Source organism: Thamnophis elegans, chromosome 4 (genome assembly GCF_009769535.1).
Source record: "Thamnophis elegans isolate rThaEle1 chromosome 4, rThaEle1.pri, whole genome shotgun sequence".
NCBI lineage: Eukaryota > Metazoa > Chordata > Lepidosauria > Squamata > Colubridae > Thamnophis > Thamnophis elegans.
In genome coordinates, this window is record NC_045544.1 from 49,867,369 (window position 1) to 50,108,283 (window position 240,915).

At 42.8% G+C, this 240,915-nt stretch overlaps 5 protein-coding genes and 1 non-coding gene across 10 annotated transcripts; 5 read left to right on the plus strand and 1 right to left on the minus strand.

Annotated features, from left to right (window-relative positions):
- The first annotated feature begins 22,136 nt into the window (after nt 1-22,136).
- Nucleotides 22,137-158,339, plus strand: PHACTR2 (phosphatase and actin regulator 2). Of its 5 annotated transcripts, none has more exons than XM_032215425.1 (13): nt 22,137-22,488; nt 102,245-102,412; nt 110,077-110,157; nt 111,758-111,910; nt 115,343-115,597; nt 118,831-119,374; nt 121,091-121,293; nt 122,956-123,112; nt 125,320-125,375; nt 130,264-130,325; nt 131,098-131,235; nt 146,310-146,386; nt 156,082-158,339. In XM_032215425.1, exons 1-13 carry the CDS (start codon nt 22,446-22,448, stop codon nt 156,095-156,097), a joined length of 1,953 nt encoding a protein of 650 aa, XP_032071316.1. In that variant the 5' UTR covers nt 22,137-22,445; the 3' UTR covers nt 156,098-158,339. The 5 variants fall into 5 exon arrangements, with proteins under 5 accessions (XP_032071316.1, XP_032071318.1, XP_032071320.1 ...); XM_032215427.1 differs by having other exon boundaries at nt 121,094-121,293; XM_032215428.1 differs by having other exon boundaries at nt 22,138-22,488; nt 115,412-115,597.
- Nucleotides 158,340-161,516: 3,177 nt separating this feature from the next.
- LTV1 (LTV1 ribosome biogenesis factor) lies at nt 161,517-173,742 on the plus strand. The gene is made up of 11 exons (XM_032216572.1): nt 161,517-161,678; nt 164,774-164,905; nt 165,274-165,459; nt 165,818-165,905; nt 166,343-166,487; nt 166,735-166,966; nt 167,502-167,629; nt 168,475-168,611; nt 169,799-169,851; nt 170,901-171,101; nt 173,394-173,742. The coding sequence occupies exons 1-11, from the start codon at nt 161,676-161,678 to the stop codon at nt 173,505-173,507; spliced, it is 1,419 nt and encodes a 472-aa protein (XP_032072463.1). The 5' UTR covers nt 161,517-161,675; the 3' UTR covers nt 173,508-173,742.
- Nucleotides 173,743-173,828: 86 nt separating this feature from the next.
- On the plus strand, nt 173,829-185,178 carry ZC2HC1B (zinc finger C2HC-type containing 1B). Its single transcript, XM_032216573.1, has 6 exons — nt 173,829-174,791; nt 178,892-178,956; nt 179,897-180,016; nt 181,796-181,934; nt 182,810-182,940; nt 185,041-185,178. Exons 1-6 carry the CDS (start codon nt 174,755-174,757, stop codon nt 185,149-185,151), a joined length of 603 nt encoding a protein of 200 aa, XP_032072464.1. The 5' UTR covers nt 173,829-174,754; the 3' UTR covers nt 185,152-185,178.
- Nucleotides 185,179-188,663: 3,485 nt separating this feature from the next.
- On the minus strand, nt 188,664-189,722 carry SF3B5 (splicing factor 3b subunit 5). Its single transcript, XM_032217058.1, has one exon. The coding sequence runs from the start codon at nt 189,603-189,605 to the stop codon at nt 189,345-189,347; it is 261 nt and encodes an 86-aa protein (XP_032072949.1). The 5' UTR covers nt 189,606-189,722; the 3' UTR covers nt 188,664-189,344.
- Nucleotides 189,723-206,864: 17,142 nt separating this feature from the next.
- On the plus strand, nt 206,865-222,065 carry STX11 (syntaxin 11). Its single transcript, XM_032217173.1, has 4 exons — nt 206,865-206,947; nt 214,592-214,716; nt 218,646-218,703; nt 219,995-222,065. Exon 4 carries the CDS (start codon nt 220,002-220,004, stop codon nt 220,866-220,868), a length of 867 nt encoding a protein of 288 aa, XP_032073064.1. The 5' UTR covers nt 206,865-206,947; nt 214,592-214,716; nt 218,646-218,703; nt 219,995-220,001; the 3' UTR covers nt 220,869-222,065.
- An 8,522-nt stretch (nt 222,066-230,587) lies between these two features.
- TRNAL-UAA lies at nt 230,588-230,670 on the plus strand. Its single transcript has one exon. It is a non-coding gene; the product is annotated as a tRNA-Leu (tRNA).
- The last annotated feature ends 10,245 nt before the right edge of the window (nt 230,671-240,915 follow it).

Consider the following 240,915-nt stretch of genomic DNA (forward strand, 5'->3'; position numbering starts at 1 on the left):
GAGCAGCCTCCAAGGGCTCCGCTTCCAACGCATGGTCCGCCCCCTCCTCACCTCGCTTCCAGGCGAGCCGACTGAGGCGAGAAAGGAGAAAGAGGCGGAGGCGTTCACTGAGGGGACGGCTGACTCGGGGAGGGGGCGGAGGTGGTGTAGTAGTGGGGGATTCTTCCTCCTCGCCTCACTTGCTCCTGTGCTTCCGCGCAGCTCCCCCCCTCCGGCGACGGCACTGCATGAGTGAAGTCGGCCGTTGCATGGCCCCCGGCCGCTGCGCGGCCCAGTGCCAGGTACTCCGCGGCCCGGCACCGGTCCGCGGACCGGGGGTTGGGGATCACTGTTCTAGTCCAACCCCCTGCCTAGGCAGGAAACCCTATACTGTTCCAGACAAATGGCTATCCAACATCTTCTTAAAGACTTCCAGTGTTGGGGTATTCACAACTTCTGGAGGCAAGCTGTTCCACTGATTAACTGTCAGGAAATTTCTCCTAAGTTGCTTCTCTCCTTGGTGAGTTTCCACCCATTGCTTCTTGTTCTACTCTCAGGTGCCTTGGAGAATAGTTTGACTCCCTCTTCTTTGTGGCAACCCCTGAGATATTGGAACACTCCTATCATGTGTCCCTAGTCCTTCTTTTCAATAGATATACCCAGTTCCTGCAACCGTTCTTCATGTTTTAGTCTCCAGTCCCCTAATCATCTTTGTTGCTCTTCTCTGCACTCTTTCTAGAGTCTCCAAATCTTTTCTACATTGTGGTGACCAAAACTGAATGCAGTATTCCAAGTGTGGCCTTACCAAGACATTATACAGTGGTATTAACACGTCACGTGATCTTGATTCTATCCCTCTGTTTATGTAGCCTAGAACTGTGTTGGCTTTTTTGGCAGCTGCTGCACACTGCTGGCTCATATTTAAATGATTGTCCACTAGGACTCCAAGGTCCCTCTCACAGTTACTACTATTGAGCAAGGTACCACCTATACTGTACCTGTGCATTTCAGTTTTTTTGCCTAAATGCAGAACCTTACTCTTTTCACCATTGAATTTCATTTTATTAGATAGGGCCCAATGTTCAAGTTTGTCAAGATCTTTCTGTATCTTAAGCCTATCTTCTGGCGTGTTGGCTATTCCTGCCAGCTTGGTGTCATCTGCAAATTTGATGAGTTCCCCATTTATTCCCTCATCCAAATCATTGATGAAGATGTTGAAGAGTACTGGGCCTAAAACAGAACCTTGGGGTACTCCACTGCATACTTCCCTCCATGTAGATGCAGCTCCATTGAGGACTACACGTTGAGTGCGGTTGGTCAGCCAGTTACGAATCCATCTTGTGGTGATGCTGTCTAACCCACATTTTTCTACTTTATCTAGTAGTAGGTTACCTTATCAAATGCCTTACTGAAGTCAAAGTAAACTATATTGATGGCATTTCTCTGGTCCACTAATTTTGTCACATTGTCAAAGAATGTAATAAGATTAGTCTGGCATGATCTGTTTTTGACAAACCCATGTTGGCTTTTGGCTATTACTTTGTTTGCTTCTAGGTGTTTGCTAATTCGTTGCTTGATTATCTTTTCCAGAATCTTTCCTGGTATTGAGGTCAGGCTGATAGGTCTATAATTTCCTGGATCTATTTTTTTTCCTTTTTTGAAGATGGGAAGCACATCAGCTCTTTTCCAGTCCTCTGGTAGTTCCCCGGTGCTCTAGGATCTCTGAAAGATATAGTTCAGTGGTTCTGAGATCTCGTCTGCCAGTTTCTTCAGAACCCTTGGGTGTAATCCATCTGGTCCTGGTGATTTGAACTCATCTAGGGTAGACAGAGTAGATTTACCATTTTCTTCCCTATTTCAACTTGTGTTCCTAATCTGATTTTTGTGGTGCTGTTTTTGATAGGTTGGACTGTTTTATCCCTTTACGTAAAGATAGATGCAAAAAATGAGTTAAATAGTTCTGCTTTCTCTCTGTTGTTTATAATGTAATGTTCAGATAGTTTTTAAAGGTGACCTTGCCCAAGTTTTAACTTTTAACTTGCTAGCTTCACTATCACTCTTTCTAGAGAACAAAACATATTTTTTCTGCTAACAGCAATTATAAGTAACAATCAGGGATAATGTGGGTGATAAGCTTCTCTTTATGGGATAACTGAGTTTATTTAAATAAAATATTTCCCATTAAAATCTATGTGTTCTATCTATATGTTTTAGTGAGGAACACGAAATGGCAAAAGGTAGCCAAAGACAGAAATGCTAATCAAGCGAAGATACATGAATGAGAACTCTAAGGAATTTGCATAATGGCAAACATTTGTGGCTGCTCCAAATAATAATTTTGCATCATATTCATACAGCTGCCAAGTCCTTGGTTCTATTTGAGCTTGTTGTTTGCTTGTGGACATTTAATTACCCAACTAGAAAAATACTAATGTGAGCGAATGTGAGATTTGCTCCTGTTTATATATCGTGGCTTACCCACCCAGTTTTATAAGCAAACAACCAATCTCAGACAACTCTACAATTGAACTCTGAGCTGTTGTTTACAAGCAAACATCCAAGTTCAAAGGGCATTGACTCTATAGTTCATTCCTGCGCTACATTTATTCTTTTCTATTGAAATTTGTACGTCTGCCCCTATAGAGTGTGGTTTTACTCACTGGCATGCCACCATCACTGCTTCACATAATTTACTGCTAAAAGGAGAGGCAAAAAATGCCCAATGTAACCATCCTATGGATAAGTGAATCTGAACCTTACAGGATTAATACTGACAATGAGGCACAGGAAGGCCATTTTTAACATCTATCTACAGTTGTTAATCCATACTTTATCCTTGAGAAATCTATCTACTTTGTCCTTACTTCCTGGTTGGCTTCATAACTCCTCTGCTGTGTAGCATAATCAGTTTGTGTTGCCCCTTTACTCTTCCAAGTGTATTGTTCTAATGGTCAAACAAATATGTTTCTGCAGATAAGGGGAAAAAGTGCTGTAACAACTTCTACAATAAATGACTTCCTTTAGTATTACATGGTAAGCATACCTCCCTTAAAATATTTGGAAAAACTCTGCTTTGGGCTGTAAGATTAACATGGTCTCTTTTTTTCCTCCCTCCAGCTAAATTATAAGTTAATGAGAAATATGGTGGTTTTTTAAAAATATATTCTCCTCAAAGATTGGTCATCTACCTGACATCATTTGCTTGGCAGCTATTACTTCTGACAAAAGACTAGGTAATCTGGCACACAGCTGCTTGCTCTACTGAGCCCTAGAGACAATAATTTAGGTACATAAACACTTATGACTCAACCTTGTCATTTACCATTTTGATAGACTATGAATCAGATGAAGAATAATTGTTTAGAAGAGGGAATGTTGAAGAGAACATTTATTTCAATCATTAAGGTAAGGTGACCAGACATCCCACTTTTGGCGGGACAGTCACGATTTTGCACAATTTGTCCCGCGTCCCGGGGCATTCTTAAAAAGTCCCGATTTTTGTGACCGGACCCGGAAGTAAGCCTGCCCCGCCCCCAGCCCTGTATACCCATCCCAGCCAGCTGGTATTTTGTCCCATCTGTCTCCCCGTTGCTCAGAAAAGCAACTTCGGGAAGGTCCTTTGCTAGCAGGCAGGTTCTAGGACGTCTGCCGCCACCATCTCCTTTCATTCTCCCTCTGCCTCATTCACTTGTTCGGGCAGCAGAAAACGAAAGAAAATCGCATAGCCAAGGACAAAGGAGCCTGCAGCCTCCTTCATTCAAACGTTCAGGCAGCGGGGATTGGGGGGGGCTTTCTCGCATGCCTTCTTTCTCTGAAGCCACGCCGGATTCAGCAAACCGGGCAGCGCATGCCCTTGGGATTGCGCAACAGCCGAAGAACAGGAGGCGAGAATTCGGGTGTTGCACAAGGCCACGGGCACGCCCTACCCTCTTCTCTCTGATAGCCGCCTGGTTAGGAGGAGGTGACTCCACTGGTCCGGAGCCCATCCGGGAAGATGAGGAACGCAAGGGGGATCCTTCCCCCTGCAGATGGGCTCCGGACCAGCGGAGCCTCCTCCTCCTTTTTAATCTGGCAGATATCAGAGAGAAGAGGGCAGCGCGTGCCCATGGGCTTACGCAGCAGCCGAAGATCGCCTGGTTAAAAAGGAGGAAGAGGAGGCTCCGCTAGTCCAGAGCCCATCCGTGGGGGCAGGGATCCCCCTTGTCTTCCTCGATGGGCTCCTCCTCCTTTTTAACCAAGTGGCTATCAGAGAGAGGAGGGCAGCGCAAAGGAGGAGCAGAACGGCCTTAATCATGTCGAGCTGCCCAGTCAAAAAACCCTTTCCTTCTGTAGAAAAAAAAGGTGTGGGGGGGGGAATTCCAGAGACCGACTGAAAGAGGGAATCCTCAGCCAGGGCATCCTTTGCTCCGCCACAGCAACCTTTTCAAGCAGGATCAGACTAGTTTGAAAGCCTCACCTTTCAGGAAATTCCCTGCCGCCCAGACTCCATCCCACAGAAAAAATCTCCTTCACCGAAGTTCGAGAGGCAAGCGCTGCCTCCGCCTGCCAGAATCTCTGGAGAGAACTTTGTAACTAGCTGAGGAGCGGCGAGCAGCGGACTTGAGCATTTGCATGCATTCAGCCAAGGTCCTGCTGAGCCCCGCTACTTTGGACCACCCAATGGATTTTACGATCGATGTGCACCCCCGGGGGGTGCTGAAGAAAGACAGGCAGCTCAGTCTGATCCAGGGCAACAGGCGCGACAGCGGCTTACAGACAGAGACAGAGAGACACACACACACAGAGTGAGAAACACACACACACAGAGGGAGGGAGGAGAGACAGAGAGAGAGAGACACACACAGAGAGAGAGACGGAGGGAGGGAGAGAGAGGCAAAGAGCCACACAGAGAGTGAGAGACAAACAGATACAGAGAGAGGGGGGATTTAAGAAACTTCGGAATGAATCCAGGAAGAGGGAAGAGATGGAGGACTGGCTTTTTGCTCCGATTTCTGAGCCCCCAGCTGTTAGTGACAGAGGAAGAGGAGGACGAAGGAAAGGGTTGCATTTTGTCAGCTCATTCTGTGGCATTTTTAAAAAGTCCTTTTTTTTTTTTAAGCACAAAGGGAAAAATCTGCAAAAAGTCAAAGGGAGCCCCTGGGATTGTTCCTCGCAAAGCATCATGGTCGCAGAGAATGCAAATGAAGGTGCTTATCTCCCCGCCCGGCTTCGTGTCCTTCTATTCAAATCGGAGTCACGCTGAGTCCCATTCAGAGGGCGGAGGGACGCTGTGATTTTTTGTTTTGTTTTACCTATGTTCTCACAACCATGCAAAGGTGGGTTTTGTGCTACAAGGATCTTTCTTTCTTTCTTTCCCTGTCTGCGGTTCCAATTGCAGTTGCTTCTGATTAAAGCACCGTTTCTCATTCCTTGCAAAACTGGGGAAATGGCAGGGCTGCCTCCCCCCTTTTCCTTGCAGCACCCTCGGTTGCAAAATGTTCCCCTGATTTGGTTTATAGGTTCGCAGCAATGCGATCCAACAAATAGGAAAGTTTTAATACGATCTATTGACTTTATTTGGTCTCTGCTGCGCCCCACCCCCGCCCCCTTAGCCCTTGGGTTTTGTCCCCTCCCAAGGAGAGAGTGGAAAGGAGAGGAAGGAAGGAGGGAGGGGGGAAGGAAAAGAAGAAGGGAGGGGGGAGAAGAAGGAAGAAAAGATGGAAGGAAGGAGAAAGAATAGAAGGAAGAAGGAGGAAGGAGAAAGAGGAAGATGGAAGAAGAAAGGAAGGAAGAAAAAGAAGAAGGGAGGGAAAAAAGAGGGAAGGAGGTAGGAAGGGAGGGAAAGAGTAGAAAGACAAAGAGAATGAAGTTGATAGGCAAGAGGAAGGAGGAAGGAAGGAAGGAAGAAAAAGGGAGAGAGAGGAAAGAAGAAAAGATGGAACTAGAAAGGAAAGAAGGGAGGGAGGAAAGGGGAAGAGGGAAAGAGCAGAAAGACAGAGAAGGTGAAGGTAGATAGGCAGAAGGAAGGAAGAAGGAAGAAATAGGAAGGAGGGAAGGTGAAAGGATGGAAGGAGGAAGGAACAGAAGCGAAGGGGAAGAGAGAGATGGAAAGAGCAGAAAGACAGAGAAGGTAGATAGGCAAAAGAAAGGAAGCTGAAAGAATGGAAGGAGGAAGGAAGAGAAAAGGAGGAAGGGAGTGAGTGAGGAAAGAGAGGATGGAAGGAGAAAGGAAGGAAGAGAGGGAAAGAGCAGAAGACGGATAAGGTGAAGGTAGATAAGCAAGAGGAATAAAGGAAGGAAGAAGTGAGATGTCTCGAGGAGGGGGAAAACGTTTAGTGACCAAAGTTAAAATGGCATTGAAAAAAGTGACTGATGACCATTTTTCACACTTAGCGACCATTGCAACCATTTTTCACACTTAGCGACCGTTGCAGCATCCTCATGGTCACGTGATCAAAATTTTGTTTGGCAACAGATTCGTATTTATAATGGTTTCAGTGTCCTGGGGTCCATAATTGCCTTTTGTGAGCTTTTGACAAAATATAAATTTTTAATCAAGCCCCCCCCCCCCCCCCCCCCGGTCAATGGTGTCCCTCTTTACCAATCTGAAAATTTGGTCACTTTACATTAAGGTAAAGATAAAGCTTTCCCTCACACATATGTGCTAGTCGTTCCTGAGTCTAGGGGGGCGGTGTTCATCTCCGTTTCAAAGCCAAAGAGCTAGTGGTGTCTGAAGATGTCTCTGTGGTCATGTGGCCGGCATGACTGAATGCCGAAGATGCACGGAATGCTGTTACCTTCCCACCAAAGATGTTTCTTATTTTTCTACTTGCATTTTTACGTGCTTTCGAACTGCTAGGTTGGCACAAGCTGGGACAAGTAGTGGGAGCTCACTCCATTATGTGGTGCTCAGGATTCGAATTGCCGACCTTTCTGATCGACAAGCTCAGCGTCTTAGCTACTGAACCCTTTAATCATTAGTGACCTCCAAATTTTTAAAAATTTTTTTTTATTGAAGGTTATAAAAAAAGGCAAGATTTACAAAATACAAAAAAAAAGAAAAAAAGAAATAGAACTCATTACATATTTACAGTGCAAACGGCAAAAATTCATACATATGTATACATAGTTCATCTCACCTTGCCTAGTATAAAACTAGGTTACTAATTCTATGCAGGTATTCATAACGGATTTTTCCTATCAGATCATCAAAGTTTTTTCAACACTGTAGTCTATTGATATTACTTGTAGGTGAGTTCTCACCTCTAATACATTTCTTATCTCATTTGTTACTTAGTCTTTGTATATTGTATATTTAAATTGTTACTTAAGTTATTTTAAGTTAATAAAATATCTCATTTATATATCTTAATTCTCATTGTCTTTCTTATCAAACCATTTGTATAATTTCTCCCAGACTTTGTAGAAGTCTGTGTCTTCTTTTTCGTTAATCAGCATTGTCAATCTATTCATTTCCGCTATTTCTAAAATTTTATTCATAACCATTGTACTAGTGGGGGCATTTTCTTTCTTCCAGCACTGCGCATATGCAATTCTTGCCACTGTCAAGATATGGATGAGTAAATATTGATTAGTTTTAATTATTTTTGGATCTATTATCCCTAATAGAAACATTTCCGGATTGAGATTTAATTTAGTTGACATAATTTCATTTAGCCACCTTAGTATTCGCTTCCAATATGTCTTAGCCACCGGACATGTCCACCACATGTGGTAGTATGTGCCCAGTGTTATTTTGCATTTCCAGCATTTGGCCGATGATTTTGTGGAAATTTTTGCCAGTCTTGTCGGAGAGAGATGCCAGCGGTAAAACATTTTATATACATTTTCTTTGTAGGCCGTCGACATCGTTAATTTCAGGTTCCACTCCCATACCCTTTCCCAATTATCTAACTTAATTGTGTGGCCAATATTCTGGGCCCAGGTTACCATAACTTCTTTCGCTCTTTCTGTTTCCATTTTTCGAATTAGCAAACAGTTATATATTTTTGAGATTAATTTCTTGTCTGGTCCTATTAAAATTTTATCCAATTCCTGGTCCCTGTCCTGAAAGCCAAATTGTGCTAGATCTGATTTATACTTATTTTGTATTTGAAAGTATGGCCACCAATCAATATTTATTCCCATTTCAGACAAGTTTTCCCTGGAGTTTAATCTATTTTGGTTGTCTAACAATTGTTTATAAATAACATTTTTGTCGAAGTTTATCAGATTTGGGTATATCAGGGCTTCCGTCGGGGATATCCATTTGGGTAGTTGGATATAGAATTTCCTTCTAATTTCAAGCCAATCATTTATCAGTACCCCTCTTAGATGATGTCTTTTAAAGTAGTTGTGGGACTTCCTGACTCGCTTGGAAGAGAGGAGAGACAAGCGGAAGGAGAAGGCAAACGGCAGGCCATGTGGTTGCAAGATGGAGGGGGTAGCCCTTCCTCCCTCGGAGAAGCAGAAAAACGGAGATCGAGAATTTAGACATTTCAAAATACTCGCCAAAGTTGAGGACTGAATGGGGGTTTGAGACCTCTCTCCGGTAGAAAAAGCGGACTAATTCTTATTAGAAGGGAAAGCTGGGTGAAACTACTTTGAGCTAGATTTTAAATTAATGTTAGCATAAATTTGATAGTGGTAAACATCAGACAAGCAAGGGATGAGGGTAAAATATATGTGGAATGATTTACGTTGTTTAAGGCTTATTAGAACAGAAAGCCGGTTGGGATTATCTTAAGATAAGGGTAAAAAGAATGCGGAATGATTTATGTTGTTTAAACTTTGTTAGAAGGGACTATTTTAAAACAGAAGGTTAACTGACTCTTGCTGAAAGTATTATTTGAATATGTGGAATGATCCATGCTATTTAACTTTTATTAGAAGGGAAAGTTGGTTGAAATTGCTTTGAGTTAGATTTTAAACAAATGCTAGTATAAATTTGATAGTGGTAAATATCAGACAAGTAAGGGATGAGGGTAAAATGCATGTGGAATGAACTACGTTATTTAAATCCTATTAGAAGAGAAAGTTGGTTGGAATTATCTTAAGATAGAAATTGATTTCTGTGTAAAGTAATATTTGATCTACGCTGCTTAATTTTACTAAGAAGGGGAAGCTTGGCTAGATTATTTTGAATTACTGTTTGAAAAGGAGGTTAAGAAAGATCATTTACGCTGTTTAAATTTTACTAGAAGGGAAAGTTTGATTACTCTTCTGTAAAGTCATATTTGAATATGTGGCATGAACCACGTTGCTTAAATCTTATCGGAAGGGATCATGAGGTTTAGGAAGAGGAACGGGAGAGTCTACAGAAGGTTGGGGTAAATAGCAAAGAAGTAAGAGACGAGAATAAAATATAGATAGAATGATTTATACTATTTAAGCATAGATAAAGATGGGGGGCTGAGATCAACACAAAGAGTGGTTTATTTTTTTTTTTTTTCTCTTTTCTTTTCTCTCTTCTTTTTTTTCTGTTTTTCTTTCTTTTGACATATTATTTTTATTTTTTAATCCATATGTATACAAGATATTTTAGACAGAAGGTAGTGCCAGGTGTGGGCCCTGGGAAGTCGGGAGGATTGGGGATGGGGATTTGTGGGTGGGGGGTGGGGGGGTGTTAACATAGTCTTAATAAGAACAAGAATGTATTTATATACGGTGGTTTTTTTTTCTCTTTTATTTTTTTTTTTCCCCCCTTGGTTCATTTTACTTTTATCAGATCAAACAACACTCGAATAAAGGCATACACCAAGGAGGGAGGTAGAGGGAAAGAAGAGGGAGGAGTAAGGAAGGAGTAAGGGGAATGTAAGGAGGGTGTCTGGGGAGTAAGGGGAGAAGGAAGGTTTGAGGGGAAAGGGAAGTAGGAGGGGAGTGTTAGAGGGAGAAAGGAAAGTTGGAGGGGGTAGATGGGGTGTATGGAGGATGGAAGGGTTAGGTGGGGTTGTGAATGATGAGTTGTGTTTCCTTTTTATTTGTTCGTTTTATTCCCTTTTTCTTTTTTTCTTTTCTTATAGTAAATACCCTGTATATAAGTGATTGCAAATGGAATGTGAAAAATGAATAAAATATATTTTAAAATAAAGTAGTTGTGGACTTTGTTTCCCTCACACCATAAATAATTGTGCCACCCCCATTGCAAGTCGTAACCTTCTATAGTTAGGATTCTTTTATTGGTTAATATTACCCACTCCTTTATCCACATTGTTGTTGCTGCTTGGTGGTATGTCTTCCATTCTGGTAGACCCATTCCACCTTGTGTTCTTTTATCTTGGAGATATTTATATTTAATTCTAGGCTTTTTGCCGTTCCACACAAAGTTTCGTGCCGTTTTATCCAAGTCATTATAAAAATTTTCTCCTAATTTAACCGGTGCCGTTTGAAATAAATAAAGTATTTTTGACCTCCAAATTATTAACAAAGGGATAGATCCCTTCTTTTGTGTAAGGACCACCTCCATCCCAAAGCCAGTTTCATGTTTGAATTGGAATTCCTGACCCTAGTACCCCTTTTGTGATACTGTGTCTTTCATACCAATATCTAGTAACTGATCAAGATGTGTCTCAGGAGACATAAATGAACTCTATCTGTGAAGAAATGATTTTTCAGGCATCCCAAATTTTGCTTTATCAATATTTTTTTAAACTAGTTCAAGCCCACCCATATGTTGAGCTAAACTGATTTCCTTCTTGCCTACGTCATGGTTACAAGGGAAAATGCCTACTTTCTCTTGGAGTTAGATAAGCTATTTTGTGCATTGAATTTAATATGTGGCCTTCAAAGCCATTACTTGGAATGAAATATGAATTTACTTGCACCAAACAATGAATACGTGTTTGGAAATATTTCATTGAATGGAAACAGCTAAACTTAGGACAATTCTTTTAGGCAAGTTATCCTATGAAGGAGGATATGTCACGTATCTTATAATGCTTGCAGGCTAGGGAGCCAACAGGCATCCTAATATTGTTGAATGATTACTTCAAGCAGCTCCAGTTATCCTTGCCAATTGTAAGAAACATTTGAGGTTTTAATTCAACAGCATCTTCAAAGCAACATGCTTTCTTGTTTACTGAAAATTATTTAAAGTTTTCTGATTTTTATTTCAAATAATTTTTAAAGAGTGCAGTAACTCTTTGCCCACAGTGCTCATTTTTATTCAGTTAATTGCAACACATTTACTCTAAATTAAAACCTTCCTCTTTGCTAAAGCAAGGAACTAGTCCCGTTAGTGATGGGTTGCTTATTTACTTGCAGAGCCAAATAATGATTTTGGTATCAGTCCCAAAGCTCTAAACAACCAGGGGCTGGGATGTTTTCCTGTCCCATCCTGCCTGTGTTTTATAGACATCTAAAGTTCTTGTTGCCACTTTTATTACTGAAAGTACATTGGGCAACAGTCAATATTTTTCCCAGTGGTATCATCTTGTTTATGGAATGTCACAAGAACATAATTAATTAGCAATTCAAGTGGATTATAACAATGTTGGCATTTCTAGTCCAGTATTCCCCTCCGACATCATTCATTTATATCTTACGGTAATTGCCAGTACAAGGAACATTGTTGGATTAGGACTAACCAAAATAAGATGGAGTCTACAGAGCATATTAATCTGTGGTTTGCTTATCTAAATTTTATTAAATAGAAGAATAGTGCACTAAGCTACAAACTAAGTTTGCCAATTATATAGCATGCCAACTAGACCACATTATGACTAAGTATGATATACAAGTCCAATTGAAGCTAAAATCATCACTAAGCCATGAAACCAAGTGATTTAGAATCACTAATTATTTCTCAGTTTAACCAACTTCCCAAAGTTGTTATGAGAATACAAAATAGAGGCAGGAATGTAGCAAATTTATTTAATAAAAGTATATGGCCACATCTCATTTACTCTGGATGACTATCAATTAAAACACAGGATAAAATAATCAACATTTAAAAAACAAATTGCTGCAAATGGAGCAGAGGTCACACACACATACACACACACACAAACACAAACACACAGGGTATTGGAGACTAAAACATATGAAGAGTGGTTATGAAGAGAGGAACTGGGCATGGCTAGTCTAGTGAAGAGAAGGACCAAGGGAGACAAAGTAGCAGTGTTCCAATATTTGAGGGGCTGCCAGAGAGGAAGGGGTCAAACTATTTTCCAAGGCAGCTGAAAGCCAGACAAGGAATAATGGTTGGAAACTGACCAAAGAGAGATTCAACCTAGAAATAAGGAGGGACCTTCTGACAGTGTGAACAATCAACCAATGGAACAGCTTGCCCTCGGAAGTTGTGGGAGCTTCATCACTTGAGACTTTCAAGAAGAGATTGAATTGCCATTTGTCAGAAATGGTATAGGGTCTCCTGCTTCAGTAGGGGGTTGGACTATGTAAGGTCCCTTCCAACTCTATTATCTATTATGTGGCACACAAAACTTCCATCAATGCACCTTGCACTAGCTGAGCTTTAAAATGCTTCTTAAGGGACCGCCCCAAGTAAGGTGTGTGTCAGCCTCTGCTTTGCTGCTGCTTCGGCTGCCATTGAAATGTGGAAGGGGAGCATGGTATTTGGGAAGGGAATCATTATGTGCTGGAGGAAGATTCTAGACGCTGATCTGACCATCTTACTGCGCATGTGGAGGAAGGGAGTTTCCCGCCAAGGTTAACTGTCCAGCATTCCATCCTGGTGATGTTTTTTGAAGATATCTCCCACCTGACTGTTGGGTGAATTATAATTGGACTATGGACTGGGGTGCCAAGGGGAGGGGATTGAATTATACATGATATTCTTTGCTTTTGCGCCTAATTAACCAGATTCAGCTTAGCTTTGCAACTGTTCATTTGTAATTAGTAAAAGTACACTTAATTTCAAACAAATGGAGTTGAGTGGTTTCTTTCCTGGTTATTAAATGAAGTCGCACCTGACAGTGTGTGTATCAATCCAATCAGAAGGTGATTAAGGCATGCTGCCTTGCCTTTTAAATTGCTGTATTATCCTAAGAAAAGCTGTAACTGTTCTAAGATGTTGCAGACAGATGCCACATTCAGATTCCCACATACTCAATAACATTTTGGAGACTGCATCCTAAGCGCTCCACAGCCCTAATATCTAGATCTAAGATATTTTATCCAACTAAAATTCCTTAAATTAAATTACAACCTATCTTTCTTTTGGAAAGAAAAATTTAACATATCTCACAGATAGGAGGAAATCTGTTCTATTCCATTAGCTGCTGTCATTGTTTTTTCTCCTTTTTTCTTCCAGTTGCAAGATTTGCAGGCTTGCTGGGGAGCCTTTAATATTGTCCTGATAAAAGCAGTGGTTATTTAGCTGATCAGGTTTGAGATCTAACAGCTGGTTAAGGCCAAGAAAAGGGATGTGTAATAAAAAAAAACATTGTGTCTGGAACCTTTAAGATAAACTTACTTCTAGTTGATGTGCATAATTTTATTACAGTATTAAACACATGGCAAAATTATTTAAATTATTATTATTTAAAACATGGCAAAATTTCATGTCATTCTGGAAATGAGATTAGGGTTAAAATCACAAATGAACCATGGTGGCCTAGTGGTTAGAGTGCAGTATTGCAGGCTAACTCTGCCAACTGCCAACAGTTCAATCCTGACCAGCTCAAGGTTGACTCAGCCTTCCATCCTTCCAAAGTGGGTAAAATGAGGACCCAGATTGTTGGGGGGCAATATGCTGACTCTATAAACAGTTTAAAGAGGACTATAAAGCACTGTAAAATGGTATAAAAGTCCAGGTGCTATTGCTATTCAGATTTTCTTTAACTCCATATTAGGCCAAACTCCACAAGTGTTTGCAATCACTAGCTGCCAACTATTCATTTACAATGAAGTTGTGCTTATGCAATTGTGTTATATAAAATATTTATATGATGATATCTTTGCTTTTCACATACATTTTTCATTTGGTATTTTATATACAGCATATTGATTTGTAGGCCGTCTTTCAACATACATTTTATTAAATACTAAAAAAGAGAGTTATGGTTTTAAAAAAAAAACAGTAGAAACCGTTGGTTAACGCTGTTTTTGAGAAATAAAAAGGTCAGGAAAATATCTGCTTTAATGTTGTATACTAAGGAAACCGCTCAAGATAGGAAGTGTCACAATTTACCATCAGAGAGAGAAAGCTTTCCAGTTGCCACACATTTTGTAAAATGACAAGTGTGATTTTCAGAGACTTTGTATATCAAAAATATAAAAGCACTGATGAAACAGGAGGCTTTAATATTTCTTTCTGCCGCATAAACTCAAAAGAGACATCTGGGAAATAATTTACCAGCTGCATAACAGGTATATGCCCTGTTTTCTTAGACAGGCAATCCTGGAGTGAGCAACAGTGGTTTCCTTCTAGGACCCCTGTATTTCTAAACTGTTACAATGTATGAATATATAATGTTCTAATCGAAGCATTTCAGCTTTACAAATCTGTTGCTTGTCACAAAATAATGAGTAGCGCTTCTATGAAGATCATTAGCATTTTTTTGTTGTAGTGCTTAATAACATACATACAAAGAACAATATTTTTAATCTAGGTAAAAATGCAATGAAATGTACCAAAAATATTGAGTACAGAGGAATTTCATAAAAGAAAAAGATGCTTTTTGGGGGGGGGGCGTTATATTCTTGCCAATTTTTGCTTTCTGAGTGTTATTATACATTTAAAATTCTAAATGCATGTTCCCATTAGTTAGATTCCATTGAGTTGGCTTTTATTCCTGGTAACAGCATAAACGCATAGCATTTTGATCTGTTTTTAATAATAATTTGCATTGTTTTCAGGAACATTCTAGCAATTTCTTTCCTTATGCCCATCTACTTTATTCTTTTTTGGTCCCACATCTGTATTTATCACATGTCTGCAATATCTTCTATCACATGCCCTCAATCTTGCTGATTATCACCTCAAGGAAACCAACAATTGGGGTTTTTTTGGTTCAGGCAGTGTGATTGGTTCTTCTGCAGTCTTTGGGACCCTGCATAATCCTCTCCAAATCAAGAATTCAAAAATGACCATCTTCTTTATTTTTTTCTTATTAATCGTAAATTCAGTAAGCATATAAATTACCATTATCTTTGTTTTCTTAGTATTTATCATTCAACTTTATTTTTTTACTGTTTTTTACTTTCTTTTTGTCTAAGAAATGGTGCAGTCTACATATCTCAAATCATTAGAGCCAAGGTGGCGCAGTGGTTAAATGCAGCACTGCAGGCTACTGCTAGATCAGCAGTTCAGCGGTTCAAATCTCACCGGCTCAGGGTTGACTCAGCCTTCCATCCTTCCGAGGTGGGTAAAATGAGGACCCAGATTGTTGGGGGCAATATGCTGACTCTCTGTAAAACGCTTAGAGAGGGCTGAAAGCCCTATGAAGCGGTATATAAGTCTACTGCTATTGCTATTAGAAGCTTGACCACTAATTTGCATCCTGACTATGACTTCTTCCAATCTCACATTTCTTGTAATAGATTTGCTATGTATGCTGAGCAGAACTGGGGAATATATGTATGTTTGTCTCACTTCCTTTTGCATTTTGAATCCATCAGTTTCTCCAATTTTAATCCTTGTAATAACAATAAGATATTTTGGTACTATTATTAGGCATACTGAGTTCCATATTCTAGGATACTCTACATGTACTATTGCTATGGACAGATTAATAGTATTTGAAAAGTTGTACTTTTCTGCTAGTAGTTATATTCTACTTTTCTGGCCTGCCAGAAGTCATCCATAAGAGTCACATCAGTTTAAGCTGTGGTCAAAGAGTTTAACATTAGCAGAAAATTAAAGGTGAAGAAACTGCCATTCTTCCCAGTCTGTGGTGATTAAGGTACATTCAGGTAAATCTGTAGAAAGCAAGATGAACTGATCATCTATTAGTGGATTGATGATGTGCATGTCCATGACCATGGATGACCTCAGTGACAGAGCAGATATCTGATTTTTGTCCTCCTTGGTCAACTAGTAGCTTTCAATGGCCTCACTTGGGCCTGAATCCAGACTGGAAAAGGATCCACATAATCCATCGCCTGAAAAAAAGCTTCCAATCAGCTATCTGTGGAGGCAATAAGAGCAAAGAAATAAGCACATTTCACCTCACATCCCCACAAGATAATCCCTAATAAAGGTTCATCCCTGTGGCACCTTTCCTGAGAGTGGCCCACTCCCTGTCTGCCATTATATCTCCTTATTTTAATCTGATTTTGATTTCTTTTGGCTGAATGACAGATGGAGAGAACTTTAACTAATCAATGGAACAAAGCCCTAAGAGTTCTTACTTATTTTTCTCTAATTAAATAGCATGTTGTTATGGTATACTGTCTGGTCAAGATAGCCCAATTTTAAAAATTCTTATTAGAATTAAGTTGAGTCTATTTTGAGAAACCTTAGGAGTTATCAGAGGACATATGCTAGATAGTAACATAGAGGGATGTGTTTCAATAGAAATTATTATTTTATAAATGCAGAGCTGGCTTAATCTATCTTCCCTAACTAGAAAAGAGAAGAGCTGCTACCAGTGAATGGAGAACTAAGTTGATCTGCTTGGAACTAATGACAAATAGCAAAGATCCAACTAAATTGTAAAAAAAATGCTATGACATTAAAAATCTTCCTTAGAAATCTTATAAGGAACAAGAAGTTATTGCTGCAATATTGTTAATGTTGCAATGTCGATCTATATGTGTATGTATGAAAGCACATGTGTATATGTATGTGGGAAGTTTCCTCTGAATCAAGCTTGGTGACCGTATGGACAACTCACTGTAATTTCCTGGGAAAACACATATTTATCTTCTATATTGTTTTTATTGTATTTAAGAAATGATTTTCAACTTTGCCATCTGGCCCAACTCACTGGTTCTCCATGGTGGAGTTTATCCAAATATTAATCAGATCTAGCTCTGCTTATTTTATTTATTTTATTTTTTATCCACCAGCACAAGCTCAGTTCTCCCAGCACTTGCCAGGAAATAAAAGTTCATTTAAATTGAGGGTAACCAAATCTACATTTCTACATTTGCAAGTTGCTCTTAACCTTAAAGTGGCATGCTGGGATTTCATTATTTAGATTTTATCTATGATATTAAATATTTAATATAACTGGTCTCCAATTATATATTAATAATTTTTCTCCTCTGTCAAAACCTAGAACTCAATTCTCACAGATCCCTCAAAATTTTAATGTTGTTCTCAGGAACCTTAGAAGTTATGATAAATTGTAATCCTTATGGAGCTGAGAAGAAGGATTAATTCTCTCTCTCTCTTCTACAGCTTTTAAAAATACATATAAATTGTTTTACAGATGGTTCACATTAATGCCCATCTGCAGCTTGTTAACAGCAACCGTAACACTTTTATACAAAAGGATTCCTAGTAGAATACTGTTTTCATAGTGCTATGGCTTTAAAAGTTGAAAAGCAGAATATTTAAATATTAGATAAAATTTGAATTTAAACTAGAAAGTTCAATACTAGTATATGAAAAATATGGGCGTGCATGTGTATATATTTGCTTCTGCATATACACATACAAATTCATGGAGATGAAATATTGCTTTATGTCAGGGGTCCCCAACCTCTGATTATTGTGGCCTAACGGCCACTTACCTCTCCACCAGCCAAATCAGATGAGGCAGAGTGTGAGTCGAGGCCAGCATCAAGGCAAACAGAAAGCTCCAAGGGTGAAGAGGGAATGGAGCTGTGAGAGATAGAGATAGCGATAGAGGTGGAGCCTGGCTGTCCATCAGCCCCCAGATGGAGACTCAACAGCCCCCAAGTCTGAAGGTGACTGAGGAGGAAGAGGAGGAAGAGCAGGGTCCCTTGTCTGACACACAGATGCTCAGAAGGCATAGGAGAGGAGAGCAGTAGAAAGCTATGGGACGGAACAGCCACCACTGCTATCTAAGTCCCACCCTAGCTCTGGGGATAAAAGGCAGGGGTCGGAGACAAATAGGTGTGGCAGACAACTATTCATCTCCTTATCGGTCAGCCACTAAAAGTCTGAACTTCTGAATCCTGTTGGGAAATGTATCGGAATCCTTTCTTGGAATCTGTGGCACCGAGAGTCGGGTACACCTTCGGAGCATGTGTGTGTGTCCGCTGCTGAGAAAAGAGTGAGTATACCTTCCAGGACTTCTGTTGTGAGTGTGAGTGTGAGTGTGAGTGTGAGAGTGAGAGTGAGAGTGTGAGAGTGTGAGAGTGAGTGAGTGAGTGAGAGAGAGAGAGAGAGAGAGAGAGAGAGAGAGAGAGAGAGAGAGAGAGACTCCTGGTGTGTTGGAGCCATTGCAGGGGGAAAGAGAGCAAGCTTCACTTTCCACAGGCACTCAAGAGATTTCCTTAGCCTGCTGTGAGAGAGATTCTTTGCTGGAGTTGCTGGTGCTTCCAATAAAGGGAACGTTTAGTTAAAAACAGCGTGCTTGTCATGTTTGGGAGCCTGGTCAGAACACCAGTCTGTGGACCGGCACCGGGCTATAGCATGCCAGAAACCGGCCCATGGAAACAAGCAAAGCCCCATCCGCAGGATGCAAGCAGCACACAAAACCATACCCCATGCTGTCCATGGAAAAACCTCTCTCCACGAAACTGGTCCCTGGTTGGGGGCCATTGGTTTAATTTGTGAATAATTAATTGTGAACAATTAATAACTTGTGAACAATTAATAATCTTTCTACTTTGCTGTGCTTCTTTGTCAGATAATGGAAATATAAATCACTTAGTATTTCAATGAGTTTGCTTTTTTAATAAGTTCTGACAAATGTTTAAAATACTTACAGATGTTTAATTCTTATGAGTGCTAAAAGAGATTCTTTGAACATAGGCTGTTCCATAATGTTTTACATCTCAACAGGTGGCAGCATCTAGCCAACTTTACCCACACTTGGAAAGTTAGTAATGTCAGGCTGGTTAGGATGGGAAACCAACAAGAAATATTAGGTTAGGTTGGTAAGCTATATTTGCCTTGTATCTGAGAAACATTATCTGGATGTGTCCCTATGATTATGAGGAGTTGAACTCAAGGGCATCTTTACCTTTGCTTAGAAACTGATATCACGTGCTGATGTAATCATTAGGAGTTGAACTCAGTTCAAAGGTGTCTTTATCTTTACTGTGGTGGTTTTAGGCATTTATTTAGGCAACATTTCCTTTTGAATGTTTTCAGTGAAGGCTTAAAAAAAATAAAACCTACCCTATCAGAAACAAGTTGTTGGAAAGAGGCCATTTTCTGTACTCTGTTGCTACTAGGAGACAAATTGAAATTACTACTTTTCATGTCGCATACATTTAAATACAGGTAGTCCTCAACTTACAATCACAATTGAGCACAATTTTGTTGTTGTTAAGTGAGCTATTTAAGTGAGTTTCCCCCCATTTCATGCTGCAGTCACTTTTTTCAGTGCCCTTGTAACTTTGAATGATCACTAAATGAACTGTTGTAAGTCATGGACTGCATGTAATAATGAAAGTGGTGCTCTTTGAGCTTGGCTCTTTGCTTGCAGTTATATCATTAGTTATCACCACCCTGATGATATTATCTAGATTGATAACTATGAAATGTCTGCAAGCAAACAGCCAAGGTCCGAGAGCACCAGGAGTCCAGAGTTCAACCCTGAGGTACATATATACTCTTCTATTGATAAACTATTTGCACATTTTTTAGCACACAGTATACATAGCCAGGACAGCAATGCCTTTTTACCACCAAGTAGTTTTGGCAGCCCAAGATGGCTAGTTCATTTTGTTTATGCATATGCGCACCATTCGTAATATACCAGAGGGGGCAAACTATCTTGGCACTAGCTGGCCAGTAGCATTGTGGGGGGGCAGGTCATCTGAGTTTTCTTCCTCGCCATTCATCTGTGCAAGTCCGGTGCCAGCTCCCACTTCTGTACGGAACACTGCTAGCTTTTCCCACTGGAATGGAACGTATTTATCTACTTGCCTTTTACATGCTTTCCAACAGCTAGGTGGGCAGAAACCAAGAGCAAATGATTTATTTATTTATTTATTTATTTATTTATTATCAAAATTTATATGCCGCCCAATTCCGAAGGACTCTGGGCGGCTTACAAAAAAGAGAGAAAAAAAGAGGGGAAAAAAAGACAGTTTAAAATCACAAAACCACATACATTCATTCTAATCGGGGGGTGGACCTCAACAATGAGGTCAACAGCCCCAGGCCGGAACAGCCAGGTTTTTACAGCTTTCCTGAAGGCCATGAGAGTGGGTATGGTCCAGATCTCTGGGGGTAGCTGATTCCAAAGAGTCGGAGCAGCCACAGAGAAGGCTCTCCTCTGGGGGCCCGCCAGCCGACACTGGCTGGCTGACGGCATCTGAAGGAGGCCCAATCTGTGGGATCTTACTGGCTGCTGGGAGGTATGTGGCAGTAGGCTTATTCTGATGATGGGAGTTTATTCTGCCCTCTGGTGTCGTGGGCTCGAATTGTCGGAGTGCCAAGTATCTCTAGTCAACAGTTCCAGTGTCTTTCAGCCACTGAGCCCCCTTGACCTCCCTAAATTATTTGCACTAGATGTAGATTGGAAAATCCAGTGTGTAATAACTGATTCCTAAAGAAGTTACCAATCTCGAGAGACTAGTTTATGAAATAAATTTTAGATGTTGCTTTTCTTAGATCTCTTCAGCGCTAAAATAAATTCTAAATGAGCAAAATTTTGTTTTAGCACAGTGAATGGAGTCTTCTGATGATTAATGGTTGTTTGTAATCTCAATATTTGAAAGTGGAATGTATCAACCACTTTGTCTTTTTGGTCAATATTAAAATTGTATATTATATCTCATTCTATTGTCCTTACTCTTCAGCCTAGCATTTCTCTTTAGGAAACTATTAAGGATTTGGAGCAGGGGCACCAATGTCTTCAGCTTATCAACCATTAAGTTTCATATCCCTTCTCAATCCCTAAACATTTATTATATGAAAAATAATTTACTAATTACTTTATATACAAATAATACTACAAATAACACATGCAGCAAGTAATAAAAATAATAATTGACTACTTGGATAGTCTAATCATTGACCCTCTGAGTTAGAATACCCACTTCTTTGGGAAACCTGATGTAGAGGTTTAACTCTCCCAGAAAATGTTGTCAAACACCACAAATGTTTAAAAAGAAATTGACTCACGAGGACATTTGTGTGGGGGCTGTAACATAGCTATAAGTACACAAAAACAAATGCTAAAAAATAGGGGGGGGGAGCTTTCCTCCTGTAAATAGGGAGTAACGAGAGAGAGAAAAAAGTTGGACCCAAGAATGACCTTCTAATCCAGTGTTTTTCAACCTTTTTTGTGCAAAGGCACACTTTTTTCATGAAAAAAATCACGAGGCACACCACCATTAGAAAATGTTAAAAAAATTTAACTCTGTGCCTGTATTGTAGTTCCCCAACATTAGGTTGTAATTCCCTGTGTACTGCCCCACTTCGGTGCTCGGAACACCGAAGGAGATGCGCCGCTGGTAACACCAAGTTGACAGCGCGCGTTCTCCTCGCTGCTCCGGTCCTCCGCGATTGTTGCTATGGGCGCACGCATGGGACATCAGTGACGTCCCTGCGTGCGCTACCTCCCGGCGGTCCCCGCGTTTTTAAAGTAAACGCGGGGCCGCAGGGACTTAATAGAGGCATCCCTGTGTCCCGAAAGCAACTTTTGGGACACAGAGATGTCCCGAGACAAAAACACTCAGCGGGTGTTTTTCCCACGGCACACCTTACACTATGTCACGGCACACTAGTGTGCCGCGGCACAGTGGTTGAAAAACACTGTTCTAATCTACCTATCAACAACTCCCCCCCCCCCCCAAAAAAACCCAGCCCTTTGAACCTGGGAAAGGAAGTGGGAACAAGCATTTTTTAAAGAACAAGGGACTAGGTTCAAACGAATTGCCATGACGAGAACTTTCATGCTTTCTTATTCTTAACCTAGAATTTCAGGTCTTCCGATGGTGCACCCATCACCGTGTAACTGAGTCTACCCACCTTGCCGTCCTCTTCTCTTCCCTTCTATTTATCCCAGCATTAGCTTGAAGTTGCCTCCTTTGTACTGGAGTTGCGAGGAGTTAAGATTGCAGCGAATTGCTGCTGTGCGGGGGGGGGGGCGCTTCCCGCCAGTCGGCGCGGCGTGGCTGCCCCAGATTAGGGACTCCCCCACGACCTTTACTCCCACCCCTCCTCGTAATCTGCATGAAGGAATGACAGGCATTTGGCTGAACAGGAACAGTTTGAGTTGGGCTGCGGTGGCGGCAGCAGGAGGAGGAGGAGGATTTAAAACTAGCTCGGCAAGGGGAGGCAGAAGTTGCACGGAGGAGGCTGCTAAGATTAAGAGCCAGCGCTGGGAGAAGCTGAAATGAGTTCTCCGAAGTTTCTGCGGGAGAGGAAACCTGATCAGAGGACCAAGAGAGCCGCCTGATTGCTGGATCCCGGCCCTCCTCCAGAACGCGAGATGGGCCAGACTTCAGTCTCCACTCTTTCGGCAGAGGCTAGTGGTAAGTGGAGTTGGAAATCTGGAGGAGAAGGCGATCGTTTTGGCGGATTCTCCCTTCCCCTAAGCGGGAGCTAGAGCGACCGAGCGCTTTTGTGGCTAGAAGGGAATCCAGCGTTTATGGAAACAACATGGTCGAGGTGCCAACCTCTAATAGGCAGACCACCCTCATTATACACTGGGTTCTTCGCAAAAGAAGAGTAGGCTGCCCCCTAGGATCTCGGCAAGAGTTTATCTTAAAGGAACAGCCCTTTCTTTCCACGAAGTTCTCGAAAATAGTGGCTTTTGATTGTTTTTGTCGTCCTCCCCTCCCCCGAAGTTTATGTGTGACTTAATTCTTAGAGAAAGGCCCTCTTTCTGGTTGTATTTTTTCGAATCGGAATTGCGAGGTGCAAAAAAACCCAAAACATTTTTATTGCCGAGAGTTGTAGCACGTAAATTCTTACAGTCCACGCCCAACTTCTCCTTTTACTCATTCTTATTTTGTTACTACGAGTGTGGTTTCCTATCATGTATTTGTATTGTTTGTGTACGTTTGGTCAGTTCAAATCTTCTTGTACACATTCGTCTTTCACTTTTGAGCCACGTAAATATTTAGGTATGCTTTAATTGTTCAACTGTTGTTTTCTTCCTAATGTATTTTATAAAAACAAATGGATTATTGATGTGATAGATAACATACCTTAGTGGCAATACATAAAATATTTTAATTTAACACTTTTTGGATCTTCTAAAATGAAAATTATAAAAGCTAAAGAACTATGTAGAATCTTTATGTAAGAGTTCCTTAAATGTTACCATTTTTGGAACATTTTACCCAATAGTATGATTCCAATTACTGATTAATATTATATATTTTGAAATCTCAGCTTAAAGACATATGTTCCATCAGACAATGTACTTTTCTGTTCAGAGTATAAATGAATCCATGAATTATACAAAATATAATTCACATTATACAGAACATTGTTTAAGAAAAAGCATCCAGTTGTTTTGCTGTGGGCTATTTATGAATTCATTTTTCCATTTTTGTAGAATACAGATGCAGTGACACTCCTAGTAATGATGAGTCAGAGCAGTTGAATGCTTCACAATTAGGGGCTGTTTTTTCCTTCAAAAGACACATAAAAGGTGAACATTCATAGGTCTTAGTTATATTCATAGAATAAAGGTTTAGCAGCTTAGGGTTTTAGGGCTTTACAGTTGTTTCACAAATTATTTCTCTGTTGAGTGTATTTCAGATATTTAACAGATACAGTAAAATAGGAAGTATAACTCATTCTTTCCTGTTCCTCTTCAACATCACTGGCTTAGCAAGGTGTTAAGATCAACTAGTGTAAAACTCAATTGTTCTCCTTAGAGCAGTAAATTTCTTGAGCTGCATAGCAAATCTTTGACAAAAGTACCCACCCGGAAAGCTTTAGGGAACAAGTAGCTGCCATTTATAAGAATTGCCCAATGGCAGTTGAAAACTTCAAAAGGAACATCTGTCTATTATGTACTTAGGTGCTAAGAAAGCATAAAACAAACATGTTTTCTGTTAGCGGTGATATTGTGGTATGGTATTTTTTATAACACATGGAATTTGTTGAATTTCCATTCGCATGATGGCCAGTTTCAACTCAAAATCAACCTTCTGCTGCCTTCCTCGAATTGTGTAAACCAGTAATCTAGCTTTATCCATGTTAGTAAAGATTTGTATGATATGCAAGTAATACAGAATAACAAAGTTGGAGGTCTTCTAGTTCAACTCTTCTGCTCAAGAAGAAGACTCTACCATTGGACAAATGGCAGTCCAATCTTTTCTTTAAAAATCTCCAGTGATTTCTGAAGGCAAGCTGTTCCACTGGACTAATTGTTCTCATTCTCAGAAAATGTCTCCTTAGTTCTAGGTTGGATCTCTCCTTGATAGGTTTCCATCCATTATTTCTTGTCTTACCCCCAGATGCTTTGGAGAATAGATTAACCCACGCTTTTGTATGACAGTCCCTCTTTTAAGAATTTTAAGAATTTAAACATGTTAAAAATGCTTTCAAGAAATAGTGTTACGTGTTGAATGTTAAGACACACAAGGTTCAAGGTAGATCTTGAATTTAATCTTTTTCTTTTAACGTAAATTTTTGGGTATGTGAACTGCTGGAGAATTCAGCCTTTAGTTTAGATTTGCTTTCTCCAGCTTGGATGAACAGTTGCAGCAGTGAATGTTGTGTAATGGCTAATGTGTTGTAGGATCCTGGTTCAATTCCATCCTCAGTTACAGAAGCTTATAGAATGGTGTTCAACTAGGCACTGTCTCTCAGCTCATCTTACTTCACAAAGCTGCTAATGTGGGGAATATGGAAGAAAGGGTAACTATTTAACTATCTTGATCTTCTGAACAAAAAGGCAGAAAATATGCTAACAAACACATTTACAACAAACCAGGACCTGTTAGTTGTTCATGTATAATGCTTGATGGGAAGATGTTTCAAAACCTACTTTTAATGTGATACTCCATTTAATCAAACATTATTAATACTTCTGAAAATTGCTAGAGTCAAAATAGCTGAAGAAAACCATCATTTGTTACTTAGATAGAGATCTGTGCTTAGTATGCATTATTAAACCTATAAAGAAAGCATTCAGATATTTTAAAACAGCCAAGCAATTTCTGCTGTGTGAAGACATCCACAATTTGTTTAGTGTCTGTTCTTTTTCTATAGATGTCAGTAACTGCAGCACAATCCTTTTATAAAAAATCTCTGTGTTTGGATGGAGAGTCACAAGAATAATCAGTCATACAGGTTTAGAAATGATGTATTAACAAAATTTTATTAAAGGTTAGATATTCAGTAGCGCACTTCAAAAATTATGATTGATTAGGAGCTACTTTAAAAAACATATTTTTAAAAAGTAAATTTAAGTTTCACCAAGGCAACAATATACAGTAAAATATTGGATTCCTACAATTTACTGTTTTAGTTGTTTATTTCTCTGCATGGTTGCTTTTCCATTGATCACTGGATAGTTTGCGTGCTTTCAGGATGCTTTCCTCTGTGTTTGTACTTTCTTTGCAAATATCAGAGTAGAGTTGTGTAGAGTATTCTTCTGTTCTGAAGCAAAGCAGATGGCTATATTCAAAAATAAGGTGTTATTTTGGCATTGACTGCGTGGCTCTAAAAATGTCTTTTCAGAGAAACAGCCTTATTTGTATTTGTTCCTTGAAAAGGCTGTTTAAGAGAGTTTTCAAATTAGCTAATTAACGTGTGTGTGTGTTTTAAATAACTGGGATTAGATAATTAAAATGTGAATGCTTTATAATCATAATTTTCCATGGATTGATTATGAGGTTTGTAAAGTTAAAGTTTAGAAGTTGGAAGTGGTACCCTGTACTAAGATAAAAAGACACATGATAATAAGGTTCCACCACAAAACCGCGTTCGACTAAAGCGCGCTCGACGAAACCGCGTAGCTGACGTCATCACAGCGTGACGAAAAAAGCACGCTGCGAACGCTAAAGCTAAAATTAACCCCTAAACCTAATCCTAAACCTAACCCTTAACCTAACGCTAAACCTAACCCTAACCCTTAACCTAACCCTAACGCTTAACCTAACCCTAACCCTTAACCTAACCTAAACCTAACCCTTACCTTAACGTGAATCGGCTTGCTTTCAAAGCGCTATTTAAAGCGCCCTTTTTTCTCCGCGGTCTCTGTTGTCACCCTGCTGATGACGTCAGCGACGCGGTTTAATTGGGCACGCTTTAGTGGAGCGCGGTTTTGTCGTGCCACGGGTAATAATGTCACATTACATCTGACATATTTTGTATTCTTTTTTTTGCATAAAAAATTTTTATTTTCCATTTTCATAGCATATAATCACATGTATACTATTACATAGTCAATATCATGTTGTATTATTAAGTAATTACATCAATTCATCTTGCCATCAACTACCAAAGGAAAAAAAAACAGTTGTTGGCTCTTCTGCTCTCCATACACCATATTTATACCTTATCCGACACTTTCTTTCCCCTCTCTCCTCCCCCTTTCTACATCCTTTCTTCCCTCCATCATTTTCTACTCTACTTCCCCTTCCTTTCTCCTTCTCCTCTCTCCCCTTACCACTCCTCCTTATACACCTCATCTTCCCCCCTCACCCTCTCTCCTTTCCCTCTTTTCCTATCTTTCTTCTCTCCTCTGCTTCCCACTCTTCCTCTAATTCACTTGGTGTATTTCAGCTTCTGAGCAAACTCCCTTTTGTGTTGATGGTATTTATAATTCCATTTCAATATACATAAAAAAAGAAAAAATAGCAGTATACATGTACAATCATAATACCTTAAAATCCAACACCCCTCCTCCAACTTAGTAAACTCCCCACCCTCCCCCCAACCCCCCAACCTTCCCCCCCCCCGACTTCCCAGAATCAATACAAGGTATAAATCTTTAACAAAAACAGTTTAACAGATCCAGTTCAGCTGGATCCACAGCTGACATTCGACCACCACTTAACGGCTGTGACCAGGGGGGCATTCGCCCAGGTTCGCCTGGTGCGCCAGTTGCGACCCTACCTGAATCGGGAGGCTCTCACAACAGTCACTCGGGCCCTTGTGACCTCAAGGCTGGAATACTGCAATGTGCTCTACATGGGGCTGCCCTTGAAGAGCATCCGGCGACTTCAGTTAGTGCAGAACGCAGCCGCGCGAGTGATCGCGGGTGCACCTCGATTCACCCGCATAACACCTATCCTCCGCGAGCTGCGCTGGCTACCTGTCGATCTCCGGATGCGCTTCAAGGTGCTATTAGTCACCCATAAAGCCCTACATGGCAGTGGATCTGGATACTTGAGAGACCGCCTCCTGCCAATTACATCCCTGCGACCAATAAGATCTCATAGGTTAGGCCTCCTCCGCATTCCATCGGCCAGCCAGTGTCGGCTGGCAACTACAAGGAGGAGGGCCTTCTCAGCAGTAGCCCCGACCCTTTGGAACGAGCTCCCCGTGGAGATTCGTACCCTCTCCACCGTCCAGGCCTTCCGCATAGCCTTGAAGAACTGGCTCGCCCGTCAGGCCTGGGGATAAGGATAGTCACCCCTCCCGAATGATGAGTGTATGTTGCTTATTGTTTTATTATATGTTGTATCTCAATGTTTGTATTCCCCCTTCCCGGTTTTATGTGAGCCGCCCTGAGTCCCCTCAGGGAAAAGGGCGGCCTACAAATTCTAATAAAACTATAAAAAACTATAAAAACTAAAATATACTTAAAGAGAAAGTAGAAAATTGATAATGTCTTTGAATTGAGCTTAGCTCCTCCTTGCTAGGCTAACTATAAACAAATTGTATCATTTCTGATCTTAATCATAAGCTATCTGAAATTTCCTAGACATATTTATTTTTAATATAGTCAATCCATTTTTTCCAGTCTCGTTTATATCTCTCGTTTGAATAGTCCTTAAGATATGCAGATATTTTAGCCATCTCTGCTAAGTTTGTGACTTTCAATGTCCATTCTTGGATAGTAGGCAAATCTTCCTTCTTCCAGTATTGTGCCAACAATCTAGCTGCAGTTATCAAGTGCAAAATCAAGTTAATCTCTACTGCTGTACAGTCAGTAATTATACCTAACAAAAATAGCTTGGGGGGGTAAACTTTATCCTTTTTTTGAGAACATTTTGCATAATCCACCATATTTTTATCCAGAATGCCTTAACCTTTTTGCAAGTCCACCATATATGAAAATATGTAGCGTCCATACAATCACATCTCCAGCATTTAGGTTGTAAATTCAAATACATAGAAGCCATTTTTGGGGGATCTAGATGCCATCTGTAAAACATCTTATAAAAATTTTCTCTCAAGTTTTGGGCCTGTGTAAATTTTACATTTCTCACCCATATCTTCTCCCATGTATCCAACATTATTGGTTCTTCAACATTTTGAGCCCATTTAATCATACGGTCTTCAACTAGCTCTGTTTCAGAGTCAGTTTCTATTATTACATTATATAATCTAACATATTTTGTATTCATGAAGTGATACAACAGAACACTAATGGACAGTTGAGTCTTCCATCCATTGTCTCTAAAGTCTAACAATTTTGACTTCTATTCCTATTAGCTGTTGGTGAATGATTGGAGAAGAACCAGAGCTTTCATTGTAAAATTCCATATCTATTAAGTAAGTCCCTTTCCTATATATTTCAAGGATTCTTTGGGTTATTGAGAGCAAATCAGAGCTTCCCCCTTAAAGCTAGCATTTGATAGTATATCTGGATATTCCAGTGTTATTTATCAGTAAAAAAATTTTTTTAAAGTATTTTACTTACATCCAAAGCATCTCTTTGGTCACCAGAAAAAAAATCTAGCCAAATAATTGCTCGATTTTCTGTTATTGGCCATTTTGTAACTGCTATTTTATTTGTCAGAGTGTTTTCTTGGGTTGGGAAGATGCTCTAACTATCTTTTTTCCTCTTTCCTGTGGCCAAAGAGTTTTACTCCATAGAATCCTGCTGTCTGTTGTATTTGGCAGTCAACAAAGGCATTGTCTTAAGTCAAACATTAATGTGCGTTTGAACTAGTTTGCTCTTCAGTCTCCTGGGTTTAGGGACTTCCTGTTTATGAATGTAGGAAGAGCATTTTTCCTATGTGGCTACAGAGGAAATTGATCTTACGCTGACCGAGTTGATCTTATGCTGTCACCAGTTATTACTTATACATAATCTGCAAAACTAGGGATTTTTTTTTGTTTCAAGAACTAATTTTTGAAATCATATTTTTTTTAAAAGCTACAAAAATGCTAATGAGAAATGGCCCCCTGATCATTTAGACTGACTAACTTTCAAATCTGAATTTCTCCATATTCTATGCAACAGTTGTTCTCATGCAGAGAAGAACTTCTTGCATGAAATGAAGAAAAAAAGGGCCTCCTTTCTCTTTCTCTACGTAGTTAAAACTCAATTTTCATTTTGGAATGGAAACTTTCTGATAGAGAACTATGAGGTGGATATCCTCCTGCTGATTTCCTTGGGCCTCTCAGAGCTCCTCCATGAGGATTCTGCATCACTTTGAAAACAGCTGCATACCTCTGTATTTTCACAGTGTCAGCAGAGTTGGAGAATTCTTATTTCCTGGTCATCTGCGATAGTAATTTTGTGGTTGATTGCGGTTTTTTGAGGTGCAGTGATTCCACTTCTCCATAGAAGGAACTTCAGTCTTTCTGTGGTGACGACTTGGCTTTGCTTAAGGTCTTGTAAGAGAGATGCTGGCTTGATGGTTTTGTAGCTCCTCAGTTGCCCAGACAGGAAACAGGTATGAAATGGGCAAGAGTTTGGTCAGTTTCCCCCATGAAAATCAAACAGAACCAGTGAAGAAAGACAATGGGCAAAGGTTTGCTTGGCTTCTATTTTCTGCTTCCTCTGTTGACCATCGGAAGGAAGTGCTGGTCATCAACAGGTAGTCCTTTATATATGACCACAATTGAGCCCAAAATTTCCTTTGCTGAGTGAGGCAGTTGTTACCTGAGTTGCACCTCATCTTTTTTGCCATAGTTGTTAAGCGAATCACTGTAGTTGCTAAATGAAGCATGTAGTTGTTAAGCAAATCTGGTTTCCCCCATTGACTTCACTTGTCAGAAGCTGTCTGGGAAAGTTAGAGATGATGATCACATGATCCCAGAACAGTCCCAACTGTCCTAAATACACCTCAATTGTCAAATGGCCAGATTTTGATCATGTGACTATGAAGGTGCTACAGTGGTTGTAACTGTGAAAACCAGTTTGGTCACAAAATGAATAGTTGTAAGTTGAGAACTACTTCTAATGGAGGGAAAGGAACAAGGGTATTTGCACAGTAAGAGTAAAACTACAACAGCAGATTTGTGAAGTAAGACGAGTAGTTTATATTGAAGTGCAGGTAGTCCTCAACGTACGACCACAATTGAGCCCAAAATTTCTGTTGCTAAGGGAGACATTTGTTAAGTGATTTTTTCCATTTTATGACCTTTCTTGCCACAGTTGTTAAGTGAATCCCTGCAGTTGTTAAATAGTGACATGGTTGTTAAAGGAATCTGATCTCTCCATTGACTTTGCTTGTCAGAAGTTTGCAAAATATGGTCACATGATTGCAGAACACTGCAAACGTCATAAATATGAGTCAGTTGAGTCAGTTGCTAAGCATCTGAATGTTGATCATATGACCATAGGGATGTAGCCATGTCACTTTTTTCAGTGCCTTTGTAACTTTAAACAGTCACTAAATGAACTGTTGTAAGTTGAGGACTACCGGCAGTAATAACTGAAAAACAATAAGGTGAAACTTAGCCAAAACAGATAGAGTTTCTGTGATGGGTAATTTAACTATGTTATGTTCACCCTCTTCAGAGGTGGTTTTCATCTTTCCAACCACTATAGGGCACTTAATGATAGGTGACACAAATTGTCCATCTGACTCAAACCACTTGTAATTGGCCTCTTGAGACAGAAATAGTCTTCAGATAATCAGGCTGTGAAACCTTCCTGTTTGGCGCATTGTACACAACGCTCCTTTTGCAAAAATCCAGCCATTCTAGTCAGTACAGAATATAAATACTTGAGGGAGCTAACTCAGTGGCATTTTTTGTGCCAGAGCTTTGCTATATTTATTGGGTTTAAATTTATTTTCAGGGTCTCCTCAGTGGGGTTTTTTTTTAAAAAAAAAGCCTTCAAAATACCTGCCACTCTGTATATGTGTATCTGTTCAGACCCTGAGAATTTGGGGGAAGATCAAATTTTCCAACTGAGTGAGCCAAGTTAAATATACTTCAACCCTGTTACAATTCAAAACAGGCACTTGCTGACTTAGACGGAATAAATTATAGTTAAAATATCATGGGTCCAATTTTAAAAACTTTCAACAATCATATGTGACAATAACAATAACCAACATAAGCAAAATATAATAATACATTAAAAATAAGAAATATAAAGGGCATTTCTAAATATGTTATTTTATAATTAAAATTAAGATTTCTGAAAATTCAAAGTGCTTTGATATAAATCAAATATATGGATTATTATTTAGTGTTAATATAATACATACATACATACATACATACATACATACATACATACATACATACATACATACATACAACATTCACTATGTACCTGACCTTAAAAGTTCATCTGTATCTTTCAAATAAATGCACAGAATTTCCTAAATGCAGCCAGGAGGCTGTATAGTTATCACTATTTTCAAATATTCAAGCTGACTGTTGACATAATATTGTCAGATTAAGTGGGTAGATATTAGTTGAGTAAATGTACATTCAAAATAGGAACAGAACATTTTGGATAAGGTAAATGATTGTGTGAGGTAATGAAATTGACTACTCACATTACTGCTGTGTGAGATTGTGAAAATACTCAAAGTAATTCATATTTATATTAAACAAGACCCATTTAGTACCTCCTCTAGTACAGTAATGATACTACTACAGTGACTTGCGTAATATGGATCAGGATTTAGCTGTGAAGGACAATCAAAAAACCCTGATAGATGATTGCTAATATTTTCTAGTCCAGTGTTCTGTTTCAGAGTGGGCAGTAGCACAGAATAATAGAAGCATGTCAAGAGAGCAGATGGGGTTTTTTTGTATTCTCAGTAGCATTTACAAGCATGCAAACTTTAATAGACATACATTTATTGAATCTCTTTTGGAAATGTTCTTAGTCGGATCCACCTTGGTAGTAATTTCTCTGCATATCTAGGCAACAAGCAATGCCATCTTTTTGCTCTTCTTTTTTTAGATAATGTAGGCATCTGTTGCGCTGAAGTGAAGATATCTGTTTTATGAAAGAGTGAAGATTTCTGTGAAATCAGTACTTTTCCAAATGTTTTTTTGTATTTTTAAAAAAGTATTTTAAAATTAGAAAGAAAGGAAGAACTGTCCAACTAAATCCACAGAACGTATCACCCTATACTTTTATATTCATTGTACTCTTACTATATGCAAAGCATATCTGTCGAGAATAATTATTAATATTAATATTATCTTGTATTAGTATTCTGATAATAGTATAGAGGTAATCAGTTCACTTAGTGACCGTTCAAAGTTACAAAGTGACTTATGACCATTTTTCACACTTATGACCTTTGTAGCATCCCCATGATCATGTGATCAAAATTCAGATATTTGGCTGTACTTCAGATATACTTATGACCATGGCTCTGTCCCAAAGACATGTGATTTTGCAACCTTTTGACTACCAAAATCAATGGGGATTCACTTAGCAACCATTTTACTAACTTTTTCAACTCTGGTGATTCACTTAACAACTGTGGCAAGAAAGGTTGTAAAATGGAGCAAAACTCACTTAACAAACGTCTCACTTAATGTTGGGCTCCATTGTGGTTGTAAGTCGAGGACTACCTGTATAAGCCTGATAACTGCACGGTAATGCAGGTAGTCCGCAACTTACAATAGGACCAGAATTTCTGTGGCTAAACATGTTGGTTGTTAAGTGAGTAGTGACCAGTTTTACAACCTTTTTTGTCACTTTTGTTAGGCAGATCACTGCGTTTAAAGAATCACATGGTCATTAAGTGAATCTGGCTTCTCCCATTGACTTTGCTTGTTGGAAGCCAACTGGGGAAAAAAGCAACTGGCGATCACATGACCCCAGGATGCTGCAACAGTCACAAATACACGCCAGTTGCCAAGTGCCAGAATTTTGATCACGTGACTGTGGGGATGCTACGACAGTTGTAAGTGTGAAGACCGGTTGCAAATCACATTTTTTCCACAGCTGATATAGCTTTGAATGGTTGCAAGTCGCTGACTGTCTGTACAATGAATATTTACAAACAACATTTTACACAATAACACCACAAATTTTGGTGGTATTCTGCTTTTCTCTTGAGTTTTCACTTGCTTGTGTTAAAATTTGTGGCATTATTGTACCTGACATTTAAGAGATGCAAGCTTTCTGAATGTGAGCTTTTCCCAAAGACTCATAGGAGTTTAAAAAACAACAACACATCTCCCTTTGAAATGGATACAACCAACTTTGTTCTGGTTTGTTCTGCTTTTAGCAGAGAACTACTATGGTGGAAGCATTTGTCATTGTTTTCTGCATAGGGAAATGCACGTAGCATGGGCTGGGGATGTGAGAGGCCCCTGATGTTTTCTTTAAGCAATGCTCTGTACTACTATGTTCGGTCTTTCTAATAATGCAGGCAGAAAAACTGATGCAACTGTGCACTAGTTGGCAGACAGGAATCCCACCTGTTGGTGTTTGACAGTGAAATGATTGTCACTGTGCAGTTGACTTGCAAAGGGAAAACAAGCAGCCAAGACCCAGGAAAAGAGCCTGCAGATTATTTTTAAAAGCATTTGGGTTCCTCAATGCAAGTTTACTGCATCAGATTTGCAACTAGTTGAGGGGTGATGCAAAAGAAAGTGGGTGCAAAAAGGATTGAATGGAACACTTTGTCACCCATTTCTGTTTAGTTATGTATTACCCATCCTTTGATTATTTATACATCAAGGATGAATAATAGTCCTCAGTTAATGATAGCAATTGGGGCTAGAATTTCCATTGCGAAGTCATGCAGTTGTAAAATGTGACATCACATAACCATATCACTTAGTGACAGCAATGCAGCAGGCCCCACTGTTATTGTTAAGTGAAAATAGCAAGTCGTTAGGCTAGACCACTAGTGTCCAACTAATTGTGTCATGTGATTGTGTCATGTGACATATCATGACCTATCTCAATGTTTTTTGCCTTTGCAGAGCTGGGGTGGGCAGGATGCATACAGCCTGTGAGCCGCCAGTTTGACAGGCCCTGACTAGGCCATCCTTGTGACTTCTTGCTGGCTTTCAGGAAGCAGTCAGTGGGGAAGCTGTCAGGAAAATGTGACTCCTGGGTGGGCTCAAAAGCCTGCTGGTGGATGAGTAAGTGGCTGCTTTGGCCTAGCACCGTAATGGCAAATCTATGGCACCCGTACCACAGGTGGCACGTAGAGTCCTCGGTGGGCACACGAGCTATCGCCCCAGCTCATCTCCACCACGTATGTATGTGAGCCTCCTGCCAGCCAGCTGGTTTTCAAGTCTCTGCCACATGTGCGTGGGGGGTGGGGGTCATATGTGGATGCACCAGGGGCACACATGGGCAAGTCATGTGCGCATGAGGGGGAGCATGTGGGTTGGTCACATGTGCATGCACGCTTTTGCGCACTTGGCAATGAAAAGGTTAGCCAAGGCCCAACCAGGCCTGGGATAAAAAGGTGAGTGAGCTGCCCTGGGTTCTGCCATCTTACTGCTCCCAGTGACCTTCACTGTTATCTTCTTCCTGCTGATTAGGAGGCGTGCCCAGCAAGAGGTGGTTAAATGCAACATGGTGGGGTTGGCAGAGTGCAGAGCAATGGAGCAGTAGATTGCAGGACATGCCAAAGGGCAGAGAGAGGAGAGAGATAGACAGGCGGGCGGAAGTGCACCCTGTAGTTGCAAATGCAGGTTGACTGCCAAACGCCTGAATTTTGATCATGTGACAATGAGGATGCTACAACAGCTACAACTTCAAAACTTCAAAGACTGGACGTAACTGTCATTTATTCAGTGCCAGCATAACTTCAAGTAGTTGCTGAATGAATGGTCACTAAGCAAGGACTACTTGCAGTAAAGAAATAGTAGATTGGATTTTACTATTCCACCATTATAATTCAGCGGATTCCCCTGAAACTTTGAAAATTATAGCAATAGCACTTAGACTTATATACTGCTTCATAGTGCTTTACATCCCTTTCTAAGCTGTTTTCAGAGTCAGCATATTGCCCCCAACGATCTGGGTCCTCATTATACTGACCTCAGAAGGATGGAAGGCTGAGTCAACCTTGAACCTGGTGAGATTCGAACTGCCAAATTGTAGGCAGCAGGCAGCAGAAGTAGCCTGCAGTACTGCATTCTAACCACTGTGCCACCAGAGCTCTATAGGAAAACTATAGGAGACTTCAGCTGAAGTATGTTATAATCTAAAGCAGTGATGGCGAACCTTTTTTGGCTCATGTGCCATAAGTGTGGGGAGCGCAGGGGGGTCGTGCGTGGGCATGCCGCACCCATAATGCAATGTGCAACACCCCCAGTGTGCATGTATCCTTTTTTTGCCCTCCCCAAGCTCCAGAGGCTTTATAGGAGCCTGGGGAGGGCAAAAAAAGCCTCCCCGCCCCCTCAGAGGGCCTCCAGAGGCTTCAGGGACCTTCAGGAAGCTTCCCTAAAGCCTCCGGAGGGCAAAAAAACACCCTCTGAGCAAACCGGAAGTGACTTCAGGGACCTTCAGGAAGCTTCGCTGAAGCTTCTGGAGCACTTAAAATGACCCTCCAGTTTTTTCTGGAGCGCAAAAAGCTGGCCCTATGGGCAAACCGGAAGTCCGTTCCCGAACTTCCGGTTTGCCCATAGGGCCAGTTTTTTGCGCTCCGGAGGCTTCAGGGAAGCTCATGAAGCCTCCGGATGGCCTTCAGGGCGGGGGGAGGATCTTTTCGTCTTCCCCAGGCTCTTATAAAGCCTCTGGTGTCAGCCTCTGCTTTGCTGCTGCCATTGAAACGGGGAGGGGGGGCATGGTATTTGCGAGGGGAATACTAATTTTGCTGGAGGAAGATTCTGGAGTTTCTGCTGCCTGTCTTACTGCGCATGCGGAGGAGGTTTCCCGCCAAGGCCAACGACATTCCATCTTGGTGATGCCTTTCGAAGTTATCTCACACCTGACACTTGGGAGAATTATGATTGGACTGTAACTGGGATGCCAAGGGGTGGGGAATGGGTTATTCTATATATCATTTGTTTTCGCGCCTAAATAATCAGTCTTCGCTTTGCTACCCTTCTAATCATTTATAATTAGTAAAAGTACACTTAATTTCTATCAATGGAGTCTCGTTGTTTTCTTTCCTAATTATTCAATGGAGGAGTGCTGACAGTAAGCGAAGACTCACTCACACCCCACCAGGAGTATTCAACCTACCGTGGGGGGTGTACTCAAAAGAAGGAACGGAGAAAATGTCATTGCAAGCGAGCGATGATGAGGAGATTGGAAGAGAAACTGCAGAACCATCTTTACCTGAAAGGCTAGCTGGCCTAAGGGTAGAAGAGCCTGCGGTTCGGCCCCATTGGACTTTGGGAGTGGGGCAAAAAGAGGATTCGGAGAATTTGGATGCAGGAGTTACCAGACGGAAACAAAGGAAAAAACCAGCGGACTGGGAAAAAGCTATGACCGAGCAGAGAGAGAGAGCTGGAAAGAGAGCAAATGGAAGAATTTGAACAAAGGTACTCCATGCATAAATTTAGGGAGGGTGAAGTGGCCGAGGGGGGATGGGAGCAAACAAACCCAGAAACAGCCTCCCCCCCCCCAGCCAGGGCTGCTGCCAGAGTAGCCCCCCCCCCAGAAGACGCAGAATGGCAAAAGTCCTTCCCTTGCCAGTAAAATATAACGGTAATGCCAGAGACTGGGTCTTTTTGTGATTCAGATTTGGAACTTTATGGAACTTTATGGGCCCGATTTAGAAACAGATGTGATGAAAGTGCGAATAGTTTTACTTTCTTTAGAAGGAAAAGCGGCCGATTGGATGGTCAGCTTACACCAATCCAACTCCCCTCTCCTGAAGAATTTTGATGCTTTTATGACTGCTCTAAAGAGAAGGTTTGATGATCCGCTGATTGAGAAACAAGGGAAGGTGAAATTTATGACCCTAAAGCAGGGAGATAGACCAGTGACTGAATATATTCAGGAGTTTCAACATATTTCATCGTATATGAGGGGTTGGTCTGAAGAAGCGCTCCTGGATCAGTTTGCATTGGGATTAAATGAGGACATTTATCAACAATGCGTTAACAGACACCTTCCCAGGCGAGTGATTGCTTGATACGAAAATGCTGCAGACGTTGAACTTGACTTAATTAGACTTCAACGTGCAAAAGAGGAAAAAGCAGAAAAATCGCCCCCCCCCCAAGCTCAAAGGCCCCCATTCCGCGTCAGGGGTGAAGGGAAGGGAAGCTCCGCCGGCAAGGCCAAGCCTTTCACGTGCTTCCGTTGTGGCAAAGGAGGCCATCGAGCCATGGATTGCCGCGTTAAACTTCCTCCAACCGCCCCACCCCCTACCAAGGGGGAAGGGAAGACCAGCAAGGCCCCGGGGAGGAAGAAGGAGGCTGCCTTCGCTGCTGAGAATACCCCCCAGCATTTCTGGCAGAAAGCAGAGAAGCGGATGTGACCACCAGCTCCTCTGATGACTCTGATGACGACGCCTCGCCACGTTGGGTGAGTTCTTTTAAAGGCCCCATGTTGATCCCAATTGAGTTAAGGGTGCCGCCGGCTAGGGAGGCGGAGCGGCTTTCCGCCCTCCTTGATTCAGGCTGTTCTAGATGTATGATTAATCCTGCAATGGTTGAGAAACTGGGCTTGAAATTGAGGACTTTGAAAACCCCTATTGTTTTTTGCCAAATTGATGGATCCATTGCGGGGGGGGCGGCCCATTTCTACACTGAACCTCTGGAGATGAAAATGGGCACCCATGTAGAATTGATCTCTTTTATTGTGGCACCTGGGATGGACAGACCCCTTATTTTGGGACTCCCCTGGCTTCGTAAATGGAACCCTCGCATTAATTGGAGGGAGGGGTGGCTGCGTATTCGGACCAGCACAGCCCCAGATGGGGAGGCCGACGCCCCAGAACCTGCTGGCTCCAGTCCCGCATTGGCCGCCAGGGGCCAGGAGAATTTTTTTTAAAAAAAAATTATTTTATTTTTGTTACATAGACAACATAATCACATAACAATAGGAAAAGAAAGGCAGAGGGAAAAGAAAAAAAAAGAAGAAAAAAAGAAAAAAAACCCACACACAAAAAAAGGAAAGAAAAAACCCATCATCCCATACAGTATGTCATTTGATTACAGGTGCATCCCTACTACACACACCTCGTATCTCTCTGTTATATATTTAATATACACCACAATGACCTAGGGTTTAAAAAAAAAGAAAAAGGAAAAAAAACCCATCATCACATGCAGCATGTCGTTTGGTTACAAGTGTTTTAACATCTGCATCTTCAAATAATATTTACCGCCTCAAATGTTTCATCTAATATAACTAAAGGCCTCATTTTCATTCTACAATATATATTCAGTTAACATTAGCATTATTTTTCCCCAGAAAGTATACTTATATTTATTGTTAACCTTCCATTTCATATCTTCAAACAGAGATCTTATTCCTTCATTTTTCAACAAAACATCGCTGCCTATATATACCAGTTTTCATTTGTTCCCCTATTAGAAATGCTTATCAGCAGCGAAATGTCATTATAATAAGTTCTTAGCCTTATACATTATATCACCAGACCTTATATTAATTCTTCATTGTGTCATTGTTAGATTGTTTCACAGCAAAATTATATCATTATTTACTTTCTTCAATTAAAGCATAAGTATATCATTTTTCATTTCCAAAGTTTTCCCCCCCCCCTAGCCACTGATAAAATAAATCCCATATCTTATAAAATTGTTCATCCTCTTGCTCTCTAATTTCAAATGTCAATTTACTCATTTCAGCACAGTCCATTATTTTTCGGATAACTTCTTCCTCTTTTGGTATTGTTTCGTTTTTCCAGTTTTTTGCAAATACAATTCTGGCTGCTGTTAACACATTTACAATCAGATATTTTAAGTCTTTGTTGTAGATTTCTGGTATGATTAGGGTGACCAGACGTCCCGCATCTGGCGGGACAGGCACGACTTTTCATCATTTTTCCCGCGTCCCGCCCGGTTCTCAAAAAACCCTGCTTTTTTTGGTGCTTGCTGGCTCCCCCGCCCATCAGCTGCTGCTAGCTCGCTCGTTAGTTCCCCCATCTATTTCTAAAAATCTAAGCCAGCCCAGCCTGCCGCTCACTGATTGGCCTGGACCTCCAGCCAATCAGTGAGCTGGCTGGGATGGAAAATGCGGCGTGCTTAAAGTTTTCCATCCCAGCCAGCTCACTGATTGGCTGGAGTCCGCTTAGCACGCCGCTTGAGTCGCAGGAGTCTCCATTTCATTTCGCCTTCGCGGCCGTTTGCTTTGTTTTGCTGCTTCACTGGTGAGTAAACCGGGAATTAGTAACCTGCATGGGGTTAGTGAAACAGCTGCCGCCACCCTCCTCCCCTTCCCTGTGTGCGAGAAAGGCGCCCGCTCGCCAAGCGCCACCGCGCTGGTTCCTTCACGCCCCTCCCACCCCTCTGCCTCCTCAGACCTCCACGCAAGAGCGGCGGAGCGAACGAGCGGCCACGGCCATAGTTTTAAACGAGGCTCCGCTCGCTGCTCATCCTGCTCCGAACTGGGAAAGGGGCGCTTTGGCAGGGCTTCCGCAGCGCCCCCAAGGACCGTCACGCGAGGTCGTCATCTTCGGCTGCTGCTGCCGCTGCTGAGGGCCTTTAGTAACCTGCGCGGGGTTAGTGAAACAGCTGCCGCTGCCCTCCTCCCCTTCCCTGTGTGCGAGAAAGGCGCCCGCTCGCCAGCCCACGCCAGCCCGCTTACCCTTGGGCTCCGGGGGCAGCACCTTCCCAGCTCCGCCACTGCCGCGCTGCTTCCTTCGCGCCCTGCGGAGTTTTCCCTGTGTCTCCCAGGTCACGCCCATCCCCTCTCAAAAGGATTCGTCCTGCTTCCTCTTCTTCTTCTTCCTCCACCTCCTCCTCCTCCCCATCCATGGTGACAGCCACAGGATGGGGCGGCGGCGAGAGAGAGAGAGAGAGCGAGAGAGAGAGGGTTCCGTCCTGCGAGGAGGACCATCCCGCCATCGCCCAGCTGCTGCCGCCGCCTCCCCTTCCTCTCTCCCTCCCCCTCGGACTCCTCTTCCCGCCCCCGCTGCCTCGGCTTGGAAGGGCTGGGAGAGCGAGAGAGAGAACGGGGGAATCTCTCGGGGCTCGCTGGAGCGCTGCTGCTTTCCCAGAGCGAGGGCGGCGCGGGGAAGACAATCCGCCGGAGGAACCTTCCGAAGTGGAGGCGGCGGCGGCGGCTGGGCGCGTGCTGCTCTTTCCCTCCGCGCCCTGGTCCTCTCCGTTCCCAAGCAGCCCCGTCCTCTCCTCCTCCCTCGGTCCTTCCTGCGGCTGCCTCGCCAAAATCTCACTCTCCCTCCCCCTGCTTCGGCCGCTGCTGGCCATTGCCCAGCTGCCGCAGCCGCCTCCCTTCCTCCCTCCGTCCCCCTCGGACTCCTCTTCCCGCCCCCGCCGCCTCGGCTTGGAAGGGCCAGGAGAGCGAGAGAGAGAGAGAGAGAATGGAGGAATCTCTCGGGGCTCGCCAGAGCGCTGCTCCTTTCCCAGAGCAGAGAGAGAGAAGGAAAGAAGGGGGGAGAGAAAACTGCGCACCCGAGCTCTTTCCCCACATCCCTATGCAGCAGGGAAAGAGAGGTCGCTCCCAGTGAAGTGTCGCTCCCGCGCTCGCTGCTTCTGCCGCAGCCACCCGAGGCTGAGACGGGATTCAGGGTTTTGACAGATGCCCGTTCCCCCCCCCGCGCCCGAGCCCTTTCCCCACATCCCTATGCAGCGGGGAAAGCTCGCTGCTTCTGCCGCAGCCACCCGAGGCCGAGATGGGATTCCCTTCTGCCAGCGCTGGGCAGCAAAGCTGAGATGTTAAGCTCACTCCCTCTTCTTGCAGCACGCCCCGATGCGAAAAATGCCGAGATCCCGCGCACTTGGGGATGCTGCGATGTCCAGGGAGGCTCAGCTGGTCTGAGTAGGCAGGGCAGGGGTAACGCGGTGCCCAGCTCAGGTGCTCTGAGCAGGGGGGGAGCCACCCCCTCTGCCAGTGCTGGGCAGCAAAGCTGAGATGTTAAGCTTACTCCCTCTTCTTGCAGCATGCCCCGATGCGAAAAACACCGAGATCCCGCGCACTTGGGGCTGCTGCGATGTCCAGGGAGGCTCAGCTGGTCTGAGTAGGCAGGGCAGGGGTAATGCGGTTCCCAACTCAGGTGCTCCAAGCAGAGGGGGAGCCGCCCCCTCTGCCAGCGCTGGGCAGCAAAGCTGAGATGTTAAGCTCACTCCCTCTTCTTGCAGCACGCCCTGATGCAAAAAACGCCGATCCCGCACACTTGGGGCTGCTGCGATGTCCAGGGAGCTCCAGGATGACTGAGAATCCCCCGTGTTATTCCAGATAGAATAGAATATTGCCTTTTCCACTTTCTCCACTCCCCCCAATGGCGGTTAAGAATCGGCAAAAATTTGGGGCGTGTGTCTGCGGGAGAAAGAAAAGAAAAGAAAGGAAAAGGAAAGAAAGGAAAAAAAGAGAAGAAAAGGTTTTTTTCTCTCCCACGGTTGTTTCTGCGGGGCCGCTTGGAGGCGTTTTCCCCACGGCGCGCACGTGCTCCTTTAAAGTTGCGGGGAGAAAGCGAGAGGTGAACCCCACTTCTCTCCAACGTGTCTGAAGCACGTAGGGGAATCGCTGCCCCGCTCAGGTTTCAACTTCGGGGGAGTGACCGAGAGAAGGAGGGGAGAAGAGGGGAGAAAAAGGGGTTTGTTGTAGAGTTGATTAAGCTTTAAGAGTTTGGCGGCGAGAGGATTCTGAATGGATCCCGAATGGTCGGGACTCGAAACAGCTCTATTACGTCCTGCTTTTTGTGGGGGGAAAGAGAAAGAAAGAGGGAGAGGGAAAAAATTTTGGGAACGGCCGTAGCCTTCCTCATCTGGATCCTGGAGCGAAGCGCTGAGAACAACACAAAAAAAGTGTTGGGTTGGGTTTTTTTTGGATACTCTGATTTTTGTCTCTCTCGTTACTGTTTTCAATTCAATTCTTTTTTTCCCCAGTCTTTTTTTAAAACTGAACACTTCTACCTCCACCCCTCCTTCGCCGTCTGCCCCGAGGAGTTTTGGAGTGGAGTGGAGGAAGAGGGTTTGAGTCACGGGGATGGAGGTGGTCGCCGCTGAGTCCCCCCGCCCGGGTTCCGGCGGAGAAAAGAGGATGGGGGTGGGGTGGGTGGGTGGGGGGATCGGCTTTCCAAGCTCGCAAACAGCACAGATCTCTCCAACTCTTTCTTGCTCTAAGTATTTTACACTGAGGTTTTTAGCTCCAGCATCCCTGTTTTTAAAATGCTGAAGACCCATCCTGATCCCTCCAATGACGTTCCAGATAATGAAATATGCAGGGCATGTTGTAGTAATTTTTTTTTGCCAATTATCATGGTTGAAACAGGATCTGAATTGTAGAACTCCAATTTGCTTGGCATAATGTTTAAAGGACTTTGATTTGAAGAGAAGAGATTTCAGAGGAAGAAATGGCTGTGGCTTCAGAGGAACAAGTGGCAGCCTCAAGTTACATGAGCTCACCATATGTCATACCTACATGCTTGCAAATTCTTTTACTTATTGGACCAAAGACCCAGCTAGGAAAAATGATAACACATGGAATCCTTTAGTGAATGATATGCAGCAGTATGTGTATCAAAAGCATAGATTTACAGGAGCTTAGTAGAAATGTGCTGTAGTACTAATGCAAATCAAAAGCAGAAGAATTTATCCTTGAGGATCTTTACTATTTTCAGCCTCTTCCCTCTTCAGGCTTCAGAATTTAAGGAAAGAGAGAGGGAGAGGGAGGGAGGGAGGGAGAGACAGAGAGAGAGAAAGAAAGAGGGAGTGTGTGCACAGGAGGGGGGATTTTCTAAAAGTCCCATTGAATCCAGAGGAGGGGGGAGAGAGAGAGGGAGGGAGGGAGGGAGAGAGAGAGAGAGAGAGAGAGTGCACAGGAGTGGGGATTTTCTAAAAGTCCCATTGAATCCAGAGGAGGGGAGAGAGAAAGAAAGAGGGAGTGTGTGAGGATGGGGGATTTCCTAAACCCCATTGAATCCAGAGGAGGGAAGAGAGAAAGAAAGAGGGAGTGTGTGAGGTGGGGGGATTTCCTAAACCCCATTGAATCCAGAGGAGGGAAGAGAGAAAGAAAGAGGGAGTGTGTGAGGATGGGAGATTTCCTAAACCCCATTGAATCCAGAGGAGGGAAGAGAGAACGAAAGAGGGAGTGTGTGAGGTGGGGGGATTTCCTAAACCCCATTGAATCCAGAGGAGGTGTGTGTGTATTTGTGTGTGTGTGTGTGTGTGTGAGAGAGAGAGAGAGAGAGAGAGAGAGAGAGAGAGAGACTATCACTGTGTTGTAGCTTATGATTCTTGATGAATGTATTGTATTTTATTTTATTTATATACACCGAAGACAAATTCCTTGTGTGTCCAATCACACTTGGGTAATAAACTATTCTACTCTACTCTACTCTACTCATTTCTATTTCAATTCTAATAAGGAGTTTAGCTTCTCTCTCTTGAAAATGTAAGCTAGCATAATGCAAGCTAGCTTTAGCTTTCAAACAGTTCATTTAGTGACCAAAGTTACAACGGCATTGAAAAAAGTGACTGATGACCATTTTTCACACTTAGTGACCATTTTTCACACTTAGCGACCGTTGAAGCATCCTCATGGTCACGTGATCAAAATTTTGATGTTTGGCAACAGATTCATATTTATGATGCTTTCAGTGTCCTGGGGTCATATAATCGCCTTGTGTGACCTTTTGACAAAATATAAAATTTTTAATCAAACCGGCGCCCCCCCCCCCCCCCCCCGGTCAATGGTGTCCCTCTTTACCAATCTGAAAATCTGGTCACCTTAGGTATGATCCCCAATAAAAAGACCTCTGGTTTAAAGTCTATTTGTTTGTGTGTCATTTTCTCCAACCACATGTGGATTTTAGTCCAGTATCTTTTAGCTTCAGTGCAAGTCCACCACATGTGGTAGTATGAGCCAGGTATCTGGTGACATTTCCAACACTTTTCTGATTTATTCTTAAACATTCTTGCCACCTGTAAAACATCTTATACAAGTTTTCTCTATATGCAGTAGACATTGTCATTTTGTAATTTTGAGACCACAATTTCTGCCAATTCTCTAAGTCAATCCCATACCTAAAGTTTTTTCCCCAGGCTATCATAGTTTCTTTAACTTGTTCTTCATGCAATTTAAACTCCAATAAATATCCATATAGTTTTTTAATTACTTTTTCATCAATGCCTGTTAAAATTTTGTCTAACTCAGTCATTTTATTTAAAATGACCTTTATTTAAAAGGTCTTTATTTAAAGACCTTTAGTTTTTCTATCTTCATTATATCTAGATTGTATCTGTACATATGAGTACCAGTTCATTTCCATCCCTTCTTGTTTCAACTCTTGAATAGATTTGAGCTCACCCTCTGTATTCAATAATTCTATATATCTAACTGTTTGTTCCTTTTTATATATTATTGGATATGAAAATGCTTCAATTGTTGATATCCAGACTGGAATGTTCAAATAGTGTAATCTTTTAACCTTTTCCCAGTTTAACAACAACGCCTCCCTTATATAATGTCTTCTAAAGTAACCCTGTGATTTAGTTCCCTTATACCATAAAAAAGCATGCCATCCCAACAGTAAGTCGTGACCTTCTACATTCAATAAACTAGAGTTTTTTGTTTTTTGTTTAATAAGTGTTTTTTTAATTTTAATTTGAAACAGGTACAGCATCTTTCTTTACATCTGTAGAAAATGTGTCAATCAATTACAGATAAACTTTGGTACATCTCCTCCACAGTCAACCAACATAACTCATATTAACTCAAGCATTATTATATATCCATTTTCATTTGACTGTAATTATTATTTAAAGATATTAATAAAAGTAATAATCTTGAACAATACCTGCCCACACCGGTGGGAAAAGAAAAAATCAAAAAGAAAAGGCAAAAAGAAAAAAAATAAAATAAAAATAATACAAAGAAAAAGACAAAAACGACAAAAGACAAGGCAGGAAAACAAAACAAAACACAGGTATCTATTATAAAAAAGAAGTATATCAACTGGTTACAACATGCTTTGGTGCTTTTCTTCCATTAACTCATATTAATTCAAATATCTTAACTCAAATATTTACCATATCAACATCATTATACCTCCAGTTTTAATTACCTATAGTTATTTAAACATCCTTCATCCTTAGCTATGCCAAAGAATTAATCCATAACACATGCTGACATTTCATTTACTTACTTGTAAAATCCTCTATTATCATCAAATCCTCATGTCCTATTTTAGCTGAACATCCATAATATATAATTATATCATATATCATAACATTTTCCCAGTATTGATTAACATTTGATTGTATGTATTTTATTTAATTTTTTAATAGTGATAATTATTGTAATTAATACTCTTTATGTATAATCCAAAAATGTTTTCTCATATCCAATTGTTATTTATCATATCAACTCCACATTATATACATTACTATCAATATCAATTATTATTCAGCTATGTCTGTTACAAGAAAGAGCAATTAGTTTAGCTAATTTTCAATTGTATTCTTCAATCTATCAGCCAATTCCAAAATATATACATTACTATCCATATCAGTCATTATTCAGCTATATCTATTACAAATTAAAGTAATCAGATTTAGCTAATTTTAAGTTACGTTCTTCCATCTGTCAGCCTGTGTCCCTCCAATAGCAAAATCTTCTCAAACCAATTGCCACGCGTTGGATAAATTTACCAAATATTTTTATAGTCAAGTCCAAACAAAGATATCTTCGCACCTTTTGGCTCTGAATGTCGGTGATGAAATAATAGTGTTGTCCCAGGCTTGTAAAACTTTTCAAATTGACTTTAATTCTCAGGGGTGGAGTTTCCATTTCTCCTACACTCTGTCTCTTTAAATGAATCTTCTTGATAGCTCCCCCCCTCCTTTCTTCCTCTGGGATAGACCAGACGCCATTTCTCACATTTTCCATTTGTATTTCAGGAACATTCAAACATTCAACAATCTCAGTTTTTCTTTCATATTTTAAAATCAGATGATCCAATTTTCTTTCCAATCTCTGAAAAGAGTCAAAAAGCTCTCGACATGCGGAAAAAAGAATCTGGAGTGAAACCTTAGATGTATTTTCCGACGCCATGATGTGTCGCAGTTATAAATTACAAGTAGAAACACGCTGGAAACTGTGCAATCTTATCTGATCGTAAACACAGCCAAGTAATAAAGATGTCAGATCGTGAAGGGCTAATTAGTAGAAAGTAAATTTTACGATCCACTTAGAGAGGATCAGAGGGGGGGGATGTCGAAGAGTTCCTTGAAGCGTTTAAGAAATAAAGTAGCCACCAGCCATAAATCCATAAAAAAAAGACCAATTCGCCGCTAAATTCTTCTATTCTTTGGTTTCAATTAGCTTAAGCTTTTAGTGCGGACAGTCTCTCTTGAATAATAAAATCAGCTTACCAGATGACATCACTTCTGCCATTCTTAGGGGCAACCTGCAGTTTCATTTAGCACGCAGCTAATCCAGAAAGGAATTGGCAAGAGGGGTTAATACCCCCCCCCCCAGAGACTTTGCGAACGTCTCTGAGGTCACTGGGTCTCCCCTCACCTTTCACTGTCGTCTACGGGACAGCTAGGGTTCAAAAACCCGTCCAAAAATCCTTCGGTATAGAGGAATTTCAGGAATAGCCTGAAACTCCATCTTCTCACTGCTAAGCCCCGCCTTCTTCCCAATAAACTAGAGTTTTTTAATGATATCCATTCCTTAATCCACATCAAGTTTGTTGCCTGATAGTATAGCTCCCAATCAGGTAGCCCAAATCCTCCTCTAGATCTAGCATCTTGTAGTAATTTAAGTTTTATTCTAGCTTTTTTCCCTTGCCAAATAAATTTCAAAACTATTTTATTTAGATCTTGAAAAAAGTCCTTACCCAATCTGATTGGGATTGTCTGAAACAGGTATAGAATTCTAGGTAGAATGTTCATTTTAATTGTAGAAATTCTTCCCATCATTGATAAGTGCAAATTTTCCCATTTCTCCAAGTCAATTGCTATTTGTCGTTTTAGTCTGGTATAGTTATCCTCTTTAAGAGTGCTACATCTAGGTGATAGGTATATCCCCAAATATTTAACCTTACTTGTATTTTGAATCTGCAACGTTTCTGACAGCTCTTCCTTTTGTGTTGCTGGGATATTCTTCGTCATGATCTTTGTTTTATCTTTGTTTATTTTCAAGCCTGCTACTTCTCCATATTCCTCTATTCTTTCTAGCAATTTGGGTGCTGTTTCTAATGGATCTTCAAGAATAAAAACTAAGTCGTCTGCAAACGCTTATAATTTATACTCTTCTCTCTTAATTTTCATTCCTCTTATTTCTTCTTCTTCTCTGATCTTTCTGTTTAAGACCTCTAGTGTTAGGACAAAAAGTAGTGGTGATAGTGGGCAGCCTTGTCTCGTACCTCTCTTTATTTCAATCGGATCTGTTAGTTCTCCATTTACCAGTATCTTTGCTGCTTGTTTCTGATATATCATTCGTATAGTTTGAGTGAATTTCTTGCCAAAATTCATCTGCTCCAGTTGCAAAAACATAAATTGCCAATTCACATTGTCAAAGGCCTTCTGCGCATCGAGGAACATCAGTGCCATTTGCTTTTCATAGTATTCCAAGGTATTCAAAATCATTCTCATATTCTCTTTAATTTGTCTTTTAGATAAGAAGCCATTTTGATCTGAGTGGATGAAGCCATTTAAATATTTTTTTAAGTCAGCTAGTATAGATGCAAATAGCTTGTAGTCTGAATTTAATAAGGAGATTGGTCTATAATTCTTGATTTGTGTTAGATCAGTCTCTTCCTTGGGTAGTAGTGTAATATATGCTTCTGACCATGACTTCGGTATTTTGCTCTCAGACATCACTTCATTCATGACTTGTAGGAGTGGGAAGGTCAGTGTTTCTTCAAATGTTCTGTAGAATTCCACCGGTAGTCCATCTGGTCCTGGAGCTTTCCCGTTGTTTTGTTTTTTAAGTGCCTCTGTTAGCTCCATCATTGTTATTTTACTTTCTAACATTGTTCTAGTTTCGTCTGGTACCTGGGGGAGATTGGCATCTTGTAAGTACTTTTTAACTCGTCCCTCCTCCACCTTCTCTTGTTCATAGAGTTTAGCATAATAGTCTTGTATAATACTTTTTTTCTCAATATTTCCATACTGAATTTCTCCTTGCTTATCTCTTAGTTGGACTATTTTCTTTGTTTCTCTCTCTTTTTTCATCTTATATGCCAACCACCTGCCTGGCTTATTCGCATTTTCAAAATAATTCTGTTTGGCACCTCTAATTTTTTGTGCCAGTTCTTCCTTTTCTAATAGGTCCATTTTGTGTTTAATTATGTCCATTTTTATTTTGACATCTTTTTTTTGTGGTGCTCTCTGTAGTTCTCTTTCAAGTATTTTATAGTCGTTATCTAAAGCTTTATGCATTTGTCTTTTCTTTAAGTTTCTCTTCCTTGTGTAGTCTACTGTCAAACCTCTGATAACAGCCTTCATTGTATCCCAGAGATTCTGCAATGAAGTGTCTTCTTTCCTATTTTCTTTAAGGAAGAGGACTAGCTCTTTTTCCATTTTTTGTACAAACTCTTTTTCTTTCAATATAGTGTTATTTAGTGTCCATCTAGGTCTTGCCCTTTGGCCTTTCCATTTAATTAAAATTGGATTGTGGTCCGCCCAGGTACTTGCTCCAATCTCAATTTCTTTTATGTTGGAGCTCAACTCCGCTGAGACCCATATCATATCTATTCTAGAAAATGAAGAATGTCTGTTTGAGTAGAAGGTGTATTGTTCTTTTTTAGCATTTCTTTCTCTCCATATATCTTTTAGATTTACTTCATCTGTCATCCTAAAAAAGGATTTCGGCAGAGGCTTCCTATTTAATTTTTTTGTTTTATGTGTTTTATAGTCCATATTTTGATTCACAATGCCATTAAAGTCTCCCATCATACAAATATCAGCATAGTCTAGTTCCAAAACTTTTTTGTGTAGTTTTTTGTAAAATTCCTCCTTTTTTTTGTTGTGGGCGTAGATTCCAGTTAGGAGCGTTTTTTTGGTATCCATAATTTCCACCATCAAAATTCTTCCCTCTTCCTCTGCATAGACTAGTTTTGCTTGGATGTTGCCTTTAATATAAAAAACCACTCCTCTTTTCTTGCAATTCGCCAATGATGAAAACATTTTCCCAAGCTTTGGTTGAGTTAATAAGTAATCATATTTCTTTTGAATATGTACTTCTTGTAAGCAAATTATGTCAAGTTGTAATTTCTCTAGTTTATAAAATATTTTCTTTCTTTTAATTACCGAATTAAGTCCATTAATGTTAATTGTAATCATTTTTCTTTCTTCCATGTTTATACTTTATATACAGGATTTATTGTTCTAATAGATCTGGGTTCTCGTTTTTCTTTACGGCTTCCATTCCCCGTCGCCCCTTCTTTCTCACTTCCACCTACTGCTCCTTCTATTTTTTCGGTCGCGGTTGCAGGTGGTTCCAATATTTGTACCGCTGAGTCGTCTTTCCCAGCTTTCTCAGCCATTCTCTACAGTATTCTTCATAGAAGCTTCTGCCTTCTCAATTGTATCTATCCTGTGTCTTTGTCCTTGCCATGTACATAGTAAACCTTCCGGTATGAGCCATCTGTAGTTAACACCTTTTTTTATCAATACTTTAGTCAGAAATTGGTATTCTCTTCTCCTCTCTCTCACGTCTCTCGGAATTTGTTTGAGAACTACAATCTCCTTACCTTTATATTCTAATTTTCTATCTCTCAATTTCTGTAAGATTTGTGATTTAATTGTTTTCTTAGTAAATCTTACATGCAGTTCCCTTGGGAGAGCATTTCTCATTGCATATCTTGTGTATACTCTAAAACTTTCATCTATATTTTCTATTATTTTGTCCTGGGACATCTCTAGAACGTCTATCAAAATATTTGAAATTATCTGAACTAGGTCCTCTCCTTTTTCTTCTTCTATGTTTTGAAATCTTAAAAAGAATTCAGACCTATCCATCTCCCATCTTAATATTCCACTGCTCTCTCTTTCTACATCACTTAGTCTGGTCTCTAGCTTCTCAGTTTTCTTCTCTCCTTGGATTTTGTTTTCAATTTTTTGAATCCTGTCTTCGTATTTCAACATCCAGTTGTGCATGCTTTCAACTTTCCCTTCCATTTGATCAACTTTTTGCACTATGCTTTGATTTTGTTGTTCCATTACCTCCATTTTTTTCCATACTCTCAACCTTCTTTACAAGGGTGTCTAACTTGCTATCTTTACTGTCAATTCCTGCTTGCATTTTCTGTATCATTTGCATAAGTGTTTCAAAATTTGCTTCCTTCTCTTTTTCATGCTGGGGCATTGTCTGTGTTGTCCTCTGGCCTCCCGCAGGTGAGGAGGCGGAGGTTGATGTAGAGCCAAAAGCAACTGCTTTTCTACTCATGGCCAATTAGTATTAGAGGGTGGAAGGTTATAAATACAATGGATGGAGTACGTAGGGTACACAAGGGAGAAGAGGGAGAGATGAGGAAAGGGAAGGAGAGAAAAAGGAAAAGAGAAGGGGAAAAAAAGAAAGGAAAAAAAAGGAACTCTTCCAACTATTTTGTTTAAGATTTAAATTGAGCCATCTATTGATGTTCCAATTTCTTCAGAAAAGAAAGAAATACAAAGAGAATACAGAGGAAGGTGTATACATACATACATACATACATACATACATACATACATGTTATATTTATGCTGATAAATAAAGGGACACTAGTATAGATCTATTTCAAGCTATTTAGCTCTCATCAGCTAGCCATACCCATGTTGGGAATCGAACCTGTGCTCTATTGCCTCTTAGGCAGATGTGTTTTATATATATATATGAAACCCCCCCTCCAAAAGGAAAAGGAGAGGTGCTTCAGTTACAAGTGGGAAAGAGACAAAGAAAGAAAAAAGGTGTAAATAGTCAAAGGGTCAAAAAGAATGATCCAATAGTTAAAAGGAATGATCAAAACAGAAAAAAGGTGTAAAAAAATCAAAAAGTCAATAAGGATGATCAAAAAAGAAAAAATCAATGTCAATATCTCCGCAGCAGATGGTGTGAGAATGGTATTGAGAGATGAAAGGATGCCAACAAGCTAAAACAAATGGTTTTTTCAGACTCTTTTTCCCCCCCTAAGATAAAAGTCTTTCCAAGGTCATTCTTAGCTCTGCTGTTTTGTCTAGCAAAAATCCAGCTGCGTAAATACCGGTTTGAAATGCATTACAGGAGGGATTTTGATAACAAAGTTCAAGTCCACTAGATGGCAGTATTAGCTTGTGGTTTGTAGTTTATAGCTTGCTTTAGCTTTGTTGGGACTTCCGTAGCGTTTGTTAATTACTAATTGTTAAAATACAACCAAAAGGCTAAAAGAAAGCAAAAAGCAGATCTTCAAGGCACTTTAGATTTAAATTCAGTGTCCACACCAGGTTCAAAGTTAAAAATGTCGACAGCAAAAAGGAGGAACACAAGAGGCCGATTTAATTTACAAGAAAGTCCAGCCCGGCTTCCAAAGATAAAAAAAAAAGGAACAGAAAAATAGTCTTTCAATCGGCAACATTTATCCCCGCCGCTTTTCCCACTAGTCAGCCTTATTTTAAACTAAGTTTCCAAATTTAGAGTGTTCTCTTTCCAACAAGAAAAAAAGATTTAAAACTCACACCAAATGACATGTTCATATCCTCTCTCTCTCTCTGGGCTTTTGCAGTTACAGTCAGCATCGGCCGATCCGGAAATCACTGGCAAGGAGGGCTTTCCTTAGGTTCCCAGAGATTTTGCGAACATCTCTGGGACCACTGGAGTTCCCTCTATCTTTCACTGTCTCTCTGGGACAGCTTAGATCCAAAAAGAATCGTCCAAATTGACCCGGTTAGATGGTCTCTCAGGAACTGCCTGAAAGTCCGTCTTCTCACTGCTAAGCCCTGCCTTCTTCGGGCCAGGAGAAAATTGAGGGGGAAGAAAAGATTCCGAAAGAGTATTGGGACCTAAAGGGGTTTTTTAGTGAAAAATCTTCAGATAAACTTCCACCGCACAAACCTACTGATTGCTCCATCGATATTTTACCTGGAGTAAAGCTTCCAAAGCCCCAAATATATTCAATGTCCCCTAGAGAAATGGAGGAAATGAGGAAATTCATTGATAAAAACTTGAAAAGGGGTTTCATTGCGCCAGCGAGGCCCAAGGTAGCAGCGCCAGTGTTGTTCAGAGAAAAGAAAGATGGCTCCCTCAGATTATGTGTGAATTTCAAAAACTTGAACTGCATCTCAGCTCAGAACCTGTACCTATTACCACTGATGAAGGACATGCTGGCCCAACTGGGGAAGGGCCGTATTTTCACTAAATTGGACCTAAGAGAGGCATACTATAGAGACCGAATAAAGGAGGGAGATGAGTGGAAGACTCCTTTCAACTGCCCCCTGGGTTGCTTCCAGTTCCGTGTGATGCCCTTTGGCCTGCAGGGGGCACCTGCAGTTTTCATGCAACTAATTAATGAGATTTTGCATGACCACCTTTACAAAGGCGTTATTGTATATTTAGATGATATCCTTATTTACACACAAACATATGAAGAACACGTCAAGTTGGTCCGCACTGTCCTGAAGAAACTCCAAGCCGCGAAACTTTATGCCAAGTTATTCAAATGTGAATTTCACCAGGAGAAGATAGACTACCTTGGGTATCGTATCTCACCCGCAGGGGTGGAAATGGACCCCTCTAAAGTCAAGGCGGTCACTGAGTGGGAGGCGCCCCGTACACGGAGGCAATTACAGAAATTTTTGGGTTTTGCTAATTTCTACCATCAGTTCATCCCTTCTTTTGCCAAAATTGCACTTCCCATCACTAATTTGTTGAAGTCCAAAGGTGGGCCGAAACCTAAGCCTAGCAAGCCATTGAATTGGACCATGGAGTGTCAAGCTGCGTTTGAAAAGTTGAAGAGACTTTTTGCCGAAGAGCCAGTTTTGAAGCATCCAGAGATGGACAAGCCTTTTGTCGTTCAGGCTGATGCCAGTGATGTGGCAGTGGGGGCGGTCTTGCTTCAGACTAACGACCAAGGTAATTTACAACCGTGTGCCTACACCTCCCGTAAACTCACAGACACGGAGAGACGTTGGGCAATCTGGGAGAAAGAAGCATTTGCTGTATGTTGGGCTTTGGCCACATAGCGCCATTTCCTGGAGGGCGCTAAGCACCCGTTTGAGGTGTGGACTGACCATAAGAACTTGGAGGCTTTGAGGACTCCCAGACGGCTCTCCCCTAAGCAGATGCGCTGGGCTCAGCATTTCAATCGTTTTAATTTCACTTTTAAGTACATCCCGGGAGGGAAGAATTTCATGGCTGATGCTTTGTCAAGACTGCCTCAATACAACTGCTCTAAGCTCAGCGTCATCCAGCCCATGGTTCCCACATCCAGCCTTGCTGCTCCTGTTGTTACTAGGCAACAGACACGCTCTATGGTGGACGTGTCTCAAGATTTTCTTTCCGATCTCAAGAAGGCCCTTCCTCAGGATGATTGGTTCCAACAGCATCAAGCTGAATGCACCATGAGGGACAATTTGCCGTGGATTGGAGTGAAACTTTACGTCCCTGCCTCTCTTCGTCTCATTGTTCTCCAACGGGCACATGATTCCAGGTTGGCGGGGCACTTTGGATTTGTGAAGACGCTGCATCTTGTGAAATGACAGTTTTGGTGGCCGTCTTTGAAGAAGGACATTGAACTTTATGTCGCCAGCTGTCCTGTGTTTGCGGCCGCTAAACACCCGCCGGGGAAACCGCAGGGTTTACTCCAGACTGTAGCTCGCCCTGTCGCCCCCTGGAAAGAGATTTCTATGGACTTCATTGTCGAACTTCCTGAGAGCCAGGGGCACACTGTCATATGGGTGGTTACTGACTTGTTCTCCAAGCAAGTTCATTTTATACCTTGCCCTAAGATTCCTTCTGCGAAGGCACTCGCTAAACTTTTCATTTCTCACGTTTACTGTTTGCATGGGGTTCCTGACCGCATCATTTCTGATAGGGGCATCCAATTCACCTCCGTCTTCTGGAAGGAATTTCTTAAGCGCATTGGCTCCGCCTAGGGTCTAAGCTCCGCCCACCACCCTCAGACTAATGGGGCTTGCGAGAGGACTAATTCTGTTCTAGAACAATATTTACGTTGTTTCATCAATTACCAGCAAGATGATTGGGTGGACATGTTGCCGCACGCGGAAGTGGCTTATAATAATTCCGTACATAGCAGCACTGGATTCACCCCTTTTCGTGTTGTCTTTGGCCAGGACTTTGTTCCTATTCCCGAAGTTCCACTTGAGCAACCACAGGTCTCATCCATCTCCGAGTGGAGTGAGCGGTTGCAGCATATTTGGCCTTTGGCACTTCGCACTTTGGATGCTGTGCATCGCGCGCATAAGAAACAGGCTGATAAGAAACATGCTCAACCTTACCAGTACAAAGTGGGTGACCAAGTTTATCTATCCACAAAGTTCCTTCAAACTACGCAGAAATCAAAAAAGTTGGGGCCTAAGTATGTAGGCCCGTTTCCCATAATCAAGGTCATCAATCCTGTTTTGGTTCGCTTACAGCTACCCAAGCACCTCAACCGTGTATATCCTGTTTTCCACATTAATCTCATTAAACCTGTTCGTTTTTCATCTTTACGTCCGCCAGTGGATCTGCCACCTGCCCCCCTATTGATGGATGATGAGCAGCATTTTGAGGTTCGGGAAATATTGGACCTGGGGAATATTGGAGCCTGGGGAGGGTGAAAAATGGCTTTAAAAAAGGGTGAACTCAGCTGGCCAGCGCGCACATGTGCGCTGGCCAGCTGACAGAGCAGTGATTCGCGTGCCCTGACAAATCGCTCTGCATGTCACGCATGCCATAGGTTCGTCAACCCGGATCTAAAGTTTCAGAACCCTGGGTTCTAGCAGCGAAGGAACAGGAGATGGATGAAGTCTTTAGATATCAGGGCTGTCTATAGGATATACATAGCATCATCTATAAACTGGAATTGTATAAGTTTCTATGTTGTATATATGACATCTAAGGGTGGCAGATGATGCTACATTGAAATTCTGAAAGTGGAATACTCCTAGTCCCAAGATTTCGGAATACATCCAAGGTTGATCCCCTCATCCACGATCAAGTCACAAGATGAGGAATAATCTTGTTGCAGACTGACCTGGCTTTCGGTATCCAGCAGCTGAAACCCCAGGCTCTCAAAGGTCTGCTGACTGCCTCCTTCTTTGTTTGATTCAGAAGCTCAGAATATTTTTAGAGGCAGCATCAATAACATTGTTTAGTTTCAGTGTATTCGTTTTGGAATATATGCACTACAAGAATATTTTTATACTTAAGTACACAATGCAATCTATTTTAAAAGCAACAGCTTTTGCCAACAGTGGAGAGGTGACACGGGGCTGGATCCAGGCGGTTGTTACCACCTCCCTTCGGGAGGGGATCTTCCCCTCCGCACTTAAAGCGGCGGTGGTGAGACCCCTCCTGAAGAAGCCATCCCTGGATCCAGCCGTTCTTAACAATTATCGTCCAGTCTCCAACCTCCCCTTTGTTGGGAAGGTTGTTGAGAAGGTGGTGGCCTCTCAGCTTCAGCGGTCCTTGGAGGAAGCCAGTTACCTTGACCCATTCCAGTCCGGCTTCAGGCCTGGTTACAGCACAGAAACCGCTTTGGTCGCATTGACCGATGATCTCTGGAGAGCCAGGGATGGAGGCCATGCCTCCATCTTGGTTCTCCTTGACCTCTCGGCGGCTTTTGATACCATCGACCATGGTATCCTTCTGCGATGACTGCGGGAGGTGGGGGTGGGAGGCACTGTTTTGCAGTGGTTCTCCTCCTACCTCTCGGACAGGTCGCATTCGGTGTTGGTTGGGGGGCAGAGATCGTCCCCGAGGCCCCTAACATATGGGGTGCCGCAGGGGTCGGTCTTGTCCCCCCTACTATTTAACATCTACATGAAACCGCTGGGCGAGATCATTCGGAGGCACGGGATAAGATACCACCAATACGCGGACGATACCCAGTTGTATCTGTCCGCCCCGTGCCAACTCAATGAAGCGGTGGACGTGATGAACCGGGGTCTTGAAGCCGTTAGGGACTGGATGAGGGCTAACAAGCTTGTACTCAACCCGGAAAAGACCGAGTGGCTGTTGTGCTTCCCTCCCAATAATTTGGCTAGTGTTCCATCACTCAGGCTGGGGGGGCCAAATATTATACCCCTCAGACAGGGTTCGCAACTTGGGAGTCCTCCTGGACCCACAGCTCACCTTTGATCACCATCTGTCGGCTGTGACCAGGGGGGCATTTGCCCAGGTTCGCCTGGTGCGCCAGTTGCGACCCTACCTGAACCGGGAGGCTCTCACAACAGTCACTCGTGCCCTTGTGACCTCTAGGCTGGAATACTGCAACGTGCTCTACATGGGGCTGCCCTTGAAGAGCATCCGGCGACTTCAGCTAGTACAGAATGCGGCCGCGCGAGTGATTGTGGGTGCACCTCGGTTCGCCCACATAACACCTATCCTCCGCGAGGTGCGCTGGCTACCTGTTGATCTCCGGGTGCGCTTCAAGGTGCTACTTACCACCCATAAAGCCCTCCATGGTAGTGGATCTGGGTACTTGAGAGACCGCCTCCTGCCAATTACCTCCCTGCGACCTATTAGATCACACAGATTAGGCCTCCCCGAGTTCCATCCGCCAGTCAGTGTCAACTGGCAACTACGCGGAGGAGAGCCTTTTCAGTAGTAGCTCCGACCCTTTGGAACGATCTCCCCATGGAGATTCGTACCCTCACCACCCTCCAGACCTTCCGCACAGCCCTCAAGATCTGGCTATCCCGTCAGGCCTGGGGTTAAAGATTATAATCCGTCCCCTCCCGAATGATGAATGTTGCTGCTATTTTTAATTACGTACTGTTTTTATATGTCATTGTGTGTACTCCCTTCCCTATACGTTGTCAGCCGCCCTGAGTCCCCTCAGGAAAAAGGGCGGCCTATAAATAAATTTATCTATATCTATCTATATCTATCTATCTATATCTATATCTATCATTCAAAAATAGTGTCTAATACAATAGTCCTCTACAGCAACTGGAGTTCTCAGAATTCTGCTTCTATTAACATATAGGTAAACTTTATTTTAAGAAAGAAAATAGAATTTTGAGGAGGGGGAAAGCAAACAGAAGTATATCATTTTTGCCAAATGATCCATGCCAGCAGCCTGGAAGGTTAACAATAGATTTAATTCTTTCATTACATCAATTATGATTCATCAATCAGAATTTTAAAAATATTTAGTGAAGCAGCAACTTGGTCTTCCTTTTTCTGAATTGGCTTTTCTATTAATGTTCTATTGGGAGATGTGATGCAGTGAATAAAAATAAAGAGAACCACAAATATCTATTCTGCACCAATTAAGGAACTTGTTAACGATATTGTTGTTAAGAAAGATTTTAAACTTAATCTTTTAAAAAGCATTAACATTCTTCTTGGATTAAAATATTTCTCCAAGAACAATAAGTTTGTAGTTTGTAGTTTTGTAGTTTTATTAGAATTTGTAGGCCGCCCTTTTCCCTGAGGGGACTCAGGGCGGCTCACATAAAACTGGGAAGGGGGGAACACAAACATCAAGATAGAAGACATGTAATAAAATGGTAGGCAACATACATTCATCATTCGGGAGGGGTAACTATCCTTATCCCCAGGCCTGACGGGCGAGCCAGTTCTTCAAGGCTATGCGGAAGGCTTGGACGGTGGAGAGGGTACAAATCTCCACGGGGAGCTCGTTCCAAAGGGCCGGGGCTACTGCTGAGAAGGCCCTCCTCCTTGTGGTTGCCAGCCGACACTGGCTGGCCGATGGAATACGGAGGAGGCCTAGTCTATGGGATCTTATTGGTCGCAGGGAGGTAATTGGCAGAAGGCGGTCTCTCAAGTATCCAGATCCACTGCCATGTAGGGCTTTATGGGTGATTAATAGCACCTTGAAGCGCATCCGGAGATCGACAGGCAGCCAGCGCAGCTCGCGGAGGATGGGTGTTATGCGGGTGAATCGAGGTGCACCCGCAATCACTCGCGCGGCTGCGTTCTGAACTAGCTGAAGCCGCCGGATGCTCTTCAAGGGCAGCCCCATGTAGAGCACATTGCAGTATTCCAGCCTAGAGATCACAAGGGCCCGAGTGACTGTTGTGAGAGCCTCCCGATTCAGGTAGGGTCGCAACTGGCGCACCAGGCGAACCTGGGCGAATGCCCCCCTGGTCACAGCCGTTAAGTGGTGGTCAAATGACAGCTGTGGATCCAGGAGGACTCCCAAGTTGCGAACCCTCTCTGAGGGGTGCAAAATTTGACCCCCCAGCCTGAGTGTTGGAATATTAGTCAAATCTTTGGGAGGAAAACACAACAGCCACTCGGTCTTTTCTGGGTTGAGCACAAGCTTGTTAACCCTCATCCAGTCCATAACGGCCTCAAGACCCCGGCTCATCACATCTGCCGCTTCATTGAGTTGGCACGGGGCGGACAGATACAATTGAGTATCGTCCGCATATTGATGGTATCTAATCCCGTGCCTGCGGATGATCTCTCCCAGCGGTTTCATGTAGATGTTGAATAGCAGGGGGGATAAGACCGAACCCTGAGGCACCCCATAATTTAGGGGCCTAGGGGACGATCTCTGCCCCCCCACTAACACCGACTGCGACCTGTCCGAGAGGTAGGAGGAGAACCACCGTAGCACGGTGCCTCCCACTCCCACCCCCCGCAGTCGTCGCAGAAGGATACCATGGTCGATGGTATCGAAAGCCGCTGAGAGGTCAAGGAGGACCAGGATGGAGGAATGTCCTTCATCTCTGGCTCTCCAGAGATCATCAATCAATGCGACCAAAGCGGTTTCTGTGCTGTAACCGGGTCTGAAGCCTGACTGGAAGGGGTCTAGGTAGTAATAATCCTATAGACTTCATAGCCTATTAAATATTGGGAGGGAAGGGTATAAGATAAGATTCTGAATCTTTCTATGCTATCAGATCATCACTTCAGAATATATATATTCTATATCAGATCACCACCAGAATATATATATATATATATGTATGTATGTATGTATGTATGTATGTATGTATGTATATATGTATATATGTATATATGTATATATGTATATATGTATATATGTATATGTATATGTATATGTATATGTATATTTTCTGGCAAAGTGGCTAATGTGGAAGAAGAATGAAGCAGTGAATTTTACTGAAGCAGGAAACACAGGAAAAATGAAATCATTCATTTTGCTTTTGCTGGTAACATGACTGTTTCTGGCAAAAGAAAAAAAGGAAGGCAGTTTTTTTCTATTTTATATTTTTGCCTGTCCTGTTTCTCAACCCTATCCAGAGAACTGCTTGAGTCCTCTGATCTTACATACCTCTGACTGACAAAAGAGAATTTTCTCTTTTGTAATTGTGTCATCTGTACAGATTGCCTTCTCAAGACCTGTGTTGCATGGGCTTTCCCCCCTTCATTTGCTGCACTATGAAATGATGATTATGACCATGTCGGGATGTTTCGCAAGCAGTGCACCACACATAAGTGGGGAGTATGTGTGTGGGGGTTGTGCGCACATGTGCATGTGCGGGGGCACTTTGCATAATAGGTGCTGGCACTCACAGACGCTATCATACATGCACCTTTGCATTTTTGGCACCCAACAACAAAAAGGTTCGTCATCACTGCCATACGGCCATATAGTTTTTCTGATCATGTACATTCTTCTCTGTAGCTGCTAAGTTGCTTTCTGAATCAACTTGTTTTTTTTCCTCAATACATTGAATCATAAAATATCCAAATGGGTGGAGTTAGCACAACACTCCCTGTGAGTGAATATGTGTGCATGGTCACATACGCAAACATATATACAATATTAAAATGAAAGAAACTTTCTATGTTCCTCAAAGGCAGCCACAAGATCTTCAGCTTGAGGAAGTATCTCTATTGCTAGTAGTGATCCGGTTAAGCATTTGTGTGAATATAACTGTCTCTCATTCCAACCTCACTAAGCTCACAGGAGAAAACCAGAATATGGATGTAAGTACTGTAATGATAATCTTGGGGAAGAGTCATGGTTTTCTGGGGTACTGGGAATCCTGGATTGGAGGTTTGGGGATATTCTCTGGTTCCTAATGCCAGGGGATTTACGTGGGACTATTTACAACACAAAATGCCCTCCCCAGAGTTATGTGAGAGTGGTCAGGCCACATTATCATGATGTAATACTGTCAGTTACAGAATTGTCTAACTGGCTGCTGCTGCTGCTGCTATGTACCACATTGCCTTCTTCATGCCACCACAGCATGAAAGTAGGATGTTTGAAGCTAGACTGTCATCTTTCCTGCCCTCTCCTGTCTGCCCAAAAGATATAAGAGCTGTGGTGGGGCAGTGGTTAGAATACAGTATTGCAAGCTACTTCTACTGACTGACTGCCAGCAGTTTGATTCTCGCCAGCTCAGGGTTGACTCCGCCTTCCATCCTTTCAAGGTCAGTAAACTGAGGGCCCGGGTTGTTGGGGGCAGTATGCTGACTCTATAAACCGCTTAGAGAAGGCTGTGAAGCACTGTGAAGCAATAGATAAGTCTAAGTGCTATTGCTATATGACATGGATTTGTTGCTATGAATTGCTTGGCAAATTCCATATGGGTTATGGACATTAGCAGTAGGACAGTTTTAATAACTAGGCTCTAGCAGTGTTTTTTTTTTGTGCTACTATTTGATTACTTGTGTTATGTGCTATCTCCAGTATACAATAAGATGTTCTGTGGGCATTCTGTTTTTGTAGTACAAATGAATTTCTTCAACCTCCTTTCCCCCAATCTAACAGTGAGCAATCTGGCATTAAGGACAATCAGTATACATGCAGGCAATTTCCTGGATATCCATTTGGTTTCCTGACCTATCTAAGTGTTATTTTTTTAAGGTTATGTAAAATTAAACCTCAGTTTTTAAATACTAAGTCTTCAGCTTAGTTTAATGCCAATGCTTTGAGATCAGGAGACATTCCTGGAATTTTTTTAAAGCTGCGTTTTAATGCTTTGCTTGAAAATTTGATCTGCATACCTGTAAAGCTGTGACAGATAAATAAGGGAAGTAGACAGTATCCTGGTTGATCTAGAAAGGATAGAGAGCCAATTTTTATAGTGGATAAGGCACCAGGATACAAACCGGGAGAGCGTGAGTTCTAGTCCCAATTTGGGCGTGAAGCACGCTGGGTGAGCCAGTCATTTTCTCTTAGCTCTAGGAACCAGGTAATGGCAAACCCATTTCCAAGCTCTTATGAAAAAAAACTGCAGGGATTTGTCTGGGCAATTGCCAGGAGCCAATACTGACTTGAAGGCACACACGTATCCTAGACCGTGATGGCGAACCTATGGCACGAGTGCCAGAGGTGGCACGCAGAGCCCTTTTTGTGGGCATGCACACTGTCGCCAGCTGCTCTTCTGGTTTCCAGGACATGCATGTGCGCCAGACAGCCGGTCCTTGCGCACACTGGAGTGCCAGAAACCCGAAGACCAGCTGGCCAGTGTGCATACCACCTGGTCTTTGGGTTTATGGCACTCCGACGCATGCAAAGACCAGCTGAATGGCGCTCTTGTGTGCACTGGAAACCTAAAAACCAGGTGACCAGTACGCGCATGCGCATTAGCCAGCTGGTCTTCGGGTTTCCGATACTCTGACGCGTGTCCTGGTTTGGGTGCTTAGTGCCGAAAAGGTTTGCCATCACTGCCCTAGGAGGAAGCAGCCTCTTCTCCTCTCCCCTCTCCTCCCTCCCTCCCTCCCTCCCTCCCTCTTTCTTTCTTTCTTTCTTTCTTTCTTTCTTTCTTTCTTTCTTTCTTTCTTTCTTTCTTCTGGTAGTGCCTACCACTGTATCTTATTCCTAGGTAACCAAATTATTCCACCTGCCTTTAAGCCATTATGTGTATTTGATGATGTTAAAATATTAAGTTTAAATCATCCATTAAACTCTATGGATTTTCAAAGAAGGATGTAAAGTGCTTTGGTTTTAAAATTCTTCAAGTATAAAATATGGCTTTATAGTTAAATTTCTAAATATAAATGAAAAAGGCCTTCTTTTGTTCTAATCTTTGTTTTCCATATTTTTCATGTTCTAAATGAGAAAGTATATACTAGCAATCAACTACATAATGCAATAAAAGAAAACAAAATTAAAAGCTTAAATGCAGAAATGGTTGCTTGTGGGCAGGAACAGGAACAGAATTTGAGAAATTACATTGTGCAAAATACTGGTGACTAAGCCTTTGTTAGGCGTTTACAAGTTTAAAAATGTTACCAACCACTCCTTTTAAATGCTTTAGAAAGGCATTCATTCTAATAGAAGGAACTTAAACCTTGGTTGTATAAAAATAGCCATTTCTTGCACCATTTGTTTCTTTAATAATAAACGCTTCAGTGAAAGAACACATGGCTGTAATTTGAGAGTTTGTTATTTTAATTTTATATTGTAAATCATATTAAACAATATATGTTCAAAGATAATAGAGAGGAATTTCAAAGAGAAATTGACCTCCTAAAGAGCTCTGGAAAGCAAATATAGTATAGAATGATCTTTGCATGTTTTATTCAAGTATTTTTTTTGTTCTCCGTGTTTCTCCATAGTGAGGGGAGACGAGTATCCAGAGTGGGTTGACCTTGTCCTCTCATGATTGGATGAGTCAGATAAGCTCTTTGGGCAATGCCCCCTGGCCAGCAGGACTTCCCCTTTATTCGACTCATCCACTCAAGGAAAGGTTGCACCACTCTGGACCTCCAGTAATTTACAAAGGATTAAGGAAAATAAACTTGGACCCGGCGAATCCTGCCTCCCTACATCGCACACAGCCTCCTCCTGCCACAAGCTGGACTGCCACAAGCCCCCTGGGGCGGCACACTGCCCTGGCCACTGAGTGAGATGGAGTCACTCAGTGAGGACCCTTGCCGGGCAAGCAGGAGGACCGGGCATATGCTTCCTAGAGGCAGCCCATTGCCGCAGAGGCTTCTCAGGAGCAGGAGCGCTCCTCCGCTCCCCTCAGGGGTTGAGCCACGAGGGTTGTTAAAATGCCCTGGAAAGCCTGCGCTGGCAGCTATCACCAGTGGACAAGGTGAGAGCCGGAAAGGCTCAGAAAGAGCTGCGGGAGGCAGAGGGAGGCGAGCGGCAGCGGCAACCGCATGGCAAGTCTGCAAGGGCAAAAGCCATTTCCATGTGCTCCAGCAAAGAGGAGCCTTTTGAATTTGGAGCCGGGGGCCATCTTGAAACCACGTGGTCCAAGATGGCGGCACCCAGCAGCTCAGAGGAGGCGGGCAGGAGCCCAGCTCTCAGCCCTCCAGCAACACCACCACCGGAGGCTCAGAGGAGCCCTTAAAAAGGTGAGAAACCATCGCAGAGACATTAGCCAAGGGCGGGGGAGGCAGCAAAGGGCCAAAAGGAGGCTTATCAAGGAGGTTAGAGGCAGGCGGTGGATCAATCCCCCCCCCAAGCCTACCTCTTAGATGAATCACAGAGGCAGCTGCCACAAGACTGCAGGAAGAACCCTCCCCCCCCAACCTGAGAACTCCTCCCCCCCAGGGGAGGATCCCCTTCGGCTTTGGTGTTTCAGAAATCTTGCCTAACGATGTATGCAAGCCCATTTCTGTCCCTTTTCTGACTGCCAAGTAACAGGAGAAGGCTTCCCCCTTAAGGACACCCTCCTTTAAGTAGGAGAAAGAGAGGGGGGGGGCGAGAAGGCCCTCAGAAAGAGGCTGTCCAGCAAGAGCTGTGTTTTTTGTGGCTAATTCTTGCTTCCCCTTAGGAACATTCTCCTTTGAGTAGGAGAAACAGGGGGGAGGGGCGAGAAGGCCCTGAGAAGGAGGCTGGCCTCTTAGCAAAAGCTGTGGTTTTTTGTGGCTAATTCCTGAGGGCGGGGCTATGATATTTGCCCCACAGAGCCATTTGGGAAGAAGGGGGAGGAGAGGCCCCACGTGGCCCAAGCCGGCAGCCCCCTGCAGCCTGGAAAAACACGGAGGGGGGAGGAGTAATCAGCCCGACTGCTAAAGGCTGCAGCCCCAGGGAGGGACAGATGAACCTCCAATCAGGTTAGAGATTACCCCCCTCCCCCAAGGCCTTCCAAGGGTGGGGGTGACTAGGCAAAGAGCAAATGCAATGCAATACAATACTACGCAATACAATAGCAGAGTGGGAAGGGACCTTGCAGGCCTTCTAGCCCAACCCCCTGCCTAGGCAGGAAATCCTATACCATTTCAGACAAATGGCTATCCAACATCTTCTTAAAAACTTACACTGTTGGGGCATTCACAACGTCTGGAGGCAGGTTGTTTCACTGATTAATTGTTCTAACTGTCAGGAAATTTCTCCTCAGTTATAAGTTGCTCCTCTCCTTGATTAGTTTCCACCCATTGCTTCTTGTTCTGCACTCAGGTGCCTTGGAGGATAATCGGGCTGCCTCTTCTCTGTGGCAACCCCTGAGATATTGGAACACTGCTCCCCTAGTCCTTCCTTTCAGTAAACTAGACCTACCCAATTCCTGCAACCGTTCTTCATAGGCTTTAGCCTCCAGTCCCCTGATCCCCTCTGTTGCTCTTCTCTGCACTCTCCCTAGAGTCTCCACATCCTTTCTACATCATGGTGACCAAACTGAATGCAGAATTCCAAGTGTGGCCTTACCAAGGCCTTATAAAGTGGGATGAACACTTCACGGGAGCTTGATTCTATTCCTCTGTTTATGCAGCCAAAAACTGTGTTGGGCTTTCTGGCAGCTGTTGCACACTGCTGGCTCATATTAAAGGGTTGTCCACTAGGACTCCAAGATCCCCTTCACAGTTACTACTGTGGAGCAAGGTATTCTGTACCTGTGCACTTCATGTTCGTTGCCTAAAGGTAGAACCTTACTTCATTGAATCTCATTTTCTTAGGCAGTGCCCAATGTTCAAGCATATCAAGATCCTTCTGTATCTTTAGCCTGTATTCTGGTGTGTTGGCTATTCCTGCCAGCTTGGGGTCATCTGCAAATCTGATGAGTCCCCCCACCGATCAGCATTTATCAAACAGAGAGCTAACAGTCATTCTGGCTCCTTCTTATGACCGCTTGAGATAACAGCAGTACTTAAAGAAACAGTACTACTATCATGGCATATATATATTGCTAACCCAACTGTTAGCTTACACACCTGACACCCTCATTCAAATCACTGATGAAGATGTTGAAGAGTACTGGGCCCAACACAGAGCCTTGGGGTACTCCACTGCATTCTTCCCTCCATGAAGAGTCAGTTCCATTGAGGAGTACAAGTATGTGCGGTTGGTCAACCAGTTACAAAGCCATCTGGTGTGACAATGTCTAACCCACATTCTTCTACTTTATCTAATAGTAGGTTATGGTCTACCTTATCAGGACTTGCAAGTTAACTTATCAATGCCATTCCTATAGTCCACTAGGGTTCTCACTGTATCTAAGAAGGCAATATGGCTAGTCTGGCATGATCTGCTTTGACAAATAGCAATAGCAATAGCAATAGCAGTAGACTTATATACCGCTTCATAGGCCTTTCAGGCCTCTCTAAGCGGTTTACAGAGAGTCAGCATATTGCCCCCAACAATCTGGGTCCTCATTTTACCCACCTCGGAAGGATGGAAGGATGGAAGGCTGAGTCAACCCTGAGCCAGTGAGATTTGAACCTCTGACCTGCTGATCTAGCAGTAGCCTGCAGTGCTGCATTTAACCACTGCGCCACCTTGGCTCTTCATTGGCTCTCAGTTCCATTGAGGAGTACAAGTATGTGTGGTTGGTCAACCAGTTACAAAGCCATCTGGTGTGACAATGTCTAACCCACATTCTTCTACTTTATCTAATAGTAGGTTATGGTCTACCTTATCAGGACTTGCAAGTTAACTTATCAATGCCATTCCTATAGTCCACTAGGGTTCTCACTGTATCTAAGAAGGTTGGCTTTGGGCCCTTGATCTGTTTTTCTCCCTTTCTGAAGAGGGGAACCACATAAGCAACTCTATAGGAGTTCTCCGGTATTCCAGGATCTCTGATAGATATAGTTCACTTGTTTGGAGATCTCGTCTGCCAGTTCCTTCAGATCCCTGGGGTGTAACCCATCCAGTCCTGGGAATTGGACTTTGGCTAAGGTAGACAGGTGCTCACTCACCATTTCTTCCCTATCTCATATTGGGTTCCTAATCCGATTTTTGGGGTGCTGTTCTTGATAGGTTGGACTATTTCACCCCTTTGGGTAAAGACAGATGCAATACGTGAGTTAAATAGTTCTGCCTTACCCCTGCTGCTTGTCACCTTCTGGCCACTTTCTCCCAGCAAGGAACCAACTGTTTCCTTAATCTTTCTTGTCTTTAACATGTGGGAAGATGCCCCCTTTTGTATTTTATTTTTGTTGTTGTTGTTATTATTATGATTATACAATTGTATCACAGCAGCCAGTTGTTTCACCGGATTTGGCATTGGTTACTAGTCGGCCCCCACCCAGGGGCCTAGGACGTAATGTATTTTCGTAATATGCGTGCAGATCCAAGCAGTGCGGCTTTTTGCATTTGACTGATGGTGATTTTGTCAATTTTTAACTGTTTTAAATGTAATTCCAGGGCTTTTGGAATAGCACCCAGTGTGCCAATTACCACTGGAATTACCACTGCTGGTTTGTGCCATAGTCGTTGAATTTCAATTTTTAAGTCCTGGTATTTTGCGATTTTTTCATGTTCCTTCTCAACGACCCTGCTATCACCTGGTATTGCGATGTCTATGTTTGTGACCTTATTTTTCTCAACCAGTGTGATGTTTGGTGTATTATGCGCCAGTATTTTGTCTGTTTGTATGCGAAAATCCCACAAGATCTGATTTTCTGTGACTTTTTCAGGCTGATGTTCCCACCAGTTTGTTGCTGTTTTAATATTATAATTCTTGCACAAATTCCAATGGATCATTTGTGCTACTGAATTGTGCCGCAATTTATAATCAGTCTGCGTGATTTTTTTACAGCAGCTGAGTATGTGATCAACATTCATCAGCTTCTTTGCAAAGTCTGCATTTGGCATCATCAGAGGATTTTTCGATTTTGGCCTTAATGGCATTTGTGCGGATAGCTTGTTCTTGCGCAGCCAGGATTAGTGACTCTGTTTCTTTCTTTAATATACCTGTTGTTAACCATAACCAAGTTTGTTCACTGTCCACTTTATCTTTTATTTTTTCCAGAAATTGGCCATGCAGTGCTTTGTTTTGCCAACTCTCCATTCTTGATTTTATCACATGTTTTCTGTATTCTTGTTTCATCTGTTGGGCCTTCAGTAGTTTTTTGTTCTTTACTTCAATTAATAGATCTTCTTGACTTTCTTTTAAATAATCAGCCAGTGCATGTTTTTCTTCTTCAACTGTTTGCTTCACTTGTAATAATCCTCTGCCACCTGATTTTCGGGGCAGGTATAGTCTATCAGTATCACCACATGGATGTAAACTGTAGTGCATTGTCATTAGTTTCCTGGTTTTTCGGTCCAAAATATCCAAATCAGCTTGTGTCCAGTTAACTATACCAGCTGTGTATCTTATAACTGGTATTGCCCAGGTATTTATGGCCTTGATTGTATTTCCACCATTCAATTTAGATTTCAAAATTTTCCTAACTCTGTTGGTGTACTCTCGCCTGACAATAGTTTTTACTTCTCCATGCTTGATATTATCCAACTGCAGAATGCCTAAGTATTTGTAGGCTTCATTTTCGTTGCATTTAATTAGTTGGCCATTGGGCATTTCAATTCCCTCACATGCAGTGATTTTGCCTCTTTTTATGGATACAGTGGCGCATTTTTCCATGCCAAACTGCATTGAAATATCGGTGCTGAATACTCAGACTGTATTTGTCAATGATTGGATTTCTATTTCTGACTTTCCATAGAGTTTCAAATCATCCATATATAGTAAATGCGAAAAAATTTTCAGCTTCTTTGGCTGTTTGGTAACCTAATTTCATTTTTTTTAAGATTACTGATAGTGGGATCATTGCAATGATGAAGAGAAGAGGTGAAAGTGAATCACCCTGGAAAATTCCTCGCTTGATATTAACCATTCCGTAGATCTCATTCCCTACTGCCAACTCAGTTCTCCGTTGTTTCATAGCCTTTTCAGTAAAGGATGTAATATTTTTGCCAGTGCCAGTTGTTTCTAAGCATTTTATGATCCAACTATGTGGCAGTGAGTCAAATGCCTTTTTGTAATCAATCCAGACCATATTCAAGTTCGTTTTTCTGTTCTTACAATTTTCTAATATCATTTTATCAATTAGGAGCTGATCTTTTGTGCCCCTGCTCCTTCTTTTGTTGCCTTTTTGCTCTACTGGCAAGATGTTGTTTGTTTCCAAATAATCCATCATGTTATCTGCAATAATGCCTGTGAGTAATTTGAAGGTTGTTGGCAAGCATGTAATTGGTCTGTAGTTTTCAGGTGTTGTTCCTTTAGTTGCATCTTTCTGAATCAAGTATGTTTTTCCAGTGGTCAATCATTCATCAATTTGGCCCTTTTGTAAAATTTCATTCAGTTGCCTGGTCTTGCATGTAAACTGGTCAGATATTTGAGCCAGAAACCATGTAATTGGTCCTTTCCAGGTGATGTCCAATTCTTTACCTTTTTTACTCGATTTTTGACCATCTCAGTTGTTATTTCTAATACTTGCATTTGTTTGTTGCCAATGCTTTTCTCAAAGTCATGTATCCACTTGCTTCCTTATTGTAGTCCTTTGCATTTTCCCACAATTCTTTCCAGAATTCAACTGTGGCCTGCTTTTCTGGTTTTTCACTTTTGGTGTCACCATTCACATTAAGACTTTGATAAAAACGCCGTTGGTCTGATCGAAATTGCTGATTTTGTTTACATTGGATGATTCGTGCCTCATATCTTTCAATTTTTCTAGCTGTTGCTGTTATCTGCTGTTTTACAATCTCTACAGCTTCATTGATGTTTCTTGTATCCAATCTATATCTTCTGATTAGCCGATCTATGATTTTGTTGTTTTGAAGCTGTTGCTCATGCATGTTCTTTAAGTTACTAGCATCTGCCCTTAATTTTTTGACTTTTTGTTCTAATCGGATTTTCCACTTTGGCTTTAATGCTTTTTCTGTTGTGTGACTAGGTACTTTGATTTTAATGCCTAGTTCATTAGTGACTATTACAGCTGCGCTGTACATTAACTGGTTCGTTTCCAAGATGGATCCCGATTCAATTGTTGAAAACACTGCATTAACCATTTTCCTGATAGGGGCCAAAAAATTTTTAGGCACAGTTTTTAGTGATGGTAAACGTTGCCTTTCCTCATTAAGCAGAAAATGCTCCATAATCTTATCCTTCAATTCTTTTTGTTTTTGAGTTAGTTTATCAGTTGGTTCAGTGATAACTGGTTCTAGTGGTGGTGGTGTTATTTCCTCCCCGAGAGCTTCTTCTGGGAGTTCTACTATAATGTCTTTAGTTGTGTCTTGAATATCAGTTATTTCTGCTTGTGATATTGTTTTTTTGCTTTTGCAATTTGCCTGAATTTCCTCAAGTTCAACTTCACTAAACACTTTATTCCATATAATAAATCGCCTTTGATCTGCTAGTCGTTGTTCACTAACATTTGAATCTGGATATTGTTGTTTCCATAATTCATACATTCGCTTTAAATAACCTCTTTTTTCTGGCTCTGAGTTGTAGTAACAGGCCATTATGGCACAGTTTTCATCTGCACTATATTTTTGTCGTTTTGTTGGCTGGTCCACTTGTAACCCACTTGTCGACGGATGTCCAGGGACCCCAACATCCGCCGCGGCCCTTGTTAACCCGCGCGACGACCGATTCGGTATAAAATTTGTATTCGTTTCTTTCACCATATTGTATGGGTTGGCAGGGTTTTTTTTATGGGGCCAGTTGCCAACCTGACCCCAACCCTCCTCCTTTCTCATCCGGGCTTGGGACCGGCAATGGCGGAGTTATTGTTGTTGTTGTTGTTGTTGTTATTATTATTATTATTATCATCATCATTATTATTATTATTTTACCTTGGCAGCAGGCCTTTCTTTATTGTGAGCCTTAGCTTCCCTCACTTCATCTTCACACGCACTCTAGTGGCTGACCATTGAACTCCGTCTGTGCTTACATTCAGAATATCTCTGCGCTAATCCTAGCCATAGAATCATAGCACCCTTATGGCCGGGGGGAAAAAAGGGTCAGACAGGCCGGTCCCCAGGCCAGAACCCACCACAAACTCAGAATGGGATGTCCGATTATGAGAAATCGCAGAAGCACCTCAGATAGCCCATGATCTTAGACAGCATTCGCTGAGGGCAGAACATATAGCAGGGGTGGAGAACATCAGAGCCGACTGGCTCAGCCGGACCGAGGGGGACAATTTGGAGCGGAAGCTGCAGCCAGCAATCTTCGAGGAGCTGGCAGAGTGCTTCAAACGCCCGGAGGTCGACTGATTCGCCACGCCCCTCAACGCTCAGCTCCCGAGGTTCTTCTCCAGGTACCAGTCACGGGGGGCAGAAGGGATGGACGCTCTGCGAAGCCCCTGGCCCAGGGGTCGTCAGTATGCCTTTCCGCCCTTACCCCTAATCCACAGGGTCATATGGGAAATCCTTCGGGAGGGGGCGGAAGGGGTTCTGTTGGCACCTCCCTGGCCCGGGAGGCCGTGGTTTGCAGATCTCCAGTCGCTTTCAGCGGAGAGGCCCTGGGGAATCCCCCAAGAGAGGATATCCCTCTACCAGGGGCCGCTGGAGCACCCAAACCCTCAATGGCTCCAACTGACTGCTCGGCTCTTGAGTGGAGCATCCTGGGGAAAGACCTCTCCCCCCCCCCAGGGTGATGCAGACTATCCAGACTGCCCGTGCACCCTCCACAGAGCGTATCTATGGCTCCATGTGGCGGGCCTTTGCCTCATGGTGTAACTTCCTGGGATACAACCCTATCCAGGCCTCAGTGCCTCAGATTCTGGACTTCCTGCAGGCAGGCCGGGACAGAGGGTTAGCTCCTAACACAATTAGGAGACAGGTTTCAGCCATCTCATCAGTTCTCCCGCGTGGCAGGACCCAGAGCTTGACTCACCATCCTATGGTCAGGCAATTTCTCAAGGGGAGCTTCCAACCCCAAAACCGCACACAGTGTTCAGGTACACTTCTGGACTTAGGAAGACCTTACAGGGTAGGGGGTCCGCTCCAACAGGCGCTCCATTTGAGCCTTTACGAAACAGTTTCCCTTAAGTTCCTGACTCTTATGGTAGCCTTTCTGGTGGCCATCTCCTCCACCAGGCGGATATACGAACTGCAAGCCCTGTCCACCAAGGAGGATCTCTGCGTCTTCCACCAAGACAGGGTGGGGTTACGACTGGATCCGTCCTTCATCCCCAAGGTGTGCTCCTGCTTCCATCGAGCCCAGGTACTGATTTTGCCCAACTTCTCACCCATTGGAGATGAAGTGGCACACTCTGGGTGTAAGGAGGGCTCTGTGGATTACCATAGGAGACCAGGCCAAACAGGAAATCCGAAGCTTGTTTGTCTCCTTCCAACCAGGTCCTGGGTAACGAGGTGACTTCCCACCACAATAGGCAGGTGGTTGCAAACCTGCATTGCCACTGCATACCAATCGCAGGGCTTACAGACACCAATCATATCACGGCCCACTCCATGCGGAGCGCAGCCACATCCACGGCCTGGGCCACGCAGACATCCCTGGCCGAAATCTGCAGGGCAGCCACGTGGGCTTTCCCCTCTCCCTTTGCTAGGAACCATAAACTGGACTCTTTTGCGTTGGCAGAAGCCTCTTTGGCCGCAGGGCATTGCAGGCGGTTCACAGGGCGGGGCCCTCGCCTCAACTGGCATGAGTGGGGGACATGGGACCTCAGGGGTCTCCCTCCCTAGGGATGTGCAGGCTTTGGTACGTCCCACTCTGGATACTCCTCCCCCCTCACTATGGAGAAAGGGTGTTGGTACTTACCTGATGCACCTCTTCTCATAGTGGGGGGAGGAGTATCCAGTCCCTCCCTGACTATGTTTGTATAACTAAGTGTTATGTTCATTGTTTTATGAAGTTATATAAATATTGATGTCGAAGACGATAAAGCTAAGAACTGAATTAAGAGTCTGGAGTGAATGGTGGAACGAGTCGGATGGAGCTCTTCGTCAAATAATGGGGAAGTCCTGCTGGCCAGGGGGCATTGCCCAAGAGCTTATCTGACTCATCCAATCATGAGAGGACAAGGTCAACCCACTCTGGATACCTCCTCCCCCCACTATGAGAAGAGGCGTATCAGATACGTACCAATGGCCCTATTTCAGGCAATAGTCATGACTTCAGCTTATGATGTTCGGTAGAGGTTTCTGAGTTGAAAATGGATGGCATAATTTACTCCCAGTCACTTCATCATTGTGGACTATAATCCTATCAGAATAACCCAGAGAGGAGTAAATCAAGTCTGTGTAGCAGAACATTTATTTATTTATTAGATGTTTACCCCACCTTTATTACATTTATATGTATCTCAAGATGGCAAATCTATTTAATATTCCGTCCACATCTTATTTTTCTATAGTTCTCAAATAGCTTGCAAAGAATCATTTTGCTGGATGAATTTATATTGTACATTAAAATGGGATTTAGTTTTGATATTTTAATTCAATATTTTTTTCCTGGTAGACTCGAGGGAGGGGCGACTCCTGGGATATTCTCACAGCCTGATTGGTCCAAAGACTAAGGGAAATCGCTTTTAACCTCCTCCTTTCCCTGTGGCTCCCAGTTCCTCTCAGTCTTTTGGTCCAAGCACTGTGTTTTGGTTCCCAGAGAAAGTGAGTAATTTCTAATAATTGATTCTTGAATTTGATCTATTGGCTACTTTAAATTCTAAATTCTCTGAGCTGCTATCTTGCAGAGACAGGGTCCTCCATCTCACAGCAAGCCGAGGGAGGGCTAATTGGCTTTCCACTCTCTCCTTGTGAAATTCAGGAGCTCTGACCGGTCCCTGGAACTGTGGGGGTGTCAGGCTCTGTTTCTGCAGCTCCGTGGGAGGGGTTGCCAGCTAGAGGCGCCGATCAGGCTGCAGACGGCTTTATTAGCATCAAAGAAGCCACGCCTGAGCAAAATGAGTCGCGGCAAGCTATTTCGAGTTGTGGCTGAAAGAAAAAAAAGCGCACGGAGACTTCCGGTGGTCATTTCGGAAGCGCGCACGTGAAGGCAGCCATTTTCTGGCCCTGGAGCAGCAGCTTGTATCGCGGTCGGAGTGGGGCTAGCAAGCTTCAGCCTCGGCAGCCCAATAGTTATTCCCGCAAGGCCCTTGCACCGGCGGGTGGCTCTGGGCATGAGCATCCTCAGGACATATGAGTGGCACCAATGGTGGAGCAGCAGGCAACTTCACAGGCCCCGGGGAGTGACCTAAACGAGGCCAAGGAGGGAGAGATGGTTGGGCCAAGGATGAGGGCGGCAGCAGCCAACCCTTCAGCAGCCCAGCGACCCTCCAGAGCAACCCAGAGGGATGAAAGCCGACATCGGAATGCCCTGGAGAAGAGGATTGCTAGGGCAGAACAACAAGCCCTCTTCAGTCAGATCCAGGTCTCCCCTAAGGCCTGAATCCCACCAATTGGCCTCTCCTCCCAGGGAGTTTAGTCCTTCTTCCCCCTCTATCTCCCCCACTGGGGCACACAGGCAACCCGTCTGGAAATTTCTCCATCCCCTCCTGCCTCTCCTCAAGGGCCCAGGGATGTGGCCAGGATCTACTAGAGAGTTCGTCCCAGGATTTCCTCCTTCCCTACACCCTAGCTCCGCAGGGTCCTGCTCCAGGACTTTCGGAGGATGAGTTTGAGGATCTGGAGTTGTTCCCTGAGAGCATTAAGAGACTTATTTCCTCAGCCATTTCAAAGGGAATTGTCTCTGCAGTTTCCTTAACGGAACGGCATTCTTCTAGGGAGCCTAGGTCCCAGGTTTTTCACCAGGCCAGGAGCTCCTCAGACCTAGACATCAAACAACAAGGCCCCCTTCTCTTTCAGTAGTCATTGAAGGTTCAGTGTTAGGGAACCTGCCAGGACATGGGGTTCTCGGAGGACGAAGAGACTGTCCTCCCAGATCTCCTGGCCTTTCCAAGTCTCCTTGCTCCCCTGATGTTTAAAACCTTGCTACACAAAGCTATGAAGACCGCTAAGGTTGGGACAGGAGAACCTGCCATTCCTCCACCCAGAGACCCTAATTTGGTCATGTTCTCCAATACATCGACCAAAAAGGAGGAGGTCCCAGCTCCTCCCCTTTTTCTAGAGGTTTATTATTTATTATTTATTATTTTTAAATATATTTATATGCCGCCCAATCCCGAAGGACTCCGGGCGGCTTACAAAAATATAAGAAGAAAAACACATAACGATAAAAGAAAACAGTTTAAAAACAGCAACACCCTCATACATTCATTCTAATTGGGGCTGGACCTCAACAGTGAGGTCAACAGCCCCAGGCCTGCTGGAACAGCCAAGTTTTTACAGCTTTCCTGAAGGCCATGAGAGTGGGTATGGTCCGGATCTCCGGGGGTAGCTGGTTCCAGAGAGTCGAAGCAGCCACAGAGAAGGCTCTCCTCCAAGGTCCCGCCAGCTGACACTGTTTGGCTGACGGCATCTGAAGGAGGCCCAATCTGTGGGATCTTACTGGCCGCTGGGAGGTATATGGCAGCAGGCGGTCTCGAAGGTACCCTGGCCCTAAGCCATGTAGGGCTTTAAAAGTGGTAACCAACACCTTGAATTGAGTCTGGAGACCAATTGGTAGCCAGTGCAGCTCACGGAGAACAGGTGTAACATGGGTGTACCTCGGCACACCCAATATCGCTCGCACGGCCTCATTCTGAACTAACTGCAGTCTCCGAACGCTTTTCAAGGGTAGTCCCATGTAGAGCGCGTTGCAATAATCCAGGAGGTAAAGAATCAGTGGGCTCGCCCTTCCACCTTTCCCAACCCAGGGAGCAACGACTGCCACTTCTACAACATGGAGCAGGCCTTCTCAGCAACACAGATATGCCCCTTATAGATCCGATAGGCAGTTCCAGAGGCCATACTATCAGGGGTAGGTACCAGGGCCAATCTAGGCAGCCCTTTTGTGGGGGAGGGGGTGGCCGCCCCTTCTGCAAAGGGAAATGACTCCAACCCGAGCATTCCCATTGGCAGCTGCCTGGAGCTCTTCACGGATCAGTGGGATCGAGTAACATCAGATGCCTAGGTAAAGACCACGGTCAGGAATGGCCTCCGTCTGGAGTTCCTCTCAACCTTCTTCAGAACCTTTCAACCGTTCCGGGACCCGGAACGCCATCGTTTGATGTCCCTAGCCATACAACATCTGCTGGACATCCGGGCGGTAGAGCCAGTCCCGTAGACGGAATGCGGGTTGGGTCACTACTCGTCGTGCTGAAGAGCTCAGGGAGCTGGAGGGCGATACTGGACCTCAAGCGCCTCAATTGGTACCTGGCATACAGGCGCTTCAAAATGTCATCCCTCAGGTACATTCTGCAGGGCATCAGACGGGGGATTACCTAGTGTCAGTGGACCTGACAGAAGCCTATCTCCACATCCCCATCCTCCCCGCCCATCGCAGATTCCTTTGTTTTTCCAATGGGAAAATACATTTTTAATACAGGGCCCTCCCCTTCGGGTTAGCTTCAGCCCCGCGCACATTCACAAAGGTCCTGGCGGCATTGGCAGCTCACCTCCGTTCTGCCCTGGTGAGATTACAATGCTACCTTGACGACATGCTTGTGTAAGCCCACTCTCAGGCCCGGGCCGTCCATGACCTCAAACTCACCATTCAGACCCTACAGGCCCTGGGGTTCTCTGTAAACTTCCCCAAAAGTCATCTTTCATCTTCTGCAAAGATCTTACACCTGGGGGCAGTGATAGACTTCATGGAGGGCATGGTTTGACTATCCTCAGAGTGGCTCGTCAACCTTCAGGCCCTAGCAAGGCAGGTATGCACAAGGCGGTCAGTTTCCATCCTGACCTTGGGTCGCCTATTGGGCAAAATGGTGTCGTGCATAGGGATTGTCCCCTGGGCACAGCTTCATTCCTGAACTCTGCAGTGGGCCCTCATCCTGTTCCAGCGGAAATGCATGAGCAACTCTCCACAACTCATCCATCTACCAGCGGATGTGCATCTATCCCTGCGGTGGTGGCTGTCCCCGGCTCTTCAACGCAAATCAGAGTTCTGGGAGCCAGATCGGGTGACCATCACTACAGATGTAAGCCTGTTCAGTTGGGGAACGCTCATGAACTCCAAGATGGCACAGGGCCATTGGACCCAGTTGGACCTTTGCCACAATATAAGCTGGCTGGAACTGAAGGCTGCCCAGCTGGCCCTCCAACTATTCAAGGGTTTGATAGAGGGCCGCCATGTCCTTCTGTTGACAGACAATGTGACCACAAAGGCTCACATAAACCAACAAGGGGGGGACTCATTCCAGAGCTCTTTGGCTGGAGGAACTGAAACTCAGCTCCTGGGCGGAGAGACATCTTGCGTCAGTGGTGTCGGAGCACATCTTGGGCACGGCCAACCACCAAGCCGATTGGTTAAGCCATATGACTGTGGACCATGGGGAGTGGCAGATTCTACCTGAACTCTTCTAGAAGAAGGTTCGGCAACCCGCTGGTGGACTTGTTCGCAACCTTGGCAAACGCCCAGTTCCTGACATTCTTCTCTCAATTCCCGATCCGAGCCGCAAAAGGAACAGATGCTCTCCGGAGCAAATAGCTTCCAGGCCTATTGTACACCTTTCCCCCACTTCCCCTGATACCAGGGACACTGAGGACGATAGTGGTAGAGAGGGCAGACAACATTTTGATAGCGCCTCACTGGCTCAGACAGCCTTGGTTTGTGGACCTTGTCCAGCTCTCCGTCTCTTTACCATGGAGGATTCTGCAGGAGGAGCTCTCCCTGCACCAGGGGGTCTTGATCCATCTGGAGCCCCAGTGACTCCATCTGACCCCCTGGCACTTGAGCAGAGCCTCCTGAGAAGTGCCAACGTGTCCTCCCGAGTTATAGCAACCATCGAGGCATCCAGATGCCCTCCACATGGGCGGCATTTGTTAAGTGGTGCGGCCCACTCAGGATTTGTCCAACCGAGGCTTCTGTCGCTCAAATTCTGGACTTCTTCCAGAAGGATTTGGACGGGGGTCTCTCCCACAACATCTTGTGGCATTAGGTAGCCGCCCTGGCCTCGGTTCTTCCAGGAGACGACCATTCGTCTCTGGCCCCTGGGTATGGTCGAGATTTTTGAGGGGAGCTGCTAATTTACGCCCACCCACACCCCGGTGATCAGGGATCACGGTCCACTCCACACGGAGTGCTGCTACTACAGCAGCGTGGGCCATGAGGGCTCCTTTCGAAGACATTTGTCGGGCGGCCACTTGGTCATCCCCAACACCGTTCCTCCGCCACTACTGACTGGATGCCTTTGCATCGGCCGAGGCGTCTTTTGGGTGTAGGGTTCTACAACAGGTAGCAACTGCCCCTTCCCCCGAATCCGAGTTTCCCTCCCAGGGACAGAACTTGGGTACATCCCAGGAGTTGCCCTCCCTCGAGTCTACTGGAAAAAGAACGTTGGTCCTTACCTGAACGTTCCTTTTCGGTAGACAACAGGGAGGGGCGACATCCTGCCCCAGTTAGACATAGATGATAGTCATTCAGGGTAAGTGGCAGGGGGGTGGTTTTTCCCTTGCTGTTGTCTGTTTTTTTGGCAGCATGTTCTGGTCATGCGACTTCGAGGAACTGGGAGCCACAGGGAAAGGAGCAGGTTAAAAGAGATTTCCCTCAGTCTTTGGACCAATCAGGCTGTGAGAATATCCCAGGAGTCACCCCTCCCTCTCATATACCAAAAAGAAACATTCAGGCAAGGACCAACATTCTTTCTCTTTCATTTCTTATTACAGTCAAATGCAAAAGTATAGTATCAACATTGACTTAGAACTATCCATCTCAGCCAGTGGTGGGTTCCTACTGGTTTGGACTGGTTCGGCTGAACCGGTAGTGGTTTGGTGGCCTGGGTCACTGGAACCGGCAGTGACTCAGGCCTGCCACACCCCCAAACCGGTTCTCCGGGTGGCACTGTAGGCATCACCATTTTGTTTTTCAGTTCTGAACAACAAGACAGAACAATTTAAATTGCACTGCACATGCACGCACACGAGCAAACCGGCAGTAGTGCCTGCCGGAACCCACCCCTGTCTCAGCCTACATTGATCAAAAGTGGTGCTCAATTAAATCAACCAATCCTATAAAGGATTAATCCTCAAATTAAATCAAAGTTTTAATTGTTCTATATTAGAGCTTATCGTAAACAAAATTGCAGTCCTAAGACTTACAACAGAAAATATTTTCTTTGAGAGTGCTGTAAAGCACTGTAAAGTGGTATATAAGTAAGTGCTCTTGCTCTTGCTATTGTGAAAGAGGAGTTGAAAAATGGTCTTGATTAAACAGTGGGGCCCTTGGTGAATTCTGAGCTTGGTTGTTTTCTTGCAGATGTTTCATTACCAAACTAAGTAACTTAATCACATTAAACTGGGTTATCTTTTGGAATTTATAAAATGGTTCTTCTTTGCCATAGTCCCTGCCCTCTGGAATGAGATTCCCCCCCCTTCCCCCAATCTGGACAGCTCCCAGGCTGACGATATTTAGAAAACCTTAAAAGAGCTGACTGTTCTTCCAGGTCTTTGATAGGGTGGATACAACCCTCCCCCCATTAGAGAGGTCTCTCTCTCTCTCTCCTCCCTCTCTCTCCTTCTCTCTCTGTTTTGTGTTGATATCTAGAATGCCACTGCTGTTTTCTTACTGAATTTGTGTTCTGTTTTATATTATGAGCCACCCAAAGTCACTCTGTTGTTGGGCCAAAATCAAAAAGATATACATATATTTTCATGAATAAAACCAGTCCTGAAATTAACAGTGTTGTTGGGTGGGACTTGAAAATTAGGGGACAGATGTTTGGGTCTGTGATCCTTATTAGATGGGGAGCTATGCTTACTGGGTGCTGCCAGGATTTAAGATTTTTCAGTTTAACTAATCCCAAATATTTCAAAGTGTCAAGAAAGAGTGTTCCTTGTTGTTGGTAAGGTGAGGAACAGTCAGCACATTTTAGCAAGTGTGCCACAAGTGCAATTAGAGCCCAGCTTTATTCCCACTATGTGCAAACTAATATAATCTTGCCTAGAACCTAACTAGAAGTTATATACAGTATGCTGCCACACCTAAGAGTGCTGAACCCAGATTGTTTCCTAATATTAGTATACCAAAATAAATTCTTTGTTCTTGTAGATTGTAGACAAGGCTTAATTACAGTAAATAAATGATAGTTTTGCCACATATGGCATATAATTCTTTCTTGCTACCTAAGCATTTATTTTCCAGAAGAGGGGGAGGGAATGGTCACACGTGGGTTATTCTCAAAGCCTGATTGGTCCAGAGACTGAGAGAAAACGCTTAAATACTGGTGCCTTCCAGTCCTATCCCAGTTTCCTCTCAGTCTTTTCTGGTCCAAGAACTGTTGAGAATTACTGGTAGGATTTACTTTATTCAATTTGGTCTCATTTTTTAATTGGGCATTTAAAAGGTTTTCTAAATTACTAAAGTCAGCAGCTGTGGCCCCAAGGGACAGTTTACTGCCCCGGGCGGTGGGGAGGGCCCAGTGGGGCATGCTGCCTCCCCCCGCAGGCACAGAGCCTTAGCCCGTCCCCGGGTGCGGGGGTGCCAGCTCTCTTTCAGCTGCTGGAGAGGCTGCCTTCTCCCTTAAATAGCCAGGAGATGCAGCAGCAGCGCCACGAGGCGCGTGTGAGCCACTTGCGGAGCCGCCGTTTGACTCGGGCGGCTGCTGCGTTCGCTTTTCGGCTCAGACCGCTACGAGCATTCCTGGGGGAGGTGGAGCGTGCCTGGGAGCGCGTGGCCTCCCCCGTTCTTGCCTGCCTCAGCACGGCCCTTCGGCGGGCCGACGGAGCCGCTAAATCGAAACTGAAAGTTCCGGCGGCCATGTTCCCTTGGTCGCCACATGCGCGAGGATCGCGCTTTGACCCACGTCCATTGCAGCTGGAGCGGTCTCTCTCATTTGGCGTGGCAGGCAACAGGGACAGCAGGCCCAGGTCCCGGTGGGGCCTACAGAGGCTTGGAATCCTCCATTCCTTCCGGCTGGATGCGTAAGTGGGGAAATGGAGGGGGGCTTGGATGTTCCCCAGGGCCAGGTGGCAGACCTGGCGGGAGGTGAGGAAGCCCTTTCGGGGGAGGGCCCCCCCCCCGTGTCTCCCTTGCCCTGAAGTCCTTCTCATGGGAGGGGGTCAGGGGCTGCATTGTGAGGAGCAGAGTTTGTGACTTAGAGTTTTCCTTTTTAACATTGCCTGAACTGTACCTTAGTTCAATGCCAGTAGGGGATGGCTAGCCGATGGGAGCTTAATGACTTGGAAATTGGTAGCCTTCCTTTGTTTACCATTTCTACTGGCGGCCAGGGTTTTTACCCTGGCCTACTCAGGGTTGGCTCTGTTTTCCACCCCTCAGAAGCAAATGTGGACTGTTTCCTTATAGGGCCTACAGAGGCTGTACAATACAAAGTTCTACATGTGTGGCCTTTGTCATTTATCCCAAGGTCTGGGTTTGGCCTCCCTTCAGGTCCTTCAGCCCGATCCAACCCTGGAGTTAGTCCTCCTTGTCCTGGGGTCCCCAGTTTTCCCCCTCTTCCAGGTGGAGTGGGGTCCTTCTCTCCCCCTCCCCCACTCAGATCCCGGGGGGGGCGTGTGACTCTGGGGGTCTTATCCCAGGCACAGGTTGGCTCTCCAAGGGCCTGGTTCCGCCTGCGGTGGTACGGGAAATTGGATCTGCTCTCCACTCCCTTCCAGGCATGGGGGGTCTGGGCCGCACCCAGCGTTGGGCTATGTCCCCCCCATCTTGGTCAGCGTTTTAAAATTAGAATTAAAACTAATAATAATAATAATAATAATAATAATAAATAATAATATAATAACTCCTTGGAGATGGAGGGTGGTCCCTTGGAGGGGCCCATTCTCTGGGCGCCCCGGCCTGGACTGTTGACTATGCCCTTGGACAAGGCTCGGGACATAGCTAGGTGAGGGGAGGACCTTGATTCCTCCACCTAGGGATCCTGGCAAGTCGAGCTCTGTAGCTCAATGGTTAACACATCTGCCTAAGAGGCAATAAAGCACAGGTTCGATTCCCAGCAAGGGTATGGCTAGCTGATGAGGGCTAAATGGCTTGAAATAGATCTATACTAGTCTCCCTTTATTTAAATGACCTCGTTTCTGCCGCGGCCATGGTTAGAAGGGATTTCGGCTCTTCCCTCGGCTAGGGAGGCGCTGACTATATGGTGGACGCAGTTCTCCAACTTCTGTACTGGAGGCATTGGCCACTGACTCTTAGAGTGAACTGGGCCCTTGCCTGGGCGGTTCAGTTGCCGCTTGTCTCCTTCTAGTGGCTGCCCTGATATCATCAGGCGTGCTGAGCTCCTTAGAGGTGCGCTCGATTGCCGCTGCGTGGGACGCCCCCTGTGACCTTGGCTTCCTGCTTTAGTCAGGCCTTGGTCACGTGACCGTGGCAGCGCCGGGAGCGCTTTCACGTCCCAGGCGAGCCTCGCCGCCTGGATCTCTTCTGGATCAGGGCGGCCCGCCTGTTCCTCCCTGGGGCGACCGGGGCTCGCTCAAGTTGGCGTCCAGGATGCTGACCACTTTGGCCACGTCGCCCGGGCTCCGGTGCCGGCGTCACTGACTGGGGGCCGGCTCGACCCACTGGCGCTGGGCGGCCATACCATTCGAGGGGCCTGGCCCCTTTGGGGGGGGGGCTCGTCCCGGTCCAAGGATGGAGACGCGGGACTGTTCGCCCGCTTGTGGCTGCTGCGCCGGCTCTAAATCTCTTGGTCATGTGCCAGTATGGGTTTCTGATTCTGTCACTAATCTTGCATTCTCTTCTTCCATTTGTTAGGCGGTTCCCCAGCTCATCCCTCCGGAACGGATACGGCTCCCTCCTCCGGTCCAGGCGGCCCAGCCACAGGGGGGGGCAGCGCCCCTTCCGCTGAGGGAAGTGACTCGACCTCGGGTCGTCCCATCGGAGGCCGTCAGCCACTAGGCGAGTCCTTAGGGCGGTCGGCCTTGGATCCTTGGGCACGGGCCTCTGCTTGCCTCGCTCCCGCGCTGGTTCTCTCTACCCCGCCGGCTCTCTTTGGGGGATCCCTCTGTCCGGGAGCCCGGGGGGGGGACCCGCTACCCTGGTTCAGGCCATCGCCCTTCTTCTTGGCCTTCGGGCGGTGCAGATGGCTCTTCCGGATGACCGGGGCCTGGAGCGCCTCACATCGGTCCGCGGTTCGAACGGGTGGCCGGAAGGCCTAGCGGGCCCTCACTTACCCGCACCGCTCGGGTACACGGGTGGGGAGAACGTCCTCCCTCTCTTCCGTCCCTCGGAGTATCGGGTAGGAGGCTCCTGGCCTCGGTGACTCTAACGGGGGCCTGTCTTCGTTCCTCTACTCTGGCCGGTCATCGCGGGTCCCTGGGGTCCTCCCACAGGGCCCTTCCCTTTGGACTGGACTCCGCTCTCCGGGCTTCGCGAAGGCCCGGGCGGCTCGTCCGCGCCCCATCCTGGGAGCTCCAATTCCTTGGCGGGGCTAGCCTATTCAGGTCTGTCGGATATTTAGCGCCCGTTCTAGAAGCTTCGGAGTCTCGTCTTTTCCTCGGCGGGCTTCCCCGGTGGCCGCCTCTCCCCTTTCCACATGCCTGGCATCGGTCATAGGCTCCATGTCGGGGGAGGGGGTGAGTTTGCCCAGGGAGCTCCGCTCGGCCTACATCTGCTGGCGGAGGGCCTTAGATATCGTTTATTTTCAGCCTCCCTCTATCAGATTGTTGGGCGAGATGTTTCTTGCGCAGGGATAGTCCCGCAAGCCGGACCCTTGGACACTCCTGGGGAACCTCGGCCTGGCCTGAGGGACGACGGTACACTCTTCTGCGGACCCTCCGCCTCCCGGGGGTAACCCAGGTCTCCCTGGGGTGGATCTACCCCGGCCATTCGGCGGGACTTCTAATCCAAGGGGCAGACAGAGCGGACGTCATCACGGATGCGGGCCTGTTCGGGGGAGGCCCCGGTGGGCTCCCGGTTCGCTCAAGGCAGGTGGTCACTTTCGGGTCTTACCCCTCGTCGTTGGCATGGCACTAGGGCCGGCCCACCGGGCTCCGCCCTTCCCTCGGGCCCCGGTGCTGGGGCATCGCATGCCTTCCCGTTGGACACGGTGACCGCTGAGGCTCACATCTGTAAGGGGAGGCCTTCTCCGACCCTCTGCCAGGCTGCTCTGGTCCTGGACGGCTGGACGGTGGGGCCCCTGTTGCCCTCGGAGTCGGGACTCTCCCCAGCCTCCCCTGCCTCATGGCGGCTCGGAGGCATCGGGCGGCCCTGACCAGGGGAGCGGGCCTACGCCCTCAATCATCGGTTTGTTGGTGGATCCGCCGGCGGCTCGACATTCCCTGGGTGTCTACCCGCTCACCCGCGTGCTCCATTCCTCCCTGGGGTTCACCCGTTTCCTGTCCTGATCTGTGGAGGGCGCGAGCGCCCTCGGGAGGAGGTGACCTGCGGGCTTTCGGTATGGGTTCCTCCCTTCCCCCTGGTTCCGGGTCTCCCCGGGGGGGGTGGCTTGGGGCCCCCGATCATGGGGGTGGCCCTTATGACCTAGGGACCTTGGTTCGCGGAGCTCATCCGGCTGTCGGTGGCCCTCCGCGGGGCTCCCGCGGGAGGGGTTAGCCTGGCAGCAGGGGGGGGCTCCTGCTTCGCCCGATCCCTGGGGCTGCATCTGTCCCAAGACTCTTGTCCGGCAGATGTTGGGGGCTGGCATGGCCACTGGGGTCCCTCGCGACTTGGGATGCCTGGGCGCCTTACGGCCCGAGGCTGCTGTTCCACCTGGGTGTCGTCCGGTGGTGTTTCCCGCCTGGCTTCGCCCAGCAGGGCACTTTCTCCCTAACATCACGAGTTTCCTGAGGGAGGGGCCTGACGTCGGCCCTCCACAAGAGTTGCGCCGCCTGGTGGCGGAATTGTTTCGGCCCTGGAGGGGGTGGGGGTTTCTTCCCTCTCTCAGGTCCCCCTGATCGAGCTTCTCTGGGGGGGCTTCTTGGGTCTCCCTCTGTCCGCGGGTTTCCCGTGTGTTATTCCCCTGTGCTCTGGGCTTGAAGGGGGCCCCTTTCGAATCTCCTCGGTAGGTTCGTCTGCAGGCTCCCTTGTGGCGGTTGGCTCCGCCCAGTGCGTATGGAGTTGGGCACCCTGTTCTGAGGTCGCCCCATCATCTCTACAGGGCAGGGCGATGCTTCGCCTTGCTCGTGTCTTCTTCCCGTAGGTGGCCACTTCCCTTTGTTGGGCTCAGGAGTTCACCCGGCCGGGGCCGGGCCCGTTCCTAGGATGGGGGAGGGCTCTGGCATCGGTTGGACGTGCACCGCTCCCTGCGGTTCCATCTCTGGCGGACCGAGGGGTCCGTGGGTCGAGTCCTTGTAGGCTGATTCTTCCGGCCGGGGGTCGCTGGGTTCGAGCGTGTCTTCAGCTCCATTGGCGTCGGCTGCGTCGGGCCGTTGCGGAAGCCTACGGGGTTTCAGGTCGAGGGCGGGCCCCGTCGAGGTTCACGGCCCAGTCTATTAGGAGCACCACAAGCGCGGCCGCGGGGCCGCGGGGACCGTTGGGGCTGCCTGTCGCGCGGCCACTTGATTGGCCCGGCATCTTCCTCCGGCGTTCTTGTCTGGAGGCCTTCGCGGATGCGAGTGTGTCCTTGGTGGCAGGTTCCACTGGGGGTGGCGGTTGAGGCTCCCCTTGGGCCCTAGTGGTTCTCGTCTCCCTCCCTGGGACTGTAGCTTGGGTATGTCCCATGTGTGACCATTCCCTCCCCCTCTTCTGGAAAAAGGACGTTGGTCTTACCTGGACGTCTATTTTCAGAAGGGGGAGGGAATGGTCACAACCCACCCTGGGACTTCTGTCGGGGCCAAGGGGAGGTCCCGGGTGGTTCCCGGGGGTTTTGTTGTGTGTTTGTTTTTTTGTCGTTTCAGTTCTACCGTTCGCCTTCGAGGAAACTGGGATAGGACTGGAAGGCACCAGTATTTAAGCGTTTTCTCTCAGTCTCTGGACCAATCAGGCTTTGAGAATAACCCACATGTGACCATTCCCTCCCCCTTCTGAAAATAGACGTTCAGGTAAGACCAATGTCCTTTCTATGAATTTGTTCTTATTTAAAGAGACTGCTAAGAAATGATGGTGTGCTTTATCATCTATGTATTCTAGGTGGGGGGTAGCATTGTCAGTGATGTATTTTCGCTGCTTAAACAGATACGTAGTACATTTCAGCTAAAAATTGTGTACTTGAGACTTCATGAACTGTTATTCCTTCTGACAGTTTGTGATGGCTGGCTGGGGGGAGAGGAGGGAGGGGAAAAAAGGCCATTTACAGAGTTGCTTGGCTGCAATCCATGAATGATTATAATCTTAAATCATATAAAATTATGACTTTAAAACTCCATAAATTAAGTCTTTCCTGTTACCTGATACATGCGATTACAGTTTATAATGTCAGCACAGGGGTCATTATCCAGACTGATTGGTTAAGAATGTAATCTTTCTTTTTTAAGCTTTTAAAATATAGCTGAACTTCTTTATAGTTTCTAGTGTTTACTTTTCATTGTGATTATTTTTTATAAACACATTGGATAAAGTATATAACTTAAAAGGCTTGTGTGGCATATTCTCCATCCTTCTTTTATTCATAATTCCCCATTGTTAGTTCTACACTTGAAGCATTTGATGAAACAGCTGTTTGCCAGAAGTTGAAATGTGGTATATAATAAATTATCTTTAGTTTAACACCCGTGGCTTTCTAGTGAGACTGTTTGTCAGCAAAGAATTGTTCATTAATTCTCATCTTTGGTGAGATTCTTCTTGTTTGTAATTAAAAAGCATTCTTGGTTTTGAAATCACACCACATTTTTATCTATTTTAATTTATGATTTTCAAATTTCAAATTGGCAAATTTAAGTTTGGGGTTATATTATATGGTTATTATGCTGTACTTCCTCTGTTTGCTGTTGGATTTACACATTAAATCCAATTTTGGCCCTTAAGAGCATCTTACATAGGAATATACATATTGGAATCTGATGTTGAGTGGGCAGAATCAGTAAGAAATCAGACAGGCTTTATATACAATTACAAAATTGCTCCATAAGCATATGCACTAGTTTGTGCTAATGATTGAGAGGTAAAGTTGCTTGTAATTTCACTAAAAATGTACTTGGGCTACATTAGGCTAGCACAGAAATGGATGATATGTTTTATTGTATTCTTCCATATCTGATCTAAAATCAGTAAAGGCAAAATATCTAAAATGATGTATTCTCAGCCGATACATTAACTTCAGATATGTTAAAGTTGAGATTTGTTCCCTATTTAGGGTTTTAATCCTGGTGTCTATCACGTTACACCAGGATTTATAAAATAAACCACAATGGGTTGGGTGTGTATAATATAGTAAATAAATACTGGTTTATAATTCACAATAGGTAGATTCGCATAACATGCAAAACTAAAACCATACAGACAATATTATATATATGTCAAAGGTTTTATTTCTTTTAAACACAAATATTTCATCATTTGTCAATCATTAAAACATCGAAGTACAATTTTTTTGTATGCCCCTCCCTCCCTCCCCCCCTACCCCCTCCTCCTTCCCCCCCCCCGACTTCCCAGAACCCGTACACGGTATGGATTTTTAACAAACACAGTCTAAAATCTATTGAGAAAAAAGAAATAAAGAAATTAATGACATTCTACATTGACCTTAGCTTCTTCTTGCTGAACTAACTTTAAACAATTTAAATCATTTCTGATCTTAAGTATAGGCTAACTGGAGTTTCTTGGTCCCGTATTTATTTTGTATATAGTCAATCCATTTTTTCCAGTCTCGTTTATATCTCTCATTTGAGTGATCTTTAAGATATGCCGATATTTTAGCCATCTCGGCTAAGTTTGTGACTTTCAATGTCCATTCTTGAATTGTAGGCAAGTCTTCCTTCTTCCAGTATTGCGCCACCGCCGTTATTAGGTGCAGAATCAAGTTAGTCTCTACCACTGTAAAGTCAGTACATATACCTAGTAAAAATAACTGAGGAGTAAACTTTATCCTTCTTTTAAAGATATTTTGCATAATCCACCATATTTTTATCCAGAATGCCTTAACCTTTTGGCAGGTCCACCATATATGATAATATGTAGCATCGAGAGAACCACACCTCCAACATTTAGGCTGTACATTCGGATACATAGAAGCCAACTTTTTAGGATCTAAATGCCATCTATAGAACATTTTGTAAAAAATTTCTCTCAGATTTTGAGCTTGTGTAAATTTCACATTTCTTACCCAGATTCTTTCCCATGTATCCAACATTATTGGTTCTTCAATATTTTGAGCCCATTTTATCATACAATCTTTAACTAATTCTGTTTCCGAATCCATCTGTATTAATACATTATATATCCTCTTATATGCATTAAGCTTTGATCTCTTATTTGTTTAAACAAATTATCCTTAACTTGGATAAAATCAATTTTTTCTATTTCCACCTAGCCTGTAATTGCCCATACTGGAACCATGTTTGAATTACCTTCTCCTCTTTTAATACCTCTAAAGATTTTAATTGTAATACCCCCCTTTCCGAGGTAAGAAGCTGTCTGTAAGTAATTCTGTCGTTTTTGTGCTATATTCATATTTTCAATTGCGTGTCTAGGAATTGCCCACATGGGTATCTTGTCATTTAATTTATATTGGTATTTTTTTCCAGACCTGCAGTAAAGCATTTCTTAAAATATGACTTTTAAAACTCTTATCCAATTTTTTGTTGAATAACAGGTAAGCATGCCAACCATATACCAGATCGTGTCCCTCAATATTCAATATTCTATCATTAGTTAAATGAGTCCAATCACTAATTACAGATAATGCCACTGCATCATAATATAGTTTTAAATTAGGTAGTTTCAAACCTCCTCTCTCACGTACATCTTGCATTATTTTCATCTTTACCCTCGGCTTCTTTCCTGCCCATACAAATTTGTTGATACCCTTCTGCCATTCTAGAAGATTTGCATCTTTTTTAAATATAGGTAACATTTGGAAAAGAAATAAAAATTTTGGTAAGATGTTCATTTTCACTGCCGCTATCCTACCCAACAAAGATAAGTGCAATTTCTCCCATTTTTTCATCTCTGTCTGTATACTATGCCAAAGTGGTTCATAATTATGCTTATATAATTTCCCATTTGAAGTTAAGATGTTAACTCCAAGATATTTGACTTTTTTAACTACCTCACATCCTAGCATCACTCCTAATTCTTCCTTTTGTTTAGTATTCATATTTATAGCTAATATTTTTGTTTTTCCTAAATTTATTTTAAAACCTGACACTTGACCATATTGATTAATTGTATTCATTAAGACCATACTGGATTCCTGCGGTTGTTCCAATATTATGACCAAATCATCCGCAAAAGCGCGGACTCTATATTCTTGCTGCCTAATCTTGATCCCTTTTAAACCATCCAAGCCCGTATTTTATTCAACAATACTTCCAAAGTTATAATAAATGTTCAATAAACTAATAAACAATAATGAAGACAAAGGACAGCCCTGTCTTGTACCTTTTCCAATTTGAAGAGTCTGTTAAACTTCCATTGACTATGATTTGTGCTGTTTGCTGTTGGTATATTGCTTTAATTGACTGTAAAAAATTATCTCCTATCTGCATTTTTTGCAATATCTTCAACAGAAATTGCCAGTTAACTCGATCAAAGGCCTTCTCAGCATCCAAAAATATAAACGCAGCAGGGATCTGGTTGTTCTTTCCCAAATATTCTAATGCATTAATAATTAATCTGACATTACTTTTCATCTGTCTCCCCTGTATAAAACCTGTTTGGTCCGTGTGTATCAATTGTTGAATAACCAACATTAACCTATTTGCTAATATTTTAGTAAAAATTTTATAATCTACATTCAGTAATGAAATAGGTCTATAATTTTTGGGTTGGGTAGTATCTTGATCTTCTTTGGGTATCAAAGATATAAACGCTGTCTTCCAAGATGGAGGCACTTTACCTTCCATTTGAATCATATTAAATAATTCTCTAAGAGGTTCTACCATTTCTAACTGTAAGTTTTTATAGTAAACCGCTGTCAAACCATCTGTACCTGGTGCTTTCCATAACTTTAATTGCTTAATTACCTGCAAGATTTCCCCCGAGATTATTGGTTGATTCAATTTTTGCCTGTGCTCTTCTCTAACTGAAGGTATTTTCTCTTTATCTAAATATTTGTCTATATCTAAACCATTAATTTTATCCCCTTATACAGTTCTGTAAAAAATTCCCGAAATGCCTTTGAATCTCTTCCTGTTGAAAGACCTCCTTCCCTCTGTAAATCAGTTTAGATATATTTCGAGGTTTTCCTTTTTTTTCCTAATCTGATAAGCTAACCATCTGCCAGGTTTGTTGCATTACAAAGGTATTGTGTTTTGCATATAATAAATTAGTGGATACCTGGTCAGAGATCAACATGTCAAATTGAGATTTAATATGTAATAGCTTCCTTAACCTTTGTATCGCCTGGGTTCATTGTTAACTCCAACTCTTTTCTCTTAATTTCCTCTTCCAGTTCTGTTCGTTTTAACCCTTGTTTATTTCTATGTGTTTTATTTATATTCATCAGCACTCCTCTCATATACGCTTTGCTTGCATCCCATACGAATTCCATAGATGTACCCTTATTCATATTCAAACAAAATATTCAGATAGCAATTTTTTACAATCATTAATATACTTTTCATATCTAAATAAGTTTTCATTCAATCTCCAAGACCTTCTTGCCTGCACTACCCTTCCCAACTCCATCCAAACTGGGTTATGGTCCGAAAGGACCCTAGCCGCAATCTTTGTCTTCTTGACCCTAGAAAGCAATCATTAGTGGTTAGTATAAAATCAATCCTTGAAAGGGATGATGCTTGTCAGAGAAGAAAGTGAAGTCATATTCCTCTGCATTTCTTTCTTGCCAAATATCTCTCAATTCAAAGTCATCCATGATGTCAAAGAAAGGTTTGGGTAACTTTGCTCACATCTTAGTATTTAGGCGGGAAGTCTTCTTATCTCTCTTAGTGTCTATCACTCCATTCCAATCACCCAATAGTATACAGGAACTATAGTCCCACTGTACTAATTTAGCATGAAGATTTCTATAGAATCTATCTTGCTGTCGATTGGGGGCATAAATTCCCAAAAGTAATGTCTTTTTCCCTTCTAGGATTAGGTCTAAAGCAATATATCTTCCAAAGGGATCTGCTTCTATTAATTCAGCTTTCATATCTTTTCTTAAGTATACAACTATACCATTCTTCTTTTCCATAGCGGTAGCTACAAAATGTTGACCAAGTTTTGAGTTAATCAAATATTTTTGATCAGTTGACTTGATATGAGTTTCTTGCAAACAAATTACATCATTCTTAAACTGTTTGAGATAGTGAAATATTTTCTTTCTCTTCTGTGGAAAATTCAGTCCATTGACGTTCCATGTTAAAATCTTAGTTGTCATCTTTGGTTGGCTGAAGCATTTTTAGAGCTTCTGCATGGCCTGTTTAATCTTAGGTCTAGCTCCTCCCCGCTTCCAGACTTGTTATTGTAGTTCCTTGATCGATGGCCGGTGATTGTTGATATTGTTGCTTTTTACCTTGTTTCTCCATTCGTCTAGTAATCATGCGGCTAGGTCTTTGTTCCATAACACCTGCGCTTCTAGAAGAGAGAGATGCTCCATCTTATCTGGTGGTTGTGTAGTTTGCTGGCTATACTGTCCTTCTTGTGGTCTTTCTCCAGGTCCAGATGGTGCAGGGTATCCAGCCTTCAATATATTATAATAAAAATCTCGGGCTTTCCATACAGAGTTGAGGCGATATCTTTGCCTATCAAATGTAAATATAATGCCAAATGGTGCATCCCATCTATACTGTATCTGACGATTCTGAGTTCTTCGACCAAAAAAGCGTAGTCTCTCCTGGCTCTTAACATTTGAGGTGGTATCTCTTTCAAAACAATCAGGTCTTGACCGCCAATTTGAAGCTTAGTATTATAAGACGCTTGTAGTACCATATTTCTAGGCTCTCTGTAGTGAAGTATATAACGATGTCTCGAGGAAGCTGCTTCTGCTTTGCCAGCCAAGAGTTAACGCGATAAGCTTTGTCGATTTGCCCAGTCAAGGTTGGTCCCTGGTCTTCCCACAGGCGGTCCAAAGCTTCTGATAGGATCTGTTTCAGGTTCTCCTGTTTCTCCTCACGCAGCCCCCTTACTCTTAATGCGAACTCCATTTGTCGGTACTGTATCATAATAATTTCTTTTTCAGCATTTTCCACTTTTGTTCCACCACCTCTGTTTTCAATGTCAAGTGGTATTGGCGTCATTAAGATCCTCTAGACTATCTTCAATTCCAGAAACATGTTCTGTCAATACAGTTACAAGTCTCAGCATTTCTTCTTTAATTTTAACAACCCTGGCATCGATTTTCTCATACAACTCCTGTTTTAAGTCCTTTTATTTCACTTTTGATTTCTTCTTTCATTTCTTTTATTTCCTCTTTTCTCTCCTGCTTTATCACCTCTGTATGATCTCTAAGCTTATCTTCCATTTTAATTGTCTGTGCATTAAGAGCCACGCTTAGTTCGCTCAGGAAAAATTCTTTCGTTAACACATCCCCAGCAGGGGGCGTAGGAAGCGGAGGCTGCAGCCTTGTGCCAGGCACTGGGGATGTGCCCCTGGGAATAGAAGGTGATGACTTCAAATTAATATTTAGTTTTGAAGCCATTTCAAAATTTTCCTGCAATTAATAAAACTCTGCTTTCTGACTATGCAGCTTTAAGCAGCTTTAAGTAAAGAAGCTGAATTTCTCCCTTTACTTTGAAATTTGAGGCTTGGCAAAACTTTCAGTGAGTAAACATTGTAACAAGACAGTTCAGCAGATTCATCACCATTTAACTTCCAGATAAGCAAGATTAATGAGGGAGTGAAAGTCTTGTAAAAATGAAACTAATAAAAAGCTTTGCTGGCCGATTGTAAAACAAGTGATAAGCATGCTCCTTTGAAATTTTGAGTTCTTGTGACAATTAACAAAAAGTATTCATTATTACCGGAGAAACCAACCTGCTCGGCGCCATTTTAAAAGCCTCTAAGTAAATAGATTTTCAGAGGAGAAAAAGAAAAGAAGCTAAAATCTTGATAAACAATTATTGTCCACACAAACGGATCCAGCTCGTGATAAGATTAAATCAATCAAAACTTTGAACTGCGTGGGGGAGACCTACTTTGTTCCGCACAAGGCAGTTTGAAGTTCCCAGCATGGAGGTCGTTCTGCTTTGGGCTAGCCCCCCTCTCTCTGCAAGCACAAAAGCTGCAAAAATCGAAGAGCATTTGCCAGCAAAACTATTTCTTCTTTCCTTCTTGCCTGAAGGGTAAGAAAACCTGTTAAGACATCAGATGGAAGATCCTCTAAACAGGTATGTAGCCAGGAATTCGGAGGCAGCTGGTTTTTTGCTGCCACCAACAGCAGGCTCCACCCAGGAAGTGGGCTTGTTGTTAATGTACCTTCCTCCCAACAGCATTGCTCCTCGAGTCAGTAGCCGAGCTGGTGGTAGAATTCCCCAGGCTTATGGTGCTGGGGGATTTCAACCTGCCTTCGCTCGGTGAACACTCTGATGGGGCGCAGGAGTTCATGGCTTCCATGACAGCCATGGACTTGACCCAAGTAATCCGGGGTCTGACTCACTCAGCAGGTCACACACTTGACCTCGTATTCCTCTCGGAGCAGTGGAGACGTGATCTAGATTTGAGGGGCATTAAGATCTTGCCCTTGTCATGGTCTGATCACTTCCTACTGAGGCTTGACTTTCGGAAACCAATCCCCCACTGTAGGGAGGAAGAACCGATTAGATGGTTCCGCCCGAGGCACCTGATGGACCCTATGGGATTTCAGACGGCGCTTGGAGAAATACCTGACGCTCTCGTCCACAGTCCGGTAGAGTCCTTAGTCGCTGCTTGGAATACAGCGGCGGCGGGGGCTCTAAACCGGATTGCACCTTTACGGCCTCTCCGAGGTAGTGGATCCAGGAGGGCTCCTTGGTTCTCCGAGGAACTCCGGGAGATGAAGCGCCAAAAGAAATGCCTAGAGCGCCCCTGGAGGGCCAGTAACTCTGAATCAGACCGAGCACTGATGAGAGCCTATATCAGGACCTATCTCGTGGCAATACGGGCGGCGAAATGTGCACATTTTGCCGCTCTTATTGCATCCCGCTGAATCATGCCCAGCCGCCTTGTTTAGAATAGCCGCTCCCTCTTGAAAGGGAGGGATGCTGACGACCCTTTACAGGGTAGAGCTGAGGAATTTGTTCAGTTTCTAACGGATAAAGTTGCTCGGATTCGGACAGATCTGGACTCCAATTGCACGGTACTAGCCGAGGTACCGGGGGAAGGTCTTGAGTGGATTTTATGGAGCGAGTTTCAACTTGTCGCTCCTGAGGAAGTGGACAAGGCCATGGGAGCGGTGAGTGCCTCCACCTGTATACTGGACCCGTGCCCCTCCTGGCTGGTCTCGACCAGCAGGGAGGTGACACGTGGCTGGATCCAGAAGATAGTTAACACCTCTCTCCAGGAGGGATCCTTCCCGCTCCTCCTAAAGGATGCGGTGGTGAGACCCCTCCTGAAGAAGCCTTCTCTGGACGCAGCATTTTAAGTAACTATCGTCCAGTCTCCAACCTCCCCTTCGTAGGGAAGGTTGTTGAGAAAGTGGTGGCCTTTCAACTCCGGCGGTCCTTGGATGAAACCAATTATCTGGATTCCTTTCAGTCCGGTTTCAGGCCTGGTTACAGCACGGAAACTGCTTTGGTCGCACTGATCGATGATCTCTGGCGAGCCAGGGATAGGGGTCACTCCTCTACCCTAGTGCTCCTTGACCTCTCAGCTGCCTTCGATACCATCGACCATGGTATCCTTCTGCGACGGTTACGGGAGGTGGGAGTGGGAGGCACCACCCTACGGTGGTTCTCCTTCTACCTCTCGGACAGGTCGCAGTCGGTGTTGGTCGGAGGGCAGAGGTTGACCCCTAGGCCCCTCAATTATGGAGTGCCGCAGGGTTCGGTCCTGTCCCCGCTCCTATTTAACATCTACATGAAGCCTCTGGGTGAGATCATACGACGGCATATTATTAGATCGCACAGACTAGGCCCCCTCCAGATTCCATCTGCCGGCCAATGTCGGCTGGCGACCCCCCAGGGGAAGGCCTTCTCTGTTGCTACTCCGGCCCCATGGAACGATCTCCCCGTTGAGATCCGGACTCTCACTACCCTTCCGGCCTTCCGCAAAGCAACCAAGACCTGGCTGTTCCGGCAGGCCTGGCGCTGTTGAATTATCCAGCCCCATCTTACGTTATGAATGTTGTTGAATTTTTAACTGTTGTTTTTTTATTTTTTTATATCCCCTTTCCCTTCTTATTTGTAAGCCGCCCTGAGTCTTCCGAGAGTGGGCGGCATACAAGTTAATTAATTAATTAATTAATTAAATATATAATACAATACAATACAACAATACAATACAATACAATACAATACAATACAATACAATACAATACAATGGTCCTTCCTATCAATAATTAGTTTTAGAGTGTTTGTCATATGGGAATATCCTGATACCTTATTCAGTTCACCTTTAAAGTTCTGAAATGGCAATGACTTCAGGGTCAGACTCCACTGAAGTATTAAAATACATAACATCATATTGGTATGGCCAAGAAGAGCCAACTGTTGCCTGCAACAGAAAAGTCTTGCTTGGACAATTGTGGTGGGTAGTAATCATAAAAGTCAAGTTGGCCCTTGTGGGTTGACTTTTTGACATTTCCCCCTGCAGATGACCCAATAAATATCCAACTCTTCCAGAGACTCTTGAACCCAACTCATATACAAATTTTGTACATATTAAAGCTAGATCTTGACTTACAGCCATTCATTTAATAACCATTAAAATGGCACTGAAAAAGTGACTTAAGACCAGTCCTCGCCCTTGTTACCCCTGCAGCATCCCCATAGTTATATGATCAACATTTGGGCACTTGGCAACTGGCATCTATTTATAATAGTTAAAGAATCCTATTTACAGTGTACCTGGGTCATGCCATTCTGATCTTCCCAGCTACCTTTGAACAAGCAAAGTCTATGGGGAATGCCAGATTCACTTAGCAACCACAGCAAAAAAAGTGATAAATTTGTGTGCAAATTACTTAACGGCCATAAGGAATATTCCGGTTCCAATTGTGTTTGTAAGTTAAAGATTGTCTGATTCCTACTTTCAGAAGAGAAGACTATTCATTGCTATTTTAGTGGTAAGCTATATGGTTCTTTATAGTCCATGAAGAAAGAACTTCTGGGTCCAAAGAGTTCAGTTGATGGGAAAAGAAGATCTCATTCCCAACTGAGATGAAGGGACGCTTAAGTGTGGCAAGGTATTTTGTGAAAGGTACAGAGTAGTTTGCAGTTGAACAGCCCCTTATCTTTTACTTAGTATACTTTTCAGACTTATGCAAATGCTCAGTGAAGGATGAGAGTTTAAAGACAATTTGTAAAAAAAAAGATTCTTAAAGAATTTGGGCACAGTGCCACTTCACAAATCTAAAATCTTCTCTCACAAGATGCATCCTAGCAATAACTGGGCATACAAATGTGTGAAGAACATTATGTGCTTACATACTAACTGTCACAAATTTCCCAGAAGCACCATGTTTCTCAAAGTATGGTCTTGCAATAAAACCTTGTTCTACATAAATCCTAGATCTCAAATATTTGAAATCAGCAAACTTATTTTGAGCATGACATCCCACCCAGATTTTGTTTTACTTATCCCCTCTCCAAGATGCCTTTTCTGTGTTTGGTCACTTAGTCTCAATTTTATTGACACAGGATTTATTATATTTATCCAAAAGAAAGAAAGACAGACTTTAATGTATGATGGTTGAAAAGGATGCACAAACAAAAAATTAAAAACACAGAAAAAGTCTTCCGTGGCACCTGCCATCTCTATCTTGCCAGTCTAGCATCAGCTGAAACAATCTTATTTCCTGTTACCCTTATAAATGTGCCCTAATCTCATATTTTTATATAAGTATATACAAACCTGTAGCCATTTCATTTCTTGCTCATTTGTTATTTCAGCATCTATTTTTAAAACATTCCAGGTAACAATTTGGGTTCTATGGTATAAATAGTACCTTTTTGTGGCTGTAGATATGATCTTTTAGCAATCAATTAAGAACAAATGCAGTTTGATAATGGTTAAATAAACATATACAGGTAGTCCTTGAGTTAGGACTGTAATGGAGCTTGTCAGTCCCTGATTTTATGAAGTGTTTGTGGCAGTTGTTACAAGAACACTGCAATTTTTAAACAAACCAATGGTTCTCTACAGGAGTGGTTTTGCCAAAAATCGGAAGTGCTGATTTTTGGCAAAACTGTTATAAAACATAGGCAAGTTACCACAGGATGGAGCAAAGGGCTGTAAATGTGTCCCATGTTGCCAAGTCCCTGAAATTCAGTCATGTCACCACAAGGGACACAATCATTGTAACTTCAAGTTCAGGTCATAACTAGCTCCAAGGTAGCTCTATCATAACTTGAAATGGTCACTAAACAATCAGTCCTAACTCAAGGACTACCTACACAGTTGCCTACATATCTGCAGCTTAGAACTAACTTCCTTTATATCCAGGACCATAGGAGGTTATAAGGTATCTAAAGAGAGCAGAGAAATTGATGAGTATCTTTGGAAGAATGCTGCTGCATGCAAAATGAGGCTTAGGTTACAAATGTGTTCCTCTGGATGAGGGGTTGGTGGTAGAATAAAGAATGTTGTCTTTCATCAGAAGCTGCAGCAAAACTTAGGAAAGGTAAGTCTTTCTCTTCTTGTGTCTGGGAATGTATTAACTGATACAAACAGAATTGTGACTGAATAGGCATGTGTGGGACTGCACTGTGTAGTTCTCTGTAAAGATTCCGGGAGGCATAAGCCATATGTAAACTATAGAGCTGTGATGGCGAACTTATGACACGTGTGCCACAGGTGGCATGCAGAGCCATTTCTCAGGGCATGCGAGACATTGTCCTGTCAGTTCCAGTGTGCCAGCTGATTTTGGCCTTCATTTTTGGCCATTTTTGGCCCTCTGAAGGCTTTCCTGAAGCCTTTGGAGGGCGAAAAACAACCCAATGCACAAATTGGAAGTTTGGGAACGTGGCACGACAAAACCGCGCTACGCAAAATAGCGGAGATTAAATCGCGTCACTAAAGTCGCAACGTCATCACCGCGCGTCATCACCGCGGGGACAACAGCGCGGCGACAGAAGGGCGTTCTACATACTTCGTTCTTTGCCTCCAAAGGTAGCCCTCCTCCTCCAGCTGACAGCGGCAGCGGGCACGGGGCAAAGCGGGCTGCCCAGCAGCAGCAGCCTGCGGGAAGGTTCCAGCACAGCCACGGGGGGCAGCAGGAAGCCCGCGGGGGGCCCGAGCAGGGCCGCCGACGCTGGCAGCAGCGGCGGCGGCTGAGGCTCTCCCGGGGCCGGCGAAGCGGGCTTGCCCGGCAGAAGCAGGCTGCCCTCTTCTTCCTCAACAACATCTCCTTGGATGGGCGGCCGCCGCCACTGGGCAAGCCCGCTTCGCCGGCCCCGGGAGAGCCTCAGCCGCCGCCGCCGCCCACCCTGCCTCTTCCTCCAGGGGAGGCGCCGGCGGCGGAGGCCGCCCGTCCAAGGAGATGTTGTTGAGGAAGAAGAGGGCAGCCTGCCTCCGCCGGGCAAGCCTGCTTCGCCGGCCCGGGAGAGCCTCAGCCGCCGCCGCTGCTGCGTCCTCCTCCGCTTCCTGCTGCCCCCCGCGGCTGAGCTGGACCCTTCCCACGGGCTGCTGGGCAGCCCGCTTTGCCCCGTGCCCGCTGCCGCTGTCAGCTGGAGGAGGAGGGCTACCTTTGGAGGCAAAGAACGAAGCATGTAGAACGCCCTTCTGTCACCGCGCTGTTGTTGCGGTGGTAGGGTCGTTTTTTTCTTAGCGCTTCGGACGCCGCGGATTTGCCTCCGCACTTATGTCGGCGCGGATAAGGGCATCGCGGTTTTGTGGTGGAACTGTTTGGGAACAGTCTTCCAGATTGCGCGTTGGGCCACTTTTCTTGGAAGTTCAGGAACAGACTTCCGGGTTGCATGTTGGGCTGTTTTTTGCCTTCCGGAGGGAGAAAAAGGGCCCTATGGGCAATCCGGAATTCCATTCCCGAACTTCTGGTTTGTGCGTTGGGCCATTTCCTAGAAAGCCTCTGGAGCCTGGGGAGGGTGAAAAATGGATCCACTGGGCAGGGGGTCGTCCATGCATGTGCGGGAGGACACATAGAATTATGGATGTGGGCACGCATGCGCATGACCACCCATGCTCTCCCCCCCCCCCACTTTTGGCATGTGATGGCAAAAAGGTTAGCCATCACTGCTGTAGAGATTCAAAGGACAATTTTTTTTATGACTGATGGCCCGCCTGCCTCTGAATAGGCAAGCCCAGACAATAGATCCCTTTGGAAGTTTTAATTTTATTGCATCTAGGTGGTTTTTGATTCCGTCAAAATGGGAATATGCCTTTTATAAATATGACAATAAAAGGTCCTTTACCCTTACTGTAAACAAATGAAGAGAATATAAAATATTAGAATCTGATGATTCCACCTATATAAAGAATATCCATTAAAGGTTTCAGACACAGAATGTGTATCAGAGAGAAAAAGTGAATGTCTTATTTTCACATTGCCTTTACCTGTTCAGCCTTTAGGCCAGGCTTCTGATATGTTGGACTGCAAGGACATATCCATATAAATGTTCTCGGGAACATTTCAGAAGTGATTTGCCCTCCTCAGTTAAAATCTATACTTTTAGTTTTTTCCTAGTGGTGTCCCATCAAAATAACGTTTTATCTTTGCTCCACTGTTCTGAAATTAGTTGAGGTCAGAAAGGTGCTGCCACCTGCTGAGGTAAAAGAAATTGAGATACATAGTAAATATTTCCCTTTTTCGATTATGAAAAGTTGACAAGTATGTAAGTCTGATCCAAACACCATTCATATATAATTACAACTTCTAATCTAGACACACTTTTCACCTGCTCAGAAACAATGAAATTGTTACAATGATACACATTGTTTTAGTTTAAAATGTCCAAGTCTTCTTCCTTTAACAGACAATCTTGTTGCTTTGTGAAAATCAAAATGAAAGTTCAATTCCAGAGAGCATCTCATATGTGACATTATTGATGTAATTGCATTCATAAAACAATCAAGAAATGCTGTATACAGAAATTTTGTCTAGATAAACAAACATTTCTGCCAGATTTCATTTCAAAGTTTGGGTGGATAGGGATGGCTGTGTATGGAAATAAATCACAGAAACCTTCCACAGGATAACTCAGAAATTAATCATTATGGGTAGAATAAGTACAACTAAACTTTTAAAAGCTGGTTAAAATAACATGGTGCAATCATTTTTGAACTCCAGAAAAATCTTGAGCAACCTCGCATATTTCAAGGTCAAAAGTAGTAAATATATGGTATCTTATTTCTATGATTACATTTCTCTACCCACATTCCCAATATTAAGGCAAAAGTCAGGAATCATTTGCAAGCCCGACTACCTACACTTTTAATCTCTTCTCTAGCAGGAGGCTTAATTAACATTTTCTAGCATTGGCAGCCCCATCTGGAAATTACTATTCAACCACCCACATTAATACCCAAGCTTTTCCCCCTTTCCTTTAATTAAAATGCTGTCAGAACGCTTAGCTCATGAAAGAACTTCCTGAAGTTAACAGTTATATAGCGACATGTTGAAAACTGCATGGAAGCTTGTGCTGAGCTATACTTAAAGTCCCCCACCCCCTCTTTGACAGTTTTATTAACTAGAGATTAATTGTGTGCTCCAAACACACACCCCAGTTCTAAGTAGGAAACAAACAATTGAAGAGATTGATTAGGTATATATCCTGCCTTTCTGCAAGGAGTTCAGGGTGGCATGTACAGCACTACGGCTCTTCATTTTCCCACAACAATCTTGTAAGGTAGGTAAGTTTGAGAGAATGATTAGCTTAAAGCCACCCATTGAGATTCTGCAACTGAATCTGGGAAATGTTTTTTTTTTAAAACCCTAAAACACCCAACCTGTGCCATAGCTGTCTGGTTCATTATGTTTCATAGCCTTCATCTTGCAATGGACAGATTTAGGATTTTTTTTTTAAATGCAAACATTTTGTCCAAACAACAAAGTTACTTTACTCTGTAAAACCTTAAGCACAAAAGAACACAAAACCATGTCTACCAATTACCATGAATAGAAATTAAAGCAATCCTTCAACTATGATGTAGATAATCTATATGAATTGTGGAACATAAAATAAATATCAGAGTTGGAAGGAGACCTTATACCGTTTCAGACAAACGGCTGTCCAGTTTCTTCTTTAAAATCTCCAGTAATGGAGCACCCACATATTTTGAAGGCAAGCTGTTCCACAAATAATGAAAAACAAGTATGTGCATCATAAACAGTAAGTTTAGGTTTCCTGGAATAATTTCTCAGAACATGCTGTGAAAATCTGGAAGATAGTAGAATGTGAATTTCAAGTTAAAGTAAACTGTAAGCTATTTTGAAATTAAAGATTTTAGCACTCAGCAAGGGACTTGGTGACCTAGTTACATAAATCTTTCCATTTCCTTAATTCTAGGGTTCTATATTAGATAAATAAGCAAATTTTCACAATGGAATAGTGATGTGGTATTTCACCCGAAAATATAGTCCTTGACTTATAACCATTTGTTTGATGATTGTTTGAAGTTGAAAAGGGCAGTGAAAAAAGCGGTTGCCACACTTAAACAACTATTGCAGCATCCCCAAGGTCACATGGTCAAAATTTGGGCACTTGGCCGCTGGTGTGTATTTATGACAGTTTCACTGTTCTACGGTCATGTGATCACCTTTTGTAACCTTCCCAGACGGTTTCCGATAAGCAAAGTCAATGTGAGATGCCAGATTCACTTAACGACTACATGACGCACTTAACAACTGTGTCAAAAAAAGTTGTAAACTGGGGCAAAATTCACTTAACTGTCTTGCTTAGCAATGGAAGTTTTGGGTTCAATTGTAGTCATAAGTCAAGGACTACCTGCACTCATGTATGTTTGGGTATGTCATACCTTATTAAGTTTTAACATTAGGTATTTCTTACAGTTTACTATGTTTAAAATTAATTTTAAGAGGCCTGAGATTAGCACTACCACAAACTGCCTGGGTTCTTGTGTCAAACTAAGCTATTAGGTGGCATTACTCGGTTTAAGGTTTTGTATGATATGTGGAATCAGCCAGTTGTGATCTATTTAGCAAACCCTTAATAATCAACCCATACTATAATGCAGTACATGAATTTAGTCTGTAAGGCAGTGGTGAAATTCAGCCGGTTCTATCTGGTTCGGGCGAACCGGTAGCACTGGTGGTAGGAGGCTCCGCCCACCTGCTTGGACATCATAACATCCCATTTTTGACACTCTGCACATGTGCAGAAGGTCCTGTGCGCACGTGCTCACATTTGCGAACCGATAGTGAAGTTGATTTCACCCCTGCTGTAAGGAGTGTCTTCCTTCCCTTATAAATTAATGATTAAATCTTAAAACAGAAACTTGGATGGTCTTCATACATTGCAAATATTATATATATATACATTTATTTATTTTTTGTTTATACAGTTGATGGGATTGACAAAGTATCAGTTGCCAACTCAGATGGGATGAATCCGGGATCTCAAACTCCTCCTTTTAAGAGGAAGGGCAAATTTTCAGCAATTGGTAAAATCTTCAAACCGTGGAAATGGCGAAAGAAGAAAACAAGTGAAAAATTTATAGAAACCTCAGCAGGTATGATTGTTAATGCTGACAAATACTTTATGAAACCTGAAAAGATTATACAGGTAGTTCTCAACTTACAACACTTCATTTAGTGACCGTTCAAAGTGACTTATGACCATTTTTCACACTTACAACCATTTCAGCATCCCCATGGTCATATGATCTAAATTCTGACACTTGGAAACTGATTAATATTTATGTTGGTTACAGTGTCCTGAGGTCATGTAACCCCCTTCTGCAAACGTCGAGCAAAGTCAATGGGGAAGCTAAGATTCACTTAACAATTGTGTTACTAACTTAACATACAGTGATTTGCTTAACAACTATGACAAGAAAAGTCGTACAGTGACGCAAAACTCAATAAATGTCTCACTTAGCAATTTTGGGCTCAATTATGGTCACATGATCAAAATTCAGATGCTTGTGGTGCAACTGGCTCATATTTATGAGCCAGTTGCACCACGATTTGCAAATATGCAAATCATATTTGCAGTGTCCCAGAGTCATGTGACTATCTTTTGCAACCTTTTGACAAGCAAAGACAATGGGGAAGCCAGATACACTTAACAACCATGTTATTAACTTAGCAACTGTGATAATTCACTTAACAACTGTGGCATAATTTTTAACACTTCCCCTTTGTATCCAAGTAAGAAGACTTTCCAATTCATTTCATTTTCAATTGATTTTAGAAAGAGAAGTATTCCAAGACTGGCTTAGAATTTTATTTATTATTTCTTTGTTTATACCTCATACTTCTTAATCTTCTTAAAGTTGTCTATCTCCCTTGAGGCAGATTTGGAAGGATGAATTTAGAAGGGTAGGCTATGGATAAGCAGTATCTGAGAAATCAGTGATAATAGCAAAAGTCTAAATTCACTTAGAAGGTTAGTCATATAATAAACTGAGGCAAAATTTTAAGGGATTAGAAGGAAGGAATCAGACACTGCTATGCTTTATTTGTATATGATGTTTTCCAGAGTGGGAGGAGGGAGTGGTCACGTGGGGGTTTTATCTTAGCCTGATTGGTCCAAGACTGAGAGCAAAGTTATAAATACTGGTGCCTTCCAATCCTGGCCCAGATTCTCTCAGTCTGGGTCCAAGTACTGTTAGAAAAGTGTTTAGGTAGGATTTTTCCTTTTGGTTGTTTTACGATCTGGTTCTATTTGGCTAATTGGGCACTTTTAAAAATTTCTAAATTGTACTGCTGTGGCCCCAAGGGACAAATCTCTGCCTTGGGCGGTTGGGGAAGGCCCTGTGGGGCGTTTAGCCTCCCCCCCGCGGGCCAGGAGCCTCAGCCCTATCCCCGGGTGTGCGGGGGTGCCAGCTCCGATATCTGCTGCCTTGAAGCAGCTCCGTTTGCAGCAGCGGCGGCAGGAGCGGCTTCGGCGCCACGTGGAGCGCGCGAGCCGCCCGCTTTACAGCTGATCGGCCCGGGCAGCTGCCGCTCCGCCGTTTATTACCTTGAGTGCTGTGGGGGCCGTGCGGGGGTGAGGAGAGTGTGCCTGAGTGCCGCGTGGCTCTCCCCGACCCGTTTTAAAGCGGCAACGGCTCCTAGTAGCCAGGCTCAACCGCAGGAGTTGCTTGCTGGCCGTTTCGCCCACGCACGCTGTTCCGGCAGCCATTTTGGAGGTCGCCACGTGTGCGGGGCCTTGCTTCGGCCTACCTTTGGGAGTGAGGCCTTGCACGAGGCTTTGGGCCTGAGTTTCCCCACAGACCCATAGGCCCTGGTTCCGGTGGGACTTCGAGGCCTGTTCCAGCCCCTTCGTCGGACACGTGAGTTGGCTATGGACGAGGGAGCGGAGATTCCCCAGAGCCAGGTGGTGGGCTCAACTGGGGGTGAGGAGGCCCTGGATCAGGAGGTGGGGTGGGGGGCTCCCCCCCAGGGATCCTTGGCCACTAGGCGCCCTTCTAGGTCCTCCACTAGGGAGGACGCCAGGTGGCATAGGGCGCTGGAGAAGACTTTTGCGAGGGTGGAGAGGCAGGCCCTATCGGCCAGGCCTTCATCCCAGGACAGGTCCAGGTCTCCCCTTGGCCCTGTATCCAGCAGATCTTCCCCTCGGGGGTTTAGCCCGGCTTCTTCCTCAAGCTCCCCTGGCAGGCCTCGGGCCTACTCTAGAAGGAGGCATTCTCCATCCCCTGCAGGTGATCCCCTGGAGGGTATGTCCAGGGGCCCCTGTTCCTCAGAGGTTGGCTCCCCAGGGGCCTGGTTCTGTTTATGGGGATGTGGAGGATCTGGATAATCTTCCTGAAGGAATTGAAAGGCTTATTTCTGCAGCCATTTCACGGGGCATTGCCCAGCGAGACAAGGGCTCCTTTTCTTCTAAGCATGGGGGGCTAGGCAGGGTTCAGTATCGAGCTTCCTCGCCTTCCATGGTCAGTGAGGCTTCGTTCTTGGGGGGGGGAGATCCCCCAGGAAATGGGCTTCTCGGATGATGAGAATACGGCCCTTTCTGATGAGCCTTCTTCTAAGGGCCTCTTTGTTCCTGCCATGTTTAAAATTCTCTTGGACAAGGCACGGCAGACCACTAAAGTGGGGACGGGGGATCCTTCAGTGCCCCCACCTAGAGATCCTGACATGGCCATGTTTTCTGCTAAGGCCACCAACAAGGAGGAGATCCCTGCTCCTCCCCTGTTTTTGGAGGTCTTGACTAACCAGTGGGCTCGCCCCTCCAACTTCTCAGCACCTGGCAGTAATGACCGCCGGCACTATAACGTAGAGCAGACTTTTGCTCAGGCCATTCAGCTGCCGACCATTGACACCCCGGTGGCCGCCCTGGTCTCCTCCTCTCCGGTGGTGTCGGGCGACGCGGCGGATAAGATGAAGCCGGAGGATAAGTGTGCAGAGCTTACCTTACGGAAGAATTTTAACGCCACGGCGTGGGCTATTAAGTCCGCGGCCTCAGCTTCCTACTTTAACCGCGCCACAGTCATGTGGCTTAAGAAGCTTCAGGAGCGCATTCCTATCCAGGACGACAGAATCCACCAGGATCTGTTTAAGATCATGGCGGCCTGCCAGTTCTCGGCTGATGCGACCTTGGATACAGTCAAGTTTGCTTCCAGTGCCTTGGCCACTTCTGTCACATCTCGTAGGCTTCTTTGGTTGCGTCACTGGCAGATGGACAACACGGCAAAATGGGATTTGGCGGCCGCCCCCTTCAAGGGGCCCAATCTTTTCGGGGATGCCCTTACTCCCATTCTTGTAGAGGATAAGGACAAGAAGAAGGTCCTTCCTTCTACGGCCAAGAAGCCCAAGGCTAAGTCACATCCTTTCCATAGGCAAAGGTATAAGGCTGCTGATTATGGCTATAACCAGCGCTTTTCTTCCTTTCCAGCTAATAGACAGTTCTCCGGGCAGTCCTTTCAGGACAGGAATCGCTTCCAGGGACAGTCTCGGCGGCCCTTTGGTGGAGGAGGCGGCCGTCCCTACCGCAAGGGGAAGTGACTCGAACCCGAGTCGTCCCATCGGCGGCCGCCTCTCCCTCTATGCGGATCGGTGGGACGAGATCACGTCGGACGCTTGGTTCCAAGCCACGGTTCGTCACGGGCTCAGGTTAGAATTTCTCTCCACTCCCCCAAACCTCTTCCGGTCGTTCCCTCCATCTCGGAGTCAGGAGCACCGCCGCCTGATGGCTCAGGCGATCGCCCACCTTCTCGACATTCGGGCGGTGGAGGCGGTTCCCTTAGGGGAACGAGGCCTGGGGCACTACTCCAATCTCTTCGTAGTCCCGAAGAGCACGGGGGGCTGGAGGGCAATTCTAGACCTCAAGCGCCTGAACAGGTTCCTGGTGTACAGGCGTTTCAAAATGTCATCCCTCAGATCTATCCTTCAGGGCATCAGAAAAGGGGACTTCCTGGCCTCCGTGGACCTCACGGAGGCCTATCTTCACATTCCCATCCTGCCCGCTCATCGCCGGTTCTTGAGGTTCTCTCACGGGTCCCGCCACTACCAGTACAAGGCTCTGCCCTTCGGCCTGGCATCGGCCCCACGGACCTTCACGAAGGTTCTGGCGGCTCATCTGCGGTCTGTGCCGGTTCGTCTCCAATGTTATTTGGACGATGTCTTGGTTCAGGCAGGGTCCCTTCCTCAGGCTGTTTCAGATCTTCGGCTCACTATTCGGAGCCTTCAAAGCCTGGGCTTTTCAGTGAACTTCGCCAAGAGTCATCTTTCTCCCTCCACTCGCATTCTGCATCTGGGGACGGTCATAGACTCCATGTCGGGGGTGGTGAGTCTGTCTCGGGAACGGCAGGACAGCCTCCGTCAGCTGGCGGAGCGCGTTCGCGCAGGGCGGTTCACTTCCATCCTCTCTCTGTCACAATTTTTGGGCAAGATGGTCTCTTGCATCGGGATTGTTCCATGGGCCAGACTCCATCTCAGACCTCTCCAGTGGGAACTCATCCCCTTTCAGAGGGGACGATTGAGCAACTCTCTTTGGACTCTCCGTCTCCCAGCGGGGGTCCGGGTCTCTGGCGTGGTGGCTCTCCCCGGCCATTCAGCGGGGCTGCTGCTTCTGGGAGCCGGACAGGGTGACCGTCACCACGGACGCTAGCCTGTTCGGGTGGGGGGCCCTGGTGGGCTTTCGGATGGCGCAGGGCAGGTGGACGGCTTCGGATCTCCGCCACAACATAAATTGGCTGGAGCTGAAGGCTGTGCGACTGGCCCTGTGCCACTTCCAGTCCTCGGTGGAGGGGCGCCACGTGCTCCTCCTGATGGACAATGTGGCCACCAAGGCACACATCAATCGTCAAGGTGGGACCCAATCGTGGGCCCTCTGGTTGGAGGCTCTGCGGCTGGGCTCCTGGGCAGAGAAACACTTGCAGTCCTTGGTGTCGGAGCACATCTCAGGACTCTCCAACATCCAGGCGGATTGGCTCAGTCGAGCTACTCTGGACAACGGCGAGTGGCAACTCCACCCGTCGCTGTTCCGGAGGATCTGCCAAAGGTTCAGGTCTCCCCTGGTGGACCTGTTTGCGTCTCCCGAGAACTCCCAGCTTCCACGGTTCTTCACCCGCTTCCAGTCCAGGTCGGCGGAGGGTACGGAGGCCCTCAGGAGCCGGTGGCCCCGGGCCTTCTCTATGCCTTCCCTCCCATTCCCCTCATCCCGGGGACCTTCAGGAAGGTGGTGGCGGAGGGGGCCCTGGTCATTCTGGTGGCCCTGTTTTGGCCCAGGAGGCCCTGGTTCGCAGACCTGGTGCAGCTGTCGGTGGCTCCCTCATGGAGGATTCCGCAGGGGGAGGTGGTCTTGCTGCAGGGGGCTCTGGTTCACCCGGAGCCTCAGTGGCTCCAGCTGACCGCGTGGCTCTTGAACGGCGGCTTCTGAGGGAGGCTCATCTGTCTTCCGGGGTCATTCACACCATCGAGGCAGCTCGCCATCCGTCGACGACCCGCATTTATAACTCCACCTGGGTGGCTTTCGTTCGATGGTGCTCTCCTAGGGCCATTTCTCCCGATAGGGCCACCATTCCCAACGTCTTGGATTTCCTTCAGAAAGGTCTTGAGGACGGGCTTTCGCAGAATACCTTGCATCGCCAGGTGGCGGCTCTGTCTTCGGTCCTGGGGGGGCGGGGTCTTCTTCCCTTTCCCAGTTACCGCTGATCAAGCTTTTCCTGAAGGGGGCGGCTAATCTCAGACCTCCCCCCGTTCACAGGTTCCCCACGTGGGATCTTCCCCTGGTCCTCAGGGCATTGACGGGAGCCCCGTTTGAGCCCCTCCGCTCAGTTCACTTACGTTTTTTGTCGCTGAAGGTGGCATTCCTGGTGGCGATTACATCCGCCCGACGTATTTCTGAGCTAAGCGCCCTGTCCTCCAGGGACGACCTCTGTCACTTTCATCAGGACAGGGTGGTCCTTCGCCTTGATCCGGCCTTCGTACCGAAGGTAAATACTCCCTTTCATAGGGCCCAGGAGATCGTCCTGCCCGACTTGCCCGGGCCCTTCCAATGACAGGGAACGTCTCTGGCATCGGTTGGATGTCCGCCGCGCTCTGCGGATCTACCTCCGGCGGACCGGTGAGGTCCGTAGGTCGGAGGCCCTGTTTGTCTCCTTTCAGCCAGGGTCGCTGGGGTCGAGGGTGTCTTCGGCTACCATTGGCCGTTGGCTGCGTCAGGCCATCATGGAGGCTTACACGGCCTCAGGTCGGCCGGCCCCGTCGGGGATCACGGCTCATTCTACCAGGAGTGCCGCGACCACGGCAGCGTGGGCCACAAGGGCCCCGTTTGAGGACATCTGTCGTGCGGCCACTGGGGCTTCCCCGACGTCTTTCATCCGACATTATCGTCTGGATGCTTTCGCGTCTACGGACGCGTCCTTCGGTCGGAGAGTTTTGCAGGGGGTGGCGGCTGAGGCTCCCCTTGGGCCCTAGTGGTTCTTCTCCCTCCCTGGGACCTTAGCTTGGGTATGTCCCACACGTGACCACTCCCTCCTCCCACTCTGGAAAAAGGACGTTGGTCTTACCTGAACTTCTCTTTTCGGAGGGGAGGAGGGAGTGGTCACGACCCGCCCTGAGTTCTGTTGATTGGGGCCAAGGGGAGGGCCCGGGCGTTCCCGGGGTTTGTTGTCTTGTTGTTTTTGTCGTTTCAGTTGTACCGTTCATCTTCGAGAATCTGGGCCAGGATTGGAAGGCACCAGTATTTATAACTTTGCTCTCAGTCTTGGACCAATCAGGCTAAGATAAAACCCACACGTGACCACTCCCTCCTCCCCTCCGAAAAGAGACGTTCAGGTAAGACCAACGTCCTTTTGCATTATAATTTGCTGTATATAGTATATCACTATAAAATATAGCCATTGAAAGCAGAGGTTACATTGTTAATAATTTAGTGCAGTGGTTCCCCAACCTTTCTGGCTCCATGGACCAACAGCCATAGCGGAGTGAGAGGAATGGAAAGGATGGTTTTACACACGCAAATGAAGCTTTATGTACTTGTCTGCCACTTGTGTGCCCAGTTTCCAAAAGTCCACGGTCTGGTACTAGTCCACAGACTGGGGGTTGAGGGGGGGCTGATTTAGTCCTTCAAAGCATAAGAAATGTTTAGGAAAGTTCCCTGGTACAAAAATTGGCTGAAATTAATTATTGAGAATATGAATCATGTTGTCTATTTGTTATGACATATGCTAGTGATATAGAATAGACTAGCTAAGAGAATCTGTACAAGAGAATTTCCTGAACCATGAGGCTATAAGTGATGTTTTAGTTTTCAGAAGTATATTGTTTTTAAATTTTCATTTAACTTCTATTTTAAGACAGATATACTTGTATTCAGCACAAATAAAAACATAATTAATGCAGCTTCTGTACTTGAACAGAGAATGTATAAATCTAGTCATATACATTTGCTTACTACCTTTCCATAGCACTATCTTCTGACCAATACACCTTATTAGGTAATTACATACATATCCGTACTTTTCATGTACTGCTCTATATATTGATTTTTGCTATTTAAATCCTCAATTTTCTCTTTTTCAGCAATTCATCAACTGCTTCCTGTTATTCTCCTTCCTTTTGACCTATCCACTCTTCCTTCAAACACTTCCTTGCAATTAGATTCTCGTCCTCATTCTAATACTGCTAAATAATAAATGTGGAAGCCAAAATTATCTTTACTTAATTTTTTTTGTTGTCTTAGTTTATTCTTTACTGAATAATGTCTTAATTTCTCTATTTTTTTAAGTGCTGGAAAGAAAGATATCAACAAGGCAGAGCAGAGAGGAGCTAATAAGAAGGGGTGTCCTAAAGGAAATAAATGAGCAAGGTGATCGCAATTAATGTAGATTAATATACCTTATTTAATCTAAATGATGACAAATGTTATTTCCATTGCTTTACAATGTATATAGTTCATTCACAAAGTTTGTAGTTAAGACTGATAATAACACTGTTACATATCTCATATAGGGTTAGGTTGAAAAATAACACTGAAAAAAACAGTGACTTTAACTCAGAAGTGGGCGGCAAACATTTTAGCAAGGGGTTCTCTGCCCAGTTGCTGGGTGGGCTTGGCCATGGTGGAGATAGCAATAGCAATAGCAGTTAGACTTATATACCGCTTCATAGGGCTTTCAGCCTCTCTAAGCGGTTTACAGAGTCAGCATATCGCCCCCACAGTCTGGGTCCTCATTTCACCCACCTCAGAAGGATGGAAGGCTGAGTCAACCTTGAGCCGGTGAGATTTGAACTGCTGAACTGCAGATAACAGTCAGCTGAAGTGGCCTGCAGTACTGCACCCTAACCACTGCGCCATCTTGGGATGGCCTGGTTGGCCTCCTGCACCATGGCAAGGGAGGCATTTTTACTTTTTTGAGCTTCTGGGAGGGCGAAAACAGCCTCCCCGGGTTCCAGAGGTCCTCTGGAGGCTAGAAACAGGCAAGTTTCTGGCCTTTTTGAACTTCCATTAGGCCATTTTTTGCCCTCCTCAAGCCTCCGTGCGTGTCCTGCACTTACCTGCATGGGGACTCCTGGGAGGGGAGGGGCGGGTGGGCAGGGCCAGCCAGGAGTGGGATTTGGGGGTTCTCCAAACTGCACAGAATCTTAGCTAGAGGTTCTCCCGAACCCCCTGAAGCCCACCCCTGCTTTAACTCCAAGAGTTTGGCCACCTCTTTTGTTTTCTCCTCAGAAGTGCTCAGATTGTCTTGCAAAGCTTGCAAAGTAGACAATAGGTCTCTGAAAGATAAAGGAAGGGAAAAAGCAAGAAAGCTGTTTCATGATAAATTAGGGATGCTGGGGAACAAGAGAAAACAAGCTAATGTGGGAAGACAGTGGGATTTCATATGGGACAGAGAAAAGAAAAAGATGTGTGAGTGAATTTTGGCTGGTAGAAAATGGAGTGAGAGAATTGGTGGACCGATTTTGTAAGAGAGTGAACTGTTTAGGGATTGTAAAGGAATAGATTGGATTTCTGCCCCTGAACTTCCACTTCTACCTTATATTCAGACTCTTGGTCAGGTTTTTAATCTTCCTATCCCTATCAGTTAGTCTTTCTATGAAATTTCTTTGACCACACTGATCATGGAAGACATTTGTGAATGGTCACACATTACCCAGAGCAGCTTCGGAGTAAAAATATGAGGGAGGGGGGAGGAAGGATACTTTGAAAGGTTTCTTAAAATTCTCCCCAATGTAGAGATGAGTCCTCTGTTCTAATACCACAACACACCTTAAGTATGCAAGATGTTTAGAAATGCATGCAAAACTGGCTTTAATCAGGATGCTATGCAATGAACAATACTATTCAATTCAATTTTATTGAACTACTATCCCAGATATCAGCATCATTATGAAAATAAAGACAACTTAGTTGCATATAATAAAGGTAATGCCTTCAGAACTAGCCAATATTCCTGTTTTTGTTTCAGATGTGGATGCCACAGTGAATTATGAAATCTCTAATGGGCACACGATAGTAATTACAGAAGAAGCTATACAGAGAAATGTAAGAACTGTAGAAGACAGTGGTTCATTATCAGCAAAGGCAGCTGTTTCTGAAGAGAAAAAGGAGGACAAAAAAGGTATTTTAAATGCAATGTATCAGAATGTATATGCCCATTTCAAAATACAACCACCCAGTGTATATTATGAAAAATGAAAACAGACCTGTTTATAACTACAAAGGATAATGTGTAATTCAGTGGAGAAGAGACAGCAGTAAGAAAACTTAATTTCTGTTCAGAGCCAGACATTTTTAGTAACACATAAACTAAAAATTTGAGTTCACTATTGGAATGGGAGGAAAAGTGCTAGGTCTTAGAACAAGAGCAGATTTCTGATTGTCCTCCAGCAGGGGTCCCTAATATTTGGGCCACAGCCCACTAGTGGGCCATGAGAAAACAGCAATCGGACTGCAGAAACAGCGGCCAAGTGCTCACGTGCTTCCCCGCTTGTGTGAGCAGTGGGTGAGTGCCTGCCCATGTGCTCCATTTGCATGAGTGTCAGGTGCGTGTAAATGGAGCTGTGTGTGCGCTTGCCAGCCGCAGGCACGGAACCATCCCCTCTCCCTCCACCCCTCCACTGATCCGCAAAGCCAGAAAGGTTTGGGAACTCTGTCCTACAGTACTACATGGAACATTGGGTGTTACACAACAAGAATCTATGGGATGTATTTCAAACCAGGTTTGAAGTCTTACTCAGCTGTGAGGTTCAGGGGTGAGCAGTTTCTATCTATCAAGTTAGCATACAGTTTCACACATGATTATTTGGGATAAAATAGGAGGATAAAAACAAGAAAGCTGGATAGCAATAATACTTTAAAAAAACTAATAACTGTTGCTGCTATTTTTTGAAAACAGTAGCTGAAGAGTGGGATGGGGTGGGCATAAAGAGATTTGATTTATTTAAGGAATTTCTGCTCTTTTTCCATTCTTACATTAGTTGATTAATGCATGTTTTCACTCACGTGTCATTTACGAGTTATCATTACTCCTTATCCATGTCAATGTGATTGATGTGAAGACAGAGCTCAAATGAAAGGAGGCTAAGCTCAGAATCTTAATAAGCAACTTCTGTATATTTGGGAAGTTAACATGGAATAAAATATTCCTTAACAAATCTGCTAGTCTTATCCTAGCTTTTCTTAGGCCGTGTGAAAATACCCTGCACATAGAAGCACACATATTTCCTATGGGACTTGCTATTGGCTGCTGTAGAGTTAGGTGATCTGTTACAAGATGAATTGTACTCATGAAAGAGAACCCTTTTCCTATTTTAGCCAATATTAATGCAGATTAATGTGCTTCTATGGTCATTTTAATTTTTAAAAGTGTATATTTTTAATGTTTTCTCTCTGACAAGGTTAGACATTAAAACATGGCTACAATTCTGCTCATGGACATATATCGATATTGGAAGTGTTAAACTCGTGTCGTCACAATGGCATCATGTGACGTATCGGGACTTTCCCCCCTTTGCTAAATGGGGTGTGGATGTGGCCAGCACGTGACGCATCCAGCCCACAGGCCGGGAGTTTGACAGCCCTGATCTATACTGATATGAGGAAAGCTTTATACATAACAAAATGCCAGATTATGCGTTGAAAAAGACTAACAACAGAACAAATGCAGTTAACTGTAAATCCTCATTTTCTTTCACCTCAATGCAATTTTGCAAATTTCTGCTGCAATTTACTTCATTTTTCATAATGATATCTCATGCTATAATTTACACATTTGCTTGATGTCAGACAGATGACATGAATTTTCTCAGTGCCATTGCTCTGTGATTCATTGACTATCCCACACCCCACCCCCAATTAGTAGTTCTAATTATGTTAAGAGCATAGATGCTTAGAGCTCAATAGGCTAGTACAGGAAAAAAATATTTCAAGGGTAAGCTTTTACATCTAAACAGCTATAGAATCAATCCTTCTGAAGCTTATACAATAAATGCTTAGGAATGCTTTCTATGTTTGAATAGCAGTCTTAATGACAATCAACAAAAGGAAAAGAAAGTCATTTTCTTGAACCAGAATAAGAAATGCTGACAAATTTTCACTTGTTAGTTATTTTAGGTAAATGTTTTTTGATGGTACACTCAATTAAGAAATTTGCCCTTGATCTTCATTTATAAATCTGGTCAGCTTTTCCTAACATATTTTTAGAAAGCTAGATATAGTTATCCATAGTAGAATCAAACAATGTTGTAAAAATAAAAGCTATCGTAGTGATAATTGTCTTAATCTTTCCTTGGCTAGAAACTTTTTACAAAAAGTTACATTATACAGGTAATGTATGACCACAATTGAGCTGAAAATTTATGTTGCTAAGTAAGAAATTTGTTAAGTGAGTTTTGCCCCATTTTACGACTTTTCTTGCCACATTCGTTCAGTGAATCATTGCAGCTGTTGAATTACTATCACTAATTGTTGAGGGAATCTGGCTTCATCAGTCACTTTTTTCAGTGCCGATGTAACTTCGAGCAGTCCCTTAAGTGAACTGTTGTAAGTCGAGAACTTCTTGTAAATGATCTTTCCCTTCCAATAAATGGAGCTATTTTGCTGAAAGCCATTAGGGCAAAATGGATGTTTTCCACCATGTGTCCTTAACCACACTGTATATCAGTGATGGTGAACCTTTTTTGGCTCGTGTGCCATAAGTGGGGGGAGCGCGGGGGGGTGCGGGCATGCTGCACCCATAATGCAATGCATGACACACCCCAGAGCGCATGCGCTCCCCCCCCATTTTTTGCATGCTTTTTTTGCCCTCCCCAGGCTCCAGAGGCTTTATAGGAGCCTGGGGAGGGTGAAAACAGCCTCCCCTGCCTCCCGGAGGCTCTGGAGGACTAAAAACGGCCCTATGAGCAAACCGGAAGTGATTTTGGTTTTTTGCACTCCAGAGGCTTCAGGGAAGCTCCGGGGGGCGGGAGGCTGTTTTCCCCCTCCCGAGGCTCCTGTAAAGCCTCTGGAGCCTGGGGAGAGTGAAAAATGGCTTTTAAAAAGGCTGAACTCAACTTGCCAGCACGCGCATGCACGCTGGCCAGCTGACAGGGCAACGCTTCACATGCCCTGACAAATGGCTCCGCGTGCCACAGGTTTGCCATCCCAGCTGTATATGCTTGTCTTCACCTACTAATTGTTTCTAATGAGAATGTTGTTCATCTTTCTCAGGTTGGTGACCAGATGTTGCGAAATTGAGTTAAGATAGCTTAGAAAACATCTTTTAAAATAGTGGCTACTTCCCCAAACTGTTAGTAGATTTGATCTCCCTTCATTGAAGGAAGGATTATTTTTGTTTAAAAAAATGTATCTTTTTGATTCTGCATTTTGAGAGCCGTTCTAAACATTCTGTTGAAATCTGCACCAGACGGTTGGAGACAATTCTGTTTCTTTAAAACAAAGCAGTCCTTATTTTCAAGAAAGTAGAGCAGCAGGAAGAAGAAATCTGTTTCCTTGTCTAGTTCATCCTTGTTGTCCGTTTGTCAGTTGCTTGTGTTCACTTTCTTATTTGTAGATAAGTCTCTTCCTAAAGGCCTTGAAACATCAGCCGTATCTGTTTCTCCTCTTCCTCCTCCTCTACCAGCACCTCCTCCTAAACCTAAGCCTAAAGCTAAAAAAACAGCTATTCCTCCCAAAAACGCTGCTGCTGCTACAACTAGCCATAAAACTAACGAAGTGTCACATGCTAAAAAAAAGGGCACGTCTCCTTCCAAGCAGACCTCTGCCCCACCTGCCAAGCCAACAAGCCGCAGTGGGACTCGAGAAGCTGGTAAGTATCACATGTGGCTTTGAATCTGTGCTGCTTTATTGCTTGCTTTAAATGTCGCAGTGTCCAGAGTCTCTCTCTGTGGATGGTTATTAGTGCATTGGAATTTATGTTATCCAAATTGGATTTATGTTTACTAATTGTCCTTGTCTATGGTTTTTCAGCTTACCTTGGCTCACAAAATCCAGTGTTGAGCGTTAAAGTCTAATAGGAAGCAATATTTCCCAGATAATTTGTACAAAGCTGAACAAAAGCTACAGCTGCATTTAAAAAAAGCAAGCATATAATATTAGTTGGCTGTGAATGATTATTATTAAATCTGTTGTCTTAGCTGCTGTCTCCATAATGTGTGGGTGGATAACTTGGGGCTTCCTATAGAGCAGCCAGATGCAAGAGCTTATTTGGTGGTTACTGTATTAAGTTGTTTTAACCTAAAAATGCTTGGAAGCATTTATTTCCAAGCATTTTTATTTCCATAAAAGCATCTATTTATTTCCATCCCTCTTGATCAGCAGATCTCTCTTGATCTGAAGATACAGTAGCATAGTAGAAAGACAGTTCTATATTGTTCTATATAGGAGAGGAGTCCTTGTGGATTTTACTCCGCTGATTATTGCTGACTACAGGGAAGGTGCTCTTCTCCACTTCAGGGGAAGATATGTATGTATGTAAGTATGTGTGTGTGTGTGTGTGTGTGTGTGTATGTATGTGTATACACACACACATACACACACACACGGACATGTTTTGTTTTTAGGCCTACAAAAAGATTTCACAGAGCATTTTAAGTTAGTTACCGTATTTTCACCCATATAACCCGCGGGTTATATGCGGTTTTCACATGCACAGTGCCCCCCTGCGGGTTATATGCGTGGGCGGGGTATACGGAAGATATTTTACACGATCGGAGGCTTGCACAGGCTTGTTTCTCCGTTTCTTCCCCCACCCCGATCTCAGCTGTTTCCTTCTCCTCCGTTCCTTTCCTCTTCCCCAGCTTGCGCAGGCTTGTTTCTCCGTTTCTTCCCCCACCCCGATCTCAGCTGTTTCCTTCTCCTCCGTTCCTTTCCTCTTCCCCAGCTTGCGCAGGCTTGTTTCTCCGTTTCTTCCCCCACCCCGATCTCAGCTGTTTCCTTCTCCTCCGTTCCTTTCCTCTTCCCCAGCTTGCGCAGGCTTGTTTCTCCGTTTCTTCCCCCACCCCGATCTCAGCTGTTTCCTTCTCCTCCGTTCCTTTCCTCTTCCCCAGCTTGCGCAGGCTTGTTTCTCCGTTTCTTCCCCCACCCCGATCTCAGCTGTTTCCTTCTCCTCCGTTCCTTTCCTCTTCCCCAGCTTGCGCAGGCTTGTTTCTCCGTTTCTTCCCCCCCATCTCAGCTGTTTCCCTTCTCTCTTACTCGTCGCGGGTTATATGCGTGGGCGGGTTATATGCGTGGGCGGGGTATACGGAAGATATTTTGCACGATCCGGAAAACCCGCGGGTTATATGCGTGGGCGGGTTATTTGCGTGGGCGGGTTATATGGGTGAAAATACGGTATGTCCCAACAGAACAAAAAGTTTCAGTTGTATTCACTAGAAGAAACAATGAGAATGTGAGACCCGTTGCTGCTCCCTTGTTTTTCATTCCAGACTCATAAATGGGATGTACCCTAATGGCAGAAAATGAGATGATTTTGAAAACATTAAAATCAGTCCCTTTAAGGAAACGGTGGGTACACAGCTCTGCTTTCACATCCGAAAAATAAGTTTAAATTAGAATCTGTAATCAAAAAATTATCTCCAGTCCATTAACCAAGAAAACAAATAGAGATCTGTATTAGATTAAAGGGCAGAAACATACCTCTTTCACATTCTTTTGAATTACCACATATTGCCTTATAGATTACTTTATTGTTCAGATATTTTTTTTTTAAAAAACCACTTTGCCAATTCTTCTGTAGTCATTGACATTCCACTTATTTAGCAAGAACAAACAACAGATTTGGCATGCTTTATTTTTCCAGCCAGCCTGCCAAATGCAAGCTCAGCAAAAGCAACCATGTTGTTCTTTACTGATGTTTTTTGCTTGCGCATAGAGCTGTTGCAGGCTATTTTTAAAAAAAAATACTTGGTCCTTTTACTGTATTTAAGCAACAACCCAAATCAATAGGCTCTTTAAAATTTTAAATGTATCTTGAATTATAATGTCACCAGGTCATAACTATGCATATGTACACCAAAGCTTCACAACCCTTCCCCCAAAAATGTTTGTTGGGAGAACATGCCCTTCCTATATTACAGGGTTGTCAAACTTGATTTCATTGAGGCCCTCATCAGGGTTGTGTTGACCTTGGGGAGCCAGGATGGGTGTGGCCAGCTCAACGTCACTTGTATCAGGAGTGCCTGTGGTGGCCCAAGCGTTTTGCCAGCGGAAACAGGCTCCCAAATTCTGTTTGTGGCTGCAATGGCCTCCTGCAACTCTCTGCCAGTAAAAACAGAGCTTGGGAGGCCTGCCTGTGCCCCTCCTGAGCTTCGTTTTCACTGGCAAAGGCACCACAGGCCAGTCCTTTGCTGTTTCCAGGGTGACCCCACGGGCCAGATCTAAGCACCCTGTATGCCAGATCCAGCTCCTGAGCCTTGAGTTTGACACCCTGCTATATGAATTGTGATTAGTTTCTTCATGTTTATAATTTAAAACTTATTGTAATATTAAGTAATTAAGAATCCTGATTGGTCCTGATGGCCCAGTAGTGCCTAAAGCTCATCATTCATGCTTTAGTCCATAAGACAATGGCCAGAAAAAAAAATCATATTCGAGGGTAAGTAGAGGGCAAAAGCGTTGCTATTACATTACTTACTTATGCTAATATGTAATTATTTATATACTTCTACATAAGTGTTGTAAGTACCATTTATTTACCTTCAGGCTTTCCATTACAGTGGTACCTTGGTACTTAGCTGCTTTGAAACTCATCAAATATGGTACTCAAGACATTTTTATGTGAAAAATTTGTCCCAGTACTCATCGTTTGTTTGGTAAGCTAGAACTAGTCATTGTTGGCTGCCTTGTGATTCACTACATTATTTCTTATGGGGAAAAATTTGTTTGATACTCATCATTTTTGGTACTCATAGCCCCTCACAGAACCAATTAACAATGAGTACCAAGGTACCACTGTATTAAGGATGAAAGCCTTCCTAGCAATACAAGGTAGGTTAATGCAAACCTTCTGTTAGGACAAAAAAGTATGCCCTCTCGTTTCAGCTATTTCCTCTAATTTAAAGAAAGGACATGTTTCCAAATCATCATCTCCTTCTTCTACATCATCTCGCTCTAAACCTTCTAAAGAACCAACCACAAGCAAAAGCAGCACAGGGACTCCTAGGGATAAGAAGAAACATGGGAAACAGGTAACGACACGAACACCATCTGATGGGGACATCACTTCTGCCTCCAACACGACAGTAGAGAATTCGAAGACCAAAGTGGAACTCTTTAAATCAGAAGAATCTCTCCATATTATCCCTGAAGCTGGGGACACAACCCAGAACAGCACTGTGATTGTTCCTCCCCATCCTCCTGCTGTTCCAGCTCCTCTTCCTCCATCCGTCCCAACTTTGTCTCCAGGCTGTGAGCCTGCTGGCTTCTCAGGCACAGAACATGTGCCAGTTAGTATTGAAGCAGGCCCATCTGTGCCTGGCACACATTTAAACGATCTTCATATAAAAACTGAAGCAGACACTGAAAGCGCTTCAAGCAATGCTGTCTTAGACCATAGCCCGGAGATTGGGGGAGAAGACACAGAATGGTAAGGCTACATGTTTTCAGTTAGTTCTGTAATTCTGGGATACCCATGCATTTGGGAAGAGGGTGGAACAACTCAGGTAGGCTTTTGTATACCTTGATTTTGAATTTGAACATGTATCAAAACAGGAAGATACAAATAAATATAATTCAATTAATACTTTCAATTCTATTTTCATACTTCTAAGCAGACGAGGAAAAGAAAATTAAAATGGCTTGGTTGGACTGATTGGATTCCATTTAAAGATCAATTTTTTTTCAAAGTTACAGCTTAAATTTCAAATGCACAGCTCTTTTGGAGATGCTTGCTTGGAAATCTTGACAGAATAGCTGTCAAAGCCTGTGCTGAAATGGCACTCTCAGCGACTATTAAAAAGGCAGGTACTAAGTGGAATCCAGCTTAGCATAAACTTATCCAGTTTATTGAAAATAGGGCAGCAGGTTGAAAAGAAAGCTAATGGAAATAAATAACAAGCCCATTTGTGAAGCATTAAAGGAAGAATTAAAATGAATTCAGCCCCGCCCTGGTCATTTACAGAACCAGTTTAGAAAGTACCATTTTTGTTACAGTGGCAGGGTTATTATGCCTATTAAAAGCAACTTTTCTTCATTTGTTTGTATGTTATACCTCAATAATTGTCTATCTAAGACCTGCATCAAGGATGTTCTATATGAGGAAAAATATTTACCTAAGGGAGAGTGGATAAAGATTATGAAGAAGGAAAGTTGTAGTGAGTTGGATGTAAAACAGAGAAAAGGGATTATGTTGGCTGATAACATAAATTGGGAAAAGTGTGCATTTCTTAAAAAGACAGTTTACAGTATGTATATCTATATCTTGCTGAATATTTCAAATGAGCACTTTAGTAGTCTGTAAGAATTGATGGAAGGTAATAAAATTATGTAAGCCACTGTACAATTCAACATTGAACATCCTGATCGGATCAAAGTTAATTCAGCCTTCCATCCTTCTGAGGTCGGTAAAATTAGAGCCCAGATTGTAGGGGGCAATATGCTAACTCTGTAAACCACTTAGAGAGTGCTGTAAAGCACTATGAAGTGATACACAAGTCTAAGTACTTCTGCCATTGCTAAGGGGCCACAATAAAAATAAAAACATGAAAATTGCAATAGCACTAAAAAAGTGGCAGCAGTTGGAATTAATTTTTCTGTAGCCCATTTGCTCTTGGCAGTACTACTGATTCTAAATTACTTTAAAATTTCAGGAATGATTTTTCATCAGCCTTATCTAATCAAGTATTCTCCAGATGTATTATACTACAACTCCCAAGATTCTTAGCAAGTATGGTCAAAGGCGACCATACTGACTAGATCAAAAATGAAATGGCCCACCTGAAAATCACCACATGGAGGAAGGTTGCTTTATATGAGCTTAAAGCCGGTCAGACATATGCTTAATATTATATATGACTGATTTATGAATTTATTTTTATTTTCTTAATTCATCTATATCATTGTGAAAGTTAGAAATTTGCCTTCTGTTCATAAGTGGAAGACTGTTTTTTTTTAAAATAAGCTTTTAATTTTAAGCATTGGATTTAAAATAAAATTCCTAAAACTTGTTGAGTTTGTGGGGAGCATAGTGTTAGGTCTTATAGCTTGATTTATGCTATTTACAAATCATAAATTATTCTCTTTCATATTTTTCCTGGGTGGTTATATTTCATGTATGATTGATCTTCTGTATTTGTTTTTCTAGTAGTTCTGCTATCAAAGAAGATCAGGAAAAAGAAATCCCTGAGCAAACTAGTCCTCTTCTGACAGATGAACTTTCTGAAACTTCTGAAGAAAATCCAGAAATTGGAAACAGCAAAAATAATCATACCAGTGACTCTGATTCAGATGGGCCTATACTTTATACAGATGATGATGAAGATGATGATGAAGATGCAAGCAGTGAAAGTAAGAGGACTGGATAAGCAACTATTGCCATTTTAAACGAAGAAATAATACATGCTGTGTGATTTCTTTTACTTCTGAACCAAAACATCTAGAGGGATTTCTAAATGGAGGTTGCCGATCAACTTGCTGCCTTCATTGGAAAGTGACTTCTCATTTCTGCATTGGCAACAGACGCTACATACTTGATCTAGGGTTGGAATGTCCCTATTGGAGAGTTTGATCCAAGTTCTTGCTGTTGTCCTTAATAAGCGAATAGGGAAATATGTGAACTCACAAGTTCATATATTGAATGTATTTCTTGGGGCACAATGCATATTTGCAAGCCTTATTATTTGACATGTGTTTTGTATATATTCTGCTTCCCTCCTTTGGAATCTCCATCCACGAAGATGGAATCACTTAGTGTCAAAGGCTGAAAATTGGTCTCATTCACACTGTGATTATCCCACAAATGCTGCAGTTTCATATTTTAGATGTACACATAAAAGGTTTTAATTTAATGAGTCGCATCTCCATGTAGGGCTAGTAAAGCCACCACCTTTGGTTGCTGAGATTAACGTAGCTAGGAATGTAAGAAACTCCTTTATTCAAAGGACATTCTTACACTCCTAGCCACGTTAATCACAGTAGCTTATTTCTTTGAGAGCAAAGATAAAAAGAAAATGTATACTAATACCTTAATTTTAAACTTTAATATTTATGTATTAAAGGAAATAGGAATTTATGTTGAGCTGAAAGATAAAGCTGCCCCTTTCTCCTAATAATCTAGCTCAGGAATGCAAAACTGGATTTCTTTGAGGGCCGGATCAGCATTGTAGTTCTCTGCCTGCTGGCTGGAGGGAGGGGAGAAGGGACGGATGCCCCCTGTAGCATGCTGGAGGCCAAAATGGAGCATGGGGTGCCCTTGCTTGCAGCCTGGATGGCCTCCTGCAGCATGCTGCCAGACAAAACAGGATAAAAGGGGACTCTTTCGGCCTGGATGGCCTCCAGCACGCTGCCGACCAAAATAGGGTGCAGCGGGGTGCACATGTGCCCCGCACCCCATTTTGGCTGTCAGAGGCACCACGGGCCAGTCCTTTGCTATTTCCAGACCAACCCTGTGAGCCAGAGTCTGATCTAGCTAGCAAGGTTCACGTCTGCTTCTAACTGCAGAAATTCAGCCTAAAAACTGGAAAGCCATGAGTTCTCTTCCTGTCTTAGGCACTAAACCAGCTGGGTGACCTTGGGCCAGTCACTCTCTCTCTCAGCCCTAGGAAGCAGCTAATAGCAAACCACTTCTGAAATATTGCCAAGAAAACTGCAGGGCTTTATCCAGGTGGTCTCCAGGAGTCAACATTGACTCAAGGTCATCCTCTCCAATCTGTTATCCTCCAGATTGCTAATTAGAATATTCCTATCAAATTATTTCATAAGAATTGGGGAGGGGGGTGATGGAGATGGAATGTTCTCATTCTACCTTAGTTGGCAGATGAGTTCTAAGACATCAACATATTATAAAGGAAAAGTGATTTTGATATGAACTAAAATTGTCCCACAAAAAGGAACAAAAACCTAAAAAGATGTTTTTTTGAAAATTCATGTACTGAATGTCCAAATTGTGGCTGAATCTTGACAAGTGTGAGCATTGATTAATTTTTTTTAAAAAATTCATTCTCTATCTAGGCTCTTTAGCAACTAAAATACATCGTAGGGATACTCTTGCAATCAAACTTGGCAACAGGCCATCCAAAAAAGAGCTGGAAGATAAAAACATCTTACCGAGAACATCTGAAGAGGAGAGACAAGAACTCAGACATCAGATCGGCACAAAACTAGTGAGGTATTGGCTGGGAGAAAAAAGGGAGAATAATAATGAGACTTCAGGCAGAGGAAAAACTGTTTCTCAGCTTTTTGAATAGGTGATATGAAATAAATAAATAACCCCTATGATAATTAATTTATAATCCTGCAGTTCAGTCTCAGGTCTTCATATTTGTTCTATTCAGGTTAGACCGAATACCTAAGCCCCCACTCCCATTGCAAAATAAATAAATAAATAATTGCAGGGAAGTTTTGTTCAATTAGACAATTCACAGGTTCTTTTGTTACAACAGTTATGCTACTTGCCAAGAATCCAAGATAATTTTGTCTTGAAAGAACAGATTTTTTGGGGGGGGCTGATGTGCAATATACAGGTGAAACTCGAAAAATTAGAATATTCTGCAAAAGTTCATTTATTTCAGTAACGCAACTTAAAAGGTGAAACTAATATATGAGATAAGACTCATTACATGCAAAGCAAGATAGTTCAAGCTGTGATTTGTCATAATTGTGATGATTATGGCTTGCAGCTCATGAAAACCCCAAATCCACAAATTCAGAAAATTAGAATATCGTGAAAAGGTGCAATATTCTAGGCTCAAAGTGTCCCACTCTAATCAGCTAATTAAGCCATAACATCTGCAGGGTTCCTGAGCCTTTAAATGGTCTCTAAGTCTGGTTCAGTAGGAATCACAATCATGGGAAAGACTGCTGACCTGACAGTTGTGCAGAAAACCATCATTGACACCCTCCATAAGGAGGGAAAGCCTCAAAAGGTAATTGCAAAAGAAGTTGGATGTTCCCAAAGTGCTGCATCAACGCACATTAATAGAAAGCTATGTGGAAGGGGAAAGTGTGGAATAAAAAGGTGTACAAGCAGCAGGGATGACCGCAGCCTGGAGAGGATTGTCAGGAAAAGGCCATTCAAAAGTGTTGGGGACTTTCACAAGGAGTGGACTGAGGCTGGAGTCAGTGCATCACGAGCCATCAAACACAGACGGATCCTGGACATGGGCTTCAAGTGTCGTATTTCTCTTGTCAAGCCACTCCTGAACAACAAACAACGTCAGAAGCGTCTTACCTGGGCTAAAGAAAAACAGACCTGGTCTGTTGCTCAGTGATCCAAAGTCCTCTTTTCTAATGAAAGCAACTTTTGCATCTCATTTGGAAACCAAGGACCCAGAGTATGGAGGAAGAATGGAGAGGCACACACTGCAAGATGCTTGAAGTCCAGTGTGAAGTTTCCACAGTCTGTGTTGATTTGGGGAGCCATGTCATCTGCTGGTGTTGGTCTACTGTGTTTCATTAACTCGAGGGTCAACGCAGCCAAGTCCAACCCTTCCACAGACGAGCTTTATGGGGATGCTGACTTCATTTTCCAGCAGGACTTGGCACCTGCCCACACTGCCAAAAGCACTAAAACCTGGTTCAATGACCGTGGGATTACTGTGCTTAATTGGCCAGCAAACACGCCTGACCTGAGCTCCATAGAGAATCTATGGGACATGGCCAAGAGAAAGATATGAGACCGAACAATGGAGAAGAGCTGAAGGCCGCTATTGAAGCATCCTGGTCTTCCATAACACCTCAGCAGTGTCACAGGCTGATAGCTTCCATGCCACGCCACATTGAGGCAGTAATTGCTGCAAAAGGGGCCCAAACCAAGTACTGAGTACATATGCATGCTTATACTTTTCAGAGGTCCGATATTGTTCTATGTACAATCCTTGTTTTATTGATTGCATGTAATCTAATTTTCTGAGATTTGGATTTGGGGTTTTCATGAGCTGTAAGCCATAATCATCACAATTATGACAAATCATGGCTTGAACTATCTTGCTTTGCATGTAATGAGTCTATCTCATATATTAGTTTCACCTTTTAAGTTGCATTACTGAAATAACTTCTGCATGATATTCTAATTTTTCTAATTTCACCTGTACTTCCCCACCCCACTGTAACATTATCTGAATAGGGGTTTTGATTATTTCTTTTATTTCAAGTAGATACTTCCAAAAATGCAAATCACATTTTGTAGACAGTACCATGGTATATTTCCATAAGCAAGTGCAGTTACAAAATTTATTATATGCTTAAGTTATGTGATTTCTATACAGGCATCTTGTTCAGTAAATTCCACTAAATGGTAATATGCATCAGTTTGAAAATCCAAATTACTGTTGTAACTGTAACTGGGAGAAAATATCTGTGTCTTCCTTTTTACAGAAGGCTTAGTCAAAGGCCCACCTCTGAAGAACTAGAACAAAGAAACATTCTGAAACGTAAGCCTTTAAAACAATGCATCTAATTCTGCAATGCGAATAATGTTATATTTTGACAATGGTCACACTTCCTGGTTTTATGAATATGAATAATTCTGCATAATATTCTGCCAGAATATAGATAGATAGATGATAGATAGATAAATAGATGATAGATGATAGATAGATAGATAGATAGATAGATAGATAGATAGATAGATAGATAGATAGATAGATAGGGAGAGGGAGGGGGAGAGGGAGAGGGAGAGAGGGAGAGAGAGAAGGGGGACAATAACATTTGAGAAATACAGATCCTAAGATGAACATTAGTTGTAAAAATCTTAGTTTCTAGTGCTAAATTATGAATCAATTTATGCTATCATGCCCAATGATTTGAACTGAGCATCCTGGTCGTGCACTACATAGTAAATATGTTAAATATTTTTAACTATAATTACTTTAAATATGTAAATATGTGTAACCTTTTACAGTGTATAGACATTGTTTATTTAGCAAATTGCAAGTATGAAGTGTTAGGGCAGTAAGTTTGCTATCGTGCCAAAGTTGGCTTTCTAGAAACATAGTGTAGCTTTTTGTGCCAAATGAGACTAGGAATTATCATTGGTTGAACAACTATTGGATAGAATAATTTCTGTGGCATTCCAGTAGAGTAGAGCTTTGTTTATTTTAGGTTTTTCGTTTCCTTAGCAAACATGCATTGTTACCCAGATATATAAATTCCCCCAGGATATGGTGGAATGTTCAGGTTTAATTTCCTGGATTATATTAGGGCACAAACCTGATGTAGGCTGATGGAGATCCTCCCAAGTAGATCAGACAGACACCTGGCATAAAATGCCAGCATTTGCTCTTCTCACAAAAGAGTGCTCTGAAATTGCAAGCATATTTTTCTAACTCAATCTTTATTAACCACATCTTCGGTCAATCTGCTTTCAGCATTTTCATGATGTGATAGTGTGGGCAATATAAAATGTGTTGGCGTGTGGCAACAGAGGGTGAATAAGTTATTTTAGCAACAATGTAATCTGGTCCCAATGGCTTCATTTCTATATTATCAGCATGTCATGTTGATAGGCTAGAACTACTGATTTACTGAAACTGAGGATTTATTTATTTATTTATTTATTAGACTTATATACCGCTTCATAGGGCTTTCAGCCCTCTCTAAGCGGTTTACAAATTTTTTAGCAAATTGAGTCAGCAACTTGCCCCCACAGTCCGGGTCCTCATTTCACCCACCTCGGAAGGATGGAAGGCTGAGTCGACCTTGGGCCTGGTGAGATTTGAACCGCTGAGCTGCAGATCACAGTCAGCTAAAGTGGCCTGCAGTACTGCGCCCTAACCACTGCGCCACCTCGGCTACATTTGGCAGAAATACTGCATAATTTGCTACCGCCTATATACCAGATACTAGATGAGCTCTAACATTTAATTCATGCACCCAAAATTAGTATCAAAGTTCCAAAACAGCCAAACAACAAATGCTTAAAAGTGGATAGGAATTATGTACAGAAATATAGTGATGGGTGTTCTGCTCAACTCTTAACATGTAGTGAGAGATCTTAGCTCTTAGTTCATTAATCTTAAGATGCACAGGCACAGTTTAAGAATACCTAAACATGTCATAAATTTTCCACCTTGTTTCTAGTGGCAGCTTTCTAGATGAATAGCAAGAGATTTACTATCCTAATGGCAATCAATGAGGAAGATTGGGCATCTTCATTAAGCATGTGCATTACCATTCTCTGAACAGTACAGGTTGCTGGAATTATATAAATGCACAGAGATAGTGCAAGTAAAAACAGAAGCTGTGATTATATTGCTATCATTATAGTAATGATGGACAGAAAAGTTCTTGCACAGTCAAGAGTTATCATAAGTTGAAGACAAGCCACAGGTACGGTGGCATAGGCTAACCAATCTCAGCGTGTTTGCTTCACTCTGTTGCTTCTCTTTGTTCATTCCACTTGCTTTTTAAATAGGGCAAGCATTTTTTTTCTAGGTCTCAAATATATAAATATTCTCACCAGTACAATCCTTGGAAGCTCCTACCATTCAATTGTATAAGGCATGTGTGGTCCTTTCTAAATTGAGATAAACTTGGGAGATACCACTCATGATTTTACCAACATATATATATGTTGTATTTGTGCTGATAAATAAATAAAGGGAGACTAGTATAGATCTATTTCAAGCTATTTAGCTCTCATCAGCTAGCCATACCCTTACTGGGAATCGAACCTGTGCTGTATTGCATCTTAGGCAGATGTGTTAACCACTAAGCCACAGAGCTCGACTCCTTATCAGCCAAGCCAGGGTGAAAGGTATCTATTTAGATTTACAACCCCCGGTATGCCCAAATATGGGAGGAAGATCACTACTTCCATTCTCTGTCCTTCGGCTCGTCACAAGAGACCATCTATCTATCTATCTATCTATCTATCTATCTATCTATCTATCTATCTATCTATCATCTATCATCTATCTATCTATACATACATACACATACATACATACATACATGTGTGTTTGTGTGTGTGTTATATACATGTGTGTGTGTGTGTGTTATATATATATATATATATATATATATATATATATATGTTATATATGTTATATGTTATATGTTATATATATATAAAATCACATATGGCTTCAGAAAAAGCAGAAAACTTTATGCCAATGAAGAAGGATGAGAGTGAAGGGAGAAAAAGAAATGATTTTCCCCCAACACATCATCATTAGATAGAATAATCTTTTTTTTTTTTTAAGAGAACTTTTTTATTTTTCTTTAAAAAAAACAAACACAAATATGTCATCATTTGTCAATCATTAAGACATTGAAATACAATTTTTTTTTGTTGTGTGTACCCCTCCCTCCCTCCACCCCCCCATCCCCCCTCCTCCTTCCCCCCCCGACTTCCCAGAACCCGTACACGGTATGGATTTTTAACTAACACAGTCTAAAATCTATTGAGAAAAAAAAAATAAAGAAATTAATGACATTCTAGATTGAACTTAGCTTCTTCTTACTGAACTAACTTTTAACAGTTTAAATCATTTCTGATCTTAAGCATAGGCTAACTGGAATTTCTTAGTCCCGTATTTATTTTGTATATAGTCAATCCATTTTTTCCAGTCTCGTTTATATCTCTCATTTGAATGATCTTTGAGATATGCCGATATTTTAGCCATTTCAGCTAAGTTTGTTACTTTCAATGTCCATTCTTGGATTGTAGGCAAGTCTTCCTTCTTCCAATATTGCGCCACCAACAGTCTTGCTGCAGTTATCAGGTGCAGAATCAAATTGGTCTCTACCACTGTAAAATCAGTACATATACCTAGTAAAAATAACTGAGGAATAAACTTTATCCTTTTTTTAAAAACGTTTTGCATGACCCACCATATTTTTATCCAAAATGCCTTAACCTTTTGGCAGGTCCACCATATATGATAATATGTAGCATCGAGAGAACCACACCTCCAACATTTAGGCTGTACATTCGGATACATAGAAGCCAACTTTTTAGGATCTAAATGCCATCTATAAAACATCTTGTAAAAATTTTCTCTCAGATTTTGAGCTTGTGTAAATTTCACATTTCTTACCCAAATTCTTTCCCATGTATCCAACATTATTGGTTCCTCAATATTTTGAGCCCATTTTATCATACAATCTTTAACTAATTCTGTTTCCGAATCCATCTGTATTAATACATTATATATCCTCTTTATATGCATTAAGCTTTGATCTCTTATTTGTTTAAACAGATTATCCTCAACTTGAATAAAGCCAATTTTTTGATCTATTTTCCACCTAGCCTGTAATTGCCCATACTGGAACCATGTTTGAACTACCTTCTCCTCTTTTAATACCTCTAAAGATTTTAATTGTAATACCCCCCTTTCCGAGGTAAGAAGCTGTCTGTAAGTAAATCTGTCCTGTTTTTGTGCTGTATTCATATTTTCAATTGCATGTCTAGGAATTGCCCACATGGGTATCTTGTCATTTAATTTATATTGGTATTTCTTCCAAACCCGCAATAAAGCATTTCTCAAAATATGACTTTTAAAGTTCTTATCCAATTTTTTGTTGAATAACAGGTAAGCATGCCAACCAAATACCAGATCGTGTCCCTCAATGTTCAATATTCTATCATTAGTTAAATGAATCCAATCACTAATTACAGATAATGCCACTGCATCATAATATAGTTTTAAATTAGGTAGTTTCAATCCTCCTCTCTCACGTACATCTTGCATTATTTTCATCTTTACCCTCGGCTTCTTTCCTGCCCACACAAATTTGTTGATACCCTTCTGCCATTCTAAAAGGTTCGCATCTTTTTTAAGTATAGGTAACATTTGGAAAAGAAATAAAAATTTTGGTAAAATGTTCATTTTCACTGCCGCTATCCTGCCCAGCAAAGATAAGTGCAATTTCTCCCATTTTTTCATCTCTGTCTGTATGCTATGCCAAAGTGGTTCATAATTATGCTTATATAATTTCCCATTTGAAGTTAAAATGTTAACTCCAAGATATTTGACTTTTTTAACTAGATAGAATAATCTTTTAACACACCTATTGCTCCCTTGGAAGGCCCTCTATTTGAACCTTAGGAATAGAAAATAATGGAGGCTGCCTACTCTCTCTTCCTTATTTCTTAATGCAGAAATATAGAAATTATATAGAATGCAGATATACTATAGAAACCTTATCCTATGACTGATCATAGAAATGAGAAGACTGGCTTAAGAAATGAAAGAAAATGCAACTTAGAATCAAATTAATACATTAATGAGGATTATTTTCCTACGTTGTAACAAGTCTGTCACTTATTTATCATGCCATAACTATGCCTATGTTTCTTCTTTCATCTGAAAATAGAAAAGAATGAAGAAGAAGAACAAGAAGCTAAAAGAGAATTGAAGCGCAGTCTCAGCCGAAAGGTAAATTAAATGTTTTGTTCAACAGAACATCCTTTGCATTCTTTCTTTATTTGTGTCAGAAACACCTACAAAGTATAGACGTATAACATTCAACACTGAGCAAATAAAATGGGCATAAAATAGCTAATAAAAATATAGCATGTGTAAAAAGTATGTAAAATACAGGTAGTTCTCGATTTACAAGTTATTTTAGTGACCGTTCAAAGTTACAATGGCACTGAAAAAAGTGACTTATGACCATTTTCCCCACTTATGACCATTGCAGCATCATGTGATTCTCATTTAGCTGCTTGACAACTGACTCACCTCTATGATGATTGCAGTGTCCTAGGGTCATGTGTTCCCCTTTTGCGACCTGACAAAAAAAGTAAATGGGGAAACCAGATTCACTTAACAGCTGTGTCACTAATTTAACAATGGCAGTGATTCACTTAACAAATTTGGCAGGAAAAGTCGTAAAATGGGGCAAAATTCATTTAACAAATTTTTAACTTAACAACATAAATTTTGGGCTCAGTTCTGGTTGTAAATTGAGGACTACCTGTAAATGGGATCAAACCTAAATGATGGTTTTAGGCCATGTTGATACTATTTTCTCTCACCAGCATGAGGTCTATCAAGTGGAAGCTATCAGTGAATTTCCTTCATCAACATTTTACCTTTGTGTTTAATTTTTTTTTTAATTCTATGTCCTGTCGATGGTGTTTGTATTAGGTTAACCCTAACCTCCAGATTCTTTGGGAGGGAGTTTATTAAATTTGCTTTTTTGCAGCTTAGTTTGAGACCAACAGTGGCTGAACTTCAGGCGCGAAGAATCCTACGATTTAATGAATATGTGGAAGTAACAGATTCACCAGATTATGATCGACGTGCTGATAAACCCTGGGCAAGATTAACACCTGCAGACAAGGTAAGAGGCATAAACCTTGCATGAATTGGAGTGAGTGAGTAAGTAAGTTAGTGAGTGGATGAATGAATGGCTGAAGAGCTGAAATTTCTCCATAGTGAGGGGAGAGGAGTATCCAGAATGGGTTGACCTTATCCTCTCGTGATTGGATTGAGTCAGATAAGCTCTTTGGGCAACGCCCCCTGGTACCAGGAATCCCCAGTTTTTCTGACTCAATCGATCGTGAAAGGTTGCTCATTCTGGATCTCCAGCAATTTACTAGGATTTAAGGGGAATTCAGTTGGACCCGTCGAGCTTTGCCTCCCTGCTCCGCGCACAGCCTCCTCCTGCAGGATTGGGACTGCCACTAGCCCCCCGGGGCGGCACACTGCCCTGGCCACTGAGCACATCTGAAGACACTCAGTGAGGACCTTGGCCGGGCAGCAGGAGGACAGGCAAAAGCCTCTAGCAGGCAGCCCTACCGTTGAGGCTTGTAAGTCGCTGGAGCACTCCGTTGCTCCCCTCAAGGGTTGAGCGACGAACCGGGGCTTCCAAATGCCCTGGAGCGCCCGTGCTGCCTCCACGTGGCCAGAGGATCGTGAGGAAGCCGAAGAAGCCGTTCCTGGCCACAGCGGCATCGGAGAAGAGGCAGGAGGAAGAGAATCCGGCTGGGAGCGCGCGCGACAAGCTCCCTGGAGCACAAGCCGCTCTTCAGGCACTTTTAAATTTCGCGCCCCTTTGCAAGCTGGTCAGCGCCATTTTGAAGCCGGGAGGACCCACGTGGTCCAAGATGGCGGTGCCCAGCAGCTACCAGGAAGGAGAATCCCAGGCAGCTGCAAACATGGACTGCAGCCCCACCGGATGGGCAGAAGAGCAAGCATCCAGGTCAGTGGCTTCCCCAGAGACTGCCCGAGGAAGGCGGGGGGGAGAGGAAAGGCTAAATGCAAAACCAAGTACCTTTCCCCCAGGGCAGATCCAGAGGAAGGGGGGGTCACAAGCCTTCGAAGTATGAGCGGAGGAGGCATAAAGCTTTAGAGAGGCTCTGCAAGAAGGCTGCCAGCCATCAGGCCACCCCAGGCAAAGGGGGAGAAAATCCAGGCACTCCCTTATCCAGTGGAGGCTCAGTGGAGAATGCCAGCAAGGATCCCTATAGACACCTCAGGACTTTGGGGCTCTACTCAGGGGTGGCAATCCCCTACCACTCCTACTGTGGGGGCAGCCTTGCCTACTGGACTTCCCCTCTTGGGCAGTCCCCATCCTCAGGGGGGCATCAGCCCCAGCCAGACACCTCCCACAGGAGCCCCCAACTTCCAGGAGTTAATGATGCAGGCTTTTCAGCAATACATGGCAGCAGCATTCCAACAGCCACAGCCTCAGGGGGCCCCCCTCCCACCCACCCCCCAGGGCTCCTGAATTCCCAGAAGCTCAGGAGGAAGAGATTCACAGCTCCTCAGATTCATCCCAGGAGGACAGTGACAATGAAAGTGAGGAAGGCGAGATCAGGGAGGTCAAACTGTCAGAGGATGAAGGCATGCCTCCTCCTAAACCTACATTCACCGGGTTGTTCCAGCCCTCACTGTTTAAGTCCCTGCTCTTCAAGGCCAAGGCAACAGTCAAGCTAGGCAACAGAGCAGCAGAGGCCACACCTCAGCGCAAGGGTTTCTCAGCGGAGAACATCTTCGATGAGCAGGCCATCGAGGCAGACACCGTTCCTACGCCCAAGACCTTCCTCGACCTGGTAAGGCGCCAATGGGCATCTCCTACAACTGGCCCCTCACCCTCCTCTTCAGACAGGGTGTTCTTCAGTGTGGACCAAGAACTGGCTAAGCTACTTGCGCAGCCCGCCATAGATGATCCAGTCGTGGCTCTTCATACATCTACCAACATGCCTGGGAAGCCAGAGGATGCCTTGAAGGTGGAGGACAAGAAGGCGGACCTCACCTTGCAGAGGGGTCATCAAGCAGCGGCCTGGGCTGTGAAAGCATCCACCACAGCCTCCTTCATCATCAGATCATCCTTGCTGTGGCTGCAGGAGCTACAGCAACATAGCAGATGCCCGGTCACATCAGGACATAAACAGGCTGGTAGCAGCCATCCAGTTCTCATCGGATGCCACCCTGACTGCAGCCAGATTTGCTTTCAGGGTGATTGCATCGTCGGTGGCATCATGCAGGCTGCTGTGGCTACGACAGTGGCAGGCGGAGGTTTGTCACAAGTGGTGCCTGGCTTCGGCCTCCTTCACAGGAGACTCCCTCTTTGGCTCAGCTCTGGACTGGTTCCTGATTGAGAACAAGGACAAGAGGAACGTCCTGGCCACTGCCCAGAAGAAAGGCAGCTTCAGGTCGACTCCATACCCCAGATGCTCCTACTCCCGGGGTCAGGACTCTGGTTCCTTCTTTCGGGGTCAGGACTGCTTTAGGGGGTCAGAGGCAGGGTTCTCTGGAAGCAGGCAGTACCAGGGGGGATTCCCTGCTAGGCAGAGGTACCCAGACAGACAGCAGAGAGGCAGGCAGCAGAAGCGGCCCTTTCAAGGGGGTGGAGGCGGAGGGGGGCGATCCTTCTGCAGAAATTAAAGCTAGGCCCAGCGTTCTCCCCATTGGGGGGTGCTTAGCGTACTTCGCCGACCGCTGGGACATCATCTCCTCTGACAGGTGGGTGCAGAAGACCATCAGGCATGGCCTTTCACTCGAATTTCTTTCCAGTCCCCCAAGCTTCTTCCGGATATGTCCGGTTTCTAAGAACCCGACCCGGAGGTTGCTGATGCAGGAGGCCATCTAACACCTGTTGGAGATCAGGGCGATCCAGCCGGTGCCTCCAGAGCAACAGGGTCAGGGGCACTACTCCATTCTGTTTGTCATCCCCAAGGCCTCTGGGGGCTGGAGAGCGATCCTTGACCTGAAGCGCCTGAACCGTTCCATCCGCTATAGGAGGTTCAAGATGCACTCCCTGCACTCTATCTTGGAGGGGGTTAGACAGGGAGACTTTCTCACTTCCATAGACTTCACTGAGGCCTATCTGCACATTCCCATTGCCCAGGATCACCGCAGGTATCTCAGATTCTGCTACATGGGACACCACTATCAGTACCGGGCCCTCCCCTTCGGGCTGTCTTCGGCCCCAAGGGTATTCACAAAGGTAATGGCAGCGCTGGCAGCGCACCTGAGACAGGTCCCGGTGCGCATCCAATGTTACCTGGATGACCTGCTTCTGCAGTCATCTTCCTTTAGGGGCGCCCTGCGAGACCTAGACGTCACCATGACAGTCCTGAGGGACCACAGGTTTACGGTGAACCTAGCCAAGAGTCACCTCCACCCCTCTACTAGTCTGATTCACCTAGGAGCCAGAATAGACACCCAGGTGGGCATGGTCTTCCTATCGCCTGACAAACAGATAGCGCTTAGACAGCTAGCCTCCTCGATAGCCAGGAAGCGCAAGGTGTCCTTAGCCACTCTGTCTAAACTACTAGGCACCATAGTCTCCGCCATTGGCATCGTTCCATGGGCTCGCCTCCACACCAGAGATCTCCAATGGTTCCTCTTGCCGTTCCAGCGAAGGCGCACGAGCTGTTCGCAGACCAAGGTACTTCTCCCGGTAGAGGTCTCCCGCTCCCTGACTTGTTGGATGTCCCCAGCGATCACGAAGGACGAAACCCTCTGGACACCAGACCGCTTGACGGTAACGACGGAAGCCAGTCTGACCGGATGGGGTGCCCATCTGCTGGCTCAGATGGTGCAAGGACAGTGGACTCAGGCGGAAGGGACTCACAACATAAACTGGTTGGAGCTCAGGGCGGTCCGCCTGGCCCTGTTACGGTTCCAGAACTCGGTCAGGGGCCAGCACATATTAGTCCTCACAGACAATATCACCACCAAGGCCCACATAAACAGGCAGGGGGGGACCAGATCAAGGACCCTCATGAAGGAGGCCAAATGTCTGGGTCAGTGGGCCGAAAGGAACCTCCGGTCTTTGTGGGCAGAACACATAGCGGGGGTGGACAACACCAGGGCCGACTGGCTCAGCCGGGCCGAGGTGGACAACTCAGAGTGGAGGCTGCAGCCTGCGATATTTGAGGAGGTGGCCGAGCGCTTTGGGCGCCCGGAGGTCGATCTCTTCACCACTCCCCTCAACACTCAGCTCCCGAGGTTCTTCTCCAGGTACCAGACACGGGGGGCGGAAGGGACGGATGCTCTGCGGAGCTCATGGCCCAGGGGTATTTTGTATGCCTTTCCTCCCTTGCCCCTGATTCCCAGCGTCATATGGAAGATCCTTCAGGAGGGGGCGGAAGTGGTTCTGTTGGCTCCTCATTGGCCCCGGAGGCCTTGGTTTGCCGATCTCCAGTCTCTGTTGGTGGAGAGGCCCTGGAGAATCCCCCAGGAGAGGATATCCCTCAGCCAGGGGTCGCTGGAGCACACGGATCCTCAATGGCTCCAGTTGACCGCTTGGCGATTGAGCGGAGCATCCTGAGGAAAGACCTCTTCTCCACCACGGTGATAAGGACTATCCAGGCCGCCCGCAGACCCTCCGCGGAGCGCATCTATGGCTCCACGTGGCGGGCCTTTGACTCTTGGTGCAACTCCCGGGGGTACAGCCCCATCCAGGCTACGGTGCCACAGGTTCTGGACTTCCTCCAGGCAGGCCTGGATAGAGGGTTAGCTCCTAACACAATTAGGAGACAGGTTACAGCCATCTCATCAGTTCTCCTGTGTGGCAGAAACCAGAGTTTGACGCACCACCCCATGGTCAGGCAATTCCTTAAGGGGGCCTCCAATCTCAGACCACCTACGGTACACAGGTATCCTTCCTGGGACTTACACAGGGTATTGGATGTTCTAATGGGCGCTCCGTTTGAGCCATTACAAACAGTTTCCCTTAAGTTCCTGACCCTGAAGGTGGCGTTCCTGGTGGCCATCACCTCCGCCAGGCGGATATCCGAACTGCAAGCGCTGTCCACCAGGGAGGATCTCTGTGTCTTCCACCAAGACAGGGTGGTGTTACGGCTGGATCCGTCCTTCATCCCCAAGGTGTGCTCCTGCTTCCATCGAGCCCAGGAACTGATTTTGCCCAACTTCTGTCCGGACCCTTCTCACCCATTGGAGAGGAAGTGGCACACTCTGGATGTAAGGAGGGCTCTGAGGATTTACCTCAGGTGAACCAGGCCAAACAGGAAATCCGAAGCCCTGTTTGTCTCCTTCCAACCAGGATCCCTGGGTAACAAGGTAACTTCCATCACTATTGGCAGGTGGTTGCAAACCTGCATTGCCACTGCGTACCAATCACAGGGTTTACAGACACCAAATCATATCACAGCCCACTCCACGTGGAGTGCAGCCACATCCATGGCCTGGGCCACACAAGCATCCCTGGCTGAAATCTGCAGGGCAGCCACGTGGGCTTCCCCCTCTCCCTTTGTTAGGAACTATAAGTTGGACTCCTTTGCCACGCCAGAAACCTCGTTCGGCCGCAGGGTGTTGCAGGCAGTTCACAGGGCAGGACCTACGCCTCAACAGGCCTGAGTGGGGGACACGGGGCCTCAGGGGTCTCCCTCCCTAGGGACGTGCAGGCTTTGGTACGTCCCATCCTGGGTACTCCTCCCCCCTCACTATGGAGAAAGGGTGTTGGTACTTACCTGATACGCCTCTTCTCATAGTGGGGGGAGGAGTATCCAGTCCCTCCCTGACTATGTTTGTATGACTAAGTGTTATGTTCATTGTTTATGTAGTTATATAAATATTGATGTTGAAGACAATAAAAGCTAAAAACTGAATCAAGAGTCTGGAGTGAATGATGCAACGAGTTGGATAGAGCTCTTCGTCATTAAAACTGGGGATTCCTGGTGCCAGGGGGCGTTGTCCAAAGAGCTTATCTGACTCAATCCAATCACGAGAGGATAAGGTCAACCCATACTTGATACTCCTCCCCCCACTATGAGAAGAGGCGTATCAGGTAAGTACCAACCCCTTTTAAATACATTGTCTTTCTGTATCTCAAAATAATTCTCCATTAATTAAGATTTCATGAACCCCAGACATGATTTGTTTTATTGTGATTGTTCTAGAATTATTTAAAAACAAATTGTACAATTTTGTTCAGAAGGAGCAGTGCACTAAATCTGGGTCCCTTGTCTCTGAGTAATTATTTTTCATATCATAGTATTTGTGGAATGTTGGAATATAGGTAGTCCTTTGTTTGACATTGTTCATTCAGCGATTGTTCAGAATTACAGTGGTGCTGAATGAAGGGACTTACAACCTGGGCCCGAAGTTACAACTGTTGTATAACTACTCACTCCACAGTCACATGATGAAAATTCAGGCACCTGGCAATTGCTCACCCTTATGACCTCCAGTATCTCTAACTAACAACTTGTTGGGTTTATGCCAATAACATTATGCTTCCATATATCTTGTGTTTTTTTATTGTTTCCAATCTTGTGTTTTATATCTCTCTCTAGAGTAGAACATGCTGAAGTTCTAGGAACAGTGGGGTTTTTTGAGAGAGAGAGAGAGGGGGGGGGGGTAGACATATATTTTAGGCCTATGTTAATTGTAAAGGAAATTCTACCAGAATGATATATGAAATAACTCTGAATTATTCCTCAGCAATGATTTGATAGATTTGAAACTCAGAGTAATTTTGGGGACCTCTCTCTATTTTGAGTAGTATGTTTCTCTTAATATACTTTATGGGTTTAGTTTAGTTTAGTTTAGTTTATTAGTTTTGTATGCCGCCCACTCCCGAAGGACTCCGGGCGGCTTACAATAAAAAGGGAAGGGGGATAAATATGGACTATAAAACACATAAAACAAAAAAATTAAATGGGAAGCCTCTGCCGAAATCCTTTTTTAGGATGACAGATGAAGTAAATTTAAAAGATATATGGAGAGAAAGAAATGCTAAAAAAGAACAATACACCTTCTACTCAAACAGACATTCTTCATTTTCTAGAATAGATATGATATGGGTCTCAACGGAGTTGAGCTCCAACATAAAAGAAATTGAGATTGGAGCAAGTACCTGGGCGGACCACAATCCAATTTTAATTAAATGGAAAGGCCAAAGGGCAAGACCTAGATGGACACTAAATAACACTATATTGAAAGAAAAAGAGTTTGTACAAAAAATGGAAAAAGAGCTAGTCCTCTTCCTTAAAGAAAATAGGAAAGAAGACACATCGTTGCAGAATCTCTGGGATACAATGAAGGCTGTTATCAGAGGTTTGACAATAGACTACACAAGGAAGAGAAACTTAAAGAAAAGACAAATGCATAAAGCTTTAGATAACGACTATAAAATACTTGAAAGAGAACTACAGAGAGCACCACAAAAAAAAGATGTCAAAATAAAAATGGACATAATTAAACACAAAATGGACCTATTTGAAAAGGAAGAACTGGCACAAAAAATTAGAGGTGCCAAACAGAATTATTTTGAAAATGCGAATAAGCCAGGCAGGTGGTTGGCATATAAGATGAAAAAAGAGAGAAACAAAGAAAATAGTTCAACCAAGAGATAAACAAGGAGAAATTCAGTATGGAAATATTGAGAAAAAAAGTATTATACAAGACTATTATGCTAAACTCTATGAACAAGAGAAGGTGGAGGAGGGACGAGTTAAAAAGTACTTACAAGATGCCAATCTCCCCCAGGTACCAGACGAAACTAGAACAATGTTAGAAAGTAAAATAACAATGATGGAGCTAACAGAGGCACTTAAAAAACAAAACAACGGGAAAGCTCCAGGACCAGATGGACTACCGGTGGAATTCTACAGAACATTTGAAGAAACACTGACCTTCCCACTTCTACAAGTCATGAATGAAGTGATGTCTGAGAGCAAAATACCGAAGTCATGGTCAGAAGCGTATATCACACTACTACCCAAGGAAGAGACTGATCCAACACAAATCAAGAATTATAGGCCAATCTCCTTATTAAATTCAGACTACAAGCTATTTGCATCTATACTAGCTGAGAGACTTAAAAAATACTTAAATGGCTTCATCCACTCAGATCAAAATGGCTTCTTACCTAAAAGACAAATTAAAGACAATACGAGAATGATTTTGAATACCTTGGAATATTATGAGGCCCATCCTGAAAAGCAAATGGCACTGATGTTCCTCGATGCGCAGAAGGCCTTTGACAATGTGAATTGGCAATTTATGTTTTTGCAACTGGAGCAGATGAATTTTGGCAAGAAATTCACTCAAACTATACGAATGATATATCAGAAACAAGCAGCAAAGATAATGGTAAATGGAGAACTAACAGATCCGATTGAAATAAAGAGAGGTACGAGACAAGGCTGCCCACTATCACCACTACTTTTTGTCCTAACACTAGAGGTATTAAACAGAAAGATCAGAGAAGAAGAAGAAATAAGAGGAATGAAAATTAAGAGAGAAGAGTATAAATTACAAGCGTTTGCAGACGACTTAGTTTTTATTCTTGAAGATCCATTAGAAACAGCACCCAAATTGCTGGAAAGAATAGAGGAATATGGAGAAGTAGCAGGCTTGAAAATAAACAAAGATAAAACAAAGATCATGACAAAGAATATCCCAGCAACACAAAAGAAAGAGCTGTCAGAAATGTTGCAGATTCAAAATACAAGCAAGGTTAAATATTTGGGGATACACTTATCACCTAGATGTAGCACTCTTAAAGAACTATACCAGACTAAAACGACAAATAGCAATTGACTTGGAGAAATGGGAAAATTTGCACTTATCAATGATGGGAAGAATTTCTACAATTAAAATGAACATTCTACCTAGAATTCTATACCTGTTTCAGACAATCCCAATCAGATTGGGTAAGGACTTTTTTCAAGATCTAAATAAAATAGTTTTGAAATTTATTTGGCAAGGGAAAAAAGCAGAGAATAAAACTTAAATTACTACAAGATGCTAGATCTAGAGGAGGATTTGCGCTACCTAATTGGGAGCTATACTATCAGGCAACAAACTTGATGTGGATTAAGGAATGGATATCATTAAAAAACTCTAGATTATTGAAAGTAGAAGGTCACGACTTACTGTTGGGATGGCATGCTTTCTTATGGTATAAGGGAACTAAATCACATGGTTACTTTAGAAGACATTATATAAGGGAGGCGTTGTTGTTAAACTGGGAAAAGGTTAAAAGATTACACTATTTGAAAATTCCAGTCTGGATATCAACAATTGAAGCATTTTCATATCCAATAATATATAAAAAGGAACAAACAGTTAGATATATAGAATTATTGAATACAGAGGGTGAGCTCAAATCTATTCAAGAGTTGAAACAAGAAGGGATGGAAATGAACTGGTACTCATATGTACAGATACAATCTAGATATAATGAAGATAGAAAAACTAAAGGTCTTTATAATAAAATGACTGAGTTAGACAAAATTTTAACAGGTACTGATGAAAAAGTAATTTAAAAACTATATGGATATTTATTGGAGTTTAAATTGCATGAAAAACAAGTTAAAGAAACTATGATAGCCTGGGGAAAAAACTTTAAGTATGGGATTGACTTAGAGAATTGGCAGAAATTGTGGTCTCAAAATTATAAAATGACAATGTCTACTGCATATAGAGAAAACTTGTATAAGATGTTTTACAGGTGGCACTTACCCCCGACCAGAATCACAAGAATGTTCAAGAATAAATCAGAAAAGTGTTGGAAATGTCACCAGATACCTGGCTCATACTACCACATGTGGTGGACTTGCACTGAAGCTAAAAGATACTGGACTAAAATCCACATGTGGTTGGAGAAAATGACACACAAACAGACTTTAAACCAGAGGTCTTTTTATTGGGGATCATACCAGAAATCTACAACAAAGACTTAAAATATCTGATTGTAAATGTGTTAACAGCAGCCAGAATTGTATTTGCAAAAAACTGGAAAAACGAAACAATACCAAAAGAGGAAGAAGTTATCCGAAAAATAATGGACTGTGCTGAAATGAGTAAATTGACATTTGAAATTAGAGAGCAAGAGGATGAACAATTTTATAAGATATGGGATTTGTTTTATCGGTGGCTAGGGGGGGGGAAAAACTTTGGAAATGAAAAATGATATACTTATGCTTTAATTGAAGAAAGTAAATAATGATATAATTTTGCTGTGAAACAATCTAACAATGACACAATGAAGAATTAATATAAGGTCTGGTGATATAATGTATAAGGCTAAGAACTTATTATAATGATATTTCGCTGCTGATAAGCAATTCTAATAGGGGAACAAATGAAAACTGGTATATATAGGCAGCGATGTTTTGTTGAAAAATGAAGGAATAAGATCTCTGTTTGAAGGTATGAAATGCAGGGTTAACAATAAATATAAGTATACTTTCTAGGGAAAAATAATGCTAATGTTAACTGAATATATATTGTAGAATGGAAAGGTGGCCTTTAGTTATATTAGATGAAACATTTGAGATGGTAAATAATACTTGAAGATGCAGGTGTTAAAACAGTGGTCCCCAACCCCCGGTCCGCGGACCGGTGCTGGGCCGTGGAGTACCTGGCACCGGGCCGCGCAGCAGCCGGGGGCCATGATCGTCGCCGGAGGGGGGGAGCTGCGCGGAAGCACAGGAGCAAGTGAGGCGAGGAGGAAGAATCCCCCGCTACTACACCACCTCCGCCCCCTCCCCGAGTCAGCCGTCCCCTCAGTGAACGCCTCCGCCTCTTTCTCCTTTCTCGCCTCAGTCGGCTCGCCTGGAAGCAAGGCGAGGAGGGGGCGGACCATGCGCTGGAAGCGGAGCCCTTGGAGGCCCTGGCAGCTTCCCCGGCGGTCGTTGCTGGCCGCTCTCTTCTTTTTCTCGCTGTCCTCCTCGTTCCTCTACTTCGTCTATGTGGCGACCGGCATTGGCGCGGCGCGGTTGGAGAAAAAGCGGCTCAGTCGTCTCCGAGTTGCCCAGGGAGGGGCGGCGCGCCCGGGACGGAGACGGCGCTTCCCCGCCCGGCCTTGGCTTGTGAGAAGGAACGGCGGGAGAGAGAGAGAGAGAGAACGTCGGGCAGCCGAGGGCGGGGGGGGTCTTTTGAGGGGAGATGGGGGGTGCGCGATTTTGGCGCGTGTGCGCCCTCCACAGGCGTGGGTGGGGGGCTGAGAGGAGTCTAACGGTAGCACAGGAAAGGGGAGGGTATGAGCGCCGCCTGAGGTGGTGAGGGGCAGTCGCCAGATTCAGGCCACCGCTGCCGCTATTGCAGCGCATGGTGGAAAAGCGGCGGTCTTGCCCACCCCTTCCCTGCCTCCCGCCCACTCCAGTTGCCGCAGCCAGGGGTGGGGGCTCGGTGCCTGAAGTCTCTTGCCTCTCTTCCAAAATTTCGCCAACGGGCATCGGTGAAGCGCGCTCTTTCTCTTCCTCACAAAACACATTTCCTTTCCCCCCACGCGTAGTTATTGGCGATATGGACTCTTGGAGGCTGCGCTCCCGGGTCGCGTTTCCTTTTTGCAGCCCACGAGAATGCCTGGTTCTGAGCCTCAAAAAACGAGAGTTCTCTTAAGGCTGCAAAAAAGGAATATACTTTGGTCCTTGAAGCGCTTTTCCTGTTATTTGGACATTATATATATACATACGTACATACGTACGGTATGTATGTATGTATGTATGTATGTATGTATGTATGTATGTATGTATATATATATATATATATATATATATATATATATATATATATATGTCTGTAGTCCATAATATAGTGATGATTTTAAAAAAAATTAGTTGAGCACATGGAATCTTTTTTCTTTTAGTATATTTTGGAGGTGGGGGCCCACTTTGTTATTTAAGATAGTATCTCCTTTTATATATGGTAGTTTAATCAAAACAATCTGATATATAAACAATCAATGTGTCGTCGCGAACAACGCCCCCCCCCACCCCTGCGCACGCTCAGCGGGCCACGGTAAAATTATCAAAGGCTGACTGGTCCGCGGCGATAAAAAGGTTGGGGACCACTGTGTTAAAACACTTGTAACCAAACGACATGCTGCATGTGATGATGGTTTGTTTGTTTTTTTCTTTTTTTTTCTTTTTTTCTTTTTTCTTCCCCTTTTTTGGGTCCTTTCCCTTTTTTTTTTTTAAACCCTAGGTTATTGTGGTGTCTATTAAATGTATAACAGAGAGATACGGGGTGTGTGTATGGGGGGAAACGTAGTAGGGATGCACCTATAATCAAATGACATACTGTATGGGATGATGGGTTTTTTCTTTTCTTTTTGTGTGTGGGGTTTTTTTTTTCTTTTTTCCCTCTGCCTTTCTTTTTCTATTGTTATGTGATTATGTTGTCTATGTAACAAAACTAAAATAAAATTTTAAAAAAGGGAAGGGGGATAAATAAGACAATACAAAATTTAAAATACAACAACATTCACAATTAAAGTGGGGCTGGATACTTCAACAGTCCCAGGCCTGCCGGAACAGCCAGGACTTAGTAGCTTTACGGAAGTAGTAAGGGTCCGGATCTCAACGGGGGGTCGCCAGCCTGCATTGGCTGGCAGATGGAATCCGGAGAAGGCCTAGTCTGTGCGATTGAATCGGTCTTTGGGAGGTAATTGGCAGGAGGCGGTCTCTCAGGTAACCAGGTCCGATGCCATGCAGGGCTTTAAAAGTAACGACTAGCACCTTGAAGCGTGTCCAGAGACCAATGGGCAGCCAGTGTAGCTCGCGGAGGATAGGTGTAATGTGGGTGTACCTAGGTGCACCCACAATCGCTCACGCGGCTGCGTTCTGGACTAACTGAAGTCTTCGAACGCTCTTCAAGGGCAGCCCCATGTAGAGCGCGTTACAGTAATCCAGACTTGAGGTGACGAGGGCGTGAGTGACTATCCGAAGGGCCTCCCGGTCCAGGTAGGGTCGCAATTGGTGCACCAGGCGAACCTGGGCAAAGGTCCCCCTGGTCACAGCCGACAAGTGATGTTCTAACGTCAGCTGTGGATCCAGGAGGACTCCCAAATTGCGAACCCTCTCTGAGGGGCAAATGCTTTCACCCCCCCAGGCTAAGGGATGGAATAGCTGGACCATTTTTGGGAGGGAGCATCAATAGCCACTCAGTCTTGTCGGGATTGAGTGCAAGCTTGTTTGTTCCCATCCGGACCCTAACAGCCTCCAGGCACTGGTACATCACTTCTACTGCTTCACTGAGTTGGCACGGGGCGGACAGATACAGTTGCGTGTCATCCGCATCTTGGTGGTATTTAATCCCGTGCCGTCGTATGATCTCACCCAGGGGCTTCATGTAGATGTTAAGTAGGAGCGGGGACAGGACCGAACCCTGTGGCACCCCATAATTGAGGGGCCTAGGGGTCGACCTCTGCCCTCCGACCAACACCGACTGCGACCTGTCCGAGAGGTAGGAGGAGAACCACCGTAGGACGGTGCCTCCCACTCCCACCTCCCGTAACCGTCGCAGAAGGATACCATGGTCGATGGTATCGAAGGCCGCTGAGAGGTCAAGGAGCACTAGGATAGAGGAGTGACCCCTATCCCTGGCTCGCCAGAGATCATCGATCAGTGCGACCAAAGCAGTTTCCGTGCTGTAACCAGGCCTGAAACTGGACTGAAAGGAATCCAGATAATCGGTTTCATCCAAGGACCGCCGGAGTTGAAAGGCCACCACTTTCTCAACAACCTTCCCTACGAAGGGGAGGTTGGAGACTGGACGATAGTTACTTAGAATGGCTGGGTCCAGAGAAGGCTTCTTCAGGAGGGGTCTCACCACCACATCCTTTAGGAGGAGCGGGAAGGATCCCTCCCGGAGAGAGGTGTTAACTATCCTCTGGATCCAGCCACGTGTCACCTTCCTGCTGGTCGAGACCAGCCAGGAGGGGCACGGGTTCAGTATACATGTGGAGGCACTCACCGCTCCCATGGCCTTGTCCACTTTCTCAGGAGCGACAAGTTGAAACTCGCTCCATAAAATCCGCTCAAGACCTTCCCCCGGTACCTCGGCTGTTACCATGCAATTGGAGTCCAGATCTGTCCAAATTCGAGCGACTTTATCCATTAGAAACTGAACAAATTCCTCAGCTCTACCTTGTAAAGGGTCGTCCGCCTCCCTCCCTTTCAGGAGGGCGTGGGTTATTCTAAACAAGGCGGCTGGGCGCAATTCAGCGGATGCAATAAGAGCAGCAAAATGCGCACATTTCGCCGCCCGTATTGCCACAAGATAGGTCCTGATATAGGCTCTCATCAGTGCTCGGTCTGACTCAGAGTTACTGGCCCTCCAGTGGCGCTCTAGGCATCTCTTTTGGCGCTTCATCTCCCGGAGTTCCTTGGTAAACCAAGGAGCCCTCCTGGATCCGCAACCTCGGAGAGGCCGCAAAGGCGCAATCCGGTTTAGAGCCCCTGCCGCCGCTGTATTCCAGGCAGCGACTAAGGACTCCGCCGGGCTGTGGACGAGAGCGTCACGTATTTCTCCAAGTGCCGTCTGAAATCCCATAGGGTCCATCAGGCGCCTGGGGCGGAACCACCTAATCAGTTCCCCCTCCCTACAGTGGGGGATTGGTTTCCAAAAGTCAAGCCTCAGTAGGGAGTGATCAGACCATGACAAGGGCAAGATCTCAATGCCTTTCAAATCTAGATCACGTCTCCACTGCTCCGAGAGGAATACGAGGTCAAGCGTGTGACCCACTGAGTGAGTCGGCCCCCGAATTACTTGGGTCAAGTCCATGGCTGTCATGGAAGCCATGAACTCCTGCGCCCCATCAGAGTGCTAAGTTTAAGTGTTGCTTTTTAATTAAGCTTGAAGCACTACACTGTCCAATTTCACATAGTAAAATTTTCTATATAAAGTAAATACAGAATCACATATATAAATTGAACAAACAAATAAAACTCCATGTTATAAGAAGTGAAAAAGCAAGTTAGCTAAAAAGAGGACATATTAAAAGGGGACACAAACTATTATTCTGCAAAGCTTTTGACTAGCTCCCATAAACCCTTAGAAATTTAGCCAATGGTTGGGGATTATGAAATTTGGCTCACAAAATGTATTTTGCCACGTTTTTGTGATTGACCACTTTGTTGCATTGTAAGTACTAATGTATTTCCGTTTAAGACAATCTGAGATTACATTCATGTTTTCTTTCATCAGGCAGCAATACGGAAAGAATTGAATGAATTCAAAAGCACAGAAATGGAAGTACATGAAGAAAGTAGACAGTTTACAAGGTAAGAAACCATTCATGCACAAATAGCAAACTCTTTTAAAACAAGTTGCTCCTGAATCTTCAGATCATTTAATATTTATTGAGCCGAAGAGAGAACTTTTATCTGTAAACTAAGGGAAAAACATTGGATTATTAGTTTACCATTTATTGAAGATAAGAATCAATAAAAACTCACTAATTTATGAGAGATTGCTTCTTAAGCTTGAAATAGTTTATTTTCTGCATCTCAATAGATTGATTAATAGATTCAGATTCAGATTTCAGATTTAATTTATTTGTATGCCGCCCTTCTCCGGGAGGGACTCAGGGCGGCGAACAACTCAAAAGGGGAAAGGGGATACAAACACAATACATATAATTAAAATACACAAGAGTCATACGGCCATACAAGTCGAGAGGGGAGGGGAACTCATCAACCCCAGGCCTGCCGGCACAGCCAGGTTTTGACGGCTTTCCGGAAGGCCTGGAGAGGGGTGAGGGTCCGAATCTCCGCAGGGAGTTCATTCCAAAGGGCCGGAGCTGCAACAGAGAAGGCCCTCCCCCGGGTAGTAGCCAGATGGCATTGGCTGGTAGACAGAACCCGGAGGAGGCCGATCCTGTGCGAGCTAACGGGTCTGTGGGAGGTAATTGGCAGAAGGCGGTCTCTCAAGTACCCAGGTCCAATACCATGAAGGGCTTTATAAGTTACGACTAGCACTTTGAAGCGTATCCGGAGACCGATCGGTAACCAGTGCAGCTCGCAGAGGATAGGTGTAACGTGGGTGTACCGAGGTGCACCCACAATCGCTCGCGCGGCTGCATTCTGGACAAGTTGTAGTCTCCGAATACTCTTCAAAGGCTGCCCCATGTAGAGCGCATTGCAGTAGTCCAGTCTTGAGGTCACGAGGGCATGAGTGACTGTCGCGAGTGCCTCCCGGTTCAGGTAGGGGCGCAACTGGTGCACCAGGCGAACCTGGGCAAATGCCCCCCTGGTCACAGCCGACAGGTGATGTTCTAAGGTCAGCTGTGGGTCCAGGAGGACTCCCAAGTTGCGCGCCCTGTCTGAGGGCGTAAATTTTCACCCCCCAGCCTGAGTGATGGAATACTGGCCAAATTCTTGGGAGGGAAACACAACAGCCACTCGGTCTTGTCTGGATTGAGTACAAGCTTGTTAACTCCCATCCAGACCCTGACAGCCTCCATGCACTGGCACATCATGTCAACCGCTTCACTGAGTTGGCACGTGGCGGACAGATACAACTGAGTATCGTCCGCATATTGATGGTATTTTATCCCGTGCCGTCGAATGATCTCACCCAGTGGCTTCATGTAGATATTGAACAGAAGGGGGGATAGGACTGAACCCTGAGGGACCCCATATTTCAGGGGCCTAGGGGTCGACCTCTCTCCCCCAACTAACACCGACTGTGACCTGTCCGAGAGATAGGAGGAGAACCACCAAAAAACGGTGCCGCTCACTCCCACCTCTCGTAACCGTCGCAGAAGGATACCATGATCGATGGTATCGAAGGCCGCTGAGAGGTCAAGGAGCACTAGGATGGAGGAATAACCTCCATCCCTGGCTCTCCAGAGATCATCGGTCAGTGCGACCAAAGCGGTTTCCGTGCTGTAGCCAGGCCTGAATCCCGACTGAAAGGCGTCCAGATAATCGGTTTCCTCCAAGGACCGTCAGAGTTGAGAGGCTACCACTTTCTCAACAACCTTCCCAATGAAAGGGAGGTTGGAGACTGGCCGGTAGTTGTTCAAACTAGCTGGGTCCAACGATGGCTTCTTCAGGAGGGGTCTCACCACCGCTATCTTCAGTGCCGGTGGGAAGAAGCCCTCCCGAAGAGAAGCATTCACCATCGCCTGGATCCAGCTCCGCGTCACCTCCTTGCTGTTCGCGACCAGCCAGGAGGGACACGGGTCCAGTACACAAGTGGCAGTACTCACCGTTCTGATGGCCTTGTCCACTTCATCAGGAGCAACAGGTTGAAAGTCAGTCCAGAGATGTTGTTCAAGACCTTCCCCCGGTACCCCGGCTGGCTCTGCGCAATTGGAGTCCAGGTCCATCCGAAGCCGAGCAACTTTGTCCGCGAGGAACTGGACATATGCCTCTGCTCTACCTTGTAAGGGGTTATCCGCAACCCTCGTATTTAGGAGGGAGCGGGTCACCCTAAACAAGGCAGCAGGGCGTGACTCAGCGGACGCTATCAGAGCGGCAATGTGATTGTTCTTAGCTGTCTGTATTGCCGATAGATATGCTCCGATGCAGGTTTTCAAAAGTGCTCGGTCTGACTCGGATTTACTGGTCCTCCAGCGGCGCTCTAGGCGTCTCTTTTGGCGCTTCATCTCCCGGAGGTCCTCGGTAAACCAAGGGGCCCTCCTGGATCCACTGCCGCGGATCGGCCGTAAAGGCGCAATCCGGTGGAGAGCCTCAGACGCTACCGAGTTCCAAGTAGCAACTAAGGTCTCCACCGGACTGTGGGCGAGAGTATCAGGCATAACGCCAAGCGCCGTCTGGAAACCCTGAGGAGCCATAAGACGCCTGGGGTGGAACCACCTAATCGGTTCCTCCTCCCTACAGCGGGGGATTGGTCTCCGAAAGTCAAGCCTCAGTAGGAAGTGGTCTGACCATGACAGGGGCAAGATCTCACTACCCCTCAAACCAAGATCACAACTCCACTGCTCCGAGAGAAATACGAGGTCGAGTGTGTGACCCGCTGAGTGAGTCGGACCCTGGATTACTTGGGTCAAGCCCATGGCTGTCATGGAAGCCATGAACTCCTGTGCTCCATCAGAGTGTTCACCGAGCGAAGGCAAGTTGAAGTCCCCCAGTATCATAAGTCTGGGGAACTCAACTGCTAGCTCGGCTACTGACTCAAGGAGCAAGGGGAGGGCTGTTGTCACGCTGTTGGGAGGCAGGTACGTCAACAACAAGCCCACTTGACCTGCAAGGTCCATCTTCACCAGCAAGGACTCACACCCGACAAGCTCTGGAGCAGGGATCCTACGAGGAACTAAAGACTGTCGGATAACAATGGCCACTCCTCTGCCCCTTACCTGGGATCGCGGTTGATGAAGCACCTGAAAACCCTCTGGGCACATTTCTGTGTGGGAGACTCCTCCCTCCGGGCCCAGCCAGGTTTCAGTAATACATGCCAGATCTGCCCCCTCGTCTATAATTAGGTCCTGGACGAGGGGAGCTTTATGAACCACAGATCTGGCATTTAGCAACAGCAACCTGAGACCAGGGTCCTGACTACTCACGCCATCTTGCCTTGGAGTGGAACTCACAGGGCCGGAAGGGGGGATCCCTCTAATATAGGGAACCCTCCTTCCCCGGTAATGGCTTGCCCTGAAGTTCCCGCCATATCTGCCCCTCCCCATTATGACCCCTATGTTCCGGCCCACTCCCGCATCTGTGGTCCCTTCACTCACTCCCCCAGCTGCCGGATTCATCGGCAGGCCCTTCGACGCACACAACCGAGGGCCGCAACCAGGCCCGGGGCCCCCTAGCACTTCTGCCAAAGCACTCAGTGCAGGAGGTCCCGGCTAAACTCCCAGCCCGCCAGACAAACCCATACATACAGCCAATCACTCCCCCACAATACAAGTTAAAAACAGAAACAGCAATATAATAATAAAAGTGGGACATTCAATCAGTTACAGTCATACCATGCACTCCCCATACACATAAAATATAAAACTTGAATAAAATTTACCAATATATAAAAATTAAGATTATGATTATGAGCCTGCGCAGTCCAGCCAATTGAATAGTCCAAGGAAGCCGGGGGATAGCGTCCAAGCCTCCCGAAGAACAGATATCCAAGTCCATTTCCCATTTCATTTCATTTTCCCTTTATTTGTATGCCACCCTTTTCCCTGGGGGGACTCAGGGCGGCTCACAGTTCAAAAAGGGTGGGGGGAGGACAAACATTTTACAACATAAAGACACTACATCATTTAAAAACACAACAGTCACACAATTCGAGTGGGGTTAGGGTCTTAACCCCAGGCCAGCCGGGACAGCCAGATCTTTAGGGCGGCGCGGAAGGACTGGAGGGTGGTGAGGGTCTGAATCTCCACGGGGAGTTCGTTCCAGAGGGTCGGAGCAGCCACCGAGAAGGCCCTCCTCCGGGTAGTTGCCAGTCTACACTGGCTGGATGATGGAATTCGGAGGAGGCCTAATCTATGCGATCGTATCGGTCTAGTGGAGGTAATTGGCAGTAGGCGGTCTCTCAAGTACCCAGGTCCAATACCATGAAGGGCTTTGTAGGTGATAAGTAGCACCTTGAATCGCACTCGGAGATCAACAGGCAGCCAGTGCAGCTCGCGGAGGATAGGTGTTACGTGGGTGAAACGAGGTGCACCCATGATGGCTCGCGCGGCCGCATTCTGGACCAGCTGAAGTCGCCGAATACTCTTCAAGGGCAGCCCCATGTAGAGCACATTGCAGTACTCCAGCCTAGAGGTCACAAGGGCACTAGTGACTGTTGTGAGGGCCTCCCGGTTCAGGTAGGGACGCAACTGGTGTACCAGGCGAACCTGGGCAAATGCCCCCCTGGTCACAGCTGACAGATGATGTTCGAAAGTCAGCTGTGGGTCCAGGAGGACTCCCAAGTTGCGAACCCTGTCTGAGGGGCGTACAATTTGACCCCCCAGCCTGAGAGATGGAACACTAGGCCAATTTGTGGGAGGGAAACACAGCAGCCACTCGGTCTTTTCTGGATTGAGCACAAGCTTGTTAACCCCCATCCAGTCTTTAACAGCCTCAAGACCCTGGCTCATCACATCCATCGCTTCATTGAGTTGGCACGGGGCGGACAGATACAACTGCGTATCGTCCGCATACTGGTGGTATTTTATCCCGTGCCGTCGGATGATCTCACCCAGCGGTTTCATGTAGATGTTGAAAAGAAGGGGGGACAGGACCAAACCCTGCGGCACCCCATACGTTAGGGGCCTAGGGGTCAATCTCTGCCCCCCGACTAACACCGACTGCGACCTGCCCGAGAGGTAAGAGGAGAACCACTGTAGGACAGCGCCTCCCACCCCCACCTCCCGCAGTCGTCGCAGAAGGATACCATGGTCGATGGTATCGAAAGCCGCCGAGAGGTCAAGGAGCACCTGGCTCTCCAGAGATCATCGGTCAACGCGACCAAAGCGGTTTCTGTGCTGCAGCCAGGTCTGAAGCCTGACTGGAATGGACCGAGATAGTCGACTTCCTCCAAGGACCGCTGGAGCTGAAAGGCCACCACCTTCTCAACAACCTTCCCCACAAAGGGGAGGTTGGAGACCGGACGATAGTTGTTTAAGACGGCTGGATCCAAGGATGGTTTCTTCAGGAGGGGTCTCACCACCGCCGCCTTTAAAGCGGGGGGAAAGATCCCCTCCCATAGGGAGGCGGTAACAACCGCCTGGATCCAGCCTCGTGTCACCTCTTTGCTGTTTACAACCAGCCAGGAGGGGCACGGGTCCAGCACACATGTGGAGGCACCTACAGCTCTCATCGCCTTGTCCACATCCTCAGGGGTAACAGCTTGAAAATCAATCCAGCGATGGCTTACCAGATTATCCCCTAGTGCCTCGGCTGGTTCTGCAGAATTGGAGTCCAGGTCCTCCCGGAACCGAGCAACCTTGTCCGTGAGGAATTGGACGTAATCCTCAGCCCTGCCCTGCAGCGGATCGCCCGTATCCCTCCTATTTAGGAGGGAACGGGTTATCCTAAACAGGGCGGCTGGGCGCGACTCAGCGGACGCAATCAGAGAGGCAATATGTTTTCTCTTAGACGTCCTAATTGCTCGAATGTACTCTCTGGTGCTGGTTGTTAAAAGTGCTCGGTTCGAAGATAGTGGGGCATAGAATAGTAGTTCTAGAGCGAAACCAGGCAGGCCTGAAAGTCAAGTGGGCTGCAGGTAATAACGGCGAAAGTTGTAGGGCCAGCCGCAGGAGACGGCGGCCAGCAGCACCCCCTCCCATCGGGGGTAAAGAACACCCGGGAGCCAGGGATAACCCCACGGTAAAAGGGGGGGGGAAACCCCACTCCCGGCTGTACTGTGACACTACCCGTGGAAGCAGCCCATCGGTAGGCCATCAGGCTAGCGACCCCACCCCCTCCCTCACCCTAATCCTAACCTTATCCTAACTATTTTTTAAACTAACCCACCCTAAAGTCTAACCTAACCCTACCCTGTCCCTAGCCTGACCCTACAGCGGCACAAACAGCAGAGGAGGCGTCAGGCAATCCCGGGGGGGACAGGGCCCCCCAGCAGTCACCGATAGCCGCTTCCACGGCAGCCAGACGGTTTTCAGCCTGCTCTTCCGGGTTCCAACAGGTGTCTTCGGCCCCGGTGGTCGGGGGGGCCACTGCCCGCCTCTCACCACAGGTGGCCCAACAAGGTTCGCAAGATGATAAAGCCCACAAACTCCACCGCATCCAGAAACAATAGCGTTATCAAACGGCCACAATGTTCTCAAGTGGCCTCAATAGTTCTAGCAGTTCTCAGCAGCTCACACAGAAGGCTCACACAGAAGGCTTAGTTCTCAGCAGCTCACATGGAAAGGCTTCAGCGCTCCTAACGGCCACGGCGCTCTCAGGTAGCCACGATGGTTGTAGCAGTCAAAGGAGAGAAATCAACAGAGGGGACCCCCTCCCAGCAGCTGGGCTATAATGATCTTTCAGGTGCCGCTCACATCAATCGCGACACTCCCAGCTGGTCTTAGAGTCCCAGTGAACAAATGGCACCTCCGGCAGATCTCCCAGTCAGCTGGGCGTTTTCAGCGTCTTTGGCATCTTTAACGCCTTCAAACACAACAGTTCGAAAGCAATATCACCTCACACATCCCAAGCACCCCGAGCACTCTCCACCTTAAGCTCCGAGCGCTCTCCACCTTAAAAAGCAGGGAACATTGCTTCTCTTCGTCCGTGCGAGGCGGGGGGAGAAGACGCCCAACAAGCTGAGGTCGTTCACAAACATCTGAGAACGCTGAAAACCGGAGCACTGAAGTCCGTTCCAGAGCCCTCGACCAAGCCTCCGGGTAACGCTTGACAAATTCATTTACCATCCCAGGCTCAGCTCAAGCTCCTCTCTTAGCCCCCTCACTGTTTAAGTCTGGCAAACAGTTCAATTCGGGACAGTTTGAAGCTCTTCTCAGCCGGAGCGAAAAGCTCAGGCAGCCATCTTCCCAGCGCAGGCGCACAAGCTCTACTACCCCTCCCTAAGCACAGTCTATTAACACCATGACTGCTAGCTTGCCAGAGACGGAATAATTGTCTTCCTCTGAAGTTTTAGCAGTTGACAAAGTGTGGAGACTTCATAAGCCCCAACTGAGCTGCCAATGGTAGCCAAAAAATGATATATTCTTTTGAGAATCCAAAGATTCACTTGCCTATCATCTACCTTTCACTTAAAATGCTGATCTTATGTCCAAAGACTCATATCTTAAAATTGGCAATGATATAGCTAAAAATACATTCTGGTTTTGCCTTTGGTCTGACAATATAAATGCTGAGCAACTATTTGGTTGATCAAGAAAACTAATTTTGTTAAGAAATATAGGGATTTTACAGTTTTTAAAAAAATAAACAGTATTCTAACAGATTTATTTGCCACTTTATTGTGACATATGAAAGCAAGATTGTAAAAACATGAACTTAGGAATTTATCAACAATTCCTTGGCTATTTATACTGATTTTGTGGTCTTTATTTGAATTAGGGAGAAGCAGAACTTTTCAGAAATGTTTAGCTGCAGCAAAAAGTTACGCATTTTATTCTTATGCATTCAGCATCTTAGCAAGATAATGCTAAAATAATGCAATCCTCATTCTATAATCCACTGTCGGAACCTGTTACTTTTTTCCACAAATTCATCACCTATCCCCTTACATTCACACTATTGTTCTTCCTATCACAGAAATGACTATTCACTTCTACTTTCTTTTTTAGTGGATTTATACTCTTGTGATCCATCATTTGGTTAATTGGTAGACTGGCATAATTGTGCTAAGAGAGTGTGCTGGGAAAGAACTTTCAAATACTTCTCGGACATTTAGAATAGAACAATGGAGTTGGAAGGACCTTGGAGGTCTTCTAATCCAAAACTCTGCTTAGGCAGAAACCCTACACCACTTCAGACAAATGGCTATCCAACATCTTCTTAAAAACTTCCGTTGTTGGAACATTCACAACTTCTGGAGGCAAGTTGTTCCATTGATTAATTGTTCTAACTGTCAGGAAATTTCTCCTTAGTTCTAAGTTGCTTCTCTCCTTGATTGGTTTCCACCCATTGCTTCTTGTTTTGCCCTCAGGTGCTTTAGAAAATAGCTTGAATCCCTCTTCTTTGTGATATTGGAACACTGCTATAATGTCTCCCTTAGTCCTTCTTTTCATTAAACTAGATATACCCAGTTCCTGCAACTGTTCTTCATATGTTTTAGCCTCCAGTCCGCTAATCATCTTTGTTGCTCTTCTCTACACTCATACTAATCTTCCTCAGCACAGTTTAGGAGTGGGGTTTGGGAATGTACATGTCAGTGTGTATATGTGCATATATGGGCTGCACATTCAGCATTGCATGGAATCTTCAGAGCTATAATGAGTTTATTGTCTTAAATGAATATGGTATCAACAATATTCAGTGTGAGAAGGCAAGTGGATAATACTGAGTTGCTATATTGCTTGTCAGCTGCATTCCCATTCTGGTGTTTTCTCAGTAGATAGCAATGCAATAATTGCTCTGGACCAGTGGTAAATACATTGCTGTTCAGACTACAGTTTTATGTCTCTCTTCTTTTCCACTTTTGTATCACAGGGATACTTTTGCACATTGCTGTAACTTGTGATGGTGGTATATAATAGAGTTGTATCAGCCTGGGGTTGTTTTTTTCTGCAATCAATATTGTGACTCAATTTCTGACATTGCCTTGACAGAGTAGACATTGTATTTTATTCAGTTTTGTTTTTTGGTTGTCCAAAAATAGTTCTCAAACCTCAACTTTATTGACTCAGAAATCTGGTACTTGTCATATATGTGCTTACGGTTTCAAATGATTGCAAACATGATAACAAGAAACAGACAAGAATAACTTATAATGATGACCCATAAATTTGAAATGCATAGTGTTTTTATGAATGGCTTCAGACATGATCAAAAGCTTCTAAAATCCTTTTCCCTGTGCATGCATCCAATGACGCAACACTTTTGTTCTATTAGTTCTCCCATCTCTGAAGCAAATGAAATAATAACAAAAGGGTGACATCCTATTCTTAAACTGAACAGCATTATTCAGCTATGTGAAACAGTTCTAAACAAAGGGTCCCCATCAATTAAAAAAAATTGTCATGGGATCTCAGTTCATTAGTAGTTTGGAAGCATTTTGTCTTTCTAAACCTTTCAAGATAACTCATTTTAATCTGTGGGATTGTTAAAATATTATTCCTGATAGCATAGCACACAATGAGCCAAGAAGTAAATAAATGTATTCATTAATACTTAAAAATTTAGTAGCAGTGTTAGTCGGACTTGAATATGTTTTTGAAATATGGATTCAATCAATTTAAGAAAGAAAGTAGTATGTATAGCATATGGGTATTGTGAGGATGTTTTAACATTTAGAATTTGAATATTTGAACTTTACAATTGTTCTTATCTTTCTTGTACCTTGAGGATGATGAGAGAAAAAATCAAAACATTTTATTTTTCACCTTCAGGTTTCATCGTCCTTAAGTGTTGAAAATATTCTGCTGTTGAGCACAACTATCTTTCCTGAGGAAAGTCCTCCATCTTGAAGCCCAGAGTACATCACAACTGAAATGTCTGCAGCACCTTAAAACTTGAGGTTACTCTATGTTGTGGGTCCTCATATTTAACAAAGAGAGACAACTAGAAGAGATACAGAAAAGAATACAAAATGGCCATGTAATATGAATGTTTAGTATTTTGTTTTGAATAGAAAATCTTACTGTTCTTTCCTTATCAACAGTTAAGTGAACAGAAAATGACTATTCATAGGAAAGAAGCACAATCCATTTTCAAATAGAATAGGAATAGACATAGCTGAACTATTATTTATGGGCCAACTAATAGAATACATTTTTTTCCCTTCATGGAAGTAAGTTTATACTGTATTAAGAGACTCGATTACTACAGCAACATGAAAAACCAGGAATGTGAACAATTTTCTTTCTGTCTTCCAGAATGCCTTTTTGGGAGAATTGCCAGCTCTACTTCTCATAAATAATAGAGGAATTTGATGTAATATGTGAATTTGGAAGTAATTAGTACAATTCACAGTTATGGTTATGATTGTATGGTTATGATCTCTAAAATGTCCAGTGGGGGTTGCAACTAGATTATGAGTTGTACAACATTAAAATTGCTAAATGTATCTTTATTATTTAGAACTGCAACACAAATTCCTTTTTTTAAAAATTTGATAAATTTAACAGAACCACCAAGGGTTCTCTGTAATCATGAATAAATTGAAAAATATGTTTAGAAAAAAAAAGGAGGCAATAAGAATGCTGTGAAAAGAATCGATAAGAATCTTGCTTGATCAGACAATAGTGATAATCAGATTTTCAAGCCAAACTCAAAAGTCAACAAAGATGAAATACACATGGACACTTTCCCCCCTCCCCCCTCCGTTTTGATAGTTGAGCTATATTTAATTGGTCCTTAAATCAATAAGAACAATGTAAGATTAAGAGGATGATTTATATTGACATCAGGATTTATTTCTATTAGAATAGGAAAGGTCATGGCAGGAGTTTTGGGGGAGGGGAAGGGGACTGGCAAATCACATAGAATAAATTAGCATTACATTGCTATGTTTGGGACTACAGTAAATCTTCATTGTAACAAACTAATGGGATAGAAGAGGGAGTCCTTCACACTGAAATGGTTGTTCAAAGGCACATGGGAGTTTATGCACAAGTAAAAATGACAATAAAGATATATATAAGTGGATTTTTGTTGAATCTGAACCATATCCAATTAGTTTGAAGTTTTACTGCTTGTACAAATAAAACTCTTACAGACACAAATCTTCCCTGCTTGAGCACACCATCTGCACATGGATGGATTCCTACCATAACAGTGCTTTGTTTTTATTTCTTTTGCTTCTTTGACATCACACCAGTCAGCCTGGGGAATGGGAGCCTTGCCCACATTTATTTTTGTTCAATCTACCCTTCCACTGAGGAGAAGAGGAATAATAGGGATCTCCAAAAAGAATAGTTCTTCTGTTCCCCAAAGAATCTGTTGCACTGAACATCTCCACGCTAAGGAAGCAAAAGGTCAGAGCAGAATACTATTATATGACAGAAAGATCCCTCATCAGAGTCAAGGAACACACATACACACACACACACACTCAAACTCTTATTGACTTAGAATTTGAATTAGGTTGACTAAAAGTATTCAGTGTTGCAGTTTAGCAGCATTTGGAATGATTCAGGTTTTGTCCTTTGCCTTAGAAAGCTGATGGCACACTTTAATGGGAAAGGGACTTGATGCTGTAGACATCTATTAAATCCTCCTTTAGGACCATGAGAAAACTACCAAAAGGGACTTTAAACTTACAGCCTTTGTTGTGTGTGGTTATGTGGAGCAAATGGTCGGTCTACTTTTATATTACCTTGTAACTGTATCTATGAATATCCAATTAGTATAACAGTAAAAGGTGGAGTGCTTTATTATGTTGGTCCTAAATATGGTGGCTTATTATAAGCCAATGACATTGTTTACACTAAAAATTGTCTCATATTAGCACTTATTTATCCTTTTAATGTACACGGTAAAGCTTAAGGACCTGAAATACACAAGGGCAGTATTAGAATATATGTGTATTATTTATCCTTTTTAAAGTCTGTACATACTACCTTTTATTTTTGTCCATGTGTTCTCTTTAGTTCCTAATGATAAAAGATATGTATTTTTTTTCAGCAATAAATGATCTCTGTCATGATTTTTTTAACATCAGAACTTTTATTCCTTTTTTTTAATTGGGAAATTAATTTTTTTATCAGAATATATGTGTAAATGTAGAAATAAGGCCTACTGAGTTTACCAAAAACTTAGCCATATGCCCATATAAATGTATACATTATGTTCTACATTTTTTTAAACCAACCTAAATGTGACTGATTTAACACAACAGAGACTGTTCAAACAGTACTATTTGTAAGAAGAAACTGAAGATTCGAACTAGTCTTAAATAGATTAAAATAAAATAATTAGGGGAGATGCTTCCAGATGATCTGTGATAGTTTTGAGGATGGTCAATGTTACAGATTTTCTTTGAGAGTGGAAGTTAAGCAGGATCAGGATAGATTATGTGGATGAAAACTTCTAGATAATTTCAAGGCTCTAGGTTAGAAGTAAAAAGAACTTGAAGAACATTTTTTTCTTCTCCACTGTTGCCAAGAAAATCATGGATATAGTCTAAGCTAAGGCTACTTTATTTGGGCAGAAAAAAATCCAGATAACCACTTGTACCATAGATCTTTTTTGCCTTTCTAGTGTCCTCTAGTGATTATCCAAATATTTGCAGATTTTATAGATGGTTTCAGATATGGTACCTTTAATAGTTCCAGGAGTCAAACTCAAAATGAAAAGATTCCTTCAGGCTTCAGTTTGGGTATTTGCTTGCAGATATTTTATTAGCCAACTATGTTGAAGATTCTGTTGATAATATTAATGTGTCCTTTCTAGTTGCTCCTTTTTCCAAGATCAGAGGTACCAAGGGCTCTACAGTTCAACCCAGAAGTACATATAGTGTCTTCTATTGGAATCAAATGAAAGAGTTATCCATTTTTCCTTTTTTTTTTACAAGTTACAAAAATATAGCTATACAGCACCATCGACAGATGCAGCTGTATATTTTAACTTAGAATATTAAACAGATAAACAGTTAAGAGTTGGTACCTTCCCTCTTTCTTTTTTGATTGCTTTTATTTCGTTTCACATTGTAATGTTTGAAGGCAGATACAGTCTGAGATCCTGTCTGGTCTAAAAGCAGGAATATATATAAGCAATCTAGTTTGATATTAATATTATAAAGCAAGGAACTCCTGTAAATATTCAAACTCGTAGTTTAACTTTTTAAAGTTACTTTTAACTTTAGAAATTCTTTACACAAAGGCCATATATCTACCATGTAAGTCACCGCTAGGCAACATGTGTGATATGTAAGTTTACTAAATAAATAAATAGTAAAGATCACTTTAGTACAGCAAAACACAAAAAAACAGATCATGCCACACAAACCTTTTGCATTCTTTGACAAAGTAACTAAATTATAGTAGGTTAGCAAAATTTGTGGACATATATTTGACTTCAGTGAGGCATTTGACAAGGTGGACCACAGCTTATTTCTTGGTAAGATAGAAAAATATGGAATAGACAGCATCACCACCTGATGGATTCATACCTGGCTGACCAATCACACTCAGTGTGTGGTCCTCATTGAAATTACATATATGTGGAGAGAAGAGTACAGTGGAATACTACAAGGCTCTGTCTTAGGCCCAGTAAGTTTTCAACATCTTCATAAATGATTTAAATTAAGGGATAAAAAGGGAACTCATCAAGTCTGCAGACAACACCAATCTGAAGGAAATAGCCAACATTTCAGAAGATAAGCTCAAGATCCAGAAGGATCTTGACAAAACTTGAACGTTGGGCCCTAGCCATCAAAATATAATTCAGTGATGAGAAGAAATAGATCTTATACTTAGGCAAGAAAAGCCAAACACGGACGTATAGGATAGGCGATACTGGTAACTCAGAGCGATCTAGGAGAACTAGTGAACAATCATGTAATTCAGCAGTGTGATGCAGCTGCCTAAAAAAGCCAATGAAGTCCTAGACTGCAGCCCCCCACCCCAAGGATAGGATCAGGATCACGTGAAGTGTTACTATCACTTTATGCTGCACTGATAAGGCGACACTGGGAATACTGCATCCAGTTTTGGTCGCCACAATACAAAAAAAATATGTTGAGACTCAGAAACTGAGTACAGAGAAGAGCAACAAAAAAAAAATATAGAGGACAGGAGGCTAAAGCATAGGTTGAAGAGTAGCAGGAACTAGGTATGACTAGTCTAACAAAGAGGGCTCAGCATGACGTAATTTTCCAATATTTGAGGCTGTTGACCTATCCTCCAAAGCACCTGAGGGTAGGACAAGAAGTAAGAGATGGGGAAGCTTTACAAAGAGAGATCCAAACCTAGGAAGTAGAAATTTCCTGTCAGAACAATTAGGAATGGCTTGGCTTCAGAAGTAGTGGGTGCTCCATCACTGGAGGTTTTAAAAGAAGAGACTAGACAGCCATTTGTTAGGATTGTCTCTGGAGATACTCTGTCATCCAGGTCATGATTGTCCCAAAGGTGTTTTTTTACAAGAGGCAACTGAACTTTGTTTTTTTCTTTGAAGACGTTTGGCTTCCATTCAAGAAGCTTCTTCAATGAGAAGAAGCTTCTTGGGTGAGAAGCGAAAGGTCTTCGAAGAAAAACCAGAAAGTCCAGTTGCCTCTTGAAAAAAAGCACCTTTGGGATTTGTTCCAATTGATACAGTGTCTCCTGCTTGAGCAGGGGGTTGGACTAGAAGACCTCCAAGGTCCCTTGCAACTCTGTTATTCTGCAATTCAGTATTACAAACTCTTAAGATTTATAGTGCGTTAGTACTCTTTCACATAGTGACGAACATCACTCAGAGCAGGCAGAATAGACATCAATGACAAACATCACTCGGAGCAGACAAGCTGTAATCCACCAAAGATCACGTGAAAGAAACGCTGCAGCTCACCTTTATGGGCACTTCCGGTATACCAAAGAGTTTTCTTTTTCTATAAAGAGACATCACTGTGATATCAACTATGCCGCTCTGGCCCTTACTAAGCAGTTGCTCTTTTCTACCACTATTTCCGCTGGAAAAGGGAGAGCGCATTGTTGTGCCTTATGGTTTTGTTGGGATCATCCCCGACATGAGCACGTTATTATTGCATGGAAAGAAAAACTGCATACTGCATTCTCTGTTGACGATATTTCTAGAGCTCCTGGATATTGTAGCCAGCCGATTTATTTGCTTGTCACCCTTTTCAACAACAATTGGTATATTCCAAGATGGCTGAGATCTAACGGAAACTAAGCGCGACAACTTCGGAAGGCCGATCCCTTTCCGGAAGCGGAAAAACGGAAAGCAGCAAAGCTCGTTCGGTGTGGAGTTGTCAGTTTGGGAACTCGGCTCGCGAGTTCCGTGGATCATTCGGCACTTGACGGCCATTAGTGTCGGAGACGGCACAATGGTGAGCGGTGCATGAAGTTCAGGCTTGAGCAGGCTGACAGTCTTGGGCTGCGGTTGTCAGTCCCCCCCCCCCCTTTATGGTGCAAGATGGATAATCTGGGAAATGGTGTACGGTCTCCTGCCTGGGCGGGTGGGGTGGGGTGTCGGACTAGATGACTACAAGGTCCCTTCCAATTCTGTTAATCTGGCTATCTCACAAGTGACAGAGCATTTATAAATTTGTTGTAACTTTCAGGGGGGGGGGACATTTCGGGATGGGTGAAATCCAAATAGAGGCACCAGCACGTTCAGGCACCCTGCCATGATGCCCTATAATGCCATGCAGGCATTGACTCTGAGGCTGCCTTAGAAGCGCAATTATTTGAAACTTGCAGCTGTGCTGAATGACAGTTAATGAAAATTAATGGAATGAAGAATAGCTTGCAGTTTAGTTTAGTGTCATTGCACTTTGTACAATGAAATTAAATGCCACCTTCAGTGTACATTATAACTATAAAATAACATTTTTTTGTGAAAACTTATAATAATGAAACAATGGCTATATGACCAGATCAATTAGGATTTTGCCAGGAGGAAGCTTCCCGCGGAAATCCAAGTGGTGACAGAGTGTGGATGCTACACATATTTTATGACATCACATAGCAACACTGAAAATTTTAACTGTTAACAGGATATAATTTCCTGTGAATAGGTACGTTTTTTGAAATTATGTGAAGCCATTAAAAAGTGTAGCTTTGACAATATGTCACCCCTTGGAGATCTGTGTGAGGTACCTACCTGGTTTAAAGGTAGCTGCAAATTGCACATGATATGGGACTTCACCAGAAAAAAGTAATCATAACTATCCTCTCCTGTCTTCTTTCCTGAAGATTGATATAACTGTGACACTTATATGGGACTTCACTTAGAAGTATTTGTTCACCTTACTTTCTTAGATGCTGTTAGGATGGAGTCAAATTCTTATGCTGAAGGCATTGTGTTGGTTGCTGATTTGTTTCCTGATGGCATATAAATTACTTACTTTTAAAAACTAAATGGTTTGTGTTAGGATTAACTAAGCAAATGCCTCCTTTATCATTTCCATTGTTTCCCCTCCCCAATATACTGAGATTATTTGAGATTATTTACCTGCTATGAAGCTTGTCTCTTGGCAACCTGAAGTTCAGTCTTCTCTGTATCTACCAAGTTTACTAGAACTGTGGAATCTAACTTCATTGTTTGCATTTTAGGAAGGCCTTAAAACAAATCTTTTAGGAAAAAGCCTTTTATTTTTACTTTGTCATTTTTGCTATTTGTGGCTTTGATTTGGTTTTATGCTTTTTTATTATGTATTGAGGAGATATTTCAATAGTATGCAGTATATAAAATCACGAGAATAATCTAGATCTCCTGAAAGAGATAAGCATAAAACTTATCAAAGGGAAAAACAATCAGTGTGGAAATTCTCTGCAATGGGATGATCCAAACATATCTGCCAGAAGATGTTCAGAGCACTGCAAATTACAGTGTTCTGGACAACCCCAGAAGCAGATAAACCATCCCAACAAAGTTCAAATCAATCTATTCTGGTTACATTTAATGCATTTTAAAAATAGCAATAGCAGTTAGACTTATATACCGCTTCATAGGGCTTTCAGCCCCCTCTAAGCAGTTTACAGGGTCAGCATATTGCCCCCAACAATCCGGGTCCTCATTTTACCCACCTTGGAAGGATGGAAGACTGAGTCAACCTTGAGCCGGTGAGATTTGAACAGCCGAACTGCAGAACTGCAGTCAGCTGAAGTAGCCTGCAGTGCTGCACTCTAACCACTGCACCACCTCGGCTTCTAAATATGCATCAGTGAACTAAGTAAAGATTAAACAGATTTGTTTGTTTATTTATTTGGTCTATATGGTTGCCCAGATCAGAGTAATGTGACCCTTGGGCAGCACAATATGCGGACGATACGCAATTGTATCTGTCCGCCCCGTGCCAACTCAATGAAGCGGTGGACGTGATGAACCGGGGTCTGGAGGCCGTTAAGAACTGGATGAGTGCTAACAAACTGGTGCTCAACCCGGATAAGACCGAGTGGCTGTTGTGTTTCCCCCCCAATAATTTGGCTAATACACCAACGCTTAGGCTGGGGGGTCAAATTTTATACCCCTCAGATAGGGTCCGCAACTTAGGAGTCCTCCTGGATCCACAGCTGACTTTTGACCATCAGCTGTCAGCTGTGACCAGGGGGGCATTTGCCCAGGTTCGCCTGGTCCGCCAGTTGCGGCCCTACCTAGATCGGGGGGCCCTCACAACAGTCACTCGAGCCCTTGTGATCTCTAGACTGGAATACTGCAATGGGCTCTACATGGGGTTGCCCCTGAAGTGCATCCGGCGACTACAGCTAGTCCAAAATGCAGCCGCGCGAGTGATAGTGGGCGCACCTCGGTTCGCCCACGTTACACCTGTCCTCCGCGAGCTGCACTGGCTGCCTGTTGGTCTCCGGGTGCGCTTCAGGATAATGATGACCATCTTTAAAGCACTCCATGGTAGTGGATCTGGGTACTTGAGAGACCGCCTTCTGCCGATTACCTCCCTAAATCGACCAATCAGATCGCACAGACTGGGCCTCCTCCGAATTCCATCTGCCAGTCAATGTCGACTGGCGACCACACGGAGGAGAGCCTTTTCTGTTGCTGCCCCGACCCTATGGAACGAGCTCCCCATGGAGATCCGCACCCTCACCACGATCCAGACCTTCCGCGCAGCCCTCAAGATCTGGCTCTCCCAGCAGGCCTGGGGATAGGCTTCCAATTACCCGCCCGAGTGTTTGATTGCTGAATGAAAGTTGTGTTTTATTATTTTTCTTTTGTTCACAAAGTGTTTGTTTTGACCTTGCACTTCCCCTCCCCTGTGGTTGTAAGCCGCCCTGAGTCCCCTCAGGGAAAAGGGCGGCATATAAATCCCAATAAAACCTAAAAACCTAAAACACAAAAATTGTTGTTTCTTTTTTACAATTATATTCTATGGGGGGATTTGAATAACCTATTTACTTAGATAAGTAGTGAAACCCTTATCAGTTTCGTTGCATTTTCAGAGAACTGCCTCTTGTTTTGTAGCCCCACAGGCGGAAGAAACCTTTCATAGAAAAGAAAAAAGCTGTAACATTTCATGTAGTGCACAGAAGTCAGAAGGACCCTTTGACAGCGGATGATAGTGCACCCCAGAGAGTTTTGTTGCCTACATTAAAGGTAATAAGAAATGACAAAGCTGAAGAAAAGCAGGCTAATGCTTATTTTAGGTGAAAGGATAGGGAAGGGCTATTCTGCCTATGGATGGGCTTTCAGGAGACATTTGAGTTGGCTGTGGGAAAATGATGCTGCTGAAAAAATGTCAAGGCTCTCCATATGTTCCTCCTAGTAGAGGAATTCTGAAATCGCTGACAATCAACATTGCTACGAAGATGTGTAGAAAGTACCATGCACCATGTACAGATTTGTGCATTGTATCAAATGAAAAGTATATGCTAGAACCAATTGGAACCATCATGCTTTTTTTTTCTTTAAGTTTGATAGCAACATTAGCTAAATTCATTAATTTCCTTCTTCAATGCCTTTAGAGAAATGATGAAAAAAGAAAAGAAGAACAGCGGAAATATGGAGTGTTCTTTGATGATGGTTACAATTACTTGCAACATTTGAAAGAAGCTTCAGGACCTTCTGAACTTGTTCCATCAAGCTTCCCAAATAAAGGCAGGATTGTAGGGTCTACAGAAGGGGAGGTAGATGAAATTCAACATATTCTGGTAAGTAAAAATGTTCTTGGCTGCTGTGGTGGTATTTCCTATAATTACCATTATGTATGTTCAAATCAAGCTTTACATTCTTAAATGTAAAGTTTAAATTTTTAAACAATGTTTTTTATTTTCGCATACCTTTTTCAATCACCATTGAATTCTTTTATGATAGACCCTAAAACTACCTCATTTTGATTCATTAGTGGTGCTGCTAAAATTATTGACAGCATTCCAAAAAATTTTATCATGCACCATGTACAGATTTGTGCATTGTATCAAATGAAAAGTATATGCTAGAAACTCAGGTGAGGATACTTGGTTTCTTGAACAGTTTAAAAAAAAATACTACATTTTCTTTGTTCTTTAGGCTCCCACCATTAATCTGCCCTCTTCAGTATTTGCATCAGAATTTGAAGAAGATGTGGGACTATTAAACAAAGCTGCTCCTGTTCCAGGTACTTCATTTACACTACATTTTTTATGTGCACTTATATTTTGATGTGTAAAATGAAACTTTTTCCTTAATTTTTTAAAAATCTGTCCTTCGCATTATTTGTGATTGAGGAATTCTGTTACTATCTTAATCTGTAAAAAGATAGATTATAAGGGTTTCATACGTTGTTGTTTGCTTGATCGATATCTTGTGCCATCAAGGCAAGAAGACAACACTGTTCCCTCTTCCATTCAATTCAGTCTTCAAACATTTCTGAAAAATTATCAGGTTTGATCTGAGGGTAGCTAGAGAAAGTAATTTTCTAAAGAATTGCTGTTGTGGTGAATGATTTTTTCTCTGTTTGGTAAATAACTTGTGTTCAGGGAAACTGACAGTTCTGAGAAATGACTTAATCCTGTCAAAACTGCTTTTTTAACATGGTCTTTTATCTAACAATAGGACCTAGACCGGATCTTGATCCCGACATTATTGCAGCACTAGATGATGACTTTGATTTTGACAATCCAGATAATCTGCTTGAAGATGACTTCATCTTAGCAGCTAATAAACCTGGAAGCCTAGAACAGGAGAAGGAACTCTCTTGGTAATGGAATGAAAAACATACTACTATTTTATTAACTTATTCAGTTTTCTACTGGGGAGGGAATCCCAATACTGAGTGTATCAAAATTATTCCACTCTTTATATATTTTTCAGGTCTTGATTGATTACTATTTCATTCTTAGTTATACTGTACAGTAGTACATGAAAAATCATGAACTATTAATCAGTATATTAATAAAATGAAGTGTAAATCTAAAGAAGCCAATTAATGTATATGCTATTGCCAGCTTATCTGAAGATGAAGATGCATGGGAAGATGTGGAGGAGGAAGAGGATGGAGAAGATGAAGAATGTGATTCTGAGGGTCCTTTGTCAGATGACAGTGATTTTAAAGGGAAGATGAAAGAATTTATCTTCATGGAAGAAGAGACCAAGAGCCGTTTCACAGAGTATTCCATGACCTCTTCAGTCATGAAAAGAAATGAACAACTGACACTTCTGGATGAAAGATTTGAGAAGGTGAAATAAACTTAAAATAGTTGTAATTATTGGCATATACTTAGAAAATATTAATTTTAATTGGATCTCTTAACATTCCTTGTATATAAAACTATTCTCTATTAATGTGCTTTTCCTTAAGAATTTTAAGGAGTTTTATAATACTGCATCTAATGCTATGACTTACCTTGACTTTTGCCTTATTTTTTGTCTAAAAGAAATTAGTTTCTAACACTTTAATATTTGCCAGTGATTATGATTTTAGATAATGTTTTAGTTTTGTTGTATGCCATTTGGAATCATCTGTTTGTAAGATAGTTGGCTATATAAATTAGAAAGATAGACAGCTCGATCACAGGGATAACAGTAACTTTTGTTTCATGAGCTTTTTTTCATCGATGGAAAGTGTTGGTTATATAAAGGGGAAGAAATGTAAAATAATTGTCCTCAAATACATTTTAAATTTGTTTTAAAATGTATTTGAGGGTTATGATTTAAGTTTGTTATTGAAAGCATATGGAATTGATTTAAATATAATATTATTTTTCACATTTAGTTTTTCGAACAATTTGATGATGATGAAATTGGACCACTGGATAATGCTGAATTAGAAGGTTTTATCCAAAGTGACAGTGCTCGATTACAGGAAGTTTTGAATGACTACTTCAGAGAGAAAGCAAAGGAGTATGTAAAGTGTTCTTACTGGCTAGTATGTTTCTTAGAAAATTTCTGCATACCTGTTCAGCAGTGAGCAGTTTATAGCTAGAACAGTAATATTACTAAATTCAATCCAGTGGTTTAAAGCATAATTAACTCAGTCCTTAAAAAGTCTCACTTTAGAAGTATTGCCTCATGCCCAAACAGCAGTGTAGGTTTCTAGTAAGCCTTTCTTCTCTCTAGAGATTGAGCAATGATTGTTGTAGATGGCATGAACTTCATCTTTTCTTTTAATGCTAAGAGTAGGGAATCTTTTTAATTACTGGTCTCTTTTTATATCGATCTCTAGCGAGTTCAGTAAAACATCTGTTGATAAAATGAATATATTTCTTTAATAATTCATATGGCTGTGGTACATTTGGGGAAGAAACCCAGTTAAGACTTTGGCTATATCTGGATTGATTACTGTGTTAACAGGTCTATTAACCAGTTGTTTAGCAACCAATCTTAAGTTACAATATCCTTTCTAAAAGATACTTATGACATGGTTCTAAACTATGAATGCATTTTAGGAGCTCAGCAACCAGCGTGCATTTGTAATTTCTCATTTACAATCTTTTTGCCAAAACCCAGCTTTTATTTCAGGTTTCTGGCAAAAATTACTTCATAACTGCAATATTCACTTAATAACTCACCACTAAAAAAATTAATAAAATTGGGTCAGTTCAGTCCTATGACCATAACTGTCAGGTAAATAGCTAGTCTAAATAATATTGATTTAAGTAAGAAAACCTGACAGGTTTTAAAAAATCACAGTATTTTAAAAGATTTAAATTTAATTTATTTGCCTTCTGTATCTTTTTCTTTAAAAGTTGTGTGAAACTTGATGATATTGAAACCAAGAAAGAAGCAGAGTTGCCCTTGAATGAGGAAGAAGATGAGATTGAAGAAATGGTAACCTTAATCATTGAAAAACCAAAAGAAAAATGGGATTGTGAATCCATTTTAAGTGAGTATTTATTTATGTATTCATATTTGTATTAGCTGTCCATTTCATATAGTGACTCTGGATGGCATACACATAGTAATAAAGAATATACTGTATACAAACCATTTAAAACTTCACCCATGTTAGGTCATGTTCACTCCACACTGATCTCCAGAAACACTCCAGATCTCTCTTAACCCGTTTCGTCTCCCTTAGCTCTTCCTTGACACTTAGAAAGTGACAAGATCCATGTACCAGGAGAAGTTGCATGGCCACAATCTGCTTTGCCTCTTATTCCAAGTGACAACCAGAACCAAAGCATGCTGCAGACCTTTAAGAACAACCTCCAGCTCCCTCTGGAACCCTTCCGGGCCTAACAGTTGCCATAGACAAACTGATTGAAAAGGTCCAGCCTTCCTGTGGTGGAGGACAATACCAGAGAATCTCAAGGTTACCATGACAGAAGAGCCACAGAGAGGTCTTCCAATTCCAGATCACTATACCACTGCTGCCACAATAAGAGGAAAACAATAGATCAAATGTGTAACCACTGGCCCTGGATTACCTGGGATAGGCCCACTGTTATAATGTTGGCCATGATCTCCTGAGGGACCCTGGAGCCCATTCCCAAGGAATGCAGATTGAAATACCCCAGGCCTGGGGATTTTCACTATCAAGGAGCTCGGGCAGGGAGGTTGCTAGGCAGCAGGATGCAGGGATTTCAACTGATCCTTAGACCCCCAAATTAATGAACAGAATCTCACATCCAGTAACTTGTGGAACTGTTCTTTTGAAAGCCATCAGAGACTCCTATATAACAATTGCCTCGCCCAGAACTCACAGAGGCACATTTCAAAGAGAAATCTCCGGACCCAGTCACATCTCAACAATCCTCATCAGGTCAGCCATAAAACAAGGCTTTATTAATCTAGCATTTAATAGCAACAGCAATATGCAGAGTTACCTAGTTTGGGTACTAAAACGTCTACAAGAAAACAACCAAGCTCAGAGAGTACCAAGGAATTATGCAGAATTATGAATATTTTAATCATGCAGAATCATGAATATTTTAATAGAATATTAGCCTCAAAGACCTTCATAGATATGTTGAGGTTTAAAATTTTGTATTAATAACATTTCAAATCAAAAGTTCAGGAAAAAATAGTTTCTTAATAAGATAACCTTTCATATTATGTCTTCTCTTTCAGGTACTTATTCAAACTTATATAATCATCCAAAAGTTATTGAGGTGCCAAAAAAGGTGAGTGGAAGTTTCCTTTACACTTTAAAGACTTATTATTACAATAAATGGAATCCAAAGAACTATTAAAGATATATTCAAAATTTGACTTAACTGGATTTTAAATTTCAAATATAGATAGTCCTTGACTTGCCACCATAATTGAGTCCAAAATTATGTTTGCAGATCATTGTAATGGTATACTGAAATATCATGTATCGGACTCAAAGTTGCAAACATTTTTATGACCGTTAAGGGAATCCATTGTCTCCAAAATTTTGCTGGAAACTGGAAATAAATGCCAGGAACTGACAAAAAAAAATGTAACAAATGGATTTCCCTTTAGATGTAACCGGGAAGATGTGTTATGATTTCCATCAGTCAGGGATTTGCATTAGTCCCAGGAGGCAGGCCTTCTCTGCCAGGACATTCTTGTAGAACACTCTCTCAAAGTTAGGCTCACTCCTAAGTCTTTCAAGACCTAGTTATGTCATTTGGCCTTGGGGTTTAGTGGAACTGGAGTCAATTTTAGTTGGCTCCATTGTGTTTTATATTTTTGTATATTTTAAAATGTTTTGATATTATTCTTATTTTAATTATTCCTTTTTATCCTTTTATAATTGTTTTTACCCACTTGCTGTTTTATTCAATTTTTGCACACCATCCAAAGTTATTTTGTGTGAGTTGAGCAGCCATATGTGTGTGAGAAGGGGGGGTGGAGGGAGGAAGGGGTTAGCTCTTTCCTAGTAGTACTCACCTCCAGTATCTAGATACGTACAAAGTTAAGATTGGGAAGGGAGGAGGGAGAAAGAGAGGAAGAAAGGATTAAGCGTGGATCCAGCTTGTAATTTATTGAAGTGCTGAACAGAAATGGATGAGTGAATGAATATATACTGTATGTATAAGGAATTCAAATATGAATTAATATAAGTACCATCCCCCCCCCCCAAGTGGCACCTAAACATTTTGTTCAGTTTATTACCTGTCTTAGTATTTTGGCTTCTGCACGTTTCATTGATCCAGTTAACACATTGCTTTAAAAATTCATTAGTTCTATGTATTTTTTATAGCTTAAATCAATTAAAGTGTCCAAGAAGACAGGAATCCCACTAGATGTTTTGCCTCAGAGAGGACCTACAGCTAAACAGACTGAGCAAATGCAAAGGATTAATGACTCTGATTTGCCAAGAATATCCACACAGCCACGCTCTAAGGATGAGAGTAAGGAGGATCGGAAAGCTAGGAAACAAGCTATCAAAGAAGAACGAAAAGTAAGCTTTATTTGAATTTTTAAAAATAAATGTATTTAATTAATTTTATTAACCTGTCATTGACTGGAGCAAGAGGGATTAGTGCTATGTCATATTAAATAACGACTTGCTTAGCATATATATTATTCCCACAGGATGGAACTCAAAATAGATTATTTAGGGTTCTCATTTAGGCACTGAATTTAGCTTTAGTGAGATTGTGGCTTCATACACATGTAGAACTTGACAAGTATAAAACCATCCCAATGAATGAAGAAATGACATGAGCCTAATTAGAAGTTGTGCTATGGCAGATATAAGGTAAAATTAAAGGGTAATATGAATAAATTAGTCTTATGTTTCTTAAATGGTAGAGAGAAAAGGAGATTTGGAAAAAAAACATTTTAGATTACAGGTAGTCCTCCACTTACGACCACAACTGGGCCTTGAATTTTAGTCGTCAAGCAAAGCAATTATTAAGCGAATGTGAGAGTCATTAACTGGAACACCGTAGAAAAGGAACACTGGGTGGAGCGGGGCAGGGACGGCACAGGCGTCCCACCAATCCAAGAGGCCCAGACCCTTTCCTTGGAATTGAATTTCAGATTCAATTCAAGGGGCTGGTTTTAATCAGTAAAGGTCTACATGGCTTGCCACTTGTGTACTTACAGTACCATCTTTCCCTGTCAGATTCAGGCTATCTTGTATGCTCTTTTTGAGAGGGATTTTGGCTCTTATGAAGTGGAAGGTATAGGGACCTGCAGGCATGCTTTCTCAAGAGCAATTCTCACACTATGGAATACCATTGTCCATTGAGGATTTGAGTTTGCTCTACTTAAGGAAGTAGAAATAATTTTGTTCCATAGATTAGCTCAAATGAATACAGTATATGTTTGTGTGTGTGTGTGTGTGTGTATATATGTATGTATGATGTATGTATGTATGTATGTATGTATGTATGTATGAATATGTATGTATATGTATGTATATGTATATACATACACATACACACACACATCATATTTTTCAGAGTATAATATGCACCAAGATTTTGAAGAAGCAAATTAAAATAAAGTTTTTGCACTCCCCAAAACGGCCCATTTTCTGTCAAAGAAAAAAGGGCATGCATAACCTTTGGGAGGCTTATAGAGTGCTCCTGGGGGCTGGGGGAGCAAAAATGAGCATCAAACAGCCCATTTTTCACTCATTTTTGCCCTCCCCAGCCCCCAGGAGCACTCTGCAAGACTCCTACAGCTATGCACAGCCATTTTTGCCAAAGGGGCGGAGTTTCGCAAGGCCAAAAATGCTGTATTCAGTGTAAAAGACGCACCCAGATTTTCACCCTCTTTTTGGAGGGAAAAAGGTGCATCTTATACTCAGAAAAATACAGTGTGTGTGTGTGTGTGTGTGTGTACATACATACATACATGGGGGGGGTGTATTTTTGAAAGTGGTGACAGCTACTTTTTACTCTTATTGATTTTGTTTGTTTGCTTTTCATAAATTGTCCTGAGTTTGTAAAAACTGTAGGTTAGCTGAGTGAAATACAAATTGTTGTTTTACATGGTTCAGGAGCAGTAATTGAGAACTCAGTCAAATATTTATGGTTAGCCCAAAGCTGTAGAAAAATCTATTAATTTTTTTCAAAAAAAATCCCAGAATCCCAGAGCAAAAGGGATGGGATTTCTCAACATCAATTAGCAAATTCTATGTCTTCCACTGTAACTTAGTAATTATGGAGGGGAGACCCACTTCACAACAAGCTACTGGTAAGAGAAAACTGGAACAAACTAAACCTTGCCCCTTCTTTTGGTCTCCCTAATAGTCCATTGTGGGGAGGTTTTGACCCCCTTCTTCCCTTTCAGTGAGTTTTTTTCTCTTAGTCTCTTGTGGAAAACATTTCCTTAGGAAGAAGCAGGGAGATATAAGATGCTAAGACTGGTGGATTTCCCTCTTACGCAAGATATGGGTAAAATGATTTGGAACGATTTAATTAGATCATCTCTAAATGGCACACACTATGCAGAGGGTGTGTGTGTGTGTGTGTGTGTATGGGGGGAATCTGGGTTTTTTGTTTTGTTTGTTTTACTGTTATTGCAGTGAAAAGAAAAAAAATGAAGATATGTGCCCTAATTTAAAAAATATGAAAGGAATTATTAACATCTGAAAAATTAAGCATCCTTTCAATGCAGTAGGCCTCTTTTGCCAAGAGTTCTGAGACAGATATTGTTGAAATTGTATCTGCAATGCTAATTGCTTTGAGAACATTTTCATGAAGCAATACATTAATATTGTAAATTATTTCCCCGTTAGGAACGCAGGATAGAAAAGAAAGCAAACAAGTCGGTCTTCAAGCAAGAGAAGACAAGGCAGGAGAAAGAGCTGCTTAACGTGAAACAGAATCTTCAAGGACTCAAGCTGTCATAATGAAAGAACTGCTTCTTGTTAAGGACGATGGCCATTTCCTTCTGGTTGCTAACTGGAAAAGATACTTTTGATTTAACACCCCAGAAGTGTAAAAATAATGACAATGTGTGGTTTAAACAAGTCTAACCACCAATGTTTTTACTTACATGTAAACTGGTTTTTTGTTACCACAACAACAAAATCAAGGTAATGTATTTCTATTTTCACAACAACAATAAAGCCCCATTTCAAATTTGTCTGTCACCTTTCATTATAATAAAGTAATTCACTTTTATGTTTTAAAAGAATGGGGCACCCAGTAGCTTTTTATGGCACTGAATGCTGGCCAATCACTAAATTCATTGAGTGCTCTTTACATGCCATAGAGATGCACATGCTTTGTTGGTTATTACGTGTTTCTCTTTTTGACCATGTCACCAATGACACAGTATGGGAGCCAATGGGCATTGCTCCAATACCTGAGAAAATGCAGGAGAAACATGGCCAGTAATATGGCCATGTCCTGTGAGCAGCCTCCCCACACCTCTGCCTGCATCAATTTTAACACAGGTGGCAAGCACCCAATGGAAACTGAAGCAAAGATGGCAAGACACAAGAAATTCAAACATGAAAACTGTTCAGTTGGACCTGGATGGTACATTTGATATACAAGATGACATTCATCAATTCAAAAAGTGGACCCTGCACCTCTGGGAATAATGCTAGGAGGAAGATGAATTTATTTTTATATTTTGGTTGCTGTATAAAGGAGAGAGATTCAAGGAAAATTACTGGGCTTGGCAGAAGCCAAGTTTAAGATTTTATAGGAATCTGTAAAATTTCACATCAATGGGCATCACTCTTTAAAAGCTGCCTTTTGTGAATGTATCTTGTCTTTTTATGTACACTTGAGAGCATATGCACCAAAGACAAATTCCTTGTGTGTCCAATCACACTTAGCCAATAAAGAATTCTATGAGCTTTAAAAACAGCTTTGAAACTGGCTAAAGTTTCCATATTTATTTATTAAATTTCTATCTTCCCTTTATTATTTTACAAGTAAGGCAGCAAAAATACATAATACTGTGCATCATTACATGATGGGTGAACTGTCTGTGTCATAATTGTTTAATTGGTCAGCCAGTGACATTTCACTTGGAATCCTGCAAGCAAGGGAACTAGACAACAGAAAGTCAGCTATCAGGTACATCTGTATCCCTGGAAAAAAAAATAATATTAAAGAGAACCTGAAAACACTGTGCTATGAAATGAGTTTGGATTCTGAAAACAAAGCAAATGCCACAGGTATGAAGTATCTAACAACATAGCTACTCTGAATGTTGGTTAACTATCACAGTGAAACAATTTGTCAGTGTTTTTATATAAAAGTATTTCAAACTGGTATCTTTGCTTGATGTGTTTAGAAGTATCTAGCCTTTATTCAATGACTACCTTATGATAAATCCCATGCAGTGATGTACAGGTGAAACTCGAAAAATATGGAAAAACTAATTCCAAGTGAAGATGAAATAATAAGAAAGGTTATGGATTGTGCTGAAATGGACAAACTAACTAAAGAAATCCAGGGAAAATAAGAATTAGAATTCTATCAGATATGGGATAAATGGTATAGGTGAATGAAGGAAAGAAACAAGAATCAATGAAGGAATATAACAAAACTCAAAAAATAATAGTTATGGGTAAAATAAGAGGGTGAAGAATGGTGAAATCCAAATGAAATACAAAAGAAGGGGAAATAATATAAGGTGAGAGGTATCGATTGATAATTGCTATTAGAAAGAACAGGAAGCTCCTGTTCGTATTGTATTGTGTAAATGTGGTGTACGTCTTAAGTTTTGTGTGTGTGTATTTTACATGTTTGTTAATAAAAAAATAATAAAAATATACAAAAATCCATTTATTTCAGTAATGCAACTTAAAAGGTGAAACTAATATATGAGATAGACTCATTACATGCAAAGCAAGATAGTTCAAGCCGTGATTTGTCATAATGGTGATGATTATGGCTTACAGCTCATGAAAACCCCAAATCCACAATCTCAGAAAATTAGAATATTGTGAAAAGGTGCAATATTCTAGGCTCAAAGTGTCCCATTCTAATCAGTTAATTAAGCCATAACACCTGCAAAGGATTTCTGAGCCTTTAAATGGTCTCTCAGTCTGGTTCAGTAGGAATCACAATCATGGGAAAGACTGCCGACTTGACAGTTGTGCAGAAAACCATCATTGACACCCTCCATAAGGAGGGAAAGCCTCAAAAGGTAATTGCAAAAGAAGTTGGATGTTCCCAAGGTGCTGCATCAAACACATTAATAGAAAGTTATGTGGAAGGGAAAAGTATGGAAGAAAAAGGTGCACAAGCAGCAGGGATGACCGCAGCCTGGAGAGGATTGTCAGGAAAAGGCCATTCAAAAGTGTTGGGGACTTTCACAAGGAGTGGACTGAGGCTGGAGTCAGTGCATTAAGAGCCACCACACACAGATGGATCCTGGATATGGGCTTCAAATGTCATATTCCTTTTGTCAAGCCGCTCCTGAACAACAAACAACGTCAGAAGCATCTTACCTGGACTAAAGAAAAACAGACCTGGTCTATTGCTCAGTGGTCCAAAGTCCTCTTTTCTGATGAGAGCAACTTTTGCATCTCATTTGGAAACCAAGGACCCAGAGTATGGAGGAAGAATGGAGAGGCACACACTGAAAGATGCTTGAAGTTCAGTGTGAAGTTTCCACAGTCTTTGTTGATTTGGGGAACCATGTCATCTGCTGGTGTTAGTCCACAGTGCTTCATTAAGTCCAGGGTCAATGCAGCTGTCTACCAGGAGATTTTGGAGCACTTCATGCTTCCTTCTGCAGACGAGCTTTATGGGGATGCTGACTTCATTTTCCAGCAGAACTTGGCACCTGCCCACACTGTCAAAAGCACCAAAACCTGGTTCAATGACTGTGGGATTACTGTGCTTGATTGACCAGCAAACTCGCCTGACTGAACCCCATAGAGAATCTATGGGGCATTGCCAAGAGAAAGATGAGAGACATGAGACCGAACAATGCAGAAGAGCTGAAGGCCGCTATTGAAGCATCCTGGTCTTCCATAACACCTCAGCAGTGCCACAGGCTGATAGCTGCCATGCCACACCACATTGAGGCAGTAATTGCTGCAAAAGTGGCCGAAACCAAGTGCTGAGTACATATGCATGCTTATACTTTTCAGAGGTCCGATATTGTTCTATGTACAATGCACACAATCCTTGTTTTATTGATTGCATGTAATATTCTAATTTTCTGAGATTGTAGATTTGGGGTTTTCATTAGCTGTAAGCCATAATCATCACAATTATGACAAATCACGGCTTGAACTATCTTGCTTTGCATGTAATTAGTCTATCTCATATATTAATTTCACCTTTTAAGTTGCATTACTGAAATAAATGAACTTTTGCACGATATTCTAATTTTTGTAACTGTGTTACAATATCTGTCAACTTAGATAAGAATTGTTGATATGACCTTTTTGCCCCAGATGTTTTCTTAAAAGAGGGACGAGCCTAACTGTTTCTCTAACACTCTTGTTTTTGGATACCAAAACAATAGAATAAGAATAGAGAAGAATTTTTGTAGCTCAGGGTTGAAATGAGGGATCCTTGGTGCTCTCTGAATTTAGTTGTTTACTTGTAGAATTGAGAACAAATCCCACTCCCCACTAGTACTGATAATACTAATTTGGGTAATGAAATGTCTGCAAGCAAACAACCAAGTTGAGAGAGCACCAGGACCCCTCAAATAATTTTAAATTCAATGTATGTAAGAGCCGAGGTGGCGCAGTGGTTAAATGCAGCACTGCAGGCTACTTCAGCTGACTGCAGTTCTGCAGTTCGGCTGTTCAAATCTTACCGGTTCAGGGTTGACTCAGCCTTCCATCCTTCCGAGGTGGGTAAAATGAGGACCCGGATTGTTGTTGGGGGCAATATGCTGACTCTGTAAACCTCTTAGAGAGGGCTGAAAACCCTATGAAGCGGTATATAAGTATAACTGCTATTGCTATTGCTATATTGTAAGAATTAACATATACAGTAAGCGCAGAATTAAGAATATTTAATTTACTCCTGTATTATGCCCTATATTTGATCAGGACTATGATGTTTAACCATACTTAATGGGAATGGATAGCTAGATATCACAAGGATTGTGTAACCATGATTCTCTAATATAAATGCACTGACATTAGCCAGGTTTGCAAATGATGCTAAGGAAACTGATAATTTTTGAATAAGCTACAGTGCCAAAGCCAAAAGCCACATAAATATGCTCTGTCATACTCTGATAATTTCAGGTGGATTCCTAAACAGTTTTTAAATAGCCCCACATACTATTTATTTTTGTAAAGTCTTGTACTTGAGAGTATTGAATTAAAAGTTGGGATAAAAATATTCTAAATGAATGACTGTTTCAGAATGTTTATTTAGGGTAATTTAAAGAAATATCTACTCAGCATGTATACTTCTATTCTTAGTAACAAGCTATCTCAAGCAACATTTCTTAGGCTTCTTTAGAATCCTAAAAGCAATAAAATAAATATGTAAATGACTTGCTGCAATATTTTATTTTTTAAGGTATCTGCGTTCAAAGAAATCTGTACATTGAAACAAAATTCTTGAAATAGCTCCTGCAAGATGATGCCATTGATTTTGTTAGTTTTTATCTTAAGCATCTGAGGATTTTCATTAAAACTGCATCCTCTGCCTCAAAGTTACATTAAGAAATTCAATGGAGGCAGAATGAATGAATTCAACACATTTTTTACTTTTAAAGTTGTAGACATATATAGCCGAAAAAGTACCCTGTTTCCTTGAAAATAAGACCTCCCCGGATAATAAACCCAATTGGGCTTTTGAGTGCATGCACTAAAATAAGCCCTCCCCCTGAAAATAAACCCTCCCCAAAAATATTGCAACACAGCAGCAGCCATGAGGTGACCACGCTCGCCACCTCCTGTACCTCAAAAATAATAAGACCTCCCAAAAATAAGGCCACACGCTTATTTTGGAGGTCAAGCACTTATTTCAGGGGGGGGGGTCAAAAAATAAGACCCTGTCTTATTTTCAGGAAACATGGTATAAAATGGACTGTTCTTGCAATGCAATTCATAACAGTATTAAGTCATTATATGATTTAGAATTAAGTTTTATTGAGCACTGGAACTTTTTTTTAACTCGGCTAGAGCATACTATTCAGTTACTCCTTCATAACAGATAAAATAAGTTCTGGATACTATTAATCTATTTCCTTTAGACTTAGGAAGGATGCTTAAGACTAGATTTACAGAGATGTTTGAAAACTGTTTATACTTAAGCGATAAATAGTAATTTTTCCTGTTCAACACAGAGGCTGGCGCACCAAATTTGTTTCTTTGCGACACCTGTGGAAGGCATTTTGCACTGGAAGCACTGGTAAAATAAGAGCATCTTGTACTGAATGTATTTAAATGATAAAAAGGTACCTGTTTTAATCAAACTCACTCAATGAACATCTCCTCAGAAACAAGTGAAATAGAAGGAAGATGTTTAGCAGGAAGATTGATGACAATTGTACTGATTTTGCAAGCAAAACAAAAGCCTTTGTGAAGCACAGACTTGTTCATCAAAGTGTATAATTCTATACTAAATGTGAGAGTGTTGATATAGTCCAACTCTGGAAATTCATGTTTATTGATTCAGAATCAGGATTCAAAATCTTATGATTCATTTTACCACTGTAGTGATTCACATAACAACCATGGCAAAAAAAAGTTCATAAAATCCAGCTTGATTCACTTAATGATTGTCTTGCTGAGCCACAGAAATTCTGGTCCCAATTTTGGTCATTAATCAAGGACTACCAGTAACTACATATTAGGGAAGGGAAAACCCAAACCCTTAATATTTAAATTGGGTGAGGGTGGGTGGATCTAAGTCATGTATTATAAATCTTCCCAGCATCTGTATCACAATTCAGAGAAAATTAAATACAACATTTGGAATCACTAACCGCACATGAAACCTATAATTAAGTTATAAACAAATGGGATATAAACCTGATACATACAGATTAGAAATAGCCACTGGCTCAGTTTTTCTCTGTGATACACAACCCTCCCTAACTGTTAAACTGGACTCAAAACAGATTAGCCAATTAGCTTACCAAAAGCAGTGATTACATGCCATGAATTGGAGCAGACAGAAGTAACCTGTAATTTTGTGTGACACACAAGCACATTATTATTCCCAGTTAAGCATCAAGATACTGTACTACACTAAAGGTTGAAATGAGAGTTTAAAGTATCAAATCAAAAATAATATATGCCTGTGCTAGTTGAGGAACGTGACTGTATGACTTTTCCTTTCCCTTAAGGCAAGACACAATCCAATATGCAAAAAAATTTTCAACAAGAAGCGCAAGCCATTCAATTCCTTGAAACAACGACTACAGGGAACTGATATCCCAACAGTGAAAAAGAAGCCACCCACAAAGGTAGATCTCTCAACACCATTCCCATATTTTCATCAATACTGTGTTTCCCCAAAAATAAAACAGGGTCTTATTTTCTTTTGATCCTGAAATAAACACTTGGAGTTATTTTCAGGGAGGTCTTATTATTTTTGAAGTGCAGGAGGCGGCAAGCGTGGTCACCTCATGGCTACTGCTATGTTGTGCGTCGCTGGGCCTGCCACTCTTTTTGCGGTGGCGATTAGCATGACAGAAGAGGTTCGCTGGCTAGGGTTGTGGGAGCGGCTATTAGGTAAGGGTGTGTGGGGTGCATGGGGCATGTTCCCCCCTCCCCCCCTCTCGCTGCACATGTGGTTAAATATTTTCGGGGAGGGCTTATTTTAGCACATGCACTCAAAAGCCTGATTGGGCTTATTATCCGGAGAGGTCCCATTTTCGGGAAAACAGGGTATGTTTTAAGGAGTACCAAAGCCTTGCCATTAGATGATTTGCTACAATAGAGCTGGAGAAGTGGATGTCTGGATTCTTTATACAGACTGGGGCTGTCCTAATATAGAGGTTTGGACGGTCCCATAACATTTATTACTTGATCACCAACATTCAGCTAATGCCTGGAATTCCAACCTTTTGTTATTGGATATAAAATGGGGTGGACATTATTTGTCTTCTGCTGCCCTGCCAACATTCACTTGAAATAAATGCTGTTAACAGGAATAGCATTAGGGGCTCATCCCTTATTTACAAAGAGGTGTCATTTGTATTTTCAGGCCTAGAAATGTAAACTTTTAGGGCGCACCCTTTTTGCGTCATCTATGTAGCTGCTATCAGGATTCAACCATGTTCTTCCCCCGAATGAATGAATTTAGCTTCTCACCTTATCCATAATCTCAGCCATGGCACATAAATGGCTTTGGAACAGTCATTCCGCCTCAGCCCAATATATCTTTCAGGCTTGTGGTGGAAGGGGAAATAATGGAGGGAGTGTTAGATACGCTGGTTTATGTTTCTGTAAAAAAGGTGTAATGTAATACGCTGCTTCTCACCTTCCCTTCCATTTGTCCTACTCCGTCAGACCTCCCAAGCAATCTCCTTTTCCAAACATTCATCACTTCCATCCAATGACTATTGGCGCTCCCACAACAAAGCAAACCTGGGAAATTCTGTTTGTCATAAACAGATAATAATAATAATAATAATAATAATAATAATAATAATAATAATAATAATATACACATATTTTGTACCCGCAAGCCAGTATTGACTCCTGGAGACTGCTTGGATTAGTCCCTGCAGTTTCTTGGCAACATCTTCAGAAGTGGTTTGCTATTGCCTGCTTCCTAGGGCTGAGAGGATGTGACTGCACCATGGTCACCCAGCTGGTCTTGTGCCTAAGGCAGGACAAAAGCTCAGAGTATCTCCATTTCCAGCCAGATGGCTTAACGCAGTGGTGAAATTCATTTTTTTACTACCGGTTCTATGGGCATGGCTTGGTGGGTGTGGCTTGGTGGCAGGGCAGGGGAAAGATAAATCTCCATTCCCACCCCACTCTGGGGTCAGCCAGAGATGGCATTTGCCGGTTCTCTGAACTACTCAAAATTTCCACTACCGGTTATTCAGAACCTGTCAGAACCTGCTGGATTTCACCCCTGTCTTAACCACTACTCAAGCTGTCTCTTTTAATAGCCATTGGAATTCTTTTATTATTCATAATCTGTACAAAATCTCTTAAAATTGTTTTTCAAAGCAACACCTGTAATTAATATGTGCTCTGATTGGCGAAAGGGAAATCTAATTCCTTTGCAGAATGGACAGGAGAGAAAATTGAATTGGAGACAACAACATGAAGATTTTATTTCAGCCATCAGAGCCGCTAAACTTGCAACTCGAGCCATGAAAGAAGGCCGTCCTCTTCCACCACCACCACCTCCGTCCATTAACCCAGGTGGTTTACTTGTACTGAAACTACATCTTGGCTTAAAAAAACAGAAAAGTTTGTTTGAAGAACCAGAGCAGATGTCCCTGAATCATGGTGATAGAGAGTCTCTAAAGGTTTCTCAGCCTAATTTTTTTCCTACTATATGATGGCTGCAGATGATGATTCTTTCAGTGAATGTGTAGTGGCCCTAATATTTTCAAACAGTGTTTCTATCTAATCTCAAAACTTGAAAGAGTTTAAAAAATAATTTGGAAAGTTTTTGAAGAAAACGTTCTGGAATATATTAGGTAAGCAGCTGTCAACCTTTGAGGCAGGACAGGAAACTTTGGCTTTATTGATATAGTTATAAAATCTTGAAAGCTGGAGTGTGTTTGTCCTTCCCTCCCTCTCACACCCCAATGAATTAGAATTCAATCTGTCTGAATTTCTTTCTCAAACTTCCTGTTTCTTGGACTTAATGTATGCTTTTTGGTAATAATCTCTCCTTTTCTCCAGTGACTCTTTACACTAAATCTTCTTCTACTTTGTTACTGTTTCCAAACAAAGGAATTTAAAAAAGAAGAAAAGGTTATAAATACTCAAGAGAATATGACTAAAATGACCAAATATATTTGTAGATACAATACGTTCTCTGAAAGTAGATAACTTTCTGAGTCAAAAACTGGTATAATTCTGACAATTACTAAACATGTATTGTGAGCAGGGCTTTTCCCTCTTCTTGCCTAGGGCTTGAGGAATAACAGCTTTCTATAGCATTCTTAAGAGTAGAACTATGGAAATATCATTCATTCATTCATTTGCTCCATTTCTATAAAGTTGTCATTCATACACTCATTCTCCAAATATCATTTGAGATAGTCAAGGTGCTTTTTTGTATTCAGATTATATTCAGTGTCCTTATTGTATGAGAAGGTTTAATCAGACTGCGGCAGAAAGGCACATCAACTTTTGCAAAGAACAAGCTGCCAGACGATCCTTTGCCCCAGGCCAGAAGGGAGGCAAACCAGCTTCAGTAAGTAACTGGACTGTATTCAAGCTATTTTGCTTCTACCATTTTTCTCTCATCCTTTTTTGAAGAATCATCATACATGGCAGAATTTTGACCAAAATTTGGTCAAAATTATGTCATTGTTGTGGCTCTTTTACTTCAGGTTCAGGAAATGACAAGTAATCCTTTGGGATAAGGAATAGACGAAAACTACAGTTTTTTTCTTTTCCAGTTATTTTTTTACATAAAAACTTTCTTTGGACTAGAATATTAAATTAGAATTCCTAATGGTTACCTTTTCTGAAACTTAGAAAAAGATGATGGCTCAATTATGTGCATACAATATTCAGAAGCCATAATTTAAAAAAAGCTCACCATACTCAAATATATTCAAAGTGAATGTTTTGGGAAGATGATGACAGTTCTCCAACTGACCAATGGAGGATTACATGGTTTTTACATGCTGAGCTCAAAGCAAAAATCAAAGGAAAATCTTAGAAGAAATTTGGGTTCTGCAATTCCTAGACATTTGGAGCATCACTTTCTAAATACAGACTTTTTAACTTCTCCAAAGACTGTAAGTCAAAAGAATTGGCTTTACTCAGCAGCAAACAATTGTTTATTATGTTTTTATTAATATATTATAAATTGTGTCTATAGAGCTTTTCAGTCATCCAGGTCATGGTTGTCCAAAGGTGCTTTTTCAGGAGGCAATTGGACTTTTTTCTTTTGAAGACGTTTTGATTCTCACCCAAGAAGCTTCTTCAAATCTGACAGGATAGTGGGAAATGGAGGGATTTATACTCCTTGCAGACAGCTGGTCATCTGCATCCTTTTAGAAGGTTGTTGAAGCACTTGGAAGTTTATTTGTGTCCTCAGGGTCCTCTTGGTTCCTGTAGTCTGCATTTTTTTCTTTTTTCCTCTGGAAATCCATTCCTACTCCCACACCATTTGACGGGTGTTGATCCCAAATTGTATAACTAAAAGTCTGTAGAGATTTGCATCCTTTTAGAGCAGAGGTATCTAAGTCGCGTCATCAAGGTGGCGTCAAATGATGTATTGGGACTTTTTTTCCTTCACTGAACCGGGTGGGGGAGGGGGCAGCACATGGCACAACCAGCTTGCAGGCCACGAGTTTGACAACCCTGTTTTAGAGGGTCGTTGAAGCTATACAATTTGGGATGAGCACCCTCCAAATGCTTCAATGATGAGCTTCTTGGATGAGAAGTGAAACATCTTCAAAAGAAAAAAACAAAAAAGTCAAGTTGCCTCCTGTAAAAGCATCTTTGGGACTACAAACTGGAGTTTATTATAGTAACGAGCCATTGGATAGAACACAGTATTGCAGGCTGACTCCACCCACTGCCAGGAGTTCGATCCTGATCAGCTCAAGGTTGACTCAGCGTTGCTAAAATGAGGACCCATTTTTTTGAGGACAATATGCCGACTCTGTAAATTACTTAGTGCTGTAAAGCAGTATGAAGTGGTATAAAAGTCTAAGAGCTTTTGCTATTGCTATTCTGCCCAGTAGCATGATTATGAGCAGAGCTGGAATAAGAGTTAAGATTACAAGAGATTTTAAAGCTCTCTTTGGAAGCAAGAGAGTTTTATGGTTTTCTGCAAATATTACTGTGTTTATCAAGACTCACAGAATTGTCCTTATACCTTTAACATATTTATCATTCATATAATTAACTGAAAATTGCACTAGATTGTAATATTCTATTACTACTTAGCAAGCAAGGAATAGAACTAGTAATTGCTCCTGAAGTATTCTATGTTTGGGTTGGGTTGAGATGCAAAAGTTTTAAAAGCTTGCAGTCTATTTAGCTCAGCAACAATTATAAAGAATTTTAAATGGATTTTTAAATGGATTTTAGTTATGACGAAGTCAGCTGAGAATCAAAGATATGTGGTAGACAGTAGTGAATTAGGAAAATTATTTAGATAGGACTTTCTCTGCCAAGTGAAGTTTACTGGGAATATATAAAAATTGATCAATCAGTATCAACGTATCTTTTATTCTTGCTCCTTTGAAGATTTTTTAAAATGTAAAAATGATTATATTACACTGTGAGAGCCTCCATTTCGATGCTGTTTAGTTCTGTACACTCTGTTTTCTAGGGAAAACAAGGAGTTTCCAAAAAAGAACCAACTTTAACAAATGCTGTGGGGACACTACTTCAAAATAGATTACAAGGGGCAAATACTGGCCAATCTGTAACAGGTAAATGACAACATATCTGAAATGCTTAGAAATACTGAATGCTTAAAGTCATCCCAACAGAACTGCAACAGCTATATTTTACCAATAATGCCATATTTGCAGATACCATATATCATAAATGTCCAACCTTGACAATTTTAAGACCTGTGGACTTCAACTCCCAGAATGACTGGCTGGGAAATTCTGAGAGTTGAAGTTTTTATATCCAATACAGCATTTTTTGAAATCTTAAAAAAAAATCTTCTCTACAATATTGTTACATAAATCTTATACTATAAAATCAAGCTTAGCTACTGATAGGACAACTGCATTTACAATTATGTCATATTAATTTGACATACAATGGAACAATACATAATCTAGTCTAATGTATAGTTTTCTGCAGTTTTTTTGCTGTTCTATATTGTTAATTTAAAAGCATGATTGATTGTATAATTTTTATTCACGTGAAATGCTTAAGAGAATAAATAATTTTGGGACAATCTAGCAAAATCATGTAATATAAATTGGAGGTAACTGTTCTCATTGTTTGCTTCTCGAGTTACTGACATTCATATTAACATGTAGTATTTGGGTGAGCTAAAATTGATGCTCAATATCTTTTTGCTGATTAATTACTCTGACTTAATTTCAAAATTATATCATGCAAGCAGCACGCATCGTACTTCTATTTGAGTAACGTTCAAAAGATGGATTTAGGATTAACAACTACTGAGCTACTGTTAAATTCCACCATTTAATGTAAAATGGGTGAATTAATGCTTCAGTTCTGTAATTTGAATTAAATTGCTTGAATGTGCTGATCATTCTTAAGATATATTTTTCAGAGTTCTTTATTCTTGTTTTAAAGGACATGGTATTGAAAATTCAGCTGGAACAGTACACAAAAAAATATCCCCCATTTCCTCTGGAACAGAATCTGGGTAAGATACATTGTGTAGATAAAAGGCTATAGTCTAATCTACCATATTGATCTGAGAGGATTTGGGCCCATATGATTCCTAGATCAGTAAAGTACAGGTAGTCCTCAATTTAGAACTATTAATTTAGTGACTGTTTGAAGTTACACTGGCACTGAAAAAGGTGATTTACAACTGGTCCTTGAACTTAAACCATCATAGCATCTCCACGTTCATGTAATCAAAATTCAGGCACTTGGCAACCAGTATGTATTTATGACATGAGCAGCATCCTTGGGTCACTTGTGACTTTTCCAGCAAAATCAATGGAGGAAGTCAGATTCCCTTAACCATTGCATGATCCTCTTTACAATTGCCATGATTCGTTTAACAAGCATTTTTTTTTTTGGGGGGGGGGGGGAGGCCGTAAAAGGCCATGACTCACTGAACAATTGCCATGCTTAGGAATGGAAATTCTGATACAATTGTGTCATACACTGAGGAGTACCTAATAGGTAAAAAACCAGGATTATACATGGGAAACAGCTTTAAATCACCCAGGAATCATAAAATCCAGCTCTTCTTGTTATTTTCCCTTCCAGAAAAGACTAGGCTGTTTTGTTGCATAGAAATAAGTTATGAAATGGAAAACTGTAGCATTTACTGTATGCTTCATATCTATGACATGTTAGTTATTTATTTCTCAAATATTTACTTCATTTTCATGTTTATCTTTACATAAACATACTATTTGCATGACTTGTTCTCATTTATATACATTTGATTTACTCGAAATACCAAGCCACAGATCAGTTTCATTAAACATAACTACTATACTGACAGCTTTCTTTATCAAAGGCTTTAGTTATAAAATATGAAATTGTTCCAAAATTCTGATACTTCCTGTGGATTCTTAAGCCTCCCTGGTCAGTTTATTTATATCCCATCTTTTTTTAAATAAATAACCCAAGGCAACAAACATGCCTGATACTTCTTCTACACAATAACAACCCTATGAGGAGTATTGGGTTGAGAAAACGATTGGTTCAGTCACCCAGCCAGCTTTCATGCTCAAGGCAGGACTAGGACTTAGTTCTCCTGGTTTCTAGGCCAGCATTTTAACCACATCAACAAACTGGCTTTGTTATTGGTATAGTGTCTGATATAAATTAGTTTTTTATAGTTGCAAACTGGAGCTATCAATAGCACATTATTTCCCAGTTTTTTCCACTCTTTTCATCCTGTACATACTTAACTAATTTATTTCCTTCAGTCTCTTAAACCAACTTTTTGTTCATATTCCCTTTTCTCCTGTGCTACTTGTTCTTCTATTTTCCAAAGATGCAATGTAATAGAACAAATATGTCCAGCATGACCGTGAAACCATATTGTACTTTCTCAAATTGGCCAGTGCATCAGGCTGTTGTGTTATCATCTGCTTTATTTCAGACTACCTAAATTAATGCTTGACTGCTCTTAGGGCTCCAACTCAGGGAAGAAGATGAGGAGAGCATGCCCACCAAATTTCTGAATAGCAGCCTTTACTTTTTACAGCACCTGAATTAGAAGAGCTCAGAAAACCAGTTTACATACATTCAGCCTACCATCACTTTTAAAACTTGTATGATGGATTGAAGTGTGATAATAAAACTAGAAGTCGTATTTCCGTTTTTACAGGTGATAATCTTATGTATAAGAATGTTTCCAGCTTTATGGCCTATGTTTTCTATTTTTCCCCCTCTTTGGTCAACTCCTATGTTGCCTTAATCAAAAAGTGACTCTAGACATTTTACACAATAGGACTAAAATGTCCAGTAAATAACAACTAAAAACAATTAAACAGTATCACCAAATACCATACATAGGACTGACTGGGAAGCGTAACACCACAAATATATTTTTCATCATATTACACACTAGTCTATCCTCCTGCAGGTATAATAAGAGCCAGGTTTTTTATGGAAGCCTCAAAGTGTTGGGCCACAGAACTCAGTGGATATGTTGTTTCACTGAGCTACCAAGAAATGTCTTCTAAGGTATCACCAGGTCTGTGTTTTATAGCTGGAAACAAGTTTCAAATTCTTTCAGATCTTACTTAGGCAATAACCATAGGAGAAAAACATCCCTGTAGCTAACTAGGAACTGAGCTGTTACCTATGTAGAGGATTTTGGTGTGCTGCCTTTGAATCAGTCTTAATTTCTGGTGATTGCTGAGGCTGGTTCCTGCAATTTCTTTTGCAAATTTTTCCAAAGCAATTTTCCATTGTTTTCTTCCAAGGTTTGGGATTGACTGGCCCAAAGTCACCCTGCTACCTTTAAGTTTAAAACTAGAACTCCTAGTCCCCCAATTTCTGCAGACAACTAAACTGGCTCTTGAAGAGAATATTACAACAGTGCAAATGGAAAATGACTGAGGGATGAATGACTGTGTGAATGGCCTACTCATCAGGAAAGGACATAATTTGCACACCAAATAGATCTGTTCAAAAGCCCTCTTGATCACAGCTACTTACTTTCTCATTGAACAGGAGCCCAGAATCCAGGAGCCCCAAATTTTGTACTGGTTTTATCTGGGGCAGCACCACCCAGTTAGGTATCACAAAATACGTTATGCAAAATACGTTTTACATTAGTCTATTGAGCAATACACTAGTTAACAAATATAAACCTTTGGTTCTGTCATTAAAACTAATTTAAAGTAGGGTGACCAAGCATAGGGATCTTTGTACAGAAACCATCATACAAATGGCCAATTACACTTTCTTCCTTTTTTCTTTTTTACCAGAGATCGCTCAAGGGCTACATAGCCACAAGGTACACATTTAGATGATTTTGGAGATGCATTAATACTATCCCATCTGTCAGGGGTTCGTTAGTTTGCTGTTTTAATTGATTACCCACACATTAATTTATTTATTTAAAAAAGCATAATCTTTTATTAAACCGAATTGTGAAAATGCCTCCCAAACACTCCAAAGTGGGAAATGAAAAAAAAAAAAGGGGGGGGGGAGAGATGCATTTGCAAGTCTTCAAAGCAAGCCACCCCAGTGCCGGTCTACGGGAAACCATCGGGCCCCGCTCTGCTCCGTCCCAAATCCCCACAGGCTACAGAGGGCAAAAGTTCAGACAATGCCCTCCCCGCCATGCACGGTGTACGAAACACGTCGGAATCAATTTAACTGCGCAAGTCCACAAGCAGTCACGGGTGGGTGGAAAGAGGCGGTGCAGAATCCAATCGTTCCCCGGCGGCCAAGGATTCCTTCCTTCCTTCCTCGTTCGGGTGGGCTGCACGGCTGCAAAGCTTAAGACTCGTCAGGCTTGTCGGCGGGCGGCCCGCAGGGTTGCAGCATCTTCTCCATGAGGTTGAAACGGACGCGGGCTTTGCTTTCGTCCTCGGCGATGGCGAAGTAGTTGAGCAGGTCGAAATGGCCCATGTAGGAGCAATAGGAGTCCCGGTGCTGGTTCACGAGCCACTCCCACTTGGTGGTGTCGGCATGGCCGGTCCCGATGTACTTGGACTGCAGGTGCTCCAACTGGCTGTGAATCGTGTAACGGTCCGTCATGATGCGCAAGAGAGGTTAGGACGCCACCTCGAAACAGGCCCCGGCGCGCACCAAACGGTCCTCAGAAAATGGAACCTGAAGGGAAAAAAAGGTGGCCCGGCGACGCCACTTCCGCTTCCGGCTTTACCATCCTCAGGTCGCCTTGCGGCTAAATGTCCTCTCTAGCCATCCTTCGATGGTTACGATCATAATTTTCGCGAGGTGGGAAAGGGAGGGCTTTAGAGGCCAAGAAGCCCAGTAAGGGTTGTTCCCGCCTTCTTTTTAAACGAATGGAAGGGCCGGTTTCCTTTTCCTTTTTAATTTTAAAACGTCAATTAAAAAAAAAAAAGACAGTCGAAGTGCATCTTGGGGGTTGGAGTCTGTGGAGAAGAATGTTCATGTGACGTTGAAGAAGACGACGAATAGAATAACAGAGTTGGAAGGGATCTTGTAGGTCATCTAGTCCAACCCTTGCTGAAGCAGGAGACCTGCCTATAGGATCTACTGTAATAATTTTCTCGGCAGCGCTACGAAATGCTCTAATTCTGCCACCCTTTGGGATTTTTAAAATGACTTTCTAGTTTACGGAACAGGAATTTCGGGATAGTCTCCTAGGCAGAAATTAAACAGGCGGAATTTTGCTTAGTGTTCCAGATAATTTCCCTTATCGGAAGTTAAAAACTCTTAATATTATCTCTAGATTAAGTTGGATGGCTGCTTTAAAGCAATCCCTCAAAAAGAATTACTGTCTCTTCATTCTTACTATTGAATGTGTTTATTTATTAGTTAATCCCAAATCACTCTTGTGCAAGCCAGGTCTTCATTTCTCAGATTAGTCAAGTGTTTTCACCAGCGTTTATATGAAAGATTTGAAGCAGTAATTTAAGAAAGAATCTCTGAGAGTGTGCCAAATGTTTACTGTTGCTGTCTACAGCCAAATAATAAGAATTTGGTTGTAAGGCTATTCTGTTTGTAGGAGATCCTTCCTATCCTTTTGTTTTGATACAAGAATGGACCTATGAAAGCAAAACTTTACAAAACTTTCATCAGAGCAAATGATGGGGACAGATAACTATTCTGATTTCCTTCATACACTTAATAACTACTATATTTTTAAAAAGTTTTGAAATGTTGCTTGGATTACAAGCATGTCTGCCTCTGTAGTTAAAAAGAATAGCCGCTGGATGTCATAATTTCCTACTTTGCACAGAAGTTACAGTAATACATGTGTGTGCATGGTTTCTGTGTCTTGAGAATCAGAAAAGATCTATCAGAACCATGTTGTATAGTTTCTGCACTATAAGTGCAGCTAATTTTATAGTATATTTATTTGGATGGTTTTTTAATAGTTTTTTTTTTACTGTTTTAAAATGTTTTATTGTTTTAATTCTAGTATATATTTTTGAATTACAAGCCACTCAGAATCATTGAGATGGGAGCCTATAAAAATTTAAATAAATAAATAAATTTGTGTTCTTGGATGGTAGAATACTGAGTTGTAATATATTTTTTCATTCTGGTAAACAAACTTGTGCATACATACTGTACACCTTTTAAAAAGTATCTTGTTCTTGCGCAAAATATTTTACCATAACAGTTTCAATATTACATTCTTCAATGCTAACCTATAATGGAAGATGGTGAGAAAAGTTTCTTCAGTGTGCTGCACCTATTTACAATTTCAATGAATGGTTTAGTAATTGGACCCTAGAAGCTCTGAAAACTGCGTGAATTATTTCTGTTTAATCAAGGACAAGTTTAACTTGAGAAATAATTGTAATTGTCTGAGTTCATATAAAATTTATTTCAAAATTCAGAGCTTGGCCAGATGATAGAAAATGTACTCCTGTTTTGTTACATTCCTTTTCTTCACTGAATAACTGTTTTGACCAGGGGAAAAAAAACTTGTTTTGTTAGGCCGGTAGAACAGGTACTGCAATAATTCTTGTCTTTTGGACTGGAGCACTACAGTATTTAATTGAGAATCAGGTGTTAAAATTCTCTAACTGGTACTAGCTTTGTACTATTTTCATTTTTTTAAAAAAGTATGACTGTAGGTGAGGAAGGGTGATTAAAAAATTTAATTGCATATTGGACTGCAAATGTTTGGTGATCATATTTATGATAATACAATCATGTAACATTGTCTGATTTAGACAGGAAATGTCAAGGATCTATTTGTATGACCGGTTCCACCACAAAACCGCAGTAGACTAAAGCGCGCTCGACGAAAGCGCGTACGTGACGTCATCACAGCGCGACGAAAACAGCACGCTGTGATCGGTAAACTTAAAATTAACGCGTAAATCTAAACCTAACCCCCCCAAACCTAACCCTAAACCTAACCCTAAGCCTAACTCTTAACCTAACCCTAAACCTAACCCTATACCTAACCCTTAACCTAACGCTAAACGTAACGCTAACCCTTAACCTAACCCTAAACCTAACCCTAACGCTTAACGTAACCCTAAACCTAACCCTAACCCTTAACCTAACCGTAACCCTAAACCTAACCCTTACCTTTATGTGAATCGGCTTGCTTTAAAAGCGCTTTTTAAAGCGCCCTTTTTTCTCCGCGGTCGTATTTGTTGCGCTGCTGATGACGTCACGTACGCGCTTTAATCGGGCGCGCTTTAGTGGACCGCGGTTTTGACGGGTCACGGTATGACCAACTCATTTGTATACAATCTGACCACAGTATGTTTGTATTCTAGACCTTCTGTACAAATCAAAGTATTTTGTGAAAAAGCTGTATTGATCATCCAAGGGAAATGAAAATTGGGAGGTAACATTATCACTACCAGTAATACTAAACTAAACTATTCTAGTACTGGTTTCTTTATTGATTTTAATTGGTGCAGATCCATGTGAACACTTTGAATTCACAATTAAATGCACTGATATGAACATACTTTCTGAATTAATGAGTCATATTATCCTCACAAACTACTTACTGTTACATCTCAATAAGCATTATTAGTAAGTAAAAATAATTCTTACTCTGCACGGAAGCTAGTCTTTATTCAGTTGCCAAGTGCTAAGTATAGAATAACCTGCATGGGTGGGAAATGGCTCAAATCTAGTTCAGTCATATTGAACTTCAAAAGGAGAACTAGTTCATCCAGGAAAGAGGGTTAATTAAAAGGACACAAAAAGACACAGTTCCTATAATCAGATCCTTCCTGAAAAAATATCAGGCAATCTATTCTTGCTGCAGAATAGCAGTACACTGAAAATCAAGTTCTCGTTTTTAAAGATGTACAAACATCAAGGGAGCTGCAGGGAAGGGGGGGGGTGTCTTTTTCTTTCTTTTTTTTGCCCCTGACCTCTTTATCACATTCTGGTGTTTTTTTTCTTAGTTGACCTGATTCCAAGTCAGAATTTGTCCACTTCTGTTATCTCATGCATACTTTACCCTTACATCTGTAAAATACTAGTGTTTTGGGAACAAGGAAGAATTGCTTCTGACTATTCTAATGAGTTTCTTTTACAGGAAGAAGACACAATTTCCTGCTAGCAGAGTGCATCTATCTTTGGCTGAAAACTCCTGATTTAATCCCCCAATTCTTTGATAAAAAGACCAGGAAGCAGGTGGAATGAAAGAACCTAGGACAGAGTTTCTCCGCTTGGCTGAATTCCCCATGCTAGGGAATTCTGGGAATTGAAGTCCACTCATCTTAGAGCAGCCAAAGCAGAGAAACACTGACCTACAGAATTGCTTTGAATCCAACCAAGTCAGGTTGCCATGGTCTATGAGAGCATTATATAATCCAGTGAACTGTTTCATGATTAGGACGTAAAGTTAAAATGATGATTCACAAAGCGATAACAGACATCTATTCCTAGGGTGAGTTATCCTGCTGTCTGTGTACCCCATGCTTAAACAATAGTATTATAACCAATACAGAAAGACAGAGAATGACTGGATCCCAGTTGAAACAATCACAAGGAGCCCTTAGTGGGCAACCTCATTTGGCTGGGATCTCATGGTCACAAAAGGCAGAGCCTCTAGAAAAAAACCATTTACCCACAATTTCTATGTGAGAATAATCCTAACTATGGTGTGGTTTTCCTTCACTTTATATTTCCTTGGCAGGCGAGGGATCATGTTCCTCTCAATTTCATTTATAAAAACCTGTGTGTGTAAACCACTCCACACTTTTCTAAATCCTTTATCCCAATAGATGAAATTAAAAAAAATCTTAAACACATATGATGGATGAGCATGCATTTGTACACGTATGTGTAGATGCACATGTGGATGTATAATAGTATAATAATATATTTAATATTATATTAAATAATATATTTAATATACAATTAAATATATTTAATAATATATTAAAGAAAAATATGAAATTAGCAACCACAGACCTTAGTAGCTGGAAGTGATTTTGTGACTAGGACATTCCCCTGTAGGAATATGTGTAGGAACATCTGCTTGCGAGAATATGTACAAGATGCAATTTAACTTGGAGTTAATTCTAGATGGCATTTTCTTATGCCACTGCCTGTTCTTAAAAGCATAGACAGGAAGCTCCCAATTTATCCTGATCTAGAATTGTAAAAGAATACCTTATCATTTCCTAGAATTACATTAGAAATTTAATGAAAAGAACTCCACATTATTCCTGCCCAAACAGGTTTCCTTCTCCTTTGGATCTGATGAATCCAAGGCTTTTTAAAGTCTTTGATTGCTGGGGAGAGGCACAAATATTCCTTTGAACACATTGGCTTTCTTCTTGCTAGATCATACATGACTTATTTTTTCCTTCATTGTATTTTGTCCACTAAATTGTTGATTTAATACAATACAATACAATACAATAGCGGAGTTGGAAGGGACCTTGGAGATCTTCTAGTCCAACCCCTGCCTAGGCAGGAAACCCTATACCATTCCAGATAAATGGCTATCCAACATCTTAAAGACTTCCAGTGTTGGGGCATTCACAACTTCTGGAGGCAAGCTGTTCCACTGATAAATTGTTCTGTCAGGAAATTTCTCCTCAGTTCTAAGTGCTTCTTCCTTGATTAGTTTCCACCCATTGCTTCTTGTTCTGCCCTCAGGTGCTTTGGAGAATAGTTTGACTCCCTCTTTGTGGCAACCCTGAGATATTGGAACACTGCTATCATGTCTCCCCTAGTCCTTCTTTCTATTAAACATACCCAGTTCCTGCAACCGTTCTTCATATGTTTTAGTCTCCAGTCCCCTAATCATCTTTGTCTCTCTTCTCTGCACTCTTTCTACAGTGTCCACATCTTTTCTACATCGTGAATTTACTTTTTGGGAATGTGTGGGGGAAACAAATATACTTAAATAACTTGTCAGCGTATCTTGAAGGAAAATAGGACTTCATTTGAGTATAAATAGGTAACAGCATCTTTATTGACCCAGAGAACCATGATGTAGCTAACCAAAGCTTCCTGAGTTTCTGAAGAACACAGTACACTCCTAATGATTAAAATACTCTCTTTTTTCACACTTTCACACCCTGCCTAAAATAAGGTGTGTCTGTTCTAACAACTTCATTAAGTTTAATGACTATTTGCAGCTGCATTTTCTTTTTTGCCAGCTTCTCTTAGCAATTCAGAGAATATGTTGGTCGCATTATCCACACAGGGAAAGATGTTGGTGCACTCAGAATGTCAAAAGCATTTCTTTGAATAGTTTTTTCACATATGCTAGGTCAGCCCTGTTGTTGGGTGAAAATAGCAGTAGCTACTTGAAGAGAAAATAAAGGGCCTTCAGTGGAGAACAGGATGGAATTCTAAGAATCATCAAGTTATTTTCATTGCTGGACAGAAGGGTGATCTTACGTAGTGTGGCATGTACCATATTTTTTGAGTATAAGACCTCCCCCCCACTAAAAGAGGATGAAAATTTGGGTGCGTCTTATACACTGAGTGTAGCCAAAAACACAAGACACGGAGGAGGCGATGGTCTGGCAATCCCTGCAGCCTGGAACAGCTAATTGGGGATATTCTGGGAGGCCGATCCACTTGCCAATCAGCTGCTCATGCTGAATCAGGCTGCAATAATGTTCTGAAGCTGACCTGTCTGTTCGCTATTTGCTGCAAGGATGTGTCAGAGTTTGCAGCAGGAATCACCTTCAGAAAGCACACACACTGATTCAGCAGGATTCAATAACTTCTCTTTATATATAATATAACACATTAAGTAACTATATAATAGCAAAAGCGGTTTTCCAACATGGTAGTTCAGCAGAGGAGAGAAGTTTCACCTTCAGTTTAGTTTCAGATATCAGCACAGCACGCAGCTTTAGTGCAGAACAAGCCATGTCCTGGCTCCTTCTCGTCTCCTTCCTTGTTGCTCTCACAGCAATACTGTTTATTTCCAAACACTCTCAACTCTCTCACGCACTGATAGGACACTAGCCAGATGAATCCCATGGATGCTGGGAGCAGGGGGGTGGTTGCTGCCAGCATTACTGCTGGTTCAGTGTGCAAATTTGCACCTAAAAAGGTCTGCGCATATGTAAAATGTTTAAAAAGGAGAGAAAATTACATTTCTGCAATGAAATTTGTTCTGGCATGTGCAGAACCAAAAATCAAGATGGCAGTGCCATAGGAGAACTGGTTCAGGGGCATGGCAGGCCTGGTCACTGCTAGTTTCCAGCGACCCAAGCTGCCAAATTACTACTGGTTCAGCTGAACTGGTTTCGAACTGGTAGGAACCCACCTCTGGCTGGTAGGCAGAGGCATAATTTTTTTCTTATTTTCCTCCCCAAAACTGAGGTGCATCTTATATTCCGGAGTATTTTATACTCTGAAAAATGTGGTACTTATGGGTTCTAGGTGGGCATAAAATAAGGCAGATGTGTGTTTTCAACAAAGCGGACAGCTCCACCTAGCATCAGCTCATCATCACTCCTTAATGGAAGTTAAAAGTTTTTCATATATGCAAAGTGTCTTTTCTGAAGTCTTGAAAAACCTTCTGATCATGACGGGTGGTCATTGCTTAACAATGCTAATTTGGACAGATAACTGTCATTAAGCAACATGATTGCAAGTTTAAAACTACTAGTCATAATCAAAATTACATAATCAAACTACAAAAACCTAGGGAGAGCAGTTCCAGTAGTCCCAGTTGCTGTTTTTAACTGAGACCATGGAGGTCACTAAGTGACTATCTCATGTGACTACAACTTCTGGATTCCGGCTGGCTCCCCATTGATTTTGCTTGTCAGACGTCAGCAGGAAAGGCTGGAAATCATAATCACATGACTGTGGGATGCTATGATGTTTAGAAATGTGGGCTTCCAAATACCTGGATTGTAATCACATGTCCACATTGACCATATTGAGGACTAGTCACAATTCCATTTGTTAGTGCCATTGTAACTTTGAACAATCAACTGAATGAGTGGTCATTAAACAAGAATCTTCTGTATAGGTAGTCCTCAACTTACAACCGTTCATTTAGTGACCTTTTAAAAATTATAACAGCTCTGAAAAAGTGACTTATGACAGTTTTCCCCCTTATGACCGTTTGCAGCACTTATGACCCTATGGTCACATGATCAAAATTCAGATGCTTGGCAACTGGTTCATATTTACAATAGTTGCAATGTCATAGGACAGTGATGCTAACATTTTTCAGACTGAGTGCCCAAAGCATGCGCCCAACCTCCAAATGCAATGTGTGCGCCCCCCCACGCATGTGCACTCCTGTGCATTTGCCTTGCCCCACATGCTTGCACATGCCAGCCCCCTGTATGCCCCCTGCCCCCGTCGTGTATATGTACATGCCCCCTGCACGCCCCCTGCGGCATACATGGCAGAGACCCAAAAAACAGCTGGTCGGCAGGAGCACGTGCATGCGTGGCAGAGCTGAACTGGGCCGACAGCTCATGTGCCATCAGAGAGAGTGCTGCGTGCCACCTCTGGCATGTGTGTCATAGGTTCGTCATCACAGTCCTAGGGTCATGTGATCAGCTTTTGCGACCTTCTGACAAGCAAAGTCAATGAGGAATCCAGATTCACTTAACAGACATGTTGCTAACTTAACAACCATGTTACTAACTAACAAATGCAACGATTTACTTAAAAACTGTGGCAAGAAAAGTCATAAAATGGGGCAAACTCACTTAAAATTTTCACTCAGCAACATTAATTTGAGGCTAAATTATGATTATCTCAAGGACTACCTGTATTGCAAAGGTTGGAAATGCTTCTGAAAATAATGTTTATGCCTTTTCAACCTCTTACACAACAGCCTCTTACATAATGCCCAAACTATATACCCATCAAGGCCAAACCTGCACGAGCAAAACCCACAGTGCCTCCGGCTTTTGTTCATCAATGTACTTGTGGTTGAACATCCTTATCCCCAGGTATAGTCAACTGGGAATGTACATCAGGTCTTGAGATTAACTGTTGATGACTCCTGTAGCAGCAGATTACGATTACGATATGGCCAAAGCAGTATTACCATGCAGAGCTAATTACAAAATCACAGGAATAGATACAGTAGTTCTCCACTTACATCAGTTCATTTAGTGACTGTTCAAAGTTACAACATAACTGAAAAAAGTGACTTATGACTGTTTTTCACACTATGATTGCAGCATCCCCTTGGTTACATGATCAAAATTTGGATACCATGCAACTGATTCCTATTTATGACTGTTGCAGTGTATCAGAATCATGTGATCAGCTTTTGCGACTTTCTAACAAGCAAAGTCAACGGGAAATCCAGATTCACTTAAGAACAGTGTTACTAACTTAAGAATTGCAGTGATCCACTTAACAACTGCAGCAAAAGTCATAAAATGGGGCAAAATTCAACAAATGTTTCACTTAGCAACATAAATTTTGGTGTCAATTGTGATCATAAGTCAAGGACTATCTGTACAGAAAACTGTGGCCAAGACAGAGGATTCCTTCTCAAATCATTCCAAAACATTTTGCCAAGTCAAAGAATAAAATGTTATCGGCTGATTTGTTCCTTAATGCTGCCCAAGGGACAGCACCCTCCATCATGTCTCAGCTATCTGAGGGGGTAGTACACAGCAATGTATTTAATAGAAATAAGCATCTGGAAAAAATAAGAGAATAAACTACTGAAGCTGTTGCTCCTTTCTCCTCTAGCATATATCCAGGTATTAAAACCAGAGATAGCAGTCTCACTCTGCCTAACAGTAGGCCGGTCTTAAAAATAGTTACATTTATATGGCAAAGATATTCTGCTGACTGGAATTTTATTTCTAAGTGTAGATACTTTTAAAATATTGTATGACTCTTCCTCCCTTAACATTTCTTGTCTTCTATTTGAAGAAATGTATTCCCTTACTATTTGTATTCCAATCAACAAACCATGTAATAAATTTAATTTCACTTGCTCTCCTATAGTTAAATAATTCCGTCTCATTTTGGTTTTTCCCCATATTGTGAGCAGTCCACAAACATTATGTGCTTTACAAGTCATTTTCCCCACTGATTTTTCACTGAGCTTAATAAGAAACATTCCATTTTCCTTATCTTTACCTTTTTATCTGGTATCCTTATGTCAAGATTTGATCTTCTACATCTCAAAGAATTAAAAGCTCAGCACATTTAGTTAAAACACATTTTTATCAATCCTTCCGAGATGCAATTCATCCCAACCAGCAATTCTTCACTCATTTAACTCAAGTCATAGCTTCAGATGTCATATGATTTTAATTTATGCCATCTGCCTTCCCAGTTACACACTGGTGTTTATTCTTCTTTCCCTTTCTAGTTATCTTCTAGAACTGAATGGATGATAAGTCTGTCTGAGTCCTTGGTACTTGAATATCTTTTCTAGATCTTCCAAATAAATGATAAAATGGTAATTATTCTTTTTCATATTATATGCTCCTAAGTGGGCTAGCAGGAAGAGAGGTATCATTGGTGACATCCCTGATCCTTGATCCTGACATGCAACACACTTCATAAATGATGGCTCCAATTAACACATATTTATTTGGCTCCTCATTGTAATGAGTGCCAGTTATAACAACTGTGCTTATTTTCTTATCTGGCAAGGTGTATTTCCTCTACTTTTCAGGGACCCATTATTAAGGCAGGAGAATCTGATCTAGCAGAAGTGAATTTTTTGCAAATAGATAAATATAGAGAATGTAACATTGTAAATGTCTTCAATAGATGAAATACATCTGTGCTCTTTTTGTTAGCTTTCCCCCCATTAGGATGCATCTTCTCTATTTCTTATTTATTTAATTTATAAGCTTGTTTATTTATTTCTATAAGTCTTCTCTGCAGCAGAAGGGAGAAGCACTGGAACTTTGAAGTAGAAGTCAGTACCATTTCCTGCCTGGTTAATGGAGACAGCCAATTTTCTGTTGTAGCTGCTGTTCAGAATGGCAATTAAGATATAGTTTCTTGTTGCATTCATCCAAGTTTCTGTGAAGCTATAGTCTAGTTTGGGTAAGCCTGACATTCATCATCCTGTCTCCTGTTTCACACTGTCTGTTTTTCTTCCCCTGAGGGCTTAAAACCTGTTTCTCCTAAGAAACAGCCTGGAAGCCATTCCAGCAGGACTCAAAATCAATGGTTTTTAAGGTCTACTATAAGCTTGCACTTGATTAGCCTGTCATGTCCATCTAGCCACTGTTGTCTGAAAACCTGGTTTATAATTACAAAACTGAATAGAGTAATCAGTTATTATGGAATTCATGGCTTAGCATGATAAATTTTATAAGATCAAATCGAGTATCAAGCTTGAACTTGCAATCTCACATATTAATTCCTTAATCAGCAGCAAACCATGATTACTTGAACTTGTCAAACCCCCATTATCCCTGCTTAGACATTTACTTGTTTGCATTTATGCCCTTCTTTCACAGAAGGAACTGCTCTGACACACACACACACACACACACACACACACACACATATATATATATATATATATATTCACAGCCCTATCTTTAATTTCTGCATTCTTCCTGTTTTAATATAGCATTTGTCTTTTTAAGACGTATTCCTAACTATGTTTTCTTTTGTGTGTTTTTATCCCACATGCAAAACTAACTTTTCTAAATTAGGACTGTGGTTTTTCTTGAGTATCTGATGCAAGCCTGGAATTTATTTGTTACATTTTTTCTACCATCTGGACGTTTCAAAGAATTATATAAACTCAGTATAAGGATAAAAGTTTGCAGAGGGAAAACCCAACATGACCATAGCTTTCAGTCTATAAACTGTAAAGGGTGTGCTACTTTTTTAAAGTTTGCAAAATCACAAATAAGAAAGAGGGAAGTCCGTTCAAGGCCAAAGTGAAAGGAGTAGGCACACACTACTCATTATACCACTTGCAGGAAATGAATAATTTCGCCACCACTGAAAGAAGAAAAAAAACTGCGTTTCCTAGAATTGCCAATATTTATTTTTACTATGTAAAAATAAAAGTCCACAGACTCTTAAATATGAGCAAGAAAATAATAACTGGAAAGATCCCTTAGCTAACCCTTTAATAAAACAAGTTTATGATGGGTCTAAAATTGATACTCTGATCTCTTCATGTACACAAGAAGTCTTGGTATATTTACTCAGAAATCTCACACTTTATTAGTGAAGATGATCTCTAAATAAATGGTCATAGAAATATAAGTTGATTGGGAAATAACTAGGTCACCCAATTGCATAAGCATACATAACTCAGCAGGGAATGTTTTAAAACAGGGGTGTCAAACTGAAGGCCCAGGATCTATATCCAGATCTCAGAGTCGTTATATCTGACCCGCAGAGCTGCCCTAGAAACAGCGAAGGACCAACTCACAGTACCTCTGCCAGCGAAAACTGATCTTGGGAGGGTTGCGGCAGAGGGTTGCAGGAGGCCACTGCATCCGAAAACGGAGCATGGGAACCCATTTTTGCTGGCAGAGTGCTCGGGCCACAAACAGGAGCTCCCAAAACCAGTGACATTGAGGTGGCAACAAACACCCTGGCTATTCCCACCCCGGTCCCCAAGGTCAAACACAACCCTGATGCGGCCCTCAATGAAATTGAGTTTGACACCCATTTTAAAAGGTTAACACATAATTATTCAGTGGGAAAATGTAACTCTCCTAATCAAAGGTAGAAAAACAATATATGGCAATGAATTTTTGATCATTGCATGACCTATTATGGTACTTGTAGAATATTGAGAATATTCCTAAAGGGCCAGCAACAGCCTATGCTGCGCCCCGATTGGCTGGGACGCAGCATAGCCTGTTGCTAGCCAGCTAACGCACTCTGATTGGCTGGGGTACTGCGTCAGCAGTTGCTGGACAGTACCCGGCTCCCTATTGATTCCCCGTTTTACAAACCGCATATAAATACCTTGGCGCGGATTCTGCTTCTTCGAATCGCTGTCATCTGTTCGTTCTTTGCAATAAACCCTTGCTGTTTCGAAGTCCTGGCTCTTGCGTCTTCTGTCCGCCTTCAATCCACAAAACTGGCGACGAGGATGGGATTCAGCGATTCCCGCAGAGCCTAGGACAACGAGCGAGAAATAATTAGCCAGCCGCACAAGCCGCGTCTAACCCACCGGCGCGCGAACGCTAGGAAAATTTTTTTCTCTCCGCTCCATCTTCTGCCATTGAACTGACTCAATCGGCGACCATGGCATCAGCCTTGCCACCTTTTGCACAGTTCGGATCTGCTGGTGAAACCTGGGAAGGTTTCATGGAGCGATTCGAATGTTACCTGATCGCGTCAAAAATCATAACCAGCCTGAAGAAGAAAAATGTAGTTTCTTTTTAAGCAGCTGCGGCCCCGCAATGTTCGCGTCAGCCAGAGCCTTAGCCGCCCCTCGGCCAGCCTACACCCTCGGCTGGGACACTCTGATGGCCAGGCTTAAGGGCCACTACGCCCCGGCACCTTCCCGCATCGCTCGCCGCTTCGCTTTTCGCCGCCACGTCCAAAAGCTGACGGAAAGCATCAGCCAATTTCTGGAGTCGCTCCGCGTAACAGCGGCTCAGTGCGACTTCCAGAATTTGGACGAGAATTTAGTTGAACAGTTCGTGTGCGGCGTGAGAGACATACATTTAAGAAGCCGCATGTTTAGGCACCATGACATCACCCTGCAGGAAGCCGTGGAGGCTGCCAGAGCAGCGGAGCTCTCTGAGCAGTCCACAGCCGACATTGAATGCCTGCAGCTGGCATCGCCTCTCCTTGCCCCGATGCCAGGGTGCCCTCCGCCTGCCTCGCAAGCCTGCCTGGTTGACGAACTGTTGCCGCCAGAAGACCCCTCCAATGAGGTTGTTGGCCAGCTTAGGGCGCAGCCTAGGCGCCCACCACCGCCACCACCACCTCCAGCTGCCTCTACTGCCTCCGGGTGCGTTGGTTGTGGCGGCCGCCATGCCCGCACAGCCTGCCCATTCAAAAACACCACCTGCCGCCGCTGCAACAAAAAGGGGCACATTGCCCAGGTTTGCCGTGCTTCTCTGCCTGCACCGTCCTTCTTGCAGCAACCTGCTGCATCCCAAGCGCAGCCGCGCCGCCAGCCGCCGCGGCCCACTCGGCGGGCTGAAGATTGCCACACGTGTACCTGCCAGAAGTCACCGGGGAATCCGTGAGCCAGGCGTCCGCCGGAGCCCGGAAGGTTTCAGCATTGCCCCACCTGGAAGGTCAGCCTTGCCGCATGGAGGTGGACTCCGGCTCCTCCCGCTCCCTGATCTCCTGGGCCGCCTTCTCCCGTCTATGCCCCCACGTCTCCTGTGCCCAGCTACTACCTGTGGACACATCCCTTAGAGACTACCAGGGGACTCTCATTCCCACCCTGGGGTCTTTTCCCATCCTTGTGGACTATGGGACTTTTCATGGGCGTCTGCCCATCCTAATTGTAAAGAATTCCCTCCCTGCGTTGCTTGGCCTTGACTGGTTTCCTCCCTTGGGTCTCTCTATCAGGGGGGGTGCATAGGGTGGTTCCCTCCTCCCTGGAGGACGTCCTCTTAGAGTTCTCTGACATCTTCGACGGCCAGCTGGGCTCCTACAGGGGCACCCCTATCTCTCTCAACCTCGATCCCCGGGTTGCCTCAATTCGGCTCAAGGCCCGCCGGGTGCCTTTTGCCTTAAGGGCTAAGTTGACGCTGAGCTGGACAAGCTTTTGGCGCAGGGCGTACTCGAAACCCATCGACCATTCGCCGGGAGAACCCAATCGTTGTCCCAGTCAAACCAGACGGGTAGGTGCGGATCTGTGCCAACTACAAGTCAGACGATCAACCTTGTCCTTCAGGCAAACCCCTATCCAGTTCCCTGTGGTGCAGCACCTGCTCATTCCCTGGGCAGGGCTGCACATTGCCAAACTGGATATGGCGCAGGCCTACCAACAGCTCCCGGGGTGTAACGATGCGGGCGGCTGCCCAGACATCGTCACCCATTGTGGGGCTTTTCGTTGCCGCTGCCTACAATCCTGGTCTCGGACAACGGCCGCAATTCACCTCTACCACATTCCAGAGTTATTGCCAAAACAAGGATCCGGCATGGCGCCCACAGCCCCGTACCACCCGGCTGCAGTGGCCGGGGCGGAAGCGGGCGGTCCGCTCAGCAAAGGAGGCACTGGGCCGTATGGACCGGGGCGATTGGCAGTGAGGGTGGCGGCTTACTTACTAAGCCAACACTCCACCCCCCTGCCCACACAACCACCAAAGCCCCGCGGAACTCTTGATGGGCCGGCGCCTGCGGATCCCCCCTGGATAGGCTTCACCCGCTCTATTCAGGGGACCAGCCGTGCAACCTGGGGTCTCCCCTCCCCGTTCCTTCCGCCTGGGGGATTTGGTGTGGGCCCGATCTTTGCGGGGAGCCTAAGTGGGTAGCTGCTGTATCAATTCCATGACCAGCCTGTTTCCTACAGGTCGACTGGCCGATGGATCTGAGTGAGACGCCACTTGGATCAATTAAGGAGGCGCCTCCCTACGGAGACCAGCGGGCCAAAGGATCCAGGGCCCAACAGCACAGCCGCCTTCCAGCCGGTGCCAACATCACAGGCCTTCCCACATCCAGGCCTTGCCTACCCCGTGTTGCCAGAATGTAATGCTCAAGCCGACCCAACGCACCTTGAATGGGCCTTCACCAAGTCAGGCCCAGCCTACCCGAGCGCCCCCTGTTGGCAAGCGCCCCTGCCGTCTCAAACCGCAACCGGAATCCCGCCAATCTACATCCCTCCGTTTGTTACCACCCCCCCGGCAACTTGACAATCCTATAACGGCTGCGCCCCCTTGCCCAGCCTACCTAGCTCATTGAGCCCGCCTTCTGGGCAGTCCAAAGATGGCGACGCTCGGAGCTCCACTCCCTTCGGGGAGGAGCTTCCACGAGCAGGTCCTTCCCCTCCGACGACTGCAGGAGAACTGCGAAGATCGGGGCGGGTCCAGCGCCACCCCGCCTACCTGGAGGACTACGCATGCTCCACCCTGGGGCATGCGCAGAACTGGGGGGAAGGGGTGTAGAATATTGAGAATATTCCTAAAGGGCCAGCAACAGCCTATGCTGCGCCCCGATTGGCTGGGACGCAGCATAGCCTGTTGCTAGCCAGCTAACGCACTCTGATTGGCCGGGGTACTGCGTCAGCAGTTGCTGGACAGTACCCGGCTCCCTATTGGTTCCCCGTTTTACAAACCGCATATAAATACCTTGGCGCGGATTCTGCTTCTTCGAATCGCTGTCATCTGTTCGTTCTTTGCAATAAACCCTTGCTGTTTCGAAGTCCTGGCTCTTGCGTCTTCTGTCCGTCTTCAATCCACAAAAGTACTATTCAATATATGTTAGGAAATAAGGATGTGCATTACAGGAAAAGCAAAATGTAATCTTGCTAGGATCCTGATACTTTTTAGAAAATATAGTTATCTTTATGGAATTTGAGGAGAAAATACCTTTAATTTAGCTGACCTCATTCAACATTTTTTGAAGAATTTTACAGGTAATATATACAACACTCTCTTTAACCTTTATTACTTCTAAACATAGGAGTATTTATTCTATGTTTAGGAGGCCTAAACATAGAATAACTGCACATTATCTGTGGTTAGCAGCACCTGAAATTATATATAAATAATATATTTATGTATACATTATATATAAAAGTATCTATATCTATATCGTATATATATGATGTATGTATATGTATGTGTGTGTGTATATGTATATGTATGTATGTATGTATGTATGTATGTATGATATATGATGTGTGTGTATGTATGTGTGTATATATATATATTATATATATATAGATAGATAGATAGATAGATAGATGATAGATCGATAATAGCTAGATAGATAGATAGATAGATAGATAGATAGATAGAAAGAAAGAAAGACTGAGACTGAAATGGACTCCAGAGGATGGTAAAGAACAGGAAGGCCTGGAGGAACGATGTCCATGCGGGTAGCGAATGGGTCAGACATGACTCATAACTAACAACAGCAACAAAACGACAGGGAGAAATGGGAAATCAAAACAGAAACTAGTATATGCAGTTCTGATTTGTAAATAGTCCTTTTAGGTTCCCAACAATAATGGTGGACTTTTCAAAAGGTTGGATAATAACAGCGTTTTTATGTGAGATGGGTGGCCATAAATGTGATTAATAAATATTATGCCAACAAGAAGAAAGGGTTAAGATACATGTACAGTAACGCCTATTCTGATATATTCCTTTCTCCTTTAATGTTCCCACTTTTGTTTCCAACAACATAAGCATCTACCTAACCCAAGGAGTCTTCCAGAATCGAATCAATCCGTGAAATAAACTTTTGTCCTTCAGGAGCTTTTGCTGCACAAAAACAACCGTGGATTTTTTTTTTTAAATCCAACCAAAACTGAAGTAATCTTTACAGTTTTGTGTCCATCTTTCCTATATATCCTCTGCGGGTATATCGGGCAGTATTTTGCCCGGCTTTTTGAAAGCGAACTGAGTGGATGGAGAATGGATGATGGATAATGAGAGGAATAGAAGTAGCAGCGTTGTTGCCACTGATGCTGACACCCGGGCTTCAGGTTCACGCCTTTGCTGAGATGACGCCTCGGAGATCCTCCCAGAATTCCGCAGATCATCGATGCGGGCAGCCCGGCATCTGCCGCGCCGCCGTCTTTCCAAGCAGCTTCCACCCACCCCGTTCGCCCTTCACAAGACGAAGACCTCATCACTCCTCACATACGTACCAGAGCATCGCTCATCCTTGACACACTTAAAAAAAAAAAGCAACTGGGGCAGCCAATAGGCTTACGCGCAGCGGGACCAGGGGCGGGGATAAGACTCGCCGCGGGGAAACTCCCAGGATGGAAAGGCTTGACAGGTGCTGCTTCACGAGGCAGCGTAGTCTTGACTGGACAGCGACCCGAAGGGAAGTCGATTACTCACTACCAGGCTCCGGCGGTAAGTGTTTGCTTGATAGAATAGAACAGAATGACAGAATTGGAAGGAACCTTGGAGGTCATCTAATCCAACCCTACCCTGTTCAGGCAGGAGACCCTATACAATTTCAGACAAAGGGCTGTCCAGTCTCTTCTTTAAAAACCTTCCAGTGATGGATTCACAGATGGGGTTTGTGGGAGATGTTCTCTGCTTGACAGGAGTTTTTTTTAATTGCCACAGTCCCAAACCATGACAATCGGGGTTTTATCACCTGAACCGGGAGTCTATTTGTATCTATGGACTAACTGCTGGCTGGTTTGATCAAAGTTTTGAGTCAAAACGTTTGGAGTTCGGTTTGCGGAGGCATCAGCAACCTGAATCCTGATTTCTCAGAGAATGGTAGAGAAATAGAGGATTCAAGTGCAGTTTAATCACCACACCTATAGCTGGAGAAGAAAGGGCTACCAAAATTAGCAAAGAGCTGAGATGGAAGTGAAGGCAGAGATATGTACAATTTGTTTTTTTTGCTGGGAGTTGAGTAATAAAATCACTCTGGCTGACCATGAGAAAGCTGAAAGCAAGCAAGAGGAAGTTTTAAAGGCAGCACAAAGTTCAGCTGTAGTAGCTGCTAGAGGGCTTTTAAATTGTTTGATAAAAATTCATGGAAAAATAAGATTATCTGTGGCTACTAATCATGCTAGTGATTACATAACTGAATTCCTACTTTGGGAACAAATTGGACCTACAATGACTCTTTTTTCTGTTCTATAGAAGTTTTGGTAGAAGTTTTACTTCTATATTAGGTATGTCCTGAGCACCCATGATTTTTAAAACTGATATAGTTACTTACTAGCATAACATAGCAATTCTAATGTGAAAGTTAATTATAAGAAAAATATTTTCTGTTTTTAGCTATTTTTAAAATGTTATTTGTTTAAGATATTCATTCTGAAAGAATGTTTTCACACATTACCCATGAAATAAAAACTTGCACTGGATATTTCTCAATAAATATATTAACTCAGGCTTTTCAATAGGATTAAATTTATTTTTCTTAGCGTGTACTTTCAAAGCTTCTCCTTGTAGTTTTTCATGCTTAGCAGGAAGGCCTATTATAGTTTTAAAATCTTTTGTACTTTAAAGGAAACATAGAAAACAACACAAATATGTGCATTATACTCTTTATAATGTTTTTGACCTGGATATGTATTTAAACAGTGTATGTTAGTATTATATTGTTGCACACTTTAATTTACACATTTATACATGATGACATTACTATCTTTTGGACATTGGTATTTTAGGAGAATATTGGCCTTCTCCCAACTGATTTAAAATGAACTTTTTCCTTTATTGTCATGAGCTAAATAGCTAAGGGGATCTCATCTGTCCCCACCAGATGTGTCAGATTGATTTCTTCCATAATCCCCAGTTAGCAAGTTTTTGGCTTGCTTTTCTGGACATTTGTGTTTTATTTGGAGAATACTCATAAGTATCATTCAAAAATTTCCAGGCCAGAATACTATACTCCTAGATACCTTCACCTTAAGTAATGGTTTGGGACAACTATGACCTGAATGGCTGACACTCTCCATAGATAGTCAGTCAGACATACAGTTACAGATACTAATTTTGTTTTATCTGTGCTATTCTTTTCTACAACAATACAGTGCTGGTTCCCAAATAAATGTTTTTAGTATTAGGGCAGCAGAATTAGGTTCCAGTGGTTGTATTGGTATTATGCTGATCTTGGATTAAAATGAGATACAGGCTTGCACATACTCAAGAACCTTTTAAAATAAAGTTCAGCACTTTGCTCTAGTATATCAGGATGCAATTGTAAAATATGGATTGAAAGTTGAGGGAACTGAAATGTTAGTTTTATGCTGCATAGTCTAAGAATTGTAACATGGAAGACTTTTATAATTCTGCTGAGGGAAAGCTGGAGCAGGAAGTGAACAATCCCAAAGTTACCACAGACTAGCATCTATTAAAGTTACAAGTGCTTGCCATTTAATGGAGTCCCTTCAAGATCAACTTTGTCAAAGATGCAGAGATGTTACAGTTACCTGTCTGGGATATAAATTAAGGCAAATGCGATTAAAAAATAGCAAGTATTACTCTTCCTGAAATTTATCAAAAATATGAAGAGGAATACAACTTGAATATTTTTTCTGGAAACCAATATGCGTTTACTAATTATTCTTACGTGATCGACCTCACTTAGATTACAGCTACTAATTTTAATTTTATATAACTACTAATCTGCTAGGGATTATGCTTCAATGAATTCAGTGACTCTTATTTCTGAGTATGGAAGATAGGATGCTTTGATAGTGAATTAAGAAGCAATGGCCATATGACAGTTTCTTTATGAGCAATAACAAAGCTGTTAAACTTTTAATGTAGTAATTAATATGTTTAATTATTAAGATTTTAATTTATTTTAATTTTTAAAATTTTAACGTACAGTATTAAAACAATATACTTTAAGGTTTTGGAACTTTCTTCCAAATCCTACCTTATTTTAAGATTTGTAAGGAAGGTCTCAGAATGTATGAAAAAAAAACAGTACGGCAGAACTAGCAATCAATTGTTTTGTTATTTGGAGTGCTATTTTAAATTTTGCATGCATTTCTTGCTTGTTATAAATTGTTACATTTGCATTTCAGCATTTTGCATGCCTGGACATGAATATACATAGATATACATCATAAAAAAGGTATAGGATAAAAACAAAGAATCTGAGATATGCTGGGAATTTGTGCTCAGTAATTGGATATGTCATATTAGTATTGTGTAATCAACTTTGTTATGCAATGCATCTAGCACTTGTGAGCAAGAAAATCATGAGGTTTTGTGTCACTTAATAGTATATAGCTTATAAGGGTGATGTATCAAGTGACGAGATAATACAGGTGCTGTAATTGAATGCAGAATGTACAGTGCTCTCTGTGCTTAGTCATAATATGTCAGTGCATATTTTGCTTCTTAACTGTTACAAGACAACTAGATATTGACTTGGAAATTACAAATGGTGTCTTATGACTCGTAGTACCCTGGTAATCTATGAGATATTGAAAAGGGATACGTGATGACATTTGGAACTAGATACAAAATGTAAATACAGTTAGCTGTTAATGTGTTTTTTTCCACCCTTCCTTTATTAACAATAGACCACTGCCTTCTGTTTTGCTTAGATATGATTTAAATAGGGGAGCATAAGCTGTGGCAGCCCCCTAAAGCCTTGAGCACTGACCCTGAAGTGCCTCCTCCCATTTTCTGTGAAATGTTAATTTTCAATATGACGAGAAAATTATTTCATACATGGACAGGGGATTGTATTCACTGTGCAAATCATTTGTATTAGCTTCTTTTAGTGACCAATGAAAGCTCAGCATGGTGCCTTTAAGACCTGCTGGAATCATCTAGGTAGGCATCTGCATGCTCAGAAGGCACTTTCACCTGGATAGCTAAATTATTTGACAAGCCTAATAATTATTTCATTTAATTAACTTTAGATGTAATATGCGTCCTGGTTTTTGCTACCTTTGGCATACACCCTCCACTCCTATCATATCTTCTGCTTTAAGAAAAAGTTGTGTGCTCCTGGGCTAACTATCTTAGGCAACAAAGCTATTTATCTGAATTTCTTTCTTGGGGAAGCAAGCTGGTGTCTTGCTTTCTCTCAATCATGATCATAGGTACAACGGAGATGTGATCATCCCAGTTTAGCAAAAATAGAACCTAGGTTTACATTCTCTGCCAGATGATGTCTTCTTTGAAAAGATCTCTCCTTTACCTTTACATAGTAGGAAGACTGGTGACATGCTGCATGAAGAAAGGAGTTTAAAGTTTTCCCATTAATCAGTCTCTGAGTTAAAGTCACTCACCCCACTCTGTTTTCCTCCAGAACTTCTGGCTGTCTCATTGAATAAAATGTGTGATCCAAATTAGAAAGAATAGGGATTTTCAGATGAAAAACAATGAAGCAGGAGAATATGTAAAAACTCTTTCACAGCAGAGCTCAGATCCATGCAATCAACCGCAGATCAATAGTGACTATCTGAAGAAACCCTTGGAGACTTAAAAAATGATCAGCTAATTCTAAGGTGACCCCCGAAGGAACACTTACACAATTAGTCAAACAGAATTTAGTGTATTTCATAGAAATCCAAGTCAGCATTTGCTGAATTTTTGTGAGTCCCACATGATTACAATAGTCCAGTTGTCATCCTAAATCCAGGAGCCTAGTGATAAATCAAGCGCGCACTGGTTCTATTTCTTTAAAATTGGTAACCTGATTAAGATTTGATAAGTGCTTTGGAAGGTCTTGGTCAGGTCTGTATGTAGGCCAATGGCTCTCTGGAAGTAGATATCCAATCTCTCCTGAAGTTGAACCCAAAAAGAACAATACTAAATCATAAGAGAGGAGAACAATACTAAACCATCAGAGAGGAGGGGGAGGCAGCTTAAAGTGACCAATTTGGCATGTGATCCCAGCCCTGACAAAATGATTGATCACATGGTTGGCAAGGTGTCGTTGATGTCAAGGAGAACAAATGCTATTGAGAAAACAACAGTCATAGCCCAATGCAAGCTCGCCTCTGCGGTGGGCTGGGAACAAGATAAAGACAATATCTCAAGGACACATTCTCTGAGAGCAGTTAGTGGGACATCTTTGTACCAGAGTTAGAAGGGTGTGACAATGAGTTCTATAAGAGCCTGCCCCAAAGAGCTCTGCATTCACAGCATTACTAGGCAAAGCCATAGGCAAAGTAGCCTATTACTAGGCAAAGTAGCAGTTTAGTCACTTTGGGGCTTTTGTGATGAAAAACAGAACTGCCAGCTGTGAGCAGGAAAGCAGCTTCAGAGGAAATTCATGTATGATTATCTTAAAGTTTCAAATTGAGAATGAGACTCTAGTCTAGAGGATATCAGCAATTCCTGTCCTAAAACATGGAGCAAATTCTACTTCCAATGGGGAAGGTTTCTGAAGCAGAATGTTTCATGTTAAATTATTAACCATTTAAATCAGGAGTCCCCAAACTCTTCAGTTCATGAATCCCTTTATTAAGTTCCAGATTGCTCATAAATTCCCAAACATTTATTATAGGCAGAGGTGGTATTCAGCAATTTCTGGAGAACCGGTAGCAAGAAATTTTGAGTAGTTAGGAGAACCGGTAAATACCATCTCTGACTTGCCCCACCCCCATTTATTCTCTGCCTCCCGAGTCCCAGTTGATCGGGGCATGGAGATTTTGTAGTATCCTTCCCCTGCCATGCCCACCAAGCCACATCATGCCCACCAAGCCACGCCCACAGAACAGGTAGTAAAATTTTTTGAATCCCACTACTGATTATAGGGGATGTGATAACTATGAAAATGTATATGAAAATAATTTAATAAATGCTACTTTAACAATTCTTTGAAAACCAATAATAATGACTTCATAAAAACAGGCAATATTTAAAATATGAAAGTATCAAATTTAAAATAACTTTTTTACTGAAGCTGTTAATATCATAAATAGGTGAGATGTATCTGATGAACATCAATAAGGGTACTGATATAGGGATGATGATTTGTGTAATTTAGTAGTCACCATGCTCTTCTACTGTAGATTCAGTTTGCTTCTATTACCATACATTTACTGATTCCCCTTGACCCTTCCAGCCATTCACAGAATTTTTGATATTGACCACTTTGGTGAATTCCAATTTAAATTAATGCCAAATCTTATAGAATACAAGCTAAGACCCAGTAGAAAAGGATGGGATGAGATTAGTGAAAGGTCAGTTTGAAGGAGAGAATTCATGATTTCCCCCTCATTTCTGCTTTAATCAATTCTCTTTTTAGTTGATTTTCCTCTTGTTTATCCTATAAGCCGCACCTCTTCTATATTTCTACAAAAAAGTGTTCTTTTCATTACATTATTAGAGAGATCCACATGGTGGGCATCCACTTTTTAAAAACAGAAATATAATAAGAACAATAAATGGATAGAATTGTAACTATTCTAATTTTGTATTGTTCCTGGATTTTGAATTTTGGGAGGTCAATGCAAACTGTAAGTTTATCATGTGCATTTGAAGCTTGTCTCACTGAAACAATTCACAGACAGCACAAAATTTTCAAATATTTGTAGCTGTATTGTTAAGGCAACATAATCCTCACGAATTTCCAAAATGTGTACTGTGGCTGTTGTATAAGAACTGTGGGTTGTTCCTGCATGAATATGTGATTAGCAATGTTTCCTTTAGCTGATGAGTCAGGCTGCCAGTGGTTTACCTATGAATTTAGGATTTAATCACATGCGTGATGTATTGTGGATTGTGCCATCTCATAAAAGACAGAGGGGGGGATGGTAGAAGCTTTCCTTTTGTTTTTCTTCTAAACCACATCTATCTACGTAGCCCCCACAGACCTCTAGAAGCTCTTTTCAAACTGCCATTTGTACTGTGACAAAAAACGCACACCATTAAACACTTGACAGGAAACTATCAAATATATAATTTTAAGTATAAGTAAAATTGAATTTACATAATGGCCCAACCAACTACGGTATTTTGGAATGGGATGAACTCAAAGACTTGAGGGTGAATCTTATTAGAAATTCCTTGATTTCAGTCTTTACAGTTATAGAAAATAAGCTGTCTACAGAATTATAGCCCCATAGAGTTAGAAGGGGAGTTGTTTAGACCAGCATTTCTCAACATAAGCAACTTTAAAATGTATGGAACCTTGAGAATCAGTCCATACATCTTAAAGTTGCCAAGGTTGAGAATCACTGCTTTACACCATTGAGTCTTGTTGAAAATCTTGAGCTTAGTGCTGGATTCCAACTAGCATTCCTGGCAAATAGTTGTCTAACCTTCTTTTGAACACATCCAATGAGAGGAACCAACTCTCTGGGTCCACCTTTCAGCTGCTCTTATATTAGGGAGGCTTTGCTAATAATCTTTTGGCATCTGCTTCCTGTAATTTAAATCTGATTTTCTGCCCTATCATCTGGAATGCTTGGGAACATGTCTTGGCCTCATACAATATTCAGGTATTTAAGAAGTACTATCATATCCTTCTCAGCTTCAGTGCTAAACATTGGAAATGCTTTCATTCTTTATTGCTATTTCTCTTCTCCCCCCAATTTTAATCCTGAGTGGCCAATCATATTAAAACATTGACAAGACAATAAAACAATAATATTGTTAAAATCACTCCCATAACTAAAGCTGGACAAAGTGTTCCAACTACTCCCATCTGTTGGCTAAAAGGACTAGTTAAGATACAGTGAGTGTGTAACTTGTCTTAGTTTGACATCAGGCTTAATATCTCATGTCAAAGAATTCAATTCAAAATTGGGCAGAATTACGATACATTTTTGAGGGGAAATTTCAGGAATTTTAAGAGATGGAATGGCTGCTTTAAATTACAACAAATCTTCAGGCACCCATTTTATAGGACATTTATAATTCCAAAAATGGAAAAAAAAAACCCACCCAATCAACCCTAACCCAAAATGTTTCACTCACTTGGGGTAAGGTTTTCATTTGGGAACTTATCTTGGCATCATACAATATTCAGGTATTTAAAAAGTGCTATCATATCCTTCTCAACTTCGGTGCTAAACATTGGAAATGCTTTTATTCTTTTTCACCCCACAGGATTTAATTACTAGCTCCTGAATCATCCTGGTTGCCCTTCTGTGAAGTAGTTCCAGTTTGTCTGAATCCTTCTTAAATGGTGGTCTTCTGAACTGTATTTAGTACTTGAGGTGAAATCTCACCAGGTATATTTGTAATGCCTTGCTCTGACAAATTTCCTGCTTGTTACTGTAACAGTGGTCATTTTCAAAGTAGTGCACATGTCTTGATTCTTGTTTCAAAAGAATAAGAAACATGTTACCCTGTGAATACTGACAGGAAGGACAGAGAGGTTTCTTGAGTAACATGTCAAATGTAGAGGTAGCATAAAAAGTGTAGTAAGAGTAAGGAATGCAGTTTGACTGGAAAAATGGAAGCATTACTCTCAACTTGAAGTAACTTTACAGTTTATTTGTGGATACCTAGATCCTCTTGTACTCTATATATACGAATCTCAAATTCCACCCTGCTATTGTTCATTACAAGGTTTTACTTTAAAGTAAAATACCCACCAGTAATGTTTCATTTTCTTATGAAACATTAGTGGTGGGTATTTGGTTGACCTAAAATAGAAGCCAAATGTTGGATAAATATTTTTAAAACAGTCATTTTACTGAAATGGTAAATTTGAAATAATCTAATTAGTAAAACTTTATTGTGAAATTGTGTATTTATTAACTACTACAATGTTTAATGAGTCTGTAGATGCGATTAATTTATGGTGCTGTATCTGCTCTCTAGTTATCAAGCATGTCAATATTTTAAAAAGGAAATAAAATTAGTATATAAGATTACTAAATAAAAGCTGTGTTTTAAAGCAAAATTATGCTAAGGAGGGATTTATGCTGCAACTCAGCAGCAGATAAAATAGTTCAAATTTAGTCAGTATGGTGGTTTCATACAAGAGGGTGGTGCCACAAATGGTTAGGATGCTGGGTGGGAGGTTAGCAAGCCCACGTTCGAGACCCGAGACAGCCCAAGGGCAGAGGTGGGTGGCTGCTGGTTCAGCCTGGTTCGATTGAACCAGTAGTGGAAGTCAGGCCTGGGTCGCAGAACCGGCAACTACACAGGCTTGCTACGCCCCCAAACCTGTTCCCTTGCTGCTGTTGGGCTGCCATCATTTTGGATTTTAGTGACTGCACGTGTGCAGTTCACTGTCAATTGCTCTGCGCATGCGTGCAGGACAATTTACATTGAACAGCATGTGCATGCACAGTGCGGGTTACGAACTGGTAGTAAAACCAGCAGCAACCCACCCCTGCCCAAGGAGTGGGGTTGAGTTCTTGTCTTTACTCTAGCTCCTGCTGGGCATATGAAAGGAGCCCCCAACTGGGCATCCCCAGGGCAAAGGTGCCTAATCCTTTAAACCCGCTGTACCTCTGAGCTTCAGGTTCAAGTGCAAAAAATATATAAAGCTTCATGGAATAATGTACTCTGATTAAGTATCGATTTAGCTGATAAGATTTAAAATGGTTAATGGAAGATATTTGCATCTTTGTCATTTTAATTCATCTATGCTCCTCACCCCATAGATGATGTTCGACTGATTGACTAGCATGACAATCCCAGTAAAGTAAAGGTCCCCAAAGTGATCAATATTGACTTCCAATGGTCAATGTGACTCAGGGGTGGGTTTCAAAAATTGTTTGAACCTACTCTGTGGGCGTGGCCTCCTTTGTGGGAGTGGCTTGCTGCCCATGTGATCGGATGGGAGTGGCTTGCCACCCATGTGACCAGATGGGAGTGGCCTGCCACCCATGTGACCTGGTGAGAGTGGCCAAGACAATGTTATTACTAGATATTACTAATTATTAGATATTATTAATATTACTAGATCATTATTAATGCGTAGATAACTGCGGGACATTACACACTCACCCACCCACACACACAAACTATGACAGTGCTAGGAAAACACCAAAAAAATAAGAATCCCCCCCCCCAAAAAAAAGACTGCCAATGAAACCAGTTTTTTTTTTTCCTAAGCCTAAGGACAGGAAAGACAAAGTCACTGGAATAAAAACAATCAAGGCAATGTGGAAAATTATAAAGGACAGGCGCTCACAGAACCATCAACCACCTCAGAATTACCTAAACAAGGAGGGTGAAACACACTGCCTTGCAACAAACCTGGCCTGCCCATAGAAAAGCAGCCACTTTGAGACACATAAACCTGGTCTGAACACTTAAAAGCAACATATTGCATCACAAATAAAACATTTGCAAAAAGGAATAACATTTCTTGTAATAACATTCTATAAACAATAAATAAATAAAAATTCCCTAAAATAATTAAAAACTACCACGTTCAGAGAACACCAAAGGACCCCACAGTCCTCTCCCTCCTTATATTTTTCTTTTTTGTCCTTTCTCCTCCTTCCCCCCCCAACCCCACTCCCTTCTAGCACTGATGATGTTACCAAACTAGGAGTGCTGGAGAGGAGTTCTCACAGGGCGAAGAGCTTCCCGCTACAGGCACAATCTATCTGCAGCCGTAAATGACTGCAAGCAGCAGCTTTAGGCACCTGCTCACAGCTGACAGTTGCATTTGGGAGCGGAGGTGGCGGCAGCAGAAGCGGGCACAGATGGGATGTCCCTGCTTGCTGAGTAGAATGAGGCGGCGGGGATGCGTTGTTTCAGGGTGCCCCAAGCGCCGGCTCCTCTGAGTGCAGCCCATTCCCCCTTCCAAGAAGAACGTTTTCTTTTTAAAAACGCCTCTGCAGACGATCTTAAAAACCTGCAAGGTTGCTTTGGGAGGGGGAAGACAGGCAGCATTCCCCCACCCCATCTCTGGTTGCCTGCAGCCTCGGAAGCTTCCGGAACTTGCACAGTAAAGGCAATTAAGAACTTCTCTCGCTCGTGAGATTTTCTTTACTGTGCAAAGGCTTGCTTTAAGGCTGCAGGCTCCCAGGGAGGGGGGCAGGGGGAAATGCTGCCCATCTGTCCCCTTCCAAAGCAACCTTGTAGGTTTTCAAGATCATCCGGAGAGGCGTTTTTTAAAAGGAAAATCCTGAAAAGAGCCGAGGTGGTGCAGTGGTTAGGGTGCAGTACTGAAGGCCACTACAGCTGACTGTTATCTGCAGTTCAGCGGTTCTAATCTCACCGGCTCAAGGTTGACTCAGTCTTCCATCCTTCCGAGGTGGGTGAAATGAGGACCCAGACTGTGGGGGCGATATGCTGACTCTGTAAACCGCTTAGAGAGGGCTGAAAGCCCTATGAAGTGCTATATAAGTCTAACTGCTATTGCTATTGCTATTGCTATTGAAAAGCCACAAGATTTGGAGAGATGGGCAGATGGTCTTTTTTTTGGGGGGGGGAATCCCCAGAACCAGGAGCGCAACCCGCCGGCTCCTCTGAGTGCAGCCCATTCCCCCTCCCAAGAAGACTGTTTTCTTTTTAAAAATGCCTCTGCAGACGATCTTGAAAACCTGCGAGGTTGCTTTGGGAGGGGGAAGACAGGCAGCATTCCCCCACCCCATCTCTGGTTGCCTGCAGCCTTGGAAGCTTCCACAACTTGCACAGTAAAGGCAATTAAGAACTCTCACTCGTGAGATTTTCTTTACTGTGCAAAGGCTTGCTTTAAGGCTGCAGGCTCCCAGGGAGGGGGGCAGGGGGAAATGCTACCCATTTGTCCCCTTCCAAAGCAACCTTGCAGGTTTTCAAGATCATCCGGAGAGGCGTTTTTTAAAAAGAAAAACCCTGCAGGCACCCAGCGACAGGGGCCAGGAGTGGTACCGGCGTTCCGGAAGTTAATTACTTCCGGGTTCACCGACGATCCGGTTCGTGCGAACCGGTGCGAACCGGGAGGAACCCACCTCTGATGTGACTATTCAAAGTTATTATTAGTCATAGTACTATTACTTAAAGTAGCATGGAGTTCAACGAACAATGTGGAATTTCATGAAGCGGTCAAAAGCTGAAAAGTGTGGGAATTTCTTCAGTAAATCATTAGCATATTTAATGGCCTCTTAATAAATTAATTCTGGGTTATGGGTTCATGTATAAGAGGTTTGAGCTTGTGGCTATTATCTTTATAAACTCAAACTCTGACCAGATGGAAGTATTTATTTTCCAGCTGCCACTTGGTGTCCAAGAGAAGCAGTCTATTGTAGTGGACTGAATGTAGTGCTAAGGTAAGACAGAACCTGAAGTCCAGCCCAAAATTTAAACTGATCCATTTACTATTCTCTCAGCCCAGCTTATTTTTCAGAGCTGAATATTCAAATGAATAAAAGTTTAATGAATAAATGAAATAGTGGAAGGCCTTGGATGATAAGTAAGAAGTAATATCTTAAATATTTGACTGACTTTTTAAAAGTGGACATAAAACAGTAAGTAGACAAGTTTATGAGATCAGTTCTTTTGATGTAGTTAGAAACTGAACAAATAGCAAAAATATCGCCTGGAGAATCTTCTTAAAATAACTCCAATATCATTAAGATTTTCCCCAGGTTTTTGCTTTAAATTTCATATGGGAAATTCTGCTTTTGTACAGAATTAATGTACAGAAAATCTCTTGGTTTCTATATACATCAGTTTTGTTTTCTATTTGAATAGCAATGTACATTTCTGTGATTGACATTATTTCTCAGCCTAGTATACCTCTACGAATACCTATGAATAGTTATTCAGTAAGAATACTCTAAATTCATACTTGGAGGGCCTTAGAAAGGGAAAGGTTGAGTTAAATATTTCCTACTTATACAAAGTGGATCTATAAATATTCTAATTTATCAATAGGAAAAAGGGATTCCTGAAACTCAGTAATTAATCAAAAAGTTAGTGTCTTTCTGATAGATAGTATTTTTCTGATTACTGTATTTTTCAGAGCATAAGATGCACCAGAATATATTTGAAGAGGCAAATTTAAAAAAAAGGTTTTTGCACTCTGCAGACCTCCCGAAAATGGGCCTGTTTTTTGTCAAAAGAAAAAAGGGTATACATAGCCTTTAGGAGGCTTGTAGACAGCTACTGGGGGGCTGGGAAAGTGCAGAAATGAGCAAAAAACAGCCTGTGCCCATTTTTGTCAAATAAGGGGCATGCATAGCCTTTAGGAGGCTTCCAGAGTGCTCCTGGGGGCTGGGGGGGGGCAAAAGCGAACAAAACCAGCCTGTTTTTCTCTCATTTTTGCCCTCCCCAGCTCCCAGGAGCACTCTGGAAGCCTCCTAAAGGCTTTGCACGGCCATTTTGGTGAAGAGGTTTTGGGAGGCCAAAAATGCTGTATTCAGTGTTTAAGATGCATCCAGATTTTCACTCTCTTTTTGAGAGAAATAGGTGCATCTTATACTCTGAAAAATACAGTAATATGGAATATGTCTGATTAATAAGGAAATATGTGGTATATCAAACTTCAATGCATATATGGTAATTAAAAGAAAACTGTCTTCATCACTGCTATCTGACTTATTTGCTTTTTCATCCTAGGACAAAAATGAGAGACAGACTCTTGGAGTTTTATGAATTATCTAGGCTGTACAGCCAACATACTGGAGATGCCGAGGATGACTTCCAAAGACCTCACGAAACGCTTTTTTTTGAAACCGACCATGCCGTAGCAAATCTTTACAAAAACATTCAAGAGATTCGAACAAACAATCACCATCTGAAGGAAGATGTGAGACGCTTGCGCAAGCAAAACAGTCGCTTCCTGACATCCATTCGTCGTTTCAGTAGCATAAAGCGAGACACAAACACCATAGCAAAGGACATTAAGGCCCGTGGGGAAGAGATCCACAGAAAACTTCAGGTTCTGAGAGACCTGAGTGAAGATGCAGAAACAAAATATGGTGAAAACGCAATTGTAACCCGTGTGTGCAAGGACCATTATGTCGATCTCATGCATGCTTTTCAGGAAGCCATGTTTAATTACAATGAAACTGAGATGAAGGAGCGGGACAATTGCAAAGTTAGGATTCAGCGGCAGCTGGAAATCATGGGCAAAGAAGTGTCTGGAAACCAGATAGAGGACATAATTGAGCAAGGCCGATGGGATGTCTTCTCTGAGAACTTGCTGTCTGACACAAAAGGAGCTCGCTCGGCCTTGAATGAGATAGAAACCCGGCACAAAGAGCTGATGAAACTTGAATCTCGAATCAAAGAGGTCCATGAACTTTTCCTACAGGTGGCATTGCTGGTGGAAGAGCAGGCTGACACCTTTGATGTCATTGCGTTCAACATGCAGAATGTCCAAGAATATGTTGGGGAAGCTAAAGACGAAGTGAGGAGAGCACTTGAATACCGGAGAAAACATCCCTGCCGAACAATCCTTTGCTGCTGTTTATCGTGCCTTAAAGGCTAACTGTCGTCTTCAAGCCCCAAATCAGTGTTATGGGAATGCTTATAATTTGTGCTCATCTCTTTATGGTTATCATATTTTTATTAATTATATATGTGTATGTTTCTTATGAAAACCAAAGGATAGTAGCAGTATGATACATACCAAAGTTGGGAACCTATGACTCCATAGATGTTGTTGGACTACATCATATTTGACAATTAGCTATGCTGGTGGATTGAAATTAGAGTCTGAAAACATCTAAAGGACCACAGATTCCTACCCACTCATATAATTCAACTTAAGTAATAAGAAACAAGATTACCAACCCCCATATTGCTACCAAAATGAAAGGCATACCAGAACCTATGTAAAACCATGGGAAATTTTGATGAGGTGGGTAATAAATTATTTCCAAATAAATACATCCTATGGATTTTAAGGAAGCAATTGCAATTGCCAGTTTTTTTTCTTGGAGAAAATAAATATGGAATAAATTATGAACCCTAATTATAAATTATATATAAACTGTATTACATGGCTAATGCGGTTTAGACATCTGGCAGTCATAATTGAGTTTAGAGTTTTGCTATAAGATTTACTATAAGGTTATTTACTATAAGTATACATTTCTAAAATGCATTGTTATAAAATTAAATGAGAAAAATATTTATTCTAATTATTATATAAAGTCCTTTGCTTTTTACCCCATAGTTTAGACTGTCAGGGAGAAACCTGTTGATAATGGAACCAAAGTACAATCCCCAACATTTGAAAATGAGGTTTCATTTACACAATATGTCAAAGTTAGATTGGAGCTGTTATCTCTGGAGCTAAGAGCAGTCTGGAAGTCTTACAGGAATGACAGATAGAGGGGATCAGAAATTAGACATTGTGAAATTGCGTGGTGGTTTCTTGTGTTGGCATGCAAAATGTGCAGCCAGGGGACTGCCTGCAACCTGCTAGCATCCCTTTGATGGCCTCAGCAGATCCCTAAAGGAGCTAGGATTTGATTCATTCTTTAGCCTTTGTCTGAATTTTAGCAATCTGTGTCTGAAGAAGCAAAAGGGATGCTTTCATCTCTATATTGGCTGGGGTGTAGGGGAGATTAGAAAAATTACATTAACCCATTAAGCCAAACATGGGTTAAAACATCCAAAGCAATATATCTTCCATGCTTAAGGTTTGTTTTAGTCGTGGTAGTTTATCTGTCTGTTTTTTTAGGATAATCAGAGCAGAAAAAGTTGAAACCAAGAGCCTCCTTCATTTAATTGTTGAAAGATCAGCTTAAAAAAAGATTCAGTTCATAAGTCTGAGACTTGACTGTGAAATTCATGTTTTTGGTGTATCATGTTTCTTCAGACAAATGTAAATAAGTAATGTAAATTGGGTTGCAGTATTTTGTAAGTTTATGATAACTAAATCACTAATTAAAATATTTTTCAAAAAACTGATACGTTTTTCATTTATATGCTTGCATCTTCTTTTTTAAAATGAATAATCACCATTTTTAAACAATGATTTTTTCAAAGAGGTCTGTTACTGAAATTTATGCTTTTCTGTTAAATAGATGAACAAAACATTAGAAATGAGAGTCTTACTCTCTCTTACATTTGAGAAAATCAGATTCAGAGCAAAACATTTGTTGTCATTATGATAATTACTATCATCTTAAACTATACATCTTTGGGTTATGAATTCTCTAGAAGAATAGCGGGGTAGGCATCTGTGGATCCAATTTGTTTTTTTAACTGAAACACTAACATCCATTAACCAATAAATAATGATGTTGAAGGAAATGCATATCTCTCCTTCCACACATGCTTAATTACTTTTCTCTGCCCCCACCCTTTATTCATTTCAGCAGTAATACACTATTTAAATGGAAAGATTGTGGGGGCTATATAGCTGCTGATTAAGTAATGAGTCAGAAATTCTTGCTGATCTGTAAAAATCCTCCAGAGATCTATTAGCTGCCCACATTGTAGCACACAGGATCTTATTAACATATTTTGCTAAATTGTTTGTTTAGTTTTTTGCATATTGTGTCAACCGAACCATTTGTGATTTCTTCTGTAGGCCTTGGTTAAGCCATTATTCCATATAATGTGTGTGTTCACACTGAGATGAATTTATGCAATGACTAAGACATGTTTTACTTAGAACAAAGCACATGTGGCTGGGTTTGAGTAAGAGATTAAGTTACAAACAAACCATATTGTCAGCCAGTTTGATAACTGAACCAGGTCTTGGTCTGAATGTGTATTCTGTATCATATCTGAAATTCAGTGTGTGTAGTAATAAAACATACATATATTATTTCTTCATTTTGGCTTGCAAACACAAAATCAGTCCATTTCACATTTTAGAATTACATAAAAGAAAAGTAAAATTGCTTCAGCTAAGGGAATGACAAGAGAGCTGTACTTCCGCCTTGCCCCTTTGACTGAGTAAGTACTTTCCTCTAATCAAGGGAAGAGAGATGTATATAAAAACAGGATTCAGTATGCATACATGAAGATATATGAAGCTGTGAAATTGTATCAGATGTGAATAAAATGAATGAATTGGGGCATCGTGTTTGCATGGAATGCTTAGTTTCTGTAAATTGTGGCAGGACTATTAATTACATTTTTATGCTGCCCATCTCCCCCTACAAGGTGACTATTTATCTATCTAGCCAATTAATATAGCCACCCATCTCACAAAACATGTAACTCTGGCCAGCAAATAACAAAGCTTAAACAATAGATACCCCAAATCATCATCATCATCAAACATTAAACATATAAAAACAAAGCTAAGACCAGAAATAGTAGGCAAAGGGATGCTAACAAGAACAATAATAGCAATAATGAAGCTACTTCACTAGTTCTCCAGTCCCCTGGATTCCTTAGGCTAGCTGGCATAACGAAATCTTGAAGGGCTTTTGGGAGTTCAGAAATGATGGAACCAGTCTTATTTCCCCAGCAGTCTGCAGCTGTTTAATCATGCTTAAAGCCCAGTGGTGGGTTGCTGCAGGTACGACCCGGTACGGCTGTATCGGTAATGGCCGGGAGCAGCTGAGAGCATACCAGTACGGTGGCTCATGTGGCCGACCCGCCCGCCTGTGCTCTATATCTGTTTTTATGGGAAATGCAGTATGCAGCTCCTGCACGAGCCCCAACAAGCAGCTGGTTGACACAGGGGCGGTGGATTGCGCACGTCCAGGGCGTGCACGAACAGACCGCGAGCAGCGTATCAGTAGCGACGGTAAGAGCAACTCACCACTGTTAAAGCCCAGACATGATCTCTCTATAGCAGTTACCATAATTGGTTTGCAGGAACAACATGTGAAGCTTGAGGCATACATGTTACACAAACACAAACACTGCCATTTTCAAAGAAAGATTCACACTGTGGTAAGTCAAAAATCATAATCATGGTTTATTAGAGAAAGAGAAATAATTAGAACTAAGCATATGATATTTAGAATTATGCATCAATCCAATCAATGTTTGTATATAAGCCAGTGTGTTTTTCACACAGACACTGTATTGGGATAAAAAGTCAATACAGTAATGGTCACAGTGGCACAATCAAGACCCCTGCTTATGTTGCAGACACATGGATGTTGCATAAATACACAAAGATGGGTCATCTTGATTTTTTGACACCCCCCCCCCCCCCGATCTACTGCTTTTGTCTATGCTGTCATTTATTTCCTTATATAAAAAGTTGTGTCTTTATTCTTAGCATTCTTAGCTGATTTTGCACAAATCTGCTTGGTAACCTTCTCTGAAATGCAGTGGTTTTGTATCACCCAAGTAAAAAAATAACATAATAAACACTACTTTGTTTTTCCTGGACTCTATCCACAGAACCTGAAGGCCACACACAATTGTGTTGTTCTCCTTAAGGAAGGATTAGATCTAATTTATCTGTCAAACAAATCAATATGTGTCATTCCCAAAGGGGATTACTGTAACAGAAAATTATCCTGGCTCTATTAACCTTCACAAAGTCACAAAGACTATAAAATGCAGACCACAGAACAAAAAAGACATGCACTTTAAGAAACTCTTAGCAATTGGGAAATGATTTGAAATGACTTCTGTGATTGCCCAAGTTTGCTTCTTTTTTGTCACTTTCTTATTGAAATAATTCACAGATGGAATAAAAATATGACTAATAGAGTCATATATGTATGTTACATTTGTATCTCATTGTTCTTGTATCTTAGGGCTGAAAAACATGGGGTCCTATAGCCACCTTCAATCTTTGACTTAATTTCATAATTTTAATGTTTACATTATACTTTAATATAGTCAACATCCTCAACATCCTAGATCCCTCTTACAGGTATTAGTTAACTGGTTTTTAATTCTGTCTTAAACTTTATTTTGTTTATCATTTGTACTAGTCTATGAAATGCAATAAACTGAATTGATTGATTGACTGAATTGATTTAATTTCATGTGGGCCAACATCACTTCCAGAGTTCTTTCAACTAATTATGTTTGACCTTTAGAAAAGTTATCTGATAGCCTCTTGAATGTAGAAGGAAAAAAGAAAGGAAAAGAGGTATCAGATATCAAAAGATGTTAGAAAAAAAAGTAAATAAGTGCCCCCCATCATCTTTGGTTCTGACTTTCTGATTTCTGCAGAAAGCATGTGATGCAATTCCAAGCATATTGCCCATGCAGCCGGATGAACGGCAGGTGGCTCTGCTCATCTGCCTGGACGCTTCTGCGTATGTGCAGAAGTGTTGCATACACATATGAATGAACTGGTAATAAAAAAAATGGAAACTCACCACTGATGGACTTCATCTCCCAGGATTTCTCAGCAGGCAGGCTGCCTGGGGAATGCTGGGAGGTGAAGTCCACCGATTTTAAACTTGTCAAGGCTGAGAAACTTCTAGTCTAGTAGAAATGTGAACTAATTTAAGTTTTCTAAACTGTAGCTTAACAGCTACACAATCCACTGAATGGTTGACATTCTCATTTTTTAAATGTATCGATAACTGCAAAAATGCATTTTGTATGCATTTTTTAAAATTTCAATGAGCAGCTCAGAAAATTGGAGTATGCATGTGATGGAAGAGGGCTTAATCCTCCCCCCTCTGCGTATAGAAAATTCACTGTGGAGATATTTTATCCTGCCTACTATTTGCATTGGAAGTTGAACCTCAGGAAGTGGCCTGTAACTATAGACCTGTTGCTGTTTGTCATTTTTTTAAAAATGTACATAATAAGCATTCATGCTCTATCCATCATTTGATTTGAACTCTGTCACTTCAACTAAAAAGTGTTAAAACTGAAGGTAAATTTAATTCTGAAGTGTCACATTACCATACAAAGTAGCATAAAACCATCTGTTGATATTTAAAGCTCTTTGAGGTTTTTAGGGCCATTTCCTAACTGCCGAGTCACAAGTTATATTAGATAATTGGGGGATGGGAGAGGGGACAACAGCCTGCAGCCAGAATTAAAATAGCAATCTTTACATCGGATACAGAAGCAAAAGCTGGAATCAGCTGTGGCTTCTTGCTTACAGAGTGGAAAGTTTTACTCACCTCCATATATTTTATTTGTGTTTGTATCAGTATTTCCATTAGATTATGCTCTACTTATTTTTAGATACATTCGTATTTCACTTATTTGTAGTTCTTTCACTTTAAGAACTGATTGGAGAACCAGATGTGGTTGGTTCAGGGACCTGCAGTCAGGGGAGGCAGGGGAGGCGGGGCCTCACCAGTCTCATGAGGAAAAGAAAAAAGGCGAAAAATTCCGTATGCAAAGGAGGCATGTGATTCTCCCGCCTCCTGATCTGGGAGCAGCAAATCATGCCTTGGCAGGCTTGCCTAAGTAAGTTGCTTTTTTATATAATTTTTTACACTTTCATCATGGCGGGCGAATAAGAGGAGAGTTGAAATCCACAGCTGGAAAAGATATGTGGATCGGACGGAGGGAGGGGGGGATTCAAAATTATTTGTAATGTAAGTAATTGTAATTTGTTTTTATTGTGTGTGTGTGTGTGTGTGTGTGTGTGTGTGTGTGTTTTACCCGCCTCTGCTGGCACACGGGCTGACACATTTATTTTTATTTATTATTTATTATTTTTTAAAGCCATGCCGCCTCAGCCCGTCATAGAGCAAAACATGTCCTGGCTTGTGGACGGGAGGAACGCTGGCACTTTAAAGTGCATGCCGCCCGGCCACAAACCAGGACATGTTTTGCTGTATGGCGGGCCGAGGCGGCATGCACTTTGCCGACACTTTAAAGTGCATGCCGCCTCGGCCCCGCCATACAGCAAAACATGTCCTGGTTTGTGGCTGGACGGCATGCACTTTAAAGTGCCAGCGTGCCTCCCGTCCACAAACCAGGACATGTTTCGCTCTATGGCGGGCCAAGGCGGTATTTACTTTAAAGTGCCGGCATGCCTTCCGGGCCGGCCATGAATATAGCTGCTGTCGGGGGGGGGGGGGCTTTTGAAGAGAGGAGGGGCGAAGGAAAGGGAGAATGCAGAGTCGCCTTTCAGGGATGCCAAAGTGGCGGGAAACCAGCACCGTCACCAGAATCTAAAGCTTTTGGTGGCTCCAGACAGGTGAGGCAGGGAGCGGAGACCCAGGCGGTTTCCTTCACTCCCCTTGCATTCATTTTTGCATTCCTGCGTTCGCTGGACTTCGCGCTCTTCTCTGCACCTCCCAGCGAGCAAGCAAGCGGGGATCAGGCTGCCTGATCCCCCATCGCTCGCTCACTCGCTGCTTTGCCCGCCTAGACCGCTTCAGCGCCGCTCTGGCTACCTCTGTCCGTCTGTGCAGCAACATCATCAAGATGAAGAGCGAGAGGGAAGAGCCCGGCCGGGAGAGGGCCCTGGCGGCAGGGCTTTAAAGTCCCCGCGCCACGTCCACCATAGAGTGGGACCGGGACCCGCTCTATGATGGACGCTGCGGCGGGGCTTTCGCGCTTGCATCACTGGCCATGAAGGTCACCACACGTCACTGGGTTGGTTAGTGTAAGAAACCAAATGTCTGATACAATAGGACTGTTCTTATGATAGTTCAAAGTAGTTAATAATGAATAAGGTAATCCCTAAGAAAAAACAATGAAACTAGGCACAATAATTTCTTAAGTTATGAGCATGTTTGCATTACTATGTCCAGCAATATAGGAGAATATTGGAGGAAGATGATCCTATTAGTGACAGCAGCTAAACCATCATTTCGCATTGTATAGAAGAAGACAATGGTAAATCACTTCTGTATTTTACCAAGAAACCCCCCACAAATAGACACTACAAAATTGGAGTTGGGTGGCCAATAAATTTAAATAAATAAATAAATGAAATTACTGATAGTGCCAGGTGATGGGCCTGTCAGGTCAAATGATATACTACATGCTACTAGAGGAGCTGAGGATCTTTTGGAGTACTAATATGATGCAGGTCTACTAAAGCCTTCCTGGCATCTGGTTGCTAATGTTACCATGCAGAGAAAGAAAACCAAAGTTGCAAAGAAAGAATTACAGAGCGAACGTGGGACGTAAGAAGTATGAACATGGAAAATTCAACTCAGAGACAAAATGGATCGTATATTGAGATACTAGGCATCAATACACTGAATTGGATAAATTGGATACTACTCATTACATGAAAAAGAAAGAAGGAACAGCATTGCTTTCATAAGGTTATAGCAAAGACACTACTTCAGTGATGGTGAACCTTTTCAGCACCAAGTGCCCAAACCGGAACGTGCGTGCATGTACTGGAGCATCGGAAACACAAAGACAAGCTTGCTGGTGTGCATGTGCGTGCCGTCTACCTAGTCTTTGGATTCCCAGCGTGCACATGCGTGTCAGCCAGCTGGTCTTTGCACTTGCTGGAAACCCAAATACAAGGTGGCTGGTGCTGGAAACCAGAAGAGTAGCTGGCGACAGCGTGCATGCCCAGAGAGAGGGCTGTGCATGGCACTTCTGGCACGCGTGCCATAGATTCGTCATCACGGCACTACTTAGATTTAATGCAGTCTACGACTGAATAATATTAATCAAACTTCACAGGCAATCCTTAGAAAAGAAAAGATACTCAGATGGCCTAATGTGTCTCTAAGATCAGAACTGCACAGAGCTAGGTATGAAAAAAAGAAAAAAGAAAACACCGAAAATGCAGGATAAAAAGAATACTAGCGCTTCTGAATTTGGTGTTGGAGAAGATTCTTGAGAGTATCCTGTATAACCCAAGAAAACAAATTAAGAGAGCATAGAAGAAATTAATTATTTTTAAAAATTATACATTTATATTGTCTGTGAACAGAGTTCTGGGTATCATTCATATTAATCCAATTCACAATAACAATAGTAGTAATCTCTATCACATTTCTCAAATGTATGTAATCCTTATTATATTGTTCAAATATATATATATTTTTAAAATGCCTAACTCATCTTTACCTTCATCTATATCTTCCTTGTTCTATCTAAACATTTCTCTATTATATATGACAAATTTAACTAAGTTTCATTTATATTTATCCAATTCACGCTACATTGTTAATAATCTCTATCACATTTATCAAGTTTATATAATCCTCATATTATTTATACATCTCTTTAGTACTTCAGTTCTCATCCATTTTTCCATTTTAATCCAATTCACAATAACAGTATGAATAAATTTAACTAGATATCATTCATGTTGATCCAATTCATATTAACATTCTTGATTATCACATTAATCAAATTATATAGTCCTGTTACATTGTTTAAATATACATTGAAAGAAAAATACCTAACATCTATAAAGTTCCAATCTATTATTTTTATTCATTCTATAAGCAATTTATGTTTTAATATTTTCCCTAATTTTATTCCTGTGCTGGAATTTTGATCACGCTGGGGGTGCTGCTATACAGTTGTGTGAAAACTGGTCATACATCACTTTTTACAGTGCATTTTGAACAATCACTAAAGGAATGGTTTTGAGGATTACCTGTACAGTACAGCCTCTAATATATCTATTATCAAAAAGGTGGGAAGGGAAGAATAAACACCTCCTCAAGTAAGAATCATGAAAGCAAGGTGGACTAGATTAGGTTCAGGAAAAGACTTCTTCCAGAAGTCACCAAAGCTTCACAGATTCTCTTATGCCATCATGGGATGTGTCTCACCTTAACTGTCTCAACTCAGCCAGGCGGAGTTTCATTCAAACCATCACTAAACCAACTTTAGTTTAGCTTGCTGTGCCCAAGCCAGCCAGGGGTGGCACAGTCTTTCAAAACAAACCTGGGCTTTATACAATGTGTGAACTCAAACATTTCACTACGTCACTGGCCATGTAATCAGCCCAGCCTTCCTTCGGCGGCAGAGCACGGTTGTGCGACTTGCTTGGCAGCGAAGGAAGGTTGTAGCTTTTTAAAAAATCTGCTTTCGCCAAATCTGCTAAAGATTCTACTTTGCTTGAGGAAGGTACTTGAAGGAGGCTACTTCCGACCGCTCGCGCGCCTTTTTATTCCCTTGAAATCCGGGTTGTACTTTCCTCTCTTTCTGCGCCCTCCCGCGCGCTGAGTAAAGAACGCTTAGAGCGGGCGGAGAGAGAAGAGAAGGAAGAAGTAGCCGAGCGCGGTTAAATCTTTCCCCTCGCTCGTAAGTTCCACTCAGGCGGGGCCCGCCGTAGCTTGACAGGAGCAAGCAAAAAAAGAGAGGAGACGGTGACCCAGCTGCTCGCTCTATGTAAGAGTGCCTGCTGATTGCGCTTACAACCGTACCAGGATGGCCGAGTGGTTAAGGCGTTGGACTTAAGATCCAATGGACGCATGTCCGCGTGGGTTCGAACCCCACTCCTGGTAATGGCTTTTTTTCTGCCCAGCTTCTCTTAAATTAAAAGAGGAAACAGAGAAACATCGCAGAAGACTTCAGGTGAGGCTTCTTCCTTTGAACGGACGCCCGGCAGGACCTTAGCCGCCATTCGAGCGAGTCCTCCTCCACCACCTCCCGCTGGGTGCCGCTTCTATAACCGAAAGCAAAGCCAGGCTGGGTTGCACGAAAATGAGATCGCGTCATTTTCACGGTTCCATGTAAACATATGAACGAAGCTGCTTCTCTTCTCCCCCTTCCCCACTTCCTTCCCCACTCTGTGCAAAGCGTGGTGGATAGGGGCGCACCAACTTATGTCATTTTATTCTATTTTATATATTTATGTATTAAATTGTATTTTACCCTATAACTATTGTATTTTACCTTACTTTTATTTTAAATTGTTTGTATAAGATTTTATTGGTGATATGTGGCCTATAGGCTAATTAATAAAGCTATCATATAATTTTGTCAGCCACCCGAGAAACATGCTGAAGTTTCTGGAAACCAAATAAACAAGAGACCTACTTTTAAAGCCTAAATATGACAAAAATATGACAATTTGAAAAGGGTTTGATCTGGGAGGAGAGGCTGGCTAAGGGATTTTTTATTTTTGTGATCTTCAATTTTCCTGGACTACAACTACCATCATCTCTGGCAAGCCCAACTACCCATAATCTAATTTCACCTGGAACGAGCGATTTTCTTACAGAATTTCGGGAAAGAGAACTGCCAGCAGTTTGATTTTCATTCAAAGAAATAATAGGATTGGGGTTTTTTGGGGGGGGGGGTGTCCGATATTCCTCCCTTACCTTCTTCCCTATCAATAAAGGATAATATTAGTAGCTCAGAGTTGGAATGAGGGGTGCTTGGTGCTCTGTGAGCTTGCTTTGTTGTCTTGCAGACGTTTCATTACCCAAACTAGGTAACGTCATCAGTGTTTAGATAGCCCACATCAAAGAGGCTGACATATTTCTAACTGATGAAAGAAATGTCCTTCTGGGTTCAGCTCCGAGTGGGGAAAAAGACACTGGAGACATGGAGGCTGCTTACCAATCATAAGCAAACAAACATTCTCCCTCTAATATAGACACCAAAAAGAAACATCTATTTATTATTTACATTACTGCACGTTAGTAGGATCTATGAAAAACATGAACCTTTATATAACATGACTACGATTATCTTTAGAACAGGTTACTTTAATAGATTTCAATGAGTCCATGGCAGTGGTGGAATTCAAATAATTTAACCCGTTCTCTTCCCTAATGATTTCTTTCAACAACCAGTTCACCAAACTGCTCAGAAAGTTAACAACCGGTTCTCCCAAAGTGGTGCGAACTGGCTGAATCCCATCACTGCTCCATGGAAAGAAACAACTTCTACCAATCTTTAGTTGAAATTTACTTTGTCTTCTTGTTGCTTTAATGCATTAATAAAGACACCCACACCATATTTTCCAGATTGGGAAAACTGTCTTTGAGTGTAATAGATTTCCTTTGTAATGCCTTGATACAAGGTCTGCAATTAAAATGAAACATCAGGGAAGTATTTAAATAATAAGAATGCAGTCCAGAAATATCAATGTGATGATACATCAGTGAATTATCCATTGATTATCTAATCAATTTATATTGTGAAGCTTGTCATGGAGTCTTAATTATGAATAGCAAAAGGTACAGCATGAGACAATTGACAATAACAGTTGGCATTTAATAATGGAGATGAATTTTTAACTGAGTTGCAACTTAATCACCTTTACTTATATTTCACCCTATGGGTGAGGATTAGTCTGACATTTCAACTGGGCTATGGCTAAACCATAATGAGCCATTCTATATATTAATTCCTGATATAATGCATATTATGATGTAGGAGGATGTAAATGTTTTATGTTAATACTTTTGCTGTAGGCCAACATATGTCAACATGGCTCTGCTACAGGTGTGAAATCCACTTACATTTGCTACTGCAGGTGTATTAGCGCAGGTGTGTGCAGAGCATCAAAGTGATACCCAAAGTGCAGGTGGGCGGAGCCTGCTACCGAGCACGACTGGCAAGTGAATAAGCGAACAATAAGGTAAGTCAACAGCGAGTTGGAGGGGAGAATCCACTGTGCCATGCGATTTAGATTAGCTAGAAAGCAGGAAATCCTGCTTTCTAGCTAATATAAATCGCAGGCCACAGCTGATCATTGGAAAAACCTGTTTGTCCGAACCGGTGGCATTTTTTTTACTACCAGTTTGGGTGATGTAGGAAGTTATCACCCAGCCATCTCCCAGAAAAATGAAATATCCTAGGAAATATTGAAAAGGCAGAATATTTCTCTAGATGTGAAAAGAAGGAAACATGTTTTAAAAGACAGAATAGCTCCCTGTAGCTTCCTGCCCTTCCCCACTTTGTCAATGGGCCACTAAGAAGGCCAAGCTAGTCCCTTTACATAATAAAGACTTCTCCACTGCAGCTCCAGGAGGATGGGATTAAAGCATGATAATATTGGCCCCAACTCACCAGATGGCATGTGAGAACTCAACCAAACCTGGATTCAAAACACAGCCTAGAGAGTTGCTCCTGTATGACCCATGGGAGTCTGACAACCAATCAGAATACATTTCTTACACAGGAACAGGAAACAGAGAGGTGGGACTGAACCGGTTATAAAAAGCCTAGCAAGCCCCTCCCTCAGCCCTTCTTTTCCACCAACATTGAAGCATGTGACCACCTTTTCTGTTCAGGGCTCTAGCCATGTGGTCCTGTCCACCAATAAACCATCTTTCCAAGCAGCCTCCATGTCTCCAGTGTCTTTTTCCCCACTTGGAGCCGAACCCAGAAGGACATTTATTTCATCAGCGAACAGCTGGCATCTTTGCTACCAGTTTGGGTGAACAGGTCCGAACCGGTAGTATTTCACCCCTGCTCTGCTAGTGTTCTTTCTTTGGGAGAAGTTGGAGTTGGAGTTTATTCAATTTGTAGGCCGCCCTATTCCCCGAAGGGACTCAGGGCGGCTGAACAAAACCAAGGGAGGGGAAATTACAAAAAGTAAGACAAAGACAATTAGACAATACGAACAGTTTAAAAGCACAACAGACACAGCAATTTCGAGTAGGGGGGGGGGAAACTCAACCCCAGGCTTGCTGGGACAGCCAGGTCTTCATGGCCGTCCGGAAGGCCTGAAGGGTGGAGAGGGTCCGAATCTCCATGGGGAGCTCGTTCCAAAGGGCCGGGGCAGCCACAGAGAAGGCCCTTCTCCGAGTAGTCGCCAGCCGACATTGGCTGGCAGATGGAATACGGAGGAGGCCTAATCTGAGGGATCGAATGGGTCTGTGGGAGGTAATCGGCAGAAGGCGGTCTCTCAAGTACCCAGGTCCAATACCATGTAGGGCTTTATAAATAATAACTAGCACCCTGAAGCGTATCCGGAGACCAATAGGTAGCCAGTGCAGCTCGCGGAGGATAGGTGTAACGTGGATGTACCGGGGTGCACCCACAATCGCTCGCGCGGCTGCATTCTGGACCAGCTGGAGTCTCTGAACACTCTTCAAGGGCTGCCCCATGTAGAGCACATTGCAGTAGTCCAGTCTTGAGGTCACGAGGGCATGAGTGACTGTTGTAAGATCCTCCCGGTTCAGGTAGGGACGCAATTGGTGCACCAGGTGAACCTGGGCAAACGCCCCCCTGGTCACAGCCGACAACTGATGATCTAAAGTCAGCTGTGGGTCCAAGAAGACTCCCAAATTGCCCACCCTGTCTGAGGGGCGTATAATTTCACCCCCCAGCCTGAGAGATGGAATACTAAGCCAATTTGTGGGAGGAAAAAACATAAGCCACTCGGTCTTGTCAGGATTGAGAGCCAGTCTGTTCACCCCCATCCAGACCCTCACATCCTCCAGGCACTGGCACATCACGCCAACTGCTTCACTGAGTTGGCACGGGGCGGACAAATACAATTGAGTATCGTCCTCATATTGGTGGTATCCTATCCCGTGCTGTCGGATGATCTCTCCCAGCGGCTTCATGTAAATGTTTAACAGGAGGGGGGACAGGACCGACCCCTGCGGCACCCCATAATTAAGGGGCCTAGCGGTCGACTTCTGTCCTCCAACCAACACCGACTGCGACCTGCCCGAGAGGTAGGAGGAGAACCACCGAAAAACGTTGCCTCTCACCCCCACCTCTCGTAACCGCCGCAGCAGGATACCATGGTCGATGGTATCGAAGGCCGCTGAGAGGTCCAGGAGAACCAGAACGGAGGCACAGCCCCCGTGTCTGGCTCTCCAGAGATCATCGCTCAGTGTGACCAAAGCAGTTTCCGTCCTGTAGCCAGGCCTGAAACCAGATTGGAAGGCGTCTAGATAATCGGTTTCCTCCAAGGACCGACGGAGCTGAGAGGCCACCACTTTCTCAACAACCTTCCCAACAAAGGGGAGGTTGGAGACTGGATGATAGTTATTTAAAACGGCTGGATCCAGGGACGGTCTCTTCAGTAGGGGCCTCACCACCGCCTCCTTTAAAGGGGACAGGAAAGACCCTTCCCGGAGAGACACAGTCACAATCGCCTGGATCCAGCCCCGTGTCACCTCCCTGCTGTTCGCAACCAGCCAGGAGGGACACGGGTCCAGTACACAAGTGGAGGCACTCACTGCTCCGATGGCCTTGTCCACTTCCTCAGGGGTAATAGACTGAAAATCAATCCAACGATGGTGCTCAAAACCCTCCCTCGGTACCTTGGCTGGCTCTGTGCAATTGGAGTCCAGGTTTGCCCAAAGCCGAGCCACTTTATCCACGAGGAATTGACCGAACTCCTCAGCCTTACCTTGCAAGGGAGTGCCCATATCCCTCCCTTTAAGGAGGGAACTGGCTATCCTAAACAAGGTGGCTGGGCGTGACTCAGCGGAAGCTATCAGAGCAGCAATATGAGTTCTTTTTGATGTCCGGATAGCCCGGAGGTAGGCTCTGATGCAAGATTTTAATGAGGCTCGGTCTGACACGGACTTACTGGCTCTCCAGCGGCGCTCTAGGCGTCTCTTTTGGTGCTTCATTTCCCGGAGTTCCTCAGTAAACCAAGGAGCCCTCCTGGATCCACTGCTGCGGATCGGCCGTAGAGGTGCAATCCAGTTAAGGGCCCCTGCCGCCACCAAGTTCCAAGCAGCGACCAGAGTCTCAACCGAATCGCGGGCGAGAGTATCAGGTATAACACCAAGTGCCGTCTGAAAGCCCATAGGGTCCATAAGGCGCCTGGGGTGGAACCACCTAATCGGTTCCTCCTCCCTACAGTGGGGGATTGGCCTCCGAAAGTCGAGCCTCAGTAGGCAGTGGTCCGACCACGACAGGGGCAAGATCTCAATGCCCCTCAGACCAAGATCACAATTCCACTGCTCCGAGAGGAATACGAGGTCAAGTGTGTGACCCGCCGAGTGGGTTGGGTCCTGAATTACTTGGGTCAAGCCCATGGCTGTCATGGAAGCCATGAACTCCTGCGCCCCATCAGAGTGCTCACCAAGTGAAGGCAAGTTGAAATCCCCCAGCACCATAAACCTGGGAAACTCAACTGCCAGCTCGGCTACTGACTCGAGGAGCGAGGGGAGGGCTGCTGCAACGCTGTTGGGAGGCAGGTACGTTAGCAGCATGCCCACTTGACCCCCAGGATCCAACCTCACCAGCAAGGACTCACACCCAACAAGCTCCGGAGCAGGGTCCTACGAGGAACTAACGACTCTCGGATAACAATGGCCACTCCCCCACCCCTTTTCTGGGGGTCGCGGCTGGTGAAGCACCTGAAAACCCTCTGGGCACATTTCGGTGAGGGGGACTCCTCCCTCCGGGCCCAGCCAGGTTTCAGTAATACATGCCAGGTCTGCCCCCTCATCTAAAATTAAGTCCCGGACGAGGGGAGCCTTGTGAACCACAGACCTGGCATTTAGCAACAGCAGCCTGAGACCAGGGCCCTGCCTACTCGCGCCATCTGTCCTTGGAGTGGGACTAATAGGGCCAGAAGGAAGGATCTCTGTAACATAGCGAACCCTCCTTCCCCGGTAATGGCTCGCCCTAAAGTCCCCGCCATATCTGCCCCTCCCAGTTAGGACCGTAATGCTCCGGCCCATTCCCGCGTCCATAAGGCCCCCACCCTCCCCTTCAGCAATCGGCATCCCTGGCAAGCCCTTCGAACCATACATTCTAAGGCTGGGGGTTGAACCAGCCCCCCCTAACACTTCTGCAGAGCACTCAGTGTAGGAGGTACCCGGGTATAGTCCCAGCCCTCTCAGGAGTACACAATCATACAACAGACACTCCCCACGAGAATTTAAAAACACAAATACAACTATATAATAAAAAGTGGGCACATACATACAACACAATCATACCCACAATCATACCCCAAGCACTCACCATACATTAAAAATATACGGAGCACTGCGTTAGCAAGCAATAATATAAAAAAGGAGAGAGAACTGCTCCGTTCCTCTCTCTCCTCTGTGTCCCGGCGAGACGTCCTCGGCCACCAGATCAAAAGTCAGTGGTATATAAGGCGGCCGTACATAGGCAAGGATAAGATGTAAAAGTCTAGTGTTCATAAGCGGCAACTGTTCAGTCTCACCCTTCCAAAGAAGGTCAGCGGGCCGTGTGCCTAAAAGTCTCCTTCCTGAGGACATTGCTTTTATTTTGATTTTCTTTTATTTATTTATTAGAGCAGTGTTTGTTAACCTCAGCAACTTTAATCTGGGTGGACTTCAGTTACCAGATGTCTCCAAGAAGCATACTACTGGGGAATTCTGGGAGTTGAAGTCTACACACAGTGTGGACATTCTCTAAATACTGATTTAGCAAATGAGCTAGATAAAAACAAATTTCATTTAAAAAGGATATTTGGGCAAGTATAGCTTTACACATAGCATAAGCCTAACTACACATTTAAGCAGATACATGATGACTCCTTTCTTCTCAAATATATGTCCCAATGATAATACTGAGAAGAGAGCTGTCTGTCCCATTTAGTACCATTTACTATCAACGGTTGTCAGTTTTAGAAACAGATTCAACATTTAGGTAGTATTTGCTCCAGGGTGAGATGTGTGGCTTCAGCAAATAAAAATCTGTTTAGAGGAGTGACCCCTAGTGGCCCTTTGTGGTTATGAAAACTTCACAAATGTTTTGTGAATCAAGGATTTGCAATTTGGGCAAAATGTCCATGAACTAACATACCTACATTGAAGTGATCCAGAATTGTTCATCACAATAGTATAGTACAAAAACAAAAAGTTTTTGTTTAGAAGGAGAAACAGAAGAGCTTGAAATGTACAATAAACTCTCATTTTGCTTGAAACGTTTTGAAACCCACTGTAATTTTCTTTACAGGTACTCCTCGATTTATGAGGACAATTGAGCCCAAAATTTCTTTTGCTAGGGGAGAATTTTTTAGGTGAGTTTTGCCCCATTTTACTACTTTTCTTGCCACAGTTGTTAAGTGAATCACTGCCTTTGTTAAATTAATAACAGTTGTTAAGTGAATCTGGCTTTCTCAGACTTTTTTTGTCCTAAGGTTGTGAAGGAAGTTATTACTCAACCCTCTACTAGAAAAAATGAAATATTAAAAAGGCAGAGTATTATATTTCCCTGGATGAGAAATGGAGAATCATGTTTTAAAGACAAAGCAGCTTCCTGCAGCTCCCTACCATCCCCCTTCAGCTTCAGGGTGATGGGATTAAGATATGGCCCTCAGGACATGATAGGATTAGCCCTCTACCCATCTAGCTGTAGAAAGTTATCACCCAGCCCTCTCCCAGAAAAATGAAATATCCTAGGAAATATTGAAAAGACAGAATATTACATTTCCCTGGATATGAAAAAGAAGAAATGTTTTAAAGACAGAGTAGTGTGGGAAGTTATCATCCAGCCCTCTCCCAGAAAAATGAAATATCCTAGGAAATATTGAAAAGGCAGAATATTTCTCTGGATGTGAAAAGAAACATGTTTTAAAAGACAGAATAGTTGCCTATAGCTTTCTGCCCATCCCCAGCTAATGGGCCATTAAGATGGCCAGGCTAGCCCACTTTACATAATAAAGACTTCTCCTCACTGCAGCTGTAGGGGGAAGGGATATTACTCAACTGACCACAAGGCAACTGAGAATTCATCACAGCCTAGAGAGTAGCCCCCTGCATGGCACCATGGGAGTCTGATAACCAATCAGAATACATTTCTTACACAGGAACAGGAAACAGAGAGGTGACACTAAACAGAGTATAAAAGCCTAGCAATCCCCTTCCTCACTCCTTCTCTTCTTCTCCATCAACATTGAAACATGTGATCACCTTTTCTGTACAGGGCTCAAGCCATGTGGCCCTGTCCAACAATAAACAATCTTTCCAAGCAGCCTCCATGTCTCCAGTGTCTTCTTCCCCACTTGGAGCTGAACCCAAAAGGACATTTCTTTCAACAGTAGCTCCCTGCAGCTTCCTGCCCACCCCCCTTTGTCAATGGACCATTAAGATGCCCAAGCCAGTTCCTTGCCAGTCCCCATAATAAAGAGTTCTCTCCTTCAGCTCCAGGGTGATGGGATTAAGGCATGATTAGCCTTTACCCACTCCCCACATGGCATCTGAGAACTCAACCAAACCTGGATTCAAAACACAGCCTAGAGATTTGCCCCTGCATAGCCCCATGGGAGTCTGACAACCAATCAGGATACAAGCTCAAGATCAAAGGCCAGAGGGGGCATAAAACCAGGGACTTTCAGCATCTCAGCCCTTCTTCTCCTCTTCTCTTCTTCTGCACCCAACATTGAAGCATGTGATCACCTTTTCTGTTCAGGATTCAAACTACATGGTCCTGTCCACCATTAAACATCTTTCTAAGCAGCCTCCATGTCTCCAGTGTCTTTCTCCCCACTTGGAGCTGAACCCAGAAGGACATTTCTTTCAACATAGCAACAGAACTCACCACATGGCACCTGGAGAGATTGCATCCCTCAGCAGATTCAACCAAGCATGGGAGTCTGACAACCAATCAGAATATATTTCTTACACAGGAACAGGAAGTTCCAAGGTGGGGTCCAAGAGAAGGTATAAAACTAAGGCTCTCTCAGCACCTCTTCCTTTTTTTCCTTCAAGATCTTCAAGGCATGTGACTCCCCTCTTTCCCCAGAATCTCAAACCATGTGGTCCTGTCCACCATCAATAAACCACCTTTCCAAACAACTTCAATGTATTCAGTGTCTTTTCCCACACTTGGAACTGAACCCAGAAGGACATTTCTTCCAGTTTCAAAAATTGATCACATGATCCTGAGACACTGTCATAAATATGAGTTAATTTCCAAGCACATGAATTTTGATCAGATGACCATGGGGAAGCTATAACGGTGGTAAGTGTAAAAAACAGTTATAAGTCACTTTTTCAGTGTTGTCTATGGAGATTCTCAGTCATCCAGGTCATGGTTGTCTCAAAGAGGCTTTTTTTTGGACTTCCATTCCCCACCATCCAGTCAGAGCTGCAGAAATTTCTTAGATAAGAAGCAAAGCATCTTCAAAGAAAAACCAGAAAGTCCAGGTGCCTCTTGAAAAAAAAGCTCCTTTTGATTTTTCAGTGATGTCATAACTTTGAAAGATGAATAAACAAACTGTTGTCAGTTAAGATCTACCTGTATAGGTGTCATTCACATTCCAGTTTGGCTTGGCTTTTCTTTCCAGAGACATAGCTTTATTTTGCCAGATTCTACCTTAATTGGATTAGAATGAGGCTTCTCCCACCTTACAGCCTTCAGGGGATTGCTAGAGTTCCCTGTGGCCAGTTTTTATTCATTTATTTTGTGTCCAGATCAAGCCTTAAATTACGAAAACGAGGCCACCTTTTTGGCTTCATTGTTGGCCAGAAACACATAACTTTCAGTGGATACTACTGTAGCAATCCACAGACCAACATGCACTTGGTTAGTGTGGTTTGGGTTTTTTTTTTTGATAGGTTCGCATTTCTGATTTGGTATCATCTCCTCTGCTGACAAGGATATCCAGGAAAAGGGTAGCATGTTGTTGTTTTCTTCTTTCTTTGTGAATTTTAGTGCTTTGCTGGAGGTAGTCCTCGGCTTATAACCATTTGTTTAGTGATCAGTTGAAAAAACAAGACTTGACCATTTTTTACATTATGACTCTTGCAGCATTCCCACTGCGATGTGATCTACATTTGGTTGCTTGGCAACTGACATATTTATGACACTTGCATTCATGTAATCACCATTTGTAACCT

What these genes read in the sequence shown, in the direction of transcription:
- SF3B5 (XM_032217058.1), bottom strand. Translation starts at nt 189,605, where the DNA reads ATGACGGACCGTTACACGATTCACAGCCAGTTGGAGCACCTGCAGTCC.
- STX11 (XM_032217173.1), top strand. Translation starts at nt 220,002, where the DNA reads ATGAGAGACAGACTCTTGGAGTTTTATGAATTATCTAGGCTGTACAGC.
- ZC2HC1B (XM_032216573.1), top strand. Translation starts at nt 174,755, where the DNA reads ATGAGTTTGGATTCTGAAAACAAAGCAAATGCCACAG. An exon ending in AAAAGAAGCCACCCACAAAG is followed by an intron (nt 180,017 to 181,795) that starts GTAGATCTCTCA and finishes ATTCCTTTGCAG; the next exon opens with AATGGACAGGAGAGAAAATT. An exon ending in AGGGAGGCAAACCAGCTTCA is followed by an intron (nt 182,941 to 185,040) that starts GTAAGTAACTGG and finishes TCTGTTTTCTAG; the next exon opens with GGAAAACAAGGAGTTTCCAA.
- LTV1 (XM_032216572.1), top strand. An exon ending in CAAAGCTGCTCCTGTTCCAG is followed by an intron (nt 165,906 to 166,342) that starts GTACTTCATTTA and finishes ATCTAACAATAG; the next exon opens with GACCTAGACCGGATCTTGAT. An exon ending in TGGATGAAAGATTTGAGAAG is followed by an intron (nt 166,967 to 167,501) that starts GTGAAATAAACT and finishes TTTCACATTTAG; the next exon opens with TTTTTCGAACAATTTGATGA.
- PHACTR2 (XM_032215425.1), top strand. Translation starts at nt 22,446, where the DNA reads ATGGGCCAGACTTCAGTCTCCACTCTTTCGGCAGAGGCTAGTG. An exon ending in ATCGGCACAAAACTAGTGAG is followed by an intron (nt 123,113 to 125,319) that starts GTATTGGCTGGG and finishes TCCTTTTTACAG; the next exon opens with AAGGCTTAGTCAAAGGCCCA. An exon ending in ACAAAGAAACATTCTGAAAC is followed by an intron (nt 125,376 to 130,263) that starts GTAAGCCTTTAA and finishes ATCTGAAAATAG; the next exon opens with AAAAGAATGAAGAAGAAGAA.